Source organism: Thamnophis elegans, chromosome 4, assembly GCF_009769535.1.
Source record: "Thamnophis elegans isolate rThaEle1 chromosome 4, rThaEle1.pri, whole genome shotgun sequence".
Lineage (NCBI taxonomy): Eukaryota > Metazoa > Chordata > Lepidosauria > Squamata > Colubridae > Thamnophis > Thamnophis elegans.
In genome coordinates, this window is record NC_045544.1 from 66,993,304 (window position 1) to 67,260,987 (window position 267,684).

Here is a 267,684-nt window from a genome sequence, read left to right on the forward strand (position 1 = left end):
CCCTTAAATCTTAAATCTATGGGGAAATATTACAGTACTGTATGCTGTGACAGATGTAAAAACATATGACTTGACATATAGAGAATTAGAAAACTTTTGAGCTAGCTAGAGCATTTGCTCCGAATTATGCCACATACCCATCCTGATCTAGCAGGCACATTCTAATCTACTCACCCACCTGGTCTATATCACACACATACTGCACACATCCCCCAATGTGGTATTGATACTATCATACATGGACACTCCATCACAACACTCCTAGCACACTGGGTTCCTATCTCTACTCTTCCTCAAGTAGGTTACCTCTAACTCTGTAGAGAGGAAGCATGCTCTGGTGTGGGTATACATGTTGCTCACTTAAAGATTCTATTTTAATACAGGACCTAATTCTGAGTTCAAGATGATTTCTCAGAGGAATCCCTTCAGTTTCTGTCCAAATCACTTTGAACAAGCCTATTGCCAACACTCCAGCCAGCAGTGGGAGCGCCAAAAAGAGGCAATTTCATCTTTCTCTCGGCAAATCCCTTAAGAAAATATAAGCCCATCCGAATAGACAAGGACAGCTTCACTTTACTGCTTGCGTTCAGAACCAATAACCGTATCGCAGCTACAAGTTGCAAGACAAAATATAAACAACAGATTCTATGGAACCCATTGGGAATGAATCTCTCCCTTAAGCAATGCCTTTAAAGGTGCAGTATCTTTCAAAATCATAGCACATTGTTAAACAATCCAACTCCCATTCACCCACGCATGCCGGAATGTTGCTGAACAAGTCTTTTCCTTTTTACTCATTAATACTTTTTCAGTTGGTCCTTTGTTTTAAAGTTTTGACTCCTGTTCCCTTTGCCTTCTTAAGCTGGCTACTTCCTTTTCCTTCTTTTTTTTCTAGCTCTTCCTTTGGACAGTCTCCTTTCTCTCCCTCTGCCTATTTGAATCAAGTCTGTCTCCACACCAAATGCTTTTTATATCCATTTCCAAATTCTGAGCTTTGTCTCTGTCTTCTTTACTTTTCTGGATAACCTCCCTCTCACTTCCAGAGCCCCAAATTCTGATTTCTTGGCAGGCTTCGTATCTGCTAAGAACATGGAACTTCGGTTCATGTTCTTACTTCAGGAACTTAACTTAACTTAATCAGAACTTAACATCCAAAGAGTCTGTTTCTTCTATTTCAGATTCTTTCCAATTATAATCCTGTAGGGTCAGATCCTAAACATTCAAGTTAACTTCATTGTTTCTCACAGCAAATCCTTACTAGTTTGCATCAGTTGAGTCTCGATTCTACCATAACTTTCTGAGGTAACATATATCGTTACAGCAAGACTAATTCCATTAAAAAAAATTTTTTTTCTTCCTTCTTGATTTTCTCTCCCTGTTTCAAAGGTGAATTGTGCATACTAGACTTTTCCAGTTAACATACATGGTATTTGAGCACGTATGAAGGAAAGAATATACTTACTGGTAGGAAAGCTTTTAAAAAAGGAGAATGTATTGGATGTTAATATTTCATTATACTATTTCATTTAAAAAGGCTTCACAATGCTTTTAGAAAATATTAAAAATTCAGACCTGTAAAAACTCCAGGTAGGTCTGTATATAATAAAACAAATGGTTTAGAAATATTGCTTCTTTTTGCCCTTCATTTTTGAGTATCTCTAGGCTATGAACTTTTGTGTATAATAACTTTTCTTTCATTGTTAATGACTGAAACCAATTAAAGGCTGAGGGAACAAAACACTATTGTTTCCTGCTCTCCTTCCTATCTTAGTTTAACATTAATATGTATCAAATGACCTCTTTTCTAAGTCACTGATCTGGAAACTGGCCTTTCTTTTATTTAAATTAAATATCTAGAAATTCATCCAGAATTTAAAAGACACTTATAGAAGGTATAAAATTCTTTTTTCTTGACAGTTTGCTAGAATGAGCTGGTGTGCTATTCCTCAAATTAAAAAAAAATACATTAAATTATGGTATGTTCAACTGAAGAAGAAATTACACTAATCTAATTTGAGTTTTAAAAATCTCTATTATTAATAAATTGACAACTATTCCCAAAAGACCTTGTGGCACAATTAGTAATTACAATGAGTTATTCTGAAAAATACTCTTATTGTGCTGATTTAAGGGGAATCCAATGACAACTCTCTGGTATTTGTCCATATCTTTCTCCTGGTTTTTGTACTGCTAAGAAATTGCCAAGGAGAAAAAAAACAACAAAAATAAAAATAGCTGCATAATTTATTTAATCAATAGCAATAGCACTTAGACTTATATACCGCTTTACAGTGCTTTACAGCCCTCTCTAGGCAGCTTACAGAGTCACCATATTGCCCCCAACTATCTGAGTCTTCATTTTACCCACCTTGGAAGGATGGAAGACTGAGTCAACCTTGAGCCTGGTGAGATTTGAACTGACAAATTGCAGGCAGCTGGCAGGCAGCAGAAGTAGCCTGCACTACTGCAGTCTATCCACCAGTGACGTGCAGTGAGGTTGATACCTGGTGAGGCTCAGCAGGGCAGCGGTCGGCCTCGGCGGGGGGGGGGGGGAATTTGCATTGCGGGAGCAACCAAGCGCCCGGGTCTGCAGCAAAGGCACTTGGTGGCTCCCGCGATGCAAAGTGCCCCGCTGCCCCCCCCCGCTGTCCCGGCCTGCGTCCGCTGCTTCTCCAAGCTCCGCCACTGGAAGTCCCGGATCGCCTCTGGGGGAAGGCTGAGTGAAAAATGGAGCGAAGCTTCTCTGCGGCCTCCCGGCGCTGCCCAGAGGCTCTTGCAGGAGCACGTGTCAGTGGCCGGCGGCCTGGAGCGGCCCCGGCTGTGAGACAAGGGAGCACTTAAAGTAGCCGCTGCCGCTGCCGCTGCCGCTGCCACTGCTGCCACCACCGCCCCACCGGGCGAAGGAGGGGCGGTGGTGGTGGCGGCAGCGGCAGCGGCTGCTTTAAGTGCTCCCTTGTCTCACAGCCGGGGCCGCTCCAGGCCGCCGGCCGCTGACATGTGCTCCTGCAAGAGCCTCTGCGCAGTGCCGGGAGGCCGCAGAGAAGCTTCGCTCCACTTCTCACCCAGCCTTCCCCCAGAGGCGATCCAGGACTTCCAGCGGCGGAGCCTGGAGAAGCAGGCCGGGGCAGCGGGCGGCAGCATCAGGGATGGTGGGGCACTTTGCATCGCGGGAGCCGCCAAGCGCCCAGGTCTGCAGCAAAGAGGCAGCCTCCTCCTTCTCGCCCACTCCTCTCTCCTCTGAAGCACGCCCCACCCAACGTAAGCGTGCTCAAGAAGACACAATTGGCTGCTTTAAATCAGGAGGCGGGAGAATTAGTGCCTCTTTTCCATCTGAACTTCTTTGCCTTTTAACTCTTTATTAACTTTTAGAAGGCGAAAAATTCCTTATGGAAAAGAGGCCCCGAGTTCTCTCGCCTCCTGCTTTGGTTAACACTAAGCAGACACCAAGCCACTGTGAGCTGGAATCTGGTAGCAACTATCTTGGCTTTAATTATTTAAAAAAATATATTTAAATTTCTTTCTTTTTCCTGAGGAGACTGGTGAGGCTCCGCCTCCCTTGCCTCTAGTGACTGCACGTCCCTGCTATCCACTGCACCATCGAGGTTCATAAACAATAGTATAAAAGGGCCATCTATTTAAAAGCACCCAAGCTTCTGCAGTTTTTCTATAGAGCATCTTTTATCCTCATCATTTTTCCAAATTCTTGGGAACATCAGTTTGAGTACTACTGAAATGAGCCAGGCTGTTATTGGAGTACAATCTAATTCACATCACATGCTAAATATGGAGTGCTTCACGGTCATTCTTCACCCAGTGATTAATCTGTTTTTATAACTGGGTCCTATGTAAAGGACCCATTATTTTAAAAACAACCAGATCCTAGCCATTCTTGGAAGAAGGACTGTCCCCACTTACCTTCCCTCCATCGCTGCCCATATGGCAGCTTGCCAAATGCTTCCGTACCTGATCTACCACTACCTGACAGATTCTACTTTCATGCCAGTGCAGTTGAGTCCTTCTTTCATAAAAGGAAAACCAGGCTGTTTTGCAAAGGAAGGACATGACCTGAGCACGAAAGAAGGCCCTGCCCCTCTAGCTCTCACTCATTGGCCTGTGGGATGTTTCCATAGCACTCCTTGCTGTAGCTGGGATGATAACCCCAGTGGAGAGGTGGCAGGTGAAAATGACAAAGGTGAGTTGGGCTGATGGAGGGCAGCAGGAGGGGAGAGTCAAAAATGTAGGAGGGAACACATTTTGTTCACATGACCACAGAGCTCCTGTGACAACTAGAACTTCAAGAACCAATTATAAGTCCCATCATTCAGCAGCTGTAATTTCAAATGGCGGCTAAACAAATCGGTGTTAAGCAAGGACTACCTGCATTCAGAATAATTGTGTTATGATGGAATGTGCATCAGCAGGAACAGTGGGAAAGTTTTGGCAAGACAAAATTTCCCCTGAGAGGCTCAGATTAAGAGACTGTACAGTCAGGAATTGGAGAGAGGAAGAGGTTCAAAGTAGTCATGCCTAGAATATCTCAGGATATACTGTATCTAGTAGGGTTGAGCGTTATAGTTTTAGTGAGGCAAGATTCTGTCCATTAGATGTACATAAATAAAGGATTAAACTCAATTGGATTTCACTATGTCAGTGATCCCCAACCCCCGGTCCGCGGACCGGTGCCGGGCCGCGGAGTACCTGGCACTGGGCCGCGCAGCGGCTGGGGGCCATGCAACGGCTGACTTCACTCATGCAGTGCCGTCGCCGGAGGGGGGGAGCTGCGCGGAAGCACAGGAGCAAGTGAGGCGAGGAGGAAGAATCCCCCGCTACTACACCACCTCCGCCCCCTCCCCGAGTCAGCCGTCCCCTCAGTGAACGCCTCCGCCTCTTTCTCCTTTCTCGCCTCAGTCGGCTCGCCTGGAAGCGAGGAGAGGAGGGGGCGGACCATGCGTTGGAAGCGGAGCCCTTGGAGGCTGCTCTCTTCTTTTTCCCGCCCGGCCTTGGCTTGTGAGAAGGAACGGCGGGAGAGGTAGAGAGAGAGAGAGAGAACGTCGGGCAGCCGAGGGCGGGGGGGGGTCTTTTGAGGGGAGATGGGGGGTGCGTGATTTTGGCGCCAGATTCAGGCCGCCGCTGCCGCTATTGCAGCGCACGGTGGAAAAACGGCGGTCTTGCCCACCCCTTCCCTGCCTCCCGCCCGCTCCAGTTGTGGGTGGGGGCTCGGTGCCTGAAGTCTCTTGCCTCTCTTCCAAAATTTCGCCAACGGGCATCGGTGGTGAAGCGCGCTCTTTCTCTTCCTCACAAAACACATTTCCTTTCCCCCCACGCGTAGTTATTGGCGATATGGACTCTTGGAGGCTGCGCTCCCGGGTCGTGTTTCCTTTTTGCAGCCCATGAGAATGCCTGGTTCTGAGCCTCAAAAAACGAGAGTTCTCTTAAGGCTGCAAAAAAGGAATATACTTTGGTCCTTGAAGCGCTTTTCCTGTTATTTGGACATTATATATATACGTACGTACGTACGTACGGTATGTATATATGCATGTATGTATATATATATAGTCCATAATATAGTGATGATTTTAAAAAAAATTAGTTGAGCACATGGAATCTTTTTTCTTTTAGTATATTTTGGAGGTGGGGGCCCACTTTGTTATTTAAGATAGTATCTCCTTTTATATATCGTAGTGAAGATACCTAATACTCCCACCCCCTATTTCCCCCACCACAACCTTGTGAGGTGGGGGGGCTTAGATAGAGTGAATGGGCTTAATACTGTATTCTTTTTACATTGCTATCCTCTGGCTTATTTAATTTTGCCCTTGCTCTTTTTATCTTTGACCTTGATTAATTCAGCTGTTTATTCCTTAAAATCTACATACAAAATGGAAGGTGGGATATGATTCAGGTGTTGAATTGGGAAGGTGGATTTAAAAAGTATGTTTGTATTCCCCCATTTTCGCCCCCCCACCCCTGCGCGCGCTCAGCGGGCCACGGTAAAATTATCAAAGGCTGACTGGTCCGCGGCGATAAAAAGGTTGGGGACCACTGCTCTAAATCATCACTTTCTCTTCAAGTCTGAAGGTCTGCAGGGCCCTGCCTCTATTATTTCTGCTGCTGATTAACTTCAAATCCTTTTTAATCAATTAAAACATGAATAATGGTCACATCAATATTTATTTCTGTACTTCATTGTTAGTACATCTGAAAGTATCAATATTCATTATCTATTTATCATGAATTCAGGTAAGTCTCCTGAATAAAATGGGGAGGAGTGTTGTAAGGAATACTTGTTTTGACTATTCGAATCAACATTCTTTGTTCTGTAGATCAGCAGTTCTGAAAGTGTGGTCTGGGGATTCCAAAATACATTCAAGGAGTTCTTTAAATCGAATATTTTAAAATCTCTCAGTATTAATTTCTAATAGAGTAAATATCGGTAGACATAATTCCCTAAGTCAAAGCTCTTTGGGATCTTCAATCTTTTTAAAAAATGTATTGGGGGTTTGGAACCAAAATATTAGAGGACTGCTACTGTAGATGATAGCACCTGTCTGATCCTCCCTGGATTTGCAAAGAAAGGCAGTCAAGATAGATTTTTATTTGAATGGCAGATTACCAGAGAATGCCAGAGATATTGGCTACATTGAGAAATGGGGAAAAAGTATAGATAGTCCTTGTTTAGCAACTGTCTTGTTTAGCAATCATTCACAGCTTTGATGGTTTGCTAAATGAGACGGTTGCTAAACAAGGATGGTGATTAAAAAGTAAGCAATCCTTGCATTTTCAACCTTTGCAGGTGTGTAAAGCAAATGAAAACTGAAGTTAAGATTATAATGGCACTTTTGGTTCCATTTAGCAACCACTTCACTTAAAGACCAAATCACTGGTTTCCACTGTGGTCACCAAACAAGGACTCCTGTAGCAAACAAAAAGCAGTAACAACTCATTTCTATATTCTTGCCAGGGAAATTACTTGAATGCATCTAGGAAGGCTTATTTTGTCTTTCTCTATTCAAAGAGAATTGTTTGGTACATTATTACACTGTCCACCCAAGACAATATTTTTCTTTCCCTTGTTTTTGTAATCAGTTCCATATTTTTCCACTGATCCCCACTTGGACACCACTGCTGTTTTATTTCCAATGTCCAGAATTGCTCTTCAATTCAGATAAAATGCATTTGGTACAACATACCACAATCAGAAACATTGCGTCAAAAAAAAGAGCAAAATAAATCTGATGTTTTAAGTAATGTAACAAAGCTACCTATTGCCATTTCAAGTGCCCTGGGTAAAAAAAAATCATATAAAAGGGCCCTACCAAAGAGATAATCAAAAAGGCTGGACTACATTACACTTTAGCTGGGTACACATATGACTGACATCAAGGGAAGTTCCTGATTATCAAAAGAAAGGAGGGGGAAACACTCCTCCCCCCAACGTGGCAGCACTGGAGGATTTTCCCTCAAGGAGAAACTGGCAGGAGGCTTCACTATCCACACATTGCAATTACAGGTAGTCCTCAACTTATGACCACAATTGAGCCCAACATTAATGTTCCTAAGTGAGACATTTATTAAGTGAATTTTGCTCTATTTTACTCCTTTTTTGCCAAGTTATTAAGTTAATCACTGCAGGTGTTTAGTCAGTAACGGGGTTGTGAAGTGATTCTGACTTCCCCAATGACTTTACCTTGTCAGAAGGCTGCAAAAGGAAGTCACATGACCCCAGGATGCTGCAACCATCATAAATACATGCCAGTTGCCAAGAGTACGAATTTAGATCACCTGACCCTGGGGAATGCTGAAATGGTCATAAGTGTAAAAGATGGTCCGAAGTCATTTTTTTCAGTGCCGTTGTAACTATGAACGGCCACTAAATGAACTGTTGTAAGTCGAGGACTACCAGTATTACACGGCTTTGACTTTGAAGTCAGTCCCAACAGAATTTACTCCCTCCATCCTCCAGATCAGGAGTCTCCGACCTTGGCAACTTTAAGACTTGTGGACTTCAATTCCCAGAATTCCTCAGGTAGCAAAGCTGACTGAGGAATTCTGGGAGTTGAAGTCCACAAGTTTTAAAGTTGCCAAGGTCGGAGACCTCTGCTCCAAAATCTCTGAAAAACTGCTCTCGGGAAACGGAGAAAGATTGCAAAAGAAAAAAGAAGAAAAGGCTACAGCAGCTGCACCAGTTTTTCTTCTCCGCCCCCAAGCGGCTGAAGGAAAAGAAAAGGGGGAAAAAGGGCCAGGGCCACTATCTTCTCCCCCTCCCGCGCAGGGCTCTCTTTCTCTCGGACCGTCTGGCCAACATGGCCACGCACGTTTTTCTCACGGGACCCCCAGGTAACTCCTTTCCCCCCCCCCACGGCAACGCAGGAAATAGAGGGCAAGCACACGGCCCATAGCGGGGAAGAACTAGCGGGGAAGAGCTGGAAGAGAACGAGAGGCCTTTCCGGGGCCGCCAGGTTTTGCTTCGGCACGCGGCCAACTAGGACTCGTGCAAGAGCAAGTCGGGGGTCCCGGAGAAGAGCCGGCAAGACACGCTTGCAGATTTGCTTTCGCAACGCCTTATTTCCGGCTATGGGTGGGTGGAGAGAAGGAGAGGTTTTCTTCCGAGTTAATGTGCATCGGACGATCAGTTTGTCCTTTTGCTCCCGATGCGATTGGGAGCCGCATCAATCCCTACCTCCTTTTGTAGATCAGACTGCGGTGTTGCGCCCAATTTATGCCCCCCCCCTCCCCACGGAAACACGGTGGAGCTTATTTTTGGAGTGAATGAGATATACATGGCGGGCCCACAGCGCCATTTCTTATTAGTTACTTGCAGATCACTTGTCCCTGGAATAGATTCCTGAAAGTCTTCAAGTGGATTTTCAAGAAGAGATTGGACTTCCATTTGTCAGAAATGGTGTAGGGTCTCCTGGGGAGGGGGGGGGGATTGGACTAGATGACCATTAAGGTCCATTCCAACTCTTAATCTGTTAATATTCATCCACAGTGCAACGACTGTTCACTATAGAAGCAGTGGTCTCTCTCTATATATATTGATAAGATTATACAGAATGACAGACTTCGGATGGAGTGGATATTATATTAATAAGAATAGGCTTTTATTGGGTAGTGTTCTGCAGGAAGTGGGAGTTAAGATGAAATCCCTTCTTAATTCCATCTGGAGAAGATCTTGACAGAGATAGCAGCTGCAAAAATCTCTGGAAGATGTTGTATTTCTGTGGCTGGCCTTCAGAAATTGATCCATGGGAATGCCTGGCCAAAATGGCAGTGGATTTCTCTTCAGTATTCTGTAACTCAGTTCACTGCTTGAAGAGAGGCTCAAGTGTGAAAATGAGTCTCCAATTCCCAGTATTAACAACACACCCTTCATTGATGCAAAGGAGGAATGCTCCCCTCCCTTCCAGTAATATAGGATCTACCACTATCTTGTGTGTTTATTTATTCATGTACAAGTCCTTACTGAGTATCTTGTAATGTGGAACAGGTATATTTTGACATAGGAGTTAAAGTGTTGGACTAGGGTTGATTTGAGTATTCAAATCTAGCTTCACTAGGGAAGATGGGCTAGCTGTTCTTCCCCCACCACCCATTTCGCAAGATTATGTACCAATGAAATAGAAGGAGGGTCCCTTTATGTATATCCTTGCTTTGAGGTCCTGGAAAAAAGATAAGATAAAACTCAATCAGGAACGGAATAAAGCAGGACATATCTGAATAAGCAGGGAAATGATATGATTAATACAATTAATTATAAAAGAAGGGGTGAGAATGGCATTTGCTGGCAGCAAACACAACTGCTGTTCTCAATACAGTTGCAGAGGAAAAGTGCTTTTCTCTTGAATTGATGCGTGGGGAGAGCTTACTCCCATTTCACATTCCTACATGGACAAGTAACTGGAGGCTGAGGTTCTTTTTAAGCCTGCTGCCTGGTATTGTCTGGTACACTCTGGCTGATAAAGAATCAAGCCTGGCTTTCTGAATAGAGTAAGGGATTAAGATAAAGGAACTAGAAGGCTCTTAAATTTCCCTTAAAAAGGAGTATTTTGGAGAGCGATTTAGAGGTAATGAAGAACAAGGCCCATGACAATATTTTTGTGGACCAATCAGGCAATAAGTACTAGGGTTTCAGATCTGACCTGCAAGATGTCAACAAAAAGATACAGAAAACAGTTCTTTGCTGCAATCAACTGGTCTTCTGGAGTTTTGCAGAGCAGATCTGGTAGTCCTAATTAGTACCAGCTACGAAAAATTAGTGGAGAGACTTTAGAATTATAGAACATTTTGAGAGGAGAAAGCTAGTTGGACCTTCTACTCTATGACAGCCTTTGTATGATATATCTGATCCCTTTCTCTAATAAATGACTCGCCTCCATGGACTGAAAGCACATAAATTGAAATAACTCAGCAATGTTGTCTCTTTCTAGTTGGTGGCTTTCATTTCCTTTCCCAGTTCCTTGTTTTTTTGCCAGAGAAATTGCAGTGACATCTCCATATGTCCCTGCTGTTTTTCACACACACATTCACAGATAGTAAACCTGGGTGGGGAAGTAAAAACCAAACTAACTCCAGATAAGGGATGTTTGTAGACATCCAATTTTTGTAGTGTTTGTACTTCAGATGGGGAAAAGATTGATTAACTACCGCAATAAGCTGTTTGGACAATAGTTCAAAGATCTTAAGGGCTATAATCAACCCTCTTAGAATTAATCAGTTTTCCTGTTCACATGGCATTTTGCCCCCAACACATTTAATTATGTTATGTGAATGGGGTTCATATTTTGTGGCATTAGGAGAGCAAAAGATTTACAGTATGAATGACCACGATGAATTGGTCAGGTAAAAACAAGGAGTCAAATAGTCCTAAAATAATATTTGCTTTGTTTTATATACATACAATTGAAAGAGAGGCTTAACAAAATGCTTTTTGCTGTAGGAATTGGAAAAACAACATTGATTCGGAAAGCTGCTGAAATTTTGAAATCATCTGGTTTCCCCATTGATGGATTTTACACAGAGGAAGTGAGAGAAAGTGGCCGGAGGACAGGGTTTGATGTTGTCACTCTGAATGGAAAAAGAGGAATTTTATCTAGAGTTGGGTAATGAACTTCTAAAATATATTTTCTGGCACTATTTTTTTTAAAAATCCTCAGTGGAATGGTTATGTAAGGCCATTGTGGTTCACAAATATGAAGAGCAGAAATTTCTGAAACGGCAGATAAGATTGTAAAATTATCATTTGGTGACTATTAGGGTAATACTTAAGTTGGTCTTAATTTATGGGTAAGAAATTAGCCCATAACTGAATACTGTGTAAACTTTTGCGATATGTAGGAGGGACATACTTAGCACCACCCCATAATAATGTGCAGTGATAATTGCTGAAGAAATCAGCAAAATAGTCTCAATTAAAAATTATGTTATATTTTTTAGAACATTTGTAAGGACAGTAGGCAGTCCTCACTCTGAACTATCACCTCAAGGCTATTATGTCTCTGAATACTATTTGCTCCTTCCAACTGCATTTTATGGCTCTGTTTTTATATTTGATTACATAGATTGGGATGTTAGCAGTCATTTCACTTAAAAAAGGTGAGGAAACATTAGAAGGAGAAGGGGCATGGCAACGAGATTGGAAGCTCTAATACTAACATAATTAAAACCATGTGTATAAATATATCCCATATTGTTTTATTGTCTATTTTTCCCCTGAAGAACATTACTGTGTTTTGAAACATACAAGGTTTTTGATTTGCTCATAGTTTTGATTCTCTATACTTGGTCAGATAAATATTTGGCTGTATGTATTTTCTTTATATAGCTCTGGTCATTCAGCAGCAAGGCATGAATATCGAGTTGGCCAATATGTTGTAGATCTAGCTTCATTTGAACAGTTGGCTCTTCCTTTGTTGAGAAACGTAAGTTACATAGTAGAACTGTATGTTTTCTTGAATAATGTACGCATTTTCATGAAAATGCATAGGCTATATTTTATGGGGCTTTAAATTTGCATGTAAAAGTGGTGGGCCTCAAAATAGTGTGATCACGCTTATTCTTGGAGGTTTTCATTTCACACGTTTGCAGATGTTTATTAACTGAACTTTGCAATCATGAATTTAAAGACTTGTAAATGAACATGTTTATTTCTCTCATGGTAATGCAAGTGACATAGCAAGGTGGTCTCGTAAGTAAGATACATTACAGAAAATAAGTGCCAATATGGCCCTTGGCTGGCCTTTAGCAGCTGTTGTTTCCAGTGTAGATTTACACATATTGATGCAAATAGTACTTCAGCTATATAGTTTACTGTCTTGTCATAGATAAATACTTTAAAGGTAACTCAGACTACTTCCAAATTATTTGAATCTCAAATATATAGAAATATCTCTTGATAATAACTAAGTATTTGAATCCAGCTTAGTAGCAACACTTTGATAATTTTGGCTGTTTTTGAAAAGCAAAACAGCAATGGTTTTTGTTCATATTTGAGTGGGTAGAAATGACCTAAATGGAGAAGTTGAAAAAAGTCCCAGAAAGCGGCAGTGACAAACTTCTTCTGTCTTGTTGCAAAGAAAAACACACGGTTATGTTCATGAAGTCACTCAGAACGAGGTAGATTTGTCTTAAAATGTCAGACCTTCAAAGCAGGTCAGTTCAAGAAAGAGACACCATAGGAACTACTGGAACTCTATTGTTTTAGAGAAAAATAACAGACTGGTAACATTTCCTCAGCTTATACCAGAATTAAAGCCAGATTATTTTGTGCCTTTTTCTTATGCTTTTTCCCTTTTCAGGCCTATCTTGTTGTTTACTTTCTCTTTTCTTATCTTTTATCAATTGTGGCAACAGTTCTTGTATTCCTTCATTAATTTTAGCTTTCCATATAGAGGGTGGGGGGGAATTCAGCAAGACATAAAACCAATTGATTTTCCATTAGCTTTTGCCTGAAAGGATCGAGGGGGGCATGATAACTGTCTTCCAGTACTTGAGGGACTGTTATAGAGAAGAGTGGAACAACATATTCTCCAAAGCACAGTGGGGCAGGACAAGAAGCAATGGATGGTAGCTTGTTAAAGAGAGATCCAACCTGGAAATAAGGAGACTTTTTCTGACAGAACAATTAATGGAATAGCTTGCCTATGAAATTGTGAGAGCTCCATCATTGGAAGTTTTCAAAAATAGACTGGACAACCATTAGACTGAGATGTTATAAGGTCTCCTTGAGCAGGGGTTGAACTAGAAGACCATTGAGGTACCTTCCAATCCTAAGATTCTCTGTTTTCATGTTTTGTTTTTAAAAAAAATAGTTACAGAGATCGGAGTGGGGAATCTGTGATCTTCAGATGTTGAAGAACAGACACTCCAAACATTCCTGACCAATGTGCATAATAAGTGGAACTGCAGGGAATGTGGTACTGTAAGGTACAAGTCCGTCATACACCACATTAGACACAGAGCCAATTTTGAATATGGAACTTGGTCATTAAACTGCCCTTTTATTGGACTGATGGTCTTTCAAAATGTATGACTATCGTGTAAAATATTTTTGTAAGAAACAGTTATCTTGAATTTTTTCTCTGAAGGTCAGAGTATATTTTGTCTTGCAGCTCTCACTGAAAATTTCTTTTGTCCTGCTGCCTCTGAGCTGGAGCCCTAAGAACAAGAGGCATCAGATAATGTATCCCTCATATAAATTGTGATTTAAGTCATGTAAAAATACTTTGCATTTTGCCACTAAGTGTTTTTATACCATACATGTTTTTCTCATAGACTGATTTTGACAGCAGTTCAGTGAAAAAGGTATGCATAATTGATGAGATTGGTAAAATGGAGCTCTTCAGCCAGACATTTATTCAAGCTGTCCAACAAATTTTGAATGGATCCGGGACTGTGATACTTGGAACAATCCCAGTGCCTAAAGGAAAGCCTTTGAGACTTGTGGAAGAGATCAGAAATAGAAAAGAGGTGAAAGTCTTCAGTGTAAGTCACAGACAGATACACTGAGAAAGTCTGTTTTTATTGGCATGCAATGGTCTGACATCTTATTTAACATTTGTTTGGAACAATTCCCTTTGAAAAAACAGGTGCTCGCTTCTACTGGAAATAAAGTTGATTCTGTGGTGGATTTCTTTCAGCTCTTATGCCTGGGCTTCAGCTGCACCCGTCCTTAGATACGAAATTTAAAGTGCATCCTGTTCATCTCCCCTCTACATAGAACGTATAAAGAAGTCAAAGTATTCATTTTAAATGGCTGCAAATAGATTCATTCATTGAGCTTATATACCAATCCATTTTCAAAAGTCTAAACACAACTTTCTCTGAGATGTTTCTAAATGTGGTACTGTAAAATGTGACTTCAGAAATTTCACAGATAAACAGCAGTAGTCAAGGGACTTTCCTAATGTGCATTCTGACCAGCTCAGGAGAGGGAAAACAAATGCATTGCAGAGAATATGGAGACGTTTTAGAAAAAAATACTATTTCCGTGAAAATAAGACCTCCCCAATCGGGTTTTTGAGCGCATACACTAAAATAAGCCCTCCCCCCAAAATAAGCCCTCCCCAAAAATATTTAAATGCATACGCAGCCAGTCCCCACCATTTCCTGTGGAGGGAAGGGGGAACATGCCCCACGTGCCTCACATGCACGCGGAATGGCCTTGCGGAGGCTGCTCCCACAAACCCTAGGTACCACGCCCCTTCTCTTAGTGGCAGATGCAAAAAGAGCAGCAGCCCAGTGGCACTAGGACTGGCAAGAGTGTGCCGGAAACAGAAACAGAACTTCTGGCCCTCTCTGGATCAGCTGATCTGCGGGCCGAGGTTAAGACATCTCCAAAATTAAGGCCAAATGCTTATTCCGGGGGTCAAAAGAAACTAAGCATTCCATTATCACTAATATTCTTGCCAGTAGTAGTGATACAGCCTAATATTAATGAGTTTCATTTATGAATATGTCCTTGTATTATATTTGTTATTGCAATATTAATACTAAACCCTGGAAATTCAGCTTCCATATGGTTAGATTCCAAGTATCTGGAAAATGCAAAACACAACTTCAGTGGCCATTCCAGCGACTTTGGCAGAAATCAAGTTCTCTTGCCCCACATTTATCTCAATGGCATCTGAGGTAAAGGTAGTGAATTTAATATTTAGTAACATTGCTTATTCTTGTGAACTTTTAACTACCGGTAAGTTCCGTAGGTAATGAATTATTGACAAAGCTTGCATATGACTCCATGTGTGCCCTGGAGAATCTGCCGCCTGCACCACTGGAGTGCTGGTTATTGAAACCTCTATTGGAGGAAAAGATAAAAGTGTAATGAATAGGCCTGCCTGTGCTTTGAAAATGGTTCAAAAGACAAGCCTTACACTGAACAGGATCATAGTGCCTCCCTGCTGTTCTTTAAAGTAAGGACACCTTTTATTCCCCAGGCTCAAGTCTTCAGTTGAGTATTTAACTTTATTTTCATAGTGATACTTCTATTCAGGATCATGCAGAAGGGTGCTGGGACTTTGCTTTTCAAGGTGCTCACTACAAATCATTTTTTTGAAATAGTCCTAATAAAGAATATACTTTTTTCCCTCTTAAAAAATTTCCCAGGGGATGGGGGTAGGGGAAATGCTATTGGGAGCCAGCACCAGACCTTAGGAGTTGAAGTTTTTAGGTTTTGATAGCATGTTCTATTTTATGACTTGTTATTATATATTATTATATATTATTATATATTTTATACACATATATAATATTATATTTTATAAATATGTATGTATGCATGCATGCATGCATGTATGTATGTATGTATGTATTGTGTCACAACCCCTGGTATGCCCAAATATGGGAGGGAGCATACTGCTTTCCTTTTCTATCTATCGGCTCACTCTGGAAGCCACCCAGGCAGAAAGCCATTTTTTTTAATGTTGCCTTGTTACAATTATGTTGCAATTGTGGCTTAGTGGCTAATATAACTGCCTAATATGTAATACAGCCCAGGTTCGATTCCCAGTAAGGGTACGGCTAGCTGATGAGAGCTAAATAGCTTGAAATAGATCTATACTAGTCTTCCATTTTTATTTATCAGCACAATTGCAATATATATATTTTCACTCTTGGTCAACTTAAGTCAGTCTCATGTTTCTTTGTTTCTAGCACCTAGAACAAAATGTCGCATTCTTTTAAATGAAATCTCATCAAACCAGAAGTACCAGACATAAAATCAATGCAGGAAAATGCATTTAGGTCAATTTATTTTGATACAAGCTTCAAGGACTATAGATTTATAATCCTGTTTCTTCCCCCCCCCCCCCCACCTTATTCCTTCTCGTTTTTAGATACCCCAGAAAAACAACGCCCTCAGTGAGTCCATGGGCTGATTCTGTTTCCCATCCTGATGTTTCCTCCCCCGTTTGTCTAATTTAACTCCTGCTAATTTAGCTCCAGCATTCTTGGAATACTGGCACTTATTACTTTCAGTGTAAATATATGGGCTATAAATTGTTTCACCCTTTGGAAATATTTTGGTGGGGGGACAAGTTCTTTTCAGAGCCCTACATTTATACTAAAAGCATGACATCCTGTGTATAAATCTTGTATACTTTTTACTGGTGATATGCAATCTATTCCCCTGCATGTTTTTATATTTTTTACATCTGCAGTACTAACCACAACCTATTTAATCTGCATGGGTTCTTTATCAGTAGAAAGCAAATAACTTTAGGGAAAAGTCAGAATCCAAAGGACTATTCCCTCCTAATATGGTAATAAAGGAATTCTTATATATTATAGCAGGGGTGTCAAACTGGATTTCTTCGAGGGGCCAGATCAGCATTGTAGTTCTTTGTGGGCCAGCCAGAAAGTTGAGGGGGAAGGAGACAGGACGTCTGCCTCCTACAGGGCATTGGGTGGGGGCAGGCATAGCCCCTGCGTTCCCTGTTTTCTCCCTGGATGGCCTCCTGCAGCACTCTGCTGGCCAAAAACGAGGAATGGGAGGTTTGTGTGTGTGTGTGCGTGTGCGTGTCCTGGTTTTGGCTGCCAGAGACATCACAGGCTGATCCTTTTCTATTTCCAGGCTGGATCTGCGGGCCAGATTTAAGCACCTTGAGTTTGATACCCCTGTATTATAATTAAAAACAATAACAACTAGCTGATAAATGGACAATTCTTAGTTTGTTCTTAGAGATTAGGGACATAAAAAATTAGGGACACATAAAAAGTCTTCATAAATATTTCCACTTTCTAAGACATGCATTTTGGTTACTTTAAATAAATGAAAACTAATATTAATCCATATTTTATGTGAATTCTGTTTTAGATTACGAGGGAGAATCGAGATAACATTTTGCAAGAAGTTGTGACAGCTGTGGAGAACTGCCTAAAATGAGATGTTTGTCTTCACATCCCATCTTCTGCTGCTTATAGTTTGATGTTATTTTCATTAATATCTACAGCTTAATTAACTTGGAATAGGCTGTAGGTGTTCTTGTTTTACGTGTGTTTTCTGAGGTTGATTTCTGAATCAGAATTAATTTGTTCAGGAAAATAAATGCACAATACGCAAGCACAGCTACACATTCACCAACATAATGATTAGCTTCATCCTAATACTGAGAATCCGGTCTTTAAACTGATACCTTATTTTAATTGATGTTAATACTGAACATTTTGGAACAATATGCTGTGGTTCAGTCTATCTTTGATCAGATACTTTTTCACTTTTAGCACTACATTGTAGAAGGAAGGCTTTCCCATGATGTGAAAACTTTTCAGATTCTTAACAGCTATTCTTCCACCCTCTTTCACTCACCCAGGGTCTTATGCAGTATATATGTATATTATGGGGTATATAAGTATATTATGCATGGAACATTTTTCAGGAATACTGTAAGTAAAAAAAGGGTAGGCATGGAAAACTAGAAAAGGGGAGATCTCAAATGCCAATGAATTTTGTTTAATTTACAAAACTCTCGAGTTCTTTTAGAAATTTGTCAAGGCATAGGTAAAGCATTTTGATTACTAGTTATTAGCTTTTACACCGCTTGAAAAATACTTTCCAACCACACACACGCACACGCACACACGATGTTGGTGAAATCAGATTTTCCAAAATCCCTTTATTCCTTCATTTGTTTGTTCATTCATTCAGCTCTTAACTTCTAAACATTTATCAAATATTTTCTAGCTATTTATTACTATGTGGAACATATTTCTCTTGTGAATAATTTTTATTTCTCTACTTCAGCTTGACATTTGAGGCATCAGGTTAAATTGCTGTTGTGCTCAGTAACATGTAACATTTTTTAAATTTTTCATTTGCACCTTTTTCTGTTAATAAAGGAGCTATAAATTACTGTGACACAACATGCATCCCACAAGACCTCTGAATGGTGTTCAAGCAAATCACTTTAGCATATCATGAAAGCTAAATTCCCAGCCAGGTGCACATGTTTTTATACGCTGCAATGTTTTTTTTGGCGCCAGCAAAAAAATGTAAAGATACTCAGCCACTTTTCTTTTGGAATGTGAAATGTAACATATGTTCAATTAAAGCATTCCTTAGTTAAAGGAATGTAGAATCGCACATTGTTTTCAAAGCTATTTATTTAGATAGCAGATGTAGTTAGACCACGATAACAAAAATCCATTAGGTGAACTTTTTCTTCCATGAGGCTACAGCTGAGATCCCTAAACCATTTTGAACTCTGAATATTTGGAAATGTGTGAATTTCTGTTCACACCACTACAGATGTCTGCAGTGGGGGAGCTGCATAGTTACAAAAGGCTAGTAGCTTGGGAAAGAAACTTATACTATACTAAGGTGTTAATCTATTTTATACAACCGAGCCCAACCTTTCATTCCACTGACAGACATCTGGAGAAGCTTTTATAAAGATGCATACAAAAATTAAGTTCCCAGGCTTGGTCTGTCCTCTGTGTCTCCCTCTCTCCCTTTATATATGTGTGTGCACGCACACACATCCATCCATTCATCCTATAAGCAACATGGAGAACATATATGAAATGGTTGCTCCCTTTTCAGTCTCAAACGTATCAGGCAGGAACCTTTCAACTGTCCTCTATAATTTGAAAATATTACTCTGGACCCCATATGGAGAGAAGGAAGAGATAGAGCCATTGCCTGACTTTCTCGCAAACCAAGTAAATCTTGGTGACTGGAGGAAAATGCCTGGTAGCAACTATCTTACTGCATCTATTATGGAGCAACTATATTATCTATTATGGAGGTTTTGCCTATCAAGAGCAGTGGTGGGATTCAAAATTTGTTACTACCGGTTCGATTGGCGTGGCTTGGTGATACTGTAAAATCTCCATTCCCTCCCCACTCCAGGGGAAGGATACTGCCACATTACCTCCCGATCAGCTGAGACTCAGGAGGCAGAGAATAGATGGGGGCGGGGCCAGTCAGAGGTAGTATTTACTGGTTCTCCAAACTACTCAAAATTTCCACTACCGGTTCTTCAGAACTGGTCAGAACCTGCTGAATACCACCTCTGATCAAGAGTAGTTCTCAGTCCTCAAAGGAAGTGTCAGAAAATCTTGAGTTTATTCTCTCTCATCCTCTTCTATAAGGAGGAGAGAGTGTTCATACTCATTGCAAGTGGCCACTTGTCATAAAAGTGTCTTGTAGGGTGGTGGATTGGTTCTGTTGAGCATCCTTTCTTGCTACTGGCTCAGTAAGCTATTTTCTGCAGTGCAGCTGTTTCATGTAGCATTCGGAGACTGTTTAAAGATGATACCATCATCCCAACAAACATGCCTCTCAGATATAAGAAATGGAGAAACAATAATTAAAATGCCCACACTGTCATATGGTGAGGTCTAATAAACAGAATTATCTCTAATAGTTTATTGACCTAAATTTGAGAAGGATCAAAAACTTTGTAATGCAAGATGTACATCTGTGGAGTAGGTATCTTGTATGACCGGTCTCCAACCCCTGTGATTAATCTGCAAGGTTTGAAATTACTACTATATTATACTTATTAATTATAATGAAATATTTCATACTTGGCTTCTTGACTAATTCAAGAAGAAAGAATCAGTGCATAATTCAAGATAAAAAGTGTGTAAAAGAAAGGTTTCTTTGCTCAGATTGTATTGGGTCTATGCTGAAGATAAATTACAGAGCTCTCCAATTCATGGTAAAATAGTTGTTTTCAAATGAATTGAAAATAACAATTCCAAAATAAAAGACGAGGGCTTGCGCAAATCACACAATGGTACTGGTCTGCTACACTTTTCTTGATCTCAGAGAGGAGACTTGCCAAGATTCCCATTCATATTATAAATTATGAGAACAGATTAAGGACGATATTATATCCTCATGCTCAGCATGAAAAGTGAGAGGGGGGGAGCTGAATTCACACCCAATTTCCTAGAGACAATGGACTTAACCAAGAGCAGCAACAGCAACAATTTTGATATAGGTCCTGGCTATACATTTATCTCCATAAAAAGTTTCTGAAGCAAACAAATTCCCCTGTTTCCTTTCTGGATTTTTAACCATTTCTTGTAGGTTCCAAACTTTAATCAGAGGCTATGGGGAATAATTATCCATTTTCCAGTTTGTCTTCCTGAAGTTTTATAACAATCAGATTTTCTGTTTCTTCTTTTCTGTACATGATCTGGCACATGGCTTTCTCCCTTGCAGAGATGTATATTGATGGTGTGGCAAGGGAAGCCACCTTTCCTTGGCCAAACATGTAAGAGTTAGCCTGTGTCAGACCCCCAAACCAAGAAGACATGCAGTGTTTCTTTCAAAGTGAGTTCCTTTTTGTTCCAAATCCTATAGACAGAATCTTTCCAAAGTAAAGTACTCTGCCATCTCTATCTACCATATATTCTGAGAACTATTGGGGAGGGAGGCTGCCCTCACCTTCTTTTCTCTCCCACACAACCTATCTGGTCTGAGCTGTCTCTGGAATGTATCTTCTTTCTCCTTGGAATCCAGTCTACTACATTCCATCAAAGTCTGTCTGGCAAGCCCTGCTTACATTTCTAACAAGTGTCATTACTTTGAATACAGGGAGTCTTTGTTTAAATTAGCTACTCTGTTGCTAATTTATATAGTTGTTAAGTGAGGCATCACATGATCATGACCTCAATCCCACAGTGGTCATTAAGCAAGTCACCCCTGATCGTTAAACAAGATATATGACCATGCCTTGTGATTTTACTGCCAGCGTACTCTGTTGGAGTGTGAAAATGGTGATTATAGCAATAGCAATAACGCTTACGCATATATACCGTTTCAAAGTGCTTTACAGCCCTCTCTAATGTGTTTACGGAATCAGCAAATCCCCGCAACAATCTGGGTCCTCATTTTACCAACCTTGGAAGGATGGAAGGCTGAGTCAGCCTTGAGCCTATCAGGATTGAACTGCTGTTAGCAGAATTAGCCTGCAATACTGCAATCTAACCACTATGCCACCACAGCTCTTTATGGTCATTATATGACCATGGGGCACTGTAATACACTATGGGGTGCATAAATGCCTCCTGGTTGTGAAGCACCTGAATCTCTTAAATGTAACTTTATTACATTTCAAAAAAACTAATAAGACAAAAAAAAAATTAAAGGGAGGACAAGACATTTGAATCTTGATCACATAATATGGGGATACTATGATGACCATAAGTGCAGGGACTGGTCATAAGTATTTTTTCAATGCTGTTGTAAATGTTAAGCGAGGACTACCAGTAATCCAAACATTTAGCAAAGCCCAAAACATTTGGCAAAAAAACTTTTATTATATCTCCTTTTATTGCTTCTGTACTCTTGGTTTTGGACCTATGAATTATTTCATGTCACAGAAATCCCACACTGCAGGTTTTTCAACATTTTACAACCTTTTCATCCGCCCCCTTTTGCATATGATTTGTTGGTGCACATACATAAAAATAACTTGGAATTTTTGACTTGGACCTTGTTAGAGCACAAGCATTGGCACTACTTTTTCCAGTGAATTTCATCTTTTTTCCAGGTTCCTATATAAATCTAGAACAAAAGTGGTGGCTACTTTAAAAATCACTTTAATTTTAACATACCAGCTGCTCAAAGCAGCCAACACTTTTTTCAGATTAATTAGGTGCCATCAAGTCATTTTCCACTCTTAGCAACCTCATAGATAATTTTTTTTCGGGAACATTTTTCAAACTCATAAAGTCTGTTCTAATGAATAGCACAGAAGTACTGCATTATAAATGTGGACCATTTGGAGCCCCTCCAAATCATTTTCAAAGCATTCATAGACCTGTTGGAGACATCCACATATTTAGCATCAGTTGATAATGGTATTTAAATGCATTGCAATTCTACTTTCCAATCTTTGGCTGTGTATTTTAGCAGAATGTGTAGTTCTTATACGTTTCACACAGCTTAAAGCATTCCGCAGAATATGGTGGTTCCTGACATCGAACGTAATGAAAGGGGGGTGTATATTAACAGCACAGCAAATCTCTCCATTTAGATGTTTCTAAATTTGGTTTCTGGAACCTCAAGTTAACACCTTTCTGTTAGCTAGGCTAAAATAGGTTTTTACAGGTTATAAAAGTCTCAGTGAATCAAATGTGAATCAAACTTCTTAAATGACTAAACAAATGGTGTAGAAACTCTCCTTGACACTGCCTGACTGATTGTATTAATATTAATAAACCACAATAATACACGGGCAAACAATAGATACAAACTCACAAAGGTAAACCGCTCCAAACTCAATTGCAGAAAATACAACTTCAGCAATAGAGTGGTCAGCACCTGGAATGCTCTACCTGACTCCGTTGTTACATCCTCAAACCCTCACAGCTTCAACCTTAAACTGTTTACCGTGGACCTCACCCCATTCCTAAGAGATCCGTAAAGGGGGTGTGCATAAGTGCACCAGTGTTCCTACATCCCTGTCCTAACTGTTCCCATTTATTTGTACTCAGTTCCATTGTTCATGTCCATGTTCATACTTGTATCTGTTACCTTGTACATGACAAACTAATAAATCAATAAATAAAATATTCCACTACAATCTGGTGACTCTCAGCAGCTCACCCAATAAAAGAAAAATATCGAAACATTGTGACTATTTTCTCCAAGTTAAAACTGCACTAGAGAATTAAGATGTGAGCTAGAATTCATTTATTCATTTATTTATTCCACCACCACCCTTATACAATCGCAAAGCCTCTTCCAGGCAACCTTGACCAGCCAAAAGGAGCATGGATCTAAAACAGAAGTGGCTGAACTAGCAATTTCAAGACCCCTGTCCACTTCTTCAAGTTAAGCAGGATCAGACTCTCCAGATAACCATGCAAGACTCAGTGACTTCGTGGGTGAATCCCAGGCTTTCTGCTTCCAAGGAAGGATCAGGTCACTGAAACAGAGCCTTTGGGCAACTATCTATGTGTTGTGGCCTGCCAGCAGCCAGTGGAGTTGGCAGCAGAGTCAGATAGTGAAGAGGTTGGGGGAGGATACATATTTCTTAAAAAGAGTTTTACAGAAATTCTATATTGTTTTTTTGAGTCTAGAGAGCAGTAAGATTACCAAAGTATCTGAACATCTCAAGTTTTATACATAGAAAGCTAATGGAATGGAACTGAATATAAATATAGGACAAAAGAGTTGAATCCTAACCCTTTAGTCTAGGACCTGCTCACACCAAAGGGACTTGAGGAATATTCAGCGGATTTTATTTTCTTCAGCTGCAAATAGAAGAGTGAAGTACCTTAGATAATAGTGATTTGCAACATTATTCAGAAACTTTTAGTCTCAGTGGATCCCCCTCCCTCCCTTTCTATGACCAGGGTGTCTTTAATAACTGCTTTTCCAAATGCTGTGGCTACCTTTTTTTTAATGGCAAACATGCAAAGCTGCCTTTCTGCACAACTTTCAAGGGAGGCATCCAACTGGGTAGAAGTGCCCTGCATTTTGTGATCTGTCATTTTATTCCATTTAGCACTTTGGTTCTTTAAATGCTTTCTCAGACAGCTTGTACTGTACTTCACTAAACAGTTGCAAATGGTTCTGTAATTCATCAAAATTGAAGCTAGGCATCCATTCACTGAAATCCCATTTCGTAGGCTGCTTTCATTTATTCATGCTGTTGCCACAATTTACCTTTCCAAGATGCCTCTTACTTCAGATTTCCACATAGCCATTTGGGTAAGACTAAAGAACATGCCAGTATAAAAGCTAAATCACCCTCAAGTCAAGTTTTGTTCCTAGAGCCTACATGGACACATCCATGTTTTCTTACCCACAGTATAGAGTGATTTGCCAAGCATTATTCTAGATTGTTGTTTTACTTATACTGGGATTTCTTGATAATCTCAAAGTGCTGACAAATGTAATTCTGAATAACATTTTAAAGATTAGGCAAGGTTGGCTAGGTACTGCCTGTAATTAGGCAAATACAGTAATATTTTGGACGGGGGGGGGATTATCTGCATCAGAAAACTAAGTCAATACTTATTTGTGAATTGCATGAAGCCACCATTTCTGGAAGCAGTTAAAGATGGAGCTTTTTCCAGGTATGGAATGACCTCTGATGTTTGACTCTTTAAATTTTTCAGATTTTGTATTATTTTAACAGGACGGTGGATGTCATAATGATTTTTATATTCTTATAAAGCTACCAAGAGTCCTATGGGATTACAGCAGACTATAAATGGAATAATTAAGGATGTTTTAACGGTGTTGCACTTTTTTTAAAGCTTATTCTAGTTACTATTTTAATGACAAAGAGGTACTGTGTTTGCATGATGCCAAAGTTACTTCTTCCAAATAATTTTTGAATCATGAACAACCCTCATAAGTAGTGGTATGAAGGAGTTTTATCCATTTCCTCAAGTGACAAATTGATAAATCTGTCTGGAGAGGTCTTGTCAGTCTGGACATTAACACCATGCATATTTCCAAAGGGGCTGCAGTCGATCCCGATTATATCAAAATGAAACATGCATCATGACATTTGATATTTAAGTTAGAATGTTTGTATCATGATATTATGAGGCACATTGCATTCCTTACCCCCACCCCACTGAAATCCATGTTTCCAGGTTCAGCAACTGGAAGAAAGTGCTAATTTGCTGGCTAATGTAAATTGTAGTTAGAACTGTGAGGTGATAAAGACTTTATTAGTTGGTTTGCTGTGAATTTAATCAAGGAAACCAATAATTTCCTCTTTCTCTTGAAGTTACAGCATTGACTTGAGTGGTAACTTTATCATATCCAGTAGGATTCATCTTGCACCATTTATGCTCATGCTTTAGGAAGGTAGCTGTCTATACTCATGTTCAACATCCACAATCACTTTGTATGTCATGGATCTATGGGTTTTGACATGGGAAAATGGGTATTTAGGGCTGCCATATCTAGTTCAACTCAAGATCACAGTTGAGTAAAGTTTGACAAAATGTCCCTGATTCCTGGAATATGATTGGATCTAGAAACCTCCAGGCCATATTGGCTAAATAATTTGATCTCCACTCCTGAAGAAAGGTACTTCCTGCAGCAGCCCAGGCTTCACCAGTTGATCCATCCATTGCAATGACATCTGCCTTGGAACTGCTATACACTATCAACCTTCTCTAAGACAAACTTATATGAGGAGAAGTCAATTTCATAGCTAAATTCCAAAATTAAAAAGCCAGCAAAACACCTGACATCTTTAGCTGGGACTCAATGAGGCTCAAATCTCCTAAGCAAAAAAGTCTTGGGAATCTTCAATGCCACGATTATCCGCTCAGTCAGGGATTCCATTAGGGCACAGAATGGCCAGAATACCAAACTTCATCCAGTGGCTCAGAACAAAGTACATACAAAGAGCAAACAATTAAACATTCCTGGTCAAATTGTACGTCCCAATGAATCCCTAAGTGAAATAGAAGCTGACATGACTTCTACATGGGAGAAAGGTAAACAGATATTTCTGCAATTCTGAATGCATATTTATATGTGCAGTTGACAGATTCAAAATAAGAAAAGATTGAACATGGCAGGTGCAGAAGTTTGAATGCACTTTCAGTCAGCATTCTGCAAATCCTCCTTTGACAGAAATAACAGCTTCCAAATGTTTCATATACCAAGCTCTTTCAGTTCTTGTTTTTGAATTTTTCCCCTTTCTTCCTTACATAATGTTTCGGGCTCAGAAATGTTCTTAACTCTCCTCGCACGCATTGTAGGTTTAAGGCCTTCCTACAGATTTTCAATAATCTTTTAGTCTAGGGCCTGGGAAGTTCATTCCAAAACCCTTTCTACTAGAAAGTCCAGTTGCCTCTTGAAAAAGCATCTTTGGGACAACCATGACCCAAATGACAGAGAATCTCCTATTTTCTATATTTCCTATATTCCATGGTTCATATCAGTGGTGAAATTCAATTTTTTTTACAAGTAGTTCTGTGGGCGTGGCTTGGTGGGCAAAGTGTGGGTTGATGTGAGTGGCTTGGTGGGCATGGCAGGAGAACGATACTTCAAAATTTCCATTCCCACCCCACTCTGGAGCCAGCCAGAGGTGGCATTTGCCGGTTATTCTATCTACTCAAAATTTCCGCTACCAAGAGCCTCTCAGAACCTGCTGGATTTCACCTCTGGTTCATATGGAAGTATATTTGATATTATTTTGCTGAAATATCCAAACTCTTTTCAGCTTTGATTTCTTCATTAACTGTGGGACATCAGCACATCCGGCATGTTGATATTTAGTTGAACCTATTTTTTAGCTGGTGGCAAAACAGTTCAATTTTTTGTTTCATTACTCTGTAGCACTTAGTTCCTAAGCATTGGAAACTTCTAAAAGTTTTCTTGTGGTTGTTTTAGATGATGGTGCAGAAAATGTTTCTTCCTGCAGAACCTCCACATAGATCAGGGATCTCCAAACATACCAATTTTAAAACTTGAAGTCCACAAGTCTTAGAGTTGCCAGGTTTGAAGACTCCTAATGTCGATCGTCATTCACAAGAAAGAGCTGCTCTGGCATCCAATAAACTTTTCAGCAAATCAATTGCAGATTACTGTGGGCTCTGTTTTGCAGATCTCACCAGTTTTCAGCCAATTCCAAAAGAGATTTTTCTTGAGCTTCCATCCCTGCATTGATTGAATATTGCATCTACTTTTCATTTCATTGATTCTCACAACTGAAATTGCTAGCTGGAAGCCCACACATATAGAGCCTTCCCCTACTTTGTAAGAATGAGTTGTTTTCATTTCAAATATTCTTGGACCTACTTAAAGGGGCGTATAGCAGAGGTGAGTTCCTACCAGTTCAGACCAGTTCAGCCAAAGCAGTAGTGGTATGCCGGCCTGGGTTGCTGGAACTGGCAGCAACCCTGGCCTGCCATGCCTCTGAACCGGTTCCCCAGTCGGCGCGGCATGCTTCCCCCCCCCCCATTTTTAAATGTTCTGCGCATGCACAGAATTACTTATAAGCAACTGTGCACACTTAGAGAGTGTGCATCTGATACACACATGCATGAAACTGCACGCACACCAAACCAGCAGTAATGCCGGCAGCAACCCACCCCTGATGTACAGGTGTTGAAAGTAGACAAAGCAATGTCTATAATCTGAGAAGTTAAAGGTGAGAGTCCAAAGCCTCTGGGTGAGGGGGATGGGCAGTTAATAAGTTTCATACATACATATATACATACATGCATATATTCATGCATGCATACATACCAGTGGTGGATACGACTGGTACGCCCCTGTACGGGCATACCAGTGCCTGCTGGGAGGATCAGGTACCGTTCTGGTATGGTGTTCTGGAGGGCCCATCCGCCCACTCTCCTTACCTCTATTTGAGCCGACCGGGTATTTTCGCATACGTATGGGGCGTACGGCACCTGCGCGATGCTCCGCCAAGCAGTTGGAACGTCACGGGTGGAGATTACAAATGCATGCGCTATGCGCGTGCACGTGATGGATGGTCAGCCCCATTGCAGTGTACTGGTTCCAACAGGAGCTGAAACCCATCACTGATACATACATATATACAAACAAACAAACAAAATTTGTTCACCTGGAATTTGTCATCCCTGGTTAATTTAGTCACTCACTTTTTGTGATCTTTTTAAGAAGTTTATAATAAAGATAAAGGAAAATGGGAAAGAGAAAAAAGTTTTGAATTAACTGGAAGAATGTCCAAAGTTTTGAATGTGTCATAAGGAAATGACATCCCAAAATCCCACTTGAGGTGGTGGCACAGTGGTTAGACTGCAGTATTGTAAGCTAACTCTGTCTGCAGCCAGGAGTTCGATCCTGTCAGGGTCAACATTGACTCAGCCTTCCATCCTTCCGAGGTCAGTAAAATGAGGATGCAGATTGTTGGGGGCAATATGCTGACTCTGCAAGCTACTCAGAGACTGCTGTAAAGCACTATGAAGTGGTATATAAGTCTAAGTGCTAAATGCTACTGTATCTTCAGTAATAGTAAAATCTTGGGGAAAAGAGGCTAAAAATTAGATTGAAATTCATAGAAAAACAGCACCATCTCTGTTAGGTAAGCACCACTCCTGAATGGAATGGAAATGGTCTATGAAGAAGCCAAAAAGAAAAGCCAAGCTTGAAATGGTGGGATTAGAAAGTACTAGGAAAAATAAATATTGGAAGAAGCAAGATAGATTCAGAAAGAGAGCCTGTGCAAAAAATGCTGTGTTAAAAAAAAAAAAATAGACTGAAGCTCCTGCCAAGCACCAATGGGGCCTTGGTGTGCTTTTTGAGCTGTTTGTGACTTTAGTAAACAATGCCTTTAAAATCAACATGGGACAGCTGTGGATTTGTGCATGAAAGATTACTTGAATCCATTCCAGGAAAATTAGAAGCAAACAATGCAAGTTTAAACTCACAGAGAATGTGTGACAGGTGTATCATTTTCCGCTTTGCCTCCAACTATTAGAGAATTGCCTGACATAAGAAAATTATCCCTGAAGCATTGTAAAACAGTTGTTCATATGTTTGCTGGAATTATCATATGAAAGGCATAAAATGTTTGGTTTTTTTGCCCGTAAATCGGCACACAACTCCTAACACAGCTGCCCTGTGATTCATCATGGAACATTTCTTTTTGCTAAAGTTCTATACTATACTACTACTATTCCATGTTCTATAGTATAAAACAACAACGCTATGCTCATTCTGTGCAATACTAGCATAGAATTCAGTCGCATATCAGATGAGAATATTGTCCGGCTGTGGAGCACTTTGGATTTAAAGGCAAAAAGTTGTTTCAGATTGTGTGTGCTGTGTTCTGCAACTGTGACTGCACAAGAGAGTAATTTGGAGAACCCTGTGGGAAATTAGTCTTGGTTTTATTGGCAGCAGCCTCCTTCCACACTGCTTAGATTAATCTCAAGCAAGAATAGCTTGCAATTCAATTTGTATCAAAGGTGGCATTCAGGCAGTGGTGGGATTAAAATAATTTAACAATCTCTGCCCTAATGACCAGCTGGGTGGGCGTGGTTTGGTGGTCATGTGACTGGGTGGGCATGGCCAAATCAACGTCACTCATGTCGATGGGCGCTTTGCCTTAGCTGTTACAATGTAATAAGAATTAACCGGAAAGGCAGTTTCTGTAAGCAGGCCAATAAAGATTAGGCTAAAAACACCAGAATGTTTCCTTCCTGCTTTCCTTACAGGATTAGCCCTGTAAAGTGGTAAAAAACAAAATGAGATTTCTTCCAACAATTGGTTCTCTGAACTGCTTAGAAAGTTAACCACCGGTTCTCCTCAATAGGTGCGAACTGACTGAATCCCACCACTGGGTGCACGGCAGTGACGTGCGGTGAGGTTTATGGCTGGTGAGGCACTGACACAGGATTTTCAATTTTTTTTTAGACTTGTGGACTTCAACTCCCAGAATTCCACAGCCAGGCATGCTCAGTTCCGATTTAAAGTGACAGCATTTGATTTCCTCCTATGCGAAAAAGTTTTCCTTCATTATTTTTCTTCTCCCTCCCCTTCCTTCCTCCCTCCCGCCCTCCCTCTCCCCTCTCTCAAACAAACACAGGCATACAGAGAAGCTGGATCCCTCTCTCACTCACTCACTCTCAAACAAACACATACAGAAGTTGGATTGGATATATTTTCCAAAGGCTTGAAAGCAGCTCTTCCGCCATATCCCCCCATTCCCCTGCTGCCTTCCAATCCGAGCCTTTGATTGCAGGTGGAGCCTCGTTGCCTTTTCAAACTTGTAATCAGTGAAGCTGGGCTTATATACTTTTATCCAGCTGTGTGTATGTGTGTATGTGTGTGTGTTTGAAAAGGCAACATGGCTCTGCATGCAATCAAACTTTTTGAATTCCTCCCCCTCCCTCCAACCCACACACATACCTTTTCCAGCTGTTTCAGAGAGGATTTCAACTCTGCTCTTGCCTGTCATCATGAAAAGAAAAAAAAATGTAAAAGAAAAAAGGCAAGAGCTGAGGTCAGGCTGAGCTAGTTGCTGCCAGAGTCATCGTGGATGACTCTGCTTAACTGTTTAAAAAAGCTTCTAAAAAATACCCCCTACAGGAGGCAGGAGAACGATGTGCCTCATCTACATCAGGAATTTTTCAGCTTTTAACCCTTGCTTAGCTCTGCTCATAAAGTCAGATTAGATGAGGCACCTCGTTCTCCTGCCGCCTCCTGTAGAAGGTACTTTTTAAGAGGCTTTTTTAAACAGTTAAGCACTAAGCAGAGTCATCCACAGTGACTCTGGCAGCAACTAGCTCAGCCTGACCTCAGCTCTTGCCTTTTTCCTTTTACATTTTTTTTTCTTTTCATGATGAGAGTGGTGAGGCCCTGCCTCCCCTGCCTGCACGTCCCTGGTGCATGGAGTTCATTCTATTAACTACTATAACTGTGCAGTTCACTTTAAAACCATGGAGAAATTGGGGGGGGGCACACAAAGGGATTTAGGGCACCTAAATAGCCTGTTGGAGTTAGCAATTGTGGGGGGGAAAGCTTCACCCCAGTCTAAGAGGCTACAAAGAGCTGCAGATGGTGACCATGTGTCTGATCCCATTTATATATCTTCTCATGTCTCCCTAACCCCATTTACTATCTTCTCACCCTGCCCCTTAGTTGTTGTACCTGAGCCAACATGCATTCACAGCTGAAGTTGGGTTGGGAGGATCAAGGCTTAGGACCCCCACATGCCTTGAACTTCACTACATTATTTTGAGTCATTGTCAATTCAACCCACCCCCACAATTACTGCTTTGAAGAAAAGATGAGGCAAGATCGTGGTCAGCACCATCTTAAGCTCCTAAAAGAAATACCTATAAGCACTCACAACTTTGGGAAAAATAAGCAATGCCTTAGAAAAGAAAAGGAAAAGGGAAGAAAAAGACCCAAAGCAGCAAGCTTCGCCCATAAATATATCAATATTGTAGTAAAATATGCAAATTTGGTAAAATAACAAAACCAGACACTGGTACTTGTAAAGTTTTTAATTACAAAAAAAAAAGTCGACAAGTCTGTTCATGTAAGAGAGCACAAAAGCAATTTCGAGTTGTTAAGTTTCTCGGTTGCAGAAAAAGGCATGGAGTTTTGTTGTGAGGATGAACAACAGAGAAAGCTGCACTTGTTTGCAAATAAGGAGCACTGTTGGCTTTGTGAAGGCTATTCATGCATCGGCTCTATTTGGTTCATAGCAGTGTGTTGCCTGGCACTTTTATGGACAATTTCCTTATGGCTGCATGCAGTGGACCCACCTCCACAATTAATATGTTGCAGCACAGAATTGTCAGCTGCGTAACACTTCAAACAAAAACAGCTTTCCTCTGACTTTTTTTTTTAAAAAAGATTCCGCATACTAATCTCAAAGAGTAGGCAGCTTTCTTTCCTGTTCCATATTCATTGCTTCAATTACAAACAATCCTTTTTTATGCATTATGTATAAAAAGCCAATTATTTAGCATGCAATCATCTATTTGGTTATGACAAGAGACAGATGTTGATGTGCTTTTTCACTGAACCGCATTCAGATTTTCTTTTGCTTTCAGTCTTGGTACAAAACATGTAATCTGCCCCCCACTCCACAGTCCTCCCTGCAAACCACCCCAATAATACTGCCTAGTGTTCCTTTGCAGACAATAGATGGCCAGATCAATTTTCTTTTAAATCAGATTTGGAATTCCAGTAACCTGTGATGTGGGCAGCAGTAAATATTATTAGTGAGATATTATCTTCCTACATTTTTTTTAATGGAAGGCTTTTTTGTGAAAGGGTCAAAAAAATAGATCCTTTAATTTTTGCTTGTTTTACTTATTCCTCTGGCAAACTAACCCAATTTTTTTTTTTTTTTTGAAAAACAGCTTTATAAGGCATTATCCCTTCCGTGTGTCTCTTCTTTTTTTACTCTTCAGAAAGGCTGTGTTGAGAAGCAGAGTCTTCTAGAGCCATGTCTTCTTGGCTGGCCCTTCTGCATTCCACCATATGGCTTATCAGGAAAGCGTGAGTGGTTCCTCGATCCCTTCGCTGTCTGGATTCAGCAGCATCAGTTGCTTCGTAATCATCAGACAATTGCTTTTGGAAAATAGAGACAGTGTCATTAATGGTCCAACAGCACCGTTCAAAGAAGCATTGCTATAAAGCAGGGGTGTCAAACTCGCATCGTCACAGCAGCGTCATGTGACATAGCAGGACTTTTTCCCCTTCTCTAAACTGGGCCGGGGCGGAGCTAGCATGTGACGCATCCAGCCCGCAGACCGCAAGTTTGACACCTCTGCCATAAAGGTTTGGTATTTGGAAGCCATGTTGTTTAACCTTGTACACGGTCACCAGATATTTTCACCTTGATTCCTCAGGTTTCAGAATAATCTGTAGCATCTAATATAATGGAAGGAATTACAGTAAGACCCCAAAACAACCGGGGTCCTTGCAAAAACAGTTCAGGGATTTACTAAATATTATTCGGTTCCAGATTTGGAGTAATGAACAAAGCCGATCTAAGATTTAGTAGCAGCAGGGATGTTTGTGATGTAGCTATAGCTGATACAACTTTTGTGGAGCATGAGAAGTGGCAATGTTGACAATGCTTACTCAAATAACTTAAACACAAATTTGATCAGTGGCTGTCTAACCCACCTTTCTTCTTAGATTCTTTCATATTATAATTTTAATATAATTATATATGCCGTAGAAACAAGAATTTGTAATAGTTACACATGACTCAGAAGCCATAAATAACCAATCCCTATGGCAGAAGAAAGCACTAATTGATTAATTGCCATCCAGTTGGTTATAGATCTTAACAACTACATAGATAGGATTCCTCCAGGTCCGAATAAGACATACAGTTAATCTTTTTGGCTATATCTTACCCGTATGGCCTCCTTCTTGTTACGGTTTGCTGCTCTAGCGGATGGCCCAATTGCGATGTTAACACTACTAGATGATTGGGTATCTGTTGTGTTTCCTCCTTCAGCTGCAGAGAGCCCAGAAATGACCAGCGCACTTGAAAAACTTCTCTTACCAAACAAGAGGCTGAGAGTGGAGCTAGTGGAGGAGGCCAGGCTAGACCTGATCACAGCCCCAGCTCGCTCCTGCACCGTTAGTTGGCCCAAGATAGGGATGGCAGCAGTTGTGGAAAACACAGAAGTTGCAGAATTGTGGAAGGAGAGTTGGCTGTCAGAAAGTCTTGGGGAAATTTCATGAGCCGAAGTGGAAGTCTGGATGAAGTGGGGATGACTCTCTAAGATTGGACCAGAATGACTTGAGCGAGGGGGTCTTTGATTTAAAGCAGCATGAGTCTGAACAGACTGGCTCCTGAATTTTCTCCTGCCTTTTAAAAAAAAGAAATGAAGAGAGAAAATCATTTGCAGAAACTCTATCCCTAATCAAACCCTTCAAATCACATTCTCACTATTCAATTAATGCCTAGTGCAAAACAGTACTCACATTTTTTTTTTCAAGGAGACTAGTTTAATAAATATGCTTAATCAAAAAATTTGAAAAAAAGTTTAATAGCAACAGCACTTAGACTTATATACCTTTCCTAGTGCTAGTTTCCTTTACAGCTCTCTCTAATCAGATTACAGGGTCAGCATATTGTCCCCAAAAAATCTGGTTCCTCATTTTACCAACCTCGGAAGTATGGAAGACTAAAAGAACCTTGACACAACCTGCAATACTGCATTCTAACCACTACCCCACCGTGGGCAGAATGCAGTATTAGCAGTAGCAATAGCAGTTAGACTTATATGCCGCTTCATAGGGCTTTCAGCCCTCTCTAAGCGGTTTACAGAGTCAGCATATTGTCCTCACAGTCTGGGTCCTCATTTTACCCACCTCGGAAGGATGGAAGGCTGTGTCAACCCTGAGCAGGTGAGATTTGAACCGCTGAACTGCTAACAGTCATCTGAAGTGGCTGCAGTACTGCCCTCTAACCACTGCGCCACCTCGGCTCATTGCAGGATATACAGTAGAACCTCTGGTCACAACCATAATTTGTTTCATAACTTTGGTCACAACCTGATTTGGTCATGACCCAAACCTAATTTTGGAAATTTGGCGCTTAAAAAGAAATGGCGCGGAAGGGGAAATCGGCCGTGAAAAAAAAATTATCATTTTTTTTGTCGGGACTTGATCTGGTCGTGGTGTATATTATTGTTAATCTGGCTAATCATATAACCTACAGTAATTTTTTTTAGCAGATGTTGAATAGCAATTATTCCAGAAAGAATATTTTAGCTTTTTAAGGCTCTGTCCTATTGCAGTAAGTTTAGAGTGGCTTGCATTATCACAGAGTTTAGTACAGTGGCTACTTAGATTATGTCTGAGATTTGAATTGCTATCTCTGCTTAATTATTACTGAGATCTTTTTTAGATGAATTGTTTAGTTTTGAGTTCCAGTAGTGGTCAGTTAGCACTGGGAGAATCAAAAACATACATTGACAGAATTGAATCTACCCATCTTGTCTGGTCATCTAGAGAAGGCCTGCCAAAATGAAGGCCTTCATCTCTTTGTAAGGTTGATGGGGCTGAAGCAACCTTCTTTGCAGTAGCTCCCACCTTGTGCAATACTCTCCACCAGATATTAATGCAGCCCCATATTACCGCAGTTCAGTTGTGGGTTTCAAAAATTTTTAGAACCTCTTCTGTAGATGTGGCCTGTGGGAGTGGCTTGCCGGCCATATGACCAAGTGGGAGTGGCTTGCCGGCCATGTGACCAAGTGGGAGTGGCTTGCCAGCCATGTGACTGGGTGGGCATGGCCAACTTGTAAAATGTGGTGAAATGTACTTCATTTATTCATACTTATTGATGTGAACCAACAGCATTTTGTAAACCCTTGTTTCACTTTGTGGCTCCTGACAGGATTAGTGCTAAAAATTGTGCCATAGCTGAGAGTCTGCAGTTGGTTACTGCAAGCAGCTACAATTCAGATTCTCAGCAACTCTCCACTTAACCATAGAAATCCCTAGATGACTTTGAGCTACTATCTCTTTTTAGCTCACGCTATCTCACAGAATTGTTGGTTTGGGAATAAAAATAAAGAGCAATACAGTGTAACTCACTCTCAAGTGGTATAAATGTATAATAAATACATATATATGTGTGTTTACATGCTGTGATAAGTGTGTGTTTTCTATTAAAAATCTACTTGGCTTATTAACTACACATGAAATAATAATTAAAACTTATATGAGGACTATTTTTATATTGCAAGCAATGCTTAACTGTCTTTTTTTCTGCTTAGAACAATTAAGCATATACTAATTGTTGTTAATCTATCTTCAATTTTAAAAGTGTAAAATTATTAATCCTATGATATTCTTTTGAATATACCCCTTTAAATATTATTTAAAGAAATGGAGTAGGAAAGTTTTGGTTGCACACTCGTAGAAAAGTTCATTTTTTTCAATTTCTTCCATTTCATTCTTTGATGATTACTTTAATGCTAATATTGTTAAGTAAAAATATACTGGCAGCTAGAAAGCACTGTATGATGAGAATTCGGGAATGCTGACATTCACAGTCAAAAGTAATTAAACATCTGTTCTCATTTTAAACATTTAATCTGACCACTGTCCAAAAATATCCTATACATGTCTTTAATTCAGTGGTTAAAGTGTTTTATAGCAGACCACCCATATTTCCACATAAATAACTCAATTTCTGCAAATACTTAGGAAACAAAAGAGTCTTTTATATCCTTTTATAAATACATTTTTAGCTTAAAACCCACTCCCATGCCTAAATTTACTTAGAGAACTTTGACTATTAAGAACTGTAGATGAAAAGATAAAGCCAAATAAAATTAATTATTAAATTACTTTATTTATTTAAAAGATTTGTATGGCCGCCCACACAAACTAACTTCCTTGGCTTATCCATGATTGTTGTATTATTGTCAAGCTTGTTTTTTTTCAATTGCCTTTGGAGTAGCTTGTGAAAACAAACAGGCATACAGAACTGTTAAATAATTGGATCAATTTAGCAGTAATATACACCGTGAGCTTAGTATTACTATGTATGGGTAGATATTTTCAGAATGTGTGTGTGCATTAATTCTAAGGGCAGTGTGCATATTCGCACCCCATGAGGTAACTACAACATTTGTGGCCAGAGCTCCAGGAGAGAATTATAAACTTTTTCAAACCCATTAATTTCAACAGAATCTGAGGTGAAAGAGCATTTTAAGTGCAAGATTCCTTCATGAATCTGTTTCATGTGGCATGAAAAAAATCTCTCCTGCTGCTGGCCTATGCCTGTCCTTGGGCCAGTGACAGAGAGGGATAAGCCTCCAGTAGAAGGCATGTTGATGTCCCATAGGTCATGATGCCATCACAAAAATGAAAAAAAAGTAATGCAATTGGTATAATTTGCAATACAACATCATGCCACATTTGCTCTTATTGCAGATAAGGCAAGGGGTTCATGGGAACATCTTGATGTTGATTAGTCACTGGAATATCTTTTGGACTACGCCAGGAGTCTATTGTCACATTCAATGTTACAGTTTTATTTTTGCAACAATTTGCGTTTAACTTGCATTGGAAGCCATCCATATAGTTTCATTATTGGACAGCTTATAATACCATGGAGAAGACACTTGCAAGTTCCTTGAACTGCAAGGCGATCAAACTGGTCACTCCTAGAGGAGATCAACCCTAACTGCTCTTTAGAAGGCCAGATCCTGAAGATGAAACTCAAATACTTTGGCCACCTAATGAGAAGGAAGGACTCACTGGAGAAGAGCCTAATGCTGGGAACGATTGAGGACAAAAGAAGAAAGGGATGACAGAGAATGAGATGGATGGATGGAGTCACCGAAGCAGTCGACGTGAGCTTAAATGGACTACAGAGGATGGTAGAGGACAGGAAGGCCTGGGGGAACGTTGTCCATGGGTCACAATAGGTAGGACATCACTTTGCAACTAACAACAACATAATACCCTTCTGCCAGGGAATAAATGCAACTGAAGATAAGTACCTGAGAATTGAGCAACCTGAAGGGAAGGGTGCATTTGGGGTGTGCTGTTCCTTGTATGCTGGGAGCTGCTGCTCTGGCTTGAATTATTAGCTGGATTACTGCTGGAAGATCCATTCCTGCTGGCTTCCTCACAGCTTCCACTACTGTGGTTTGGATTACAGTCTTTCCGCATTCTGTTGGAAAAGAAATAGTCAGGAGCACAAGAATACAGGGTCATATTCTGGGGAACATAAGCAAGGTGGTGTTTTGCCTTTGCTTCCAATGTCTTTGTTTTCCACAGTGGGAACACAGTGCTGGACCAGAAGGGCCGTTCTTTGACAAATACAACAGAAAGTTTTACTCTCAGAATTGCTTTACATTTCTCTGTAAAATTATGGAAAAGGCAGATATTCATTGACATATCTCTGTCAGCTTTGGGCTCATATGAAACAGGAAATATTTTGGCCAATAATAGCAATGATCTGTGCAAGTTGCACATTAAATATTCCACTGTATATGACTGAAATATTTTATATAAAAAGCAGCGTTGAAACACAGTGGTAATGGAATGTGTACTTGGGACATAAATCTTGCCAGTTTTTTCCACCTACATTTTTCTTTGTTTCTATTTCTAAGCAGCTCAGTACTTAGTCATTTTTTTTCCCACATTTTATTTTCAGAGCTAGTTTAGATCAAAATTTGTAAGTGGATGAAAATCAGCCAATAAGATGCATGGCTAAGTGGAAAGTTGATCCTGACCTTAGCTTCACATTCTAATCTAGTGTGGTACCTCCAAATATTGCTGAACTACAATTGTCAGTCCCAAACAGCTCCAGTCAGCAACATCAATGGCAAGTATTAGGGTTAAGATAGTTGTTTTTCACCAATATTTGGTGGATCTTAGGTCTCCAGTCTCTGCTCTAATCACTAAACCACACTAGATCCCATGCTATGATCTGCACTACCAATATGTGTGATGTAGAAATCCTACTAGGACAAGCTATTTATTTTTTAAAAAAGTTATGCAGCCATGTTCAGAATATAAGTAGAGTGCAAGCATAGGGAATAAAGATATTGAAGGCCTGCATTTCCCGCCCTGAAATGTATCCTTCTTTTTTTATGTTGTTATTATCTTCACTGAAAATAATCACAGGAAAAGTTGGTAGGTCCATTTTGGTTCTTAATTTGTAGAATATGAGTCATTTAGGATCTCTTTTATTTCTGTTTCTAGAAATTTCTGTTTCTGACCGTTGCAAAATTCTTCAACTGATCCAGATAGTTCAGGGGTGTCAAACTGGTGGTGTCACATTGCCCCCATGTGACGTATCACATCGTTTTTCCCCTTTGCGGAGCTGGGGTGGGTGTGGCCTGCACATGACGCATCCAGCCCCGCGGGCTGCCAGTTTGACACCCCGAGATAGTTTAATTCTGAAAAATCACATGCTGAAAAAAAAAAATCTTAACGTGACAAATTTGCCTGGCTATTTCATATGTCATTATTAAACCTATAAACCATTTCCATAGTAAATCAAGAAATTAACTGCAAGTAGAATAGATTCTACAAATTCTGCAGCTTACGTCATTTGATCAAATGCATTACTTTGTTATTTGTCAAAGGCGAATTTGGTTCAGCGTCAACAGTGTGGTAACAGATGATTCTGCATCACAGCATTTTACCCTCAGTCCATCTAAATTATAAAATACTGCAATGTTGCTGGAAGGAGCAGAATAGCTGGTATTTGGAGAAGGATGGAGCCACAGAGGATGAAAAAAACAACATTCCTTTCGAGGTACATTCTGTTCTACAATAAAGTACTTGCCTCCTTTCTGTGTTTGTCAAGTTTTACAAATCTTTGCCACTAGCTTATTGTAGAGCAAATTCAGTGAAAAGGTTATACAAAAATTCAGAAAATTTGAAAGCACGTGAGTTCCTATAAACTATATATATAGTTTCTACCGAACTCTGTCTATATACTATCACAGTGAATTTCTTTCAATTAGCAACTCCCTAAATATAGTGAAGGCACCATGTTCATTGAATATGTAGGATGTTCAGCTCAATCCGGATGCAATGAGAATACAATAGGAATGGGTGCATCTCTATTGTGCTTAGCTTCTAAAACGAAGAGCTCCTGGAAAACAGCAAAACTAGCTGTGAGGAGCACAAGAGGATGTGCATATAACTCTTACAACTACCTAAGAAAGGAAAAGAGAGGCAAATCAGTGTTTGGTTGCTGATCTAATTTAAATGGATAGTAGCTCCAGGGACGTGGTGGCTCAATGACTAAGACACTGAGCTTGTCGATCAGAAAGGTCGGCAGTTTGGCACTTTGAATCCCTAGTGCCGCATAACAGAGTGAGCTCTTATTACTTGTCCCAGCTTCTGCCAACCTAGCAGTTCAAAAGCATGTAAAAATGCAAGTACAAAAATAGGAACTCCCTTTGGTGTTCCATGCGCCTTCAGCATTTAGTCATGCCGGCCACATGACCAATGAGATGTCTTCAGACAGTGCTGGCTCTTCGGCTTTGAAACAGAGATGAGCATCGCCCCCTAGAGTCAGGAACAACTAGCACATATGTTCGAGGGGAACCTTTATCTTTACCTAAGTAACTTTACCTAAGAGTAATTGATTTGTATAGCTGCCCAGAGTAATTCGCTGAGTTGCATGGCTGTAGAAATCAAGTAAATAAAATAAATGAATGAATAAATAATTACTATTTTAAACAGTGGAAATAGGAGGCAGCATGTCTCACTTAATGTTCTCATTAAAAAATCTATCTTGTATTTTGAGAGCCCTAAGATGTCCTTTAAAATATCTGCTTAGATGCAATGAAAGATTTCTGGTTATGAGCCCACTTTGTGCTTACCTAAGCCATTTGTTTCTGAACCATCTTTTGATGCTGTGGAGACTTATCGGTCCACCCCAGAGATTTTTCAGCTGACTGTGAGTCCCTATATAGGATGTTGTCAAAGGAGAAACATACATGGGGTATCCCAGAGGCTGGTCGCATGAAGAGTTAATCAGGTTCCTCAACACCTGTTTATTATTTTGGATGCTGCCTCGTTCTGGGTTACGATTGCGTAAAAAAATCAGTTCCTGTTGCTGTCCAGCCCAAAGCCCTCTGACGCATTCCTTGTTAACCTAAAAACAAACAAAAGTACAACCATGTGGAAACATTTTGGAGAGAAAATGGATGGGTGTTGCAATCCACCTGCTCTTTGCACTGCAGAGTTGCTTACTTCAAGGCCACAGGGCCATCTGAAAGTGCTGGGCCTGTTGTATGTTCTCCCACACCTCCTTCAGACAATTAGAGGTGGGAGTGGGGGTCATTTTCTGTTATGAGAAACATATTTATATTAAGCAGAGGAGATGATGTAGCACTTAGACTTATATACTGCTTTACAGTGCTTTACAGCCCACTCTAAATGGTTTACAGAGTCAGCATATTGCTCCCAACAATTTGGGTCCTCATTTTACCCACCTTGAAAGGATGGAAGGCTGAGTCAACCTTGAGCCTGGTGAGATTTGAACTGACAAATTGCAGGCAGCCAGCCAGCAGTCAGCAGAAGTAGTTGGCAGTACTGCACTCTAACCACTGCGCCCCCATGAAGGTACAGACTTTTTCTTTCAGTGTTTGAAAAAGGACCAATGTTAAATGGGCCAGGCTGGAGTGTGGAAGAATGTACCCTTCAGTGGGAAAATCACTATGCAAAAATGAATGGCATGGTACAGCTCAGGTGTATGACAACGCTTTAGTTTTGTTGGATATAAAAGTTTATTTTCTCATCATCTCTTGATTCCTGGTCAATCTTGAAAAAAGAAAGAGGAGCCAAAAGAACCCAGGATCTATTGACACTGTAATCTAAAATGAAGGCTAAAATGAGCATAGGTTAACTTATTGTGCATCTGAGAACTATAGACATTTTAACAAGTCATGTTCAACAGTGAACTGAACACTGTTGCTTTATATTCATACATACATGCTCACTCCTAGACTACAGGTTGTTCTCAACCATTCATTTAGTGACTGTTTGACTTACAACTATTGCAACATTCCCATGGTCATGTGATCAAAATTTGTATGTGTTGCAGCTGGCATGTGCTTATGACAGCTGCAGTGTCCTAGAGTTATGTGATCATCTTTTGTGAGAAGCAAAGTCAATGGAAAAGCAAAATTCACTGAACAACTGCACTATTAGCTTAACAACTGCAGTTATTCACATAACAACTGTGGCACGAAAGGTGGTAAAATGGGGCAAAATTACTTAACAACTATCTTGCTTAGCAACTGAAATTCTGGGCTGTTATGTGAGAACTACCTGTATTGCTATATGATTATTACATGAGAAATATACACAGAAAATATGACAACTATAAATCATAGTATGTTTTAGTCATTCTGTGGTTAGGTATTTTTAGGGCAATGGTTCAAACAAGGGTTCCCATGTATGTTCTCTTCTGGGCAGTGGCTCCACTAATTAAGTTAGAATTTACTGATCTAATGCAGATGGAAGGCTCATTTCAATAGCCATTCAAACCAGTTTCTTTGAAATAAAAATAATAAAACTATGATCCTTGTCCTCTCTGTTGATAAAATGCTTTTAAAAATAAGGAAACAAAAACAATGACATGCCTGTTTATCCAAATATTAATTCTGGTCTTGGAAACTGCTATTCCCATCACTTTGCCACCCTGCAGTTAAAGGGCCTTTAGATCCCAGTTCTAATCTATGCTATGCCACTCTGTCAAGAGACTTACCTAGCTAGAATGGAAATAAATTCTAAATACAACAGCTATGAATGTAAACCATCAGACAATGAACATGAGGCAGAGGTAGTGGTACCTTGATTACTTTGAAGCTTAAATAGCTTTTGTGGAGCATTATAACTTTATATTCGTCCGTTCCTTCTTCTACCACATGCCTAAAAGTAAGGAGCTCTTCTTTATTTGAGAGGATGGCACTGCGCCAAGCAGGATCTCCTTCATGACAAATCACAACTTTCTCTTCAAAGGACTGAATTGCATCATAAAGAATAGCAGGGTCCTCATATTCATCTGGACAAGTGAATTGGTCCTGGCATTAAAGGAAAGGCATGGTTACAATCAGAAACATGTCTGAAGAGATGAAAGGTTTTAGGTTTGAAAACTTCACTGGAATCGCAGGCCACACGGCATTTGTGCAGAGCCAAGGTGGCGCAGTGGTTAAATGCAGCACTGCAGGCTACTGCTAGATCAGCAGGTCAGCGGTTCAAATCTCACCGGCTCAGGGTTGACTCAGCCTTCCATCCTTCCGAGGTGGGTAAAATGAGAACCCAGATTGTTGGGGGCAATATGCTGACTCTCTGTAAACCGCTTAGAGAGGCCTGAAAGGCCTATGAAGCGGTATATAAGTCTACTGCTATTGCTATTGCTATTGCTATGTAGCAAAAAAGCCACAATGAAGGCATGGAGCAGTTTTGGCTTGCTCCACTTGAATAATCCCATCATTAGCACATCATTTGTTTTTAATTATTTTTGGTACCACCAGTCTGTGCTGGTTGGTGACACTAGACACCTCAGAAGAGAAAATTATCTGGCTTTAAGAATGCATGTTTATTCATTTACTACCTGAAGTTGGTATGTCTATTCAATGGTTGAATAAATGAGGGACAGGTTTTACTACATGTAAATGATAAAGTGACTAAAATACATCCTAAGACAGTGTTTCTCAACCTTGGCAACGTGAAGATGTCCGGACTTCAACTCCCAGAATTCCCCAGCCAGCATTTGCTGGCTGGGGAATTCTGGGAGTTGAAGTCCAGACATCTTCACGTTGCCAAGGTTGAGAAACACTATCCTAAGACAATGATGGCGAACCTTTTCAGCACCAAGTGCCCAAACCGGAATGCGCGTGCATGTCTGTGTATATGTGCATGCTGGAGTGCTGGAAACTCGAAGACCACCTGGCTGGTGTGCATGTCTGGTTTTTGGCAGTTTTTTGCGTCATTTTTGTATCATTTTCAGGTCAGTTTTTCAGGCCATTTTTCCACCCGAAAAATGGCCTGAAAACAGCCCGAATAATTGCCTGGTGTTTGGGCATATTCCAGTGCTCTGGCGCCCATGAAGAGCAGCTGAAGATGGCATACATGCCCACAAAGAGGACTCTGTGTGCCATAGGTTCGCCATCATGGTCCTAAGATCTACATTTCTAATAATTAATTGTTTGAATTATATAAGTGCATTTCTTAGAAGAAATTCACAGCAACACATTTAATGCTTCATCTGGATTTAACTGGCCAACATGTAAGCATTCTAGTTGCCCTTGTTATGCCCACCACACTATCAGCATAATAAAGTTTGCATAATGTACAAGAAGGTATTTGTTGCAGAAAAGGGGAAAACTCACTTGATGTAATTTCAATGACATTCTAATTGCAGGAGCAACAACTTGATGCAAGAGGTCCATATCGGCAAACACCCATTCATCTCTTGATGTAATTCGAAAATCTCCTTTGAACAAGGCATGGAGGCCATGGAGGAAGGAGTCTAAGCTGTAAACAATCATATTAATTACTCACAGATTCAGTTTCCATTACAGTTGTTGAAAATAAGATCTCTTTCATAGTAGTTGTGATGGAACTCCCTGAGCCTGGGAAAGAAAATGGATGTTTCCAAAATATTGCAGAACAAGAACAGATGGACGTTTTTTGTGGAATCAAATAAGCAATTAGTAGCTTACCCATTAAACCAAGACTCGGAAAAAGGATCAAAGGCAATTGGGAAGCACTGCTTTAATATCCTTACTGATAAATGAACGCCAAGCACACATATCCAATTTGCAAGATTCTATAATGAAAACTTTATTTTTTTTTCTTTGCAATCTTTCTCCCTACTCAGACTCCGTGGGAATGTTGGGGAGGTTTTTTGGCTGGTGACCTGCTGTAAATGCTTTAATGTAGTTGCAACCGTAGACTTAGTGTTTGCATTAGATCATGAGCTTTTGGAAATACTGTGGATGAAATGGCTACACAAAGGAATGAACAAATAAAAAAAAAACAATTATGACTTTCCACCCCCCATTTTGAAGGGCTCCTTCTCAAAGGAAGATAAATGATTTTTTGAAATTTTTCATCCCGAATGATTTCTCAAAACTTGATAAGGAAATAGGAGAAATTTTCCAACATGATTCAAAGATGGGATACTGCACTCATGGTAAATGGAAGAACTTCTTCTCTTGAGATTTAATTAAATCCTTTGGGGACATTTATTTACTTCCCACCTTTATTGTTATTTTTTTTTACAAATAAATCAAGGTGGTGAATATATCCAACATACCTTCTTCCTTCTATTTTCACCACAACAACAACCCTGTTGTTGTGGTAAACTGGACTGAAAGAAAATAAGTATCCCAATGTCACCCATGTGGCTTTCATAACTAAGGCAGGACTTGAACTCATGATCTTTTGCTTTCCAACCTGATGCCTTAACCACTTGACCAAACTGACTAAGGATAGATAACTACAAATCCCTCTTTTGAAGATATAATGCTAGGCTCTCTGATTTGCACTGAAGAAGGTCAACAGAACTTAATGCAGATGCCCTATTAATTGTTGGATACACCGCACAATTTAAAAGACAATGTTTGCCATCTTCTGACATTTACAGTGACAGGTAAATCAAACATTATTTGCATACATTCCATAAGAATATTGCCAGCATGTCTTGCCTTTAAACTCTTTTCCTAAACTGATTAGACATAATTCATGTGTAAATGAATGCAAATTACTAGCTCACATATATAATATAAAATTCACTTCTGATGTAATATCCAATTTAGCATTTCTCCCTAAACATTCATTTTGCCCTGTAATGGTAATGGTTTCCTAATGACTGTCAACAGTATAGATATCTTACTTAGTAGAAATTGATGTGTAATATCAACACTTTGCTACTTAATTCCCAAATAATGTAAATGAGATTGATGTATATAACTATGGTGTTCCATGAAAAACAAACACATTATGAACCACTTCCTCTCAAAACAAAGCAAGTGAGTGATGGTCCAATGTGAACAGCACAATAGGGAAAAAGCAGCAATTTTGCATGTACTTATTAGGCAGTAAGCTTCATTAAAAAGAATCAGTATTTTTTTCAAGAATAGACAGGTTCTGTACAAAATAATAAGGCTATAATCACTATTGATAAAGAGTTATTAGAATAGATATTCAAGAGGACGGGGACACGAGATAAGGAATTTTGATTGTCTGGACATTAGCATGATTAAAGCTTCAGCATCTGAATTGGACGTTTCTAATGATTTAATATTATGATTATTTAAATTAAAAAAACATTTTGTGAATATCTATGCAGCATTTTAAGAAGTATAGTATCCAGCTAACTGTTAGAAAGTGGGGCTCAAAAAGATACCTTTGTTCACAAAATGTGTTCATATGCTATGATGGCTCTAATTCTGGGGTATCAAAATGGTGGCCCGTGGGTCGGATTTGTCAGGCCACACACACACACCCAGCTCCACAAAGGGAAAAACCATCGTGATACATCACATGACAACTACGTGATGAGGCAAGTTTGACATCCATGCTCTAATTGGTATTGGTAGCACATATTTCAGAGATATACAGTATATGGAGAGTATAACCTACAGGAATTATGCATTAATACGCTTATTAATTGCCACCAAAATTACTTTAATACCACAAGGATCTTGGCTATATCCAAATAACTTCAGCTGCATCAATTCATTGAGAGACTTTGGTTTCCAAAAGGTTTTTATATTGATAATAAATGGTAAGGGTAAATTCAGAAATTCAAGAATTCATTCCATTATGTACTCCTGTGCTACAAATACAGAATTATTCAAGATGTACGTATTCATCTGAAAAAGCTGCCCAGTTACTGATTTCAAAATCAGTTTTTTTTTCTTGCACTTCTTCCTTTACGATAAATGGAAAAACAAATCATTTGGATGAGCGAACACTTTTCTGAGCCATTAGGAAGCTATTACTGTCTTAAGCATTGTCACACAACAAAATTACCTGATGGCCATATTGTGTGATGCTGTTCCCAGAGCTCTTCTACCGAGAATGCACAATGCAAAGGAAAGGGTTACTAAAGGAGAATCTTCATCACACTCTACAGGCTGCAAAACATGTAATATTTATATTTAGTGCCATACCAAAAGCTCACTGATATTGCAACAGTCCATTACTATATAGTTATTAGTCCTTCAAGATAGGATAGACCAGGAAACAGTTTCCACAAGTGTGCCTCAAATGCTACTGTACTGAGATAGGCTGTAATAACAGTCCTGAAAATCTGTATTTTCTTTTCCCTCCTTCTTATGCCCCAGTAAATGAAACTAGATTCAGTCTGGTCTCTTTCTCCTGCTTTTATTTCCTGGATTGGCTGTGGCTCTTGAAAGACGTAAACTTCCCTAGAAATTGTACCATTGTAATTTCTGAGAAAAGGATCCTTCAGTTTTACAACTTAACATAATGTTTAATTAGTAGTGGTTAATAGTAGGCAACTTACTTGGCATATTTTATTTATTCTAATTGTTTTTTAAAAGACCATATGGGTTTGACTACCAGCATCTTCTTTGCTTCTTTTTTGTCCAATCTGGCACATTATTTTATTTTCTTGGTCAAAACCATTTTGGAGGATAGTTTTAATAAATGACAAATCAAATACATAACCATAAGGTGTGCAACAGCTGTCCTCCAAATGTTTGGAAATTCAACCTTCATTAGCACTATCAATCACAAGGCACTCCTAGGAGGTTTTTTTTAGTCAGAAACATCTGGAGGACACCAGGTTGCCCACTTTGAACACAAAATAATTTCTCCATGCCATACTTTTTTCCCATTTCCCCCAATTCATTGTCTTTCAACCTTAGTTTTCAAGGAGCTTTTAAAAGTCACCCTCTTACAAGCTTTTTCAATTTGGAGTTCTCCTGATGAGATGACCTACAGAGTCCATAACCCTTATCCAATCTCTCCTTTTGATTGTGCTGGCTGGGGATTATGGGAAATGTCATTTAATAACATTTTTGGAAGCACCCGGTTAGGGAGGAGTGATTAATTTGTTGGGAAATCTTTAACATATTAGGAAATTTATGATAGCGATTTAGGACTAAATATGATAATCTTCCTTTAAAAAAGAAAAGAAAATTATATTGTAAATTTGTTAATAAGAACCCCACCTACAAGGGGTATTTAAACTTGATAAATAAATGCTCACCTCCACTCTTTTCCCAGCGCAGAACTGAATCCAATCTAAGTAAACACTACAAAAACTTGCTCTGGTGATTCCTTGAAGGCAAGGGACATAATCATCATCAATGTTAATGCTGAACATGGCAAGGTCACGCTCAATATAATGCCATTTGGAGAATGGCTGCAGTGTCTTCTGGAATGATTCATCTCTTAGCCAGGACAGGATTTTGGGGGAGCTTGCAGTAAAATATATAATGCTCTGTAGATGAAAACAGAAATGCAGTTTTAGTAACACATTGAACTAGGAGATGTTCAATTATTTCAGACATTAGAGAAATGCCTCCATGGAGGATAAAGTAAGACCTGTATCATATTGTACCACTACTCTATGCTTTCTTCTATTTTTTTTTATACTCCTGGGACTTTGCAGGAATACATGCTTATGGTTCAGAGGAACAGGAGAGATGATTCAACAGTGCATAATAATAATAAAATAGAAAACTGCAAGAAAGACAACGTTAAGTCATTATAAAGGACTAATGATACAAGTGTTGTTATACTTGCTTAAGATTTATGAACATCACCCTTCCAGTTTTTATATTTAAATTTGCATTTAAACCTGGAGAAAGGGCTATGCACTATGCAGTGCAAAAGGCAGAGTTTTAATATTTTTTTTAGCCTTCAGAAAGATATAAGCATGCTATGCCTTTTAAGGAGATTTATGCTGACACAACACAATGGGGGGAGGGGGAACCACCCTTTTTTGAAAAGCAGTTTTGTGAGCTAGCGCTCTCCCTCCCTCCCTCTCTTTCTCTCTCTCTCTCTCTCTCTGAATTGACAAGCAAATGTGAAGGCAGGGTTTAAATAATCTCCAGTAGCCATGCAGTACATTTTCAAATATATGCAGAAAGCTTAGAGGAACTGACCCACTTTCCTAAGAAGAATTCTTTTAAATTTGATAAACAGCCCCTCACTCAAATCTGGTTGTGAACCCAGATGGAAAGTAAAAAAAGAAGAATGTTTAAAAGAGGAAGGCTGAGATATAAGTCTGATGTAAATGTAAAATATATGAGTGTTGCAAAAGCCACAATGAAAGAAATCAAATAAAAAGCATATTTTTTTTCTTTCATTGTGGCTTTTGCATTGTGCAGGTAGTCCTTGTCTTATGACCACAATTGAGCCCAAAATTTCTGTGGCTAAGCAAGACAGTTGTTAAGCAAGTTTTTGTTCCATTTTATAACTTTTATTGCTATAATTGTTAAATGAATCCCTGCAGTTGTTAAATTAGTAACACCATTGTCAAGTGAATCTGGCTTCCCCATTGACTTTGCTTGCCAGAGAGTCATAAAAGAGGACCACATGACCCTGGGGACTCTGCAACCATCATAAATACTTGCCAGTGGCCAAGTGCCTGAATTTTGATCACGTGACTGTGTGAAAAATCTTCAGAAATCACTTTTTCCAGGGCCGTTGTAACTTCACACAGTCACTAAATGAGTGGTTGTAAACCAAGGGCTACCTGTTTTTAAAAATCCCATTAGCCGCTCAGAGTTGTTTTGCAAGTGGGCGGCCATTCCACATAAAATGAAAATAATAGATCAATAACAGACTGCTTTCCTGCAGATGGCTGTACCATATTACCTTTATATAATATCTAATGAGTATCCTTCTCAGGTCAAACACTTGGAGCATGGTGGCTGCACTGTTGTCAATAATATTGTACCCTTCTAGAATGTACTGAGTCCGTGTTATTTCCCAAGTCAGCCATCGAAGGTTGAAAGCTGCGTTGCATGAGAGCAAGTGAGGAAAATGGCCTGGTTTACAACAGCAGCAATTTTCATTGTCCTCATCTCCTTCTGTTATAGCCTCCACTTCCCTTTGCTGGCAATAAGTCCCTTGGAAATGAAACACAGGATAATCACGGTGGCAGTATCTGCAGAGCTCAATGCAAATAAGCTCTTCATAGAAAACTGCAGGTCCTCCTTCAAATAGTTAATACACCGCGATTAAATCAACCAAAGAGAGAGCTATGACAATAAATAAAATGGACTGATTACTCTGTACTGAACAGAAACTGCTAAGGAACAGACTGTTTATTTCACCTTACTAAGTAAATCATGTCAGATTCTATGCCATGGCCTAAATTTAAATAAAGTAACAATAACTTCCAAATACTTTGCCTTAAATGTAGAAAGAGGGATATGCAATTCAGATGTCCATGCCAAGTCTCAGCTTTCTAAGTGGCTTAACCATAAAAGCAGAGTACCCTTTCTGGTTTTACATCCTGGCTATGCCAGTTAAACAGTAAGGCCACAACAATTAGGAAACTTTTGTACAGAAGGTTTTATTTGTTACTTCTGATAAAATCCAGCCTTTTCAAACCCGCTTGAATCTAAACGATCTGAGAAAGTAGGTGGATAGATGAACAATCCTATAATTGAATTTCATTAACCCCAAATCCCAAAAGTCGGTCCTATGATATATCTCTTATAACACATTTATAAAAGCACAGGTATTGGCTTGAATAACAAATCAGATTACTAGTGCTGATTAAACCTCAATCTGCTATCTGAAATCCACACAAACAACAGGAAATATTTGTGTTAATAGTTATACTGTACATCATTCATATAACAATTGAACATCAAAGTTCCTAAAAATTACGAACAACATCACTTCATGACTTAAAATAAATATCACAAGGGAGGGGGGAGAGACAGAGAGAGAGGGAGGGAGGGAGAGGGAGAATGAGAATATGTATAAGCAAGACAGACATAGGCAATATAAACCAATCCAAAAATATATTGAAAGGAAAAAAAAAGTATACATTGACTAATAAGGGCAAAACTATTAAGTCAACATAGATATGTGGATATATGCTCTGCATGCCGAGGTGATAATATATTTTATGATTATTTCCTGTATCCTTTTTTTAAAAAATTGTTCTTGTTTATTGATTAATAATATCACCAGAAGCCTTAGAGCTTCTTCTCCTTGACCACTATATAGATGACTAAATTTCATTTTTGAGTAAATGAAAATCAAAATATGCATAACTTTGAGCTATGCAAATGTAAACACCTACTATTCAGCTAACACATGGTGAAACATATTGATGATAACCAGGGGTAGGTTCCTGTACCGGTTGGTAGCGGTTCGCTTCTCTCGCATGCACGCCACGTGTTGTTTGTGCATGCGCAGTTGACTTTAGATTGTTCTGTGAATGCGCAGAAACATGTCGGCCACGGTAGAAGAGACCAGGGAACTGGTTTGGGGGCATGGCCAGCCAGGGTTGCTGCCAATTCTGCAACCCAGGCCAAATCATCACTATTGGTTCAGGTGAACCAGGTCGAACCGGGAGCAACCCACCTCTGATGATAACATATTAATCATCATAAATATTTAGACTCTGTTATTGCATAAGTGTGCCATTTTATGTGTCTTGTTACAGAGATTAGAAAGCTCTAATAACCCTGAATGTACATTCACATATAACAAAAATAATCCCAGATTATCCAGCATAGATTTCACTAGGAGGGAAAAAAAGCAAAGAAAAGCAAAGTGCAATCTATAGAACCAGGAAACAAGAGCTATTAATGATGAAGGCTGAAGCTTTATACACTGTTCCTTGGGAATTCACTAAATACTATTAGCAATAGCAATAGCAGTTAGATTTATATACTGCTTCATAGGGTTTTCAGCCCTCTCTAAGTGGTTTACAGAGTCAGCAAATTGCCCCCACAATCTGGGTCCTCATTTTATCTACCTCGGAAGGATGGAAGGCTGAGTCAACCCTGAGCCAGTGAGATTTGAACCACCGAGCTGCAGAACTAGCAGTCAGCTGAAGTGGCTGCAGTACTGCACCCTAACCACTGCACCACCTCGGCTCTATTGAGTTTAGTGGTATTCACATCTAAAATAAATATAGAAAAGTCAGAGGTGCAAGTTGATTTCATATTACATAGTATCTAATGGGTCACCAGGTCACTATTATGTTTAATCCCAGTGGAATGAGATATTAATCCCCTGTTTTGCAATACACCAGGTATAATATGAGCATGAAAACTATTTTCGCCCTGGAAAGAATTGCTCCGGCTGTCACTTTTTGGTAGTATTTGTTACACAAACCACAAACTCCTTGGGTCAAAAAATCTGAAATGATTTAGCAGCTACCCAAATTTCATGCTAAATTTCAGATCTCCAAAGAGCATGAAATGACTGAATTTTCTGCTTTTTCTTGACCACTGCTCTTTAAGCTAAGGAAAAGGCTTACCTCGAAATTCTAGCCCTCTGAGCTGGAATGTGACAAGACCATTTCCAATTTCTATCAAGTGAACAAAAGCATTTAAGTAATCAGATGCCAAAATAAAGCAGTCCCCGGAACTGTAGTTTCCCCAGCGTCCAAGAATCAAATCTCCACAAAGGGTCTCCTGCAGAGATCTTGTTAGGTGCTCGTAAAAGATGGAGTTAAGGTTATCATCATTTCCTAAAATCACAGGGACACAAAGAACATAAAAGGGATGAAAAAATGTACCAGCCATGAATCTTTTGAGAAGAATCCTCTTTTCTTATTGCTTGCTTAATAGCCTGTTTCTTTCTGGAGACTACAATGGGAATTTTGAGAGCAGTTATGTCAAAAATTACCACATTTTACCTGGTTCCCTTTTACCACATGTATCAGGAACTACTCGTACTGTCATTGGAAGGTATTTCTTAGATCCTAAAGTAGGCTAGTAGAAGTCTGAAGCAAGGGTGAGTTCCAGCTTCTGTTACTGCTCAGGGACGTGCTATGCGCGCATGCACAGTAGTAAAAAAAATTGTGCCACCAATAGAATTGGTTCGAGGATGTGGCTGCCTGAGTTACTTACCTACTTGGCTAAGCTGGACCGAACTAGTAGGAACCCACCTCTGGTCTGAAGCAGTGACGTGCCGTGAGGTTGATACCTGATGAGGCTCAGCAGGGCAGCGGTCAGCCTCGGCGGGGGGGGGGGAGAATTTGCATCGCGGGAGCAACCAAGCGCCCGGGTCTGCAGCAAAGGCGCTTGGTGGCTCCCGCGATGCAAAGTGCCCCGCTGCCCCCCCCCGCTGTCCCGGCCTGCGTCCGCTGCTTCTCCAAGCTCCGCCGCTGGAAGTCCCGGATCGCCTCTGGGGGAAGGCTGAGTGAAAAACGGAGCGAAGCTTCTCTGCGGCCTCCCGGCGCTGCCCAGAGGCTCTTGCAGGAGCACGTGTCAGGGCCGGCGGCCTGGAGCAGCCCCGGCTGTGAGACAAGGGAGCACTTAAAGTAGCCGCTGCCGCTGCCACCGCCCCGCCGGGCGAAGGAGGGGCGGTGGCGGTGGCGGCAGCGGCTGCTTTAAGTGCTCCCTTGTCTCACAGCTGGGGCCGCTCCAGGCCGCCGGCCGCTGACACGTGCTCCTGCAAGAGCCTCTGGGCAGCGCCGGGAGGCCGCAAAGAAGCTTCGCTCCACTTCTCACCCAGCCTTCCCCCAGAGGCGATCCGGGACTTCCAGCGGCAGAGCCTGGAGAAGCAGGCCGGGGCAGCGGGCGGCAGCATCGGGGATGGTGGGGCACTTTGCATCGCGGGAGCCACCAAGCGCCCAGGTCTGCAGCAAAGAGGCAGCCTCCTCCTTCTCACCCACTCCTCTCTCCTCTGAAGCACGCCCCGCCCAACGGAAGCGTGCTCAAGAAGACACGATTGGCTGCTTCCAAATCAGGAGGCGGGAGAATTAGTGCCTCTTTTCCATCTGAACTTCTTTGCCTTTTAACTCTTTATTAACTTTTAGAAGGCGAAAAATTCCTTATGGAAAAGAGGCCCTGAGTTCTCTCGCCTCCTGCTTTGATTAACACTAAGCAGACACCAAGCCACTGTGACCTGGAATCTGGTAGCAACTATCTTGGCTTTAATTATTTAAAAAAATATATTTAAATTTCTTTCTTTTTCCTGAGGAGACTGGTGAGGCTCCACCTCCCTTGCCTCTAGTGACTGCACGTCCCTGGACTCTGAAGGCAGTGGAGCATTTCTTACAACCAACAGATCTGATCTTATAAACTGCTGGGATCATCTACTCAGTAGTTTTTACACTTTATTCTGTTTGTAGAACTAGCTGAAGACAAGTGTCACTAATAGATATTAAGAGTCTTTTTTGTGATTTACTTCTGCTTGTTCAGTTCTTGAATATTGTGATTCCACCAAGAAATCCAAAGGCTTAACTGAATCAAGAAGTGATGTATTTACTGTATACTGCTGCTGGGTGCACAACAAGGGATTGTGTTTGTAAAGGACTGCCTTACAGGAAAATATACGGGGCACTCAATCTTGCCTGCAAATGTACTTATTTGCTCCTTCTCTCTTCCACAATGTAAATTACGTGGCCTACAACAAAGCGAGTGAAGAAAACTGGAGTCTTGAATTGTACCCATTAGACTTCATTACGCAGAGGTAGCTTCCAGATTCTGGCTCTAATTGCCTCATTTAAGCCTGACAACGAAGAATACTTGACCATGATTTAATTCTGTGAAAAGTTAATAAATACATAGTACAGCTCATGCAACTACACTGTGGCTTAAGCAACCAGGCAACAAATGCTTCTGTTATGAGACAATGGATTAAGCTTTTTAGTTTCTTGCCTTCCAGATAAGCAGTCAAGGGCATCCCTGCATTAATAAGCTAATTAAAACCTGAGAAAAACAATCATGTTTTAGAATTCAAATGGGGACTATGTAACAATTTCATTGGGACAAACGAAAATCACAAAACAATGCCCTATAGTTCTCAGCTTCTTACACTTGAAATTAAAAGGGGGGAGGGGAAGCCAACTGAAATGGAAAGGAAAAGGTAAAAGCAGCTATTGTTAAATGGTAACACAAAATGTAATAATGTAGAGAAAGCTAAGAGCATTTGGTGAAAGTATTTGGTGTTGGAATAATTTCTGGTGAATTTTTATGAAGTTACTGGTCTCATCTATAAATCTCTAGTGGCTGAAAAGACAACAATGGGTTTTATAACTACCTGTTACATAAAGTATTCTGGTGTTTTTCACCTACTTGTTCTCATGCAATCAATTTATTCAGAATATGCCACCATCCAAAGAAATGGGACATACAAATAGTCAACACACCACTTGGTTTTATTATTAATTCAATGGGGCAAGAGAGTTAGAGTAGAAAAATGTTAAAGGCATATAGGTACCCGGTACAAAGGGGATGGGTCAAACTAGCTGCCAGGCAATTTTATTCTTTATCATAAATCCAGGCTTACACCATTTTATACAGGTTGTTTTCTGGCTAAACAAGTTAGGACTGATTGATTTAGAACATCAAAACTCTTTTATTGTTGTTAGTTGTGAAGTTGTGTCTGCACCATCACGACCCCATGGACAACGTTCCTCCAGGCCTTCCTGTCCTCTACCATCCCCCAGAGTCCATTTAAGCTCACACCTAGTGCTTCGGTGACTCCATCCAGCCACCCCATACTCTGTCATCCCCTTCTTTTTTGCCCTCAATCTTTCCCAGCATTAGGCTTTTCTCCAGTGAGTCCTACTCTTTTACACCTCTTCTAAACTCTCTTACATCTCTTCTAAAACAAAATATTTATCTCTGCAAAACTACAATATTTCTAAATCTTTAAAAAACCTGTTTTCATTTCATTATATTGATGTATGTATACTGTATATATAAAACACTATTGTACTATGTATTTATACTTAAATATAAATATGTACAAAGCTATATATTCCATTTTATTTTATTCATACTCATATTGTTTTTATGTCGGTCTTTGATTAATGGAGCTACATTTTCTTTATGCATCAAACTTTGCCATTTACTCAGTATTTATGATTCATATCTTACTTTTCCCCCTGAGGAACAAAAAGTAGCATGAGTACAACTCTAAATGAATTGGATTCAGCTTCCTTTCCAAAAACAGAACACAGATGTCTTGCGTGAAAAGAACTAGGCACTTCTGTTAACACAATGTGTGTGCAATCTTCCATGCAAGTCTTTTATAACATGTCCAGAAGCAAAGAAGAACTAGTGTCTCCAAGACATGTGCTCAGCTGGTACATTTGGAATCTTTTAGCAGCTCATCTGCAACAGTTTGCCAAACAGTTTTCCTGGTATATCTTCCTCCGATCTATCTCTGAATCCAACTCAATATGTTCAGCATGTTGAATAAACATTCCTCACAAACAGACATCAAAATAAATCCTGTTTCCTACCTGCATCCTTTTCAATCTGGAGTACCAATCTTGTGTTGGAATGGTCCACTCTTTTTGTGCTGGAAAGAAGATAGATACTTATAGATTATGTCAGCTGGTGAACAGGGGCATTTCTTCTTTCTACCCTTTATGTATTTTGTATATACTTACATATTTTAATCTGGCTCCTCCAGAAATTAGCTCTTCTTTTTTACAGGTTAAATGTTATCTCAAGTTGCCAGAGGCCTGAAAAAACACCCCAGTTTAATCAAGAGAGTGCCCTTCTGCAGGGGGACTATGGGGAATAAATTCAGCACCACTGGATGGAACAAAGCTTGGGAAGTGAAAGAGTAATTTTCAGCACTATCATAGATAGTCCTCAACTTACACCCACTTAGTGACCATTTATAACAGCTCTGAAAAAAGTAACCTTTAACCATTTTTTCACACTTATGAACGTAGAGGCATCCCTATAGGGACGTTTGGCAACTGGCATGTGTTTATCACAGTTGGAGTGTCCTGTGGTCATGTTTGCAACCTTCTGACAAGCAATCCAGATTCACTTAAGAACCATGTTACTAACTTAACAACTGCAGTGATTAACTTAACAACTGTGGCAAGAAAGGTCATAAAACAGGGCACAGAATAACAACTGTTTTGCTTAGCAACAGAAATGACATGTTCAATTGTGATCGTAAGTCGAGGACTACCTGTATTATCCTCCTCTTACCTACTCACTATTTATCCCTTTGTATATTCATTTTTTAAAATCCTTCTGTTTTCTCTTAATTGCCCTGCTAGCCCATATTGGAATCATTATAGATATAAATCATAGACATACACTAGGACAGAGGTATCAAACTGAAGGCCACATCTGGCCCGTAGGATGCTTAGATCTGGAAACAGCGAAGGACAGGCCCACGGTGGCTCTGCCAGTGAAAATGGGCTCCCAATCTCCATTTTTGGCTGGGACACCCTCCAGCAACCCTCTGCCAGTGAAAACAGAGCTCGGGAGGGCAGTCCTCCAAACAGAGATTGGGAGCCCATTTTCTCTGGCAGAGCACTTAGGCCACCACAGGCACCCCTGACATGAGTGTTGTCAAGATGGCCACGCCCATCCTGGCCATACCCCCCCCCCCGATCAAACATAGCCTTGATGCGGCCCTCAATGGAATCGAGTTTGATACCCCTGCACTAGGACATGTGGGATCATTCATTACAATAGCTTCGCTTTATCTGTATGACTACTCAGAAAAGATCAAGCCACAGAGTTGGAGGAAAGAAAGTTAATCACTAGGCAGAAAATTTGAACCATTGTGTATTTTCCAGAAAAAGCTAAAAAAACCAGTTTCCGTTCAAAAATATTAAAAATGCATAAAATATCCACATGGTTGAGCATTTATAATGTTCTCTTAGGAAGTCACAGAGATTAAATTGTTCCCAATCCTGCTGGTCTTTCAAAAAAATCCTGAAAACATGGTTTTGCCCTCAGGCATGGGAACCAATGAATGAGGCAGAACTGGCCCACTGGTTGTTTTTGAGTGTTACTGTTAAATGTGGTTAACTCTACTATGAATTTTATAACATTTTTGATGGTTTTTATATGCTTTTGTATTGCTTTTAATTGTATTGTTGTTTTGATATGTTTGTAAGCCACATATGAGATGGGCAGCTGTATAAACCGGAATAAACAAACAAATAGATGAATGATAAGAGCAGAATTTAGAATGTCTTGGTTCTATAGTAGGGCAGGGTTTACCTCCCAATAAGTATGCTACCTCCAGTTCAAATCAATTTAATGAAGCTATTCAGAGACTGGAGAATAGGAGTTTTATAATAAAATACATCACTCCCACTTTCTTATGAAGAAAAAGGTAAACCCAAAACACAGTCATAGGATGGTAGCAGAATATACGGTTTACCATATTTGAGCTGTAAACATCTACATGCCCACTAGATGGTAATGTCTAGAGTTTTTGTAGTTCTCTGCTGCCATCTATTGGTTCATATTTTTTCACCCTAGATGGTAGCCGTAGCATTTCACTGCCTAATAGACATTAATGTTTGATTACTTGTTTGTCTCTTTGCATCTAAAGAAAATATTAATATTACCATTTCAAAAAAATAAACTTATTAAAGATAAAATGATTTGCTTATACAGAGAGGGATGATGAATACAATGCTGGTTTAGTGGAACAAGTAGTTTTAGTTAAGATTTTGGAATTCATTTGTTTTCAGCAGATAAACTAAAATCCTCAGATATAGGTTATAAACAATAAGTTGCATCTGTATGTGACAAAACTTAAGTATCACCTTTAAAACACTGCAAGGATATTTTAAAAACAGATTTACCAGGAAGAATATTATGTAACATAGAGGGGAGAAGTGCCCAATACAATTTATAGCAAGAGAGCCAATAACCCCAAAGCTGGATTTTTATTCTTTTAACTTTGAGCTTTGCTCTAGTTAGTTAAAAAAGAATGGCTATTTTAAAATATAAATAGTGGTATTTACTAACCTAAAACATGAATATTTTGGAGTAATTTAACTACAGATTATATCTATTTTACACTTTTAAATCTCTTTGTTGTTATGGCAGCAACATGTTAAATGCTACAAGGATCTTCCCAACTTTAAACTCTAATACTCAACATTCCAAGCTGAACTGAATATTCGCCCATGGGCTTCCAGCTGTCAGGTATGATCTCTTTTAAAAAAATAACTCCTGGGACGACTGAGCAATTTGGCTTTTCTTCAGTGGCTTCTTACTTTGAATTTTGTTCATACTGCTCAGTCAGGGTGATAATTAGCTCAATAATTGAATTTCTTCATGAGTGGAGTTATTCTACACAAACTAAGTGCAGGCCCTCTGGAGTTTGTTCAAAGAAGTCCATAGAAATTCTAACATTTTCTGCAGCATATTCTGAATGATTCCTTTGAATTTTTTTTTTAAAAAAACCCACATTTTTCTTTAAAATGGTTAGAAAAACAAATGGAAAAGTATTTGTACACAATATTATTTCATATTACATTCCTATGGTGATGAGACATTGTTTATTACATCATTAATCCGAATAACATTATAATTTCCCAATTCGCTTTTATGACATCTTGTTTAAAAGTCAGAAAAGTCAGGGACAGATCCATACCCTCAATATTTTTTTCATGTCCAGTTGTGATTATGAAGAAAGGGAAAGTCAGTTTCCCCCTGTGCAAAGTTATTAAATTTCTTATTAGGATGATCGTATAAGGCTGTACTAAATCAGAAGACCAAAATGATCAAGAATACTGTTTCTCAAGCTTAACAACTTTAAAATGTGTGGACTTCAATTCCCACCATGCCTGACTTGGGAATTTGAAAGCTGAAATGCAGCTAAGGTTCAGAAACACTGATCTAGAAGAGTTGAACTTTGTGTGGCTATCTAAGTGGGGGCCCAAATTCATGTATGTGACGGCATATGAGAAAGACCTTGGGTGACTGGGCCAAGAGATGCAACCAAGGAAACAGTCAGGTTAGAGACAATATAGCCTGCAACTGAATAATAGGCAGAGCAAGAGGCTCAAAAGGAACCATCCTTTACTTGAACTATAAAGAAGACAGGGACAGAGTTTTTTTTTTTTCAGACTTGTGAGACTAATGTTGGCCACTCAAGGTAAATCAGATAGGATTTAAACCAGGGAAGCTAATTACTCTTTATTGTAAAGCTACTGTATTTTTCGGAGTATAAGACGCACCCTTTTCCCTCAAAAAAGAGGCTGAAAATCTGGTGCATCTTATACACTGAATACAGCATTTTTGCCTTCCGAAACCCTGCCCCTTCACCAAAATGGTCGTGCATAACTTTTAGGAAACTTCCAGAGTATTCCTGGGTGCTGGGGAGGGCACAAATGAGCGGAAAAAGGCCATTTTTTGCTCAATTTTGCCCCCCCCCAGGTTTCCAGGAGCACTCTAGAAGCCTCCATAAGGCTATGCATGCTCTTTTTTTGACAAAAAATGGGCTGTTTTGGGGAAGTCTGCAGAGTGCAAAAACTTTTTTTTAATTTGTCTCTTCAAAATCTTGGTGCGTCTTATACTCCAGTGCATCTTATTCTCCGAAAAATATGATATATTGAATCTTTTGCCCTGTCCACTGTTCAGTTGTGGGCTATGCTGTCTCTTATCTGACCGTTCCTTTGGTCCAGTCCCTCAAGGTCTTTTCCACATACCATCACAATATGGTATTAAAATTTGGAGCCCTAATGCTTACTCATATATTCAAGACCATGTTTGTAAAAAAATAAAGTTTAATAATATATGGAATTTATTGTGCTCTTTTCTTGTAATTTTATTTCTAAATTATAAGTATTCTTTTCTTTTCAAAATCTCTGCCTCTTACAAGAGGTACTTTGCTTTTACTTATAGTTTAATTTTTGAAACGTTAAGCCTGACATGCTGCTTTACTTGAACAGATAATCTTCTGGTTCTCCCTCTTCTCTGACTTTGTTGTTTGACCCTTACAATTCATTGAAAGTATACTTGTCTAAAAAGGGATCAATTGAAAAAATGAATCTTGGATCTGTTCCCAATTCCTATTCATAATCATGCTGTTACAAACTAAATTTATATGCAAAACATAAATACAGACAAAAATGGAAAACAAGAAAAAGAAACTGGCATAAATTTTAATGGTTGAATTACTGTATTTCTATTTCTGTGGCTCTTCGTATTTTCTTAAAGCTCACAACCACTTATTTACTTTTGTTAATTACAGGCACTAATTTAAAATTAATATACTCCTCCTGCTTTCCATTGCACATTGTATTTTTTGGCTTTTCTATGTTAGATACTTTAGGTCAATCAAAACCAATCTACAGTTATTAATTCTTTAATTAACATTCAGAAAACCCATGCATCACGTAACCAAACCTGATTTTTTGACATTTTTTATGATAGTCACTAAGCGAATGCAATGGTTATTAAGCAAAAAACAGTTGTTATGCAAATCAATTTTGAGTGTTTTTTCCTGGAAACCGGCAAAGAAAGGTCACAAATTGTGGTCACACATCACAAATGACTGTAAAGATGAGCTGGTTGCTAGGTGCCCCAAATGTGATCATGTGACCACGGGGAGAGGTGTGGCCATTGTAACTTCAAAAACAGGTCATCCTTAGCTTTTGAGGGGTTTGTCATAACATTGAACAATCATTAGGCAATCAGTCATATGTTGAGGACTAATTGTGTATGTGTCATTCATATATATATATATATATATATATATATATATATATATATATATATATATATATATATATATACATACATACCGTATTTATCGGCGTATAACACGCAGTTTTAAAACTAAAATTGCAAGCTTAAACCCTGCCTGCGTGTTATACGCCGATACTCCGGGTGGCAGAAGCCCGGGACCCAGTCAAATTCGCTGCGCAAGGTGAAACGGCCGGCAGCAGCCCTGCTCTCCTGCTGCGGCTTCTGTTTCAATAGGGAAGAAAACTTCCTTTCGCTTCCCGGGCTTCTGCCGCCCGGCAGAAGCCCCGGGACCCAGTCAAATTCGGGAAGCGAAAGGAAGTTTTCTTCCCTACTGAAACAGAAGCCGCAGCAGGAGAGCGAGGCCAGCGTCCGTTTCAGTCGCTTCCCTTCTCCGTCTTGATTGCTGGAAGCAGTAACAAACAGCGCGTCCGCTCCGCATCGCCCTGACAACCACCCCAGCCGGCGGCTGCCAGGCCTCGCTGGAGTCAATTGCAAAGCTGCATTCAGCGCTTTGAGGACCTGAGGCATCTTGGGAAATGTAGTTCCCTATCAGAAAGAATGGAGTAGCTGCGAATTTGTAACAACATAATATAACTTGGTGCTTCGCAGGTTACGAAAATCTCGTTTGATTTGCACACTGTTTTTTAAAAGTTAGATAAAGAAATTATGCTGTGAAAGCGACTAGATAGCCCCCCTCCCCTTCCTGTGTGTGAGAAAGGGAAGGAGAGGAAGGAAGGAGGGACGGGGGAGGAAAAGAAGAAGGGAGGGGGGGAGAAGATGGAAGGAGAAAAGATGGATGGAAGGAGAAAGAATGGAAGGAGAAGGAGGAAGATGGAAGAAGAAAGGAAGAAAAAGAAGAAGGGAGGGAGAAGGAAGGAGGTAGGAAGAAAAGGGGAAGAGAGGGAAAGAGCAGAAAGACAAAGAGGATGAAGTTGATAGGCAAGAGGAAGGGGGAAGGAAGGGAAAAAAGAGGGAGAGAGTGAAGATGAGGAAGAGGTTTTTGGTTTTCCAAAAAGCAGTGATTCTGATTAAGTTTTTTTGCTCAAAGAGGTGTTTTTTCATTTCATATTTGCCTTTTAAGAGGAGTTAATGTTATAATTCATGTTCTAATGTTATAAATTTTAATCCAACATTAAGTTCCGAGCTTCCAAGTCATTTATTTTTAATGAAAAAAAATTTTACTCAAATTTTTGTGTTAAAATGGGGGGTGCGTGTTATACGCCGGTGCGTGTTATACGCCGATAAATACGGTATATATATATATATATATATTTGTTTTCTGAGGTTTTCGCGGGTGTTAGTATGTAGGTCTCTAGTTGTTCGGGTTTTCTCCCGCGTAGAATTGGAGATGTCTTGGCGACGTTTCGACGAAGTCTCATTCGTCATCTTCAGGCTGCTTCAGACTACTTCAGGTTTGGTGTTTCCAGCCTGAAGATGACGAATGAGACTTCGTCGAAACGTCGCCAAGACATCTCCAATTCTACGCAGGAGAAAACCCGAACAACTAGAGACCTACATATATATATATATATATATATATATATATATATATATATGTATGTATGTATGTATGTATGTATGTATGTATGTATGTATGTATAAGTCTCATTCGTCATCTATACATATATATATATATACTATATATATACTATATATATACTATACGTCATCTATACATATATATATACACATACATACACACACACACACACACACACACATACATACATACACGACCGAGGACCAGAAGCCAGACTGCAAATGCACAATTAGCCTCCTTAAACCCCTCCTATCCTTACATGAAACACAAACCCCCAAACAATCAGAACACACCTCCACTCAATCAGGACACACCTCTACCCAATCAGGACACAGCCAAGCTCCCACCCAATCAGTTCAAACCCCCACTGGCAGTTAAAAGGAAGAAACAGCCGAGATCTCACATTGCTCCTGGAAGCACCAAGCCTGAAGTAGCCTGAAGATGATGAATGAGACTTCGTCGAAATGTCGCCAAGACATCTCCAATTTTACGCGGGAGAAAACCCAAATAACTAGAGATCTACATACTAACACCCGCGAAAACCTCAGAAAACAAATATCAAACCTCTACGGGGAGGAAACCCACCATCTGACTAGGACCTATGAAAAACGTGAAGTCCAAAGAGCTTCCATTTTATGTGACCTCGCATTCCTACGCAACTGCCGAGATCAAAACCTAATCCCCACACGATTCCAATTGAAATTCCACTCCAACTCTGCAGCCACCAAACGCATCCTGAAAAGAACAGAATTGGCCCTAATCAGAAACGAACTTCACATGAAAAGATTCCTCCTAGACCAAATCAACAAAGATCTCCTCAGTCTTCACCTCCAATTCAGCAACAAGATCCACCCCACACTTTGGGACAAATCGAAACAACTCGCCACTGGAGAGCTGAAACAGAGACCACCCTCAAGACAGAAACACACATCAACAAACTCCGAAGACTAAAAGAATGCCAGAAACCAACCCCTCCCCCCACACAGCCGCACATGAAACAAACAGTGCATAACATCTCAGATAGGATCTTCACCAAAGCCGAAACCAATGTCCTTTCAAAAGGATTCAACTTTGCAGTTGCCCCCAAATACATCCCCACTGAAACCATTATATGCGGAGTTGAAACCAGCCTGACCAAAATCAACCCTGACGACGCTAACAGAATCAGATCCAAAATCACCAACATCCTCTGCACCAGCAAGCCACCCAAAAGCAACTTACCCAAAGAAGAACAGACAGCACTACATAACCTGAAAGAAGACACCAGCATAATAATCCTACCAGCAAACAAGGGCAATGCCACGGTGGTTATGAACACTTCTGGCTACCAAACCAAATTAACCAACCTACTCCAAGACTCCACATACAAACCCCTAAACACGGACCCCACCACCTACCTGGAAAAAACCACTAGATCCAAAATAAAAGCCTCCCCCATCAGTGAAGAGATCCAGCAAAGAATCATTCCCAGAGAGAAATCATCCAGATGCCCCAAGCTCTATGGTCTCCCCAAGATACACAAAGAAGGAACTCCACTTAGACCAATAGTCAGCTCCATAGGCTCACCTTTACAAAATCTAGCCAAATTTCTCGCCAAACAACTACAGCCCTATGCAGATTCCATCACCTCACATGTAAAAAACTCTTTCCACTTCATAGAGATCATAAAGAAACAAAACTTACAGCCCAGCGACCTACTCGTGAGCTTTGATGTTGTATCATTCTTCACCCAAGTGCCAATCAAAGAAGACTTGACAGCTATCCAAAACAAATACACCCCCCCTCCCCAAACACATCCTTGATCTGACCAACCACTGCCTATCTAACACATACTTTATTTATAATGGACAAAAATACAAACAGATAGAAGGAGCACCCATGGGATCACCCCTCTCACCTGTCATTGCCAACCTCTACATGGAAAACTTTGAAACCCAAGCTCTAGAAAAATCTGATCACAAACCCAAACTCTGCCTCAGATATGTAGACGACACTTTCATAATCTGGCCACATGGGAAAGAAAAACTGGAAAACTTCCTTACACACCTCAACAGCCTACACCCCAAAATACAGTTCACCATGGAAACAGAAGTAAACAACCAACTTCCCTTCCTGGACGTCTTAGTCTACAGGAAATCTAATGGCTCCCTAGGACACACCATCTACCAGAAGAAAACACACACTAACCGCTATCTGCACGCACTCTCACACCACCACCCAGCCCAGATCAACTCCGTAGCCAAGACACTCATCTCTAGAACAAAATGCCTAGCTGATGAACAACACCTAAAAACCGAACTACACACTCTCACTAACGTACTGACATCCAATGGATTCCAAAGAAATAAGATCACCAACCTAATCCAAGAAGAAACCCCCACTAAAATCCAGGACAGAGAACAAGAAAACGGAAAAGCCCTCCTCCCATACATAAAAGGCACCACAGACAGAATCAGCAAAATCTTCCGCAAACACAACATCAAGACAGCATTCTGCACAGACCGAAAAATATCCACCATCCTAAGAAACCCCAAAGACAAAATTGAGTTAGAAAATCAAGGAGTATATGAAATCCCATGCCCCACCTGCCCCACCACACACATCGGACAAACCAACAGAAGAATAAGTGCACGCATTGAAGAACACAAAAACGCAATCAGAAAAGAGGAACCAACTTCTTCTCTGGTCCAACACCTTAAAGCCACAGGACATAAAATTGATTTTAATAAGACTAAAACTATCACCAAGGCTGAACATTTCAACAACCAAATAATCAGAGAAGTGATTGAAATAGAAAAACGCCCACACAGCATGAACAGGCGGTACGATACCTCCCACCTGCCAGTCATTTGGAAGCCTGCCCTTATTGATAAACGAGTCCCAAACATGATGAATGACACCAGGCCCACACTCACAAGAGCCACACAGAATATCACCACCAAACATCCACAAAGAAAACAGACAAAAACACAAACTGATGAGGAGGCATGACCGAGGACCAGAAGCCAGACTGCAAATGCACAATTAGCCTCCTTAAACCCCTCCTATCCTTACATGAAACACAAACCCCCAAACAATCAGAACACACCTCCACTCAATCAGGACACACCTCCACCCAATCAGGACACAGCCAAGCTCCCACCCAATCAGTTCAAACCCCCACTGGCAGTTAAAAGGAAGAAACAGCCGAGATCTCACATTGCTCCTGGAAGCACCAAGCCTGAAGTAGCCTGAAGATGACGAATGAGACTTCGTCGAAACGTCGCCAAGACATCTCCAATTCTATGTGGGAGAAAACCTGAATAACTAGAGACCTATATATAGTATATAGTATATATTGTGGAATATGGTACCTCTCTAAGGCTGCCTTTTACAATAAATCACATAACAGGAAAAGAAATCGAGTGAAAATTATGGTGCGGTTTTACAAGCGGCAACAAGAGAAGAACAATAGCAATAAAACAGAGAGCTGATGGCTGAACCTCTTTTATTAAACTAGCTGCCAAAAGGGAACAAATGTTAATTTGTTTTTAAAGTCTTATGACTTTAGGCTACAGCATTTCTCTTTTCAAAAATAAAGAACAAGTCGAAGAATATGTCAAATAAAAAGAAGAGGTTCACAGTCAGGAAAACAAAGGCAGTTTCAGCGTGGCACTGACGTATAGCACAATTTGACTGTGTGCCTGCAGAGGAATGTTGCGGCTTAATGGATACAAATATGCCATGCTGAGAGAAATGTTGCTGTAGCAGTGAGGGATAAGAAAACTGTGACGCTTCGGATCTTACTAAATTACATATCCCATTATTCCTTATTTTATTTATGATGACTAAGGTCAATTAGAATTGCAGTCCCAAAACATTTAGAGGACCATATGCTTTTCACTTGAGTACAATCATCCGGTTGGCCAAATTTTATTCAATCTCCATTTCCATGGGAGCAGCATAAGAAATGTTTTATTAACCCATGGAAGTTTCTAATGTGGCAGCATAGGGTAAAATTTGCCTCACATAATGACTAAATATGCAAGATGTCTAGTGACAAGGGCCTAAAGATGTGGCTTTGCCAGTCGACGGTGATCCAGCGAAATAGAAATGGTTGATTGAGTAATAACAGATCTCATCTCCCCCGCCATTCCGCCCCCACCCTTCCCATGTGTCTTTAGTTTTAATGTTTGATTTTAACTTGTTATGTTTTAGGTTAGATGTAACTGTGGTAAGATGGGTGCCACATACATACATACATACATACATACATACATACATACTTACATACATACATACATACATACACTCCAGTGTTGATGCACTCAAAGCTTTGGGTGGCAAGGAGTTCCACTGATTAAATTCTCTAACTGTCATGAAATTTTTGCTTAGTTCTAGGTTGCTTCTCTCCTTGATTAGTTTCCATCTATTGCTTCTTGTCTTGCCTTCTGGCGCTTTGGAGAATGGTTGACCCCCTGTCAAATCCCACCTGCTGAAAAATTTCAACTAGCAGGGCAGTGGTGGGATTCAAATTTTTTACTACCGGTTCTGTGGGCATAACATGGCTTGGGGGGCGTGGCTTGGGGGGCATGGCAGGAGAAGGTTACTACAAAATCCCCATTCCCTCCCCACTCCTGGGGGAAGGTTACTGCAAAATTCCCATTCCCTCCCCACCCCACTAACCTGTTTTCCAGCTCCATTCTCATGTTCAGGGCAACAAAAGAAGATCGGCTGGGAGGCAGAGGGGGGCGGAGCCAGCCTATTTGCCGGTTCTCCAAACTACTCAAAATTTTTGCTACCGATTCTCCAGGACCTGAATACCACCTCTGTAGCAGGGTGCAGGAAAAGAGTGGTTTCTGCTGTGGCCCTGCCCTCTAAAATATTTTCTCACTGGAGGTGAGGTCAGCTCCCACACTCCTGGCCTCCTTCGGGAAGAGCCTTAAAAGCTGGCTCTGCCAGCTGGTCTGCAGCCCTGATAGGAGCATTCTGTGCCCAGTGTGGGCAACAGGGTAGAGAGAAGATTCACACCCCACCCCTTTTTCAGGACAAAGCTGATTTATCTCTTCCTTGGCTATAGATCTCTAGCCAAGGAAGAAGCTACAGGCTACAGATTTACATATCTGTAAATCCATATGTGATGCAGCGGTGGGATTCACTACCTTCCCTACCTGTTCGTAAATGTGATCACTTCACTTGCATGTGCTGCACCTGCGCATCGCCTTCTGCGCCTGCACATTACATCAGGGTGGGTGGGTGGAGCCTCCCGCAGCTGCTGCTACTGGTTCACCCAAATCTGAGAGAACCGGCTGAATCTGATGTGATGGTGCATTTTAACTAGACTCCTAGTGATATGCAGCCTCAAGGGAAATGCTACTTTTATCATTTGCTCAACTGCAGAAATACGCCTATCAATACCTTTTTTACACAACAGTCCAGCCACAGTCATTTAGCATTATATATTATTTGAAAAACATGGGCAAATAAATCATGAAGCGATGAAGTGACAAACAATTTCATTAATAATTTAAGAAGCCTGCCATCAAAGCAGTTGCAAAAATAGATTTAGTAGCAATATGAGACTAAAAATACATTCAGGGAGGGAAAAAGAATTGGTAGATGAAAGCAGAAGCTGAAAACAGCCTGAGAAAAAAAATGCCTAAGAAGCAGGAAAGCAAGACTCCAGTTATATTATCAATAGACTGTCCTAATGACAAATAGCAAGGATAGCCATTTGGCTACTTTGAAGGACAGCCTGTGATCAGTGTTATTGGTTTATATTTTTGGTCTTTGACTGCAGATCAATAAAAATATATTGATATACGTAAATATAAAGCCCTGAAACATTTAGAAAATGTAATGTTAAAAATACCAGAGGTTGGAGGGGGGAACCAGTGCAGCTATAATTTATAGGGAAGTAAAGTCTGTCTAGCAAGTTCAATAACAATTCTAGATACTTGGATCTAAGGAATTGATTCAAATAACTGTCAGCCCTGCAAGATAAACCAGATGAAGAAACCAATTCCATATACAAGTCAGGATTACTTTCATTGCAACAGCTGCAGTAATAGAATTTTGGGAGACTAAATGTGCTTCCACCCCTCCTCACTTTATCTTTAAATGAACGGGGATGGTGGTCCCGAGATGTTTTCTCAAGTTAATTTCTTAGTGTGGGCTCAAACCCCTCTTATCTGATCCTTGCTTTCGTACTGGTTCCACTTGTTTTTATTCAAGATCACTTCCTATGCCCTCTACATTGACAAATGCACGCATGAATCTCCTTTTCAACGATTGCCTTTTCTTGGAGTCTTGCCTTCTAAAACATCAGTATCCTTCTGATTCTAATAGTTTTATAGAGGGGAGTTCTTTAATAGTACTATGTGAGATTTCATGTATTCATAATGAATAAGATTTCCCTTTTTAATCTGATTGGGATACAGGATTTCTACTGACCATGGCACCAGAGTTCTTCATTCATCTTTTGCTTGCTATGTTTCATCTAAAAATGTGACCTGAAAATAGCATTCCCCAGGAGGGAAGATGGGGAAAAGATCCTAGGCTAGTGATGGCTAACCTTTTCTGGATCAAGTGCCCAACACATGCACGCGCCTGAACCCCCAAAATGCAATGCACAGGCACCCTGATACGTGCCTCTGCACATGCCCTGCCCCCGCGCATGCATGAATGCCCCCATGTGCCCCAGCCACTCCACATGCGTGTGCAGCCCCCCACATGCGCCCTTCCCAAGCACACACGCATGCACGACAGAGACCCAAAGACCAGTTGGCCAGCAGAAGGCGTGTGCACATGCGCAGTGGAGCTGAACTGGAGTGACAGCTCACGTGCGCACAGAGAGGGCGCTGCGTGCCACCTAGGCATGCGTGTCATACGTTCGCCATCACTGTCCTAGGCTGTAGTAACAAATCATGGGATCGTCTAAATTTTGTCTTGGAATGTCCTTGATGAAGAATAAGGGGAATCCACAAGTGGGGAGAAAGATATAAACTAGTATTGGAGTGGGTCTTTCTTACTTTTTGATATAAAGATTATTTGGGAATTGTTTGATACTGTAATAGTATCAGGGAATGAACTTAGAAGATAGGAGGAAGAGCTGTACAGAAACAGAAGAGGTGTGTGAAGCCATCTCAGAAGGTACCCCCCCTAGTTTTATGGAAAGTAAAGATAAAGGAAGGAAGAAATACTATCAAATATGCAAGATTCTGTCACTGTAGCCTTACAATAAATGTAGCATTCATATTCATGGCAAAGGGCTAACACATACCATCTAGATAATGTGATTGATCAACGGGTTCAAACAGTTTATGTCTCAGCAAGCATCTTTACTGCACTGACCTGCCCATATATACTTGACAGAGACCTAAATAACAATAATTCAATGCTCTATTTCTGATTTATGAAAAACTTTTAAAACATTGCCAAACGTTTACAGCATTTCCGGAAAGCTCGAGAGGTTTTTTTTTTAGGAGCCAACTATTCTGTGATCTGAGAGATCCATATCCAGTCTACATTTCAGATCAGAGTGGACAACTAATGGACATCATGAGGCTCCATATGAGACTTCCACTTTTTGTTCTAAGGTAAGGTTAAGCTTAAAATTGGTTTTTAAACTTTGCAGAAAGCTTACGGCATCCATTGCAGGTCTCTTGAAGTTTAGGCCATTTTTTCTTGTGGGGGGAGTATTCAAGGGGCAAAATGAAGCACATTCCTAATCACCACCCCCCAATGGTCTTGTATTATCAATTTTGCTAACTTTGGTGATGTCATCATTTCACCAGTGTGCTCCTCTGACAATCCCTTCAAAATAGTACAGAAGAAGAGAGAGTCCTTGGACTGAAAAAAGAATGTCCATCTCTGTTTAACAACAAACATGGCAGCCTTAAAAAAACTAAGTTTTCCTTCTGAACTGTTTTTCCCACTGACTGCCTCCACAAAAGTGGTTAAAAGCATGCAGCACAGTTATGGTTCCAGGTTGGAAAAACTAATAAGATGAAGGGAAGTAATATCAGACAAAAACAACAACAAATCAAAATTGCTTAATACCTCAAGACTAATTATATCTGAAGCCGCAACTCCTTGTCTGCTTCAGTTTTTCTTTAACGTCAAAACCCTTTTGTTGGGGGTGCCAGTGGTGTCCCAAGCCCTCTGCCAGTGAAAACAGAGCTCTGTTTTTGCTGGCAGAGGGTTGCAGGAAGCCGTTGCAGCCGAAAATGGAGCTCAAAAAGGCTGCATGCAGCCCTCCCAAGCTCCGTTTTTCACTGGTAGATACACCATGGGCCACTTCTTCTCTGTATCCAGAGTGGCTCTATGGGCCAGATCTAAGCACCCCTGGGCTGGATTCGGCCTGTGGGCCTTGAGTTTGACATCCCTGCTCTAGTGTAGTGCAAAGCTACTTGAGATACTTCCAGTTTTGATTGTGAAAATACGTCGACTCTGGGGTTCCAACCATTAAATGTGGTATTCAATAAACACACAAAATTACTATTATTTTAAGAGAGATTAAGGGCCTAAGTGCTTTCTTTTACTATTTAATTTATGCTACACTCAATGGATGTAGATATTTTGACCCTACAAATCAAGAATCAGTTATCAGTCAGTCAATCATTGGGAAATCTGAAATAATAATTCCATCAAAATTGGTATGCACCCGATTAGGGATTTAGACATCATGGATAATATTTACCATGTAATGTTGAGAGTTCACACACAATGGTTGAAAGTTTACTAATAGTAAACTTTAATATTCAGGGCAGGGTTCCAAACATGCTGACTGTGGAGACCTCAGCCATATCTTCTTTCAATAAACTGCATTCTACTTCCCTTTAACCTTACATTTTTGCACTAGTGTAATCTTACATTTACACAGCCTGTCATCATTCCAAAGGCAATGACCACGGTTGTGCTTTTCTACATCAACAATGGTTACATCAATTTTGTTTTTCATTTTCTCTCATGCATGAACTGTGTTGTTTTAGTTACACCAAGATCAGCACCTGAGGAATGAGTTCACCATACAGAATTTAAAAGCTGATTTTAGGCTTGCAAAGTAAGTCAGATTTAAAACTAGAACATGAAACTCTTTTTTACCCTATCCAAACATACAAGTTCTTTCTTTAAAGTTCCTTTGATATTCGCACACATAAGGATAACTCCATTGCCTAAAACTATGTAAGCCAAACTTTTGTTATTGTTCCTACCGCATTGCTCCTCAGGGACAAACAATGCAGAAAAATATTTTCCTGTTTCTATTTCAGTTTTCAGTATTTGAGGAAATCAGAGTGCCTGCAGCTCCTTAAGAGTAAAGATGATACAGAGAGAAAAGGCGCTGGAGATTAGATATATCATGGTCCTAACTAGATTTGATTCTTTCCTTCCTTTATCAGGTTGGTCTCCACCACACGGGTGATAATTCTTTAAATTGGAGCAGACAGCAATTCAAAATGGGTAAATTATTCTTGTAAACTATGATTAACATTGGGACTACATGTGCATATGCACCATTGAAATCATTACAGGAAAGGCATGTATTCCACCAGGAACGACTTTTGAACAAATGCTTTGAAGTGAAGGCTGTCAGCCAATTAAAGAAATCGAAATTAATTGTATGAATTTGGATTGATTAATCAATTCCATCTGCACGCAGAAAGCATTCTCTCTGGCTTTAGAGGATGGAAGCATCTGTCAAAATGTGAGGCAGGGGAAGGAATGTCTCTTCTAAAATGACACTTCGTCACAATGAGTTTTTGCATCAATATTTGTTAAGATTGTTTTTTTTAAAAAAAAAATCTTGTTTAATGGGACCAAAACATGTTATGAATTTATACAGTAAATTATTGAAGTAAACACTGTAGCCAGTTAAAAAATAGTAATATGTGTGCAAAACCACAACTAGTGTTTCAAATGGCCCAACAGACCTGGCTCTTTGCCCAGGCCTTTGGCAAGCATGATTGAAGTTCCCACTTTTTCTTCCTTTTCTTTGTTCCCATCTGGTTTTGTTATCTCTGCCTCTTTTGTTCCTTTTTGTGTTTTGCATTGCTTTCTTGTTTTTAATGTTTTTAACAATTTCTAAACTGTCTAGGGTCACTAGGAGTTGGGCGGCATATAAATTTAATAAATAATAATAATTCATTTATTTCATGAATCTTGCACAACTATTTTATTTATTAAATTTATTTGCTACCCCTCTTGTATCAAAACCACACTGGGCAGCTTTTTAATATATTGTTAGCTATTATTTTTTTAATCATATCATGAACCTAAGGGAAACAAAAAAAATTTTTAAAGCTCATTTGACATTATTATTTTGATCACAGTTCTGCGATTTCATTGAAAGTACACTATGGTTTCCGACAGTGGACAAACAGTGACAAGGAATGTTTGGCAAATGGACATATCTTTGTGGTTATGGATCCTAGCTACAATATATTAGAAAGGCTACTGAAGCATTTAGGTACACTATGTAGGATATGAATTATGAATGTTGTTGCATATGAAATGTACTTAAAATGAATGTGGCTTCTCAAATTATGCTCCTAGGGCATCTTCTCACATTTCTTCCGACTTCAGTGTTTTGCAACTCTGAAATTCTGTTATATATAAAATATAGAAGATTATGGAACTCTGACACTGAGAATGGAGGAAGGCAAAAAGTTTTAATCGACACAGGATGGTAACACTATGAGTAAAGAAGGAAGATGGATAATACATCTGACTGTAGACCAAAGAACAGCATGGGAATGCTTTTGTAGATGGCAAAGTTGATAAAGTGGTTGTAGTCAGAAGTACGTTTTTGCTTCCAGGTTGGTGCAGGAGGCCTTCAAGCCCCCCCCCCCATTTTGGGCTGTTTAAATATACAATTTTTTTTTAAAAAAATGGCTAACATGCCATCAAAAACCATTAGTGAAAGGTATCACGAACAATCACAAAAGGAGTAAAGTAATCCCCATAGTCTAGAGAAAGCTCTAGGATATTTTGAACTACATTTCGTTTAAACCCCACATTTTGAATAAAAAAGAGAATACATTTATAATACTTTTTATCTTACTTGTAATTTCTTTCCCAGAACTTGACTGGTCTGGCGTATGATGTGAGAAAAATGACACTCCCTAGAAATGGACTCAAGGGGGTAGAAAAGATTGCAGTGGCCAGAGTCTGACAGAAAAGCATTGCAGAGTCTGAAAACTTCAAGTTAAGGTAGCATAAATAGTAAATTCACTGGATTTTACAATGTCCTTTAGGTGCCTCCTGATTTACTTAGTTTCCTTCCCAAGATAGATGCAACAAAGTAATGCGTAAGAACTAAAGAAGAACCCTGATTATTTAGAATTTGATGTAATGAAAATATTGAAGCTACAACACAATGAAGTCATAATTCATGGTAATTTGGGACAGAAAGTCATCATTAAGTGTAGGAGGGGGGAAAGGCACAGGAAACAAATGGAAAAGATTAGTGGAAGGCAGCAAAACTCTCGGAGAAGTCCATACCAAATAGTGAAATGAGCAACTAATGTAAATGTTACAGGTTTCTCTGCCTCTAATAAGTTGAATATTTATCCTTGAGGTTAATACTGCTATCTCAGGTTTTTCTTAAAAATAGTGCTTTTAAATGCACACATATTCAAAGATTCAACCCATACAAATGTTCACCTGAAATGAAAGGAAAAAAGGCTTGCAAATTCCCAATAAAGAAAAAATAAATACAATGTAATCTGCCAGAGTACTGTAACCTTTAAAATGCATTTTCCCTATCATTTAGAAAGTATTTCATCTAGTATGTAAATATGAAACCTTAAAAGGGGGAAAAGATTTTTCTCAACTTGGCAGAAAATTGTTTATACAATGTGAAAGTATCAGAGACCTACTATCCTTTTTTAATTACATATACAATTGCACAACTAATAATGAAACACATTTCTCATTTCCTATCTTACCTTACTTTTATCTATTCAATAACATAGATGTCATTTTCCCAAGTATTGTACTTAGCTAATCTTCTTGGAATGATGCACTTAAAAAAAAGAACAAAACAAAACAAAACAATGGTGGTCTGTATAAATTACTCACAGGCCTCAGGCTGAATACAGAACAAAACACCGAAGAGCTTTCTTAAAAGGATATGAGGTATTGCAAAGAGCTGAGCAAACACATGGAAAGAAGAGCCCCAGGCAATTTGCCAAGGAGCAATATAAGTCATTATGAACTGTAATTTCTGTAGTAGATCCCACAGCTGAAAATGAAAGAGAAAAAAATGATGATAGCATCCATAAAGTCTATTTAAAAAAACCAAAACACCACTAAGCACTTGGGTTTCTCTATTTACTACAAGTGTACAAAGATTCTTCCTACACAGTTATACTTGGATGTTAACATTAAATGCAATCATCAAAATGGATTTCTTTTTATAATCTGAAGACAAGTCAGAATAATCCCATGAAATGTGTCTGTTATAAAAAACAGAATGCTTCACATTATCTCATTTTAAAAAAACACAGGACTTTCTATTTTAAGAAGTTATCTTCGGTAACTCATACAATCCCAAATTGGGTGGGGTGAGAGCGTAAGCCGTGATCAATTTTGGCTCAAAAAAATGCATAAGGATGTTCAACTCCATTTTATTAGCACATTCCATGCCTCGTTGTCCTAAAATGAAATTCATTGTTAGGAAAAGAAATAAGGTTGGGCTGCATCACTCCTGCTTTATAATAAACTTTCCCTAAGATCTGATATTGATTGAAGTCCTTGAGTTACAACCGTTCATTTAATGACCGCTTAAACTTACAATGCCACTGGAAAAAGTGATTTACAATCAGTTCTTGCACTTACAACCAACCATGGTGGGATGCAACCAATTTAACAACCGGTTTGGTGAGCGTGCACATGCGCATAGAGTTCAAAAACCGTCCATTTTAAGCTTAAAAACTTACCTTCTATGTCAGCACTGGTGAGTAAAACAGCTGATGCGCAGCAATCTGCTGTGCCGCACGAATCAGCTGAGCTAAAAAACCAGGGAAATATGGGACAGGAAAGGGCAGGGGCAGGTGGGTGGGGCCAACTGCTCACCAGAACTACCACTTCACCTGAACCAGTCCAAACCAGCTGAATCCCACCCCTGCAACCAACGCAGTGTCCCCACAGTACCATGATCAAAATTTGAGTGCTTAGCAACTGACATACAGTATATTTGCAGTATATTTAGTTGTAGCATCCCGGGGTCGTATGATCGCCATTTGCAACTTTCCCAGCCTGCTTCAGCAAGCAAAGTCAATGGGGGACGCCGGATTTACTTAACAATTGTGTGAGTCACTTAACTGCAGTGATTTGATTAACTATTGTGATAAAGAAGGTTGCAAAATTGGGTGCAGCTCACTTAACAACCACCTTCCTTAGCAAAAGATATTCTGATCTCAATTTTATCATGTCAAGGACTACCAGTAGCATAAAAACACTTACACACACACACACACACACACACACACACACATTTACATATACACAAAGAGAACCATGATAGTGGCCTGAGAAAGTAGGGCTATTAATCAAGACAAAATGCACTAAATGCCAAAAAGCATTTCTACAAATGAAAAATAGCATCTATTCTCTTTCCTTCCGTAAATCTAATTTTATTCACAATTCCTTTTCACCAAAGGAGGAAGAGAAAAGGAATTATAGCCTTAGCCAGACCTTTTCAACAAAATTTGCAGCTAGACAAATTATATGAATCTTGAATATTAGTTAACATTATGTGAGCCTGCTCAATTTACAGAACACCTATCTATACAACATTTCTGTGTCACCACAATTTGAGGTTTCTTTTTAATGCAGAATTCATAACTCCAAGCTTCACAGAACTGGTAACTACATAACTATTGGATGTCATTCTGATCCTACGACTGAGTTTGAGTCATTAAAAGAAAGCATAGCCAAATAGAGAAACTATTTGTCAATGTGCAGTGCAGTATAATTTCAATTTACCTCCCTAATGTGCATTACTCATGAACACGCTCAGTGGTCTTTCTGCATCTTTATAGAGAAAATTGGCAGAGCTGGGGGATTAGCAAATAGCTGACACTGAAGATTCCTCTTTGCATTATAGCTTGTTTTTATAATTCTAATTCATAAACATCCCAAGTCACTATGGGTATTGCTTTGTCTTCTGTTACTTCTTTCTTTATTCTTGAAAACTAGAGCAAGAAGTAGTTCTAAAAGTAGAAGTGGATAGCCCACAGAAGACCAGTAGACACATCAGCATCTCTTTGGGGATTTCCAGAGAACCTCTGGGAAGGGCACTACTGGCTTAAATTTTTACATTTTTAAAGATTTTGGGTTTTTAATAAGGGATGAGATGGATGCTTTGAACTTAAACTCTAAAGAATCAGGCCCATTTTTACCCTTTGTGGGGCATGGAGGTCAGTGTTTAAGTCCTCACTTAGCTGCTAAACCTGTTCACAGTCACTCGTGTCTTAGTTGCCTCCCGGCTGGACTACTGCAATGCACTCTATGTGGGGTGACCCCTGAGGAGCATTGAGAAGCTGCAACTAGTCCACTGCAGCACTCAGTATTAGGGAAACCCTTAACTCAAGTAATGTGAGGAAAATATTTCCAGATCCATTCGCCAATAGGTAATGGATGCAAGAAATTGTGGCAAGAAGTTGAGAATTAGGTGATACCATAATTACAGGGGGGAAAATTCTCTTCAGCATGTAACATAATTTCCCTTTGTACCTCACCAAAACTACTCTAGGGAATTTAAGAAATCTCCCAATACAGTCTGGAAGGCAATGAAAAAGACTAGAGAAACTAAATCAAAGACTCTTCTTGAGATATTTCATTATAATCGGTGGTTATGTCTGAAGAAGTCCCAGCAGGTAGCTTGTGCAGCTGAGCAGATTATGTTGGCAGGTTCATCCTGAAACATTTTTTTCATAAAATATTCTGACAGTCTTTCACCTAACTGACAGTCAGAACCAAGCATTCACTTGCCAAAACACACAGACTAAGCCAAGCATGTCTTGCATTTCAGACTAAGCTAGAGAATATCTGTTCAACAAAGATGTTGAAGTAAAAAATAGTATTTTATCTGATTACTGACAAAACAAAGAACAGCATATTTCTGCAACCAGGAGCATTGACTTGCTATTTGGTACAATAAGCCTTGATGACCCAAAACCATTTTTTTAAATGATATATTACCTTTTTCCATCACCAAAACCATATGAAACAGGTGCACAGTATGGTCTGTGGAATGGTATATTAGACAACCACATAAATGGGGAATTAAATTGTTGAAAAAATAACCTATATTCAGACCTTTGGAGTGCAAATATTATACAACTGCAAAAAAGGCAAACTGAGAGGGTTTATAAAAGGGAGGTTATCGTCTACATTATGTAGGGCAATATCTCTGAGTGATTTGGTCTCCTTTATTTTGAAAAATCCATATATGCTAGAGGGAAAATGATTTCAGAATCTGTTGAGTGGTTTTGCAAGGGAAAATAAGTATCAGCAATCAGTAACAGGGCAGGTCAAAGAGAGAAAAGTGGTGTAGCCAATAAAAACCCCAAGCAATTAAATTGATTCACACTGTTTGAGCTCCCTGGATTGCACATAATAATAATGCAAGTTATTTAATAATTCACATAATTAATATGCAAGTAAGAACTAAATAGGTTGCCTCTCCACAGTAGGGACAGAATCAAAAAGAGTGTGTGGGAATCAGCAATATATCTAAATGATCTGATCTTCCCAAAACAAAGAATAGCTTTCTTCAGAACCAGATTTAACATTCTTTCTTCAGCACTCCTCCAGGGCAGGTATAAGAGAACACCCATAGCAGAACGGGTTTGTATATGTGGTAAAGGAGAAGTAGAAGATAATTCATATGTTCTATTACACTGTGAGCTATACAGAGCTTGTAGGTCTGCACATACTCTCCCCTTATTAGAGAGATTGCCAGGGAGGGCAAACAATTTTTATCTAGGCTTTCTCCTTCAGGACACTAACCCGGTTACCACGTATGCAGTGGCAAAGTTCTGTGCTGCTGCAATGTCCATAAGAAAAAAATTGGCCACAGAAGTATAGTTATCATCTTGTACCAATTATCTGGACATATCTCTAACAATCTTTGGACCATTGTATTTACTCCTATACTTAACAGTGTTGCACCCAGGTAAACCAGGGAATGACCCGAACAATCTGAGAACATGTATGTTATTTTCCACTTTTAACATTAATACTTTTTAATTATATAAATTATTTAATTATTTAGTAACATATTGTAAAAACTAATGTGTATTTCTGGTCTTTGACTGTAATAAAGATTTACTTACTTACTGCACTAATTAAGGCAAAAGGAACCAACTGGATTTCTGATTAGCTAGCATGAGACTGTTATTTTGGGCAATTGATTTTCAGTGACATGAAACAGCAACAAATTGTTGGCTGAATAACTGATGATTGAACTTTTATATTGCGGATAATAGACTCTTGTGGGAGTTTTCTATTTCTGGTATCATAAAAGCTTGACTGGCCTTTAGAGCGATGTAGTTTTGTGTCCATATGTTTGTGTATGATTTGCTGCTTTGTCTCAGGCAATAATTATCTTGGATCAACTCTGAAAAGAGATAAAATTACTACAATGATCAGTCTATTATTATACTGCAACTACTATTACTAATAGGGACACGGTGGCTCAGTGGCTAAGATACTGAGCTTGTCAATCAGAAAGGATGGAAGTTCGGCAGTTTGAACACCTAGCGCCATGTAATGGAGTGAGCTCCCGTTACTTGTCCCAGCTTCTGCCAATCTAGCAGTTCGAAAGCACGTAAAAAATGCAAGTAGAAAAATAGGGACCACTTTTGGTGGGAAGGTAATAGCATTTCATGTGCCTTCAGAATTTAGTCATGCCGGCTACATGATCACAGAGACATCTTCGGACAGCACTGGCTCTTTGGCTTTGAAACGGAGATTAGCACTGCCCCCTAGAGTTGGGAATGACTAGCACATTGAGAGGGAACCTTTATCTTATTATTATTATAGCATCAGGAAAATAATCGGCTAATCAACTATCTAAAATGATTTTATGGTGAGGTTTTTGAAGAGCAACAAAGAAACTTGATATGTACCTCCAACCACTGCCTTGATGTGATGCAGTATTTGTTTTTGACATGATGATATGGATTGAAAACACTTTAGCATTGCTGTTGAAGAAAATCTCACATCTTCAGTGAAAACTAATGTCTTGACAGTCACTTTTATAAGATTAAGTCCAGTTTCAAAAGTATAGCAGGGAAAAATAAACTTCCTGTAATTTAAGAAGAATTGTGACTGAGTTGGGAAATTGTAATAGTTCATAATCTGATGCTTTTTGGTCTAGTGCAGTGGTCCCCAACCTTTTTATCGCCGCGGACCAGTCAGCCTTTGATAATTTTACCATGGCCCGCTGAGCGCGCGCAGGGGTGGGAGGGGCGTTGTTCGGGATGACACATTGATTGTTTATATATCACGTGCGTACCAGCGCTGGGCTCTCTTCCCTGGAGCCTTTGCGCACGGCCCAGGAGCTTTTGCGCACGGCCCAGGAGCCTTTGCGCGGCAGCGATCATGGCCCCCGGCCGCTGCGCGGCCCGGTGCCAGGTACTCCACGGCCCGGCACCGGTCCGCGGACCGGGGGTTGGGGATCACTGGTCTAGTGGTTAGGGCACAAGTCTTGAAACCAGGAGACTGTGAGTTCTAGTTCCACCTTAAGAAAGAAAGCCAGTTGGTGACTCTCTCTTTCTCTCCTTCTCTATCCCTCTATCTACCTACCTACTCTTTTTTTAATTTGCCTCTTCAAAACCTTGGTGCATCTTATATTCTGGTGCGTCTTATACTCTGAAAAATACGGTAAATATATAGAGAATATATAGATCTATAAATACAGAAATGCAGATTCTTTAATAAAAAATGGATTCTTCCAAATGGCCTTTTTGAAAGGCTAGCTCATGACATTGTGGGAACCTTGGAAACTGATCCCCTTGATGAACTGGAATCCTATAAAATGTGTCAATTTGCATAGTCAGTCAACAACTTTCTGATTTGCATTCTTTGTTCCAGCATCCTTCTGCATGAAAAAAAATAGTTTGATTGATGCTACCTTGATTTTACTCATGCATTCACTCAGCTATTCCTGGTCAACCTCTTGGCAGTTTTGCAGAAGTTGTTTTTCAACAATACTTTCTTTTTCCTTAAATTAATAAAATTCATATATTCCAAATCACTAAGACCAGCAAACAATTGCCATTTTCACAACAATCTCTTTTCTGCCATAAAAGTATCACAATCATCCCTTCTTGCTTATGTACAGGAGGACAAATGATACTACCAAGAATAGCTACAACTATTAATATCATGGATTTTAAAACTTTAGGAAAACTGAAGGGTGTTTGAAGGGTGGCTTCATGTAATGGTATTATCCATTCTAAGGGTTCAGAGAGGTGACCCACCGTGGAAAGAGGATGGAAAGGGAAAAACACTCCAAATGAACAACTACCTACAAAAATGGTGTCACATGAGAGATTATTCGATTACTGGGCCTTTCAAGATACTCACTCCCCAGAATTCCTCTATGAGGGAGACGGGTGGTTTCTAAATATATTGAAGAAATAATGTCTGCCTGAAATATAGTGATTTTGATCAAGAGGACTTCAATATCTGAATTTGTAGTCATCTATCTCGAAGTAAGAGCAGCAGATACAGATTTTACAATGTAAAGTTATAGTGAATTAGCAAACTGCCATTTACTCAGACAAGGAATAGCAAGCCATATTCCTCAGACATTCATTCCAGCTTGTACCCCACAAAGGTTTCATCCAATATCCATATCCCAGATGTCTGAAGAGATAGGCAGGAAAGTTAACAAGAGCAAAATCCAAGGCTGAAATGTGGGGAAAGGAAAGGGGTGGGGGAAGCTTGCCTTTGATTTGTATAATAGCTTCTTCTCTCTCCATCCTGACTGGGATGCATGCATGCATAAACAAAGGAACAAAGAAAATCTTGTCTTTAGACAAACAAAAATAGAGATACTGTAGCTTGCAGATATGAAAGGAAGCATATCACTTGGGAAGGCATCAAGGACAAAGAGCATGAGCCATTGAAAAATGTAAGCAAGATGGAGATTGGAAATAGTCACATGAGTTTGTATGCTAGTTTCTAGACCAAGTGGAAGAAAGCCATAATAGGAGGAAAACTATTTGTTTCTGGCACTGGAGGTGAGGAAGCAGGCTGAATTAAGCCAAGGAAATGTTCAATGGCCTATTATATAAATGAATGAAAAAACAGAAAAAAACATTGGCTCATAAAATCCATGGCTTTCTATCTGTGAACTAATGCTCGGTGAATGGGAATAAAGTGAATTTGAATTCTATTTCAAGGAAAAGGCAAGTGTGATTAGATATTATTTATACTGATCAGATGATTCTCATGACTGGGACAGAAAAACTGAAGGAAAGAACTTGTTCAAAAGATACAGGGCAGAGAGGGAACTGGGGTATGATAAATGTATATTTATATTTGCTAAAAATAATGACTTGGATGAAAAGGTGGATAAACACTTATCCAAGTTGCAGTTGATACAGAAGAAAGTGAGTCAGCTAATATTCTAGTCAGTAAAAACAAAATATGAGAAAAAGTTAATATTGAAAAAGGCAAAGTTCTTCACTTAGGTAGAAGAAATCACAAGCAGAGTGATATGGTGGCAGATGGTTTGGTAAAATCATGTATGGAAAGAATCAAGGATCGTTCAGTAGTATGACATGGTTGCCAAAAAAAAGGCCATTTAAACCGCATCATAAGAAGAATATTTTTTTAAACCACAGGTCTGACTCTACTTTTTGTATTGTGTTCAGCATTTGGATAAGGTGATTAGAGGATGGCAAACTAAGTTTTGTGAGGAGAGATTTAAAGGAACAAAGTAGAGCTCTGCAGTGATTCAATTCTGAAGAACTGCTTAATTACACATGGATCAGTGATGGGTTCTTACCGGTTCAAATTGGTTTGGCTAAACCGGTAGTGGTTTGGCGGTCTGGGTCGCTGGAACGGGCAATGACTCAGGCCTGCCACACCCTCGAACCAGTTCTCCGGGCAGCGCCATAGGTGCTACCATCTTGTTTTTCAGTTCTGCGCATGCACAGAATAATTTTAATTGTACTACGCATGCACACATAGCACGCACACGAGCGAACCAGCAGTAGTGCCTGCCAGAACCCACCCCTGATAAGGATGACCAAATGCAGCATTTGACTATGATTCATTAAAGCAGAAGCTGCATGAGCCAGCTGTTTTGGGCTGAATTAAGGTTGCCGTACATTTCAAGCCATGTCTTCTACTTTGAATTTAAAGCATTTATCTTCTGTCAATACAGTGCATTAAATAGCTCTTCCTTCTCCTCTATTCTTGCCACGCAGAATCAATTATCTATGTATGCACATTGCACAGCGTTATTTTCATCTACGTGTGCACAAGGGACAACTGAAGAGTGCCCTTGAAGTAGCTGTCCCAAAGGTGCTTTTTCATGAGGCACTTCCTTACTTTTTCTTTTGAAAACGTTTCACTTCTCATCCAAGAAGCTTCTTCAGCGCTGACAGGATAGTGGGGAATGGAAGGATTTATATTCCTTGCAGACAGCTTTGAAGTAACTGTGCATGATACATACATGTTTTGGGGAGGGTGTTTCACTCATCTTTCTGTGCTCCAGCAAATGCCCTTTGTAATATGCCTAACAAAGCCTAATGAGCTGAAAACCAAGGAAGTGAAGGTGAAACCGGTCACAAGGAATGAAAAATTAATAATTTATGTTAAAGCTGATTATATATTTGAATAATTTCCCAGAGGAGCCTTTTGATTTTTTTTAAAAAAGCCCAGAAGTATCTAAAAGTTAAATAAATATTCAAGTAGGCAGCTCCTTCATGTGTGACTCAGCAAGCTGGGTTCCAATTTATTAATAATTCCCCTTTTCAAAGCTGCTCGACTGTTGTGAGTTTTGACAGCATTGTGTCAACACAGAAGTCAACAAGACATTTCAAAGACATTTCACATTAAAATAATTTCTTTCTTAAGTTCTGGTAGGATACAGTAGGATACTTCTGTTTGATTTTTATCAGCAGGGTTTAGTTTAGTTTAATTTCTATTTAAATATAAATATGAGATCAAAACTTAGATAATACTACCATAAACAGCATTGCAACAATTCAGCATTTTGTTTGTTTGGAAAGAAAAAAAAAGATTAAGTCAACCCAAGACGTACTAGACCCGTGCCCCTCCTGGCTGGTCGCGAACAGCAGGGAGGTGACACGCGGCTGGATCCAGGCGATAGTCGCTACCTCTCTTCGGGAGGGATTCTTTCCGCCCCTCCTAAAGGCGGCGGTGGTGAGACCCCTCCTGAAGAAGCCATCCTTAGATCCAGCCATCTTAAATAACTATCGTCCAGTTTCCAACCTCCCCTTTGTTGGGAAGGTTGTTGAGAAAGTGGTGGCCTTTCAACTCCGGCGGTCCTTGGATGAAACCGATTATCTGGATTCCTTTCAGTCAGGATTCAGGCCTGGCTACAGCATGGAAACTGCTTTGGTCGCACTGATCGATGATCTCTGGAGAGCCAGGGATAGGGGCCACGCCTCTATCCTAGTGCTCTTTGACCTCTCAGTGGCCTTAGATACCATCGACCATGGTATCCTTCTGCGGCGGTTACGGGAGGTGTGAGTGGGAGGCACCGTCCTTCGGTGGTTCTCCTCCTACCTCTCGGACAGGTCGCAGTCGGTGTTGGTCAGAGGGCAGAGATCGACCCCTAGGCCCCTCAACTATGGGGTGCCGCAGGGTTCGGTCCTGTCCCCCCTCCTATTTAATATCTACATGAAGCCGCTGGGTGAGATCATACGACGGCACGGGATAAAATACCACCAATATGCAGACGATACTCAGCTGTATCTGTCCGCCCCGTGCCAACTCAGTGAAGCGGTTGAAGTGATGTACCAGTGCCTGGAGGCTGTCAGGGTCTGGATGGGTGTGAACAAGCTTGCATTCAATCCCGACAAGACCGAGTGGCTTGTGTTTCTCCCTCCCAAAGATTGGCCTTGTATTCCATCTCTCAGGCTGGGGGGTGAAATTATACGGCCCTCAGACAGGGTTCGCAATTTGGGAGTCCTCCTGGACCCACAGCTGACTCTAGAACACCATCTGTCGGCTGTGACCAGGGGGACATTTGCCCAGGTTCACCTGGTACACCAATTGCATCCCTACCTGAACCGGGAGGCCCTCAGAACAGTCACTCACGCCCTTGTGACCTCAAGACTGGACTACTGTAATGCGCTCTACATGGGGCAGCCCTTGAAGAGCGTCCGGAGACTTCAGCTTATCCAGAATGCAGCCGTGCGAGCGATTGTGGGTGCGCCTCGGTACACCCACGTTACACCTATCCTCCGCAAGCTGCACTGGTTGCCTGTTGGGCTCTGGACGTGCTTCAAGGTGCTAGTTGTTACTTTTAAAACCCTACATGGTATTGGACCTGGGTACTTGAGAGACCGCCTCCTGCCAATTACCTCCCTATGACCAATTAGATCCCACAGATTGGGCCTCCTCCGAATACCATCCGCTAGCCAATGTCGACTGTCGACCACTCAGGGGAGGGCCTTCTCTGTGGCTGCCCCGGCCCTTTGGAACGATCTCCCCATGGAGATCCGGACCCTCACCATCCTTTAGGCTTTCCGCAAAGCTATTAAAACCTGGCTATTTCGGCAGGCCTGGGGCTGATGAGTTCCCAGCCCCACTCGAATTTGTTGCGACTGTTGTTTATCTTTTAACTTGTCTTTTGTCTCGTTTTTTCTCGTTTGTTGTTTATATTCCCCCCCTCATTTTGGTTTGTTAGCCGCCCTGAGTCCCTCAGGAATAGGGTGGCATACAAGTGAAACAAACAAACAAACAAACAAACAAACAAACAAAACATTTACGTTTGAAAGGACAATGACATTTTGAAAGTCATCACTTACCTTATTAAATACAATTGACATAATGAAGAAATTGAATAAGAAGTTGTCGGAGAAACCTTTGTAATCAAACTTGAAGAAGATGAACGTGAAGCTTAATGTAACAAACTGGTGAATGGGATTGCAAAATGAACACCGCAGTAGCTTCATTCCCGCAATTGTAATTAGAAAGATATCACAGCTGCGAAGTAAAAGAAAATTAAAATAAATTAAAATAGATGCATTATAGACATTAGGCCTGCTTCCATTTGGTTTGTGTTAAATTTATAGAATTAAAAGGAGAATAGTATAGATCTATTTAGTTTTTGTCAGCTAGCCATACCCTTCTGAGATTTGAACCTGGGCTACTTGCATATTCGGTAGATGTATTAACTTCTAAGCCACAGGTTCTCCTTGCTTTGTTGGCTGTACCAATGACAGAGGTTAATATATCCACTTAGTATGCAAGCAGCTCAGGTTCAAATCCCAGAAGGGTATGGCTAGCTGATTAGAGCTAAATAGCTGAAATAGATCGATATTAGTCTCCCTTTATTTCTTTGTCGGTAAATATAAATATAAATAGTTTGTCCCAAAAGCGACTGCCTGCAAAGGCTCCTGGATTGAGGCTGAAAGGCGAAAATGGAAGCTCGGTCCCATATTTGGGTAGACCAGATTGCTCTGATAAAAAACACTTAATTCCATTTGATTTATTTATCCTTTAAAACTGTGTTTGCCTATCCCAGTCACTAAAATATGACTTTTGGAAGCTTTTCTAATTGAGAACACTTGTCTTGATTTAGGGAATTTGTGCTGTTGCTCTTAAGTGTGATACAGGTAGCCCTTATTTAGTGACCACACTTGGGAACAGCAATCTCAGTCATTAAGTAAAGCAGCCACATAAGCCACAGCTGTGCTTATGATCTTACTTCAGCTTTCTTTTGCTTTTCAGACCCGTAATTGGTTGCAAAGTTACTTTTTTAATCACTGAAGTGTGTGAATGTTTGCTACACAAGGCAGCTGCTAAATGAGGGCGATCTATAAATCTGGTGCTGTTAATATTACAATATTAGAAAATAAAGAAAGAAAATCTATGTTCCTCCCAGAATGCTTATTTCTGTCTGTTAGTATAAAATGCACATAGTCTTGTTTTTAAACTGAAGGCAAGCTTTAACTGTTTATTTTAAATTATATAACAACTGTCTAATATTTAGTGCACAATAACATTAGGAGTAAGGCTTATGTTACTCTTTTGTAATAAAGTGGTAACAGAACATGATGGGTAAGCAGAACTTTAAAGATAGCCATGTGATATCAAGGTGTAAAGAAGCAAAATCTAAAAAAGAAGGGAAAGGCTTAAAGATGAAAGGATGGCACTTATCTTAATTCACAAGCACATTTGGAGATTCCTCTTGCTAAATTTATATGACATAAGCACACTACTTCAGAGAAAAATATGATGGGATTCCTGCTCACACAACTTGGTAAGAACTGTGTCAGTATTTCCCAGATAAATTAAAACAACAAACAGAATTAAAACAAGATAATATATTTTGCATGAATAATATGTCCATGCTCTTACAAGACTTTGATCCTAGATGTGTTTTTGCCAAAAACAGATATGCTTCTGGTGTGAGTCACGGCTGACTGAAGACATCTTACAAATGACCAGAGGCAACAACTGCTGAGAAGAAGAAAACAGCAGCTAGTAGACCAGTCCTTCAGAAATTCTCTACAGGACAGAATGGGAGATCACCCAGGAGTGGTCTGAATGCCAGCTACTCACAAGGAGACCATAAAACAGTGGTGTTCTGTATATTTGAGCACCAAGTGCCAAGGGAGATGTCACCTTTGGTTTCAGCAGTTGGTTGAGTTAAAAATTGTCACAACAAACTTGCACAGCTTGTAAATTTCCAAGTCTATTGTAGTTTCATAGCCCCATATGTTAATCCTTAGGTTCCTCTCTCATAGTTTTCTAACTAAGTTGGACTGTGAAGAGTTAGATAAGTCCAATAAGTCACAATTTCTAGAACTTGTTTAGTATCTATTGTATTTTTCTGAGTATATGATGCACCTTTGTCCCTCAAAAAAAAAAAAGGGTGAAAATCTGGGTGCATCTTATACACTGAATACAGATGTTTTGGCCTCCTGAAACCCCTCCCCCTTCACAACAATCGCCATGCATAGCCTTTAGGAGACTTCCAGAGTGCTTCTGGGGGCTAGGGAGGGTAAAAATGAGCAAAAAATGGATGGGCTTTGGTCATTTTTACCCCCTCAGCCCCCAGGAGCACTCTATAAGCCTCCTAAAGGCTATGTAATGCCCCTTTTTTTCACAAAAATGGGCCCATTTTTCGCAAAAAAACCCAGGCTATTTTTGAGAGGTCTGCAGAGTGCTTTTTTTGGCCATGCCCCACCTAAGCATCTCTAAAATCCTGACAAGCCCCCCCCCCCGTGACATATAAATCTTACTTTACTCAAAAAGTGAACTCTACTCACACGAAGGAAGCCTAAAAGGCCATTAACTTGGTTTAAACAAGGTTCAAATTGTCCCCATTAAAAATCAAATTGCCCCCCCATGGGGCGCGGTCCCCATGTTGGGACCCACTGATCTAAGCATTACATCTAATGCATCTACAGTAAGCATATCTGTAATTTCTTTCTGGTGAATCAATGAACTTCAAGTCAGTCCATCATTTAGGCAGGATTGTAAAGGTAGAAAATTCTTTGAGAGAGTGAGTGGTTTGCTAGATCCAATTATATGGAGAGGTTTCATCCTGCTTTCAATCTTTCCTTAAAAAAAAAAGGTTGAGAAGTTGGTTGCACTGCAGATGACCCTGGAGGAAGCAGGTTATCTAGACTCCCTTCAGTTATATTACAGGCCTGGGATGGGACTGAGACAAGACTGATCTCATTTGTGGATGACTTCTGGCAGGACAGAAGTGGTGTGCCCATTCTTATTCTTGAACTCTCGATGGCTTTTGATACCATTGTTCATTATATCCTACTGGACCAACTCAGGGGGCTCGGAGTAGAGCACAATGTTACACTGGTTCTTCCCCTTCTTCCAACACCAGTTTCAATCAGTGTTGATGGGATATGAGGAGAGCTACAATTCTACAGATAATGCATTTTGAAATATAATATGCAACTTACTGTGAGGTTATCCTCTTGTTTTTGCTGATTAGAAAAGCATCATTGGTGAGGGAGTTCAGTATTATTGCAGGATACAAGATGTACTTTTCAAAACACTGAAGCCACACATACAGTCTCTCAAACCACATTAAGTGAGCAGCAGCTGAATTAAAAAAAATAATAGGAAATCATGACTAATACCAATAATGAATAGCAGCTAACTTTCATATACGCTATTAGGGATTAATAGCTTTAAACACATTATTCATTCATTTGAAATCATGTTAGTATTCAATATTTTCTAATAATGAGGATATTGTTCTTCCTGAAAAATATGAAACATGAACTAAAATCCCTCTTAAACATTTCAGACTGGTTCTGATCATCTGAATACTGAGATGTCCATTAAAGACTGCCCACAAATATGAGTAACCCTGAACAAGTAGCATATAGGTGTTCTATAAAGTGAGAGTTTAAACAGCTAAAAGGTAAAGGCAAAAGTTTCCCTCACACATATGTGCTAGTGGTTCCCAACTCTAGGGGGCGGTGCTCATCTCTGTTTCAAAACCGAAGAGCCAGCACTCTGTGGTCATGTGGCCGGTATGACTAAATGCTGAAGGAGCACGGAACGCTGTTACCTTCCCACCAAAGATGGTTCCTATTTTTCTACTTGCATTTTTACATGTTTTCCAACTGCTAGGTTGGCAGAAGCTGGGACAAGTAACGGGAGCTCACTCCATTACGCAGCACTAGGAAGAATTTGAACCACTGAACTGTCGACCTTTCTGATCGACAAGCTCAGCGTCTTAACCACTGAGCCACCGCGTCCCTCAAACAGCTAAAAGGACACCATAAAAAAGAGATCACTTGCTATTGGAAGACACAAAATACTGTAGACTTGTAAATGGATAGTATCCAAACAATACACTGCAGCATGGAATTTGCAAGCACAAAGGAAACACAATATTTTAAGAGCTACAGTTTATTAAATGAAAGCCATCAGTTCAGAAATGACTTTTGTTCAGAACTGTGATATACTGTATGAATGTTTTTTCTCTCTTGTCTCCTATTTTTATTTATTGCTTATATATGAATTCCTCACCCTATCTAGAAATGTTTAGCAGGACTGAAGTACTGAACTGATTTTGAGTACTCAGAAAATTAAGCAAGACCGAATCTCTTCAGTAATTGGATTGGAGAATCCTAAACTTTAGTCTGGACTAGAAAGTGGGGAAAAGACTCCAGAAGGTGGTAATGGCAAATCACTTTTGCACTGTTGGTAAGAAAACCACATTAATATATTCATGAAGTCAAAAGAATTGAAACTGACTTGGAGACATTAGTTTTAATTTGAAATATCTTGTAATGTATATATTTGTAATACATTAAAAACAGAATATTTGATTTATTATCATTTTGTATTTTTCGTATTTTATTTTATTTTCGTATTTTATTAAGATTTATAGGCCACCCTTTTCCCTGAGGGGACTCAGGGCGGCTTACAATCATTGGGGAGGGGGTACAATACAAAATAAACAATATATAAACAAAATAAAGTAGTAAAAACACAACATGCATTCTACATTCAACACTCGGGTGGGGCAAATTAAGGACTTATCCCCAGGCCTGTTGGGAGAGCCAGGTCTTGAGGGCTGCGCGGAAGGCCTGGACGGTGGTGAGGGTGCGTATCTCGACGGGGAGATCGTTCCACAGGGTCGGAGCTGCAACAGAAAAGGCTCTCCTCCGTGTAGTCGCCAGTCGACATTGACTGGCGGATGGAATTCGGAGGAGGCCCAGTCTGTGCGATCTTATCGGTCGGAGGGAGGTAATCGGCAGAAGGCGGTCTCTCAAGTACTCAGATCCACTACCATGAAGGGCTTTAAAGGTGGTCAACAGCACCCTGAAGCGCACCCGGAGATCAACAGGTAGCCAGTGCAGCTCGCGGAGGATGGGTGTTATGTGGGCGAACCGCGGTGCGCCCACTATCACTCGCGCGGCCGCATTCTGAACTAACTGCAGTCGCCGGATGTACTTCAGGGGCAGCCCCATGTAGAGCACATTGCAGTATTCCAGCCTAGAGATCACAAGGGCTCGAGTGACTGTTGTGAGAGCCTCCCGATTCAGGTAGGGTCGTAACTGGCGGACCAGGCGGACCTGGGCAAATGCCCCCCTGGTCACAGCCGACAGATGATGATCGAGAGTCAGCTGTGGATCCAGGAGGACTCCTAAGTTACGAACCCTATCTGAGGGGTATAAAATTTGACCCCCCAGCCTGATAGATGGAACATTAGCCAAATTGTTGGGAGGGAAACACAACAGCCACTCGGTCTTGTCCGGGTTGAGTACCAGTTTGTTAGCGCTCATCCAGTTCTTAACGGCCTCCAGGCCCTGGTTCATCACGTCCACCGCTTCATTGAGTTGGCATGGGGCGGACAGATACAATTGCGTATCGTCCGCATATTGATGGTATTTTATCCCGTGCCTCCGAATGATCTCGCCCAGCGGTTTCATGTATATGTTAAATAGTAGGAGGGATAAGACCGAGCCCTGCGGCACCCCATATTTTAGGGGCCTCAGGGACGATCTCTGCCCCCCTACCAACACCGACTGCGACCTGTCCGAGAGGTAGGAGGAGAACCACTGCAAAACAGTGCCTCCCACCCCCACCTCCCGCAGTCGTCGCAGAAGGATACCATGGTCGATGGTATCGAAAGCCGCCGAGAGGTCAAGGAGAACCAGGATGGACGCATGGCCTCCATCTCTGGCCCTCCAGAGATCATCGGTCAATGCGACCAAAGCGGTTTCTGTGCTGTAACCGGGTCTGAAGCCGGACTGGAAGGGGTCAAGGTAGCTAGCTTCATCCAAGGCCCGTTGAAGCTGGAAGGCCACCACCTTCTCAACAACCTTCCCAACAAAGGGAAGGTTGGAGACAGGACGGTAGTTGTTTAAAATGGCTGGATCCAAGGATGGTTTCTTCAGGAGGGGTCTCACCACCGCCGTTTTTAGTGCGGCGGGGAAGTGCCCCTCCCAAAGGGAGGCGGTTACGACCACCTGGATCCAGCCACGTGTCACCTCACTGCTGTTGGCAACCAGCCAGGAGGGACACGGGTCCAGAATACAGGTGGAGGCACTCACAGCTCGAATGGCCTTGTCCACATCCCCAGAGGCAACATCCTGAAACTCAACCCAGAGATGGTTTGCCAAGTGATCCTCTTGTGTCCCGGCTGGATCTGCTGCGGTGGAGTCCAAGTCCGACCGAAACCGAGCAACTTTGTCCGCTAAGAATTGGGCATAATCCTCAGCTCTACCCTGCAAGGGTTCCCCCGTATCCCTCCTATTTAGGAGGGAACGGGTTATCCTAAACAGGGCGGCTGGGCGGGACTCAGCGGACGCAACCAAGGTGGCAATATGAGATCTTTTTGCTGCCCTAAGTGCCCTGATGTAATCCTTGGTGCAGGTTGTTAATAGTGCTCGGTTCGACTCGGACTTATCAGACCTCCACAAGTGCTCTAGGCGTCTCCTCCGGCGCTTCTTCTCCCGGAGCTCCTCGGTGAACCAAGGAGGTCTCTGGGATCCGCTGACCCGGAGGGGCCATAGTGGCGCAATCCGGTCAAGAGACTCCGATGCCGCCGAGTACCAGGAAGCAGCCAGAGTCTCCGCCGAACTGTGGGCAAGAGTATCAGGAATAACCCCAAGCTCCGTCTGGAACCTCAAGGGGTCCATCAGTCGCCTGGGGCGGAACCACCTGGTCGGTTCCTCCTCCCTACAGTGGGGGTTTGGCCTCCGGAAGTCAAGCCTCAGTAGGCAGTGGTCTGACCACGACAGGGGTATGGTCTCATTTCCCCTCAGACCAAGATCACACATCCACTGCTCCGAGAGAAATACGAGGTCGAGCATGTGACCCGCTGAGTGGGTTGGGCCCCGAATTACCTGGGTCAAGCCCATGGCTGTCATGGAAGCCATGAACTCCTGCGCCCCATCAGAGTGTTCACCGAGCGATGGCAAATTGAAGTCCCCCAGAACCATAAGCCTGGGGAACTCAATTGCCAGCTCGGCTACTGACTCGAGGAGCGAGGGGAGGGCTGCTGCAACGCAGTTGGGAGGCAGGTACGTTAGCAGCAGACCCACTTGACCCTTGAGGTCCAACTTCACCAGCAGAGTCTCACACCCGACAAGCTCCGGAGCAGGGACCCTACGAGGTACTAGAGACTCCCGGATAACAATAGCCACACCGCCACCCCTTCCCTGGGCTCTCGGCTGATGAAGCACCTGAAATCCTTCTGGGCACATCTCTACAAGGGGGACTCCTCCTTCTGTGCCCAGCCAGGTTTCAGTAATACATGCCAGGTCTGCCCCCTCGTCAGAAATTAAGTCCCGGACGAGAGGAGCCTTGTGAACAACAGACCTGGCATTTAGCAACAGCAGCCTGAGACCAGGGATCATTGTTGTTTGTTTGTTGTTATTGTTATTATTAATCCTTATGTGAATTTCCTAGGTATGCTCTATATCCATGATATTGTTTGGAAGTTAATTTTTGATCTCTTATAAAGATTCTTATTAGGATATTGTATTTTTCCCCCTACACAAAATCAGTTGTCAGCTTGATTTTGAGAAAGACTGAGATAATGGAAACATCCTGTTTTCTGACATCTTTATCCCCTAACATGTCAAAAACATACAAAGAGAGTCATTAAAATGTAGACCCATAAAAACTTGTCAGGAATATTCTAAATTGAAGTGAGTTTAAAGCCCCTGAAGACAGACAGCTAATGAAAAGTCAGGTAGCTTCTAGCTGATAGATTTACAGAACTAGAACAACTGTAATTTTAGAGATATTTAGTCCCCCCTCCTATTTAATATCTACATGAAGCGTGAGATCATTCGTCGGCACAGGATTAAATACCATCAATATGTGGATGATACACAGTTGTATCTCTCTGCCCCGTGCCAGCTCAGCGTAGCGGTGGAAGTGATGTGCCAGTGCCTGGAAGCTGTTAGGGTCTGGATGGGAGTGAACAAACTCGCACTCAATCCTGACAAGACCGAGTGGCTGTGGATGTTGCCCCTAAGGACAGCCCAGATAGTCTGTCCCTAAACCTGGGTGGTGAAAATTTACACCCCTCAGAGAGGGTCCACAACTTGGGGGTCCTCCTGGATCCGCAGCTGACGTTAGAACATCATCTGTCGGCTGTGACCAGGGGGGGCCTTTGCCCAGGTTTGCCTGGTGCACCAGTTGCAGTCCTATTTGGATCGGGAGGCACTTCAAACGGTCACTCATGCCCTCGTCACCTCAAGACTTGACTACTGTAATGTGCTCTACATGGGGCTGCCCCTGAAAAGTGTTCGGAGACTACAATTAATCCAGAATGCAGCTGCGTGAGCGATACTGGGTGTACCAAGATACACCCACATTACACCTATCCTCCGCGAGCTGCACTGGCTCCCTATCGGTCTCCAAGCGCGAGTCAAGGTGCTGGTTACCTTTAAAGCCCTACATGGCCTAGGACCCGGATATCTGCGAGACCGTCTTCTGCCGCATACCTCCCAACGGCCGATAAGATCACACAGGGTGGGCCTTCTCCAGGTGCCGTCAGCCAGGCAATGTCGGCTGGCAGCTCCCCGGGGGAGGGCCTTCTCTGTAGCCGCTCCGACCCTATGGAATGAACTACACCCAGAGATCCGGACCCTACCCACTCTCATGGCCTTCCGAAAGGCTATTAAAACCTGGCTATTCCAGCTAGGTCCAACCCCGATTAGACTGGGTGCATGATGTGCTTTCTTTTAATCTGTTTTCCTTTGTTTGTTTTTAACACTTCACTTCTCAAAATTTATTTTCTGTAAGCCACACGGAGTCCTTCGGGATTGGGCGGCCTATAAATTTATTAAATCAATCAATCAAATCAAATCAATTTACAGCCCTCCCTACTTCTCAATTCAGCAGCTGTTGCAATTCCAATCTCATGCTTATCATTTGGGAAGAATAATAAATAAAATAAAATATTAATAATAAAGAGTGCTATTTCCTTTTAAGGGTTAAGTGGTCATCAAAAATTATAATCTTATTACAAAGTTTAAACCTGTATTTTGTTAAAGCAAAAAAGAGGGCTTGCCAAAACTGAGTTACAGTTTCATAAAATTATATCAATCCATAATATTATACAAGGACTAATTTAGACAATTATCAAGCATTTAAGTATTATTAGTATTATTTCCTATTTTGACTTCCAGTTGATTACAAAGTTAATTTCTCCAAATATTATATATCAATGTATTGTATTTATAATGATAAATATCCTTAACCCAGTTACATGGGACATTGTGTTACATTGATACTAAGGTTGCCTCCACCGGCTATCTTCAAAGTATGTTAGATCTCAACCTAATAAATTTCTCAGTCGGCATAGTATTTACTGGCTCAAGGTTATGGGAATGAAAATCCAACATATCTGGGAAACACCAAGTTAAGGAAGGCTAATTGATTAGCTTTATTGAATAAAAGTTTATAAATATAGTATTCATCCTGAACACTAAGCTACAAAGAAAATAACAACAACAACAACAACCACACAGTGATACCCATTGTCATTGGGGCACTTGGAACCATGTGCAAGAATTTTACAAGATATCTCGACAAATTGCAGCTTCCTGCAATAACACCAGCAAAACTGCAAAAAAACTGTGCTACTCGGAACATCTTATATTTTAAGAAGGTACTTGGCTGATACCTAGGACGTTGGCAGCAAACAGTATCAACCATTAGCAACAATCTCTAGTATTTGTAATGCATTTTTGAATGTTCAGTTGGCTGAGTTTCATGTTTAATGACTAAAGTATACAACAATAACAACAGTGATTCCCATTGTCATTACGACACTTGGTATCATGTCCAAGAATTTTATTTAAAAAATCAATAAATTGCAGCTTCCTGCAATAACACCAGTGGAACTGTAAAAAACTCTGCTACTCAGAGCATCATACATCTTAACAAGGTGCTTGGTTGATGCCTAGGACCCTGGCAGCAACCCATATTAACCATTAGCATCAGTCAATGGTATTTGTGATGCATTTTTGAATGTTCAGTTAACTGAATTTCATGTTTAATGAATAGCATTACCACTAAGCATAACTAGCATGTTTAAGTAGCAAAAATCCCAAAGGGTCTAGAATATGAGAACAGCAAGAAAGGATTAGTTTTCTCCATTTTTTTGCTATAATCTCATATTTCCCAGATTTTTGCAGTGCAACTAGGTAGTCCTATTCTCTCACAGTCTGATGTTTCTTGGGAAGGCTCCCCTTACCCCAAGTCCTTCTAAATGAGTTGGGATTTTAATTTCTAGAATGCCTAGTCAATTAGGCTGAATCCATGTTGGCTGGAAATTCTAAGATCTACAACCCCAGGTTCAGATGGAATTGGCTGGGAAGAAATGTTGTATAACGAGTACTTTTATTTTTGCTGCATTATAACCCCTGCATCCATTTATTTACTTTGACACAGTGATTTCTATTTCTATCTGTAACCTCCTCTTTACTTCATGATTCACAATAATGTGCAAAAATACCATATTAACTTTAATGTAAAGCATAATAAACAGTGTCATTTATACATTTGTATTATGGTGACTCTACATACCTCTTACTTCTCTCTGCCGATATTCCTTATTTTTAAGGATAGGGTGAGATATCCACATCCATGGATGATGTTTGCGAAGTTGAGGAAGTACATAGTGTGTTATGAATCCCACAGTCCACGCAAAAATGAAAAGCACCAGGCCGAGTAATTCCTGGATTAAAAGGAAGCAAAATGAACCCTATATCACGTCATATACTTAAACCATTTTTAATTTAAAATCGGATCTTGATAAAAAAAACAGTCAGTTAAAAATGCCATTTCCCCAAAAAATATGTAATTGAAAAAGTAAGTGAGAAGGAAAGGAAGGGCTTTATTTTTGTTCAATAAAATGTTTTATTTTCTAATACTGTAGTTCAAGGAGAAAAGAACACAAGAAAGAAATATTCTAGTTTTGCAAGACGTTTGTTTGTTCACAAGCCAAAAGACATAATTTTGCTGAGGGATAAAATGCAGGAAATGTTTCGTGTGGAATGCTAGTGGGAATGCAAAAGGAGAAGCTCAAATTGTGCAAAACACAAAGATGAGGAAAATGTATATCCTTTAATTTATTAAAACTGTAATAAATGTAGAAAAGTAGGACAAATACATATTGGTGAACACGCCAAAGTTATCTGATATCATAAATGAATTTGTAGGTGAGGTTCCATATCTTGTATATAATAGGTGGAGCTGCCTGTCATGTTGACTCACTCTCTCTCTCTCTCTCTCTCCCTCTCTCTCGTCCTTGACAGAAGCAAGAATAATCCTAAATATATATTGGGGATTCAGATTTGGGAAGGCTAAATTAATCTTTTAAAAATATTTTTTTAATGTCTTTATTTTTACTGTAGAATCGTAATGTTTAAAGACACTTTAAACAATACAAAATGCAAAGGAGAAGAGAAGAAGGGAAAGAAAAAAATCTACCTTATATTATCCACTTGTCAATAGTCATTGGTTCACCAATGAATTGACTACTATAATATAAACAATACATTATTGTGATCTGCTGTAATAACACATATTGCTGCATCTTTTGATTAGTAAAAAATATTACCTTTTCAAAAAAAGAAAAGGTAGGTCATACATTTCCAAAACCATTTCTTGACATCTGGCTTATTTTATTTCAAAAAGTTCATCCCTGCAGTGATTGAAAAAATGTTCACTTCAATTTTTAAGTATCTCCAGTTCACTTTTATACCCAAATTCTTAAACTATGGTTTATGGAAACAAGGCAGCTTTATAATCTTCAGACTGAAGTTTGCTTCTTTCATGAGACTATCATAAATGCCAGCTATGCTACTAGGGACAGAACACCAGATATGGTCCCAGGTCCCTCTGGGTTTATCACTGAACAAAGACCAGCTGCATTTGGTATGTGTACTTTGTCAGATGAGCTGGCAGTCAGGCCCAGATCACTGTAAAGTATAGTATACTTCCTTAGCCTGTCAGTGACCAGTCAGATACAGATAGTCTTTGACTTATGATTGTAACTGAGCCTGGCAACTGCAGTCATAAAAATTGTAAAGCAAGTCATCATGTAACTGACCCAATTTTATGAACTTCTTTTTGTGGAGGTCATTAAGTGGACGTGACAGTCATTAAGCAAACCCATATGTTCATTAGGTAAAGGTAAAGGTTCCCCTTGCACATATGTGCTAGTCGTTCCCGACTCTAGGGGGCAGTGCTCATCTCCATTTCAAAGCCAAAGAGCCAGTGCTGTCCAAAGATGTCTCCATGGTCATGTGGCTGGCATGACTAAATGCCGAAGGCGCATGGAACACTGTTACCTTCCCACCAAGGTGGCAGACAGTGGGTGGCATTAAAGGTGTAATGACAGGGAAAATAAGTCAGAAAATGATTGGCAGTGAAGGTGGTTCCTATTTTTCTACTTTTTGTGGTTCTACTTTTTGTGGTTCCTATTTTTCTACTTTTTTACATGCTTTCGAACTGCTAGGTTGGCAGAAGCTGGGACAATTAATGGGAGCTCACTCCATTGCGCGGCATTAGGGATTCGAACTGCCAAACTGCCGACCTTTCTGATCGACAAGCTCAGAGTCTTAGCCACTGAGCCACTGAGCCACCCTTGTTCATTATGGGACTTTTTTTTTGCTGGAAACAAAGTAAATGCCCATTTCCAGCAAAACAATAATTAATTGTGATCACGTGACTATAGGGTGCTACAGGCATAAATGTGGGCCAATTTCTGAATGCCCAAAATGCAGTCACAGAGGACTCACCCCCCCACAAGGGAGGGGGGAATGTGGGAACTTTGAAAGTGAGTCTCAAGTAGCTTTGGGGGATCCATCGTAACTTTCATTTGTAAGTCTAGGGCTACCTGCACTGCCTTGAAGCATATGAACAATGAGAGCTATAAATTAATACGAAGGACACTGAGTGCCTTCACTGGTTGGGTATTTGCAAAACATGAAGTAACAGGTTGCTAACCTAGGCAAATACCTTATATTTTAACATAGGATGTGAGGGGCTGTTGCCCTACCTCAGCCCCCATGTTCTTTTCGGCTGACAATGAGAAAGAAAAGGAAAGGGATGATTAATGGTAAGGAGAAAACAGGTGGTAGTTAGAAGGAATGAAACGGAAAGAGTGAGGTGGCAGACAGTGGGTAGCATTAAAGGTGTAATGACAGGGAAAATAAGTCAGAAAATGATTGGCAGTGAAGGAATGTAGATATAACAGGTGATATATAAAACAATTTCAATTCAAATAACAGCAGATTTCTACTTGAAACAGGCTCACATCCAAAACTAAGCTATTTTAGACCATTCAAGATGCGTCTTGAGCCCCAAAATAGGTCTGTTTAGAGTCTGACACGTTCCATTTTGAGCCTCAAACATTTCCAGGATGAGTGAGATGGGTTGTGATGCACATGAAACCAAATGCTGCAAACTTGAAACCAGCATTTTGAATTCAAAACGTTCCAAATATGAAAACTCCAGAGGTGACCTACTTTTTTTTTTCTTGGATCCTGTTTCACTCAGTCCTCACTCTTAGCCTTCTTCTTTAAAAGTTGTTTTTCCCCCCTGCCAAACTTACTTTCCATTTCAATGGAGGAAAGTAGGGCAGCTCTGAATGTCTCATAGTTGACCATTTTCCTCAACATCCAGAATGTTCATACATATTCCCAAACATAACATTACCCCAGCCATGTTGTGCCAAAAGATTTGTTACTGCTGCCACAAAATCTCTTAGTGTCATTATGCTATAATTGCTATATATTTGTAACTAGACTCTTAATGTGTGAAACAATATGAAACCTCATTACCCACTGCCTCTTACAAGCAAATATTTCTTCTCCTCTTCTGACTTTTAAAGCAATACGAAACAGTATCTAATTGCTCTGAATAATAGACATATTGTCTTAAAAAATAACAACACAGAAGGAAAGAAATGGTAATACTAACCCCTAATGACAAGAAAACGGTACTGGCACTGACTGCAAAGGATAACACAGCAGCCACAGAGCACACAATGAGATCTGATCTCAGGGTTTCTCTCTGCGAATATAATTTTTAAAATATAAAAATACAAGTAAGGACTCATTTGATTTACAAAATCAAACTACTTCTTCCTCTGCAGTTAACAGTTGCATAATAATTACAGGAGTCTTGGCATTAAAGAATCTTCTCCCCTTGTACTTCTTTAATGTTCAGGCAATGTGTTAGCAAAGCTTCTTGAATCCAGATAAATGGTTTATCTAGCACACACCGTCCACAACAACAATTTAAACAAAGGTAGCTATACAGGAACACTCTTTAGTGAACTCAGACTCGGAAGAATTGATTTCCATTTCAGACACAACCAAGATGTTGCCAATGGCCAGATAATTGCTATGACCTAGGGTTGTTGCAAGGCAGAAATGAAGGATGGCAAGATAGACGTGCGTTAATTCTTTGCAGGTGGGAAGAAAGCAGAGATGGGTTGCTCCCAGTTCAGCCCGGTTTGGCCAAACTGGTAGTGGTGATTTGGCCTGGATCGCAGAACCAGCAGTCCCCAAACTAGTTCCCTGGTCTCTTCTGCCATTGCCAGAATGTTTCTGCATAAGCGCAGAACAATTTTCAGTCAAATGAGCATGGGGAGGGGGGGCGCGACAGCAAAGTTAGCAGTGCGCAAGCAAAGCATGCACAGAGTGAACCTGTACCAACTGGTATAGGAACCCACCCCTGAAAGGAAGGAAGGAAGGAAGGAAACAGGTGCTGTTCATAATTTCTTATATTCTGAACTTTTTATATAAGCATGGATTGGGCTCCATGGTGTGGACACCTATTTTCCTTAGTGACTAAGGAGCAGACAGTTCTCAACAAAACAGTTTGAACAATAGCAACGTGATTATGCATTTGGCCACTGATCCTAAGCTTTCTACATAGCAAATGTCTCAAAAGCTGCTTTCTTGACTGGGAGGGGGGTGAAAGTGAGTTGTTGTCCCTCTTCAATACAAATAAAACTATCTGTCTGACACCTGTTTTCCAAAATTCCCTAATGAATCACCGATATCTCTGGAAGAACAACTCAGTGCAAGCAACGTAGAGGGAAAGAATTAATTTATCTTTGCTAGAACTGTATAACACTTTCAATTCAAAGCAAAAATGATGCTTCAAAGCTGTAGGCCAAGAAGCATAGTACTAATCAACAATTCCTAGAACTATCTCTAATCCTTTCTCTCTCAGGTAAATGCTGAAAACTTTTCCCTTTAAACATGCCTAAGCTTACACTGGGGTGACTTCATAGGCATTTTTTGTATTGCAGTTGAATTTATTATTATTAATTCAGGCTGTTAAGCAATATGACAGGCACTTCAGTGGAATGATTAAGTGGCTGGACCCGGTACAGCAAAATCTGAATTGTAGTCCTGCCTTGGCCATGAAAGTCATCTGGCTGATTCTGAGGCTATCAGTCCTTTTCAAGCCAAGGGAGAAGGCAATGGCCAACCATTTCTGAAAATGCTGCCTAGAAAGTTGCAAGGGTTTACTCATGCAGTTGCTAGATGTCAATTCTGAGTCAAAGGTAAAAAAAAAGTATGGTATACAGCTTTTGAGAGAAAACAAGTAAATAGGAAGCATCTTAAAACAGCAAAAAATTCCAGTTACTTTTTATATAAGTTGGATTGAGGGTTGGGGGTGGGGGGAGAGGTAAAGCTGAGAAAAAGGAAGAAATGCAACATGCCCCTGAAATTGTCCTTCTTCTGCCAAAGAATCCATCTGGACCAGTTTACAGCTCTACTATAAAGGGATTTAAGCACTTTAATATAACATCATACAATATCTCTGACATTTCAAATGACACCATGACAAAGGTTTTGATAAAACATTTTTTCTCCAAAAACAAGGAAGCCTACCACGGATTCTCTCATTTTCTCAGGAAGTGGATCAACTCGTGGCTCTTCAAAATGCTGCTTTACAAGGTGCGGAAAATATTTACAATGAATAAGAGACCTAATTTACAGAACAAATGAAAATCAGTTAGAACACCAATCTCCTGAAAAGAGAACAATCCTAGATAGTAGACAGTGATTTTTTTTCTCCTAGCTTATTTAAGTAACAATTTACCAGCTCAGGAATGGGTACCAGCCACTTAATAGATCTCTTGGATCTGGAAATGAAGGAACAGGATCTGATCCCACCCTTGTAACTCCAAATGGCTGTAGGTTCATAGGTCTCCACCCCATATTTGGAAAGCCTTCATCATTAATTTTTGGATGGGGTATTGTTCTTCCGGACCTACTTCTTTGGTGCATGAAGAACATTCAGAAACTATAGTTGATCCAGAACGTAACAGTATGAACAGTTTTAGATGCACAATGGGATATTCATATAACATCACTGCTTCATAAGCAATGCAGACCACAGTAAGCAATGGCTTTCAGTAGGGTTCTGGCTGAAATTCAAGGTTCTAGATAGCATCAATAAAGCTGTACATACCATGGAGCCAAGATTCTTGAGAGAATACCAATCTCTTGTAGTTTCTGCCTATCTCATTATATTCATAGGATAGGCCTGCTTTAGATCCATTCTGTGAAAGAGTATCATCTTTGAAGGTGTGCTTTTCTATAGAACCTGATTTCTCCCTGAAGTTTGACAGGGCCCTGACCCTTACTGGCCTTTCCTGTTTCTTTTATAAGTATGCATCTACATATAAGGCAGTGGTGCTCATCTCTGTTTCAAAGCCAGAGAGCCAGCACTGTCCGAAGACATCTCCATGATCATGTGGCCAGCATGACTAAATGCCGAAGGCTCATAGAACACTGTTACCAAAGGTGGTTCCTATTTTTCTACTTGCATTTTTACATGTTTTTGAACTGCTAGGTTGGCAGAAGCTGAGACAAGTAACAGGAGCTCACTCCGTTATGCGGTGCTAGGCGAATCGAACCGCCAAACTGCTGACTTTTCTGATCAACAAGCTCGGCATCTTAGCCATTGAGCCACCACACACATATATAAATATTAGGAGGAGGAATACATAAATATTAGGATTAGGAGGAGGAAAGTGTATCGGATATGTTCTCCACATTCAGTTATTTGTAAAAATAAACAAAGGCAGGATACAAATAAATTTAAGAATATATTCTCTTTTATATGTATGTTTCCTGTCCTGTGTATCTTTCTTTTATAGGTATGTTCTCTTTTTATGTTTATTATCTGCTCCAAGTCATTTGATTAAGATGGGTAACCAAATAAATTTGTATAACAAATCAAACTACCTTATTACATAGTTTTATAGTTCAAGCCACACGAAGGCATCGGTGATAACTTACACTAAGACAGATGGATCACTGCTCTGCCTGCTCAAATGATAAGAAAGTGCCACTAAAAGCCCACAAAAGGCAGAGAACAGTGCGGGAATATGTTGAGCATCCCATGGTTCCTATAGATAAAGAGGAGACAGAGATGGAAGGAATAAGGATGTCTTTACATTGTTTGCAAGTTTACAAGTTACTACAGCAATAAGTTAAATATTGTTAACATGCTGGAATTCACCATAATTAAATGGCTGCATAATATATTAAATAAACTATATTACATTTCATCAGGCTAATGAAGTGGTGATATTTCAAACATGGTATCTAATTATGCAAGCCACAATGCTCTTAAAGTTGGCAATTAAGTAAAAGAAGCAAGGAAAATCATGAGAGGCCATTTTTCTCCTTACATACATTTTTAAATTACATACACTATGTTTAAATAAATAAATAAATTGAAACAGCATTAATTTTTAAATTACATAAATATAATTTTAAATGAAAAAGCACTTTTCCTTGCTCTTAAAAAAACATAGTTATGAATACATCTGAAAGTGCAAAATAAAAATTCATAGGTTGAATTTAAGTCTGAATTTGCAAGGAACATATTCTTGTTCTAGAACAAAATAACTGTATAGAAAGTGATGGGAAAAATACAAAAAAAACCCAATTTCTTCTTTCAGCACCTATTATTTCAGAAAGTTGAGCATTAATTAATATCTCATTAGTCAACTAATGAGCAATATAAAAGTAGGTTCTCTCCAAACTTCTTATCTCTGATTTAAAAACACAACTTATTCCTGGGCAGCATTTCAGCTTGTTTACTTGGCCACCTTTAAAACTATTCGATTTTACATTTCATGGAGAGAGAGGTAGACGCTATTTTGAATTGGAAATGTTATCATTCTATCTTCCTAAGTTATACTTTTTGACATTTTCATTTTTCGATGACACCTGCATTAGATTTTAGCAAGAACAGACAATGTACTGCCTCAGGATGTTCTCACCTTCTAAAAAAACATTTTTATTTTGAAGCACTCTGACTACTCAACAAAATTCAACAGTTTAATTGTTAAAATCCAGCAGAGTAATTTAATGTCACTTCAGAGGAGAAAATACATAGAACTTTAGTGTATAAGTATTAAAAGCAGGATTTTTATGGTTGAAGAAAAATTAAAGTTCCACAGCCCCCAAAAAACAACAAATACTGGTAAAATGTTAGCTTTCCTATTTTGTAGAAGGTAACCATACTTCACAGGCATTCCACTCCCTGCCCCTGAAGATCCCATAGCAGCTAAGTTTGCCCATCACATTAATTCATAAACCATGATTTACAAACCAAAAGAGTTGAGTTCACATACTAACCCACAATATTGGTCTACATTAGTGTTTCTCAACCTTAGCAACTTTAAGACCAGTGGACTTCAACTTCCAGAATTCCATAGCAAGCTTGCTGGCTGAAGAACTCTGGGAATTGAAATCCATAGATATTAAAGTGGCCATGGTTCAAAAACACTGATCTCGAATGTGAATACATTTCTGGAAAGAAAACACATTTGTGTTCTTTCTTGTGTCCGAAAGGGATACAGACAGCTTCAGATGTCAGGGTTCCAAGCAACACTCACAACGAACTAAGACTCCAAGACTTAAGTTTCCTCAAAGTTCCATTTATTAGAGATGTCCATATTGGCACATCTGGGAAAACCCAAGTCTGAAAGTTTCCAAGTTTTCCCCATCCAAAAGAAAGTTCAAGTCCCTACCCAGCACCCACATGTCCATCACATGATCCTATGAAGCACCATCCAAAATTGGAGATGCCTCCCAGTCACCTAATCGCAGCTGCAGGGCAAGATGACCTTGACTTTCTGAGAAACAATGTTATTTTGTCTATATATCACCCATATTCCATATAATCCCCCCTCCCATTTTCCCACAGTAGAAAATGTGGCAGACCTAAATGTAAAAGATGGCTTCCAAGTCTGGCAATTAATCAGTTAATAGCAAATAAATCCTGAATTACAACCATCTATCCATTCAACATTTAAAGTCATGCTTTAAAAAAATCAGGCAGACGTCTTATATAAAGAAGTATGTAAATGCCAACATTAGAGTACACTGGGGTCAGGATATGAAACACATAGCACCATTTTGGAACAAATAATTATTCTGCTTACAGATACCTTCAAAAATGAAAAAGCAATAAAAATTCAAATTACATGTAATTTTCCTGCGTAAATGGAAGGTCTACAGTTGATATATGTAATTTGCAGCAAATATCTTGTAAATCTTTTACCGCATTTCTAACTTCAGGGTAGCAGCATTATAAGCATATTTCAAAGCTCCAGGAAGCCCAGGCTGTGGGCAAGATTGCTTATCTGCAAAACCACCTGCCTGCTGTAATTTAGCTTATTAGCCTGCAGAAAGATGTGCAAATGACAGGACATGTTTAAAAGGATTGCCCTTAATACTATTTACCAGAGACTTTGAACGTTCAATTAACCCACAGAGAACACCAACGATATAAATGAGTTTCCATTAAATTCACATTCTCCCATCAGTAATCCCATAAAAAAAATCCCAGCTTTTCCCTCATTCCATTTTCCTTTCCCCTCATTTAAGAAGAAACCAAAGCCTAGCTTATAGACAGCAGAAGGGGCAACCTGTAGGGCTCTCACACTGATGATGTTTAGGATGATGATAATATTTATTTCAGCCCCCCCCCCTCCCATTAGATTGAGCAGAGAAGGCATGCTGTGGAAACCATCAGCTAGGTGGATCCCAGAATATGTGTCTTCTCCGCTGTGGTGCCCACCTTATGGAACATTCTCCCCCTGCCCCCCATCCAATTATATTATCTCAGTCACTTTTGACATTCTGAAAGGCCGTCAAGACCTGGCTATGTCATCAGGACTGGGGTGCCCAGGGAACCAGAGATATAATCAGATGGCTCCATTGTTGAGGCGGCCATTTTTATCCTCTCTTCGCTTGGGCCTTGTATATATATTTTAAAATACTATCTACTACTTGAGGTAGAGTTTTACATTTTTATATATGCCATTTTAATATTTGTGGTTTTTATCCAAGGTTGCGCATCACCCAGAGTAAATTTTGGTGACATGGGCAGCTACACAAACTTGGTTGCCAAATAAAATAAGGAATATTTGAAAACTTGGCTTTTCCTCCCAAGCTTTGGATTATACCTCTTATAAAATTTTATCAGTCTGAAGGATTGCTTTATTTGGGTTTACATACTTCTTTTCTTGTTTTTATCATTACAGTATTAATATGTACTCCACCTAAAGTCTTACGTAGTTGGATATACCATCCATCCATCCATTCATCATCATATGGCAAACAAAAATATATAGTTCTTTTTTGCAGCTAAAATTATATTCATAACAAACCCTGCTATGCACATCCTCCCCACTCTCCAGGACAGACCTCCCCTTATGAGGATGGAAAAATAATGCAAATTAAATTTATATTCATACATATACAGATATGGGGAAAAAGAAGAAAACATATCATAATCACAAGCAATTGTAGCCTACTTTGCTATTAGAATCACTCCTCCTTACCTTAACTGCATTGAAGCAGAATGTGTACAGGACAATTACAGCAATAAAGCTTCGAGAAATACTGTAGAGTGAAGAGTACATTCCAGCAACAGCTGAAACACAGAAACCAACATTTACATCTTTGCATCTGGATATAACTACTATAAGATAAATCAAAATGGTAAAAGTCCCCTGCCCATTATCAGAAAGGCCTTTTTGCCCGGATGTGTTAAAATAAATTAGGTCATTCAATCAGACAAATTACTGGACCCAGAAAGACAAGAACACTATCCTCAAAACACAAGTTAAGCAAAACCACAAATGCTACACTTGTGTTGAGACGCAGTAAAATAATACATAGTACCAGAGGAACTGGTTAACTTCAAGAATCCCTAGCTTGACAGCTGCCACGTGCTACAGAAAAATCAGCAAGCAGTAAGCGTATCCACCTACTCAATGTAATTGACTGCTGAATGCAAGAATCTTGGGAAAATAAAATACCATACTAAAGCAGAACATTTGGCCTAAATTGCAGATGTTCTTGATTTGAAATTACATTTTGAACTTGCCTCATGTATTTTGGAAAGTTTAAATTCCCACCAAATGCCATGAAGGTGGCCTCAAATATTTTGCAAAGGCCTCTCACTATTCGTGGGGGTCAGCATCACAACATCTGCAGTTATTACAGGCCGTCATTGCAATGATCACCACCTAATAGTGGGGGAAAATCCAGTTTCCTATTCACCACTGATACAATGTGTAGGAAAATCTAGCAACAAATGGCATCATGGTAGGCTTTTGCAGGAGATTGGAAAGGGATGGAGTATTGAAATACGCATCACAATGTAAGCGCCATCCTTGAATGCTTGAATATGACATTGCAATGCAAATACAAAGGGATGGCATTTGCAGATGTGATACCATTGTGCTACTGGAAGTTAGCCCCCATATCTCAGTTGCCCAATTGCCGTACTTCTTTATGTTCCAAGGAGCTTAAGGCCATCAATGACCACTAACCTACCTTATATTTTCTATCATTAGAAAGCAGTCTAGCTGCCAGCCCCATTGTTGCTGGGCAATGCAGTTTTCCTTATTTTAAATTCTAGTTCTGTGTATATGTTTTGAAAAGTTAATGTACATTTTGGAAGAACAATAGAGCCTCACGTATACGTGAGGTACACTGCAGGGTCAATGAGGCTGCCAAAACACAACCCTTGGGTCATGCAACATCCTAAGACAGGAAAAAGTCCTGGGCTGAGATAACCATAATCATGCTCCAAAACTCACTGATGCTAGAATTTAAAAAAAAGGGGGAGGGGTTACTGTATACATTTAATAAGGATGAACTACTAGAGACATTGCAAATGATCAATTTCTAAAAGAAGCATGGCTCCAATAGTATTGCTACAGAACTGTTTACTGCACTCCAAATCATTTTTCCCAAGTAGCAGGCTATCACCTAAAGTGAACCAATGTGAAAGATAAGGCCATTGACATGCTTTGAATAAGAGAAAATTTAGCAGAGGCAGATTCAGTCTGAAGTGAAAAGGAATCGCAACTATAAAAACTCTCATCTAAATTCAACCTAGTTCTGGGTATTACATATACCCATGATATAACTGTATAACCATATATAGTACTTACCAGAACCACCAAATACCAGTATATCTATCTGTTCAAGGATATATATACAGAATGTGTTGATTTGTGGGAAAAGACCAAGAAGAGAAATCACAGGAAAGCAGTATAAAAATCCTGAAATTAGACATGGAAAAAGAAGGGGTAGAGATAGGGAGGGAGAGAAAGGGGGGAAAAAAGAGATTACAGAAACTTTTTATCAGTGGTTGTTATTACACTCCTCTCCTTCCTACTCTATGTAGGGAGAGAAAATTAACATAAATAAGTGATACCCTTTCTGCTTCATTTTTCAATGGCTATTGTTCTGACCTAGACTTTCCCAAACCATGACGCAGACTCGTCCTGACAAAAAAACCTTTTTATTAAGTAACTGTGAATTGCTTACATTCACATCCAGCAGTCTTTCAAGGGTGAATATACAGTCACAGACCTTGGAGAGCTGCCAGACTCTGAGAGTCATGAACCAATTAAGCAAACTAATTGTCTCCTGCAAACTCCATTCCCCTTCACTCCTCTTTTATTCCCTATGGAAGGAGCCATTTATCATCTACCTGTGGCTTTACTCCAAAGTCGGCCTTTGCTCCTTAACTGTTCCCTTCGTCTGGCAACTCTGCACATGCGCACACTGGGAACAGGCTCCAGCTGTTCATCTGCCTCACTGATGTATGACTCTGAAGGCAGCTGATAACTGTCAGAGAGCACCATCTCTGCCTCCGATGTAGAGCCCTCATCAGCCCTTCTTCAGACTCATGTTCCTCCCCAACCTCCTCACTCTCTGAATCTGCTGCCAGCTCTGCTGGCTGCTGGCGAGGCCACAACAGCGGTATCACCACATTCCACTCAGAATGAGATTCTGAAGAGAAAGGACAGGGAGATTGGGCTCAGATAAAAGAAAAGTAAGATCTTCAATATTGGACAGAAATTCATATTTATTGACTTAAGATCTCATGAAATATTTTTCGTCGGAATGAATATCCATCTACCCTAGTTTTGTTCATCAACAGCAGAAAGACAGCTTGTACACAGAAAATATAATCATGTTCCTTGCTGCTTCTTGTATTTTTTTAAAAAAAATAACAATCCTTCATAATGGAGGGAGCATCTTCTTTTTCCTCCCCCTTTCCTTGGACAGCTTTTTCTTCCCGTCCCTCAGCTTCAAATGAAGACTGATCCTCCATCAGTCCTTTCCAGGTAGGGACTGTGGCTGAAACTCTCGTTCACGCATGGCAATACACCAATCACTATTCTTACCCCAGAAATTCAATCTGATCTTACTATTTGATGTATTAGCTATTTTGGGATCCTTGTCATGCTACAAGCAATAAATCAGTGTCTTTCAGAAGAAGCTGAAGCAGTTGATAAAAATGGAGAATTAAGAAATTAAAAGGACAGGAATCTAACCTTGAAGCAGGTAAGAAATTTTAACTACTTGAGACAGAACAGCAAATGAAGAATTGGTGACTCGCCAAAAAATAATCATCATCATAAACTATTAAAGGTCAGGAAAGCCACAAAAAATTCTGCTTCTGCTTGAACTCATTTCTCTAGAGCATAAAGGAGCTTTAATAGCAGCTATTACACAATGCTTTTGTTTCAAATAACTTAATTGACTGTGGCAGTTTATTGCCCAGCTTCTAGACAGAGAACCTCACAATCTCTTAATCTTGATGCCCTTGATTTGATTGAGATAAAATATTACAAGCAGATAGAATTGCAACAGACTTGGCATATGGGGTAAAGAGATTTGTGCTGTGTTCAGATCTACCTTCCAAAGTGATACAGAAACATAAAAAGTTTTGCCAAATACACCTCCTAGCCTGGCAACAAGATTACTTTTTATATCCTGTAATTTGTGGGTTTACCCTTGGATACTGGTGTCAGAAAATTTTGTGATGCAGAAATGACTGTTAATTATCTTAAATAACAGTTTTCAGATAGCTACTCCAGAAAAATCATAATCATCCACTAAGAAATCATTACTTTGATGGGCTGGTAAGCCTATTATTACATTTTTTCTTATTTTCTCTCCCCCGCTTCTATATTTGCAGGTTGAAAGACATGAATGGGTACTTAACAAAATAAGAATATTTGGAGAACTCTTCGTATTTTTGCAACTCACCTATTACATGGTCCCTGATCACCTGAAATGATTCAGGTGAGATCTTCAGGTCATAAACCGTATAGATGAAGGGATTTCTGGTTTTAGATCCTGCATCTAGTAATAGAATAAGGCCACACAATATGCTAAAATATATAGGCCGGCTGTATATTATCACCTGGTTGTGGCCCTGGAAAAGCAAGTTAATAGAAAAAATATTTAATATCAACATAAAATTTTCAATTCATGGTTAACGCTGCACAAACTCAAGAAGTTTGAGTGCTTACATACACATCACATATCCCACAAATAAATGTTAGAAATGGATCTCATTTTAAAATCCAAACAAGCCTCTACATCAAGATTTTGATAACCATCTATACAATGCAGGTTACAGTAGAACACTGAACCTACACTCTGATCAGAATTCACCATTAAGTTTTAATCTTGTTGGATTTGTAAGGTTGTTTAATCACCAAGTAATTCAAGACACTGTACAGAAGTAGAAAAATCAAATAGCAAGCAACCATCCAAGAAATATAAACATTAAAATAATCATCATTTATTCGTGGGTTCATAAAACCCCTTGGCCCAAGGTCTGCTAGATAACCAAATCTTAACTGCTAAGAATCACATATGTAGTGATAGAAAATAAAATTATCTCAATGCATCTGCACTTCCCCAAACTCTGGAGATTCTTGTGACATTATTATTAGCAGCTCTTTTTAAATAGCCTAGCAATGTCAGAAAATGTTGGCTGCTTGAGGGAAGTGTTGGAAATGGCCTAATTACCGGAAAGTTAAAAGGCCAATAAGGAAAAACTACTATGGTGTGAATTTTCTCCCGGGAGTCTCTGATGTCTGACACTATGAAATCTATTTGTATTATGAAATAGCTGCTCTGTTTTCCAAAATTCAGGAGATCTGCCTGTATTTAAAATTGTATGGCTCTCACATGATAAAGACAAACAAAACAAATTAAATACAGTTCTTCTATTATCTGAAAGCCTTTCTAACTAGACTTTAATGCTTAAGGCCATAAAAATGAGTAAAATCATTTCCTTTCAATTGTGTTTCCTTGCATTAGTGTCAGGTTACCCTTGTCAAAATCCCCTGACCAGGATTCAATTGTGAATTATAGGTCTGTTAACTCTGCATGGCTTAATTAGCTCCCCAATTCAGCTCAACAGAAGATTCACCAATATGTTTTGGCTAGATTAGAATGTTTTACTATTGACAAGAATGAAATCATACACCACAGTTCATTGCCTGCTACCAGTGAGAAGATTTAAATACCTTTTATACCCCACTAGGGGTTTAAAATTTAGGCTTATTTTTCCTGTCCTATTTTAATGGATTTTTGGCATGATGCTCAGCAGCTGTGAACCTCTGAGAATGTTAGATGTTTACATAACAGCTTTAACCTTCACACTGCTAGTTCTGATGAAATTATGTGAAATATGAAATTCAGTAAAACATCTGTCATGCCTACTTTAATAAAGATGTAAAAGAAAATAGATTACATATGTACTGTAGATGTAAATTGACCTACCACTAACCATTCCGATCAGTGATGGGTTGTCAATTTTGTTTACTACCGGTTTGGGCATGCTTGCGTGCTCGCTCATGTGCAACACTTCTGTGCATGGGCAGAAGCGTCCGCATGGGTGGGCGGAGCTTCCCACCACCACTATTACTGGTTTGCTCAATGCAGGCCGAACCGGCAACAATCCACCTCTGATTCTGATGCTTTTAACCTTTTCCCACAAATCCAAGGCAAGACTGATGTTAACTATCTACAAAGTATTAAATGCCTTTGCCAAACTTTAGTCTAGAAGAAGTAGAGTGAAGTAGAAATTAAATTTTAGAGAGCAATCTTTCAAATAGGGCATAATAGTCCAATCTATTCAGATTTCAAAACCCATTTTCTCCTATAAAATATTTGGGGAAGGAGGATCTTGGTAACCAAGATCTCTCCTTAGCTAGTTCAAACCTGGCTGAAATTTGGCATGGCATGGCATGCCTATCACAAGAACTTAATTTTACCCAAGGACTGGAATTATTTTAAATCATTTATTGCCTTCTAACAATTAAGAGTACTGCCCATATACTAAAGCCTTTGAGACTTAAACTCAGTGTCTTTTTCATAGTTTAACAGAAATTCTGCTTTATAATTCTTGTGTTCTGTGAGCTAGATGGTAATTGGGTTTTGACATTTTCAATATTCCTGCCCTGGGAAATTATAGCTCTCAATATATCTTCAACTGAAATCTATTTCTGCTTATAGTCTGCCACTGTTCATTATGGAACTGATCCAATTTTAAAAGTATTGTGCTTTTGTTGAAGCAAACTAGCCTAAGAACATACTGTGAGCTGAAATGCAAGATGTAAATAATAAATCACAGAGCAATATAATCAGTAACAGAAGAACAATGCAAATATATTTGCATAAAAAATAAAACAGCAGCATTCATACCATGGCATAAATTATATCATAACTATTGGGACTATGCAACCTGAATACTACTGAAGTCTAAACTTGTATCTTCCTGCGGATTCAAATTTTGCAGTATTGCTAATTAATGCAATACTGCATTAAGTTTTAGGTAAAGGATGAGAAAAGACATGATTTAATAGACAGGCATATGCAGATTGAGTCCTCCAGCACTCTGCAGTCTGATTCAATATAAAACAAATGTATACTTTAATAATCACAAAGTATTATATTTTAAAACTGAGGATTCAGATAGATGTATTCTAGTATCGCTGTATTTCAGGAGAAATGAGATTGTGGCACTATAAGAAACATGACCAATGAAAAGATCATTGTATCATTAATGTCTAAAAGATGAGATGGGGAAAAGTAATGAAAATGTAGGTAAGATTTAAACCTACAGTCCTGAAACAATTTCTGTATTAAATATAAAATTGATTGGTTTGGTAATTGTTTTATGATTACATACATGTATATAGAAAAGAATAGAATTCTTTATTGGCCATGTGTGATTGGACACACAAAGAATTTGTCTCCAGTGCATAAGCTCTCAATGTACATACAAGCAACAAATGATACATCATGATCATAATTATAAAATACAATCATCATAAATCATAAGATACAACACTCAGTGATAGTCATAAAATACTAAATAAAAGCAATCAACATAAATCATAAGATTCAAACAATAAAGTGTTAGTCATAAGATGCTAAATAGATAAAAAGAAAGATGAGAAGGATAATAGTAATATAGCCCTACTGAATGGTTTGATAGCCTAGGCTAGGGCAAAAGACATTGTTGTGAGAGTTAGTTGTTTAGCAGAATGATGACATGGGGGGGGGACTGTCGTTGTGTCTAGTTGTTTTGGTGTGCAATGACATATAAAGTTTATATATACATTGGTACACATTTTAGATTATGTTGCATATAATTTATATAATTTTATAAACCATATATATATATATGTATACATTAGAAAAATCAACTAACTTGCAGAATAAATATTTAAATTAAAGGCCACTAATATCACACAATTATTTTTACCTCAGTACATTAACACTGCAGCAAAGACTTTTTACATTTCTAGAAGCCTGCGTAACGGGCAGCAAAAGAGTGTGTGGTAATGTGTGATGTACTGTATGTGGTAATAATCTGAGAAAGTAACTGAAGCCATTATGCCAAAGACCGGCTGCCTCGTTGTTTCACTCACAACAACAGCCTGTGCAAGGAGAGCATTCATTAAAATGCTATGCACGGCTCTGCTGCTTACTTCGTGGCAGCAAGGTATTTGAGCAGAGTAATTTTTAATAATAAAGTGTTAGGTTTCAAGATGGAAAAGTGAATAAAATCCTGGAAAGATGGATTGATTTCACCTTTCAACAATTCACTACACCAACTGACCAAGAGGGAGCACAAAAATAAAAGGATATATCTGGTAACTGTTAAACTTACATGTATAGGTGAGGCAGGGTCAGGCTGAACACTCTGAAGACAAAACAAGATTCATTATGTTAGCTATTAGATTTGTTATCACAGAATCTCAAATAGAAATAATGGATTTCTCATCTATCCATCTTACTATCTTTCTGTCTCTCTATGTACAGCTTCCTGTGCTAATACATCTCTAAGTAGTTGACAGTAAAACCCAAAAAATAAAATACATAATAAAAAATACATTTAGACAATATAAATAGACTAGACTAGACTAGAATTGAATTGAATGCTTTATTGGCCAAGTATGATTGGACATACAAGGAATTTTTCTTTGGTGCATAAGCTCTGTGTATATAAAAGATATGATAAATCATGATCACAGTCATCATAAATACATTCATCATGAATCATAGGATGCAACACTTAGTGAAAGTCATAAGATACTAAATAAGCAATCAACATAAATCATACTAGGAAACTAAATAAAACAATATAAATAGTAAAGATATAAGCAACAAGGTTATAGTCAAAAGTAGAAAAAGAAATAGGTAATAGGAAGGATAAGAAGAAGAATAGTAATACAGTCTTAGTCAGTGACGTGTGGTGAGGTTTATGGCTGGTGAGGCACTGACACAGTGGTGGGTTTCAAATTTTTTTAGACTTGTGGACTTCAACTCCCAGAATTCCACAGCCAGGCATGCTCAGTTCCGATTTAAAGCGACAGCATTTGTTTTTCTCCTTTGCAAAATAAGTTTCCTTCTTTCGTTTTCTTTTTCTTCTCCCTTCCCCTCCTTCCTCCCTCTCTCCCTCCCCCCCTTAAACACACACACACACATACACACAAACACACAGAAGTTGGATTGGACTATCTCTCCTACCCCCTTCCCTCTCTCACTCAAACTCTCTTTCAAACAAGCACACACACACACACACACACACACACACACACACACACACAGAGTTGGATTGGAAGGAGTCAGGGAGATCATAGGAAGAGGTAGGAAGCCAGTCAAAGAGCCATACTGGAGCACACACACTTTCCCCCAGCCCCGGAAGGATCCAGCCCAGCTTCACTGATTACAGGTTTGAAAAGACAATGTGGCTCTGCCTGCAATCAAACTACACTTGGGGAGGGAGAGCACTTCCCTCCAGCCTTTGCCCAAAGCCCCACACCAGGAGGATGGAGTTTGAATTCCTCCCCCTCCCTACAACCCAAACGTACCTTTTCCAGCTGTTTCAGAGAGGATTTCAACTCTGCTCTTGCCTGTCATCATGAAAAAAAAAAAGTAAAAGGAAAAAGGCGAGAGCTGAGGTCAGGCTGAGCTAGTTGCTGCCAGAGTCACCATGGATGACTCTGCTTAACTGTTTAAAAAAGCCTCTAAAAAGTGCCCTCTACAGGAGGAGGCAGGAGAACGACGTGCCTCCTCCTGTAGAGGGCGCTTTTTAGAGGCTTTTTTAAACAGTTAAGCACTAAGCAGAGTCATCCACGGTGACTCTGGCAGCAACTAGCTCAGCCTGACCTCAGCTCTTGCCTTTTTCCTTTTACATTTTTTTTCTTTTCATGATGACAGTGGTGAGGCTCTGCCTCTCCTGCCTCCCTTGACTGCACGTCACTGGTCTTAGTAAATAGTTTGACAGTGTTGTGAGAATTAGTTATTTAGCAGAGTGATGGCATTGGGGGGGGGGAAACTGTTCTTGTGTCTAGAACAGTTCTGGTGTGCACCCCTATAACATTGTTTTGAGTGTAGATGTTGAAACAATTTATGCCTAGAATGTGAGGGGTATTACCTTTAGAAGAGAGTATTGACAGCTTGCCATGATAAGACAGAACAGGAGCACCCAAATGTCTTTACAAAAACCTTGGTTCATGATTACAAAGCCAAGAAAAGAAACAAGGATTACTAGAAGAACTGCCAAAACATTCTCCTTGACATTTTCTGTCCTGTAAAAATAACACATTGATATATTTTCAAAAGTAGAATATAATAATAAATGTACCATTTCTATATAGAATTATAAATTGAAGCAGGATCAATTTGTCATAAGTGTACTTCATTCTTTCAAGATGTCCCTATGATGGTCTCTTGGGGTCAATTTTAGCTGGTGTGCATTCTCTCTACAGTCTTACTGGTAAGAAAAATATCTTTACACAAGAAAAATAAATAGCTTATTTTCTTTGCAGAGATTAAAAAATGTATCTCTGAAACAGATTACTTAATAAATGGGCTCACTGACAATTTTTCTGTTACAAAACCAGTAAGTAAACTTAAATGTTTAAAAAGTGCAATTTAGCAAAAATGAGACAAAGCAATACAAAGGCGTCAACAGTGAAAACCAAAATTATATCTAACATCCATCCATCCACCTTGTCTGTCTGTCTGTCTGTCTGTCTGTCTGTCTGTCTGTCTGTCTGTCTGTCTGTCTATCTATCTATCTATCTATCTATCTATCTATCTATCTATCTATCTATCTATCTATCTATCAAGCAATCTATCTCTTGACAATTGGTGGCATAAAAATGTTTGTAAATCAATACAATAAATAAATAAAACCTGGATTAAAAAGAGATTAATAACCAGCAAAGCAAGAAATGGGGTTTGTTGGTAATTGCTCTTCAGGGGTCAAAAGCCCTAATGTATATGTAGCCATCGAAAATACCCTTACACTCATGTCTCTCCTAATGTTAAAGAGCTATCAGGAATTCGTTCAGGAGTGGGTTTCTACCGGCATTACCGCTGGTTCTGTGTGCATATAATTTTGCATGTGCACGCTCGTTTCACTTGTGCTCAGTTGCCTATAAATAGGTCTGTGCATGCACAGAACATTTAAAAGGTCAAAAAAAGATGTTGTGGTGACCAAGGAACCAGTTCGGGGGCGTGGCCGACATGCCGTTCGGTTCCACCGAACCAGTGTGAACTGGTAGGAACATTTCTGAATTTGTTCCTAAGATTACAGATAGAATGCAAATGAGCAGGCCACTAAAATGCATCATTCAATATCCAACCAGAGGTGGGTTGCTGCTTGTTCGGCCAGAATCAGGCGAACCGGTAGTAGTGGCAGCGGGAGGCATGCGCAGAAGTGTTGCGTGCGTGGGGAAGCACACCCAAACCGGTAGTAAAAAAAATTGGCAACCCACCTCTGTATCCAACATGTAATTTAACAGATCCACTTTTCTATTTCCATGGCTGCTTAGAAAATATAGAAATATATGGACCATGTTTTAAGATTCACAAACCTGCATCTTCATATCAATGTGAATTCTTTCAGGCAAGAAGACTCTTTAAAGGTTGGATTATAGATCACATAAAGGGTAACTAGAGCTCTGACTACGTCAAGCTTTCAACAATATAAGGCAGAAGCAGATATTTTTGTTTAATCTGATCAGGCAACTTCTTTCCTTAAGCCAGTGTTTCTCAGCCTGGCAGATGGGTGGACTTCAACTCCCAGAATTTCTCAACCAACTCTACATTTGTATTATGCTGGCTAGGGAATTCTGGGAGTAGAAGTCCATCCATCTTTAAGTTGCTGAGGTTGAAAAACATGGCAGACATTTTCTTCTCTTTTCCTATTCTTTCAGCTTGATTTTGAAGAGAAAAGCATCTATTGGAGGAGACTCCAAGATTGCTGGAGTTTACCAGGGGTATGTTCTGGCAGGCACTACTGCCGGTTTGCTCGTGGGTGCACAAGTGTACGTGCACACTTGTGTGTTTCACGCATGCGCAGTGTAATAAAAATTGTTCTGCGCATGGGCAGAAGCAAAAACCAAGGTGGCAGCACCTATGGCGCCACCCAGAGAACCGATTCGGGGGCCTGGCAGGTTCCAGCGACCCATGCCGCCAAACCACTACCAGTTTGGCTGAACTGGTGCGAACTGGTAGGAACCCACCACTGTTTAGGACCCTCACTTAGATCTTCCATTTGCCTTAAGATTCAAACACATCCTTGGTTTTACTTACAAGTAGGGAAGGTCCAAATATAAGAAAAGGCTATTGCCACACTTTATGTATCATTTGAAGGAGGACAGCTATTAGTTTTCACTTTGATATTAAGCACATGTATTAAACACACACATTTACAAATCTGAAATTTGTACTGATTAAAGCCCATTAAGAGATTTAAAAATAAAAATAACATAAGAAACATGCTAACATTTTATGAATTAACAGTACAAGCTCAACCTTCAGTGAATACTACGTCTCAGTATGAAACTTACCTGTCCAGCAATGCCAGCAAGGTGAGTCGATCGTACCAGATTTTTATCCATTTGCCAGGAAATACAATAAATTTGTAAAACTGTGTATTAATTTTTCTTTGAGCTGATGAGCATGAAGAATCCTCAAGGTCTTCGCTAAAATGCTGTCAACATGAAATTTAAAAAAAAGAATTGTATATTATTTTCATAGCATTGCTTTGTAGAAAAACAGGGTTTTGATACCATTTGATAGTTATTTCTTTTTCAGTGGATAAAATCAAACAATGATCATAGTCAATATTTTTTTACAGGTTAACCTTTTTTTTAAAAAAAACTTGATTATATTAAGTCTTGCCTAATTTCTTGCCCATGGCAAATGCTGGGATGTTCGTACTGCCCTTATGAGATTATCAATTGAAATACACCAAAACAAAACAATCTAAGCCCCCCCCCCCCCAGGTTGCTCTTTGTGTGACATTTAAGTGTTGCCTATAATTTGAACACAAATGGCATTAGATAAGAAAATACTGGGGAAAGCATTTTTATTATTTTATTTAGAACCAGTTTGGTGTGGTGGTTAAGAGGTATTAGTCTGGAAACCTGGAGGTCCTGAGTTCTAGTCCCACCTTAAGCAGAAAATCAGCTGAGTGATTTATAATAGACATTGTTATTCAGCCCCAGGGCAGTGGCAAAAGCAAACCACTTCTAAAAATATGTTGCCAAGAAAACTGCAGGGTCTTGTTCAGGCAATCACAGGTAGCTCAAATACAGGTAAAGACCTCCGGTGGGCGGGGTGGGAGCACTGTACTGGAACAGTACCCAGTTCTCCAGGCAGGCACCAGTATGCCTGTACCTGCAACCCACCACTGATACATACATACATACATACATACATACATACATACATACATACATACATACATACTGAGATAAAATTTCTCACAACAATGTTATTGCTCTTAACTCATGCTCCTTTAAAAAAAATCATCAAATCAAATTTAGAAATCTCTTTTATCAGCATCAAATTAGGTATAATAGCTGATGCTTAGTGGAAAATTAGCTATTCTTCCATTTGTGTGCTATAACACCAACCTCATTTGAAAGATGCAAGTTTATATAGCTAGACTGGAAGATATTCATAATGTTTTTTTTTAAATGTATAGGTACTGAAATGTTACATGGTACCCGGTGGGTTTCAGAAAGAGCTCCCCGTGCCAGCATCAGTAAGAACTGTTGTTGCCGTGCCCTTCGTCCATGATCTCCAATAGATGCTTCTTGGATCTCTGAGGTAGTTGTACTAGAGGAGCTGAAATGGATTTCACTGTACAAATAAAGATAAAAAGAATAAAATTAATTCAAAATTATATGATTAATAACAATTTGGAGTGTCTGCAGGGATTGGGTGATAAAGAAAAGTCAGGATGATAGGATGCAACCATGAAGTCAAAGCTGCCATATTGATTCCCACTCACCCACGCAGACACCCCTAAATCTATGGAAAAAAACAAGAGACTTCAGAGACTGACTATATTAGCTGGAGGCTCCCCACAGATTCAGGGAAAATCTAATTCCAATTTGTTAACTCCAGAAGGGCAATAGGAGTGAGCTGAAATTCCTTTTACAAATGTGCCTACAAGTAACTGAAGATATTAGAATTATGCAAATAGCTCTCTTGTTCCGACCAGGTCACTGCTTATAACACTTGTGATATTTGATAACAGCTTAAACAATAATTCCATAATTTAATTGATACTTGAAGGCTGTATAGATGCCTAGCCAAGCAATCATGGAAGACAAAGGCAAAGCATTTTGTTGAGGTAGGAATTTTTTTTTAATTGCTTCTATCTTCTGCCTTTGGGATTATTGAGATGCTTCAAGGTAAAATAGAAGCATACCCATAAATCAAACCGGCCTTTGGGTTCAGTCCCAACACAGAGCAATCTTGAATTGCTTCAAACTATATTTTCAAAATTAAAATAGGCTGGCAGAATATCACCATAGTTTTTGGTTGCTATAGGTTCAACCATTCAAAGAAATAATAATTAAACCAAAAAGTCCTGCCTTCGTATTACACATGAATGAAACATAAAGTTTGATTTCTAGTGAGTTTCTGTGCATAGCCGAATTGCTAACTGCAAGAATATAGAAATAAAATGAAATAATAGTATAATCCAATTAATCCAATAAATGCAATAAAATTAATACAGTTAAAATCATTGAGAGTTCCTAACCAATATACAGAATTATTGTTGATTCACAAGTACTCTTCAAATGTTTATTTGAAAATTAGGCTACCTGACATAGAAATCAACTCAAAATCAGCTCTGGCAAGATTATGTGAATTGTCAGTTTAGCTAATATACTGGACTCAAATAGTGGAAGAAACAGCACAGCTTCATTAACAGAAAAGGTAAAGTTTTAATGATGGTAATTTTGGATAAACATTTTAAAGATTAAAGTACCATTGAAAAGAATGGGATTTATGAGTAAGCATATATTGAATTGTATTCTATGACATTCCATTTACACTATGTATGAAATTAAAAATTATGGAATTTTGTAATTGAAAATGATTGTCTGGCTAATTAGTCTGTTAAACAGCTGTATCTTACATTTACTATTTACTATTGCAAATTTCAGAATAGCTTAAGATTCTAAATCAATTGAGATCTATAGCTTACAACTATCTCTCAAAACACAACTTTTAATACTATTTAATGTTCTATTTAGACTACTTGCAATCTAGTGTCTAACATGAAAAACAAACCAATAAAATAGAAACTAGGAAGATGAGATAAATACTTTCTATTTTTTCTTGTTCTTTTCCTTATGACCTTCAAATGACACATCTGCCTATAGTTGACTATTCTGTTAAAGATATTGACTGCCACCATGTGGCAAAGTTTTTTGCATTTACTTTCCTTTTTATTTGACTTATATGGCATGATCTGATCTTACATAATCCTCTCCTTCCAGTTCACAGAGTACTTAGATAAAGGTCACACTAGCCAATAATTCAAGGAACTACAATCCCAACCATACCTGACAGATGCCAGATAGGGTAAGGCTGACCTATAACAAGAGTTTCTCAACCTTGGCACCTTGAAGATGTGTGGGTTTCAATTCTTACAATTCCCCAGACAGGATTTCCAGAATTTACCACCCATCTACTGGCTAGGGAATTCTGGGAGTCCATACATCTTCAATTTGGCAAGATTGAGAAACACTGATCTAGAATATTAAGTGAGAACCAGTGTGGTATAGTGGTTAAGATGTAGGATTAGCACTCTGGAGACCCATGTTCAGGTCTACTCTGAACATTCACTGCAGACTTTTGGCTAACTGTTCTCGCAGGTTAACCTATCATGGAGGGACATAGTTGTAAGGGAAAATTAGACAAAGGAGCATCAATATATGCACTTTGAAGAAAATATGAGATATAAGTCCAATACATGAATTCTATTTTTTTTGGCTAACCTACTGATGATAAAATGTTAATATACTTAAGTATCTTGATGCATAATTGAGTAATTATGGGGGGAAATGTCTATAAAGAATGCTTTTTAAGAGATGCTGACTGAAATAACATATTTGATTCACAAACTCAAAGAAATCCTAATTTACATCCCATCAAGGGAAGAAAGCTCATATTCATGAAGGAGCCCTTTCCTGCCTTCTCCTACAATCTCTGCCACTTCTGAGTTGGGGTTTCAGATTTGGCCCAAATCATGCCTCCTGGTTGGTAAAGGTCTCTACATGGGCTGAAATTAATGCCATGATAAATGCACCCTTGAATGAGGAGGTACTGTTATTCTCACTAAAAAAGACAGTAGGGCATATTGTCAATTTTGATATGCATAACCAAATCATGAGGACACTAGTCCTCTTCCACTGTTAGGTGGGATTATACTTATGATACGACCCATGGTGGCACAGTGGTTACAATCTAGTACTGTAGGATAACTCACTGCTCATTCCAGGACTTTGATTCTGAGCAGTTCAGGGTTAACTCAGCCTTCCATCCTTTCAAAGTCAGTAAAAGGAGGAGCCAGATTGTTGGGGGCAATATGCTGACTCTGTAAACAGTTTAGAGAGAGCTGTATAGCATGTGAAGTGGTATATAAGTCTAAGTAATATTGCTATTGTTATAGACCAAGGATGTCAAACTCAAAGCCCAGGGGCCAAATCTCTGAGAGATGCTTAGATCTGGCCCACAGAGCTACCCTGGAAACAGCCTGTGGTGCCTCTGCCAGTGAAAACAGATCTCTGCTTTCACTGGCAGAGAGTTGCAGGAGGCCAACACAGCCAAAAATGGAGCTCAGGAGCCCGTTTTCCCTGGCAAGAGCACTCAGGCCACCAAAAGTGCCACCAACATGAATAACATCAAGCTGGCCATTCCCACCCCAGCCACACCCATCCCAGCCCCCCACCCCAAGTCAAATACAACCTTGATGCGGCCCTCAATGAAATCGACACCCCTGCTATAGACTATCTCTATTGCAATAGAAACTTACATCACAGGAAAAATTTGCAAACACAGAACAAATATTCTACTGGCACAAAATTAATATCTTTGTTAAATTGTTTATCAATTTATCAAATAAAACTTATTCCTTTACTCTTATCCTAGATATTCAGCAGTTTGATTTCATAATAGAGTAGATGGGTAGAGTAGACCTGTTTTGCAAATAAAAAAATCTTAAGTTCAAATACTGGTAACTATAATTAGAAGTTGGAGAAATACTATGATTTATTGCAGAAAATACAGAGCCTGAAGCAGAAAAATATCTAAATTAGTATACAACAGAATCTATGTCATTCGCATATGGACATTTTATGAAAATGATATTCCCAATCTTTAATTTTGGAAAACTAAGTAACCACTCCAGAAATGAAATAGAGTCATCCCCCAATCCAGCACATGAAGAGTTTACTTACTGAGCATTGGAGATGCAATCATAGATGGGTGAATTTTCAATATTTCCTTCTGCTTGACTCCTTAAGTACAAGGACTTCATTTCTCCTTCAAATAAAAGGAGACATAATCTGTTGAGCAATGATCTGCCATGTACTTAGTTTTATAACTGGGAAATCATAAAATTAGAAGGCCAGCTTTCTAGAAATAGAAATCCTATCTTAAGGTATCCTTGTCAATGACTTGCATTCTCTGAGCTCCATCTGATAAGACAGATTTCAGCACAATTGTAGCTGCTTCAACACAATCATTTTAAAATGTTCCTTGCCACAGCCTCTGGCAACAATCCTCTAGTAACATTGCACCTGTCCTATTTCCAGGGGTGGGATTGAGCTGGTTCGGACCAGTTCAGGCAAACCGGTAGCTCCGACAATCAGCTGAGAGCAAACTGGTTCACTCCAACGATTAGGTGGGCCTGCCTGCCTTGCATTTTACTAACCTATATCCTCTCGGCTGATTAGCATGGCAGAGCTGATTGCCACGCCTCAGCTGTGTTACTCCCCAAGAAGTAACATGGAAGGTACGTTTTGGTAAAACTGCACACACGATCACCAAACCGGTTAAATTGGCAAGATCCCACCACTGCCTAGTTCCATTTTATGTACAGGTATATACACCTATATACTGCATGGTTTTGGAAAGCTTCAGTGGACAAATCACAACAATGGCATCTGAAAGAGTGTTAGCAAGTTTGTTGATATGTAGATTTGGGTATTAAAATTTAGTTCCAGAGCTCAACTATGAAAGAAAGGGGTGGGGAGAACTAGAAGGAAAGAAGTTCATAGACTGAACTGGAATTGGGAAAATGTTAAAGGGAAGAGAGCAAATTAAGTCCATGTTTCATTAAAAGAGTATAGACCAGTGCTGCAGCTAAGGGTCAAGATTAGAATGTGGATGGTCTTGAGTACTGGTGGCACTGACATTCCTCCCAAAGGAAAGGGGATAAACTACTGAAGCTATTGCCCACAGCACATTCAAATATTATAAAGGAGAGTTTGTGGAAGAGAAAGAGAAAGGATGGCAGAGAACAAGGATGGCTGTTGCAGCATCTGGAAGCCAAAGTGCAAAGAGAGGAAAAGAGAAGGGAAAAAAACTAAAGCTTGGAAGAAGTTAGGAGAGAAGAGGAGAAGAGAGGAGAGGACAAAATCTTGGACATTATGAAGCAAAATAAGATGGAAGAGTCAAGAGGCTATGAAAGGGGAAAGTAGGAGGAAGGTGTGTTGGATGTTTGCCCTCTTGAGTAATTTGTAAAGATAATAAATGAGGGAAATAAATAAATGCACACATACATACTTGGACTGCTTATCTGACATATTTGAAGTGCTGATGATAACCTTCCAAACTTTAAATGTAAAAAGAAAAGCTCTCCCAACCCCTCATATGAGGTTACCATTTCCATCTATGAAGGAATAGATGTGCATTGCATCCACGGACATCTCTTCTTGCACCGATGTTTCAGGCCCACTTATGACTTGCAAAAGGGAACTGTCTGGCTGTGAAGTTACCCGATAAATGATCTGTCGTTGTCTGGTGCTCTGATAACTTGTCAAAATATCAATAAGAAAAATGGGGAGGGAGGAAAAGAGTTTCAAAAGCAGCAAGTGAAATCTTTCTCTTCCCCACCCAAGCAATTTCTCATGAAACCAAGAAAATAGATCAAATGAAATTTGACGTGAGTTCTTTTATAATGGATATGGCCAACACATTTTACAGCGTACTTGAAAAAAAGAACTTAGTTCTTACTGGGCAGTGAACTTTATTGATTCTGGGATCACTGGATTAACATTAGTACAATCCTGAGTTTCCATCTCAGTTTTCTCCTGTTTACAGGAACCATGATTTTCTTTTTCTGCACAATTCTTTCCTGTTGTCAATGCACCCTCTTTTTTCTCTCTTAGAAAGCCATCTGAAAGACACAGAGAAAACTTTCCATGTACCACCTGGGAAATTTTTTGCTTGTATTCCCCCCCCATCCCCACCCCCCGAATAAAAAGGTCTTCACACCACTACTAGAGCAAAGATCAGACCTTTGAAAATCAATTTATGATCTCATTAATTCATGCCCCACATTAGAGATCAAAGTTAATAAATTTATTGGGCTAAGCACTTACATATGATGATTGATGTCCACTAGGGATGCTGAAAAGTAGCAATATCACAAGTATTAAATGAATCATCTGCTGTCTTTTCCTTTATGCTTGTATGGATTGATGGCAAAGTGATTCATAACCTGAGTCTGTAGGAAATGTGACATTAAATCTTTCCTTTTCCTCCTTTTCTGTCTCTTTGATTTTACTGTCAGCTTCACTTCAAACAGGTTTTCCTTCTCCTGCCTTAAATTCTATACTCTCTGTCTTCTTCAGATAGAGTATGTATGCACTATACTGCCTTCTCCTATCTCTGGGACAATAGACTTCTCTTTTTAAAAAAATATCCTATTCATTTATTACCTGTTCTCCAGTTTAACCTAATTTCTTTAACCTGTAACATTGATTGTTTTGATAATACAATATTTCAAGTATTCTGTTGCTACCTTTCAACCTCTAGGTCTCTATGATTCTTATCCACTTACTGTAAATATTGGTGAAAATTACTTTTCCCAGAAGTTGATAGAACCACATACGTAGAGGCCTGCTGCCAATCTAGTCCAACTTTTTATGTTATTCAGCAGCAGCCAATTAGATATATCTAGGAAATTCAAAAGCACAAACAATAGAATGGAAGCTCTCCTCCCATTGTTCTCCACAATCTGATATGTAAGAGATATGCTATATATTTAAGGAGATACTAAAATGAATAGAATGGAAAGACAGATCATTCACAAGTTTATGTAATAATCCTTTAAGATCACCTAAATTTGTATCCAACACCAAATTAAACATCTTAACATCCTTTATCTTCAATTTATTCATTTTGATAGATTATCCTAGATTTTAATTTTGTCAGTTTATTTAGGAAATAGCTGAAAATTGTTTTATAATCTATAGTTTATTTTGCAATCTTTGACCAACAAGTCCTTCTGTTCAAAGCTGTAGAGCCATATCCTTTTCTTGCATTAGGTAAATTAGGGTCTGAAAACATAAATATGATACAGAACTGGAAAAGCTGATTTGGAAAGGATTTTGGTATAGAAGAGGACTTCTAGTGAATGAACACTATAAAATGGTATATAAATCTAAATTCTACTGCTACTCTTAAAGCCTAGTAAAGAAATGTATAGTTTTTTTCCTAACCCAGTAAAAGATCAAGATTAAGATCAGCAAGGAGACAATGTGTCTTCTTAAAAACTAATCCAATATACATTTAATGAAGCCAAAAAACCTTATTCATCTTATATCAATTATTATTGACACTTATTTATGAACATCTAATATTTAATATTCTAGAGCATATATGTATATTTATTGGTAGTTATTGCTTTTAGCATGAGTGGAAACTGCCTTTATTGCACATAAATTCCTCACATTTCTTGTATGCACTGGAAACTAATAATTTGAATTATGCACTGTACCTCCAGCTAGTCCTTTATCTTTGGTAGGCTCTGCTTTTAAATCTGGTGCTGTTGGCTTTGAAGTGTTGATGGATTCCAGCAGTGAAACAAATTCTAAGAAATTTGATTCATTTGGTATCTGCCCTTCTTTAGCTTCCAGGTCAGACTTTGAGGTGGGCAAAAGTTTTTCTTTTCCACTAACTGTCTCCGACGAGTTCTTACTTAAAAACACATCTGTCCCACTATCCACACTAAGAACACGAGCATGTCTCTTTTCATAAGTTGTTTTATATAAGGGCACCTCCAAGTTCCACTGGCCTTCTTCTGGGTCTTCTAGAATTTCAGAAGCATTTTCAGGACACATCATCCCTTCACGACTGTTTGATGGATTGTCACTGTTTTCCTTTCCAATATTGTCTTGTTCACCAGATTCATAGCCAGAACACTGATTAGATGACGCATTTACATTTAAATTATCTGGGGTTCTCAAACTTTCACTTACTTCTTGGAAAGCATGGCCTCCATTGTCTTCCGATAGATCAAAAGTAATGACAGGGATTATCATTTGATTGTTACTTTGTTTACTGTCTTGAACTGTCTCTGCCACAGCAGATTCTGGATCTGAACCAGATTTCTCAGCGCTTGACCGTTTCATGTGATGCAAGCTCTCTAAATCAGTAGCTGAGTTATGGGTGCTACTCATGGTGATAACTATTTTAATGGGTTCATGTAATGTGAATGGATCCCCAGAATGAGAACTGTCCACAATTGCAACAGCTATCTCACTTTCTGAGTCATCAAACTGTGCTTTTGAGTCATCTATATAGGGAGAGCTTTCTGCAAATCTCTTAGTCTCCACAGTATTGCACTGAGGAAAACCAGTTCTTGTGCTGTCTTGAGCTGACCCATCCAATACATTCTCTTTCCTTAAACACGTAGGGTCATTTAAATCCTCTAAAAAGAGGACAGGACTGTCCATGTTCCAAGACTCAAAAGAAATGCCTGTTTTTAAAATATCACACTGGGATAAGGAAAGATTTGGCAATTTTTTAACAACCACATCTTTATCCAGCGGAGCATCCTCTTCTCCAGTATAGTTAGAAGGTTGTGCCTTCTCTTCTTTTTCATTTGATCCACCATTGATAACAATCTCCACTGCATTTGGCTTGTCCACTATTACTGGTGTGGTGGAATTTGACATACATGTCACAGAAGCAGGTAAAATATCAGCTTTGATGCAGGGTGAGGTCAACAATACTGATGGGACAGGTTGTTCTTCTGAAACCAGTACTCCTAGTATAAAAACAAATACAGAGAGATACTACAAATCAAAGATATATGAAGTTTTCTCAGAAAAGACATTCCAAAAAAATTATTTAAAATTAGCAGTTAATGTGCCTTTAAATCCCATTGCTTGGAATGGAAAGTGAATACGTCCCAATTTAAATTGTCAGCACCTTTTTTTTTTGAGAGTTAGAATCTACAAAAAATAATATAGGTCAATAGAAAGTCATGAAAATATATTCAGTATGTAACATTATTTTTTAAAGGTAAAAACCACTTATTTATTTGTTTGTTTATTTAATTTCTATAGCTACTCAACTTAGTCAATGACTCTAAGTGTCGTCAAAATTCAAAAACTATTGCTGTTAAAAATGCTGAAAACACGAATGTATGGCAGCTATATGGGTTCCAGGATAATGATGCAAAACAGAATTTTGATCGGTCTCTGGGACCAGAGAATTATTCTTCCGAGCTTTTGGACTCATGCTGAAGCCCTTCTTCATGGAATTTCTCTAATGAAATGTGTGCTTTAGGCTGCTTTGTGAGTTGTGTTTATGGGTTGTCTTCCTATTGACTATTGTGTTGATGGCAGGTGATTGGCTGTCATTTCCTTGAGTTGTCAAGCCCTCGGCTCCTAGGTATTTGATAAGCTGGTAGTAATTCAGCACTCCTGTTAACTGACAAGGGGCCTGTTTTCTGGACTTCAATTATTTCCCTGGATATATTTGCACCTGCATGGCCAATGATCTTAGTTGTAAAATGAAATGTATGTCCTTCTTCATTGCAATGTGAGGTAACTAATGAGTTTGGGTCCCCTGGCCTGACCACTCACTTGTGTTCTTGCAATCTGGTGCAGAGGTGGTATTCAGCAGGTTCTGACAAGTTATGGAGTAGAAATTTTGAGTAGTTCAGAGAACCAGTAAATACCACGTCTGACTGGGCCCATCCTCATCTATTCTCTGCCTCCCAAGTCCCAGCTGATCGGGAGGAAATGGGGATTTTACAGTATCCTTCCCCTGCCAGGCCCACCAAGCCATGCCCACCAAATCATGCCATGCCCACCAAGCCACGGCCACAGAACTGGTGGTAAAAAAAATTGAATCCCACCACTGATCTGGTGGTTAAACAAATGGGGAGGAAGCTAACCACCAGATTGCAACAACACATGCAAACAGTCAGACCAGAAGACCCAAACTCATTCATAGTCTCACAGAAGACCCAAACTCATTCATAGCCTCACATTGCCATAGTTGTCCACCTCTACTATAGAATATTGTTTGAAGCATACCTTTCAGATCTTCAATGGTTTCTTGAGCTGGCAGGTTCTGAAATGAAATACATCAATTAAAATGAGGTGAACTGTAAATGTAACATTGCATGTGTTTCAAAGCAACAAATAATGCAATTATGTCCCATGTTCCATTAAATCAATGGAACCCCAAGATTAATGAATAAAATCATTGGATTTAAATATACAGCAAGAAAGCTTGCCAGACAAACGTGTTTACAAGAAAGCATGAGGTATAGGCATTGGGTTATCTGTTTTGTTCAGACTGTATTTCATAATAAAGAAAGAAGTTACCAATAGAAGAGAATATTTTCGGCTCCGGGTTGATGATATTATCTAGATGGGTAATGAAATGTCTGCAAGAGAACAAGCAGGCTCAGGCAGCACCAGGGACCCCCACAGAAGGAAATTAAATAATTCTGACTAAAACTGGAAATTATAAGTTGGAGAAGCATATCATTACTGCTGATTGATACAGAGCTTCTACTATGATGGAGAACTAATCCAGTGAAATACCGTATTTTTCAGAGTATAAGATGCTCCGAAGTATAAGACACACCTAGCTTTTAGGGAGGAAAACAAGAGGGAAAAATTTCCCACTGACTCCCAGCAATTTGTCTCCTTGCAGCAAACAGCAAACAGTACAGAAGATATACACTGTTTGTGGTGTTACATTTCAGACTGTACTTGTACAGATGCTGTTAAAATTCATGTGGCTTATTCTCTGCTATTTAAAAGAAGATATAATAGCACTGGGCCTCAAGTATTTATTTTAAAAAGCTTCTTGTTAAGTTGTCTAGAACAATAATACAGCAGTCTTTAAAAAATAAGTCTAATAATTTGAATATTCTATAGGCATTTATAGTTATTGACCTACCTCCTTGCAGCAAACAGCCTGTTTCAGTTTAGCCTGATTAGAAAAAGAAGAAAATCTGCCTATGCCTCCCACAATATGCCTGTTGCAGCAAACAGCAAGTTTCACTTTAGGGGTGGGGGATGTGCATCTTATACTCTGAAAAATAAGGTCGTTAAAGTGTTAAATATGGACCCAGATATCCCAAGATGTTTCTAATGAATTATGAAGTTTGCTGGTTGACCTTGGGCTAATCACTCTTTGTTAGACTAGGCTCTAAATATAAATAGCACTTTTCAATTTTTTTGTTACAAGACAGCATTTTTTGTGAAGAAGCGGGGGACTTATTAGACCAAGTACCAGATTCAGTATCAGGCCTGCAGTGGTTCCTTTAAGAATCTTTTGCCTGCCACACTCTCATTAAGTGTGGTGGCGGAATAGCAAGGGGTAGAATGTGTTGTTTTCAAAATAAAAAATTCCTTTCTAGAAACTCAAAGTCATCTTTTGTCTCCACACCTTTGCACCTGACCGGAAGCAGCTGGGCATGGGTGCTATCATGGAAGAAGATTGGACAATGTGATGGACTGTGGGTGTGGGGACAAGATCATGAACTTTTAACTGGGTGGGATTCTGATGTAACTTCCAGAATTGGGATTCCATAGCATGATGCCAACATGCCTGTCTTATTAAATTGGAACTTTAAGGATAGTTTTGCCTTTGATTCTGATTTAATTCTGCATGATATTTGGAACGCTGACGTTCAGCTTAACAGTCCCCTGCATTCTTTCACTCAATTGAATACTCAGTTCTCAGTGCTGATGACATTTTCCCACAAGATCCAAGATTTTTTTTTAGCTTTCAATTCCCCTGTGACTTTCCATAATTATTTAGAATTTGGGGCCATCATGCTTTCAAGTTTACTTCTAGAGTAATTGCCAAAATGAAAAACACCTATCGTTTCATGAATGCCATGAGAAGAAAATTCCACTCCCTTCTCTACTCTTAATGGAATGAAGCAAAATGTATCATAACAGCTTCCCTGATCCTGCTTCTCTCCAGGGGTAACATGCAAAACCTTGGAGCACAATGTATATATTGTTGTATTGAGAGAAAAAAAGAAATGGTGGGAGGAGGGTGATATTTTTAAAATAAAACCCATATTGCATTTGTTGTTGTAATAAGACACCAATGGCATATATAGAGTGAAAAATACAGGAATATTATTATAGACAAATGTTTACCAACCAGGCTTCCTGAAGGGTAATGAGAGAGCATAGCCTGCCCTTTGATGCTATTGTGGATGGTTGGTGTTGAACCATTATGCTTAGTCTCTTCAACTGCACCATTGTCTCCTATGTTATTGCTGTTTAAAATAATGCATATGCAAAAAAGTTAGTAATCATTATTAGATAAGGAATAATTCATTCTCAAGGATGCTGTGCTTATTACAAGCTGATTCAGAAATGTCATTAACTTTCTTGATGGATAATCTGAAACAGATGCCTCATTGGCTCTAGGTAAGCATCAACTAATCTAGGAAGACCCAGCCATAATGGCATGGTGACCAAAAGCTTTGTAATGGAGAAGGTTCACTTTCCAGAATTTCTTGCTTCAAATCAGAGTTGAACTGTGGGGTCCTCTGATGATGTTACCTAGTTGGGTAATAAAATGTCTGCAAGAAAAGAAGCAGGCTCAAAGAGCACCAAGGACCCACAAAAATAAGTTAAATAACTCTGACTAAATACTGGAAGTTATAAAGTGGGGGATGATGATTGATACAGACGTTCTACTATGATGGAGAGCTAATGCATTGAAATAGTTAAAATGTTCCCATTGCAGACAACCCTGACCAAGATAGCATAGAGAAATAAACTTACCTGAGATTTTTATGCTGAATTGCATTGTCTCTTTTATACTTTTTATTTTGTTTCCCTTCCTTACAAGGGAGCTTTTGTTGAATCATCTCTCCTTTGTCAAACATCAGGTGGAGGCGATAAGAGATCACCTTTATTATCATGAATAATAAGGTCACAGAACCACAGTAGATAACAGCTGTGATGGCAGTGGGGGGACATGCCTAGACAAAAGTATAATGAAGTCAAGCTCATCATCAAAAATGATATTTAAATAACATGATGATTAATACTGTTGTGCTTTTTTTAAAAAAATAACTATAATTATACAGCTGATATTTGCCTTGTTCCTTTGCTAATTGTTTGAAATGTGTCATCTATAGAAGCCTGTAGATACCCTAGCATTATTCCTTTTCAGGTTTTAGAGATGAGAACTGGGGTTGAAATACAATCATTTGCTAATAGAATTTATGTCTGGCGAATGGCTTAGAGATTATAACTCAATATGCTAGTGATTGTCATATTATCATTTTTCTTTAATGTTAAGAAGCTATTATGCTTTGTTTTTATTTTATACTTAATTTTTTGGTTTAACTCTCCAAACATAATGTGCATGTATGCATGTGTGAGTGAGTGAAAGAAACTTTACTTGAGCATGTTAATGTTGCAAACCAGACCTTAGGTACTATACCCATAACTGACAGAATTACCTATTAACTCTTTATATACCCAGTTTAATTTTGTTAATACACTTAGTGTTTGAGACTTGTGTCATCAAAGCACAATCAATTCAAAGTTCTGTAACAAGGGACAGAAATATTTTTGTTACAATTAATAATAAAGAATGGAATGGAATAGAATAGAATAGAATAGAATAGAATAGAATAGAATAGAATAGAATAGAATAGAATAGAATAGAATAGAATAGAATTCTTTATTGGCCAAGTGTGATTGGACACACAAGGAATTTGTGTTTGGTGCATATGCTCTCAGTGTACATAAAAAGATAAGATACTTTCGTCAAGAATCATAAGGTACAACACTTAATGATAGTCATAAGGTACAAATAAGCAATCAATATCAATATAAATGGTAAGGATATAAGCAACAAAGTTACATAAAGCCATCACAGTTGATAAAACTTTTGAGATTCCTTTTCCGGTCACTGCTTTTTGTCTGTTAAATCCTTCCCCTCACACCTTTCCTCTACACCCAGCAATCTATAAAGTCCTCTACCTCTATCCTGGTAGATAAGAGGGCAACATGTGCCTCTTCTCCACATCAGAGGCCTACCAAAGGACCCTTCATCCCCCTCTTTTTTGTGTGCCCAGACCTTTCGCCGGCCGATCAGACTCACCAAGTGCAGCGCCATAGGCAGCAGCAACAAGAACAGCCAGAGGTAGAGATGGCAGCTGTTGGTGAATTTGCTTTGCTCCGGATCGTGGTACCAGCCTCCGGTCAACGCTGCCCAGACTCCCTGCCGGAGCAGCTGCACCGCCTGGGACACCATCGCTAAGCCCTGCACGGAAAAGGCCGCCGGCTCAATCTCCTTGCCGTGGCTCGGAGCGGCGGGAGCGACGGCTCCCCCAGCAAAGACGCTTCTCGGCGTCGGGCATCATCCGAACCTCCATGCCGGATGCTACAAGGATTTTCCCATCATGCTGCGGTGGAGCCCAATCCACCAACCGGGTCTCCTGCCACCCAAGGATGCAAAGCAAAGGCGGCGTCCTTCTCTCGACTCCGCCCCCTCCTATCTAAAAATATGCTGCGGGGGAACAAGACGTCGGGACACGCTCTGATTGAAGCGTTTTCCGGGATGGAAACGTATTTCCCCTTCTGTGCGTGTCTCCCGTTTCTCGGTTAATAATTTACAGCTCTTCACTGTACATATTTATATTAGCATATGCTTGGCGTGTGTGTTGAGCCGCAAATCCCATCATTCCCCGGCAGATGGTTACTGGGGGGGGGGGGGGGGGCGCCAGCTTGGAGAACATCTCTATCCTAGTCCTTTCTCCTTCCCCGATCTTTTCAACTAGCGTCCGCGGAAGTATCGCCGCTCAATCTTTTCCCCAAAGATAGCATTTCTCCCACTCCGTCTCCTATCGTGAGATAATTAGTAATGCCTAGAAAGCAAGCCTGCCTCTGTCTCAATGCAGTAGGCTAAAGTGGTTTGAAATAGAACACTAAACTAGGATCAGACTTCAGGAGAAACTACCAGGAAATTCCAGAACCCGAGGCTGGACTGGGAAGTCTTAAAGCATGCCGAAAGGCGACGGTGGCTAACCACTTCCGTACTGTGGCCAAATTACACGGAAGGTGCCATTGAATTGTCAGAACTCCAGCTCGTCCGGAAAGCTATTTCTGTATGAAGAGCGAGGATTACTGCATTACTCCGTGAGAAAAAAAAAAGGGGGGGACGAAATAAAAGGTAGAATTGTGCAATAGCGTCATCACTGGTTGAAATTTGCCGTAAGACGTCGAGTTTTCCCGACATCTTCAAGTATTGCATTAGAAGACTTCAAGGGTTGGACTAGAAGACCTCTAAGGTCCCTTCCAACTCAGTTGTTCTGTTACGGGTACGGTAATGTGGGAAGAAACAACACTACCACAAATCAATCTCCCCAAATTATAACGTCGGAGTTGCGCGCTGAGTGGCTCAGCACTAGGTGTTGCAGGTGTCGAATTGCAATTCATACCCCGGAACAAAACAAATAATTCTTGTCCCGTTTCTGAAAATGCGGAGACCTGTTTTAGCTCCTCTTGCGTTGGGGAAAACACACAGGTTTCTGAATTTATGTGGAGATTCTCAGTCATCCAGGTCATGGTTGTCCAAAAGATGCTTTTTTTCAAGGGGCAACGGGACTTTCTGGTTTTTCTTTGATGACGTTTCGCTTCTCGTCCAAGAAGCTTCTTCAGCCCCACCATCCAGTCAGAGCTGAAGAAGCTTCTTGGGTGACAAGCGAAACGTCTTCAAAGAAAAACCAGAAAGTCCAGTTGCCCCTTGAAAAAGCACCTTTGGGACACAGGCTTCTGGCTGGGTAATTAAAAAATTAAAAACCAGCGAAGTCAGCTTAAGTTTTTTACTGAGGCATCTATATTAACTATCTAAAGATTGCACTAAACCCTGCACAAAAAGTATGAATAGTGAATGCCATGCGAAGTAGACTCCTTAACATTCACGTGGATATGGGAAAGGTTCTATGGGTGTAAAAGTAAAGAACTACAAAGCCAAGACATGCTTGTTTTACTTCCTTCCATCCACCACTAGGAAGTGCTATTGACAAGGTTTCAGCCAATTTAACAGCAAGGAGAAAATGCTCTAGTTAATATGTCTCAACGCACTACTATTCGTTTCCAGTGCTTTTAATGTGTAAGTTTTCTCCTTCCTGCTGTGTTTAATATTTGAAAAGTGTGTTATAGTTTTATCAGTAGTGTCTTTGGTGATTTGGAATAAAGAACGTCTTGAATTATACCATTATATAACGATTCTTGTCTGCTATTGCATATGTCCTTTTAATTGTATTTCTCTCACGGCTCCTTTAAGTATCAAATTCTTGTTATGATACAATTTATTAAACACAGCATTATGACTAAACCAAAGGCAATATATTCAAAAATGTATATTGCTCTGCTTCCTTCTCTCTCCCTTTTCCCCCCAACAAGGTCAGCTTGTTGGAATAACAAACCCCTCTCATACCCCAGAGCTACTATGTTGCATTCCAAAGAATGTGCTCATAATTGAATGTCCACTATGAATGATACCCAAGCCTGCTTTAGAGTGGCCTCGTTTCTTTATTGGCTGTAAAGCAATTTTATTGGGTATCCTTTGGATATAGAGTGCATACACGCTCACATTTTTTGTGATCTACGTACTATGTAGCAATAGCAATAGCAGTTAGACTTATATACCGCTTCATGGGGCTTTCAGCCCTCTCTAAGCGGTTTACAGAGTCAGCATATTGCCCCCACAGTCTGGGTCCTCATTTTACCCACCTCGGAAGGATGGAAGGCTGAGTCAACCCTGAGCCGGTGAGATTTCAACCGCCGAACTGCAGCTAACAGTCAGCTGAAGTGGCTGCAGTACTGCACTCTAACCACTGCACCACCTCGGCTCCCTATGTCACAGAAGATTAGAATAGAATAGAATAGAATAGAATAGAATTCTTTATTGGCCAAGTGTGATTGCACACACAAGGAATTTGTCCTTGGTGTATATGTTCTCAGTGTACAAAAGGCGAATAAAATACATTCATTAAGAATAAAAAGATACAACACCTAGTGATAGTCATAGCTAATAAACTGTCAAATCGTACTAGGAATCAAATAAAACAATATAATTGAAAGATACAAACAACATGGTAATAGTCATAAGTGGGAAGAGATAGATACTAGGAAAGAAGAGAAAATAATAGTAATACAGTCTTAGTAAATTATTTGACAGTGTTGTGGGAATTAGTTGTTAAGCAGAGTGATGGCATTTGGGGGGGGGGAGAATAGAACTAGCATGGAAATAATAATGTTTGTTCTTTGGATCTTCTCCAGTTGTGGCTTTTTTTAGGTGAACTTTCACCATAATGGCTCATCTTGGAAATAATTATTTTACTTAAACCTGTTGCGTGTGTCTATTTCTTCTCTCTTCTTTCTATACAACTCACTCCTACCGGTGCATGCCAACCTTCCTCATTTATCAACTAAAAGACTCAAACCCAGGAAGTCTCCACTGGCACTTGTACAACATCTGCCCAAGAACTTTAAGCTTAATTCCCAGTGGAAGCCAAATGGTTGGGTCTTAAGACATATAAATGACCCACAAGAAAAGTGTCGGGCTTTGAACTACCACATCAGCAATGGACAATCTGGAATAGGATTAGATGACCTAGATCTATTTTAAGATTTATATTTTATTGTGTTTTATTAATCTAGATTAAAATCTACATGAAATATATATTGCTAGTTCATGTATGGCATGTCAAATGCTAAATATGACAGGCTTTAAATTTTTTAAAGATTTGAACCCCATCTACGTACAAGACTCTTTGCTTCTACAAAATAGACATCTGCATATATATGTTCACCATCATCTCTTCCCATCCAAGCTTCAGGTCTCCAGTACTACTGATGTCCAATCTATGGATTCCTGAAAGTGTTACATACTGTTAGTAGAAACTGTAACACTTTTTTCATGTATTAATTCCTTTTTGAAAAGCTTCAGTCCTCAGTCAAAAAAAGGAAGGAAGGGTCTTGATCAATGAAAGATTAATTATAAAACAATTCTTGCCATTGGGCTTATAATTTAAAAGATTGTCTATTGCAACATGCAGTATTACTTCATTCTGAATACAGTGGAATATTAGAGGGGGAAGCCAAGTTTCAACTGAATAATATAATTCAATAATTTTGCATAATAATCTCCCACAAATTCATTTAAAATATTTGTAAGGTGAGCTCATCTTTTGATCATACTTCTCTCTTTTTTTGGCCATTTAGATAAAGCTCATGTGCTTTGCAATTTGTCAAGATTTGTTTTAGAAATTACTGCTAGTTTCCTCTTTTATAAATCACTGAAAAAGCAAAGGGAGTCAGAGTGCTTCTCTGATGGGGTGCTTGGACAAGCCCACTTTCAAATCTGCAGTACAGTCATTATAAAGCTAAGATGCCACGTGACCACTTTTCATCGCCAAAGCAACTAACCTTGGAGAAATCTGTAAGATTACATCTGTAAGACAATGTAATATGCATGCAAGACAACTCCTATTATAAAGATTAGAGTCTGCATGTACATATGTTACTTTAAGCATGTTTTATAAACCACATTAGCTGAAAATGCTTCCAAATCTGTTTATATTTTATCAATTGTTAAAAAAGTAGTCTCTACTAACTCAAAGATACTTTTTCAAAAACAAACCTTCCTTTGTTTTTCCCTGAAGACATTTCCCTCCTCATCCAAGAAGCTTCTTCAGATGAAAAGCGAAACTTCTTCAAGGAAAAACAAAGAAAATCCAGTTGCCTTTTGAAAAAGCAGCTTTGGGACAACCATGACCTGGATGACTGAGAATCTTCATAGACAATCCCTGCTAACAAGCTTAAAATTACAAAGGAATGAAAAGAATGGGGAGGAGAACAGATTAAAAAAAGCACGTGGCAATCCTGGAAGTCATTGTTCTTATGACCCATATGAATAGCAATGGATGAGGGTGAGTCAATGGGAGACTTGGCACTGCATTCCTATAGCACCCGCTACAATGCAATGGACAAAAGAGGAGGAGTCAAAAATGCTAGCTGAGCAATAGGCTAAAAACTAATGCAAGATGGTTTGCTTTTGAGTTGATGGCTACTAAATCAGTAGTGAAGAATTTAAAGCAGACCTGTAATTATAACATTTCTGTACTGTATAAGTGTTTGGTCTATCTGAGGATGGATGGGGGAATAGCTACAATAGGCTATAAAATACTCTAGTTGTTATGATTCAACCTTCTGACATCTTTGCCTGGATGACAGAGATTGGCAAATTGCAACACATTTGGGGGAGGAAACCCCCGAGGTTGGTATAATTTGTACATTCCAATGATTCCCTGCCTAAGTGGCTTGCTCTGATTGATGAAGCTGCTTGGATGAGCAATGAAGCATCTCAAGCTAACAAAAATTAATCCAGCTGCCACGATTCAACTTTCCAACTACTATACAGGTGAAGGTTCCCCTCACACATATGTGCTTGCTGTTCCCAGCTCTAGGGGGCGGTGCTCATCTCCGTTTCAAAGCCGAAGAGCCAACGCTGTCTGAAGATGTCTCTGTGGTTATGACTAAATGCCAAAGGCACATGGAACGCTGTTGCTTTCCCACCAAAGATGGTTCCTATTTTTCTACTTACATTTTTACATACTTTCCAACTGCTAGGTTGGCAGAAGCTGGGACAAGTAACAGGAGCTCACTCCGTTATGCATTGCTAGGGATTCGAACTACCAAACTATCTACCTATCTACCTGGTCGAGAAACTCAGCGTCTTAGCCACTGAGCCACCGTGTCTGGCTACTATAGGCAAGTATAAATATCCAGACATGAGGGATAATTCTAATTTGAGCAGAGTGCTAAATGATATTTAAACATAATTGTGGGCTTATTTATCCCTCCCTAAACACTGATTCACAATACTATCTGGTATCCTTATTAATATTGGGTGAGACAAAGTTCCTTAGTACGACCCAGCTGAAACAAATTTCAAAATAATAATAGCTCTCAATGAACCATTGTAGCTGGCACTATTTACAATTTTCTTTGCCAATGTGTTTCCCTGCATGAAATTTGGCCTTCAAAGAATACAAACTGCCCAACAAGAGAAGTTACTAACATTTAAATGGTTACATAGACAGGAAGGAAAGAGATTATATAGTTTCTTCCAAATCACAACCCTAGCAAATGAGCTCAATAACCAGAATTTTCTCTACAACATTTCAAAATCCTAATCCAACTGCATTTTCCTAAGTACCCAGTCATTTCCTAATTACCTGGGAATAAGCACCTTCCCATACACTCAATGGGACTTCTTTCGAATAAATATCTGTTGTGAATAGTTCTGTTGTAGAACTGGCACATCTGAGATTGCAATATCACTCTGGACTGATAGTGGAATCTTTAGACTAGCACTGATATAACATTTTAAATTCAGGAGATTGACATAAGAGTTACAAAGTCAGCTGTGCATTGTCCATATAGCCTGTTGGGTACTTCCCTAATACCCAACATAAATAATATAAAATGGCTACTCCAACTAATGATTGTTAGTACTGTTACTATATGCATTTACTTGGTTGTGGTCATGTGCCCATTTTAAGCCCACATTGAGCCCAGAAGGGGAAAATACTGGAATGTACATGATTTCAGAAAATAAGCATTCCTTGTTTGTTGCATAATTAGTGTAAAGGAACTTTTACTATAGCTCAAAATATGCACTGTTTATTCCATTCAGTGGTACAAATCCATTGTGAAATGCAAGACTTTTTTTATGTACAGTATTATGACCAGGTTTAGTCCAAGGAGTGGGAGACCGTTGGATTTAAAGAAAAGGTTGCTAAAAGACTATTTCAAGAATTTCAGCCAGTATGGTCAGTGGTGAAAATGCTGGGTACTGCAGTTCAAAAATATCCACAACGGTTGATCCCAAACTTTGAATATCTTCAAAATGCATGTCTATGGGGAAACTGATGCCTGTTAGCACCCTGTAGGATATTCCAGATGCGGACCTTACCACTTTCCCATCTGCTACTTTTTCAGATGTTTGTGGGAAGAGCAGCCGCAAATGTTACAAGAATTACAGACTGAATAATCGTCGCTCCAAGAATGCCTAGCAGTTGATAATAACAAACCAAACCCTGGCATTGGCTCATGGCTTAAAACGAGCCAATCTTAGAATACGATTCCCAAGGCTTTCCCAAGCAAAAAGCCCCCGCCGCCCGTCCCATTCATTGCAGCCCGGCCTTCCCCTCGGAGAAGAGCGCGCGCGGCTAAGAGCGCGCAACAAGTTGCAACAGCGTTGCCACCGCCCCTTCCGCCTTGCCGCGTCTCTGCCTCTGCCGACGACCCTTCCTTTCCCGAGGGCGCCCTGGAGTTCGGTGCTTGGCACTGGCGCCATCCGTGACAGGGGGAAAACCCCCCGCGACCACAGCCAGACACGCACCTGTACGACTTCACTCTTTGACCCGCACCCGGAGCCTGGCCTCGACCGTCACGTGCCCCCGGCCGTCCAATCCGGACCGGCCAGTAGTTTGTTCGGGAGCTGCTCTCGGCGGCAGAAGAGTTTGCTGAGAAGACCCGGGAGAAGCGCTCGATCGGCCGTGGCGGCGGCGGCAGCCTTGCTTTTAGCCTCTGAGGCTGCCTCGGATCGCCCGCGGTCTCCGTTTTCTCCACCTTCTCGGTTCCGCGAGCGCTTTACCTGCGGCTTCTCCCATCGCCTGTCTCCTCTTCTCGTTCCGTGCGTGGCTCTCTTCTCTCTCACCTGGGCCCCCTCGGACTGCACCCCTTTGCAATCGCCGCTTCTCTGTGATTACCTCTTGCTTCTCCTCCCCCGCTCTCCCTCCCCTCCCTCCCCTCCCTCTTCCCTCATTTCATTTTTCCTATTTTATCTTCGCTTCGCTTGTTTTTCTTCTTTCGGGCCGTGTGGCCGTTTTCTCCTGGCTCCGTATAAATCACTCCATACAAACTTTCTTTGCCTCGATCCCATTTATCCCGAACGCTTTTCACTTCCTGCTTTGCCACCGGTCCTTTCTCTGAACTCTGATATACATCTGGATTGTGCTTTCTTTCTCTTGACTTCTTCACTCCTTCCCTCATTGTCACCTTATGTTATCTTTCTCTCATCACTTTCATAGCTCAGCTTCTTGCCTTTGAACCTGCACTCCAAATGTCTGATCCAAATACTGTGGTTTCTACTCCTCACTCATCTCATGCTCCAATCCCCCTTCCTTGTCTAACCAGGAGTCTCTTTTCTTTTTGCTTCGTTTCACTCCTTTCCTAGCACTTTTATGCCTGCCTAAAATAGGGAAGAGTTGGCTTCAATTGCAACAAGGCTAATTAAGAGCTGAAGAAGCTTCTTGGATGAGAAGCAAAACGTCTTCAAAGAAAAACCAGAAAGTCCAGTTGCCTCTTGAAAAAGCACCTTTGGGACAACTTCATCAATTGTTCTCAAATGCTGAGGTGGAAGCTGATGTGGTTAGTACCTGTATCTTGACCATGGCTTTGCTGAGCTCTGAGGGAACAGCTGAAGGGAGCTTGGGGACCAGTGACAACTCTTGCCCACTGTGGACCGTGTTGTATGACTATGAAGCCACTGGAGAAGATGAGCTGAGTTTGCGTCGAGGGGAAATGGTGGAAGTTTTGTCTAAAGATGCAGCAGTGTCTGGAGATGATGGGTGGTGGGCAGGTAAAATCCATCATCGTCTTGGCATCTTCCCAGCAAACTATGTGACTTACCAGCCAGGCTGCTACCAACATCCCCAGTTAGGCTTGTTGGAGAAGACTGAGCATCAAACTCAAAACCTGGCCATGAGTGATGGCCACCCTGTAGATCACAAAGGCTGTATGGGTTCTCTAGCAGAGATTGACTTCCAGCATCTGGAACTGCAAGAGATTATTGGAGTTGGAGGCTTCGGTAAAGTTTATAGAGCAATATGGAAAGGCCAAGAAGTTGCAGTGAAAGCAGCTCGGCAGGATCCAGATGAGGACGTCATGGCCACTGCAGAGAGTGTGAGGCAGGAAGCCAAGTTTTTTTCCATGTTGAAACATCCGAATATCATTGAACTTCATGGTGTAAGTTTGCAGGAGCCCAACCTCTGTCTAGTTATGGAATTTGCCAGGGGAGGACCCCTCAATAGAGCTTTGTCAGGTTCTTTCCCCACCACTAGTGGGGGCCACTGGGGCCGTCGCATTCCTCCTCATATATTAGTCAACTGGGCAGTACAGATTGCTCGAGGGATGCTTTACTTACATGAAGAAGCCATCGTCCCCATCCTTCACAGAGACCTCAAATCAAGTAACAGTAAGTATTTCGAACAGTTTTTTTTTAAAAAGGACAATTTATGCATACTTTCCCATGTTTCTATATTATAGTAATGACAAGTTTTATTTACAAACTTTGCAATGCAAAAGTGCTGTTTAAGATGCTTATCATTTTATGCTTTAAGAATTGATTTTTCAGTTATCAGATATGTACAAGTGCATTCCACCAAACTGAATCAAGTATTTTCTCCTCTTGGCTAACAATAGTTATACTTAAGCATTTCCATACTTGGTGAGGTTTGGTTACTTGGAAGTATGGAAGTCTTCTCATGACTCATACAACGGGAAGACCTGGAGAAGTCTCTTCTATGAAATCTTGGCTATTAAAACTGAAATCTTAAGGAGCCAGTCGCAAGAGCATATAATTTTGAGTAGTCATAAATAGAATCAGATTGTAATGCTATTATGTAATTTTAAATGTGTTGCTTGAGTTGTAATTATTAGCTGGATAAAATAATGATGCTGCCTAACTCAGCGAATTGGTATTTTTATTTCATCTTTTTAGAAGAAAGCAACAATAGTTTACTATGCAGTATTTTCATTCTTTTCACTGGTATTAACTTCACCGGCATTTAATCCAATTTTTAAGCATAGAAAATTTAAAATAAAATTGATAGGGTGATAGTTAGAATTACTGATTTGATGCAATATGTTAGCAATACCTAGCGTGTTCTTTATGAAGAAGATCTCATTTCTTGAGATCAGAAAATAATACATAAAAAGAAGTTTATTTTAGTATATTCTCCAACAGATACTGTTTGGAATCATTTTTGTTTCAGTCATGAAACAGTTTGAAAGTCTACCTCCAAGGCAATGAAGGAAAGTGGCCTAAAGTACTTCTTAGTTGGTATAGATGCTATAGAACCATAATGGCAAACCTATGGCATATGTGCCACAGGTGGCATGCGGAACCCTCTTTGTAGGCACATGAGCCCCAGCTCAGCTCCACCACGCATACGTGTGCGCCTTCCACTGGCCAGCTTATTTTTGTGTCTCTGCCGTGCAGGGGGCATGTGGGAGACATGCACATGTGTGTGGGGGGGTCATGGGCGCATGCATGGGGAGCATGCAGCACTCCCACACACCCCATTTTTGGCCCCAGGAAGTTTAAGGGAGGCCTGCCGGGTCCAAAACAGGGCACAAGGGGTTCACGCATGCATGTGGGGGGTGGGGGGTGGGTAAAGCACAGGCACAGGGGTGTGAAGTGCTCAGGTGGGTGTTGCATGCACATTCCATTATGGGTGTGGGCGTTTTTGGCAAACGATGACAAAAAGGTTAGCCATCACTGCTATAGAAAGTTTTTTTTAACATTGATTGTCCTTCAGTTTCTGTAATGAAACTCCTTGAAGTTTAAATGAATTATTTTCATTTTAAAGCCACTTCCTTTTCCAACTCAAATTTCTTTAGAACATATAATAATGTTTATGTCCGTGATCCCAAAATATCCCTAAAATTATATGCTGCCATTTGTGGTTTGTGTATTATATACATTTCTAGGTTTTAATAAACACTATTGTATGTGTACCAGTTCCATAGGTGAAGTTCAACTCATGAGATTCTTTTTTTCACAAGAGACAGAAGAAACCTTTGTGATGGGAAGCTGTAGCACCTTCCTCATAGCTGGTTTCTTACATAAATGAATGCAAAGTGCAGGAATGAAGGCAATAATAGGATATAGGAAAGAAACAAAGCAAATATGCACTTCCTTTGCAATAAGTAATTGAAACTATGTTGTCTGTGATGTTTTATTCCTAATGTGTAATTTGGATTAAAAATAAAAGATATTCAGTCAAGATCAATGTCTAGTGAATATGTCCTTGTACTTATTCTTGTAGGCATGTTGAAAGTCATGTGCCATTCGCTCTTTTGTTTTTCCAATTACCTTCCCTCACCAGGAACCATAGAATTCCTGGGTGACTCTAAGCCTGAACCTATTTGGTTTCCATCATTAGACAAGGTCATCTAGGTTCTACTACCTGCCCAGCCATAAAAGAGACAAGGATCTTGCAAATGTCAGCATTGAAACAGTCATAGCTATGAGTGCATGCCATAGTCTTGATCTAGGCACTGCCCATCTTACTAAATGATTCTGGGCAGTTTACACTTCATTAGTTCAGCTCATGCCTGTTAAATCTTCTCTGCAAGGGGCAGATTTTGACAGATACGAAGCAGACAGAAAAGCAAAATGTACTGATTAACAAAACATATATTGCTGATCAGCCAATATGAAAAAATGGGATTCAAGGATTTTCTGCTTATACTGTACTGAGTTGAATTAAAATTTAGATTCAGTCTTAAATGAAACTTAGTTGGTTGACCTGATATAATATAATAAATCAAAATTGGACAAACTGCATTTTATCTTAGAGCAGATCATTGGATCCAATTCATAGCAATCAATAGAGAAATCTATTGTAGCTATTATTAGATGTATAATCCCAATTTTAGAAAAGAAGGAAGACATGGCAGCCTAGTCCTGTAGTATATGCATCTTAACTTTAAAGCAGTTAAAATGTACATTGTAGGGCAGGGGTGTCAAACTCGTGGCCCACAGGCCAGATGCGTCATGCACTGGCCTTACCCACGCCCGGTTTATCAAAGGGGAAAAATCTCACGATACGTCACATGACAACACCATGACGATGCGAATTTGACACCCCTGTTGTAGGGTGTTTGTTGATTAGTAAGAATTAGTATTTACTTCTGTTTGCATATTGATATAGACCTGCATGGTGGTTCATAGTCATTTGTTTATACACATTAGCAATATGCAGTTATTTAGAACCAAAGTGGAGAATATGCTTTAGAAGGGATGTGAATGCATTCACTGCAACACAGGGCACCTTCTTAAAGAGGCTGCCCCTTTCCTAGGTCCATAGAGCAGCCCCACAATTCCAGAAAAATGACATTTCCATCAGGGATGCTATATTATTGCAGCACCCCCTAACTCCCTAGTGTGCATTTTCCTATGAATGCAGAGCTACTGTGTTTGCTCGGGGAAAAACACAGATTTTGAAGAAGACATCAACTGATATACCAAGCTCAGAATCAAATATTTGCATGGAACTAACAATGGTCAAATATTTGGTTCGATTAGGCACATCCATTACAAAATAGATGACCCTCCCAGAAATATAAAGTTAGGAAATCCCTTCAAAGTAGGCTTTAGAAGAGAACCAGTATGGCACACTGGTTAAGGTTTTGGGGTTGGGCTGAAGGTCACTCTTAGCAGTGGAAGCTCACCTATGACTTGGGTCTCTCCAATCAGTAGTTCTCTCCTAGCCCATAGTTTGGTGGAGAAAAAAATAGGAACAAGCGAGAGGTGGCAATTGGCAAAATATGTGCAACGGTGTCATCCTGTGTATGACATGACTTGCACACCTTTGTCATGCAGCATTTGCATGATGATGTCACTTCTTTCCTAAGGAATTTTACAGAATAGGAGAAAACAGAGTGTACACCACCTCAAACTCCTGGAAAAAAGGCAGGATATAAATCTAACAAATACATACCAGTAGTATATGTATCTTCAACGTGACTACCCTCCCCCTGCCATAGCCCATGAGTGACATATATCTAAATGTAATGCAATTATAGGAATCCTAAAAGAGACCCGCAGGAGAGCTGGAGTATATTCAGTGAAACATACTATAACCCTCACAATCTGCTAAAAGTTTGGTCAAAGCCTATACCGTTTGTCCGAAATTTCGCTCTGAAAGGTTTTATAATGAAATCAATCAATCTTGCAGCCTATGTGATACTTAAATTGGTGTGTGGAGAATGCAGATGCTTCTCCATTGAACCAGTGCAGTGAAAGGTTGTTGTCAGAGCTTTATGGTTGTCCAGATCAGAAAACTGATCATACAAGAAGACCAAAACTACCGTATTTTTTGGAGTATAAGATGAACCAAGATTTTGAAGAGGCAAATTAAAAAAAAAAAGTTTTTGCGCTCTGCAGACCTCCCAAAGACGGGCCCCTTTTTTGTCAAAAAAGGGCATGCATAGCCTTTAGGTGGGTTGTAGAGTGCTTCTGAGGGTTGGGGGGCAAAAACGAGCATAAAAGGCCCATTTTTCACCCATTTTTGCTCTCCCCGCCCCTTGGAGCACTCTGGAATTCCCCTAAAGGCTATGCATGGCCATTTTGCAAAGGGGACGGGGTTTTGGGAGGCCAAAAATGCTGTATTCAGTGTATAAGATGCACCCAGATTTTCACCCTCTTGTTTGAGGCGAAAAGGTGCATCTTATACTCTGAAAAATACGCTAGGTTTTACTGATTTAGACTACATTAACAGAATCAAATATTCACCATAACATTGAGCCCACTTCCACAACCATTCTCCATAGTTCTAGGAGTTCCTTATGGGTCTCCCTTCTAAATTCTAAATGACTACTTAAGTAACTGGAAAAAAGGATTGTGGGCTGTATCCTCAGTTGCTCATAAATAGGGCACAAATAGGATCTCAAAGCATTCCCCCCACCTGCTATGTCCCCACGATGCTTCCCTTTGTTCTGACATTATTCAAAGTTAGGTGTATAAAGACTGTTAAGTTTCATAGTGCAGTAAGCAAGCATGGGAGGTGATAGCAGTTCAAATCCTACCCCACAGCCCTGGAACTTATTGTGTGGCTTTAGTTTGGCAGTTCTTTTTTAGTCCAATCTACATCACAGGACTGTTGTTGGGGGGGGGGTTATTTGAATGTTATGTAAATCAATGTTTCTCAAACTCAGCAACCTGAATATGTGTGGTTTGCTGGAGAATTCTGGAAGTTGAAATCAACACATCTTAAAGTTGCTAAGACTGAGAAACAGTGTTGTACAGGATCTTCAGCTCCTGAAGAAAAGGTGGGATGTAAATAGAATGAATAAATAGATGCTGCTTTAGTAATTAGCTTTTGTTTTTTAATCATCTTTTGAAAGAACATGTATGTGTTTCTATTAAGAGACGATGTGGTTTGTATTGGGTTGAGTCATGATGTGTTGCAAGAGATTATTCTGCTTATAGTCATAAATTACAGAATTCTATTATTTGATAGGGAATTAATGTGTGTAAAACCCTTGTAACCAGCAAAAAGTCTGCAACAGCCTAAAACAAAATATTCAATATTGGTTTTTATTTTTCAAATCAAGTACCTATGTTGAGACTTGGTGAACATTTTATATTGTGGATTAATTAGAAATGAATGACACAAATAAAACATTTTTTCTACTCTGTGGAGAAAAATTGGCAGGTTCATAGAACATCACATTATTCTTGTTTTTCTTGTGCATAGATATTTGCTGATGTACAAGAGAGAAGATGTGTGAGAAGATGTGTGACAAAGAATCCTTTTGGAATTTTATTACTGCCAGATTCCTTTGGCCTACTATTGACAGAGATTTTAAAATATTAACAGCAGGAAAAACCAAGGGGAGAGAGTTCAAATAATTAAAATGAATTAGCAGAGAAACAAAGCAAAGAATATTATGATGGAGTATTGTTTTTATTCCAATTTCCTATCACAGAGGCAGTGGCTCAGTGACTAAGACGCTGAGCTTCTCAATCAGAAAGGTCAGCAGTTTGGCGGTTCAATTCCCTAGTGCCGCGTAACGGAGTGAGCTCCCGTTACTTGTCCCAGCTTCTGCCAGCCTAGCAGTTCGAAAGCATGTAAAAGTGCAAATAGAAAAATAGGCACCACTTTGGTGGGAAGGTAACAGTGTTCCATGTGCCTTCGCCATTTAGTCATGCCAGCCACATGACCATGGAGATGTCTTCAGACAGCGCTGCCTCTTTGGCTTTGAAACCAAAGATGAGCACTGTCCTCTAGAGTCAGGAATGACTAGCACATATGTACGAGGGGATGTGATTACCATATTTTTGGAGTATAAGATGCACCCTTTTCCCTCAAATAAGAAGGTGAAAATCTGGGTATGTCATACACAGAATACAGCATTTTTGGCCTCCCGAAACTCCGTCCCTTCACCAAAATGGCTGTGCATAGCCTTTAGGAGGCTTCCAGAATGCTCCTAGGGGTTGGGGAGGGCAGAAATGAGTGAAATATGGGCTGTGTTTGCTCATTTTTGCCCCCTCAGCCCCCAGAAGCACTCTACAAAGACTCCTAAAGGCTATGTATTCCCTTTTTGACCAAAAAACCAGGCCATTTTTTTCTCCTTTTGCCCCCCTCAGCCCCCAGGAGCACTCTACAAGCCTCCTAAAGGCTATTTATGCCCTTTTTTGGACAAAAAACGAGCCCATTTTTACGAAAAACGGGCCGTTCTTGCGAGGTCTGTAGAGTGCAAAAACTTTTTTTTTTTAATTTGCCTCTTCAAAATCTTGGTGCTTCTTATACTTTGGTGTATCTTATACTCCGAAAAATACGCTATTAGTTCTCTCTCTTGCTTTGCAGAAAATTCAGTCCATAGCTGTTCTAGACTCTCTTAAGATCTGTCAGATAAGTGGGGGGTGGGGTGGGGAGGAATTTATGCAATTGGATAGAGATCAGAGTATGCAAGAACCAAACTCAAAATTCATAGAATATATTAGGCAACATTAGTGAAGCTAGTCTTTTATCTTGTTCATACCTGTTTCTCAGTTAGATTTTTTTTTAAATTCTCTGTTGAATGCCAACATATAGAAGAATTCTTTGTTGCCAAAATGAACCCCAATTTTTTTCCTGTGGTACCACTGGGGGAACGTTTAATGCTGCCCAGTTAACACAAATACTATTCATATATATTATGAATTTATAATGTTATATACTGTTCTACTGCACTTTTTATAAAGAAGAAAGACTATTTCGGTCTCTGCCAGAACTAGATAAAAATTATCGCAATTATCATCTGCTTATTATGTCATAGTGGGCTTTAATTTAAAAATTAGGGAGAAAGTTGTCAAGTGTTATTATCAGTGCTAGGCCATTGGTGGTTAAGTCTGAATTTACTTGTATTAGTATACTTTGTATAGTTGGTCGATTAATAAGAGTTAATGATGAATAAAGCATCCTTCTCAGTCTGATGCCTTCAGAGGGGACCAGATTAGGGGAAAGCTTGATAAAACTGCTAGTTGAGGTTTATGTTCTCAGTTTCCTATGAACTGAGATACTTTTCAAGAGAAATGAGCTATATTGATATTTTGCTGATTTCTCCTTTCAAACCATTGTCAAGAAGCATCAAATATAATGATTTAAATTATTGCCGGAAAGATTTGTTTAAATTGTTCTTTTCATAAAAAGAATACACATGTTTTTTAAGTAATCTTAGTACACAGTAATCGTATCTCAGAGATACAGGTTTCATTTTTAGACAATACATGCCAATGTTATAATTCTCATTTCTTTTTTCACATCAGAGTTCATTAAACAATTGTTTAATGGCAAGTCATTTTATTTAGTAACAAAACAAATATGTAGTTGTTAAATCATTAGGAGGTGAACCAGCCCCAATTCAATTAATCATGGATGTCAGAAAACATTTCTGTCATGATGTGCTAGGACAATCATCACCACAATCACCAAATAGGATTTTAAACTGTGTGAATATAACTTGTCTGTTCTGGTTAGCCTTTGCTTAACAAGCAACCCAAACTAAACCAATAACAGGAAGGACCATGTCTTCTCAATTGTCAAGTATAAGCCAGCCTGATTGATACAAAGCCATAGAGGGTGGACTAGACATATTATAAAAAGTTATTAAGAAATAAAAATTAAATTGGCAATTTCAGTGAAGTCAACCTTTGGAATTTTAAATGTTGGGCGGTTCATACAGAAGAACATGGTGTCCTTCCATTTTGAATGGACATGAAATACAAGTTCCCCTGCTTTTCCAAGTAATTGTTATTAAACTGGAATGCATGTCACTTGTTGTCAGCTTTAAAACAGCACATGAGCAAAAAAAAATAGTTTCAATTTAAAATGAATTACTATAAAGAAAGAAAATAAGACTCTGAATATTGCAGAAGTACTGCTGTAACAATAAAGATGCTTATCCTCTGGACCTTAGGTAGATATGGGTATCCCATGACCTACAACCATTCATTTAATGACTATCTGAAACTATAAAGGCACTGAAAAAATGATTGATTGATTTTCACACTTATGACCCTTGCAGCATTCCAATGTCCACATGGTCAAAACCAAATGGCAACTGGTGCCTTACACTGTCCCTGGGTCATGTGATCATCATTTGTAACCTTCCCAGCAAGCAAAGTCAATGCAAGAAGCCACATTTGCTTAAAAAAACCTGCATGATTCACTTAACGACTGCAGCTATTTGCTTAACAATTGTGGCAAAAATGGTCATAAAATGGGACAAAATCAATCTAACAACTGTCTTGCTTAGCAATGGAAAACTTGATTGTAAGTCTAGGACTACTTGTATTTCCGTATAAAAAAATCTGGAGAGGCTACAAGTACAGGCACGCCATCTTCAGTATCTCCAAAGAAAGCAATTTTCACGATGCTGCTTTATTCAAGCAACCAGGCGTTGTATTTCTTTAGTGCTGTTTGCTATTTAACACAGGCTTGTCGTACAGTAAGGGGAACTTTATCAAACTATTCTTGGGTAAGATCTCTTTTCACAGTTTGCAGTAATGACAGGTTTATCTATTATTCTCCAATTTCTCTAGGCTGCATAGGTAAAACCTAGACTGTTTTGTTTGAGTTTTTAACTGGCATCTTGCAAATTTGAGTTTTCACTGAGTCACTGATAAAAAAACATAAAAGAAAGTAAATAACAATGATATCTCAGTACTCATCATTAATTGTTTCCAATTAATGGGTGGAATTAAGCCTGTTTGGACCGGTTCGGGCGAACCAGTAGCTCCAATGATCAGCTGGGGAGCAAACCGGTTCACTTGAACGATGAAGTGGGCCTACCCTGTGCTTTACTTACCTATATCCTCTCAGCTGATTTGCATGACAGAGAGGATTGTCGGGCCTCAACTGGGTTACTCCCCAAAAGTAACGGGGAAGGTAAGTTTTGTTAAAACTGCATATGCGCAGAGCGCGCTTCAGGCTTGCAGCAAGGCATGCGCTCACTGAACTGTTCCAGGAGATGCGATGAGTACCAAATACATTTTCCCATAAGGAATTATGTAAATTAATTAATTTAATGCATTCATTTAAATAATGCTTCTTTTTAGAATTATGTTTTCTGTCTTTATAAGCCACTCAGAGTTTGATGGGAAATCAAACACATATTCTCATAACAGAGCACCAAAGTGTAATAGGTAAGGGGCTCTTTCCTTAGCTAATTTGGGAGCTTCCATTCAATCAGTGGCAGACCTGCCAATATTGGCAGAACAGCTTTGCTTTGTTCATTTAATGCAATAGACCACATGGACTAATAAGCAAACCAATTTGGTGTAATTGTTAAGATAACAGGCTAAAAACTGGGAGATTGTGAGTTCTAGTCCTGCTTTAGGTTCAAGGTCAGCAGTGTGACTTTGGCCAGTCATTGTCTCTCAACCCTAAAATGTAGACAAGGGCAAACCACTTCTAAAATGTAGGGTTTAGTCCAGACAATTTGTCAATAGTTAACATTGACTTAATTTGCAGAAAATAATAATAGCAAAGCTTCCAAGAGTCACTTTTCAGAGTGAAATGGGCAGCATATAAATTTAATGAATGAATAAATGAATAAATAAATAAATAAATAAGATGATCAGTCATTCTATTACATTGATAAGTAGTCAATTCATAAGCAATGACTTAAGTACAAGACTGAATCATAACATGTTGTTTTTGTTTTGCTGTATTCTTTGCTTGATAAATCAAAGTTTTTCATGCATTGGTAAATTCCAGTGCAGTTCCTGGTATATAATTCAACACTACGCCAATATCTTTAAAAACCATTCCCCCCAAACAATATTAACAGATTCAAGGATATTAATCTAAAAGTGGTGGGACAAACATGTATTATATGTGTCTTTCTGAATAAAAAAGTGGACAGCTATCTCATTCTCAATATTTTCTAAGCTGTCCAATAAAGGAACATAAGTTTATTGTTGGATTTATTTTAAAATAATAAATTGCCCTTGAAGACCATGTGGAAGATACCGCTGGTGCAGAGTGCAGTGGCACAAGTAATTTTTTTTTGGGGGGGGGGGGGGAGAATGGCCCCTGTAACAACACCACTCCACAAACTGCATTTGGTGCTGGTTTGCTTTCAGGTGCAATTCAATGTGTTGGTGATCACCCTTAAAGCCCTTTATGGCATGGGGCTAGGTTACTTGAGAGACCATCTTATTCCACTGGGATTGGCCCATCCCCCAGTTCTGACAGAGGAGGCATGCTGCAGATCCTGTCTGCCCAATTATTCTGGCTGGCAGGGTCTAGGAGGAGGGTTTTCTCTGCTATTACTCCTGCTCTCTAGAATACCTTGCCTCCCAATGTGAGGTTGGTCCCAACCTTCCTATCCTTTCATAAGGGCCTAAAGACCTAACTCTGCCAGTTGGCTTGGGCCCCCAATGAGAGAATAGCACAGTGGAGGTGGTTGATTGAGTAACAACAGATCTCACCTCTCCCGCTCTGCCCCTGTCCTCCCCATGTGTGCTTAGATTTTAATGTTCTGTTTTAATTATGTTGTAATTTTATATGCAAAGACATATTTTTATTACTGTAAGCCTCCCAATAAGATGGTAAGATGGGGAACTATGGTGAGATGGGGGGCCAATAAATTTTAGAAAGGAAGGAAAGAAGGAATGAAAGAAAAAAGAAAAAGAAAGAAAGTTCTGTAGCTGATTTCTTTCTGCAATAAGGTTTTTACATTCCAAACCTATATATCTTGCAAAATAAATGTTAATATGAATAATGCTTCTTTTTAGAATTATGTTTTAGAATTATGTCTTTATAAGCCACTCAGAGTTTGATGGGAAATCAAACACATATTCTGATAACAGAGCACCAAAATGTAATAGGTAAGGGGCTCTTTCCTTAGCTAATTTGGGAGCTTCCATTCAATCAGTGGCAGACCTGCCAATATTGGCAGAACAGCTTTGCTTTGTTCTTTTCACTGCTAATGAAATGTTTGTTTTTGCAGGTGTGCTTTTAACTCAAGCCTGATAAGCCAGCCTTCTCTTCCTCCAAAACATTGCAGCAGCCATGGCTTGGGTTCTGTAACTTGTTATTCAAGAAATGAAACAACTTGGAAACATTCTGTAAAAGGCTATTGTTAATAACCTAACTTTTCAGGGAGTCAACTTGTAACACAGTCATAAAGCTTTGGTTTAATCAAAGGCACAACATAGGAGGGGCACCCTTAAAGTATGTCAGCTGATCTTGACCAGCGGGATATGTGTTAGTTGTAACTTATACTTTCCTAAGAAGCATGCTAAATTACTAAGTTTGGATGCTTTTCCTGCAAAGAGGGTAGCTCCTATGCTCTCTATTCTGAGCAAGGGATTACTTAAAATACAGAGACACGTAGATGCTTTTCTTTCTGTGCTGTAATAGTGAAAAAAAATTGATTTACCAAAATCCATTGTTTTATGTAATGAATTCAACCTAATGAAGGCATTTTTAAATTTTAACAACTTGTTTTGAGTATTTCTAGCTCACATCTACCTGACCTTCCAAAATCAACCTTAATAAAGATTAGGTAGATTTCTAAAAATATGACTAGGCATGTTCTAGAAGAGTTATTAGACTGTGATGTGAGTGGTGGTTAAACACACCCTATCTTTAATTGGCATGTGCTTTTAAAATAGGATTAGCTTTATTTCACAGTTGTAGATTTTAAATAGTGGTAAACATGGCTTCAGTGAGGAATAGCCTTAAGTGTAAGCCATAGCCAGAGTAAATATTTGGGTAGAAATTATTCACAATTTTTGTTAAGTCTAGATCTGAAGCTAAGTAGGAATATAATAGAGATTTGAAGGAAGGACAACATAACCAGATGTGTTTTCTACATTGTCCCTTCTGAAGATTTACACTACTCATGTATTTTAAAAATATTTCTAATATTTACAATATTTTAAATGACATACCGTATTCAAGTACTATCCACCTTACTTCTCTTTTGTGAACTGTTTATCTTTTATGCTTTCTCCTCAGTTATGTAGTTACCTTTATGATATGGAAGCAATGGAGTCCAATGTTCTCCATCAGCAGAAGTAGGAAAATCCTACTTAGAACCAGGAAAAGTTAAACAGTTAAATTAAGTGGTAGTTTGTACCATATTTTTCGGAGAATAAGACGCACCAGAGTATAAAACGCACCAAGGTTTTGAAGATGCAAATTAAAAAAAAAGTTCTTGCACTCTGCAAACCTCCCAAAAATGGCCCATTTTTTGCAAAAATGGACCCGTTCACCCCCCTCCCAAAGGGCATGAATAGCCCTTAGGAGGCTTGTAGAGTACTCCTGCGGGGAGGGAAAAATGAGCAAAAAACGGCCCATTTTTTGTGAAAAAAAATTGCATGCATAGCCTTTAAGAGGCTTATAGAGTACTCCTGGCGCCTGGGGGGGGGGGCAAAATTGAACAAAAAACAGCCTGTTTTTCACTCATTTCTGCCTTCCCCAGCCCCCAGGAGCTCTCTGAAAGCGTTTTACAGGCTATGCATGGCCATTTTGGTGAAGGGGGCAGGATTTCAGGAGACAAAATATGCCAGATTTTCCAGCCTCTTTTTTGAGGGGAAAAAGGTGCATCTTATACTCTGAAAAATACAGTATATTGAAACTGTAAAAGTTTAAATGTAATGTAGGTAGTTTAAAAGAGAGAAACAATATTATGTATTGCTAATAATGTGATTCTTATACCACATACTTTGGTATTTGTGTATAGGTAATAATAGACATCTAGTTGAAGTAAGATAAGTGAAATTAATAGTTTGGCTTTTTTTGATGATAAACAGTAATCTTAAAACCATTCTATTGTTGCCAGTAGTCTTCCAAGCCCAAATGCTGCTTATTATGACTAAATCTATTTACAGTAATGGAATATGTCATAAATAAATTTGCCCATCAGTACTGTCATTTGAGGGGTGGGCTTGTTGGGACCCCGACCCCAAAGATACATGGATTTTGATGGTTTTATTGCAGGCCCAATCATGTCTAATGATTTGACATTTGAATTTTGTTGATTATACATCTTTGTCTTTATTCATGCATATCCCCACAATCTATTGGAATTGGGATTATAATTACAGTTAATAGAGTAAGCGTGCGAGAAAGTTGGAAGAAAGTTCTGCTAATAAAACTATATCTTCGTTTTCTGGTTTAGTGTGTGTGTATTTATACAAAGGAGAAGAACAGAAATGTCTGCACTTATCAATTGATAAGGAGCAGAATTAGCAGTGTTCTGACTAATAATCAAAAGTTGTGTGCAAATGAGAGCCAGTATGGTGGAGTGATTATGAAATAGATTGGCTCTGGAAAGGCCTGGGTTCTACTTCTTAAATACAGTTCTGTGTCTGGGCCAGTCACTCTCTCAATCCATCATATTTCACTGGACTGTTGTGGTATAAATACCGTAGTAGTAGAAAGTGCTATTTATGCCAACTTGCATATTTGAAGGAAAGGTTGGATATAACTATAAATGAATACATTTATACATCAATAAATGGAATAGGCCAAATAATTGACTGAGTTTAAATACAAAATCTTTCTGAATTCTGATAGACAAAATATTGTTCATGGGGAAAGTTGAAGTACTCATTTAGGGGACTGGAGACTAAAACATATGAAGAAGGGTTGCAGGAACTGGGTATGTCTAGTTTAATGAAAAGAAGGACTAGGGGAGACATGATAGCAGTGTTCCAATATCTCAGGGGTTGCCACAAAGAAGAGGGAGTCAAACTATTTTCCAAGGCACCTGAGGGTAGAAAAAGAAGCAATGGGTGGAAACTAATCAAGGAGAGAAGCAACTTAGAACCGAGGATAAATTTCCTGACAGAACAATTAATCAGTGGAACAGCTTGCCTCCAGAAGTTGTGAATGCCCCAACACTGGAAGTCTTTAAGAAGATGTTGGATAGCCATCTGTCTGAAACAGTATAGGGTTTCCTACCTAGGCAGGGGGTTGGACTAGAAGACCTCCAAGGTTCCTTCCAACTCTGCTATTGTATTGAAGTCTTAGTTAATTGAGCATTTCAAATTATTTATTTTGCTTGACAATGCCCATATGAAAGCATTACATTTCATAGCTGTAATGTGATAATTTACTACTACTACTATTATAATAAAATAAATAAATAAATAAATATTGTAATAGTAAATATTATTATAAGAATAAAAAAATAATATAAATTGGGAAAAAGTAAGAAAGTAGAATCAAAAATAGGTGAATATAGAAGAGATAAGAGGAACGGGGGAAGAAAAACTTTATATTTAGTTTTGCCAATTGGGGTCATAAATATATCCATTATGACTACTTCAATTATGTAACACTTTATTGTAAAATGGGGAAAAGCTAATTAGGTTATCAGACTTACCCATGTCACATGCAGCATTTCCTGGTAGCAATAATGATGTGATACTGGTGACTTTTAGCACATTTTGGTCAGTATGCCAGAAGCACAACGAAACTCAATTTTAACCCAAGCATCCTTGTGCTATTCTATGCAAACTGAGATGCCTGAACCAAAGACTACCCTGCAAGCCAAAATACAGTTTCCTGTGCCCCACCTAGGAAGTACATGCACCTGCAATAAGTAGGTACTCATTTTTAAAGTATTGAAAATTTCCCTGTTCCCAAATTACTTGGACCAAATTATTTAATTTTCTGTTAGAAATTAGTTTAAGACTCATCTTAAAGGAAAGTGCGCTGCAGCCTTCTTGAGCTTCGTCTTTCTGGTTTTGAAAAACAGAATTCCCAACTTTGTGGAGTCTGGCATGAGTTAGTTTTTATAGATGACTTTCTTCTATCTTGACCACTGTTCCGAATCGGATCTAAATATTAGTATACTTAGAAAAAAATCTGCTTAAATGAAATTAGGAAAAATATGCTTTTTCATTTGTTCACTTTTTATCTTATCAAATCAGGTTTTCATCGAATAATATTTATCATCAAGTGGGTATGTTGGTTTATCTGGTGCTCTTACTATGAACCAATTCTCATAGATGGCTAGGAGCTGATGTCTACAAATTAAATTTAGTAGAAAGTAAAAGAAAAAGCAAATCAGGTCAGACCTTGGAATACAGCATAACGTGACAATCCTTCTCACTCAAGACCGTAATGAAGCATGCTACTAATTTGCAGCAGAATGATCTGCAAAATCCTAATAATCCAACATACTGATAGTAGTGTAAAATTGTCTTGCTTGTAGGGATGAACTGAGGGGAAGCATGAATCATGGTGATATGTTTTAAGACCAAAAGAGGAGGAGAAACAACTAATAAAAAGCATTACTGTATTGTCATTTAATATAAGTTTGGGTTTATGTACACCATTGAGCCTTTCACTATTAGACATCTAAAGATTCTATGTTTCTCTGTGTTATGTGTACATATCTAGTGAAAAAACTAGCTGCCAAGGCCACAGAGGAGTGCAGCATAATGTATTTCCATTAGCACATTTCATGTGTATCCCCTATAATAAGACATTCAAGAAATTTCCCACTGTATTTACATGGCTAGGAATAAAGGTAGAGAATGCAATGTAAGATCCTTTCCTAAGTGCATGGTGAACTTGACTTCTGCAAATTTTTAATAGCAGCTCTGCTCTGAGTCACTTGACCACGATAGAAGGAGAACTGGGCTTAAGTATGGAAGAATCAGACGTATTGTAAGCTGCTGGCCAACTGCTTCTACCATTGTAGGATATTTTTTTCTTGCTGGATATAACTCATTTCAGACACAAACTTTCTTTTGCCAACTCCTGACAGTGTGCCAAATTGGCCCCATTCTGTTCTTTGATGGATAAACAAAAGGAACTGTTGTTCAGATTCAGTTTTAGCTTATTTTGTTCCATCCAGACAGTCTTCAGGTATTGGGGCAGGAGAATAACATCATTTCCTGTCTGACCCATGGTGATGTATAGTGTGATGCATAGTTGGGTATCATCACCATACTGCGATCGTGGGTGTACCTCGGTTCACCCACGTAACACCTATCCTCCGCGAGCTGCACTGGCTGCCTATTGGTCTCCAGATATGCTTCAAGGCGCTAGTCGTTACTTATAAAGCCCTTCATGGTATTGGACCTGGGTACTTGAGAGACCGCCTGCTGCCAATTACCTCCACTAGACCGATTAGATCCCACAGATTAGGCCTCCTCCGAATCCCATCCGCCGGCCAGTGTCGACTGGCGACTACCCGGAGGAGAGCCTTCTCTGTGGCTGCTCCGACCCTCTGGAACGAACTCCCCGTGGAGATTCGAACTCTCACCACCCTCCAGGCCTTCTGCAAAGCCCTCAAAACCTGGTTGTTCCGACAGGCCTGGGGCTAAAGAACTGTTGCCCCCGTCTCGAATGGTATGACTGTTGTGAGTTTTAAATTATATATTGTTATGTTGTTGTTTTTAAATCTTTTGTCTGTATCCCCCTCCCTGGTTCGAGTTGTGAGCCGCCCTGAGTCCCCTTCGGGGGGAAAGGGCGGCATATAAATTTAATAAACTGAAACTGAACTGAAACTGTTGCTAAGACATCAGCCTTGTAGCATTGGGAATACAGATGTTTGGCCCTTATTATATAGTGGATTGAAGATCTGGTGTTCCTTGTGAATGAAGAACATTTTGCATATGGATATAAGATTATGCCTAGATGAATGATGAAAAATGGGCCAATAAGGAATAAAGAAAGCGATGTCATCTCTGAACCAGTGGATAACCTGGAGCAGCAGCTTCATGTTGACATTAAAAAGCAGCAGAAAAAAATACCCGGTCCTGGAATTTTTCCTGGTTCCCACCTCCCTCAAAGGAGAAGTTGTCTTGCCGTCCTCTCTTTCCTCTATATCAATTGGAAATGCCAGCTAAGGAAAGAGTGCGGTAATTGTAATACAATACCTCTCTTAGCTGGTTCAAAGGGGATACCATAGTTGATGGTGCTGAAAGCCACTGAGAGCCCAGGAAGCATTTGCCACTTTTATTCATAAAACAGCAAACCTGAACTTTGACTGAAACAGGTTCAGATAGCCTCCTATCTCTAAACTTCTCCATGGCTGTCCAATGACCACAATCTCCATAACCTTTATCCTGAAAAGAAAAGTTAAAGACTGGGTTATAGTTATTAAGGACTGCTGGGTTCAGATAGGGCCTCTAAAAGTGGAGATTTACCACAGCCCATATAAAACTGCTGGCAACACCACTTCCTGAAGCAAGGCATTGATAATTTCTGGAGCCATTTTATCCCCTTTCATATTTCAAAGTGGACAGGAAGGAAATGGCTCAAGTTCTAAGTGTTAAAAGCCTCTTTTCTTTTTAAGAGGCCAAATTGAATTCTATTTAATTAATATTTAGAAAGAGCAATTATTTTTTGCAGCACATAGAGACTTTTAGATTTGTTGCAGAGTTGTAACAGGGTTGGGTGGACTACAAATATAAAATTAAACACATAGAGTCTAATCCAAAAGTACAGAAAATGTGATTTTTTTAAAAAAGTGCCAGAGGACATGCTGTTAATTTTGATGTAATAGATTAACATGTCTGCTCTTTGTGCCAAGAGCAGTGGAATTTAGTTGGCTTCACAATTCTGAATGGACAACAATAGAATAAAGGGAAAAAGGAACTGAAATTCTTGATAATTGAGAAGGAAGCATTCTAACCTTATCAGGGATATAGTATTATCTTGTGTCCTCCTCTGTCTCCCTATAAGCTACCTCCCCAAGGCCAGTTTCAATTCAGATAATCAGGTTAAAGATATCTACTCCCACAGTGAGCATATCAATTTTTATTTTGTACTTTGCATTCTGCATTTTTAGAACTGGGGTTGGCAATTACCAACCATTGTATTATTGGATAACAGGTCATAGGATCAATATACATACACCCCATACAGCCCTCGTGACCTCTAGGCTGGAATACTGCAATGTGCTCTACATGGGGCTGCCCTTGAAGAGCATCCGGCGTCTTCAGCTGGTACAGAACGCAGCCGCACGAGCGATTGTGGGTGCACCGCGGTTCACCCACATAACACCTATCCTCCGCGAGCTGCGCTGGCTACCTGTCGATCTCCGGATGCGCTTCAAGGTGCTGTTAATCACCCATAAAGCCCTACATGGTAGTGGATCTGGATACTTGAGAGACCGCCTTCTGCCAATCACCTCCCTGCGACCAATAAGATCACACAGATTGGGCCTCCTCCGTATTCCATTGGCCAGCCAGTGTCGGCTGGCAACTACAAGGAGGAGGGCCTTCTCAGTAGTCGCCCCGACCCTTTGGAACGAACTCCCCGTGGAGATTCGTACCCTCACCACCGTCCAGGCCTTCCGCACAGCCTTGAAGAACTGGCTAGCCCGTCAGGCCTGGGGATGAAGATAGTTGCCCCTCCCGAATGATGAATGCATGTTGGTTACTGTTTTTATTATATGTGTCTTTGTTATTGTCTGCATTTCCCCTTCCCTGATTTTATGTGAGCCGCCCTGAGTCCCCTCAGGGAAAAGGGCGGCCTACAAATGTCAATAAAATCAAAATCAAATCAAAATCAAATCAAACCTTCAGTCATCTGTGGTCTTCTCCTCTTTGAATAAACCAATTATTATGGCAAGAAGTAAAACTGATAAAATTTAAAACTGGTAATATTTAGAAAGGTGCAATGTAACTTGTCATATGCTCAGGTGTGAAATAGATTTTAAACTCACTGAGTTCAATGGAGCTTACACAGGTTCAGCCTAAATATATATTTTATGCTGATTTTACACATTTAAATATATAAAAGTTTAATAAGCTTGATGTAAAGTTGAATTATGACCAAACAAACAACAGCACTTTTTGAAATGATGCCTCCCTCCTCCTTTCACCCTGCTTAATCAAATCTGTCCCATATTTTGGGATTCCTTAGAACAGATGTTAAGATGCCTGGAGATTGCAGAGGAAATGGAAGCTTGCTTTTTTCTTGATACCATCCATGAACTGACCGATTGAATTCAACCCTAATTTTAGTTCTGAAAAAGAACTTCTGTATCTTGAAATTGGAATGAATATGTTGCAAACAAACTGGGTTCACTTAGTCACCCTAAGTGCACATGCATGGCATCAGTCACTTGTGGAATTGGTTGTCCCTTTGTTTTTATTTCATGATTTATGGCTAAAGTAACTTTCAGATTCTGTGTATGTTTGTGTGTTTCTGTGTATATATACTGAATTTCAGCTATGTATGGCTGAGTGCACAGAGTAGGTCCAAGTTGTAAAGGTCACTTGTTTTGATATGAAGCTAATGGGAAGCAAATATCTGTAGAAGTGCAAGAGGGATGGCCTCATACAGGTTGCTAAGCAACAGACCACAAGAATTTGTTCACTCACAAGGCCATGTCGCCTGTTCAGTTTGTTTATGTCAAGCGCTCCACCACCCAGTATGACAAACAAAGGTAAGGTGGTGGGGGGAAACGTAGCATGTCTCTTGTAATTCTCCATTCTGCTTCTGGTAGATAATGGTTCTACACCCTTGCTCTTTTTGTCTCTCCTCCCTTAAGGGAAAAAAAAAAGCAGAAGACTGGCTGGCTGCCAATTATCACCTTTCCAAATCAGATTGTGTTTGGTTTCGGTTAGACTGCCTGACTGACATGGAATTTGTGGAATTCCACTTTGCATGTGTGGAATTTAGAACAAAACCTCTTTCATTAAAGTACAAAGGCCATCATGTTCAAATCATTAGTTTTACGACATGCTCGTGGGACTAATCATTGCCAACTTGGGCACTGAGTTTCGTTAAACTTTCTTTGATATTTGATCTGTGTTTCAGAACAGGTGGATAACATGCATCACTTTTTCAGAAATAGTAAAATATTAAACTTGCCCCACAGTTAGAAAGATGAGAGGGCATTAGACTTTTGCTTGAATCCATTTCCCGGCCATAGCTACTATTAACTAGTTACTGGTTAATAGTGTGTTGCAGTATAGATTACCCAGAAGAAAACACCTTAATCTCAATTTACTATCAGTAAACCAGACTTTGACCTGTATCTATCAAGTGTTCTTGAACATAGTTGCTGCCATTAGCAAAGATATAACCTAAATGCAAAATGCATATGAATTAGTACGGAATTATATGGTAACTTTTGACTTTTGTTTCCCTTTGCATGAAGGCATCAGGCCTGCAGCCAGTTCCTTTTAGGATCTTTGGCCTGCCACACTCTCTGCTTTTTCATTAGTGGGGAATTGGGAGGGGGAATAGTAAGGAGTAGAATGTGTGTTGTCAAAATAAAAAAAAAATCCTTCCTAGAAGCCCAAGGTCATCCTTTGTCTCTGCACCTCTGAGCCTGACTGGAACTGGATGGGTGGAACTGCCAGTGGGGCAGTGAAAGATTGGACCATGTGATGGACTTGTCAGGGTGGGGACAAGTTCATGAACTTTCAACTGGGTGGAAAACCCAGGAAACTTTCAGATTCGGGTTTTCGACAGATGTGCCAACATGGCTCTCTTAATAAATTGGAACTTTGAGGATTACTTTGCCTTGAACTCTGATTTAATTTTGGATGATATTTGGAACGCTGACAGTAGGGTCCCTCATTTTATAAACCTGGTCTCCCCTGTTTTGTGAATATGTCTCAGTGATCTCTATCTCAAATCACCAGGAGAAAAATAATATAAGGCAACTCATATATTCTTTCTCTAACCGTGTTTACATGGCTCTATAATTCAGGCTTATATAATTAGAGATAGCATAGTAGCTGAAGGAAGGATCTGAAAATATGTCAGTGTAGTGATAAATATATACATTTTTAAAAGTATATATATTGAGTTTTCAATTCAGCAGAGATATATTTTGCTTACATGGTCTTTGTTAGTGCAATTGACAATGAAAACATTTATGTCTTTTACAGTACTATTGCTTGAGAAGATAGAAAATGATGATATTCACAACAAAACTCTGAAAATCACAGATTTTGGCTTGGCAAGAGAGTGGCACAGAACAACCAAAATGAGTACTGCAGGCACCTACGCTTGGATGGCTCCTGAGGTCATTAAATCATCCATGTTTTCTAAAGGAAGTGACCTTTGGAGGTAAAGTGTATAAATGACTTCTGTATAACTAAACAAAATTTAAGTCAACCTTATGTTCAATGGTTTTCTCCTAGTATGCATGCAAAATAACCTTAATAGGTTCTATTTTTTATTGGCAAGGACTTTTTTAAAAAATAGGAGATGCTTAATTTTTAGATTTAAACAGTAATTGTATAGTGTTTTTAAACCATAAAGGATTTCAAAGCAGTTCACAATAATAAACAGGTTCTGAAACTCTTTGAAGCCTACACAATTCTAGATGTGGAATTTTAGGCATTACTCTGTGGCTTTCGTGATAGGAAAAGGGACTTTTCTGAATACAATAATTCAAAAAACTCTTCCATGTGTTTAGTTACAGTTTCTTTTACTCTATAAATGTTGCGTGTGGAGAATGGTACACATAGTTCTTAGCCATAGGACTGTTGGAGACAGTACAGGTAGTCCTCGACTTACAATACTTCATTTAGTGACTGATCAGAGTTACAACGGCACTGAAAAAAATCTTATGACCCTTTTTTACACTTATGACCGCTGCAGCATCCCCATGCTCACATAATCAAAATTGATGCACTTGGCAACTAGTTCATATTTATGACCATTGCAATGTCCTGGGGTTATGTGATCCTCTTTTGTGACCTTCTGACAAGCAAAGTCAGTGTGGAATCCAGATTCACTTAACAACTGCAGTGATTCACTTAACAAATGTGGCAAGAAAAGTCGTTAAATGGGGCAAACCCATTTACCAAATGTTTCACTTAGCAACATAAATTTTGGGCTCAATTGTGGTCATAACGCGAAGGATACCTTTAAGGTTTAATATGGATCTGTTTTCTACACAACATGCTTAAATAACCCAAAGGCCCTTGCCTCCTTCCAATCTTTTTGCTGGAAGATGAGAAGGCATGTCTGGAAGGACAGTTCTTCTTCAGGCCAACAATATTCCAAAAGTGATCCAAAACACTATTTAATTAAGTGGATGTATGCTGTAATAAATCTGATACTCGTGTATTAATAAAGGTGTGTTGAAATAACTCTTCAAAAACATAATAACTAGTGACAAGACAATATGAATTCCGACATTAAAAAGTAACATTTTATGCCAAGAGACAATGTTACCAAATTTAATTATGGAGAGTAAGCCACTTTGTCAAATTCTCTGGTTTGAGCAGTTGTTCTGCCTTGGCTTCTTGGTTTGGATATATTACTTCCAATTTTCAAGTTTTATAAGCTGGATCAGAGATGGTGTCAAACCCATGTTTTTTTTTTAAAAAAGCGAAATAAACATAGGGTTTATATATTCTTGTTTATTTATTTAGCGTATGGCAAATAACATGGAGTTGAAATAATTCAAATGTTAATATCCATTCCACCCAGCCATACAAGGACAGGGTGGTCTATGTTGAAAAAAACAGACATTGGGCTGGTGTAAGCTCTTGATGGACATTCAGACATAATGTGATGGATATTTTGTTGAGGACCATCACAGTCACACTGAGGGGTAGAGACGAGTTCCCCACTTAAACAATGAGTCCTGAAAGACACCATGTTGGGTACGGATCCTGTTCAGAGTTGACCAAGGAAGGTCAAAACCTGGCACCTTTTGTGTAGGGTCATCTACGCAACTTCCTGTATCTGGGCATTCAGTAGCCCATTTGGCTTTCCAAAGTTGTTAAACAGCTGTTGAGCGAGGGCTTCCTGAATTGAAGCCTGCCAATTGCTATATTCTTGCAATGCAATTGCCAAGAGGCCTTCTAAGCCTTTAACTTCTACTGCATATTACCATACTTGTTATCCAAACCAGGTGGTTAATGGAAATAAGCTATGTCAAAAAAAGATTAAACTATTGTTTGTTTAATTGTGGTTTGTTAAATACACTGTCTTATTTGACATACTCCTAGTTCACTTTCACACCTGTTCGTATCCCACACCTATGTGAATTGGTGGGTAGAGCATAAAAATCAGCAAGGAGTCCACCAGGAATGCACAAACCCTGTGGCTCCAAGCAGTAGTTTCCTCTCTGACCTCTAGCTGCTCATCCAGCTAATCCAAAAGCAAGCCAATCCTCTTCTGTGGCCTTGCAAAGTATACATTCCACTTCACAAAACTAAATTTGTTCCCACTAACGTTTAAAGCTTTTAAAATTCATAACACGCTGATTAATCTGAAATAAAAGCAAAACCTTCTGAACTCCCCTCAGCTATGCTAGTAGCCAGGACCTAAACCTAACGTTTGCATGTACACGCTTGTAATTCTAAGCCATGATTTAGAATAACATCTAAAAGCAGTCATGAGAGACAGCAAGTCTACCCAGAACACAGAGATTATTTTGCAGACAGAGTCTATACAGCTTCAAGCTCCTCTACAAAGCCTCATGGGTCAGGTTTTCTTTCCTTAAAAGAGAAGAAAGTGAAAGCTGATAATTAAAAACTCTGAATTCCCTTTGTGCTTCTTTGCTCCTCTTGCTTCTGCTGTACACCCTTGATTATTATTTTCCCTGTAGCAAGAAAATGCAGAAGCTTTTTTGTTATTTTTATCTTCACAATTCTTTGATCTTTAAAAGAGAAAAAACATTGCACACACGTTTATTCTTAACTTGTTGCCTACTAAAGTTAGATCTTTTTTTAAAGCATTCCACCATAGGAAATTTCTTAAAGTTTTTATTCATCCATTTGCTTAGGAACAATTTCATTTAATTCTTTTTGAAGGTGAATCAAAATGTTCTTACCACTAAGGCCCTAGTTGCATATGGAAGGGAGGGGTTGCTGTTGGTTCAGTTTCAGCATAGTTACAATGCAGGAAGATAAACTTTCCCCCTCCCCCTAAAAAAATTAACTGCAGGCCCCAGTTACCTTCTGTAATCATCATGCCATTTGGGAATGAATTTCTTTTGAGGCATTGCTAATACTTTGACATTACTTTTGATTCTTGAATATTTGCTTTCCCTGCTTTTTTAATCTTGCATTTTCTTAAGTAATTATGCAAAGTAAATATACAAAGATAGAACTTGATTTCTGCTTTAGTAAGGCCCTTGAGGGAGAATCTGATTGTGCTGTTCTGATCTGCCTGATATGCCCTTCCCCCACACTGAATTGATAGTATACTGGCACTTAAATGGAGATGAAGCCTGTGTACATCTCCCATAATCCCTGAAGCTTTTGGCTAAATCAACAAAAGAAACACTAAGACTGATTTCTTGTTTAAGGAAGGGGAGTAATGATGACATGCTGAGGCCTTCCATTTACATACAGATAAAGCAAAGCAGAAACGGGTGCCATTGGCTGCATGTTACATTCATTGCTAGTCTTTCTATATAATGCTTCAAATCACTCCTAATGCTAATGACGTTTACTAGGCTCTGTCATGTCACCTCTGAAGACATTTCATTTTCAATCCTTATGGGTTGATTGGCTCAAATACACTATTGCGAAAAAAATCAAACAACTTCCCTCAAGGTCAAAAACATTTTGGAAACCAGCTTGACAAAATGTCCCATCTAACACCATAAGATCAGTGGTGAAATTCAATTTTTTTTACTACCGGTTTTGGGGTATGGCTTGGTGGGCATGGCGAAGGATACTGCAAACTCTCCATTCCCACCCCACTCTGGGTTCAGCCAGAGGTGGTATTTGCCAGTTCTCCGAAGTACTCAAAATTTCTGCTCCTGGTTCTCCAGAACCTGTCAGAAACTGCTGAATTTCGCCCCTGCATAAGATCATCAAGCCTCGTGTAAAAGAAGTTGATAATTTGTTCCCTTTTGCAACTGAAAAATAACTAAATTTCAATCCACTTCAAGTAAAGTTTTACAGAACAACATTAAAATACAAATGTGGGTGGATATTATTCTGGCGGAAAATCTTGGGGGAATGAATAATTTAATTGCATAATAAAACTTTTCTGAATTCAAATATCCTGGAGGTTTAATATGTTTCATTTTGCTGCAAGTGCGTATAGTATCTAATCTACTTTTGGGAGGATGCGGACCATTGCAATGCCATTGTGATTGTGCATCCTTTCTCAGTTTGATGCTTGTAAGATATATAGAAATTTAACTTTCTTTAAACAGCAGCATAGAAGTTGGGGGTTATAGGAAGTCTGGATGCAATTTTCTCCCCCTACTAGAATACTTTCTAGGCAGACTGCTGTCCTTCCCTACCTTAGCATTACACAAACACAATTAACTGTTTGAAAATTTATTTATAGCTATGGCGTATTGCTGTGGGAACTGCTTACGGGAGAGGTTCCTTACCGTGGCATTGATGGTCTTGCTGTGGCTTACGGCGTTGCTGTCAATAAGCTTACTTTGCCCATTCCATCCACCTGTCCTGAACCATTTGCTAAACTAATGAAAGGTACTTGTGCTGCTTATTAAGACAGCTGATGTAAGATTGCTTGCATGTTCTCTATAATATATGTGACTCTTAATCTCAGTGTTTCATTCAATTCTAGGCTAACTTCTACTCAGAGTCAGAAAACATTTTCCCATTCCACTACTTTAATGTACTTGGCACGGGTGTATTAAATATGTGGTTCATTATTATTTTTTTGAAAGTTGCATTCACCTTTGGAAGTACTAACCTGCTTGTTGAGTCAATCAGTTACATTCTACCTTTCTTCCCAAAGAAGCTCATTGAAGTCTCACAGCAACTTGAAATATAGCTAGTTAAAAGAGTGTGAACTATCTAAATGCTATTTTGTGTTCCACCCAAATTCCTTGAGTGAGGATTTGAATGGGTTCCTGGGACAATAGCCAGTATATTATGTTTGGTCTCATAGGAAATCAAAAGACCTTGTCATTGGAGTGATAAAACTAAACAGAACATCAATCAGATGCTTTATCAGAATGCCACTCCTTTCATCATTCCAAAATTTAAAAATAACTAAAAAGTTATACCCTAGAACAAGTCATTGTGAGGAAAAAAATGAGATTTTTTTTTTAAAAAAACAAGAGAACATGAGTACACAGGCTCAGTAGCTCTCATCATTCCCATTGCACATAGCACATGAGATAATCTAATTACTATTACTAATTTACTTTATATCCTGCCTTTCTGCCCAGAGACATGTATTGGATGTTCCTATGATCTGTTTGTCTTTTTCCAACCCCAAAAATAAGCGCTTGGCCTTATTTTCAGGGAAGTCTTAATATTTTTGAGGTGCAGGAGGCAGCGAGCATGGTCACCTCATGGCTGCTGCTGTGTTGCAATATTTTCAGGGAGGGCTTATTTTCAGGGGAGGGCTTATTTTAGCACATGCGTTCAAAAGCCTGAATGGGCTGATTATCTGGGGAGGTCTTATTTTCAGGGAAACAGAGTATCCCTTTTTGAAAGTGAAAGGATCACAGGCATTTTGAAAATCGTGCTTATAACCCCCCATGCATACATACATTCAATTCATATGCTCCGGTTGTAATATTCCACTCCTAGGTTTATATGTGACTACCTTTTGGAAACTGTACTAGGAGGACATCAAGAAAGTTCTCTGTTGATTTTTGTCAAATGTTCCTAGAACTTCTTCATGAGAGAGAAAAGTATCTGCTGCTGTTGTTGTTATAGCATTTCTACAAGGTGGAGTTAGAGTCAGTTGGTCTTATACTTCTGACAAATGTAATTGATGAATTTCAGACTGCTGGGCACAGGACCCCCATATCCGACCATCATTTACTATGATTCTTGAGCAGCTGACTGCCATTGAGGGGGCTGTACAGACTGAGATGCCTCAAGAATCTTTCCATTCTATGCAAGATGACTGGAAACTGGAAATCCAGCAGATATTTGATGAACTGAGAACCAAGGAAAAAGTGAGTGAATTTTAAAGTACATTGAGCTTATGGGACTATACTTGTTTAAATAAGTTTTGGATAATCATTGCGGCAGGAAGGGGAAGAAAATAGCTCAGCAATTAAGAAGCTGAGTTTGTCATCTGGAAAATCAACAGCTCAGGTTTGAGCCCAGGAGCAATGTGCGATGGGGCGAATTCCTGTTACAGGCCCCAGCTCCTGCCAATGTAATAGTTTGAAAGCATGCAAATGCGTGTAGATAAATAGGTACCACTTCAACAGGAAGGTTACTGCATTCCATATTTTCATGCTGGCCACATAACAATGGAAACATGTCTCATACAATGCAGGTTCCCTCTGCAGGTAATGGGAGATGGGCACCATCCCCTTGAGTCAGTCATGACTGGACAGGGAAAACCTTTTACACTTTTTTTGAAATAATTGGAACTCTTTAGCTTTTGTTCATTCTCATTTACTATCAAAATATTTAGTTCTTAAGACTGGCTTCCATTTTTGTAGTTATTAGAATCATTTTTTTAAAGTTCCTTTTCAGGACAAATAGTTTGAGTTTTTTAAATGTTTTGGAGTTCCAGTATGTTTTACTATGTTAATATTTTATCTTTTTATCTTTTAACTCTGAGCATCTTACTTTAATTATGATGCTAGTAGCTAGAGCCTGTTCTAAAATGGAGCAGTTCTAAAAATTACTGATTGTTACTTTTTTCGCATTGGGAATTGATTGAGGTAAGCAATTTTTGGAGCTAGTGGATGTGTTTGAAGTGGTCTCCCAACATAGCTGCCATTAGACTGTTATATGCATACAAGATAGAGTTTTGGTAGCCATTTGGAGAGCACCTTTTTTTTCCAGAAGACTGTTAATGAGTTGGCTGTCAATTCCCTAAAGCCTCCTGTGATGGTTCTTACCTCACTGTTTAGATTTGTCCTTTTTCTAAGTAAATATCACATTTTTCGCTCCATAAGACACACCGGACCATAAGACGTTGTTTGGCTCATTTCCGAATAGTGAATTGAGAATGCCTAGAATTTTAAGAATTAAACATTGGTGTTTGAGGCAAATGGGGGATCCAGATTTATTGTTATAATTGATACAATGCTGGAATTTGATGGATAAAACTTACTTGGTGTTGTGGTTTGCTAAGTCCCAGGAAACAACCAAAGTTATTTATATGTTTGCTTCAGTGACGTGCAGTGAGGTTTATGGCTGGTGAGGCACTCAGGGGTTTCAAATTTTTTTAGACTTGTGGACTTCAACTCCCAGAATTCCACAGCCAGGCATGCTTAGTTCCGATTGAAAGCGACAGCATTTGTTTTTCTTCTTTGCAAAAATGTTTCCTTCATTCTTTTTCTTCTCCCTCCCACTCCTTCCTCCCTCTCTCCCTCCCTCCCCCCTCTCTCAAACAGACACACACACACACACACACACACACACACACAGAAGTTGGATTGGACTATCTCTCATACCCCCTTCCCTCTCTCACTCACTCTCTCTCAAACAAACACAAACACAGAAGTTAGATTGGAGCCTATCCGAGCCTTTGATTGCAGGCCGAGCCACGTTGCCTTTTCAAACTTGTAATCAGTGAAGCTGGGCTTATATAGTTTTATCCAGGTGTGTGTGTGTGTGTGTGTTTGAAAAGGCAACGTGGTTCTGCCTGCAATCAAACTACACTTGGGGAGGGATCTACACTTGAGGATGAAGTTTGAATTCCTACCCCTCCCTCTGACCCACACGTACCTTTTCCAGCTGTTTCAGAGAGGATTTCAACTCTGCTCTTGCCTGCCATCATGAAAAGAAAAAAAATGTAAAAGGAAAAAGGCAAGAGCTGAGGTCAGGCTGAGCTAGTTGCTGCCAGAATCACCGTGGATGACTCTGCTTTACTGTTTAAAAAAGCCTCTAAAAGAAATGCCCTCTACAGGAGGAGACAGGAGAATGACGTGCCTTATCTACGTCAGGAATTTTTCGGCTTTTAACCCTTGCTTAACTCTGCTCGAGTGATCATAAAACGCCAGACTAGATGACGCACGTCGTTCTCCTGCCTCCTCCTGTAGAGGGCACTTTTTTAGAGGCTTTTTTAAACAGTTAAGCAGAGTCATCCACGGTGACTCTGGCAGCAACTAGCTCAGCCTGACTTCAGCTCTTTCCTTTTTCCTTTTACATTTTTTTTCTTTTTATGATGACAGTGTTAAGGCTCTGCCTCCCCTGCCTCCCCTGACTGCACGTCCCTGGTTTGCTTCTATCGCTTGGATTCTAGGAAGCTTACAATAATAAAAAGAAGAAAATGAAAGGAGTGTAAATAGAACTAACATAACAGAGTAATAAAATAAACAATGAAAAAGAAACACAACAAGAATATATCAATGTGATAACCAAACAGATGGATGGGTGGAGAGCAGAGAACAAGAGGGAGAGGAGGAATCTGCCATCAATCCAACAGCCACCTCCAGTGTGGAACTCCTCATTTGGTCCCCAGGCTAACCAGCAGGCTCTTACCAAAGGATAGCAAGGTGGGGCAGATCTCACCTTGGAGGGGATGATGTTCTAAAGCAGTGGTAGTCAATCTGGTCCCTACCGCCCACTAGTGGGCGCTCCAGCTTTCATGGTGGATGGTAGGGGTTTGCTGTAACTCTGCTTTATAGCAGCAATAGCAATAGCAATAGCAGTAGACTTATATACCGCTTCATAGGCCTTTCAGGCCTCTCTAAGCGGTTTACAGAGAGTCAGCATATTGCCCCCAACAATCTGGGTCCTCATTTTACCCACCTCGGAAGGATGGAAGGCTGAGTCAACCCTGAGCCGGTGAGATTTGAACCGCTGACCTGCTGATCTAGCAGTAGCCTGCAGTGCTGCATTTAACCACTGCGCCACCTTGGCTCTTATAAATTTTATAAAGTTACTACCCTACTTTATAAATCACCATTATTGTGGAACACGTGGGCGGTTAGAAAATTTTACTACTAAAAGAGATACAAAAGTGGGCAGTAAGTATAAAAAGGTTTACTACCTTTTTCTAAAGGGTGACTGTTATAGTAGAAAAAGCTCTTATTCTGGATCCTCATAGTTGGAGTTCATTGACAGATAGGATATAAAATAGATTCTCTCTGCTGGCACAATTAGGATGGGCTTGTCCTAGTGGGATGATATTATTTAATCAGATAGCTTGATCTATGCCATTAAAGGTTTTTAAGGTCATAACTAACACCAACATAGTTATCCTAAGGCAAATCATTTGAAGCAGGAAGGATGAAGCCTATATAAAGGAATGATTAATAGTCTAGAAATTGGTTTTGTGTTCTGTATAGTAAACAATAAAAAATATCCTGCTTGTTATCCCTCTGATTTTATAACATATACATAAAATGAGCCAGGTTACATATTCTTCATTTACACGTCTTAATGGAAACATTTCCATGCTTGTCAGTCTAACTGAATCTTGTTATTTACATTTAAATTTCACAGACAGGAGTGGTACCCTTGGGGAATGCAAAGTCTGTTACATTTTAATTAACTGGTACCTTACTGAAAATTGTTATTTATTTCTTAAATGCTCCAACAGCAGAATTATGCTAAAATAATAACATACTGTAGATACAGACTTTTGTAATCTCTTACAGAAATTAGCAAGAAACCCAAGTGATTGGGGGGGGGGGGACGCAGACAATACTGATTGATAACAATAATGTGGCCAAAGAAAGCAAAGATAGCACCAAGAGTAATAGGTGCCTTGAGTGCAATCCCAAAACATCTGGAACATCACTTGAACACAATCCTGCCATTAACCATGGTCACATGATCCCCATTGACTTTCTCCCTGCTAGTTTCCATGGCTTCCCCATTGACTTGTGGGAAAGTATCAGTCTTTATCCATCTTCACTATCCTATATATGTCATCATGCCCTCTATGGAAATTCCAGCAAGCTTTCTTTGTTTTCATACATTTATAAGCATCAACTGTTTCCTTCGTGATAATGGTACAGTCAAATACGCAGTTTGTTCTTGCAAACACTTCAGATGTTTTCCTCCGACCTTCAGTTCTAAAAAGCTTAGCTAGCTTCTTTCCAAACAGAATATTGGCTGCTCCCAATTAGTCATGTTACGTACTGTGGAGATTCCATTTATTTAGTTAATAAATATATAGGACCGCCTATCTCATTTACATGAATCTGGGCAGCAAGCTAGCAATTAGAACAAAATGAAAACAGACTAAAACCACAACCAATGATTAACAGCATAAATAGCACAAAACAGCATAAAACACCAGCCAAGAATAATTTAATACGTCACACTCAATATAACTTAAAATCAGGCTTGTCTGCATTATTTTTTAGAATTTAGAATTTAGAATTTTATTAGAATTTGTAGGCCGCCCTTTTCCCTGAGGGGACTCAGGGCGGCTCACACAAAAACTGGGAAGGGGGGGAATACAGACAGTAGGACAACATGTAATAAAATAGCAAACAACATACATTCATCATTCGGGAGGGGCAACTATCCTATCCCCAGGCCTGACGGGCGAGCCAGTTCTTCAAGGCTATGCGGAAGGCCTGGACGGTGGAGAGGGTGCGAATCTCCACGGGGAGCTCGTTCCAAAGGGTCGGGGCTACTGCTGAAAAGGCCCTCCTCCTTGTAGTTGCCAGCCGACACTGGCTGGCCGATGGAATGCGGAGGAGGCCTAATCTATGGGATCTTATCGGTCGCAGGGATGTAATTGGCAGAAGGCGGTCTCTCAAGTATCCAGATCCACTGCCATGTAGGGCTTTATGGGTGATTAATAGCACCTTGAAGCGCATCCGGAGATCAACAGGTAGCCAGCGCAGCTCGCGGAGGATAGGTGTAATGCGGGTGAATCGGGGTGCACCCGCAATCACTCGCGCGGCTGCATTCTGCACTAGCTGAAGTCGCCGGATGCTCTTCAAGGGCAGCCCCATGTAGAGCACATTGCAGTATTCCAGCCTAGAGGTCACAAGGGCCCGAGTGACTGTTGTGAGAGCCTCCCGATTCAGGTAGGGTCGCAACTGGCGCACCAGGCGAACCTGGGCGAACGCCCCCCTGGTCACAGCCGTTAAGTGGTGGTCAAATGACAGCTGTGGATCCAGGAGGACTCCCAAGTTGCGAACCCTCTCTGAGGGGTATAAAATTTGACCCCCCAGCCTGAGTGGTGGAACAGTAGCCAAATCTTTGGGAGGGAAACACAACAGCCACTCGGTCTTTTCTGGGTTGAGCACAAGCTTGTTAACCCTCATCCAGTCCATGACGGCCTCAAGGCCCCGGCACATCACGTCCACCGCTTCATTGAGTTGGCACGGGGCGGACAGATACAATTGAGTATCGTCCGCATATTGATGGTATCTAATCCCGTGCCTGCGGATGATCTCTCCCAGCGGTTTCATGTAGATGTTGAATAGTAGGGGGGATAAGACCGAGCCCTGAGGCACCCCATAATTTAGGGGCCTAGGGGACGATCTCTGCCCCCCCACTAACACCGACTGCGACCTGTCCGAGAGGTAGGAGGAGAACCACCGTAGCACGGTGCCTCCCACTCCCACCTCCCGCAGTCGTCGCAGAAGGATACCGTGGTCGATGGTATCGAAAGCCGCTGAGAGGTCAAGGAGGACCAGGATGGAGGAACGTCCTTCATCTCTGGCTCTCCAGAGATCATCCATCAATGCGACCAAAGCGGTTTCTGTGCTGTAACCGGGCCTGAAGCCTGACTGGAAGGGGTCTAGGTAGTTTGCTTCCTCCAAGGACCGTTGGAGCTGGAAGGCCACCACCTTCTCAACAACCTTCCCCAGAAATGGAAGGTTGGAGACTGGACGATAGCTATTAAGAACAGCTGGATCCAAGGATGGTTTCTTCAGGAGGGGTCTCACCACCGCCGCTTTCAGTGTGGCGGGGAAGTTCCCCTCCCGAAGGGAGGCGGTTACAACCGCCTGGATCCAGCCTCGTGTCACCTCACTGCAGTTAGTAACCAGCCATGAGGGACACGGATCCAGGACGCAGGTGGAGGTACTTACAGCTCTCATGGCCTTGTCCACATCCCCGGGGGTAACGTCCTGAAACTCAACCCAGAGCTGTTCTACTTGGTCCCCTTGCGCCTCGGCTGGAACTGCAGGGGTGGAGTCCAAGTCCGACCGAAACCGAGCAATTTTGTCCGCTAAGAATTGGGCATATTCTTCAGCTCTGCCCTGCAAGGGTTCCCCCGCCTCCCTTTTGTTCAGTAGGGAGCGGGTTATCCTAAACAGGGCGGCTGGACGGGACTCAGCGGATGCTACCAGGGTGGCTATATGCGATCTTTTTGCTGCCCTAAGTGCCCTGGTGTATTCCCTGGTGCAGGCGGTTACCATTGCCCGGTTCGGTTCGGACTTATCGGACCTCCAACGGTGCTCTAGGCATCTCCTCCGGCGCTTCATCTCCCGGAGTTCCTCGGTAAACCAAGGGGGTCTCCGGGATCCGCCGCCTCGGAGGAGCCGCAGTGGCGCAATCCGGTCGAGGGCCTCCGACGCTGCCGAGTGCCATGCAGCAGCCAGAGTCTCCACCGGACTGTGGGCGAAAGTGTCAGGAATAACCCCAAGCTCTGTCTGGAACCTTGACGGCTCCATAAGACGCCTGGGGCGGAACCACCTGGTCGGTTCCTCCTCCCTACAGTGGGGGTTTGGCCTCCGGAAGTCGAGCCTCAGTAGGTAATGGTCTGACCACGACAGGGGTATGATGTCACTCCCCCTCAGACCAAGATCACAAATCCACTGCTCCGAGAGAAATACGAGGTCAAGCATGTGTCCCGCTGAATGGGTTGGGCCCCGAATTACTTGGGTCAAGCCCATGGCTGTCATGGAAGCCATGAACTCCTGCGCCCCATCAGAGTTTTCGCCGAGCGACGGCAAATTAAAGTCCCCCAGGACCATCAACCTAGGGAACTCAATTGCCAGCTCGGCTACCGACTCGAGGAGCGAGGGGAGGGCTGCTGCAACGCTGTTGGGAGGCAGGTACGTTAGCAGCAGACCCACTTGACCCTTGAGGTCCAACTTTAACAGCAAAGACTCACACCCGACAATCTCCGGAGCAGGGACCCTACGAGGAACTAACGACTCTCGGATAACAGCGGCCACACCCCCACCCCTTCCCTGGGCTCTCGGCTGATGCAGCACCTGAAATCCTTCTGGGCACAGCTCTACAAGGGGGACTCCTCCCTCTGGGCCCAGCCAGGTTTCAGTAATACATGCCAGGTCTGCCCTCTCGTCTAAAATTAAGTCCCGGACGAGAGGAGCTTTATGTACAACAGACCTGGCATTTAGCGACAACAGCCTGAGACCAGGGTCCTGACTACTTGCACCATCTGGTCTTGGAGTGGGACTCCTAGGGCCGGAAGGAGGGATCTCTGTAATGTAGCGAACCCTCCTTCCCCGGTAATGGCCTGCCCTAAAGTCCCCGCCGTATCTGCCCCTCCCTGTTACGACCGCAATACCCCGACCCTCTCCCGTGTCTCTGGTCCCCTCAACCACCCCCGTGGCCTCCGCAACTCCCGGCAGGTCCTCCGAATCACGCATACTCATACACTCCCCCAAGCAGTCCCCACGTAAAAAGTTAAAAACACAAAATTACAACAATATGATCATAAAAGTGGGACATTCATTCATCTCAAGCGTACCTCATGCATAACCCATACAAAGAAAGAAGAAAAAGATGAAAGAAAAGAAAGAGATTATAAATTATAAATTGCGCAAAAAATTAATTAATTTAAAGTGCGAATAGTTCTGGGAAGGTCCAAAAAAGTCCAAGATGGTTGAGGCAAGGAGAGGGCCTTCTATGTACTGTAAGTACCCCCGCTCGGCCGGTAATGGCGCTATCTGTGTTAGCAGGTCCAAGGCGGCATCAGGCAACAATGGCCGTGGCAGATGGAAGTCCAAATAGAAGAGCAGATGAAGATATACTCCAAAAAGTCCAAAAGCCGCATTCCAAAAGGATTCTAATCTCGCCCAGCAAAAGGCCCTGCGATGGCGATGGCCTAGTGGAGGGGGGAATGCACCAACAGGGGAGGCCAAGCCGAGGGGAGAGGAAGGGGGGTGCAATAGCAACAGATGGAGACAGCCTCCCATTCTCTCCCAGTGCTGTTCCAGGCTAACCGCCTTCTCCCTGGGGCGATGAATAGTCCAATGCAAGTCCACAGCAACCAAACACAGACGGGATAAAGAAAGTAGCATAAAGGGGGGGGGGGAGATTCTCTCAGCCAGCAAGTGGAGGAGAGTTAAGGTTCTCTCAAGTCAGACAGGTCACGACGAACCTCCAACAATAGTTACCCAACGTCTCTAGCCGAGTTGGGCCGCAACGCCTTCCAAGCGGCACCCGGACGGTATCTTTAAACGCTGCTCTAAATCAGCTGGGCCGCGGCGTCTTCCGGGCGTCCCCGAACGGCATCAGCGTCTTTCGCGAAAGGCAGCCTCGGAGAGCAGAATCTCTCCAGTCCGCTGCCTGCACCAGACTCTCCGTAAAATCGCTCGTGCCCTGGTCTCTCTTCAGGCTCCGAACGGCACCCGGGCGATGTCTTTAAGCGCCTCACTAATCAGCTGGGCCGCGGCTTCTTCCGGGCACCTCCGAGCGGCGTCGGCGTTTTTCGTGGAGGGCAGCCTTGGAGAGCAAAAACTCTCCAGTCCGCTGCCAGCACCAGACCCTCCGAGAAATCGCTCGTGCCCTGGTCTCTCTCAAGCTCGATTTTCTCAGGGCAATTTCTCCTTCTTTGGCTATTTTTCCCGTGTAGACGCCGGAGCGAAAAGCCCGGCAGCCATGTTCCTTCGCACATGCGCGACCCTGCTCAAAGTTCTGGGATTGGTAGCAAAGCCAAGTTTTTAATGCCTTGTGAAAAGCCAGTAGGGTCGGGCAAATCTGATCTGGGGGTGGGTGGGAATGATGTTTTAAAGGGTGGGTGGCAGAAAAGCCTCCCTCTCCCAGGTCCTTTCGATATATAGTGCACTCTAATGGACAGGACCCAGAACAAGCGTCTCCTGCCAGATCCAGTGGGATGCATAAACATCACCTGGGGCGAGATCAGAGGCGTTTTCAGCTAGTTCTTACCAGTATGGGCGAACTGCTAGTAGTGGATGCTGAAGACTCCACCCACCCGCCCTGACATAATGTGTGACCTTCTGCACATGCATAGAGTAGAGCAGGCATGCACACGCATTCACATTTGCGAACCAGTAGTGAAGGTAAGTGAATCCCACCACTGGGCGAGATGGCCCTACTTGTTCGTCCTGAGGCAGCAGAAAGTGTTCTAACCACTACTTCCATTACAATTATTAGGAGCTGAGATCAAGAGAAGAAGAATTAACAAGAGCTGCTCTTCATCAGAAATCTCAAGAAGAGTTGCTGAAACGGCGAGAACAGCAGCTCGCAGAACGGGAGATTGACGTATTGGAACGTGAATTAAATATATTGATATTCCAGTTAAATCAAGAGAAGCCTAATGTTAAGAAGAGAAAAGGGAAATTTAAAAAAAGTCGATTAAAACTTAAAGATGGGAACAGAATTAGTCTGCCTTCAGGTTTGTTCCTTTTTCCTGCTCCTTGTCTTGAGCAGCTTTATTTAAGGCAAATAATGCATTTCCAGTGTTGGATTCAGTTGTTAACAATTGGAAAATGCCATATTAAAACCAGTAACATCATCTCAAGTAGATGTTCAGAGGGGTGTTTTCTTGGTTCAAGTGAGGAGATGCTTCTTGAAGCAGTGTGGGCCGTTCACTTCTAGAAGCAGAACCAACTGATGGTCATTCTTTAATTACAGTTCCTGTTCAGCATAGCCTCTCTACGGAAGACTCACAATTTGCCTTTTTCTTATACTACTATCACCTATATGCAGAAACCATGGGTTTGGCAAATGACATGTGACTTTTCTGGCTTTGGCAAGGGACAGGAAAAGCAAGAAGAAGCTTCAGTGTTAGGTAAAGTGCCAGGTTGAAGCAGTTAATGTTGTGTCTTTGCTTAGACCAAAATAATCACATCATCTCCATGGCCTAATGTCAAAGTGAATCTAAGTTGCCTTGTAATACACCTGATGTCATAATCTCAAATCCCCAAACAGGGAATACTATTAGGTGTGTACAAGAAATTAATAAATTCCAAAGGAATTTAGAAGTGTTGCTCATTCCATGTAGAGTTCTGATCTATTTTTAGTTATAAAAACTTCATGAAGAAATAAAGCTTATATAGCACTAGATTGAGAATAATTGCTTCAAAGTATGGCCCCATAACATGCATTTTTATAAATTTAAATGCTTCAGATCCCTTTAAGATCACCTATTAGTTGGAAAAATTAGTTCTGTTGCCTCTTTCTTATGCTTAATTGCAATTTAGAAAACATTATGAAAGTACATAAACTCAAATTTCAATGTGGCTGATGAAATTATAATTGCTTCTTTTTGATGGCATTGATATTACTTATTTATAATACTTTATAACAAGGTGCTATTATATTTTTAATTAGAAAAAGGAAAGAGATGGATTAAATCACTTCCTGCTTTATACCTATGATGTTTTATATTATATTTGGTGTCTAATTAGGAAAAGGAAAGTTTTAATTACACTCTCCTTTATTCATGTGGTGTTTCTTAGCTTCTATGGTTTTTATTAAGCTTTTGAAAAAGATGATCAGAACTATTTGAAATCAATATAAAGTAAAGAAAGAAAAAAGAAAAGAAAGAAATCAAAGCAAAAGGTGCAAGAAAAATAAAGTTGAGGAAAAATTGAACAGACAAAAAAAGTTCTCTATATCATTTATAAGTACATACATCCATGTGGTATTTCTGTGTCGTAAGTCTTTCTGTCAGCAATATCATTTCAGTAACCTATGCTATTTTATCTGTTGTGGCTTATCTTTTATCAGAATTGTTGCTATACAATTAATTATCTGTTATTTACCTTTTATACCATTGTGTACAAAAGTTTGAGAGCTGCTGCTGCTGCTATGAGCTGTTTATTAGTGCTGTTCCTATTAGATGTTTGCTATTCTGCTTATAAGAATCTAAATGTTTCTCTGGCAGAGCAGAGCTAGCTACTGAAGAAAGTCAGTTCTCTGCGGTATATACTTTGAAAAATCACATTCCATTCTTCAGTCAGATCAGAAATTTCTTGGATAATTAACCTGCCTCTAAAGGTAGTTTTGCAGAAACAATGCAATCCCAAACCACTGCCTTTGAGACAGTCTTGACTATTGCTGACTGCATGGACAAGTTTCTGCAGTTTTCTTGGCAAGATTTCAGAACTGGCTTGCTCTCGTCTCTTTCCTAGGGCTGAGCGCGACTGGCCCAAGGTCACCCAGAAGGCTTTGTGCCTAAGGCAGGACTAGAACTGGTTTAACCATTGTACCAAATTGGCTCTCCTTAAAGAGTTTATAAGTTAATGTGGTCTTTAGGCTCTTATTAGTAAAGGATTTTTCCTAGGAATGTGCTAAAATTCAACATTGTATGTGCATCTCTTAAATATAATGCAGCCAGATAGTCTGTTATTGAAATTCTATTTTGAAACATTTCAACTTAACCTGTCCTTTTTATTTATAACAGATTTTCAGCATAAAATCACGGTGCAAGCTTCCCCAAATATAGATAAGCGCAGAAGTTTACAAAGTAATAGTTCTAGTCCACCAAGTAGTCCTCCAATAATTCCTCGCCTTCGAGCTATACAATGTAAGTCTTAAAAAATGAGTACTTCTGTCCTGTTGATCTTGATATATTTTGCAACATTTTTAAAAAATCACTCTAAAAATATTTCATATTGTTAAGTGTAATCTTAAACTTGTTTGACTAGAGAAAAACTGGATTGACCACATTGTGATCTATTTCTCCAAAAAAAAACCAAATGCATTGGGTAATATCGCAGAAGGATTAAAAGAAAAAAGAAAAATTGTGTTTATTGGTTAATTTCAATGATTTTACAAATGTGTACTAATAGGATAAATGCTGGTGCTGATGCAACCTTTAATCTGAAGCTGAGCTAAACCATCACAGTGATAGTTGAATTTCAAACTAAATTAATTCTGTTTTTCTTTCATCTTTCATCTGATCTTCACTCCTGCCCCTAAATATGGTGTCCTCCCTTCACACCCACAAACCAAGAGAAAACAATTGAACTGGATGCTTAATCAAATATAGCACTTTGTATAAATGGGGGAAAGTGTGTAGACTTTCATGCTCTGTTAATCATTCTTAAGGTTTACTTTTACGTAAGTGTTATACAGTCAGTTCATGTAAATTCTTATGCCTCGTGGAAAATATAGTCTCAGTGTCTCTGATTAATATAGAAGTTTGATTGAATACATTGTATCTTGTGTCAGGAAAACATGACAAATAATAGCAGCATACAAGAAGGCTGAGTAACATGATAAATTACTGTGTTTCCCCGAAAATAAGACGGTCTTATTTTCTTTTGACCTCCGAAATAAGCGCTTGGCCTTATTTTTGGGGAGAACTTATTATTTTGGAGGTGCAAGAGGCGGCGAGCGTGGTCGCCTCATGGCTGCTGCTACTGCGTTGCAATATTTTTGGGGAGGGCTTATTTTCAGGGAAACAGGATATTAACATGAGGAAAATGAGGAAAAATTAGAATTCAGCTCTTTTTCTTTTTCTTTTCTTAAATACGGCCTTTCCCCATTGCTGAATTAAGGTATTTCCACTTGAGTTGGCACAAAATTATTCAGAGTACTCTCCATGCCCATCCCATCCTGACTCTACCATCTGTTATGACAGTCTGCCAAATAGTACTATCTTGATTTTCCCTGTTCACCACTTGATAGGCAAAGTGATTAGGTAATTTATGTGCCCTCCTGTTTCTGCATGCCAGCAACAAGTGGAAAAAACATCCATTAAATATAGCATGACCTGACCTGTCTTCTGCAGGTTTCTTTTCATGCCCATTCTTTTACACCCTATTTTGTTGTAACCCAAGTGTAATAAAATGTTTTAAAATGGGGGTTGTGACAGAAGGCAAACTACAACTATACTTAGGATTTATTTCTTTGTTCCTGCCTGTCCTTTCTTTATGTAGGATATTGATGCTAACTTCCAGCTTCTTCTACGTTTTGTTCAGGAGACAATAGGGAAGAGGATTCATTCACCATTCTGCTGCTTTATTAATACATTATTGCACTAAACCAGTAATGGCTGTGTAGCTAAACCACATAACATCACTGCCATCTGAGCATTACTGGGCCAGACTCTTTAGGGGATCCACGGGAAATGGCAACAGACATGATGTAACCAGGGAGGCAAAGTGTAATGGCTACATCAACCTGAAATGTTCAAGAAATACCTACTAGTGCTAATCATCTGATAGTATTTTTCAGTTTAATGGATGGCAAAGCACAACAGAGTTTGCACACTTCACAGCTATGGTTGGATATTGTTAGCTTAAGGGGGAAACATTTATTTATTTAATTTGTCAAACATATATGAGATAACAGGTATAAGTATAAACATGGACATGAGCACATGAAATGAATACAAATAAATGGGGACAGCAGGACAGGGAGGGTAGGCATGCTGATACACTTATGCACGTCCCTTTATAGACCTCTTAAGAATCGGGTGAAAAGGAAAAAAAAGGAGTGGGATGTGGTCCACATTATTTTACATCCGTTCAGCTGGGTGTAAAATAAATCTCACTCAAAGGATGGGCATTTTAAAAAAAGGCAGTCTTCAAGGACAGGGTAGAAAAGAAAAGATTTTCCATTCATGTTTTTGCTAGAGTTGGATGCAAATGAGAAAAGGACTGAAAGGATCAAGCTCTGGTCTCAGGGACCCACCCAGATTGGATCCTGCAACATTATCTTGAGACATGTATTCATTTGTGCAAGGAGTGAAAATATAAATATATCTTTCTGCGGGTGAGGTTGTGGATATATGTAATTTCATCCTTCACCAGAGACTTTGGACCCAAACAGAAGAGAGATTCCAGGAAGGAATTTATGAGTGTTACACAAGATTCTTCGGCCAAGAGGACATTGTCAAAGGCAGGGATTTCTGCAGTTACTCATTTCATCTACCAGCTCTGCTGATACCAGTATATTTGCACATTTGTAACTGGGCACACAATTATAGCTGTTAATTGTTGAGGTGGAAAATTTAAAATTGCTTACTTATACAGTTTTGTGCTTTGCATTTCTGTAGTATAAACAAGTGTCTTGTTGGATCAAGACATGGTCCATCAGTCAAGCATTTTGTTTCCAAAATTGGCAATCCAGAAGTTTCCTCAATTTCACAGTCAGGGGTAAATAAAGTCATGTGTTTCCCTCAGCAGAATTGATTTCTGTTGATAGAATTGGAGAGAATGATTGCTGCTCCCATGCAACTTTTCATGTTTGCTCAAACTTTCCTCCAAAAGATTGTTCAACCCCCAGAACAGATATTGAGGCAAAGCAGGCTAAAGAGAGCAAGAAGAGGAAGAAATACTGTTGTGTGAATGGACTTTTGCTCATGTAACATTCAACTCCTCCAAAGGATATATAACTGTCAAAAGTCGTCTCTGTTGACATTCTTAGTATCTTGAACTTTGAACTGTATTGATTCCAAATATGGACTTTCTGTGTTATTTTATTTACAAAGAGTTAATTGATTGCATTTGACAATTCACAAAAGAGAAATGCACACTTTCCAGTTTCTATTAGTAAAAGGATGCCAGATGTGCACTGGCAAAGGGAGATCATTACGCATAAGCATAACTGAATTGCGTCTGGAGAATTTGAAATGCTGCTTACATGTTAATGTTTTATTTCTAAAAAATTCTGCATTTGCCTTCAGAAGGGCTGGGGGGAAAAATATGTGGACAGTGTGTAGAACTTGTCCTTTCCAGCAAAGGAAAAGAAGGGAGTGTTACATTCAGCTTAAATCTCAATGTTTTCCCATTGCATTCAATCATTAATGCTGGTTAATTATTCAGTATGTTCTGTTTGAGGATAATAAATTATCACTCCTGTTTCCCAGCACTGAAAGAGGGTATTGTCTGTCAGTTTTTCAACCTGGATGTCTTGCAAACAAAAGATTATTTTCTTCACTTTGAACACCATTTTCTTAATCCTTTGTTCCCATTATCTTCTATTCCTCCAGAGTTAATAGTTAAAGCTGAAGGAGAGCTCTTCCCAACATTAAAAACTATGTACTCATTTGGGTAAAGCTGAAGCCATTTTCTTACTCATGCAGCATATTTTCTCCCCCGCTTTGAGTTGTACTGCAATCACACAATTTAAATAGTTGATACAAAATTACAAGTATCTTTTTTTTTACATTTACCAAGACTCTTTTTGTATAGATAGAAATTTCAAGAGGGGTCACATTCATCTAAAAAAAACAATTTTAAAAAATTGAAAATTAATTAATCTTTTATAATAGTTCCATACTTTTTATTAAAGGTTATGCAAAACAGATTTAAAAACTGAATTCAAAAATACATTTTAAAAAAGAAAAATATATTTAGGAATTGCAGAATGTCCCCTAAAAGAAGAAAAAAGAAATTCTAATAAGAAACTTATTTCATCCCCAGCAAGTACTATATTAACTGCATCTTCATTCCTTACCTCACACCATTTTCTATAAATTCATATTAACATCTCTAAACAGGAGACATAAAGTTCTCCTTATTAATCAGCAAAGATCCAGAAATAAATTAACAAAAATAGCTTATAAACATATGTATTCTCCTTTTCCATTTAGTCTAAGTCTCCCTCTTCCCTCTTCCTCTTCTGTCTCTTAATTAAACATTGAAAAAAAAGAATTAAAAACTATTAAACATTACCAGAAATAATAACCTCTTAGCCATCTATTACAAACTAGTCCATTATATTGTTAAACATTTCCAAAAGAAAAACAATCTAAATAACCATTAAGCATTGCTAGAAATAGTAACTCATTATTTAATCATAATTAAATAAACCGGTTTTATTTTATTTTTTCTCCTGGACTTCTTAAGTCCCATAAATAAAATTCTAATTCCTGTTTTCTTCTATACGCTTTTGTCTCTTCTCTCAAAATTCTTATCTTTATCCATGTCCACTTGCAATTTCTACGAAGTAGCTCCAGCAAATTTCTTATATTTCAATTTAAAAGAGTAATTGTCATTATCAATAAATAGGACTCTGTTTACCAAGATTATTTATTTTATTTACTTATGTTATTTATTTTATTTATTAGAAAATTAGATTGGACTCTCAGTTTCTTTCTTTCCGAGACCATGAAATGGGCAAAATAAAGTACTGTCTTTAATTCTGTCACTAAGCAAATAAGAGTTCAGGTTTCATCCTCATCCCAATCAGATTCATTTCAAAACAGAAACTACTTATCAGAATTGCTTGAAAGTCTTAGAAATGCACATGCCCTTAGGTAAATGCAAGCCATCTTCTGCATTTAGATTATTCCTGGAACTCCTAGAATTTGCAAATTTGAAAAGATCTTAGGATATACTATCATATGGTTTTCCCCCTTCTTCATTTGCTTCCTGAGGAAGGAGTCTTTGTGTCTTACTCACTGTGGCCCAACATTGATAATCTCAGATGAATAGCAAGTACTATTAGATGCCTCCAAGCAGTGAAGATTGGACTTTTTCTAAAAATATCCCACTATTTGAAAAGTCATGCCCAGCAATTGGGGAACCATAAGAACAGGGACATGAATCACAGAGGTTTTCTTAGAAAAAGTGGAATTTTATATTCACAAAGTATTTTCATTGTTTTTTGGGAGGGTGGGGGGAGGCAATGAACAATAGTCCGTCCAGCCCATTCTAGAGTTAATGCTTTCAGGAGTGTGCAGGAACTATACATTCATTTTGTGTACTCTCTGTACTTAATAGATACTAAGGTACAATCCAGAATATTTTGAAAAATGCAGCAATATATAAATTTGTCATTCTCACAATCATGTATGGGCTGTCATTATCTTCTCGCTGTCTTCAGAATTGTTTCCATTTCTGTAAATATAATAGGAGTTGTGTAGCAATGCCAAATTCAATATTTTTTTTTAAATATAGATGGTTAAACTGGCTCAAATCAAATAAATGCCTAAGGCACACGCCCCAGACTGGATAAGTGCTACAAAATCATCAGTGGAGATTTCACACTATTAAATAGCAATTAAATTATTGAGGGAAGTAGAACTCAATAATAATTAAAGTGTTGAGGGAAGTATTACAATCGTAGGATTGAGTTAATTAAAGATGGTTCCCCAAGAACTTATATATTCATTTATTTGTACTAGCTGTATCTAGCCCCTTTACTCCAGGAGCTGCAAGGCAGCATACAGTCTACTCCATCTTTCACTTTTCTTACTATAACCTTTTGGAATAGGATGGGGTTAGACAGAGTGATTGGTCATATTCATCCAGTGAATTTTTAGGTCTTAGGAAAGACTAGATCAGTGATAGTGAACCTTTTCGTCACCGAGTGCTAAAAAGAGAGCACTTCGTGTGTGTGCATGATTGCATGCCTGGGCCGCAACCAGAAAGAGGAGCTGCCCAGAAGTTATGTGCGCGCCAGAAATGAATTTCTGGTGCAACGCCGACCAGCAAGTCTTCTGTTTACTGCCGAGCATCAGTGGTGGGATACGACGGTGCCTGCTGGGAGCACCAGGTACAGTTCCGGTACAGTGCTCTGGAGGGCCCACCTGCCTGCCCGCCCTCCTTACCTGTATTTGAGCCAATCGGGGCTTATGCACACGGAGCACCTGCACGATGCTCCCCCGAGCAGCTGGAGCATCGCAGGTGGTAAGTGGTGGACGCCGGGCTCCATTGCATCATACCGGTTGCAACGGGATTTGGAACCCATCACTGCCACACATGCGCACATGCCAATCAGCTGCTCACATCATAAAATGGAAGACCAGCTCTTCCAGCTTCCAGCACTGCCACACGCACAAAGGCCAGCTGATAATCGTGTGCACATGTGCACCAGAAACCCAGAAGAGGAATGGGTGACGTCACATATGCCAGGAGACATGGCTCCACCTGCCATGTCGCTCTGCATGTCACTAACTCTCCTCAGTCCTAGAACTGTCTAATAATACTGTATACAGGTAGTCCTCGGTTAACAATCATTTGTTTAGAGACTATTCAACAGCACTGAAAAAAGGGACATAACTGTTTTTCTTATTTAAGATCATCACAGCATTCTGATGGTCACTTGATCAAAGTTCAGACGCTTGGCATCTGGCCTGTATTTACGATAGTTGCACTGCCCCAGGGTCATGTGATCACCATTTGTAACCTTCCCATCTGGCTTCCAACAAACTTAAATCAATGGGGGAAGCCAGATTCGCTTAAGGAACACATGATTCACTTAACAACTGCAGTGATTCACTGTGGCAAAAAAAGATAGTAAAATGGGGCAAAACTCACTTAACAGCTGTCTTGCTTAGCAATGGAACTTTGGGGCTTAATGGTGGTTACAAGTCAAGGACTACCTGTAATCATTCATGCGCTGTTCTCTGCCAGGCTTTGTTGAGCTATTCCTAGCATGCAATCATTGGGCTCTGATTCAGCTATTTAAGAAAAAAAATTGAAACTGGTGTTGATTTATTATCAAGCCAAAGTACACCAGGTGGATTCATGTATATTCTCTATTGTTTCTTCAGTGATTTCCAAAACTGACTCAAGTACAGCTAACGGACAAAGAAACAGTATATATGTGTACCAGCAAGATGTAGATATCACAAGTGAATATGAACTTCCCTGTGGAGTTCAGACAAAAGGCAAGCTGGTATTCACTAATACAAGGTGTTGGTTGGTTGGATTTCTTAGCTAAATTTGTATAAAGTGATCAGCTGAATACTTACTTGGATATCCATTCCAGCGATTTCAGATTAACAGAAATATTATATTTGCATATTAAATCTAGACTTTTCTCATTAAAGACATTATTTCAGTTATATCTAATGAAAGTATTCAGAAATAATAGCTTATCTGAATTCATCTAAAAACAAAGAAAAATTAAAAGCATGAAAAAAAAATCACTATCTGTTGATTGACTTTCTTTTCTTACCTTCTTACCTTGGTAGATTCATTCTTTGCCTGCTTCATTTGATCATCTTCTTACCTGCTCTTTGGAAGAGAAAATTGTCTCTACAGTGGTTCTGTAATCTTAGGGTAAGGTAGATGCCGAATTCTTGTTGAGATCTTTTCTCTTTTTCCAGTAACCTCAGATGAGAGTAATCGAACGTGGGGAAGAAGCACAGCTTATCACCAGGAAGAATTTGAAGAGGTGAAAAGAAGCTTTAAAAAGAAAGGTTGTACTTGGGGACCAAACTCAGTTCAAACAAAAGAGCGTGCAGACTGCAAAGAGAGGTATGGTTGATGGGCACCGTGAGAATAGACAATACAGTGTGAATATGAAGAATTACTAGATATTTTGCTTCTTAGGAAGTTTAACAGTATGTAGATTGGATGGGAGACAATGAAAAATCACACAACTGTGAAGACACTGAAATAAATACTGTAGAGCTGCATGAATGGACAAGTCAAAAAGTACAATTGTGTATGCTGGACTGAATATTCATGAATTCTTTGTGTCAAAATATGCAGATTCAATAAGGCAACGTATTGAGTTGAAAATTTGAGGACTGAGATTTAAACCTAATCTCTTTCTCAGCTTTGTATCCCAAATATTTAAGATCATCCCCTACAAAATGGAGCAAAACAGATGTAGCAGAGATTTAGGGAAGGAGTATATCAAAGTCTATCTCTTTAGTTTGGAAGAGAGAATCTTGGCTAGAGAAAGTATGACAACTTAGATTTCAACGTTCCGAGTCTATTATGAGCTTGCACAAGCCTCTGCTTGTTCACAGACTATCCAGTTCCCATTGCTAGGGGAAATCTCTCTTTACGTGCAGTTCCAGGGCATGGGCAGCAGAGTTGAAATATTGTTAGTAGGAGGGAGGAATGTGCAGAGTTCCTCATTCATAGAAGTGTTCTGGGAGCATGTTATTTTGCACACCATATTCAATAACAAAGCAAACTAGTGGGCACCTCTGTGCTTCCTTCCATGGGAGTAAAAAAGCAATGATTGTGTTATTGTAATTTATGTCGTCAAAATTGGAGGTAGGAATAGAAACCTGGGTGTTTTTTAAAAACACCCCTACTTCTTACTAAATGCAAACATGAATTATACTAGCACAAAATTACAGGATGAAAAGAGTCAATTATCTAAGGCTGTCCCACGGCAGTTTGCTTTTTCTGGGTAAAGTTATTGTTAGAAGAAATTGAGAACTATCAATTACATTAAAGTCCTGCAGCTTAACTATGATTCTGAAAAAGAAATAAGCTTATCCTTATTATATTTTCTTACAAGTTAGGAAAAAAATACATTCAAACTCCAGATAATACAACTGATAGAACAACTTTGCATCTGGGGAAAAAAAACTTTTCCTAAATTAACACATATTGAAAAATTGTGATGTTTGTTTAAATATGGCAGGCTTACAATCAGCCTGTGGCTTAGATAATTAGTCCTATAAAGTAGGTAGCAAAGGCTCAATATATTCTGTTGTGCAGGAAAAAACACATTTGCATTCTTCATTTTATTTAGCATGCCATTAGAATCATATTTGTATAAAAAGAGTAATGCTTCTTATAATTAAGAGTTCCTCTGATTTCAGAATAAGACCTCTCTCAGACGGTGGTAGTCCTTGGTCAGCACTTCTGATGAAGAATCATAAAGGTGTCCCATTAGCTTCTTTGTTCATGGACCAAGGTAGGTGTTGAAAAATAGTTATTTTCAGGGCCCAGAAGAGAAGAGCGCTTAAATGCTTAAGGGGCCATAAGCTGTAAATCATAACTTCTAAATAGCATTGGCATGATTTTTTTTAGTGAGCTACCAACATCCCTGCCCACTACTAAAATTTGGCAGCAAATATATGTAAATCTTTTGTTTAAATATTTTGTTTATTTATATATAACATTAATGTATTAAAGATATACAGTATGTCCTGTTTAAAATTTGATCCTACTCATTTCTCCATTTGATCCTGCCTACTTTTTATGGACTTGATGTCTGCTTGGATACAGAGTTCATTGTGGCACATAATACTGAAATGCAGTTTTCAGTCTGGGGAAGCCCTATGTTAGACTTGACTGTTTTGAAACAGGACATCAAGGTTTCTCATATACTGAAAACATTTAGCAGGGCAGGAGATGTATCAACTTGAATTCCCCAGTACTAACTGCATTGCCATTCTGAGCAATTCCACATTTTACAAGGGAAGACAATCTAAGGTCCTCTTATGCTGATGCATGAGGGTTATATCCAGCGGTGTAATCCTCTGAAGTCTGCTACCGGTTTGGTGAGCCTGCTACTGAGCGTGTGCTTTGTGCGCATGCACATCCGAGGAACACATGCACAACACTAAAAAAGGAACATTTTGAAGCCTTCCAAGTCCGAAAAGGTAAGTAGAACAGTGAGGGGGGAGAATCTGCTGTGGCACATGATTTAGATTAGCTAGAAAGCAGGAAATCCGATGATTCTAGCTAATATAAACCGCTGTCACAGCTGATCGTCACCCAGCTGATTTTCAGAAATACCGGTTTGCCTGAACATGTAGCATTTTTTACTACCGGTTCAGGTGAACTGGTCCAAACCGGTAGCATTTAAACCTGGTTACATCCAATGGTATCCTTCTGTTAGTGTAACTGACATTGGTGGATCAAATTCCTACCCACTTCCATGGTGCCCCAATGCTGTGCTGGAGGATTGGGAGATTTCTTTAGATCAGATTTAGAAGGCATCAGAGAAATATTAGGAAGTTCTAGTTGTATCAAGACAATTCTGTTAGCTCAAGGTAGAATTTAGATCTATTCCATATTTATTAAATATGCCTTCTCTCCCCTAAAATATATTTGGTGCTTATAAGAGTGATTGTAGACAATATTTTATCTTGTCATATGCTCTCAGCAGTAAATTCAGATCCAGGTAGTCCTATCCTGAATCTGAGGTCCTTCTAATGGAACAGTTGAAAATAAACCTATACATACTAATTATTTTGGACACAAAAATCAAGTGAGATAATTGTTTAAATGTTTTATTCAATTGACATTCATAAAAATGGAGGTGGATTGTGGATAAAGGAGAAACAGTGTTGTTTCACAGCAAAGAAAAAAATTCTGAAAAATCTACCGTGTGGTTTTTAAGTTATTATCTTGCTTGCTTTTCACTAGTCAGGAATTTTGTATTACTGTGTGATATAATAAACTGTTCTTTTTATTTAAGAAGTATATCCTGATTGTACCATTGCCATGCTATCTATAATTTCATATTGGTCATTTAAAATACTTTTAACTTCTGAATATAATATATAAACACATCAATACATTTTGCATTTGTACAGAACAGAAACTTTCCCCTGAAGGCCTTGATCCTAAGCGACCAAAGCAGTTAAAATTGCCAAATCAGGCTTATATTGATCTACCCCTTTGGAAGGATGACCAAGAACTGCAGTCTGCAGAACAGGACAGCTTTGAAGGAAATTCTGCAAATTCTGCAAATAGCACTCCACAAATGACCCCAACAAATAGTATCAGCAGAACGTTACAGAAAAAGAAAACGGACACTGTATTGTACGGTTGTGCTGTCCTTCTAGCCTCTATAGCTATAGGCTTAGATATTAGGGAGCCAAACAGATTGCAAAGTGGGGATGAAATGTTGCCTAAGGAGGAAAAGAAGAAACGTGACAGCCTGTTTCAGCGAGCGTCGAAGTTTCGGAGAAGTGCAAGCCCTGTGAGATTGCAGCCTAAGAGAGAGGAGGCGTGTGTCCCTTCATCAGCTCCAGGTGCAAGTACGGTGAACCTCCTGTCCATATCTTCCATTTCTACTAAATGCCTCCTTCAGCCTGACCTTGAGGATGCAACTATGAGCACAGCGCCTGGCAGTGAAGACGTTCCCATTGAACCTTTTTTGCCTGGAAGTCAGACAGGCAAACAAGAACAACTAGACAAAGTTGATCGGACTGTCTGTCCTGATTTGCCATCCCCCAGTCTTCCTTTGAAGCAAGAACCTCAATGTGCAGCCGGTGCCATTTCTTCAAAAGTCAAAGTGTGGGGTCATAGGCGGACCAGGTCAGATGGAAATGCGTGTCATTCCATAAGTGAGTAAAGTGATATTTTTGGTGGGTGAGAGAGAGGGTTCAGTCTGATGAATAACAAAAACAATATTGTAGCTCATAAGCGTCAGGCAGAAAAGAAACAGTGGGAATTATTAGGATTGAAAAATAGCTGACGTAATCATGTTTCAACTTCAATATTTCACGGTAGAAACTTAAGAGCCGTGGTGGCACAGTGGTTAGGATGCAGTATTGCAGGTTAATTCTGCTGACTGCCGGCTGCCAGCACTTCGGCAGTTTGATTCTCATCAGCTCAGGGTTGACTTCCATCCTTCCAAGGTTGGTAAAATGAGGACTCAGATTTTTGGGGGCAACATGCTGATTCTGTAAACCACTTTAAAGGGCTTTAAAGCACTGTGAAGCAGTATATAAGTTTAAGTGCTATTGGTGTTGCTATTAATATAGCAGTTGATTAGAAAGACTCCAGTCTCTAAATTCCAATGCGTATTTTCTCTCAGAGAAGACAAGCTAGGGGGAAAAACACAGTGTGAGGCAGAGGGGCCGAGCTCTTAGAATGGTTCAGTATCTTCTTGTGGAATTAATGTATATGTTATTTTCTATGTAGCAGCACTGTAACTCTGCTTTATATTTCTCTTCGATGTCTTTCTCTTCCACTCAGCTAATGGAATTTCTAATGAAACTCTTGGGAATCTCCACGCATCTGCTACGCCACAAACAAACTTTCAAAATGACCTTTCACCAGGGAAGCAAGAAATTGTCAATATTATTCCAAGACCTCGACCTTCTTCTTTAAGAAGCAGATTGGATCCCTGGCTGGCTATTTCTCAAAATATAAATCCAAACCCTTTTGAAACGGGTAATTTAGAGGCCAACAGAGATTCAAAGGCTGAGTCACTGACTGATACCAAGGAGAGAACTAAATTCCACATGACGTCTTTATTGGATATGGACGTGGAAGGTCAGAATAGTGACTGTACGGTACCTTTGTGTAGGATGAAGAGTAAAGCAGGTCGGCCATCAATATATGAACTGGAGAGAGAATTCTTGTCTTAAGTGCCTTGGAATTTTTAGCCTGTTTTAAGAATAAACTTTTATGCTGCTCTTTTCTAAATGTTGTGATCAGTAGAGTTTGATATCATGCTAGATGGATGAAATATTACAGGCAATGATCACTGTAATCCCGTAGGTAGTTTTATTGATTCTACCATCGCTATCCTGAATGAATACACATATGTGGATGTCAATAAAGTTTTTCATAATTTTGATTTTTCATTCTTTTTTGCCAAATGTCCAGCTACCTTATTTAATTAATTTTCTCACCAACCATTTGAACTGCAATACATTAAAATCCCATTGCACTGAAAAGATGTTTTTCTACAGAGAGAATTCCATTCTGAACTGTGGTTTTCTTGAGACACCCTTGTAAAATTGTATTACCTTTAATACTACAAGAGTTGCCAATCACATTTGGCCAATATTCGTTGGAAACGGCACAGTTCAACTTTAGGATGGTTTGTCAAAATCAAAATGAATGTTATGCTAATTTTGACAAAGTAGTAACTTTTATAACTGAAATATATTTTGGCTAGGCAACTTTCCAAGACAGTAGTTTCATTAAAAATACTTAAGATTTTTCATGTAAATTTCTATTATCTATGACTGAAGAATTATTCAGTTTGCTTGTGTCAGTTTGTCTGGTTTGCATATTTCTATAGTGAATAGCATATAAACTGAATCTATGAAGTATTTCTGACAATAGTTATGGGGTAAATGGAAAAGATGGAGATGAAAAATTTTATGTCAATTTCACTAAGCTGAGTTCTCCAGACATGTCAAATTTCAACTCTCACAATTTCCAGGCAGTGTGACCAAACTCACTTGGAGGACACCAAGCTGAGATGACTGATTTAATATAACAAAAAGCTTAAAAAGTTTAAAGGATTTTAGTTATTAAAAAGGCTTCTATGGAAAGCCTGTTTTCTATAGCTGACTTTTCCTATTTAGGAAGGCTTTAAAAAGTCTGATCAAACTGGCTTTTTGCCCTGTGTCAAAATAGAACTATTAATTATAATAATTTTTTAATTTATTTATTGATAGAAGTGATTACATGGGCATTTTGACTTAAATTTTACTTTGATCAATTGCTACTGTATGCATTTTAAATGAGTTCTGGAATGCATTTTAAGATAGGAAGCATTATTCAAATATATCTTTTGAATGACATATTGCTCTTTTATGCCATTCTGATGGATCTGACTACGTTGCAGAAATTATTTAGCATGAAATTTTAACATCTAATGTAAAATGAGCATCTAACATAGAATAAAAACTCAGTTAAAAAAAACCACCAGTAACAACAATCATAAATGCACATACGGGGCAGCTGCACACCACAAGAGTCACAAATAACATCCTGTGTAGTAGGCATCAATCACTTTCTTCCTGTTTGAGACCTTTTCTCCTTTGTGAAGTTTTTTTTCCCCCAAAAGCATCTGAGCATTGCACAAGGTGGGGAGGGAGAGAGAGAGAAGATCAGGAAATGAGATGAGAGAGGTGAAGCAGCTGCTTCAGGTGGCAGATTGAGGGGGATGATTCCAGAGTTTAGAAAATCATGCCTGCTGCTGGCATATATGAATTGTTTGCTCTAGATGCCCAGAGCTGGTATAGTGCTGTCCTGAAGGAAAGCCACAAGAAGCATAATAGGTGACAATAAAGTTATTATAAGTCTAAGAGCAGAGATGATAAGGGAATATGAGTAGGAGGTGAAGTAAGTGGGAGGTGAGACTGAATTCCACTTTCTTTTTCTGATGCGTCTACAAACCCATTTGAAGACAAGAGACAGCCAACAGCTCAGAGATAGGGAGATGCTAGTCAGTTCAAGTCTTTAGATGCTGGTATCTTCCCTTACACAGTCCACCTCACCTCACCTTTATGTTCTTTTCAGCTAAGTCAGGGCTGTCAAACTCCTGGCCCGCGGACTGGATGCATCACGCGCTGGCCATGCCCACCCCTGGTTTAGCGAAGAGCAAAAACGTCCTGATATGTCACATGATGCTGCCATGACGACGTGAGTTTGACACCCCTAAGCTAAGTATTGCAACAAGGACCACTATTATGGCACAGAGCAATAGTCAAGAATGCAATGAGAAAATGCATCTGTCAGGCCTGCAGCCAGGTTCCTTTTGGATCTTTGGCCTGCCACACTTCTATCTACTATGCTGTTTCATAGTGGGGAAATGGAAGGGGGATAGTAAGGAGTAGGATGTGATGTAATCAAAACAAAACTCCTTTTAGATTGCCAAGGTCATCCTTTGTCTTGGTACCTCTGCACCTGACCGGAACTGGATGGGTGGAACTGCCAGCATGGCAGTGGATGTGATGGACTTGTGGGTGTGGGGGGCAAGATCTTGAACTTTCAACTGGGTGGGGAAAACCAGGAAGCCTTCAGATTTGGGTTTTTCCAGATGTGCCAACATGGCTCTCTTAATAAATTGGAACTTTGAGCAATACTTTGCCTTGGACTCTGATTTAATTTTGGATGCTATTTGGAACCCTGATAGCACCTTTGGGGAGAGCATGAAGGACTTTTCTTGGAGTATATAGACACTGTCTTTTACAATGAGCCTTTTAGTTGCAGGGAGACTGAAATGATACCTGATCTTCCAGTTAGCCGGAGTGATAACTATTGCATCATCCATATAATGATCTGAAATGGATGTAACCATTCAAAGAAAAGTGGTAGAAGAGCAAGAAACAACTGTTGTTGAGTTTAGTTCCTTCAACTTAGATGAACCTGGATTATGGAATTATTTGAGTAATAGCTTAAAGGATTTCCTTATTCTAGAGCTACAGCAAGCAAACAAAAAAATCCCACTTCATATTCACGTTGTTAAGCTAGTAACATGGTTGTTAAGTGAATCTGGCTTCCTCATTGACTTTGCTTGTCAGAAGGTCACAAAAGGTGATGACATGACCCAGGACCCAGCAGCCATTATAAATACATGCCAGTTGCCAAGTGTCCGAATTTCGAGCATGTGACCATGGGCAATGCTGCAATAGTCATAAATAATGGTCATGTCACTTTTTCAGTGCCATTGTAACTTCCAAAGGTCACTAAATCAACTGTTGTAAGTCGAGGACTACCAGTAGTAATTACTTCCAACCCATTACTGGCATAAATTTCCCAATGGTGATAAAGTGGCCTATGGCCTATATCAGTGATGGGTAACCTTTTTGCCATCGCCCGCCAAAAGCGAGGGGAGTGCAGGGGGGTCATGCGTGGGTGTGCCCACACCTATAATTCTATGCATGCAACCCTCCCAGTGCATGCACAGGTGACCCCCCCATGCATGTGCGTGCAACCCCTGCCCTCCCCCTGCTTTTTGCCCGTGATAGACCTCTTTTTCTCCCTCCCCAGGCTCCAGAGGCTTTCTAGGAGCCTGGGGAGGGCAAAAACACCCCCCAGAGGCCCTCTGGAGGCTTCAGGAGGCTTCTGAAAAACAGCCGAAAATGAAGCCCAAAATCTGGAGCTGACAGGGCAACACCTCGCATGCCCTAACCAATGACTCTGTGTGCCACCTGTGGCATGTGTGCCATAGGTTTCCCATCATGGGCTTATATATTCAGCACACTGATTTTGTTGCAAACTCTTCTAGTCTCATATTCTGGCTACATTGGGTTGTATAGGAACAAATTATCATTATCATTTCCTGCTAAGCATTAACTTTGAAAACCTCACACATTGAGCCGTTCTTTCAAATATCACCCTTTTAAATACTACAATTTTATCCTAAAAATCAAATTGTTTTGATAGGATACAAGTGTTTCAGAAGTCTGGATAACTCTGGCAGGCAGCTGATTAGTTGATTCTTAAAATGGTCACAGAGTTCTTGAGAATGATGGGTGCTGTTTTTTTTTCCTGGGGAAAACATTGGTTTTAATTCTCCATATGCTAAAGTTATCTGTTTCGTTTCCTTGTGGATCTACCATTGGATTCAGCGGTTGCATTCAGACACCCATCATGTGAAAAAGGGGCAGTTAAGATTGAGTAAGTGCTGCCACTTACTGGGTTGTTCTTGATGGGGCATAGTTTTCCCTAAAATTGAGAATACTTCTTGATATTCCAGAGACTGAGGTGCCTATGGTGAGTAGGTCTTCTGTTTTCCCGCTTCCATTCAGCAGTCATGTTATTTCTTAGAAAAGTTAGACTAGAGAGCTGAATGAAGCCTACCCTTAAAACACTCTGGATGCAAAAATAAGTTGGGTCAAATCAGGTGATTGGCTTAGCCAAAGATGGTGTCTTGTTGCTCTTACCCAAAGAAATTCAGCACATATGCTCTGGGATAGGAGTGGGAAAATTGATTGATTGATTGACTAATGCTACCCTTAATATTCAGCACCTATGCTCTGGGACAGGAGTGGATTTATTTTATTATATTATTGTTTTATTTTTATTTTATATTTTATATTATATTTTATATTATTATATGTTATTATTTTTTGACTAAAGCTACCCTTAACATTTCTGTGAAACTGTGAGTCATGAATGCATGTGCTTCTTTTAACTAAGAGATCCTTGGTGCTTTCTGAGCTAGCTTGTTTTCTTGCAGATGTTTCATTACCCAAACTAGGTAACGTTTATCAGTGTTAGTAAGGAGTGCTATTTGCTGTCATTTTATATTCTAGAACTGATGATGTTACCTAGTTGGGTAATGAAATGTCTGCAAGAAAACAAGCAAACTCAGAGAGAAACAAGGGCCCCTCATTTCTACCCTGAACTATAAATATTATTTATTGGCTTTTTTTAACTGTAATTTTGCCTATATTTGCCCTGCTTGTCCTGCAGTTTTCAACTATTTTTCCACTATGAAATAACAAATGTATACCTTGGTTTTTCAGCAATCCCAGCCAAAGGAGCTATAAAGGGAACAAAAAGGGATGAAGGGATAGGTTACACATTCCCAAATTCGGCTCTTGGAGCAAGACCAGTAATGGAAACAATCCTATGGATGTTTAGAGTAATAAACCTCAATCTTACACAATTCATTACCAGCCTTAGCCTAAAATGGAATCTTTGTTTTATTTGATTTGGCCATTGGTGGTATTCACACCTTCCCTACAGGTTCGCAAATTCTTCGCATGCGCAGTACTCACACATTATGTCGGGGTGGGTGGGCGGAGCCTCCCACAGCCACCGCTACCGATGCACCCAAACCATAGAGAACCAGCTGAATACCACCTCTGATTTGGCCTCTTTCCTGATGCTTACAGGAAATGGACTTGATTGTGATTTTTCATTATTAATTTCTTAAGAAGTTTTTTTTAATGTGTCTTTTGTTGATTTATGATACTTGGTATTTGAGGGTTATCTCCATGTATTAAATCAAACTAAGGTCTTCTAAATAAGTTGGGATCAAAAGTCCAAGAATTATGATGTTGAAGACGTGGCCTTATAGATGGAGAACAAGATATTCACACATCAGTCTTATTTAATAGCTTGGAAGAAAAGTAAGCAAAGAAAGATAAAAACATAGGCATTATTTGAGTTTCAGGTTTGTTGTAATGCATATGAGAAGTAAAAAAAACGACCTTACCAAACAAAATATTCTTTGTCTGGCGGGTAACGCAGTGCCAACAATTATACTTTTTCCTCCCATGTTAAGCCTGTACAAAAATAGCATGATATAAATTTTCCATATATGATTGGGGGAAAATGTCCATTGCCTATTTTGCATATATCTAGTCATTTCTTGGAAGGAAAGCTAGAGTTATCCATTGCCAGAAGAAAAAAAAACAAAACCGGTCAAGCCAGTTTAAAATTGAGTAGTTGGCAGTCAAGCAAAGAGAGGCAGCTTGCCTGAGGAACAGACAGCTTTGGCAGAAATCCATCTCAACTTAGAAATTAGCAGCTAGAAACTTAGCTTGTCATATTAGAGGGGGTCCTTGACTTACGACCACAAATGAGCTCCCAAATTTCATTGCTAAGCAAGACAGTTGTTAAGAGAATTTTCCCCCATCTTAAGGCTTTTCTTCCCACAGTTGTTAAGCAGATGACTGCAGTTATTAAGTGAATTGTGCAGCTCTGAAGCGAATCTGGGTTACCCATTGTCAGAAATTAGCTAGGAAAGTCGCAAATGGCAATCACACGATACCTAGATCTTGCAATTGCGGTAAATACAGTACATGCTGTATTGCCCAGCACCTGAATTTTGATCCCATGACCACATGGAGACTGTGATGGTCATAAATGAGAGGACTAGTCATAAGTTGCTTTTGACAGTGCTATTATAATTTTGAATTATACAAAGGACCATCTGTACATCCTACAGTTCAGCTCAGCCCTCAGAAGTTTCATAATCGTGTTGCGCAAAGCTCAAAGGAGTGTTGAGTCTGACGAGGCTTCAGATGAATCGGAGTGACGGAATTAAAGCACGTTTATGAAACAAAGTGAGGAGCCACTTAAGAGCAGATAACTGAATCAGGGTTAAGTGTTTCAAAGAGCTATACAAATTCTATAGGTTTTGGGTAGAGTTGCTGCTTTTGGGGATTTTGCAGATAAAAAACAATGTTTCAATGCACACCACAGTTAACTATGGTCACTTCCCCATATTTGATATATTGTTCACCTTAAACACAAGGACAGTATGAAGTGCAAGGGATATATGTTTCGAATACTTGACACCAGATATATTTCTGATATTAATCCAGGTTTGCTATCTCTCTCTCTTTTTGTTCTGACCTAGGCTTCCCCAGCAGCATGAGTCCTCGTCCCTATAAACCCCTTTTATTTAATTTACAGTGAATTCCTCTCCAGCATAGGCTTTCCTCTCCCACAGTCTTTCAAAATAGTTCACAATTTCTGACCTTTATCAGGCTTGGAGAGTGGCCAGGCCGATATCTTTCAGGTTGCAATACTTGGCAAAAATGCAGGAATGAACTAATTGTCTCCTGCAAACCCCTCTCCTTTCGCTCCTCTTTTATTCCCTATGGGAGGGGCCATTCACTGTCCACCTGCTGCCTTACTACCAAGCCAACCCTTGTTCCTTAGCTGTTCCCTTCGTCTGGCAACTTTGTGCATGCACACACTGGGAACAGGCTCCAGCTGTTCGTCTGCCTCACTGATGTCTGACTCCGAAGGCAGATGATAACTGTCAGATGGCCCTGGCTCCATCTCTGCCTTCAACACAAAGCACTCAACAGAGCTTTTCCCAAACTCCAGGACTGGCTCATGTTCGTCCCCAACCTCCTCACTGTCCAAATCTTTTGCCAGCTCTGCTGGCAGGACACAACACTTTTTCAATTAACAATTGTTGCATTTCTTTGGATCTCAAACCCAGGGAAATTCTAAGATGTCACTATTCTTAATGTCCCTAGGCTTTGAGCAAGCAAAGCAAGTAGTAATCAATAGAATGAGGGACATGGAGTTCCAAGAAGAACTAAATGGGTTGCCTTTCCACAGTAGGGACAGAATCAAACAGGGTGTGTGGGAATCGGCAAGATATCTAAATGACCTGATCTCTCCAAAACAAAGAATAGCTTTCTTCAGAGCCAGATTTAACATTCTTCCTTTAGCACTCCTCCAGGGCAGGTATAAGAGAACACCTATAGCCGAACGCGTTTGTATATGTTGTAAAGGAGAAGTGGAAGATAATTCACATGTACTATTACACTGTGAGCTATACAGAGCTTGTAGGTCTGCATATATTCTCCCCTTATTAGAGAGATTGCCAGGGAGGGCAGACAATTTTTATCTAGGCTTTCTCCTCCAGGACACTAACCCGGTTACCACGTATGCAGTGGCAAAGTTCTGTGCTGCTGCAATGTCCATAAGAAAAAAATTGGCTACAATATAGTACCATCTTGTACCAATTATCTGGACATACCTTTAACAATCGTTGGACCATAATGTTATTATCCACTTTTAATGTAAATACTTTTAATTATATTTTAATGTTAGTATTTTTTAATATAGTGTAAAGACAAATGTATATTGCTGGTCTTTGACAGTAATAAAGATCTTACTTACTAAGATGTCATTTCCTATTTGCAAACATCAAATGAGGCCTCCATTTGATATCAATTCTAAAACTACATCATTCCTTGGTTTTCTGGACAATATTTGAGCAATGCTTTGTAGAGACAGAATTCATTGACAGGTTAGGATTCATTCTTTGCTAGGTTGCGCAGAGTTTTCTGATGGACAGCTCAATTTAGTGATACTTTTGTCAACTCTCATCATCAAAGGATGTTCGTACACTGAAGCAGAGTCCTTCATCAAAGTGATGACTAATATTCCGTGACTCTAAAAGACCTGAAAGGTTTTCTGCTGATCTTGGAATTCTTAGAGAGAATATATAATGAAATATATTTCAGTTTCCTATATGGAGGAGTTGAATAGCATAATGGGTTTTCTGTCATGAGCAGCTATCCACTGAGGAGCATGACTAACATTACTTTGGGCTTCATTCACTTTATCAGGTTCTTGAATGTGACCAGTTACAAGATTTAACTTTGTTCTCACATGTCACACTTCCAGATTGGTTCTATCAGCAGTATTAGGAGTTGATCTCAGTAATCACCATTCAGTCATACAGTCACAAAGCTAACCAGTCAGGAATATATCCATGGTTCAAACCAAGTATTCACTAATGGGACTGATCTTGCATGATTACGGCAAACTGAAGTCTCATAGTGAGTGAATGGGTACCAGGTTAATTGCCTGATGCTATTTTTTTTAAAAAGGGAGGGGAGAAATTAGTAAGGGTACAAAACCCAGATAATAGGCAAAACGTACTTAAGCTCAAAAAGCAGAGTAGGACTGAACTGGATTAGGCCTAGACACATCTGTGAAGTCACTAAGACTTAGGTGCAACTAGAAGAGGCTGCCTTGGACCTCACTGTGGCAATGTGCTTATGCTGACTTTTAATATGCTCTTCCAGTTAAGGCAATGGGCAATATACTTCTGACACTTACAGAAGTTGCTGACCAGATGCTGCCAACCTACATCCTCCTCCTAAACTTTGAGAATGAATAATACAACCACAACTGTGGGTTTTAAAATCAATGTTAAAATCATAATGTTTAAGATAAACGAATGTATGGATGAGAGGATTTCGTGGTTGCTCTTTTTCTGCATCATTAGTTTCTAAGTGAAAATTAGTTTCTGGCCTCTTTGGCAGATTTACATAGTCTGACAAGTGCAGTGATTGGGAAGGAAGTTATGAAGCTTTGGGGATTATTGAGTCCATTCAACAGTTTTCACTAGATGGCGCAGTAGCCTTGTCATTTCAGGACAAATCAGCCTGAGAATTTTTTTAAAAAGAACATAAAACACATTTGTCTGTTCTTCTCCAAGCTGCATTTCATGGTATCTTTATTCTGTTTACATTATAGACATGTTTGATTAAGAAAATGGTTGATGAATTGCGCAATCAGGAGCTAAACATAAGTCTTCAGTTTCTTAGGGTTAGGGTTATATTGGTTATATATATATGTATGTATGTATGTATGTATGTATGTATGTATGTATGTATTACGTACGTACGTACGTACACACACACACACACACACACACACACACACACACACACACAAAGGCATTGCGGGAACTTAAAATATATTATCCATGTAACTTTTGTTAGCTTTTGTAACATTGTCAGAGTGTAAAAACTACCATTGAAGAGATTTTTGCCTTTATACATCATTGATCAATTTGGCCCATGCATGTATGATAGACCCATCCACCTGCCTCCCACCTATAATTAGCTGTCATTTTTATATAGGCAAATATATACATATACATATTTATACTTACTCTGGCTGATTAAAATGAATACCTATCTTGCCTTTTTTTTCTTTGTGTGAAGTAGCTCTTAACCAAAAGTGATGTGTAAGTATGTAAGTATGATGTGCAAATGCAGAGAAACCATCATTTCTAGGTAGCACTAATCAGAAATTGAAGCCTACTAATAATAATACTTTAAGTTCTGCTTAGCATAATAGTCTTTTCTGTCATGCTTACCCAGAGAAGAGCCACTGACAATTACCTGCACTGGAAGAGATTCAGGCGGTAGCGTGCATGGTCATTCTAACTAGTCTGAATAGTTTAATGTAATTGTCATGCAAATTGTCTCACAAAGTATCACTTTGAGATTTCAATCATTCCATATTGTAAACCTCTTCAGTGGATGGGAGAAATGGAAATTAACCTACTAAGTTGGTAAAAGTAAGGATGTCCTTCAGTAAAGCTTGACCTCTGATAGAACTTGACTTGTCAATGTATCCATATTGTTTTCCAGTTTGGAAGTAGCTTGCTGCCTCATTCTTCTTCCCAGTCTAGCCGACAGCCCTGGAATTTCCTGTGTTCTTCCAATCAAGGACCAATCAGGGTCAGCCTTGTTGAATTGCCAAGTATAGACTACATTATCCAAATGCTGCCATCTGTAGCCTGGATCAAATTCAGACTTCTGGGGCATCATCTGTCTTTCAGTATGTATCCCCCTTGGCAGCCTTCCTTCAAAATCAGTGTCCTCCCTCCCAATACATTGATTTCAAGTCCTGAATAAGAACAGATACGAGCAAGTGTTGAGTGAAGCCAATGAGAGTTGCCAGTGAATTTCATTGGGCTGTGTGGTGGATCCAGAGGGGAATCCTAGCTGCTGTTGTTTTGCAGAATGTAGCCTTTCCTAACCAAATATCCTACTTTCATATTCCTAAAAACATAGAGGGGATGTGTGTGTTTTTTTTGTGTGAGAGAGAGAGGGGTGGGAGAGAGAAAATCAATTGCAATAGGCAGTCACGATTCATATCTGCAAAACATCTATTGCACAGCCTTGTAGATACAACCTATGAATTTAGCACATTTGCAGACCAATCTAGAGGTGATATGGCTGTAATGTAATAATAGGCCATTGGAACATGGCATGGTGCCTTATTAAGATGAAGAGGCAATATGGCCTCATGGAGATGCATTGGGCATTGAGATGCATTACTTCTTGTTCTCCCTTCAGTTGCTTTGGAGAATAGGTTGACTCTTCTCTTTCACCGTGACAACCCCTCAAATATTGGAAGATTGCTATCACGTTACATCTAGTCCCTAATATAAATCCTTCCATTCTCCACCATTCAGTCAGAACTGAGGAAGCTTCTTCAATGGGAAGTGAAATGTCTTCAAGAAAAAACAAAAAAAGTCTAGATGCCTTTTGAAAAAAAGCACTTTTGGGTCACCCTAGTCCTTCTTTTTGTTAAATTAGACATACCCAATTCCTGCAACCGTTCTTCATATGTTTCAGCCTCCAGTCCCCTAATCATCTTTGTTGCTCTTCTTTACCTCTCTCTAGAATCTTACTATCTTTTTTGTAATCATAAGTAACCAAAACTGGACACAAAGAATTTTTACAGAAATGCAAAAGATCAAGGAAGGAAGTTGCTTGCTCAGCTAAGGTCTGAAACCATGCACATTCTTTTTTGTTGAGAACTGATGTGAGACAGGGGTGGGATTCAGCCAGTTCGGATAAACCAATGTTAATTTTAATCTGGTTTGCCGAACCGGTAGTTAAAAGGATTGGCTGTCCTGCCTACCCCATTCCTCCCCTCCCAGGAGTCTCCTCGCAGCTGTTCATCATGCCAGGTAAGTGCAGGGCCCATGCGGAGGCTCTGGGAGAGCAAAAAACGGGCCTTCCGGAAGTACCAGAAGTTTGGAAATGGGCCCGTTTCCAGTCTCCTGGGGGCCTCTGAAGGGCAGGGGAGGCTGTTTTTGCCCTCCTGGAGGTTCAAGAAAAGCCTGTGGAGCCTGCAGAGGGCAAAAAACAGGCCTATCGGAAGTACCGGAAGTCCAGAAATGGGTGCGTTTCCAGAGCCTGGGGGAGAATGTTTTCACCCTCCCGGAGGCTCAAAAAAAGCCTCCGGAGCCTGGGGAGGGTGAAACACCTCCTGCTACCGTGGTGCAGGAAGCCGACTGGGCCACACCCCCATAGCCACTCCCATCCAGCAACCAGGCAGATAACCGGTTGCTAAAAATTTTCAATCCCACCCTTTATGTGAGAGAATAGAAACTAGGAACATCGGTACACTAAAATGCAGAACCAGAATTAGATAATGCTCAAGAGACCAATTACAGAGAACTTATACTGGATATTTCTGAATTTGAGGATATTAACAACTGCATAGGCTCAGCAGAATTTGATACCACCATGGTGCCATAGAAAAGGAGGGGGGGGGGGGTTTGACAGAAATAAAGTACCAGGGAAAAGGATGTGACTGTTAAAGCTCTGTGGCTTCAAACTGACAAAAATATCTAAAAGCTTAGCTTGAGGTACAGTTGTAAATATCAGTAATACATTTGGTAATCTGTAAACTTTAACATACGAATCCACCCCAAACAGGTGAAATTAGATATTTTTTTCTTTACCTAAATTTACCTTGTATAACTCTTCTAAATGATGTTGGACAAATGCAATCATCATTTCTGAGGGAAAAGGGAATTAAAAGTCCTTTTTGTAATGGTAATGATTTGAATAATCCCCTCCTCACAACTATTTTCAGCCGTAAGGGGCAAAAACTAGGAAGATTTGAGGTGGCGCAGTGGTTAAATGCAGCACTGCAGGCTACTTCATCTGACTGCAGTTCTGCAGTTCGGCTGTTCAAATCTCACCGGCTCAGGATTGACTCAGCCTTCCATCCTTCCGAGGTGGGTAAAATGAGGACCCGGATTGTTGTTGGGGGCAATATGCTGACTCTGTAAACCGCCTAGAGAGGGCTGAAAGCCCTATGAAGCGGTATATAAGTCTAACTGCTATTGCTATTGCTATTGAGCAGAAACCTGCTAACATTGCATCAAGCTTGGTCTTTAAGACCATTTATTTATTATTTATTTATTTTCAATTATTAATGTGGCCATTTCAATTTACTATAACCTGCTCTGTGCTGAAGAATCCTGGGAATTAGTTAAGATTTTATAACCCATGTTTTTTTTATTTACACAATATAATCCCATTGGAAAAGTTGAAAACCTTTCCTTTCCTTTTTTCCCTTTCTTTTCCCCCCTTTTCTTTCTTTTTGCTGTGCGCATGAGGAGTTAGTCACAAGGCTCATAAAAAGCAGAGCATGTGTAAATCATTTCTTTTGGCCACCAGAGGGCACTGCTGGACCATCTTATTTTTCATTGGGCTTGTTTCTGATCTGTGGAATTTGTGAGAAATTATTAAAGGTAAAGGTAAAGGTTTGCCCTGTCTAGTTGTGTCCTGTTCTAGGGGCCATTGCTCATCTCTGTTTCTTAGCCAAGGGAGCCAGTGATGTCTGAAGACCCATGGTCATTCGGTCAGCAGGACTGTACACTGAGGCTCATAGAATGCTTTCACCTTCCCACCAAAGTGGTACCTATTAATCTACTTACTTGGAGAAATTATTATTACTGATTACCAATCTAAATTTCAGATATCTCACTTGAATATTTAAAAGTATTTCAATCCCCCAAATTACTCTGGAAGTTAGGAGGCAATTTTTATTGGCCGAATCACTAGATATTTGGATTTAGACTTTGGCTCTCTTTTACAGCCTTCTATGTTGTTGCAATGTATGGCTGTGAAGGTTGGACCATAAGAAAGGCTGAGTGCCAAAGAATTGAGGCCTTTGAACTATGGTGCTGGAGAAGACTCCTGCGAGTCCCTTGGGCTGCAAGGCGATCAAACTGGTCAGTCCTAGAGGAGATCAACCCTAACTGCTCTTTAGAAGGCCAGATCCTGAAGATGAAACTCAAATACTTTGGCCACCAAATGAGAAGGAAGGACTCACTGGAGAAGAACTCAATGCTGGGAAAGATTTGGGGCAAAAGAAGAAGGGGACAACAAAGAATGAGGTGACTTAATGGAGTCACCGAAGCAGTCGGTGTGAGCTTAAATGGACTACAGAGGATGGTAGAGGAGAGGAAGGCCTGGAAGTACGTTGTCCATGGGGTTGCAATGGGTCAGACATGACTTTGCAACTAACAACAACAAATGTTGTCATGCCTATAACACTTTTGATTGCAAAACATTGGTCTTATCTCATTCCCAACTCTCAAGTGAAACAGTCTTAGCTGGTTGCCATCAAGTCAGGTTTCTAGTTCCTGTATGACAAAATGCTCTACTTTCAACTTGACCCCAGCAATAATTCAGAGACTTGCCTGGATGTTGAATGATAGCCCTGATTCCACCCATCTACCTTATCTGTTGTCTTTCCCTCCACCTTGACTGTTATTTTTTCCCCAATCCATCATTTACTCACATTACATGTCCCAAAATAGAAGCAGCTGCTTACTAATCATCACCTGAAGGAAACAGTCAATCTTTATTTCTTCCAGGACCAATTGATTGGTTGGTCTTGCAGACTGTGATACTCTCAATTACCAGATCCATCATTTGAAGACAAAATCTACTTTCTCTCACTTTTCCTCAGTGTCTAGCTTTCATTCGGGAGGGGGGGAGGGGAAACCACTGCATTAACTATTTTGATTGTTGTTGCCATGGAAATATCCTTCAGGATCTTATCTAAGTTTGGCATTGCATTAATCCTCCCTTGCATTAATCTGTTTATTTCTCCATCACATCTCGGTCAGGGGTGGGATTCTACCAGTTCGGACTAGTTCGGGTGAACTGGTAGCTCCGACAATCAGCTGGGCCTGCCTATTTGCCCTTGCATATTACTGACCTATATCCTGACAGCTGAGTCCCGTGGCAGAGCAGATTGCTACCCCTCAGTTGTTTCCCTCCCCATCAGTAATGTGGAAGGTAAGTTTTCTCAAAACTGTGCATGCGCGCGCAGCGCCCAATTACCAAACCGGTTGTTAAACCGGTAGGATCCCACCACTGACCTCAGTGTATCTTTACTCTTTGACCTCCAAAACCAACACTATCTACCAACTTTACTTCTTCACAGTCAGTGTGAATTCACAAAGCATCCTTATTGACAAAAAATTTGTGTTCTTAATATTTAATACTATGTTTAACACTCATTGAAGCCTTCTTCACTTTTAACTAACAAAATAATGTTGTCTGAATATGTATGTGAGTATTTCAGCTCCAGTCTCCTTCCCTGTTCGGCTTCTCCAAATTCAGGTTTTTATACTAGCACCTTGTTCATTGTACAGATAGTTCTCGACTTGCAACAGTTCATTTAGTGACTGTTCAAAGTTACAATGGCACTGAAAAAAGGGACTTATGACCATTTTTCACATTTACAACCTTTGTAGCATTGCCATGATCATGTGGTCAAAATTCAGATGCTTGGCAACTGGTTCATACTTATGACCGTTGCTGTGTCCCAAGGTCATGGGATCCCCTTTTGCAACTTTTTGACAAGTAAAATCAATGGGGAAGCCAGATTCACTTAAGAACCATGCTACGGATTTAACAACTGCGGTGATTCACTTAACAAATGGGGCAAGAAAAGTCGTAAAATGGGCAAAACTCACATCACATTTTTCACTTAGCAACATAAATTTCGGCTCAATTGTGGTCATAAATTGTACATTGCCAGAAACTGGAATCATATCACATGATACCCCACCCCGAAATGGAGATGCCATGAAGACCTGTTATAAGTCATTTTTTCAGCATTGTCATAATTTTGAACAGTCACTAAAGACATCATTATAAGTTAAGGACTACCTATAATGCAATGGTTTTGGACAGAGAGAGAGAGGGAGAGAGGGAGGGAGGGAGGGAGGGAGGGAGGGAGGGAGGGAGGGAGGGAGGGAGAGAGAGAGAGAGATCTTTTCCAATCCTTAGGCCAGCCTTGTTCTATACAATATTTGTTCATGTAGCAGTATCAGCACTTTAAATGCTCTATCTAATGGTTCGATAAATATTTCATATGCACTTCTCTTTTCTATTTGATAGCTGATTCATTGCATCTCATGGGTGTTTAGTAAAATATTTCCTTGACAACACTTTCTATTTGCAAATATTTCTGCATTCTACAATGCCGTTTGTAAAGGCCTTCCATCTTTCCTTAACTTCATTGGCTTCTAATTTCTTCTATGGTTATCCTTTAGTAGTCCTACCTCAGCTCCAAATTTTCCCAGCATCTTTTTGATTTCCTTATGAAAAATTTCCCTTTCTTGTTATTTTTCTTTTCTTGATATTCTTGAATAAAATACGTAGGTTTCCTTTCTTGATGCTGAAAGTCTTCATACGTCTTCTTCGTGGTCTGAGGATTTCACTCACTCACTTTCCTTGATTATGTCATGTTAGCTTGTTCCAAAAATATTGGATCTTTTCTCCATTACCTATGAAGTCCTTTAACCTGCTATATTAGGAATGTCTTTTCCCAAATAATTCTTAATAATTTAGGTCATTTAGAGACAAGCACCTTAAAATGTTACCTCCTTAAGTTGACATAATGATGGCTGAGAAGACGGTGCTTTTCCATCATAGCTCCAATACTTTGGAACTTACACTGTCATGAAATGAACCTGATCTCTATTACAGTGAAAACAATTTTATTCACATGGGCTTTAATGGTGAGTGGGCTGATGCTATTCCTTTTATATATCTTTAGTAAATAAAATAATAAATATATTTCTTGTTCCAATGATAGATTTTAAACTGCATTTATATGACCTCCTTCTTAAATGTCATTGTTTCACAACATTGTCCCTTTGCAACTATTTTCCTGATTTCCTTTCATATCTAAAAGTTCCCCCCAGGAGCATCTGCAGAGACGGTCATTGGTTTCATAATGGTGGGCAGGAGTGGATGATCAACGTTCCACCCCTTTTTAATGTGGGTTCACGCATTGCACCCACACAAGGCTTTAATCACCTGGGTAGGCCCAACATTTTGCAGCCAGTAACGACCACTACAAATTCCCCACTCTTCCCTCCTTAGTTTTCGTAATGAACTTTTCCAAGACATCCAACTAGATACAGTATAAAAAAATCAGAGCTTCACTATAAATAAAATGCCATGTATTTATGCAACTTCAAAAGGGTATCAGGATAGATGTAGCACCCTCAATTTTCCTCACGGCAAGATCCCGAATATAATAAGGGCATCCAAACTTGTCTTTTTTTGCTTGATTGCCAGTTTTCCAGTATTATTTCTTTTCAGTCATTTTCATTTTAAAGTGTCCAGCTCCATAGGATGTAGCTAGCTGCAGAATCTGGGCAGGCTCTGATCTCTTGCGCTCTAGGGCAGTGATGGCGAATCTTTTAGAGACCTAGAGCCCAAACTGCAACCCAAAAACCACTTTTTTATCGCAAAGTGCCAACACGGCAATTTAACCTGAATTCTGAGGTTTTACTACCTAAAATAATGATAAACAAGGCAGAGTTCAGCTAATTGTTCTAAGAAAAATGTGATAAGTGCACTTTTATGCCCCTTCATTTTTTCTGCTTTTGAAATATTATGTTTAGCAACAATAAAAAAGAAAAACTTTTGTAATATCATTTCTCTCTTTCCTTCCCTCTCTTTCCCTCCCCCTCTCTCTTTCCCTCCCTCCCCCTTCTTTCTCTCTCTCTCTTCCCCTCCCTCTCCCTCCCTCCCTCTCCCTCCTTCTCTCTCTCTTTCTCTCCCACCTGTGGGAGAAATGCTATTGTCAGCCTCTGCTTCGCTATTTGCTTTCGGCTGCCATTGAAACGGGGAGGGGGCCTTGGTATTTGGGAGGGGAAGATTTAGTACAGGAGAGATTGTAAAAAGGGAGTTTTGTTCTCATTGTCTACTGCAGATGCTGGAGACTGGGGCTTGGTGTTGGTCAAGGCCAACCGTCCTGCATACCAACCTGATGATGCTCCTTGAAGATGAAACTCACATGACACCTGAGGGATTTGCAGATTGGACTATGGGATGAGGGTTACCAGGGGGAGGGGGTTGGGTCACATATTGATATGTATGATTTTGTGCGCTTTTGCCTCAGATCTTGCTTTGCTTAGCTGCTATCTTTTCATAACCAGTAAAAGTACTCTTAATTCTGCAAAATGGAGTCAAGCGGTTTCTTTCTTGGTTGCTGAGGGAGGCCGGCTTGACAGCGATGGAGCTGGGCTGGGCAACAGCAGATGTGCCCACAGAGAGGTTTCTGAGTGCCACCTCTGGCACGCGTGCCACAGGTTCGCCACCACTGCTCTAGGGCATCTTCCTAAATGTGTTTGGTTGATGTTACTAATTTGGGGGTAGGAGGAGAGAAGGGAGGAGAGAAGGGTAGAAAGGAGGAGGGAAGGGTAGAAAGTGTAGGGAGGAGGGAGGAGGGAGGAGAGAAGGGTAGAAAGTGAAATGGAGGGGAGGGAGAGCGAGAGGGAAAAGGGGAGAGAAAGGAGAGGGAGGGGAGAGGAACAGACTAACCAGCCCTGAAAAGATAGGCAGAGGCCTGAGATCAGCTGCACCCTATTCATTCTCCCCCATAATAATTCATGTGCTGAGAGAAAATTGCTCAAGAGCAGGAGCCCTCTCCCCTCCAATTCCAGGCATCTTGACTAGAACAAGAAGCACGCTTGGGAATCTAGCAATTGCTGTGAACTGATGTAATACAGGCAGGCGAGAGAATGGCAAGGACAGCCAATTTTGTCTAATAACTCAAGGATAGATTGATAGAACTTTAATTCAATAGTGGAGAATTGTCCTTCGGGAAAAAGAATCCCTGTTTCCCTTACTTTGTGAAATTTACTGAGCTTATTGAATGTTCTTAATACATTACAAACAAAGCCACCTTGAATTCAGGAGGGACACGCTTCCAGGTAAGGTTTTAGTTCTATTCACTTGCTGTTAGAGCTGAGTCACAGACTCATACTATCCAGATCTATCCAACCAAAATGTGTATAATACACATTGCCCTTTTGTCTAATCTTCAAAGAGCCAAGAAGCATTAAAGGAGAACATCTGGTTGTGATTTCTGAGGTGGAAAAAAAATCCTTCCAAACTCCATCTCTTATGGTATTTTTCTCACTTTTTCAAGAAATACCTTTTGCATGGTGAGAAATGAGCACAAATTGTTAACGCATCTACGTGTGTGTGAGAGTTCCATCAGTTCATTTTTCCCTCTCTGAGCATTGGTTACCACTGCTAAAAGCACTACCAGGGTTTGAAGGAAATACCACCTCAGCTGCCTATAGACAAGGGGAGTCAGAAACCCATCTGTCCTCAGGCACTGTTCTTGGTGCCTACCATACTTTCTGGCTCACATGACTCTTTACAAAAGATTATTTTCATTATGAAAAGAAAAGTTTGAAACACTCCCGGGAGGTTAGACTGGGACTGCGATAAAATGTTTTCTGTTTTTTATTTTATTTTATTTAGTTTGTCAAACATGTACAAGATAACAGGTATAAGTATAAACATGGACATGAACAAGGGAAATGAGTACAAATAGATGGGGACAGTAGGACAGGGACAGAAGGCACGCTGGTGTGCTTATGCACGCCCCTTTTACGGATCTCTTAGGAATGGTGTGAGGTCCACGGTAGACAATTTAAGGTTGAAGCTGTGAGGGTTTGAGGATGTAACAATGGAGTCAGGTAGAGCATTCCAGGCGTTGACCACTCTGTTCTGAAGTTGTATTTTCTGCAATCTAGTTTGGAGCGGTTTACCTTGAGTTTGTATCTATTGCCTGCAATAGATACTATTGTCTGTATTTATAATTTTACAACTGTAAATACCAGTAACTCTCTCAAACCTTTTGCTAGTGAGGGTAGAAGAATTGCACTCATGGTTCAGAACAATCATAGCATGCCAATTCTAGGGCAATGCGGTATCAATTCTGCCACATTACCAGCCTTCCATTTGCCTATCAAACCCCAATACCCTTTTTTGGGTAAAACTAGTTTCTCCAAATTTCCCTCTCCTTCTGCAGTTCTAAAACATTTTCAATCTTCTGTTGTCAATATATATCTAGTCTGGAGCTTGCAGAAAGCACCTTTACCCAACTAGGATCTTCAACTAGTTGGAACAAACCAATACTTGGAGTTCAGAGAATACCTGTCAATCAGAGTTGACACATTCTATTTTAAACTAACCAATTGCTAAGTGTATGCACTCAGATTTCCAAACCCCCTGTGAAAATGTATAGTCTTTCTCCCCAAGAGGAAAGGAAAGAATTGTCTAGTGTTTACATACAAGTAGATTTGGAATGGTTTAAATGTTCTTGCATACATCTGTCTGGTGATTTGAAAAATAGCAATAGCACCTAGAATTATTGTAAATCACAGTGCTTTGCAGCTCTCTCTAAATGGTTTACAGAGTCAGCATATTTCCCCCAACAATCTGGGTCCTCATTTTATTGACCTTGGGAGGATGGAAGACTGAGCCAACCTTGAGCCGTTCAGAATTGAACTCCTGGAGTAAACAGTGAGTTAGCCTGCAGTACTGCATTCTAACCACTGCGCCACCACCAATGTTTCTTCCAACAGACTGCTAAGGAAAGACTTCCTTTATATATTTATATGAGGAAATTTGTGCATGTGAGTTAACTTTTGAAGTTTAAGGAGTGTGCTGAAAAGCTGGGTGCCATATGCCAAGGGAATCAGAAGCTCCAGGCAGGTCAAGTGGGCATAAAGATTTATTGCAAGCTTAAGCTCTCTACAAGAATCTGAACTACTAAAGATCCAAGCAAATGACAGTAGATAAGAGTCAATGGAATTCAAGGTGAGCTGGATTTAGATCTCTTATGGGCATGCAGGGACTCATGATTGACAACATGTTTGATCTCTCCCTTAGGCTCAGCCTGATCATCTCCTATCCTGGGTAATCACAACGACTGACAGTTAATTGTTGTCTTGAGAACTGTGCAATGTTTCCATTTTGGAAAAGAGAGAAAAATTACAGAAGCAAAACTAATCTAGATGTAAACAACTAAATCTGCTTGAATTCCCCTGTTGGAAGGTCCTTATCTCCCAGTCTGCCTCTCAATATCACTCCAGCTGACAGCAGATGTCTCATTAAAATAAATTTGAATTTCAAAAACGACAAAGACCTGTTATCCACACCTGGTTTCCAGGAGTTTTCTCTTCCCTAAGAGAAAGTTAAAAGGCCTCCCAAAGTTATTAACTAAGATTGCGTGCTTTAATGGGTAAAATGAGACTTTAGATCTTTTAGTTGAATAACCAGTGAATTTATTAATATGCAAATATGCTTTAATTGTAAGATTTTCTGACAACACTTTGAGGCAGGGGGATTAAGCTATCTTGAGTGAAGAAATAATTAACAGAATCTCAATAATGATTCTTCAAATTAAAAACTGCTCCAAAATTCTATAAACACTTAAGCCAAATGCTTTGGCATGGTTACAAAAATTGAAAAATTATACACAATTACAGATAGTTCTTGATTAATGACAGCTCATGCAGCAACTATTTGAAGTTATGGTGGTTCTGAAAGAGTGATGCTAAGTTAAAATCATCTCTCAAAGTTCTGGCTGTCTCCCGTGGTCACATGCCAGCAACCGTTTGCACTTAAAACATAGGCGGTTGATGTGTCCTATAATTATGTGATCATCATTTGTCACCTTCCTGTAGGGAAAGTCACAAGTCATTCAGGTAAATCTCTCATGCCCAGCTGTAGCCACATCTAGCCTCATGGCACTTGTGTAGCACCACACACTGCCAGTTCCTCAACACCCTCACACATCCTCTGCACTTTGCACCAGCCACCCTAGCCACATGGCAACAGTTTTCTGCATACTCTCATCACTAGAAAGCTATTTGGATACACCTTGATGCTAGAAGGTGCCATGTTGCTACCTCTGCATTAGACCACAGTGTAAAAAGATCTCGTTGGCTTACTCAGTGAATGGATATGTCAGGCCTGGAAGCCATCTTTTGCATTGGGCCTTCAGGCCTGCCACAATTATTGCTGTGGGAAACTGGGAGGGGGGATTGTATGACATAAATATAGTCAAAGTAACATTCCTTTCTCAGAGAGTCAAGGTCACCCTTCCCTGCACCTGGAGTGGTGTGACTGGGAGGCATCTCCAGTTGGGATGGTGTTTGATTGGACCATGTGATGGACATGTGGGTGCTGGGCAGGGAGTTGAACTTTTGTTTGGGTGTGGGAAAACCTGGAAACTTTCCGATTCGTGTTTTCCCAGATGTGCCAATATGACACCTCTAATAAAATGGAACTTTGAGGAAACTCAAGCCTCGGAGTTTTCTTTCGTTGGGGGTGTTACTTGGAACCCTGACAGGATATCTTCACAAATTGCATTTACAGGTAGTGCTCAACTTATGATCCGTAACTGAGCCCAACATTTCAGTTGCTGAGATAGTTGTTAAGTGAATTTGGCCTCACTATTCCACCTTTGTTGACACATTTGTCAATTGAATCTCTGCAGTTGTTAAATTAGTAACATGGTTATTAAGTGAACCTGGCTTCCCCATTGCTTGTCGGAGAAAGTTACAAGAAGTGATTGTGTGACCCAGGGACACTGCAAACATCATTAATATCAGTCAAGCATTTGAATTTGGATCACTTGGCCATGAGGATCAGGGGTGAGTTCCGGCTGTTGCTACTTACGGTTCACTCAGGGACATGCGTTACGTGCACGTGTGAAGTACTATAAAAATGTTTCTGTGCATGTACAGAAGCAAAAAAACAAGATGGTGGTGCCTATGGCACTGCCAATAGAAGCGGTTTGGGGGCGTGGCAGGCCGAGTTACTACCTACTCGAGCAAACCAATCCGAACCGGTAGGAACCAGCCTCTGATAAGGATGTGGAAATGGTTGTAAGTGTGAAAGGGAAGCATACATCACTTTTTTCAGTGCTGTTGTAACTTTGAATGGTCACTAAATGAATTGTTGTAAGTCAAGGACTACAGAGTTTCTGAGTTTTCATATGCAGACATGCATTAGTGAGAGCTTTGTCCCTGAAGATACTCCTATTCCATAGACAGGTGTTCACATTCATGAAATTGAGTGGAAGCAGTCAGCATTATTCATCCATACATCTCTCTCAACTGTGATTTTCCAGTTGTGCTACAGTTCCCAGCAGGTTCTGCCTTTAATTATGCTGGCTGAGGCTACAGGAAATGATAATTTGCCAGAATTTGAAAGCCTGTAGGTTACCCTCTATATTAAAGAAATGTATGAGTGATAGTTTTTTTTAAAAATCTGTTACTTCCTTTTCGCCAAACCACAGATAGAATGTTGGCATAAATCTACTTATTAAATGTAATTAGATCTGCAAGGCAGATATTATAATATAGGTGATTATTTCAGGATTTTTTTTAAAAAAAAATGACTTTGAAGCAAATGTAACATTGCTTATTTGCTGAAGTTAGGTTTGGTTTATTTCATGCCAAGATCTGTAGCTAGTCACAATGTGGGGCAGATTTTTATTCATTTATTTATTATTAAATTTCTATGCCACTTGTCTTCCCTACAAGGTGATTCAAGACAGCAAGCCCAACTCTCTCTGAACCTGCATGCAACTCTGAAATATGTATAAAAGGACAAGACTTGTCATATTGTGGTTTTTTTTTGTACACCCAATGGAGATTTCATTTGCACCACTTCTCTCTATGGTAACTTTTGGAACACTAGAACCTTCAAATGTATTGGAAAGATAATGGCCATGTGTTGTGGCCCAGCAGGATCCGGTTGAGCTGCTGATGGACTCGGATAGCGAGGAACCATATGAGTCTGCCAGGGAAGATGTGGAGGACCCTGGGCAGGGTTCAGACTCAGAGCAGGGACCAGAGAGGTTAGTTGGCCACCAGGAGGTGCTTGAGGCATGGACCAGTGGGGTGGATTCAAGGCAGTTTCTTCCTGATGCAAGACGGAGAAATGGAAGCAGCAGCTGCGGAGGCAGACTCAGAGTCGATAATTAAGCCCAGGTGGTTGTGGCTTGGCCCCTCCCAAGAGTGTATATAAGTGAAGAAGTTGGGAGGGGTCATTTGCAGGACACAACCGTTTGAAACAGTATTGGAATACTCTGTCTTGTATCTGTGCCTGTTGGATTTGGGGTTGCTGCCAATTATTCTTGCATGTGAGTCGAGGCCTTCAACCAAAGGAGTCGATAAATCTGTGATTAAAGAGTGGCAAACAGCCAAGCCTGTGTCTGGGTGATTTGCAGGTCAGAGGGGGGGGGGGGGTCAGAATAGCCATGTAGCCTGGCCAATGCTAGATTATAGTCCCCAAAGGAAGGGTGTTGTAGGAAGTAGTACTCACTACAACCTAGTTGCTAACTAGGAAAGACTAACTAGATCCCTCCTCTGCTTGCTAAGTAGAGCTTAGCTACCATTCAGTTGTAAGCAATTTGTAAAATTATTTTACAAGGCTGAATATATTATTGATCACCAAGTATTTTTTTCCTGGGAAACTGAAAAGCTTCAAAATAAATTTGACTCTGTTTAAAACTATTGAGTCAACTGGCTATGAATTGTGGAGCATGGTGAATAAAATCTGTTAGGTTTGTGTTTCATTTGCGGCAAAACTTCCCTTTAGCATGAGCGATGCAGTCATGCATGTAATCAGTCCCTTGGCTTTGCAGTTTTATTGCTAGTATGAAGAGCAACAGCATGTTTTGGGAGGGGGATTCCAATATTATTGGGGACCAGGTAGTTGGTTCTCCTCTTTAAATTTTCCATCCATTCCTAGCAATCTGCTCTATTTTTAGCTATTCTTATGATAAAAACAGAGCAATTTTGTATACTACAACTAGTAGTACCACTTTCAAGGCGGAAACGCATTAGAAAGCACTTCTAGGTTGAAAGGATTAGCTGATGACATCACTATTGCCTGGGAGATGCCCAGTTAGAGGTTCCGCTCATGTCCCCATAAAGTTGCCCATTGAAGTGGTACCTATCTATCTACTTGCAATTACATGCTTTTCAACTGCTAGGTTGATAGTAGCTAGAGCAAGTTACAGAAGTTCACCCTGTCATGAAGAAGCACTTGGGTCTGTGTTGTGGGCTTACCATTCACCAACTCAATGTCCCGACCACTTGAGCTCCTGTGCTCTAAGCCAGGGGTCACCAACCTTTTGGATCTCAGAGATCACTAAACTCATAATTTAAAATTCCCTGGATGACTAATATGTTTTTTTAAAGATAAATAATATTTAGCACAACATAAAAAATGCAAATAATTTTTCTGAGGACCACAAAATTTTCTTGCAGACCGCTGGTTGGTGACTGCCACTCTAAGCAATTTTATATCTATATGCTCTATTTTGAGAGTGTGTCCCATGTGATGCACAGCAGGATCTTCCCATGGGATTCTGGAATGCAAGACAAGAAGCCTCTAAGGAAGAAGAAAATGTAAACGACTTGCCAATTAGTCAGGAAGAATTTGCCAATAATGGAAGGGCTTGCTGGGTAACATCTTCTGACTGATTATTAAGTAATGACTGCAGAGGAAAATATGGTATCCGACTCCCTGCTGCTTTCCTAATTGATATTACAATTTATCTTTCCAAGTCATGTTTATGGTCGTAAGGAGTTTAAGGAAGCTATTTCCAATATGTCCCAACTACCTTTAAATGCAATTCTCCTGGTTTTCACAGTTTCTTCTATCCATTTTAAGACGTAATCTGAAATTAAGCAGTAGTGCAATTTGCTCCAGGTTCAAATAGCCTCGGAATGTATTTATGTGACGTTATTTCCAGTTGGTTTGATTTGCTGTTCCACCCCTAAATAAGAAAGGAAGCAAGATTCAAAGGAAGCTACTAAGCAATTTCTAAAATGATAACTTTTGATTGGGAATGCATCTAGAAGATGCAAGCATGGAAAAGAATATGTGAAGGAATTTACTTTTTGATTTCTAGTTCACACATTGGATTTTTAACACGCGTGAAAGGGATACAACTCATTTTTTGCAGAGAAACACAACAGGCCCTTATTGAACATTTGGCACATAATTCTTGGATGCTGGCAGATCCCCTGAGTACTGATATTTTCAGCTTCTCTTTGCAAACGTTTGTGCATCTCAGAGACCTTCCTTGCCATAGCATGTTGTAGATATTTGTAATCTTTGGAGCTTCTGTTGAAATGCAATGTGTTGGTAAAGTTCAGTGCTTTTGTTTGTCATTTTAGCAAATGTTAAGCTGATAGCTTTTATACTCAGAGCTACTGAGGAACAGTAATCCATTGCTATCTCTTTTGACACCACCATGAAAATAATATTCCCAACAAGTGTTCGTTATTACCGGAGAAACCAGCCTGCTCGGCGCCATTTTAGAAGCCTCTGAGTAAATAATTTTTCGGAGGAGAAAAAGAAAAGAAGCTAAAATGTTGATAAGCAATTATTGTCCACAGTAAACGGATCCAGCTCGTGATAAGAATAAATCAAACAAAACTTTGAGCAGAGTGGGAGAGACCTACTTTGTCCTGCACAAGGCAGTTTGAAGTTCCCAGCACTTTTTGCTAATCCTCACAAGAATTCAAAACAAAAGAGATTGCTTATCATTTGTTTTGGTTTCACAATAGAAGAATTTTACTCCTTCATTAACCTTGCTTATTTGGAAGTTAAATGGTGATGAATCTGCTGAATGGTCTTGTTACAATGTTTACTCACTGAAAGTTTTGCCAAGCCTTAAACTTCAAAATAAAAGCCTCTTTACTTAAAGCTGCATATTCAGGCAAAAGAGTTTTATTAACTGCAGGCAGATAAATTTTGAAATGGCCTCAAAACCAAATATTAACTTGAAGTCGTCACCCTCTACTTCCAGGGGCACATCCTCAGTGCCTGGCACAAAGCTGCAGCCTCCGCTTCCTACACCCCCTGCTGGGGATGTGTTAACGAAAGAATTTTTCCTGAGTAATCTAAGCGAGGCTCTTAATGCACAGACAATTAAAATGGAAGATAAGTTTAGAGATAATAGAGAGGTGGTAAAGCAGGAGAGAAAAGAGGAAATAAAAGAAATGAAAGAAGAAATTAAAAGTGAAATAAAAGGACTTAAACAAGAGCTGTATGAGAAATTTGATGCTAAGGTTGATAAAATTAGAGATGACATGCTGAGTCTTGTAACTGTATTAACAGAACATATTTCTGGAGTGGAAGATACTCTAGAGGTTCTTAATGATGCCAATGCTAACTTGACATTGAAAACAGAGGTGGTGGAACAAAAAGTGGAAAATGCTGAAAAAAAAATTATTATGATACAGTACCGACAAATGGAGTTCGCATTAAGAGTAAGGGGGCTGCGTGAGGAGAAACAGGAGAACCTGAAACAGATCCTATCGGAAGCTTTTGACTGCCTGATGGGAAGACCAGGGACCAATCAAGACTGGCAAATTGACAAAGCTTACCGCGTTAACTCCTGGCTGGCAAAGCAGAAGCAGCTTCCTCGAGACATCGTTATATATTTTACTACAAGAGAGTTTAGAAATATGGTACTGCAAGCATCTTATAACACTAAGCTTCAAATTGGCGGTCAAGACCTGGTTGTTTTGAAAGAGATACCACCTCAAATGTTAAGAGCCAGGAGAGACTACGCTTTTTTGGTCGAAGAACTCAGAAATCGTCAGATACAGTATAGATGGGATGCACCATTTGGCATCATATTTACATTTGATAAGCAAAGGTACCGCCTCAACTCTGTATGGAAAGCCCGAGATTTTTATTATAATATATTGAAGGCCGGACACCCTGCACCATCTGGACCTAGAGAAAGACCACAAGAAGGACAGGATAGACAGCAAACTACACAACCACCAGACAAGATGGAGCATCTTTCTTCTCTAGAAGTGCAAGGTGCTATGGAACCAAGACCTAGCCGCATGACTACTAGACGTATGGAGAAACAAGCTAAAAAGCAACAGCATCAACAATCATCGGCCATCGATCAAGGATCTACAACAACAAATCTGGAAGCAATGGGAGGAGCTAGACCTAAGGTTAAACAGGCTGTGCAGGAAGCTCTAAAAATGCTTCAACCAACCAAAGATGACAACTAAGATTTTAACATGGAATGTCAACGGACTGAACTCTCCACAGAAGAGGAAGAAAATATTTCATTATCTCAAACAGTTTAAGAACGATGTAATTTGTTTGCAAGAAACTCATATCAAGTCAACTGATCAAAAATATTTGATCAACTCAAAACTTGGTCAACATTTTGCAGCTTCTGCTATGGAAAAGAAGAATGGTATAGTTGTATACTTAAGAAAAGATATGAAAGCTGAATTAATAGAAGCAGATCCCTTCGGAAGATATATTGCTTTAGACTTAATCTTAGAAGGGAAAAAGACATTACTTTTGGGAATTTATGCTCCCAATCAACAGCAAGATAGATTCTATAGAAATCTTCATGCTAAATTAGTACAGTGGGACTATAGTTCCTGTATACTATTGGGTGACTGGAATGGAGTGATAGACACTAAGAGAGATAAGAAGATTTCCCGCCTAAATACCAAGATGCGAGCAAAGTTACCCAAATCTTTCTTTGACATTATGGATGATTTTGAATTGAGAGATATTTGGCGAGAAAGAAATGCAGAGGAATGTGACTTCATTTTCTTCTCGGACAGGCATCAATCCCTCTCAAGGATTGATTTTATTCTAACCACTAATGATTTGCTTTCTAGGGTCAAGAAAACAAAGATTGCAGCTAGGGTCCTTTCGGACCATAACCCAGTTTGGATGGAGTTGGGAAGGGTAGTGCAGGCAAGAAGGTCTTGGAGATTGAACGAAAACTTATTTAGATATGAAAAGTATATTAATGATTGTAAAAAATTACTATCTGAATATTTTGTTTTGAATATGAATAAGGGTACATCTATGGAATTTGTATGGGACGCAAGCAAAGCGTATATGAGAGGAGTTTTGATGAATATAAATAAAACACATAGAAATAAGCAAGGGTTAAAACGAACAGAACTGGAAGAGGAAATTAAGAGAAAAGAGCTGGAGTTAACAATGAACCCAGACGATACAAAGGTTAAGGAAGCTATTAACATATTAAAATCTCAATTTGACATGTTGATCTCTGACCAGGTGGCTACTAATCTATTATATGCAAAACACAATACTTTTTGTAATGCAAACAAACCTGGCAGATGGTTAGCTTATCAGATTAGGAAAAAAAGGAAAACTCGAAATATATCTAAACTGATTTACAGAGGGAAGGAGGTATTTCAACAGGAAGAGATTCAAAAGGCTTTCTGGGAATTTTTTACAGAACTGTATAAAGGGGATAAAATTAATGGTTTAGACATAGACAAATATTTAGACAAAGAGAAAATACCTTCAGTTAGAGAAGAACACAGGCAAAAATTGAATCAACCAATAACCTCGGGGGAAATCCTGCAGGTAATTAAGCAATTAAAGTCAGGGAAAGCACCAGGTACAGATGGCTTGACAGCAGTTTACTATAAAAACTTACAGTTAGAAATGGTAGAACCTCTTAGAGAATTATTTAATATGATTCAAACGGAAGGTAAAGTCCCTCCATCTTGGAAGACAGCGTTTATATCTTTGATACCCAAAGAAGATCAAGATACTACTCAACCCAAAAATTATAGACCTATTTCATTACTGAATGTAGATTATAAAATTTTTACTAAAATATTAGCAAATAGGTTAATGTTGGTCACTCAACAATTGATACATACGGACCAAACAGGTTTTATACAAGGGAGGCAGATGAAAAGTAATGTTAGATTAATTATTAATGCATTAGAATATTTGGGAAAGAACAATCAGATCCCTGCTGCGTTTATATTTTTGGATGCTGAGAAGGCCTTTGATCGAGTTAACTGGCAATTTCTGTTGAAGATACTGCAAAAAATGCAGATAGGAGATAATTTTTTACAGTCAATTAAAGCAATATACCAACAGCAAACAGCACAAATCATAGTCAATGGAAGTCTAACAGACTCTTTTCAAATTGGAAAAGGTACAAGACAGGGCTGTCCTTTGTCCCCATTATTGTTTATTATAACTTTGGAAGTATTGTTGAATAAAATACGGGGCTTGGATGGTTTAAAAGGGATCAAGATTAGGCAGCAAGAATATAGAGTCCGCGCTTTTGCGGATGATTTGGTCATAATATTGGAACAACCGCAGGAATCTAGTATGGTTTTAATGAATATGATTAATCAATATGGTCAAGTGTCGGGCTTTAAAATAAACTTAGGAAAAACCAAAATATTAGCTATAAATATGAATATTAAACAAAAGGAAGAATTAGGAGTGATGCTAGGATGTGAGGTAGTTAAAAAAGTCAAATATCTTGGGGTTAATATTTAAACCTTGAACGGGAAATTATACAAGCATAATTATGAACCACTTTGGCATAGCATACAGACAGAGATGAAAAAATGGGAGAAATTGCACTTATCTTTGCTGGGTAGGATAGCGGCAGTGAAAATGAACATTTTACCAAAATTTTTATTTCTCTTCCAAATGTTACCTATACTTAAAAAAGATGCGAACCTTTTAGAATGGCAGAAGGGTATCAACAAATTTGTGTGGGCAGGAAAGAAGCCGAGGGTAAAGATGAAAATAATGCAAGATGTACGTGAGAGAGGAGGATTGAAACTACCTAATTTAAAACTATATTATGATGCAGTGGTATTATCTGTAATTAGTGATTGGATTCACTTAACCAATGATAGAATATTGAACATTGAGGGACACGATCTGGTATTTGGTTGGCATGCTTACCTGTTATTCAACAAAAAATTGGATAAGAACTTTAAAAGTCATATTTTAAGAAATGCTTTATTGCGGGTCTGGAAGAAATACCAATATAAATTAAATGACAAGATACCCATGTGGGCAATTCCTAGACACGCAATTGAAAATATGAATACAGCACAAAAACAGGACAGAATTACCTACAGACAGCTTCTTACCTCGGAAAGGGGGATATTACAATTAAAATCTTTAGAGGTATTAAAAGAGGAGAAGGTAGTTCAAACATGGTTCCAGTATGGGCAATTACAGGCTAGGTGGAAAATAGATCAAAAAATTGGTTTTATTCAAGTTGAGGATAATCTGCTTAAACAAATAAGAGATCAAAGCTTAATGCATATAAAGAGGATATATAATGTATTAATACAGATGGATTCGGAAACAGAATTAGTTAAAGATTGTATGATAAAATGGGCTCAAAATATTGAGGAACCAATAATGTTGGATACATGGGAAAGAATCTGGGTAAGAAATGTGAAATTTACACAAGCTCAAAATCTGAGAGAAAATTTTTACAAGATGTTCTATAGATGGCATTTAGATCCTAAAAAGTTGGCTTCTATGTATCCGAATGTACAGCCTAAATGTTGGAGGTGTGGTTCTCTCGATGCTACATATTATCATATATGGTGGACCTGCCAAAAGGTTAAGGCATTTTGGATAAAAATATGGTGGGTCATGCAAAATGTTTTTAAAAGAAGGATAAAGTTTAGTCCTCAGTTATTTTTACTAGGTATATGTACTGACTTTACAGTGGTAGAGACCAATTTGATTCTGCACCTGATAACTGCAGCAAGACTGTTGGTGGCGCAATATTGGAAGAAGGAAGACTTGCCTACAATTCAAGAATGGACATTGAAAGTAACAAACTTAGCTGAAATGGCTAAAATATCGGCATATCTCAAAGATCATTCAAATGAGAGATATAAACGAGACTGGAAAAAATGGATTGACTATATACAAAATAAATACGGGACTAAGAAATTCCAGTTAGCCTATGCTTAAGATCAGAAATGATTTAAACTGTTAAAAGTCAGTTCAGTAAGAAGAAGCTAAGGTCAATCTAGAATGTCATTAATTTCTTTATTTCTTTTTTCTCAATAGATTTTAGACTGTGTTAGTTAAAAATCCATACTGTGTACGGGTTCTGGGAAGTCGGGGGGGGGAAGGAGGAGGGGGGGGTGGGGGGGTGGAGGGAGGGAGGGGTACACACATCAAAAAAAAATTGTACTTCAATGTCTTAATGATTGACAAATGATGACATATTTGTGTTTTTTTTAAAGAAAAATAAAAAAGTTCTGTTAAAAATAATAATAATAATAATATTCCCAACAATGTCTCATCCCACGTTCTGAATCAGTCTGCAAATAAAGAATTAAGCGAGGAAGCTGTGAACATACCAGTTCTGTTTGCAATATATTTTTCTGTGCAAATAATGGTTTTCTGTAGTTGCTGTTGCACAGAGGGAATGTTGTTCTATAATAGAAGTGGAACGAGAGTGGTTATATCTCAAAAATGAAACACAAGAGTAAGCAAAGTGATCTTTCCCATTGAAAAAGTGGTTCAAATGTTGGGGTTTTTGTTTTTTTGGAGGTTTGGGTTTTTAAAAAAACAACTAATTACTGAAGTTGTAGGATTGTATCATTTTAAAATAGAGTTATTGGAATAGAATAGAATAGAATAGAATAGAATAGAATAGAATAGAATAGAATTCTTTATTGGCCAAGTGTGATTGAACACACAAGGAATTTGTCTTTGGTGCATAAGCTCTTAGTGTACATAAAAAGACAAGATACTTTTGTCAAGAATCATAAGGTACAGCACTAATGATAGTCATAGGGTACAAATAAGCAATCAGGAAACAATCAATATCAATATAAATCATAAGGATACAAGCAACAAGTTACAGTCATGCAGGAAGGAGATAGGTGATAAGAACTATTACTTATTTCTTGCCTAACCCTAATCCAATATGAAATCATTAATTTTGTTCATTAGGGAAGTTGTTCAAATTCATTGATTGCTTTAGAAAATGGTGGCTTGGCAAAGTTTGACATCCCATTTTATTTAGTTAAAATAAGTTGAAATTTTAAAAGTCATTAATGATCCCATAAAGCCTCAGACTAATAGGCACTGACCCACCAATGAAATTGTAATTTTTGTAAAAACAAAAACCCAACAGCTTGGGATAAAAGTGTCAATATTTTTACAAAAGTAACTTGTACTCAACTGGGAGATATTTTTTTAAAAAAACCTTAACATTCCCCTTACTCTGTCCAATTATGTTTTTTTAAAAAATTAAATGAAAAGTTGCATGTTGCAAAATTTGCATTCCTGCTACTAGCAGCAGCTTTGTTTTTAAAACAATTTTTGGACTCTAATAAGACGTCAGACATGCTTGGAAAGTATAGAGTAATGATAGCCTAGTGTGTTGTGTAGAAGTGTGCCCACTTCCTCTCCTCATAAGGCCTAAGAAAGAAGTGTTTCTTAACAATGACAACTTAAAAATGTACAGACTTCAGCTGCCAGAATTCCACACATCTTAAAATCATCAAGGTGAGATACACTGGTTTACCCAATAGGTAGTCAAATCCAATACATTATCAAAGGGCGGGAAGAAAATGACAGGCACGGCAACCAACCTATTAGCCTCCTAGTAAGTTGGTGTTTTGTGAGAATGCACAATTTGCTTTCCAAATTCCAGAGATCTTTGTTAGCCTTGGGACATCCTATCCATACCATAAGCGTACTCATTTTCTTATCCTTTAATATTCTCAGCCCATTTTCCGATGATCAATGAGAGTTTCAGGACCATTATTTGGAATTTCAGTTTGGCACTTGATTCCAGAAAATCGTCAGGTTTCTTTTCAATAAACATTTTATAGGAACTTTTATTCCAGAAATCCTCCTGCTGTTTGTTCCTCTAAATCAGGGGTGTTAAACTCAAGGCTCAGGGGCCAGATCCAACCTGCTGGGTACTTAGATCTGGCCCAGGGGGCTACCCTGGAAATAGCAAAGGACTGGCCTGTGGTGCTTCTGCCAGTTAAAATGGGCGCCTGGGGTCCGTTTTCGGCTGCCATGGCCTCCTGCAATGCTCTGCCAATGAAAACGGAGATCAGAAGCCTGCTTTTGCTGGCAGAGCACTTGGACCACTGCAGGTGCCCCCAACACGAGTGGTGTTGAGCTGGCCATGCCCACCCTGGCCATGCCCACCCCGGTCCCCAGAAGTCAAACAACCCTTATGTGGCCCTCCATGAAATTGAGTTTGAAACCCCTGCTCTAGATCACAGGTGTCAAACTCACTGTGTCCCATTGCTTTCACGTGATGTATCACAATGTTTTTTTCCCTTTTGCGGAGCTGGGGTGGGCTCTGGCCGATGGGATGCCAGTTTGACACCCCTGCTCTAGATCTACCTTCTCCTATAATTCATGTGGAACTAAAGAAAATGTTTTTGTGGGGTCCTTGGTACTCTCTGTGCTTGGTTGTTTTCTTGCAGACTTCTGGGGAAAAACAACCAGACTAAGAGAGCACTAAGGAGCCCACAGTTTAACCCTGGGCTACAAATATTCTTTTCTACACATTGAGAATGTTTTTGCAATCACACTGCAGCTTCAGAATGTTATTAGTGTCTCTGTGAATATATTCAGAGTAATTTCAATGCTTGTGAGCCTCTACTGGTATCCTGGTGACTTCATTTAATAACATTAATGGGATATAAATGTCATAAAAGTCAAATAAAAACTTAATTTGAATATAGTGCTTATTTCCCCCCCCCCCCAATGTTCTCAGGCTTAATGACCTAAAGTTTATTTCTTGTTTTTGCTTTGGCTGCAAGTTAAGTGTTGGAAAAAGCCCAGTTTTTTCCAAACACATGGTTCTCCACTTGGAATGCAGCCCGTACTACATCATTTAATATGCCTTATTTTCATGGATTCTAAAGCTTTCATCTGGAAAGATCAGAGCTGTATTACAGCAAGAAATTCTGTATTGTAGTCATTCAAATTGTAATTACATCTCAGAATTTCTTACGTTGCTTGATAATTCATCTACTTCCCTGGCTGCAGAGCATAGGGAAGCTTTGAATTCCTGCCTCTGAACAAGGTCACTGTGAATTTAAAAGGACATTGATTCGATCATCCTGACACATGAGTACCTGAAGTTGTGGTTTGCTAACACTGTTGCCTAGGTAGGTAGAAATGGAGGTAGGATTTCAGTATCTAGATTTGCAGCATTGATGATCAAACTGCATTTACCAAAAAGAGGTCGATTAAAAGGAACTCCATATTCATGAGCAATTCCAGCAATGGCAGCCCAGTAAAATATCATCTCTTAAAACTAACAGATCAGTTCCCACAAATTTACTCTAAATAGGAGACCTATGGGGATTAGAATGAAATGAAACTTCCTTCCTGTGGAAGTTGGAATGAAAACACGAAAACACTCATTAAACGCTTGTTAGGTTATTACAGCTATTGTTCCTGTGAATCAGGGACAGTTACACTGGTTTGTTATTATTTTACCAGCATCTGGAGAATCTTGCAGAACAGACATTAAGTTAGTCTGAAAGCAAGAGCTGATTTGTCTGATGCTGTTGAAAAGCTCAACCATAATGTTTGAATATAGGTATGTTTTTAACAGCATCAGGGCTGTCAAACTCGGGGCCTGTGGATTGAATGTGTCACACACTGGCCATGCCCATACCCAGGTTAGCGAACAGAAAAAAAATGGCAATACATCATATGACGATGCTGTTCTGACCCAGACTTCCCAAGAGCATGAAGCACATTCCTTGTCCTGATAAAACCTCTTTTATTTAGGTTAAAGTGAATTCCTCTCTAGCAAAGTCCCGGCAATAGTCTTTCATGAGATTTCACAACTACAGACCTTTATCAGGCATGGAGAGTTGCTAGGCCAATATCTCCCAAACGCCACACTGTAGCAGCAATTACTTGGCAAGAAGTCAGGAACAGATCTTCACCCAAATGAATTGAGCTAATTGTCTCCTGCAAATTCCCTGCCCTTTCGCTCCCCTTTATTTCCTATGGGAGGGGCCATTCACCGTCCACCTGTACCTTTAAAACCGAGTCAGCCCTTGTTCCTTAGCTGTTCCCTTCTCCAAGCAGCTCTGCACATGCACACATCAGCAACAGGCTCCAGCTGTTTGTCTGCCTCACTGATGTCTGACTCTAAAGGCAGCTGATAACTGTCAGATGGCCTTGACCCCATCTCTGCTTCCAATGTAGAGCACTCATCAGAGCCTTCCCCAGACTCCAGGACTGGCCCATGATTCTCCCCAACCTCCTCAATGTCTGAGTCTGCCACCAGCCCCGCAGGCTGCAGGCGGGCCACAACAGATGCCATGATGATGTGAATTTGACACTTCTGCCTTAACTGATAGATATTTTTGTTCTGGGAGGCTGCATGGGAGGTTTCAGGAGTGGAAAACATCCTGATGATACTGTTGGTTACTATTTTAAATTCATGATAGGTCACTTGTTGCTGTAGAAACAAAAATGTTCCTTATATTAGAATGAAAACCCTAGGAACTTCAGATAAATGTAATAATGAATAACAATTAATTGTTCAACAATTTCAGATGAATTAATATCGTTAGGTGAGCACAACAGATTCTTTTCCCTCTTCAGGAAGTAGTCTCCTTAGATAGTAGTCACAAATGTAACTTTTACCAAATACTTTAGCTTAAAAATGGGTTTTAAAGCAGGTTCAGCTATTTCTATAGATTGTTTGTATCTTGCCTGTACTAACTTATCTCAGCCCAATTTCCAGCCTCTCTCAGATCTGTTCGTCTACTTCAAATCCTCTGCATTTCTCTCTTCCTTCTGAGATGACATCTGTTGAATATTGCCATTCTTCTCCCTCTCCTCTTTGTTCAACATAGCAAGCTGCTGGATGAGATAATTCAACAGTCCAGGATGAAGTATCACCAATATGCTGATGACCCTCTATTGTGTATTTCTACCCACACACCAAGCTAATAATATTGTCAAGGTCGTTTCACAGTTTCTGAAGCCTCTGGGAGCCTGGAGGGGTAACAATAGGCTAAAACTAAATCCAACCGGGACATGTGATTATGGATTTTGGACCCCTCTGTACTGGGAGATGAAAATTTTCCATTATAGATTCTGTAGGCAGTTGCATTCTCTCATTCAGAACCTTTGGGGCATTTTCCTTGGGCTCAAAGCTCTTGCTCAAAGAATAGATAAGAGGTTGCCTAGAGAGGCCTTTGCACAACTCAATCTAGTGTGCCATTTACACTTGTACCTAGATTGGAAGTTTCTGATTACGGTTACTCACTCCTTAGTCATTTCCTGTTTGAATTGCTGTAATGCTCTCTAGCTGAGTCTGCCCTTGAAGAATGCCAGAGGCAATTGGTCCAGAATGAAGCACCACATGTAATTATGGGTGCACCAGGCTAGGCCCCTTTAACACCACAACTTCACAAACTGGACTGGCTTCCAGTAAGCCTCTGAGGTTGAACTCATGGTGTCAGTTCTTACCGACAAAGTTCTACACGATAAAGGACTAAGTGATTTGCGGAGTTATTTATTTATTTCCCCTTGTCCCATATGGTCTTAAGGATGGGCATTTTCTAGACTTTTCTCTTGTGGTGGTTGCTCTTTGAAATATCTCTCCCACCCCCAAGATTTGGGTACCTCTTAAGCTTTAGGAAAGTTTTTAATTGTGTTTAGGGCATCGGTGCATCCAGATCAACAACAAATGGCTGTATTATTGAATATGCCTTCCAGCGAAACAGATGGAAAAGGCATTGATTAGGCATTTTCACAGCAAGGAGATAGCTGATCATTTAAGTCAGATGAGGCTCCTGAGTTCAACTCATTTTGCTTTTCCAATTCCTCGTATTAATCTGATATAAACAAAGCCTTCTGGCTCTATTACTGTGTTTCCCTAAAAATAAGATTTCCCTGGAAAATAAGCCTAATTGGGCTTTTGAGCACATGTGCTAAAATAAGCCCTTTCCCAAAAATAAGCCCTCTCTGAAAATATTGCAACACAGCAGCAGCCATGAGGTGACCATGCTCGCTGCCTCCTGTGCCTCAAAAATAATAAGACCTTCCCAAAAACAAGGCCAAGTGCTTATTTCGGGGGTCAAAAGAAAATAATACCCTGTCTTATTTTTGGGAAAACATGATATAATTCATGGAGATAGGCATCAAAAACCGGGATCAATTCTGTATGAAGCGTGCCAGTTTTGTTGCATTGATCTCAACCAAAACCCAGTCTTAGTTAGAGAGAGACGGCCTAAAACCAGGAAGATCTTGAAACCTTCTTGCCAACGTCTGCATCCTAGCTCATAAAGTTCATGTCAATTTGATTGCTTTTTGCTTAGCATGTGACATAGATTTAGATATTTTTTAAACAACCAGGCCAGGTTTAACCAGATTGTTTCTTACATGCATTTAGGAAAGCAAAATTTTACCTACATAATTGGTTTAGTAGCTTGCATGCTGCATCAGCTCAAAACCAATGAGCAGAGCAGATGGTGCACGAAAGATCTGTCCCTTGCCCCTCTCTTCACCAAGTGTGTGTTTTAAAGACTGACATTTAAAATAATGCAATCTAAGATATCTTAAAATATTTCAACAGCTGGAAGAGGAGCACTTACAAGAAAAATTGCACTATGCATTTTTATCTGTTGGCAAATGACTTCACTCTTGTGTAATTGTTGGGAAGGAAAATGTTTCTTAAATTGAGAGGAAATGGCATTTTGTGGATCAAGAAACAGGATTGGCATGGACATTTTCTGCATCCCAATACTCCTTCCCCCAAGGTCATCTATCCTATAGTTACAATTTCCCCAAATTCAGGCATGAAATCCTATTTTGTTTGCTAACGGTTTGGTAGTGGGAGTGGGCACTTCTGGGCATTCGCAGGAACTTCCATGCATGCGTGATGATATCAGCTTGGCCGCCACTATCGGTTTGGCCGACCCGGTGATGACATCAGCACTGCCGCCACTGCCGGTTCAACCAAACCGGTGCGAACCGGCAGAATACCACCTCTGCCCAAATCTCCAAAACTATCTGAAGATCACCAGCTTGAAGGAAGCTAAATGAGCAGAAATTATGTAGAATTTTCATGGCAAGTTTTTTGCAGAGTAGATCACCAGATCCAGAAATTAAATATTGGAATAAAATGAAGCTGAGAAATAAAATGTCAGATTGCACTGGGTCACCCAGCAATGATGCACATGAGCCAAATTTAGAAAAGCAAGGACATCAGTCTGGCAACCAAAGGTAGGTTATCCTCTCTATTATGTTTCCCGTAGCAAGTGGTGGGCTGCATCTGATTCAGGCAAACTGGATACTAAGATTCTGCTTAGTTCAGCGAACTAACAAATCCCACCATTGGCTTCCTCCCCTCCCCCAGTGAATCACAAAGCAAAGCCCACATTTTGTAATTAACCCCCTTACCCCCTGCAGCACTTTTGACTGGCAGAGTGCTGCAGGAGACTGAGTGCTGTCAAACCCCTGGCTACGCCCATCCAGCCATGCCCATCCAGCTAGCTATTAGGGCAGAGAACCGGTTGTTAAAAAATTTGCAGCCGACCACTGCCCAGATCTACCTATGATTGTGAAAATGGGACCTGAAAAAAAAGCAAGACAGGATGGAAATCAACTAGTTTGAGCTGTGGTGCTGAAGAAGGCACTGCATATTCCTTGGACAGCAAAGGTGACTAACAAGCAAGTACTAGAGTGCATAACACCACACCTGTCACTGGAAGGCAAAATCACAAAGCTGTGTCTCACTTACTTTGGCCATGTCATACAGGGGAATTCATTGGAGAAAGCAATTAGGTTTGGAAGAGTTAGCAGTAAAAGTAAACCAGGCCATTAAAGAACCTGGCGACTGGACACCATCAACACTGACACCTGCAGGAGCAAAGAACAACTCAAAGAAATAGGGGACTGGAAGTTGTGGAGACCTGCCCATAGAATCAGCAAATGTCAGACATGACTGAATGGATAGCATCATCATTTCACATGGACTCCTCATTTTTCCCACCCCATAAGTCCTATAACTGTGATGGGAAACCTATGGCACACGAGCCATCGCCACAGCTCAGCTACACTGCACATGCATGCGTGCCTCCTGCTGCCAGCTGATTTTTTGAATCTCTGCCATGTATGCGCGGGGGCGGGGGCATGCGGGAGATGTTTATACATGCACAGGGGTCCCCTGAGGCCGCCCTGATGCCCCCTTTTATGGTTCCAGAAGGCTTCAGGGAGGCCTGAATGGGGGTCATGTGCACATGGATGGACACAGGGAGGTGTCATGTGTGCATTGCATCATGGGTGGGCACACATACTGTCACATGCATGCGCATTTTTTGGCACATGACAAAAAGTTTAGCCATCCCTGTCCTATAAGGTAGGTTGAGTTGAGAGAGCTACCATCATCCAGGAGTTTTGGCAGCTGAAGGCAGATCAGAATCTGGGCCTTCCCACTGCCAATCCAGGACCATTCTCACAAAGCCAACAATTTGCCTGGTTATTTCGCCTGAGCTCAGCACTGGTGGGAGTGGCTGACAAACGCCACTATTGTCATTGGTTGAACCTAATTGCAGAATGCAACTTATTCTTATACAGTACCAGAGCTTGATCATCCTTCAAAGTTTTCTGCGAGAAAGTCTGTTCAGTTCAATGCCACTAGATTGGGGAAGGAATGTAAGTATCTTCTTAAGGGCAGCCTTGCATTTTTCCTAGATGCTGATGAGAAATATCCCAACTGTTGCTGGACACAAATTTAGCATTTGAACTAGGGATAATTTAAAAAAAATAAAAGTATAATTTTAAAGAAGAGGTTGATCGTTTAAACAATGGCAGTTTCATGAACTTTCAAACCTTTTTCCTACTGTGATTTTTTCCACTCAGAATCTATACACAGCAATTTGGTTTTCCACCTTGAGGGTAAAATACATGAGAATTGTAGCTAACTACCATGCAATTGTAAAATACCACCATGACATTTCTTAATCTGTCTACAAGCCATCTCTGAAGGCCAATATTCTGTAAATATGTAACCTATTTTTAAACACATGCTTTGAAAGCTACATTGAACCATTTCAGCCCATTTAATGCCAAGCCTTTTATTTGTTCTTCTTGTTACACTGATTAACTAGGAAATTTACAACTTGTCACAAATAATTCTGCATAATCCCTTCGGCGGGAACTTTTATGGATTTGTACATAAAGGCCTGTTAGGCCTGAATACAAATGAAAAAGGAATGTAAGGTTTGTTGCTGGTGACTGAATCCCCAAGGCGATTGAATCTGCTGTCTAAGGGCCACATTATTATATTCATATCTAAAATGAGAGGGGAATTGAAAGCAGGACGATCTGTATTTGTTTTATAGTTTTGTATCCTGACCCAATTCAGTGACACTAGTTTCTGAATTTTTCAGGACACAAAACCTGTTACCTTTTATTTAAAAAAAAAATTCTCAGAACCTCTGATCAAGAAGACATTAATCCAAAGACATAAAAGTGGTGGGATTCAGCTGAATTTTCCCCCTTTGCCCTTAATCTCTCACTTGATGGAACCTTATCAAGTTCCCACAAATCTCCAGATTCTGTAGAACACAGTTTGAAGTAACTTGCCACAGAATAAAGAAACAAGATAATCTCCTCTCCTCCCCCAAAGCCACTATAAATGTTCAGTTCTAATGAAAAGGGTGGTAGAATATTGTTGGTTTTATGGTTGCCAAGAGGCAGAGGCTGCAGGAACAAAGAGTACAGGATCATAGCAGAAAAGGCCAGCTACATGGTCCATATTCTCGTGTCCAGAGGTGGGTTGCTCCCGGTTCAGCCCGGATCAGACAAACCAGTAGTAGCAGCAGTGGGAGGCCCCACCCACCCGGCCAGATGCTTCTGTGCATGCACAGAATGCCATCAATAATGGTATTCTTTTGGACCAGCTTTGGAAGTTGGGAATAGGAGGCACTGTTTTATGACAGTTATCCTCCTTTCTCTGTGGTGAGTTTCAATTGGTATTGGAAGGTGGGAGGAGAACTTACTCATAGACTCCCAGGGCTCAATACTCTCCTGCAGGACTCAATACTCTCTCTCCCCCTCTGTTTAACATCTACATGAAACCAATTTGATAAACAAACCTTATATATGTAAGAGTAAGTTTTAGTGAACCCATTAGGGATTACTTCTGAATAAGTCTGTGTTGATTTGCAATTCTAGCCTTTGTTGGTTTACTTGTAAGTATAATATACCTATAGTGCCTGGCTTTTAATACACCAGGCAGTTTACAAATAAATGATGCCATTTATGATCATGTCAGGACACTTGCAAATTTGGTGTCTGGATTTAAGAGCATAACTGCAATTCACTTTCTTTTCAAAGCTTGAAAACTAGAGGTAGAACTTCTGGTCACAATAATAATTTGTTCTATAACTATGGTCGCAAACCGATTTGGTTGTGACCCAAACCTAATTTTGGAAATTTGGTGCTTACAAAAAAAAATGGCACAGAAGGGGAAATTGGCCACACAGAGGGAGAGGAGAAATGTGAATTTTTTAGCCAGAACCCAATTTTGTTGTAGTCAGGAGCATTCGTGACCAGAGGTTCTATTGTATAGAGAAATTTAAAAAGAGAGCTATTGCTATTAATTATCTTGTCAAATTTTACTATGCATTTTTCCCATTTAAACCCTTTACCCTGTGTTTTAGCCATTGACTGTAGAAATAGCATCTGTATAAGTTAACACATCAACATTTTTTAAAGAGAACATCAAACTAATACTTTATATAAGTATTTTAATTGATAGGAGTTAGAAAAAGTTCACATTGATGGCCTAATTCTGTGTCATATTCTTTCCAGATTGTTTTTGCAAAGAAGCCCAGTTTAATTTTTTATTTTTTAAGGCTATTGGGATGGGATTTTTTAAAAAACCAACTCAAATATTTACCACTACCCTGCAATTTTTCCTATTATAATATTAGGTAAAAGTAAAGGTTCCCCTTGCACATATGTGCTAATTGTTCCCGACTCTAGGGGGCAGTGCTTACCTCCGTTTCAAAGCCGAAGAGCCAGTGCTGTACAAAGACGTCTCCATGGTCATGTGGCCAGCATGACTAAATGCCGAAGGCGCATGGAGTGCTGTTACCTTCCCGCCAAAGGTGGTTCCTATTTTTCTACTTGCATTTTTACACACTTTAAAACTGCTAGGTTGGCAGAAGATGGGACAAGTAACGGGAGCTCACTCCATTATGTGGTGCTAGGTATTCGAACTGCCAAACTGCCGATTGACAAGCTCAGCATCTTAACCACTGAGCCACCGTGTCCCTTTTATTATAATATTAGCAACCTTTTTTCACTGCAGTTATTTATTAGGGGAAACTGAAGAATGTAAAGTGTTATAATGAATTCAGAAAAAGGATGGGTCAGTGCTTTAGAGGAAAAGGTCGATTTTTCACTTACATATTCAGTGTAATTAATTAAAAGCCATTCCAGAGCAACGTTCCCAAGTGATCTTTGCAAACCACATTTCCCCTTGTGTATCTTAAATAATTAGAATGACTTCCTTTGATTAGCATATCAACAACAACAAAATGAGCATATTGTTTACAGATAGAATGCTATATTTTCCCCCTTCAGTGAAATGATATGATTAATGTTTGTATTAGAATAGATCAATAACAATAAAAAGATCAGAAGTTCTGCTTAATTACAGGACCTGTAACATGATTATATTGCGTCAATTCTAATATTAAAGAAAGAAAGAAATGTAATAAAAATAGCATCCAAATAAGAATACAGCGAAAAGAGATGGAAAATAGCCCATTTAGAAAATGTATGTAGATAAGATTGCCTCCAAATTCCCAGATAGTGAAATTCATTTGAAAGAAAAGTTCTTGGATTTTTAGCTCAGTTTAGATGTTGTAAGTATTTAGCTGTTGAACTAGGGCTGTTTTAGTGCTCATGTGTCATCCAGTATTTAAACCTGTCAGATCAGGAAGTATTGGTATAAAGGACTCTTCTAAACAGATGTCTGTATCACTCCAGAATTGGCTTTATCCCATTCTACCATCACAATTGAGCAACAGAGCCAAATCATTTTGACTCAGCCATCAAAAGGAGAAAACCGTGCAGGTGCAGTGTGGCCACTTAGACAGATTCCCCTTTGTAGGAACAATGGTCTCATCCCATCTCTGACCTTCTCAAACTTCTACCAGATTGTTGTAGGTTAAGCACTGCAAGACCAGAACATTCCTTCACTGCCTTTCTGAAAATGAGGACAGATAAGAGTTCATAAGCAGTTCACAGGCTTGCAAGAACTTCAATGAGGAAAAATGTGATGACCCCACAAATCATTTAAGAAAGATTGATGAGGATGAAATGTTGGTGAGGACATATACATAAAAGTGCCCATAATGTCATCGTTGGTTCTGCACAATAGCATCCATGAACTGGGGCTGTAGTGTGTCAGATGCAGATTATGGTGCCAACAAAGATATATTTTAAGATGCTTTCAAATTTCAAAGTTAATAATAGATATATAATCAGGAGAGGCAGAAAATATATGTCTTTCCTTCCTTATTTCTGCTTTGCAAATATGTCACTGGGAGAGTTTGGTGAATGTCGGAAATGTCATCTTCAGATCACTAAATCTGGGAAAGTAAGATTGCTCTGACAACTCTTAAATGAGTAGAGAGTAAAAAGCATTGAATTTGACATACAGAGAAAAATCAATATATGTTAGATGGTACTTGCAAATCAATAGATGTTGGATGGAATTGTTTGGAGCAATATAAATAGCATATGTTGATCTATTCTTCTTTCATACACACTTATTTCAGAATCAGTCTTGATATATGAGCTCCTTTTCTAAATGTTCTGTTATAGAAGATTAATTCACCAAATTTCTTGCTCTGGTTATGTCATTGTCAGTCATTATCTCATGGACTAATAAACTGCTGTTTTGTAGAGTTGGTAAAAAGCAGAGCTTTTGAAACAAACCTGTCCTGTTCTGCCCCGGGCATTGAGCTTCTGCTCGGGCAGCCAGTTAACTCCACGCTTAGGAATATCTTTCAGATCACGTTTATTATCAGGCATCCTTAATAGCAAAACTTACAGTTCAGTGTTAAGATTCTTCTAACTTTCCATGATCTGTCCCATCACGTAGTGTAAAAAGACATTAATTCCTCTAACCCATGCCGCTGGTGCAAAGCTGCTTCTGGTAGTGCCGATGGCGATTCAGTCAATGTTCCCTCTAATTTTTTTTCAGTGTGAGCGGAAAAGTATAGTGTTTGAGCGGCACATTTTCATGCCTGAGCACCTGAATTTTTTTCACAGATGTCACCTAAGACAACAACGAAATCAGTGTTATTTGAAACTCAAAGTTATGTTTATTCAAGGTGCCCGCTTAATTAAAAGTGTTATATAATATCAGTATCACTTAACAACGGTCCTGCTTAGCAACCAAAATGTTGGCTCAGAAATTCTGGCATTGAAGCACGCAAGTCTTAAAGCTGTCAAGTTACAAGACCCTTGCACCCCTAACCCTTTAAGAAAAAAAAACCCAGGGGTCTTCAAACCTGACAGCTTTAAGCCTTGCTGACTCCCAGAATTCCTCCTCCAGTCATGTTGCAGCAACGTCATCTGCGTGGATCTGCTCCATCTTCGGTTTTTTTCACAGGAGGCAGGGCTGCTGCTGAAGATGCCAACGAGCCCCCACCGCCACTAGAATATGCATTTGTTTAGCATGACATAGAATAGTCTTTCAACCAGAAGTATGGAATAAAAGAGAGACTGATAAATATTTAAAAAAATAAAACCAAAAAGCAGCTATTTATTTGAGTTCTAGATAAACATCTAGTTCAGATTTAATAGTGTTTCAGAGATGTGGCTGTCAGCTATTTGTGTATGTATGTTATTATTATGGAAGGTTAGATGAGATTTCACCAACATTATTCACCCCTGATTAATGCATTCATTCTAATAATCGAGTCTGACTCTGAATTACAAATCTATGTCTGAAGAATCTGGGTTAAGTTTTGGATTGGAAATTTGGGGAACATGAAACTTTATGCATAATTTTTGTAATTTTTTCATTGGGTCTTAATAATGATTTTATTCATTTGGGATTTTTTTCATAGGCTTAACACAGCTCTAATTTTGTCATTAGGAGCAATGTAACATTGGCCACTAATGTATTGTATACAGGTTGCCTTAGAAGGCAATACCTTTTGTATAGTAGGAACTTAAGATAGGCAGACTTCATACAGATAAACAATTGAGAAATATTGTTCTTTTTAAAAAGCAGTGTTAATTGCTGCACCTTTCTCATATTAAGTATATTAGCTCAAGTTCATGTTAGGAAAAACTTTCAGTCTTAAAGGTTTGGTGAGGAGAAATCCAAAAATTCTTTTAAAGAATTCAAATTAAATTTGAGGCTACCTCTGCTTTCGCTCTCCCTCCCTCAGTTGTGCAGCAGCGGCAGCGGCAGCTCTCAGCCTATGGTGGCAGCGTCACGCAGGCTGTGGAAGGAGGAGGAGGAGGAGGAGAAGGGAACCAAAGAGAGGCTTTTACCGGGTCTGCGCCCCACAGCCAGGACCGTCCTTGCGCCTCAAGCCATGTTTCTTCCTGCAAAGCCCTTCGGGCAACCCGAGAGTTCCGCTTGACGCCAGAAGGGCTTTGCAGGAAGAAACGTGGCTTGAGGCGCAAGGACGGTCCTGGCTGTGGGGCGCAGACTCGGCAAAAGCCTCTCTTTGGTTCCCTCCTCCTCCCCCTCCTTCCACAGCCTGCGTGACGCTGCCGCCCAGGCTGAGAGCTGCCGCTGAAACAAGTTTGGGGAGGTCCTTTGCAGGCGGCCAGTTCTAGCCGCCTGCAAAGGACTTCCCCATGTTTGCTTTGAAAGAAACCTCTGCGCGGCAGTTAGAAACCTCTGCGCGGGGGTTTCTTGCCATGTGCGCGGCCGCGCAGCCGCGCACCTTAGAGGGAACAGTGGATTCAGTGAGTGCCCAGTAATAAATCAATTTCCCGGGCAGAGTACCCCACTGTCCAATCAGGGAGCACAGATGTGGTCACATGTTATAGGACTACATTTCCCATAAGGTAGTAACATTTCCCATGAGGTAGTTTCTTAAAGGAGACAGCTCTTAATTCCTATATTGGCTATATACTGTTGGGACAGCACATGTCCCATTCCTATTGTCTAATTTTCTTAGATGCTATGAATCCTAGCATAATGGAAACTGTAGTCCTAAACCCAGTAATGGAAACTGTAGTCCTAAACCCAGCAAATTACACAAACACTAGAGGGGTAATAGCTGAATATACTCTTGATACTGTATAGTTAATAGCAATAGCACTTATATAGCGCCCTATAGTGCTTTACAGCCCTCTCTAAGTGGTTTACAGAATCATCATATTGCCTACAACAATCTGGGTTTCTCATTTTATCAACCTCAGAACGATGGAAGTTTGAGTCAATCATGAGCCAATGAGAACCAAACTATTGGCAGTTGGCAGAATTAGCCTGCAATACTACATTCTAACTACTGTACTACCATGGGTCATTTATCACAAACTCTAAATTAGACTTAACGACTAGTTAAAGGCACTTTTAACCAATACAGAATGGTTATTTTCTGGTTATTTTTCAATCCCATTTTAAACATTCTTGCAGAATATAAATGTAATTCATGTATTTTCTGTGAATTAGATAAGAGTTTAATTTCCTTTCAACAAGTATGATTATATTTTTAAAATTTGTAAATCAGAATCACTGGTATGAAATAGAAGGCCATATAAAATATTTAAATAAATAAATTCAATTTTTTTTAACATGCAAGCCTTAAGAAAGTGGAATTGAAACTCTAATTTGTAATTTTATATAATTAAATATCACCATTATTTCTAAACAGCAGGTCAGGATTCTTCCTGAAATAACTATAGCCATTTTTTCCCCACAATAATTTCTACTGCTTGAAAAATTTCTTGAAATACATTTATTGAAAATTCTCAGGGATGTGTTTTCCTTTGAAAGCATGAAATGAAATGCATTAATAATTTTTCACATTTATTGAGGTTTTGTATATTTCCCTATTTATCAAATACTATACATCCAGCCTTGCTTATTGTCATTCTTAGAAATCTGGTTGTGTCATAAATTTTTGCTGCTCAGTTTATAGATTCTCTAATTTACTGTATTTTTTAAAAAATTCCAAATGCTTCTACTTTTTGATGCAGAGTTGCTCTGTATTCTCAAACACCTGTTAAACTTTATTTAAAAGAACTCCATAATCCTGTCTAATTTAGCATTTATTATATCCATGTATTATAATCAAAGGTGGCTAAGTGACTAAGATGCTGAGCTCGTCAATCAGAAAGGTCAGCAGTTCAGCAGTATGAATCCCTAGCGCTGCATAATGGAGTGAGCTCCCATTACTTGTCCCAGTTTCTGCCAACCAAGCAGTTTGAAAGCATTTAAAAATGCAAGTGGGAAGGTAACAGCGTTCCGTCCCCCTTCTGCATTTAGTAATGCTGGTCACATGACCATGGAGACGTCTTTGGACAGCGCTGGCTCTTCGGCTTTGAAATGGAGATGAACACCGCTCCCTAGTGTCTAGGGAATGACTAGCACGTATGTGCAGGGGAACCTTTACTTTTACCTTATTACACTCAATGATCTTTCTTCTTATACATTGAGTCCTCAAGCAACTGCTTGTTAATTGGTTCAGAGATACAACAGCACTAAATGGCAGAGACCTATGTTTGGTCCTCATAATTCCAGTTGTCAGCACATCCCCACATTGATGTGACTACCATTTACAATCACTGCAGGCTTCCAATAAGCCAAGTCAGTTTGGAAACCGGCAAGAAGTCACAAATGGCAATAGTGTGACTGTGGGAGGCTACAACTGCATGGAAGTACCTAACAACAGCAACTGGAATCACTGAAGCTGTCGTTGTAAGTCAGTACAGCCACATGCCACTGTGTTTTACAACAACATTATATTAACCATCAATAAGCAAGTACTATACTTTATTCTAAGGTTTCTTATATGTGGTCCTAGGACATCTGGGGATCCCCCAAGAGCTTTTCAGAGACCCACCAAATCAAAATTATTTGCCATTGAAATGACCTATGAAGCAAAAATGAAGCAGGAGAGTGACTTTCCAATTTCTGCCATTTAATTTTTCACCGTTAACACAATCTTCAAAATACCTCTATACATAGACACCATCAAGTGATCTACATAGAAATCAGGTTGATTATATTATTGATACAAGGAGGTGAGGTGAAGAAGCTCAGTTATAACAACAAAGACATGACCAGAGGCAGATTATGGAATAGATTATCACAAATTTACAGATATAAGCTCTAAATTTAAGATAAGCCTACATGCTAGTCAGCCCCAGAATGACAGAATAAAGTGAAACAGACTTGAACCTGTGTGTTTCCTCCTTGTTTATTCAACCTATGTATGAAATATTTATTAAGGGAAAGAAGATAGGCAAGGTTATAAAATTAGAGGAAGAAAATCAATAACCTTGCTATGCCTGATAGCTGAAAATGCAAATGATCTGCAAGCTTCATTAAGGAGTGTCAAGGAGCACAGTGAAAAAAAATGGGACTAAGACTGAATACAAAGAAGACCAAAATAATGACAACAGGTAATCCAATCAGTTTTAAAACTGACATGAAGATATGGAAATTGTTGATAGCCTCTGCTTTTAGAAGCAACTATGTGAAGGAATAAGCAGTCAAATAATATGCCACTTTGGTATCATAAACAAGTAGGCCTTCAAAAGGATATTCAAATACCAGGATGTGACTGTTTCTACAAAGATCAGAATCACACAGATGGTGGTTTTCCCTTGACTTTCAGGAAACAAGATAAAAAGAAGATTGACATTTTTGATCCTTGATGTTGAAGAAGACTCCTGAGAATAGAGCCAGCTGATAAAACAGAACAAAAAATGGTTCATCAAATAAATTACTCCAGAGTTCACACTTAATATAGTAATAGCCAAGCTCAAATTACCATATTTAGGACATATTATGCAAAGAACTAACACTCTGGAAATGTCTATAATGCGTAATGAGTATGGTGGAAATGAAGAAAGAGAGCCAGTTTGAATTAATGGTTAAGGCACCAGGCTAGAAACCAGGAAACATGGAGTTCTATCTTGACCTTAGATATTAAAGCTGGCTGGGCAACTTTAAGACCATCACTTTCTCTCAGCCCAAGTTACCTCATAGGATTGTTGTTTCAGGGGAAATCAGAAAGGATTGGAATATTGGGTATGTTCACTGTCTTGAGTTTAAAAAATAGTAAAAGTAGGATAATAACATGATAGATATGATAGATAGATAGATAGATAGATAGATAGATAGATAGATAAATAGATAGATAGATAGAAGATAGATAATGAGGTCACCTAGCAACTGACTACATGCCGATTGGACCATGTGACTTGAGACTCTGGGGGAAGTGACGAAGTTTTAGTTTTAATTGGGTGTAAACCAGCTGTAACATACAGCCAGTTTTCCACCAAATCTGTGCCAATTTCATATGTCCCAATAAATTGTTCTTTGAGGAATATATCTTCCTCGGAGTTCTTATTGAAGGGGATGTATTACTTGGAACCTCAACAGCACTTTTTAATGCAGTATGCAGGTATAAGGAATCTTTAAAATAACAATTGTGCATCTTCATGATACAGCTTAATCTTTCTTCGGCTGAGGTTTGTCTTCTGAGCTTGCTGCTTTGTAGGTGCTAGATAGATAATAGATGAACATAAATTGTCCTAGTATCATTCTTTTATGTTTGTCAACATGTTGTTGCTAGTTGCGAAGTCATGTCCAACCCATCGTGACTCCATGGACAATGTTCCTCCAGGCTTTCCTGTCTTCTACCTTGCTCTGGAGTCTATTTAAGCTCACAGCTACTACTTCGGTGACTCCATCCAGCTACCTCATTCTCCGTCGTCCCCTTCTTCTTTTGCCCTCAATCGTTCCCAGTATTAGGCTCTTCTCCAGTGACTTTGCATTGTATTGTCTGTATTGACAAACTGTATTGTCAACATACATGTTTACTATATAATCCAAAAGTCTTATGTTATCCAAACCTTGATTTTCCTCATAAAATCAGATTATGTAGGATAAATCCCTGCAGGTAATACCTAGTATAAACATTGTAGCTCTTGGAGTCTTAGCATCAACATTTAACATATTCATCAGGTATAGTTTGTACAATAGGTAAACAGTCTCCAAAATAAGTGAATAGAATCAAGCTAGTGAAGATTTATTTTTATAATATATCTGAAATAATTCTAAATATATATAAATAAATATTGTTATTCCATCAGGCTCATAAAAAAGACATGCTGGACTTATTTCTGTGCAGCATCTATTAAAAGCACTGGGAACTTAATTTCACACTTGATTGTTACTATAATGTCTTCCTCATGTAGTAAATTAATCCCGTTATTAGGAAAAAATAGCCAAACCTGAAACAAGAAAAACAGGGGAAAATTTAGTGTTACCTTTTGCTAAACCTTTAACATTCCCCACCTCAGAGGCGGGGCTTGGCGTTGCTACGACATGACATGCAATCTTGGGGCTCCAGGATTGCTGTCGATATCTCTGTTGCTGGATGGTCCTTTTTGGATCTAAACCATTCTGAAGGAATGGTGATAGAGAAGGGCACGTCCTACTGATCTCAGGAGCATCGCAAAACCTCTGATTGATTCAGGAAAAGCTCTTTTTTTGGGCTACAAGAGAAGCAGCCATGGCTGAAGAAGGTTGGGACAGACCCCTGAAATGGAAGCACAACAGGAAAGACAGTTTGTCGAAATGGTGAGAAAAATCTTTATTATTAGAGAAGAGAAAACACAAAAGATTTAGAGTTAAAATAAAATTGAAGACAAAAGAAAGAAAGTGGCGAATTAATCTTGGTTTAAAACTATTGTGTTATCTTTTCCACTTTAATTTTGTTTGTTTTCTATGGATGGACTTTTTACAAATGCCTCTTACTTTTAAACTGGACTGGTCTTTTTTCCCCTTCTTCCTCTATATTTTTCCATTTTTTGTATTTGTGGATTAAAAGTCTCTTTCCTCGCAAGGCTCGGCCAGATCGTAATCTTTAAACATTTTTTTCCTTCTCTTCTGGAGTTCAGAGCTTAGAGAGAGAGAGAGCAAAAACAGAGGGAAAAGATGTAACACTGCCATCTAGAGGCTAGAGGCTTGGCAACATCTGATATTACAAAGCTATTGGCTTTGTTTACTGAAAGGGTCAGTGGAAAATGTTTTGTTTATACAGGTGTTCCTTTGAAGGAAAGAGAAAGCTTTGACCTGAAAAACTTCACTGAATTAGTTTGAAACCTAGCAAAACCCTTGGATGTTTTAGTAGCAGTGTTTATAACCTGGAAAATGGCGCAATATGAAGAAGAAAAAGAAAACAAAGAATTATGCTAGAAATTCAAAACGTTTTAATAATCACAGAGAGAATTGAAAAAAGACTTGAAATTATAGATCAAAATACAGAAAGTACGGAGGGAAGAGTTGAGAATACTTATAAAACAATGATAAAATTTGAGGACAGAGTTCAAAAAAACACAGAGATATATGAAAGTGATAAGAAAATTGGTGACACTGACAGCAAATCGAGAGTGGAGGGAAATGATAAGTGAGAAATACGGAAAGGAGAGATCGATGAACTGGAACTCTATCTCAGATGTCAAAACTTAGATGAAGAAAGCGGAGAAAATTTGGCAGAAACAATGAGAGTAATTTTGGCAGAAGCACTTGTGATAACAAAAGTCAAACTGATGAAAGGAACAGATGGAGGGCTTCGAATCCTTATAAGATATGCAATGAACAACAAGTTGTCAAGAGAAGTCCACATAAGACTTATCAAGAAAACACTTAGAATACAGATTCTACAAATGGCAAGAGATATTGGACTGCACTATTTTGGGAAGGATACAGGATGATGAAATGAAATGTCATAATAAAATTTAGTTAAATGTAGTTAAACTTTGAGTACTATGTATAAGATAAAGTAATAATAGCGATAATCAAATAAATGATCAATAATGATAATAAAGCATTTATATATACTAGATTGATAATATGAAATTTTATATAAACTGTAAGTGAGGATAATGGAGATGATGTTGAAAAGCCTTTTTATAAAAGATAAATAATTCTATATAGAATAGAATATAAAGATGTAATATCATTGGATGATTTCAGGATGATGTAATGAAAAGCCATAATATAAATTTACTTCAAATTTAATATGCCTCATATAAAAAGGATGTAATAATAGTTATGCTTTATGGATGTTTAACAATTATAATAATTTGCATACATGTATATGAGATACTAATAATGGAAAAAGCATGGAGTTGAAAATTATTAGAGAATGTTATCAATGCTAAAATAATAGAATGACTTAGAATAGGATATAAAAAAATCTTTATTGTTGGATATATTGAAGATGATATAATGAATCATTATAATATAAATGGATACATATTTATAATACCTTGTTTAAAATGGAGAATCAATAGTGATAATCAAATAAATAGTGATAAACAAATAAAGTATAATAATAATAATGTATACAAGGATGCAGAAAGACTTTGTAACCAATCAACATACTGTATGCAGTTGAAGAGTTTTTTATGTTATATATTTTGTGTGTTTGTGTTTGTTAGAAAATAAAAATGTTATTAAAAAAAAATTTCCCACCTCTGAAATGATCTCTTTAAAATGTTTCCAGAACTTCAAAACATGAAGAAATTACCAGAGAGAAAATGTGGAAGGCCTAATTTTGAACTGGATCTTCAACCTGCCGCAACTGCTAAGGATCTTAGTGATAGAGCTTTGTGCTTCCAATAATTACTTCCAATGGAAAAAATGTCTATAGCCTTCCAGTTTAGTTGAAACTTCCAAATAGTTTTCAAGGTAAGATACCGGTAGTAAACTGGAAATGTTTGGAAATGTTTATTCCATTTGTATGCCGCCCTATTCCCGAGGGACTCAGGGCGGCTAACAAACAAAGGTGAAGGGGAATATAAACAACAAAACAAAAAGACAAGCAAGTTAAAAACAAAGCAACAGTCGCAACAATTCAAGTGGGGCTGGGAACTCATCAGCCCCAGGCCTGCCGGAACAGCCAGGTCTTAGTGGCTTTGCAGAAAGCCTGAAGGGTGGTGAGGGTCCGGATCTCCATGGGGAGATCGTTCCAGAGGGCCGGAGCAGCCACAGAGAAGGCCCTCCCCCAAGGGGTCAACAGTCGACATTGGCTAGCAGATGGTATTCGGAGGAGGCCTAATCTGTGGGATCTAATTGGTCATAGGGAGGTAATTGGCAGGAGGCGGTCCCTCAAGTACCCAGATCCAATACCATGTAGGGCTTTAAAAGTAACGACTAGCATCTTGAAGCACGTCCGGAGCCCAACAGGCAGCCAGTGCAGCTCGCGGAGGATAGGTGTAACGTGGGTGTACCGAGGTGCACCCACAATCGCTCGCGCAGCTGCATTCTGGACAAGCTGAAGTCTCCGAATGCTCTTCAAGGGCAGCCCCATGTAGAGCGTGTTACAGTAGTCCAGTCTTGAGGTCACAAAGGCGTGAGTGACTGTTCTAAGGGCCTCCCGGTTCAGGTAGGGACGCAATTGGTGCACCAGGCAAACCTGGGCAAATGTCCCCCTGGTCACGGCCGACAGATGATGTTCTAAAGTCAGCTGCGGGTCCAGGAGGACTCCCAAATTGCGAACCCTGTCTGAGGGGCGTATAATTTCACCCCCCAGCTATAGGTCAGTGTAAGAAAGTCTCCCCAAGTTAATGTGGTCTGGATGATTTGGGATTGCAGTTCCCAGAATTCCCTAGCATGCCCAGAACTCCCTAGCGTGCCCCGAAAAGGCTGACTGAGAATTCTGGAAGAACTTCTTTCCAGAGAGTCTCTTCTTACTGATCTAAAGGTGCTTTTTAGAGTAGAGTAGAGGAGTAGAGTAGAGGACTTTCTAGAGAAAGTACTCTCCTTACTGATCTAAAGGTGCTTTTTAAAATAGAATAGAATAGAATAGAATAGAATAGAACAGAACAGAACAGAATAAAATTCTTTATTGGTCAAGTGTGATTGGACACAAAGGGAATTTGTCTTGGTGCATATGCACTCAGTGTATATAAAAGAAAAGTTACATTTGTCAAGAATCATAAGGTGCATGATAGTCATAGGGTACAAATAAGCAACCAAATCATATTACAAAGCAAATCAATATAAATCGTAAGGATACAAGCAACAAAGTTACAGTCATACTGACTTAAGTGGGAGGAGATGGGTGATAGGACTGATGAGAAAATTAATAGTAGTGCAGACTTAGTAAATAGTTTGACAGTGTTGAGGGAATTATTTTTATTATTTTTCAAGAGGTAACTGGACTTTCTGGCTTTTTTTGAAGACGTTTCACTTCTCATCCAAGAAATTTCTTCAGAGAAATCAAACGTCTTCAAAGAAAAACCAAAAAGTCCAGTTGCCTCTTGAAAAAGCATCTTTGGAGCAACCATGATCTGGATAACTGAGAATTTCCATAGACTCCTTACTGAGTACAGAATCTGGTTGCTAAAAAACTTGGAGTGTTGGTTGTGGAGCATGGGACTGTCCACAGTATGAGAATGAAGCTTCAAGAGACCATGTGGATATCTAGAAGAAAGAACTGGAGAGAAAGCCACAGATTAGAAAAACTAAACTGGTTTCTGTTAGATTTTAAGACTGGAGTAATAGGCTCCAACAAGGTCCTCCATTCCAGTGGAAAAATACTGGAAGCTGATTGGCTGAGCCATCTGACAGCTCCCTATAAAAGGACAGGCCAGCACTGGATCTGTACATAGTTGCTGAATAAAGAAATGTTGTTGTCACTGAAGCCTTGTCTCTTCCCTATCCAACAGTTTCCACAAATAGAAAATAAAGAATTGGGATTTTTTTTCACCTACAAAAGATTTTTTTAAAATACTGGACTGTAACAGGTAGCTTTGTAATTAATTTATTCATGCAAGCCAGAAACAAACATCTGCTAAGCAATTCTTCCAAAAAGAGAGAGTGAATATAGAAACAAAGCAAAAAAAAACCCCAAATCTTATTATTTATATGAGATTTATTTGCTTTTTATTGGTTTGTTTTTCTTAGAACACTGTATCTGCATTTTATTTCAATTCAGTAAGCATAATTTACTGCTGACCTTGAGGAAAGTGCTGTTGTTCCAAAAATATTTTTTCCTCTTTCCTTACTTCCCTTGTTATAAGGCAATCACTTTGTATCTCTCCAATCTTTGACAGTCACAATCAGAGAGAACCTCTCATAGAAGGATAACGATTTCCACAATCAGAATACATCAATATGCATCCGTTGAGCCTTTGCAAAATGTATCGCGGATGTAAATATGAAGACTACACTTGGCTCAGGTTGATATTAGCCTTATTTATGTCCTTAATTACTTGCTGAGAAGCATAAAATGGAATAGATCCAAAGAGATGTTTCTGGGAGCCGAGGTGGCGCAGTGGTTAGGGCGCAGTACTGCAGGCCACTTCAGCTGTTATCTGCAGTTCAGCGGTTCAAATCTCACTGGCTCAAGGTTGACTCAGCCTTCCATCCTTCCGATGTGGGTGAAATGAGGACCCAGACTGTGGGGGCAATTTGCTGACTCAATTTGCTAAAAATCTATAAACCGCTTAGAGAAGGCTGAAAGCTCTATGAAGCGGTATATAAGTCTAATAATAAATAAATAAATAAATAAATAAATAAATAAATAAATAAATAAATAAATAAATAAATAAAACATGTTTATACCAGGGGTGGGTTCCGGCAGGCACTACTATCAGTTTATACTTGATGTGCGCTATGCGCACATGCTCAGTACAATTAAAAACAAGATGGTGGCGCCTATGCCACTGCCCAGGGAACCAGTTTAGGGGCGTGGGAGACCTGGGTCACTGCCAGTTCCAGTGACCCAGGTGTCAGGCCTGCAGTTATATTCCTTTTAGGATCTTTGGCCTGCCACACTCTCTCTTATTTCATTATGCTGTTTCATTAGTGTAGTAGTTGGGAGGGGGGGAATAGAAAGGAATGATGGAATGTGTTGTTGTCATTCTTTTCTAGTAGCCAAAGTCATATTTTGTCTCCGCACCTCTGCACCTGACGGGAAGCAGCTGGGTGGAGCTGGGTGGAGATGCCAGCGTGGAAGAAGAAGATTGGACCATGTGATGGATTTATGGGTGTGGGGACAAGATCATGAGCTTTCAACTAGGTGGGAATCCAATGTAACTTCCAGAATTGGGATTCCACAGTACGATGCCAACATGTCTGTCTTATTAAATTGGAACTTCAAGGATAGCTCTGCCTTGGACTCTGATTTAATTCTGCATGATATTTGGAATGCTGACACCAGGCCGCCAAACCATTACCAGTTCAACCGAACCAGTACGAACTGGTAGGAACCCACCACTGGTTTACACCTGTTCTTTTGAGGTGCATCTGATCTGCTTCTAAAACTAATGAGGCAGATTTAAGCATGGCTAAAGGCTTTAACTATATCAGAACTTTTCAATTAGTAACCGAACTGAAATCAGAATAAAGGGCTAGGCAGAAGAGGTTCTGTCCAATTGCGCCTTTTCCATATTGTCCTGATTAATTGATCAATTTATTGATGTGCTAACTAGTCAGTGTTGACCATTAGCTACTATACAAATATATTTTTCTCCAGGAAATACTGTCCTATGTCTCCCAAATTTTGTTCTGGAGATTTGGATGATCTTGTTTAACTCAAGGAATGTGTAGGGAAGAATAGTGCTGGAACTGCAAAAAAAAAAACCTGTGGATTTTGTTCCATATTTGTGTTCATGCCCGTTTGGAAATGTCTATCATATTGTTTGTTGGTCACAGAGGAGCTCAGAGCCATTGGGCCGGTTAGCAGCTTCAAGGTTTTTCTCTTGCCTAAAACTCTGAATTTTAACTATCTTTGCCTCACACTTTTAATGTGTTTATATTTTACTTGTATACTACCCAGAGTCCCTCTGGAAGCAAGAGGGGCAGCTTCTAAATATGATAAATAAAACATAAATAAATCTTGCTCCCTTCCATTTTTTTCAATTTTAAACCAAATGTAATGTTATTATTAATTATTTTAATGTTTTATATTGTTTTTTTTTACTGATTGTAAGCCTCTAGGCAAGCTGGACAGCTTATAAATCAGATAAAAAAATGAGATATACCAGTAACTTCAATTTGTTCTGAATTGTAAAGTTTTGATATATTACAAGTCCAATGGACATATTTAAAAAAATAAGGAATTCAGAAAAGCAAGAATGGTGATAGAGCAAGTTATCTTTCACCTCTTAAGTTACAGCCTTGAGTATTGACTTGCATTTTCTGTATTGCATATTTCATCTTCACATGAAAATCGGAAGACAATCAAGTGAAGGTATGAATAAACAGCCTTTTTTCTGCTTGTTCGACATTTGCACAAAGCACTTTGTTTAGAAAGCTGTATCAAGATTCATAACTCAGAGGCACAATGGCAGTGGTGCTACATAGAAAAAAAACCACTTTTAATTTCAATTATCTAAAAATAACCCTTTATTTGGAAAGCATCTCCTGTGTATTGCCTCAGCTTAAAGTTTAATAGCCATTTGGACATCCATTCCTACCATGTCCAAACCTTGTGGCCTTCAGACAGAAAATTTTGTCTTATAAAGAAGTAGTAAGTCAGTGCCAACAGCTACTACACTACATTCACAAGCTTGAAAGAGAAATAGGCCCTTGCAGACAAGCTGTGCTTCAAACATGTAATTCAGAGATATTTATGCTGTAGTGCCATAGGCAGAGAAAATCACCGTAGTGTTTAGAAAGGAATAATCATTGGCACATTGAATATAAATAGTTCTATTCACAGGTGCATTAGATTCAATTAAAACTGGGCTCTTATGTCATTGCATGAAAATGATATTGTATCGGGCCATTTCTGTTTGGAAACACTTATATGTATGGAACCTACTTTACAAATACATGCACTGGAGGCCTGCAGAGAAGAATGTTTGTATCTCTTTGAAGTTTGGCCTAAATATTTGGTGTAAACTGAGGCTACTTGCATATGTCAGTAATTGCTTTTCCCATAGCTGTGGCTTCAGCCCAGATTATTTCCAGGACCATCTATGTCCGTACAGGCTATTCCACAATATTAGATATTTGGGGTTCCCTTTTGCTGATTTTGCCATGGTTATGGGATCTTGATTTAATGACAAGTTGTGGAGTAGGTGAGACTGATCCCTTTACTGTTATAATTTAATATGGGGGATGTTGGACTCAGAAATCCATCATAGCAAGTGTCCAAAATGTCTGTCTGCCTCTGCAGAATTTATTTGGCTTTTATACAGTTTTAACAAGCAGCAAATGGGATACATAGCAACAACATTATCATTGGCTTATTCCCTCTTATTTCCTTTGTCAATCTCTAAGACCATCCCAGCCAAGGTAGAATCTCACATTACTCAATAGTTCCTGGTACTGCCGGGTTCTACTAATTAGGTGAGCTCATAGATAGTTGAGGTAATCAGTTACTAAGGCACATGGCAGTTTGCTGCTCATGGCCTCTCTGTAACCTTTGTATAACTTCTACAGGGGTTGACATAACCCTACCCCATGCAATACTTTTTCCATTTTTAAGGAGGAGACTTTTAGCATTGTAGCTTACCAATATTTAACTCTTATTTAATAATTCCTTAGTAAGACTATACTTGGAATACTGTATCCAATTTTTATTGTGACAGTGTAAAAAAGATGTTGAAACTCTAAGAAGAGTACAGAGAAGAGCAACCAATATGATTAGGAGACTGGAGGGTAAAATATATGAAGAACAGTTGCAGGAACTAGGTATGTGTAGTTTAATGAAAAGAAGGACTAGGGGTGACATGATAACAGTGTTCCAATATTTGAGGGACACAAAGACGAGGGGGGCAAATTATTTTCCAAAGCACTAGAAGGCAGGACAAAAAGCAATGGATGGAAACTAATCAAGAAGAAAAGCAACCTAGAACTAAGGAGATATTTCCTGACAGTTAGAACAATTAATTAGTGGAACAACTTGTTTCCAGAAGTTGTGAATGCTCCTACACTGGAATTTTTTAAGAAGAGATTGGACAACTCTTTGTCTGAAATGGTATAGGGTTGCCTGCCTAAACAGAGGGTTGGACTAGAAGACCTCCAAGGTCCCTTCCAACTCTATAATACAATACAGGGACCTTGGAGGTCTTCTAGTCCAACCCCCTGCCTAGGCAGGAAACCCTATACCATTCCAGACAAATGTCTATCCAACATCTTCTTAAAGACTTCCAGGGTTGGGACATTCACAACTTCTGGAGGCAAGCTGTTCCACTGATTAATTGTTCTGTCAGGAAATTTCTCCTCAGTTCTAAGTTGCTCCTCTCCTTGATTAGTTTCCACCCATTGTTTCTTGTTCTACCCTCAGGTGCCTTGGAGAATAGCTTGACTCCCTCTTCTTTGTGGCAACCCCTGAGATATTGGAACACTGCTATCATGTCTCCCCTAGTCCTTCTTTTCATTAAACTAGACATACCCAGTTCCTGCAACCGTTCTTCATATGTTTTAGTCTCCAGTCCCCTAATCATCTTTGTTGCTCTTCTCTGCACTCTTTCTAGAGTCTCCACATCTTTTCTACATTGTGGCGACCAAAACTGAATGCAGTTATGCAGTTATAATTCTGTTATGCTGTATTGTGTATTCTGCAACTTGGGATCTATTGGAATCTCAAAATGTGCTTTTGGAGTTCAGCTGAAGAACCACTTCATTATTTGTGCTCTTATCTTAAAAAAGTAATTTAAATTAGCTAATCTTAACTATAACATGTTAATATATTTTATTTCTTTATCTATACAGTTTGCATTTATAATTGTGAATTACCAATAATAATGAGAGATGGCAGTATATAATGAAATAAATATAAATATCTATGTATTTCACCAATATTTTCTTCTTTCTTTTTCTATGCTGTGCTTGATAGCCCTTTTGATGTATTTCTATGTGGCTTTCAAAGAAGATTCAAATATCAGTATAATAAGTAAGAAATCATCTTCCTATCTATATATTATATTAAAGGAGAGATATTTCTTTGAAGAGTCTTCCTCCTCCCCTCTTTTATTTTAAATTCTGTTAATCTGTTTTATACATAAAAGTAAAAAATATAAGATTTACACAATCCAAAGGAAAGAATATACTTCAAATGTAGAGAGACTACTTAGTCTTTTTTATTAGAAAAAATGTTTCTGGTTTTCAGATTTCTGAAATGTGCTATAACTGCAGCTTCAAATTAGTTGTTCATAAATAAAACAAGGAACTAGCCAATTCTGAATATAACTTACCCCATGAATTTATGTATTTTCAATGGCAAAAACAGATTCTTTGAAGGAGGAGGAAAAGACAATAGAAAGGAAGATATTTTTTTCTAGAATGCTCCTGTCCTAATAAAGTGAAGATTTTGGTATACTACACCATGCAATATGAAGTTTGAAATTGATTTGAGATTGATGTTGCCCACTCAGGCGTGTTCAATAAGAAGTAACACTGCTTATTTGGTGGATGTTGTCTTTTATGAGAATAATTTTTTTCTAGTCACAGCATCTATTTAGGTCTCTTTGATAATCATCTATGGCAGTGTTTTTCAACCACTGTGCCGTGGCACACTAGTGTGCCGTGACATAGTGTAAGGTGTGCCGTGGGAAAAACACCCGCCGGCTGTTTTCAGCGGAGCTCTTCAAAACAAGACTTGTTGAATTCCGCAGGTTTTGAGGCCATTCACTTCCCAAAAAACCCACTGCTTCCCCCAATAAGCCCGCCGTTTCGGGAGCGCTGCAGATTGGTCTGCTTGACAATCCCAGCCGGGGATTCCGGGATCGCGTTCGCGGCACCACGCAAATGCCCGCTGACTTGCACCTGGCTCCTCCGGGCTTATTTCCCGGCAGAGAAATCAGGACAAGGAGATTGAACGCAAAGCAAGAGGAACGAAGCCAGCACCCCCGCTTTCCTAGCAATGTCTCCTCCTCCTCCCCGTTCCCATCACCCTCCCGCAGGCAGATTTTGGCCCAGACAAGCCGACGGGGCTCTTCTCGTCCCGGGAAGGGAGGAAGGGAGGAAGGGGCAAGGTTCAAGGCAAACTCGGGAAGGGGGAAATCACGAAGCTGGAACGGGAGACCTTCCGCGATGAACACGAGCCCAAAGGGGCAACTCTGCGCACGAGCCTCGCCCTGAACCCTGAAAGGCAGAAGACCGCAGGACTCCCATGCGCTCCCCCACATCCAGCAAAAGCAGCGCAGACGCTGCTCTCTTCCCTGCGCTGCCTCGGAAAGGGAGCCCAAGCCCCGCCGCCCCAAGCGCAGTTTCTCCCGCGATCACCCACCTCTGCCGCCTCTTCCCTGCGGCGCCTCGGGGAGCAGCTTTGCTCCCCCCCCCGTCAAATTCACTGGACTCGCTCCTGTAGGATGGCTCCGAAGCTAAAGCACAGGCTATACTCATGCAAAACAGTTCCAAGATTTTGAATGCCCTCAATTGGTCCTCTCCCAATACTGTTCCTATACTTCAATGATGCTGTTGTTAGCTTTCAGTTTTGGAATAATGAGTGAGGAACTAGGTAATACTTACGTCATACCCTTGGATGGATTCTAGCATTCTAGGAAGTATAATCTCAAGAGAGTGGATTTTAAATTGATAAATTGATTTATACTTCACAAAAGACAATTGCAAATTGAGATAATTGTAAATTGAGAAGATATAGTCAATATAGGCACAGAGTTAAATATTTTTAACATTTTCTAATGGTGGTGTGCCTCGTGATTTTTTTCATGAAAAAAGTGTGCCTTTGCACAAAAAAGGTTGAAAAACACTGATCTATGGAACCAAAGAAAGAGAGGGAACATACAGCATGCACAAATGTACATAAATATGCATTGATTTTTTGTATACACCTTTTCATGCAGTTCTGTGACCGTTGTAAAGTTGCTACTGTACATGGCCATGACCAAGAGACGGGTTTATAATCATAGAAATATCTATGGCCACCGCACTGGGGGTCCTAGATTTCCATTAACCTTCCAACTCATGGGGGAACCCAGGCAATTTATATTTTATAGGGATGCCTGTGCTTAATCCTGACAATCTTAAATTTCAGTTCAGTTGCTTACACTTTTTTGACATTACAAAACTCATGCAGTTTGGTGACCTATATTGCTCTGACCATCATTCATTTCTCACTAATGGTACTTAGTAAATGCTCCCCAAACTGAAATTATGGTGGGTGTCGTGTTAATATTTATTAGAGCTGGCCTCCATGCCAATTTTTCCATGCTGAAGTGTATTTAATCTTCTCCGTATATTTTATGTTATTTCACTACATGCTGATAATAAAGTATAAAAGGTTATTAGTTTTTTTATAAATACAAAATTAAAGGGCTTCTGGGGGAAGGCAGCCTGAAAAAGTGGAGTCAGCAATTGTGGCAAAGATCAAGGAACTGGCCTTATATTTATCAATTTAAAACCGTATGCCACAATAAATGCCTTACACTTGGATCCAGAGTTTTTATTTATTAATTAAACATGTATCTGCACATGATAGAGGTGTTAGAGTTACCATACTAAATCAATTGAAATTGAAATATTGAGCTTTCAATGACTCATGCTAATTTTCTTAAAGGTTTCAGAACTGAAGGGCAATTCCAGAATTTAGGAAAATTGCTAAGGTATTCATTGGTTTTTCTACCTAGATTCATTTCTAATTTAGAAATTCTTTTATTTTTCTTATCTATTTCTCTCTATATCAGGAGAATGGTTTAGTGGAAGATGGGGAGATTATGGAACTTGTTAGCTTATTTGCAGTAGTTTCTTACTTCTTATGAAAAGATTACTTCTGGTAACCTACATTTGACACAGTACAGGTGTAATGGGACATGGCTCAGTGGCTAAGATGCTGAGCTTGTCGTTCAGAAAGGTTGGCAGTTCGGCGGTTCAAATCCCTAGTGCTGCATAACAGAGTGAGTTCCTGTTACTGTCCCAGCTTCTGCCCACCTAACAGTTCAAAAGCATGTAAAAATGCAAGTAGAAAAATAGGGACCACCTTAGTGGAAGGTAACAGCATTCCGTATGCCTTCGGCATCTAGTCATGCCAGTCACATGACCACGGAGACGTCTCCAGACAACGCTGGCTCTTTGGCTTTGAAATGGAGATGACCACTGCCCCCTAGAGTCAGGAATTACTAGCAGAAATGTGCGAGGGGAACCTTTACCTAGGTGTAATGGGAAGTAGGAATAATCTTGTGGAACAGGAGGCCTCTCAACCTTCCTAATGCCGAGACACTTTAATACAGTTCCTCATGTTGCGGTGACCCCCAATCATAACATTATTTTATATTTTCCATATTTTTTCAAAAATATGTGTTTTCCAATGGTCTTAGGCAACCCCTGTGAAAGGGTCGTTCGACCCCCAAAGAGGTCCCGACCCACAGGTTGAGAAGCACTTTCATAGAGAGAGATGGGGCAACATATTCAGATTTGCAAATTCTGTTATTGTTATCTTACAATAAAGTAGGACACCATAACTTTGGTGTCCATAACTTTGGTGTCCTAGCCTACTCCTTACCTTGAAGCGCTGACAATTAAGGCTAGTAACCTGTGCTTTTCCTGGCAACAAGTAGCTATATATTTCTAAGCCTTTCCCTCTGGCAGTTGGAAGATTTCTTTGGGTAGCACTCCAGACTCGTTCATCTACCCTTCCCAAATCTCTCTCTTCAGACTCCCTCCCTCTGGAATTTAAATTAGAAGGTGATTTCTTATGCTACAATTCTAAGAGCCAGTCATTATCACAAGAGGTATTTCTCTGCAATAATTTGGGAAACACTGTTTATGATCCAGGAAGCAAAACTCCTACAGGAAACAAAAATTTCTCCCGTTTAAAAAAAAACCCAACCTTTTTTCCTCCAGATGTGTACAAAAATGTGTGCTGTTGTGACTTTTTGTTCATGTTGCCTTAGTCTTAGAATATTTTGATCTTATTTTGATTCAATTTTTTTCTTGCATACCATTTATAGAGCAAAGCCTATACATTAATTAAGAGGGGGAAATTATTTGGAAAAATAATTTTGGAAAATAATTTTGGAAAATTATTTGGAAAATTATTTGGAAAATTATTTGGAAAATTATTTGGAAAATTATTTGGAAAATTATTTGGAAAATTATTTGGAAAATTATTTGGAAAAAAGTGCCTCAGATCTTGCACAAGCATGAGCACAGAACATATCTTTTATTCGTTAAAGAAGCCCATATTGGCTCCCACGGAAGCTTTAATATCTGCATTGAGGCACTGCACAAAATAAACACAGGATGAAGCTTGTATTTCAATGTCATTTTGATGAAATCATCAAATTCTGTTGATGCCTCTGGATGCAATTTCATTAAGAGTCATCTTGAGTCAACTCCTTATGATATGGTTGGGGACTTGAATCCATCAGGAGACCTTGAGAACATAAGCAGAGTGTTTGAAAGGATACTGAATGAGTAATGTTCCTAATAGAAGTTGTCTTGGATGCAGAGTATGTGTTTGACTATTGAATGCTAGAAGATGTTTGTTGTGTTTGAAGAAAAGGCTTATTTAAAAAGACATGAATAGAGAAAGAAAAACCTCCATTCTATCCAAATTTTATTTTGAAATGACAGGAGAAGGTGAAGAAAAAGGAGAAGAAAAAGGAGGAGAAGAAGAAGAAGAAGAAGAAGAAGAAGAAGAAGAAGAAGAAGAAGAAGAAGAAGAAGAAGAAGAAGGAGTTCCCTTCGCATGTTAAATGCACAAAGGCTTATTTAACAAGCAACAGAACAGGTAAGAAGCAAATGCAGAATATAATATAGGTGATACTATGGGTGAATGTTGGTTTAGCCAAGTGGGGCTGACAATACTGAAAAGCTAAGCAGAGTCTAATCTGATTAATAATCTGGATGAAGGGCGACCAAGATCCCAGACCTGTATGTTAGACTGGATTGCAACAATCACCATTCCAGAAAAGCCAATGGCAAACCATTTCTTTGTTATCACCAAGAAGATCTCATGGGGGTTCCATATAATCGAGAGGCCAGCTTTGTTCACTGACTTCACTTTCTACGTTTTGTTTCTTAAGATGAAAAATTCTGCCACTGAATACAGAATCTTGTTACCTGATTTCCATAGCACACTATCAGGATCCATGATTAAGCCATAATCTGCCCATTCCTGGTCTAGGAAAAGAATGCCTAGGATCAGTTTCCCTTCTCTATTGCTACTTGCAATCATGGGCTGCTGCCACCATTTTGGATCAGTTCAAGTGAAACAGTAGTTGAGACCTGAGGGCGCAATCCCATCCCATATCACTGTGTTTTTGATGCCGCACGCATGCGTGAAAGGTGCATGTGAGTGAATTGCCAAGTGTTTTGATGCATGTGCAATGCTGGGCGAACTGGTGGTGCTGGGCAAACTGGTTGTTACAGTATGTGATGCCCACCTCTGGCTACTTGTCCTAGAAGTTCCAATTATATTTTACTACTGATTTGCTCTTATTTCATGCTATGCTATGATTGTTCCTATTATTTTTGTCATTAGTCTATTATAAAATACCTTGTAAAGTGGTCTATTTAAGTGCATTTTAATCTGGAATCTGGAGAGCCTTTACTTATTTCAAAAACTAAGCCTATCAATCTTACCTTTTCAGTTGTTTTCACAGTGGTAGATTCACAGTATATTGCTTTTTCCTCTTTTCCAAGGCCAAAAGAGAGGGAGAGGGAGAGACTGAAATAGAAAACAATTGCTTTCATTATTGAGCTTGGCAATAAAGTGCTGCTGAATTGTAATCTCTGGCTAGAATTTTTTTTATGATAAAAGCATCTATTTAAAAAATCTTTAACTTTATTTCTGCTTTCGCTTACTGTATTTCTATTTTTAGGTTATAGAATGCCAATAATAATGTAGCTTAAGCTTCTGCTTCTATTAATATTTAATTGGCTCATTCTGTATTAGAAGTTTCTATCAGCTGTATATCAAATCAGTTTTTCTTGAATATCACCAATGTCTTCCTAAGATTGCATGCATTACCAGCTGAAGGTATACATTCATATTTAAAAAAACCACATCCTGCTATTCCAGAATGGAGCGTAAATATCGAAGTCATTGGGGAATTTAATGCTATGATAGAACTAAAATGTGTAACCAGGTTATCTAAATTCCTGGCTCCAATTTTCAAGCCACCATCTTCCAGTATCATTTCCATTAAAGTATTTGAATTTTTAATGTGCCCATAAATCTTTATGGAGGCGATAGAGAGATACAGGCAATTGTTTGTTTGAATTGTGTCCAGCTAAGCAGAAAAAAAGCCCTGGCAAACTCAAACAGTAGGTAACATCCTGTCGTGCATGGAGAGTGGTCCAGTGTTTCTCAAATGTGGTAACTTTAAAATGTATGACTTCAACTCTCAGAATTCCCCTGCCATACTTAAAATTGCCAAGTTTGGGAAACTTAGGACTGGGCTAAGTGCTAACGTAGCACATTGGAAACTTTCAAATTGGTTACACTAACCTGGCACTAAGGAGAATTTTTTTGACAGTGAGAACAATTCACCAGTGGAATGGCTTTGCTTCCAGAAGTTGTGGGTGCTTCTTTAAAAAGAAACTGGAGAGCCATTTGTCCGGAAAGGCATAAAATCTCCTGCTTGAGGAAAAGATTGGATTAGAAGAACTCCAAGGTCCCTTCCAGCTCTGTTATTCTCTAGAGCCGAGGTGGCGCAGTGGTTAAATGCAGCACTGCAGGTTACTTCAGCTGACTGCAGTTCTGCAGTTCGGCTGTTCAAATCTCACCGGCTCAGGGTTGACTCAGCCTTCCATCCTTCCGAGGTAGGTAAAATGAGGACCCGGATTGTTGTTGGGGGCAATATGCTGACTCTGTAAACCGCTTAGAGAGGGCTGAAAGCCCTATGAAGCGGTATATAAGTCTAACTGCTAACTGCTATTGCTATTCTGTATCCTATGGCTGCTGTTTTCCTAATTTTGCAATTATAAAATAGATGCATTTTCTTTTCTGACTGGCCTGCAAAGGATTGACAAAGATTATATATATTCTGGACAAAATGAAGCTGCTAATGATTTGGAGGACTGTACAGGGGTGTCCCCAGGATATTATCTTAAAAGTTATCAGTGATCAGTGCAGTGGGTCCCTCACTGATCCTGACTGAATTGATCTTCAGGCTAGAACAGCTGATGGTTGAGTGGCAGAAGTAATAAAGAGGACAAAGAGCTCTTGTGGTCACTTGTTTTTTATCCTCTTCTCTCTCTTGCCCTCTGAATATCTAATTCCTGATGCCAGAAGGCAGTCAGTACATGAGCTGCAGCAGTGGTGAAGTTCATTTTTGTTACTACTGGTTTTGTGGGTGTTGCTTGGTGGGCATGGTGTTGCTTGGTGGGTGTGGCTTGGTTGGCATGGCAGGGGAAGGATACTGCAAAATCTCCATGCTGGTTCTCTTCTCAAAATTTCTGCTACTGGTTCTCCGAACTACTCAAAATTTACGCTACTGGTTCTCCAGAACCTGCCAGAACCTGCTGGATTCCACCCCTGAGCTGCAGTGAGAAGGAAAAGCAGTCCGTGGAGGGCGAATTTCCATTATGGTATGCAAAACACCAAGAAGTAGAATCTATAGGAAACAGATCAAAAATTCACTTCTTTTCTCATTTTAATGTCATCCACTGCAGTCACATCAGTACTGCAGTTCAAGATGGTCAAGAGGGAATTGGGTTGCAAGCCCCCACCTTTAAAGTATCAATGCAACATTGATGCATGTACAGAAAGGTGAGAGCTACATTGTGACATTCTGTCTGTATTATTAGAGGTTGAGTCAAGGATATACTGGACAACCATTTGACTAGAATGGTATAAGGCTCCTGTCTTGAGCAGGATGTTGGACTAGAAGACCTCTGAGGTCCCTTCCAGCCCTATGATTTTGCAGATCAACTGAGTTTTAGAATGGCACTACTAGAAGATTATTGCAAGCCTGGAAACAAAGAGTTAAATTAGTAAGTGCAAAGGGTTTCCTAGCAACAAGGATAGAAAAGCATCATGTTTCTTTAGTGAACTTTAGACAGTTGCTCCTTCCTTAGAAAGTTGCTCTGTATATATTATATGCTTGTTTTTCTTTTTACAAAATTAAAAAGAACTCTGCTTGTTTCAATAAAGACCTTTTTAGGGCATTACTTTATTCTGCTCACTTGTTTCTGCTAAAATAGAGGACGTTTTCTAGAATACCCTCCTCCAATCCTTAGATCCAATATAGCAACTGTCTAGCTTTCTAATATTGTAATGTCCTCAACTGTAACAATGCACAGGATAGACAGACTTTAGTTTTCAGACAGGGAGGGTCTGTGTCATATAGGACTTTGTGAGTAATAACCAGCAACTTGAATTCTACTTAGAAGTCAGTTGGTAACCAATACAGCTCACGAAGCAGAGGTATTAAATGGGCATAGTGAGGCTCACACACCATTGCTTGTGCCACCACATTCTGGGCCAGCTATAGATTCTAAGTGCTGTTTAAGGCCAGTCCCAGATACAGCACATTGCAATCTTCCAACCACAAGATAAACAAACCATAAGTGAAAGGGACCTCTAATCCAGATAATCATGGTGTGTAGTAGTTAGAATGCAGTATTTCAGGCTAACTCACTGCTCACTGCCAGGAGTTCGATTCTGATTGGATCAGCCTTGACTCAACCTTCCATTCTTCCGAAATCAGTAAGATGAGGACCCCGATTGTTGGGGGCAATATGCTGACTCTGTAAAAGTGCTTAGAGAGGGCTATAAAGCACTATGAAGAGAAACACTATTGTTATTGCTATTGCTACAGATACAAGGGCATACATGATGTACCTGTCCAAATATTTTTCTGGCTACAGTGGCCACTTCTTCCTGCAGCAGGAACTGAAAATGCAGGAAGACCTCTAGATGATGCAATATTCACAAACAGCACAGTGCCTTCATTTTCAGAGTCAAAGATGAAAAGTTCCTGGCATTGTAAAGACCAAAAACTTACAGCCATTTGTTCTTACTAGGATTGAGTGCGACCTGTTCCTCTGCATCCACATTTTTACCAAATCCAGGTATTAAGAAAAGATTTGAGAGTATTGCGTGGTCAGCTAGGAATCAAACTTTACCCACTGATAATAACTTGAATTCAAGCTAATAGAAGACTTTCCTTTAGTGATCTCATGCAGATATTAAATAGGAGTGGAGAGCCACCCCACAGATTGGTGACCTCAGGTTTGACCTCTCTCCTCCAAGCAACATCAAATGGGACCACCTGCTGCAGCACTATACCACTATACCACTATATATCATTGCAGGACTATACTCCACCCCCCCCCCCCTACTCCTAGTCCCACAGCCATTCCAGAACAATACCATGAGCAGTGATATTGGAAGCAGTTGAAAGATGATGGAATAGCAGAATATCCATACTTTCCCCACCCTGGTCCCATCAAAGGACATTAATAAGTGCAACCAATGTCATCTCCTGATCTGAAAAGGGTCCTTAATCCTCTGAAAAGTTCAAGAAATCCATTTTGTCCAAGTTTCTTCCAACACTCCCAAAGTTTGAAAGAAAATAAACCAAGCATAGTTTTGCTTCCTCTGGGGATGTTCTGAGGGCCATTAAAGGATGCTGTGAAGGTCATATGGGGTCCATAGATTGCCATTCCTGCTGTACAAGATAAAAGATGATGTGGTGAACAATATCAGTCTTAATGATATTATTTGCTCTGATATTGATAACAGACTTGTGAGTTGAAGCCCAACTCACCCTTTCATCTTTTCTATTTGGAGATCTATCATGGATTTTCAAGCCCTGTACTGAATTCATTCCACAACTCACGTCTGAAAGCCATATCTGTATGCCAGAAGAATCTGAATATGTGATTAAGACTTATTCTCGATTAAACAAGAATAAGGCAAAAGGCTTTTTTTATAGTTATTCAAGGAAGGGTGAGGAATAAACCATTCCTAGGTTGCCACAGCAACACATTTTGAAAGCTTGACTCATATGGTTACATGATAGTTATCTGATGGAGAAGAAAAAAACATGAAACTCGAAGTCTTACGACATACCGTATATACTCGAGTATAGGCTGACCCGAATATAAGCCGAGGCACCTAATTTTACCACAAAAAACTGGAAAAGTTATTGACTCGAGTATAAGCCTAGGGTGGGAAATGCAGCAGCTACCGGTAAATTTCAAAAATAAAAATAGATACCAATAATGTTTTTGAATATTTATTTCAAAGAAAAACAGTAAACTAGCGGTGTATTCAATGAAATACTTCACTCACCTCATGATGCTGATGTCCCGCTGTGATGATGATGTCCCGTGCAGCCGCGGGAGCGATGTCCCGCCTCCTATGACACACGGCACAGTGATTCCTATCATTGGATCACTGTACCAGAGGAGGTGGGACATCGCTATGTGGCTGCTTGCCATAACAAGGAGGAGGTGGGACATCGTTGCAGAGCGGCAGGAGGGGGAGGAAGGGGAATCGTAAGACAGCCCTGCATTACATTAGAATGTGAGGAGGGGGGATGGTGCGGTGCGCGCTGCGCGGCAAACTGACATAGAGGGAGGGGAAACTCACAGGGGCACTGGGCCATTCACGAGTGTCACCCAGCGGCATGGCCCAGCCCCTTTTTCTCCTCCATTTCGGGCAAATTTTTCACTGACTCGAGTATAAGCCGAGGCGGCTTTTTTCAGCCCAAAAAGTGGGCTGAAAAACTAGGCTTATACTCGAGTATATACAGTATGTTATATGAAAATCATGATTAAGGCCACTGTCTGTGTTCCTGATCTTAAAGATTCATTGAGTGAGTAGAACTGAAGTACATACAGTCAAATGCATAGGTTTTTCTCCATCTAATCAGCAATCTGTATTAAAATGAAAAAGTACATAATTAGAATGAAAGATAGGAAGATGGATTGACATTTTTTTTTCAAAGATACAGAGCATCTAGCAACTCCGGTGATTAAATATTCAGGGCTTAGAATTCTTCAGCTGTTAGAACTTAAATGTTTCTGAAGCATTTCTTGGCTTCAGTGAGAGTTAAATCTTGTTTGAATGTTATTTGATGGCTTTATAGTTCAATTAAATGTTTGTCGGATTTTCACATTGCACGAAGGTTTATTTTTTAAATTCTTTAAGTTCCTTTGTGATTGGCTTTGCACTGGATGTTCTCTGATGATTTTACTATGCATCTATCATAGAATGAGCAGATAAAACAATGCAAAATCCTTGCCAGGAATGTTGAAAAAACATTCTATTAATTGTCATGTCTTCAATTGCATGAAAATCTTTTCGCCTGGGTTAGCCCAATTGTCCCATTTTTTATAATGTAATTTTTATTTCTGGAATTTGGAAGAGTGAAGAATATAAAATGTATTGTGCTATCGCATCTGAAGTCATAAGCCGTTTAATTTTCACCTTGATGAGATACACCCAGAGAGAATTGCATTCTCGGTACTAATAAGAAATGAGCTAGCAACAGTTAAATTCCTCTCAACTCTGATGCCTTTTCATCTAAATAAATGTTCCAGCTGCTCACTGATTCTCAGTACAAGCTGGTTCAGAGAAGAGATAGTTCATACTAAAGAAACAGACAGGTAACATCATACTATGACCTTATCTCTCATAGAAAATCTGGTTAGCAGAAAAGGTTATGGATAAGATGGACTCAGGAGTGAAAATGGTTTTATTTACAACAAAGCACTAGCTAGGAGCTCTGAATAACAGCAATTAAAGCCTTATTCACTGTACCACGGGAAGAAATAACAGGTAGTTTGAACAATACTGAACTTGTATAATGAAGCAAAACTGGAAAATGTTCATACCAACCCTAAGGCCTTCCTTGTATTTAATGAAAAGACACTCTGTAATGGCCAGTTCCCCACTTACTGAATTAAACTGCTCTCTCTCTCTGCCCTTTCTTTGGTGCCTCTGTCTACATCTCCAAACCCTTTCCTGCATTTAATCCATTGTGATTTCTTGCCATACTGTGTTGTCCCGATATACAGATAGACACTGATGGATGTTCTCCTCTAGCTTTGCAGACATCCGGTTTTACCTGCTCACCAACACCAGTTGAGACACTGCAGTGCAAATGTGGTAAAGTTTGTTCTTGTTATACCACACTGCCGTTTTGTCTCTCCATTTGATTCATGTGGGCTAGTTTGCTAACCACTCTTCTCACTCCTTATCGGAACATCTTGCAAGATAAAAATATATGGAAAATGAAGAAACCGTTAGAAAAAGTTGTTCCAGTCATAATTGCGTGTCGATATTTTAAATTAACTAAGGAACCGCAACTGGATTCTAATTCAGTTTAATCAGTCACAGATACTGCTCTCATGGGTAACTGTTAAGGCCCTAAAAAGCTGGGCTCATTAGTTTTTTGAGGGGATGGGAATTGAAACCAAAACAGGAAATGATAAATTTTCAAAACAGAACTTCAGTGGGGATGCTTCATCTACGCTGCCACCATTTTGATGCTGTGAAATACAGTGTGGCACAAATATACAGGTAGTCCCCAACGTACAGCTATAGCTGAGCCCAGACTTATGGTTGTAAATTGTTGTGGTCATTATGTAATTGCACCCAATTTTACAACCCTTTTTTGCAGCAGTTGTTAAGTGAGCACCACAGTCATAAAGCAAGTCTGTTTTAGACAATGGCACTTTTTGCAGGCAAATGTGAAAGGCCAGCAAAGACCACCAAATCCCAGTCATGTGACCACAGTCATATGACCACATGCTGCAAATGGCTGTAAATGTGAGCCAGTTGCTAAGCTTCCAAAATGCAATCATGTGATCTGGGGGGGGGGAGAGTTTGTGGCCCATTGCTACTTCAAAGTTGGGTTGAAAGTATCTTTTGGGAGTCTGTCATAACTTCAAATGGTCACTTAATGATCATTTATTAAGTGATGACTACCTGCATTCCTTTCTTCTCTCTCTCTCTCTCTCTCACGAAAAAAAAATGGTGGAACTTTGCTTTCCTTGCTAAATTAATTTCAAAAATTGGGAGTGAGAAGGAATGGAGGTAAAAGGAATTCAGGAAAAGCTAGGACTAATTGAACGGCAAATGTTGAGAAAGAAATGGTAGCATTGGAAATTAGTGATAAAAGGAGAAGAGGCACATCCCTGTCTTCCAACAAAACACATATCTGGTTATACTCACAAAAGGTCACTTTGCCTCACCTCCAAAACAATGGATGGCAAA

The 267,684-nt window shown here is 39.7% G+C and overlaps 3 protein-coding genes across 3 annotated transcripts; 2 read left to right on the top strand and 1 right to left on the bottom strand.

Annotated features, from left to right (window-relative positions):
- The first annotated feature begins 8,116 nt into the window (after positions 1 to 8,116).
- On the top strand, positions 8,117 to 18,905 carry NTPCR (nucleoside-triphosphatase, cancer-related). Its single transcript, XM_032216891.1, has 5 exons — positions 8,117 to 8,337; positions 10,940 to 11,102; positions 11,825 to 11,921; positions 13,774 to 13,983; positions 17,312 to 18,905. The coding sequence occupies exons 1-5, from the start codon at positions 8,304 to 8,306 to the stop codon at positions 17,378 to 17,380; spliced, it is 573 nt and encodes a 190-aa protein (XP_032072782.1). The 5' UTR covers positions 8,117 to 8,303; the 3' UTR covers positions 17,381 to 18,905.
- A 12,561-nt stretch (positions 18,906 to 31,466) lies between these two features.
- On the bottom strand, positions 31,467 to 133,955 carry PCNX2 (pecanex 2). Its single transcript, XM_032214975.1, has 34 exons — positions 133,588 to 133,955; positions 132,255 to 132,454; positions 131,623 to 131,740; positions 129,525 to 129,561; positions 126,974 to 128,245; positions 125,206 to 125,368; positions 124,853 to 125,004; positions 123,426 to 123,510; positions 119,673 to 119,808; positions 118,509 to 118,651; positions 116,084 to 116,237; positions 114,314 to 114,346; positions 110,386 to 110,554; positions 108,273 to 108,383; positions 106,650 to 106,741; positions 103,087 to 103,196; positions 101,671 to 101,767; positions 99,740 to 99,832; positions 96,338 to 96,488; positions 88,729 to 88,870; positions 85,603 to 85,780; positions 74,709 to 74,819; positions 73,638 to 73,765; positions 55,830 to 55,888; positions 51,888 to 52,100; positions 49,256 to 49,509; positions 47,640 to 47,873; positions 46,436 to 46,539; positions 43,786 to 43,930; positions 42,244 to 42,474; positions 40,267 to 40,541; positions 37,420 to 37,592; positions 33,307 to 33,767; positions 31,467 to 32,509 (listed from the first exon to the last, which is right to left on the bottom strand). Exons 1-34 carry the CDS (start codon positions 133,738 to 133,740, stop codon positions 32,339 to 32,341), a joined length of 6,348 nt encoding a protein of 2,115 aa, XP_032070866.1. The 5' UTR covers positions 133,741 to 133,955; the 3' UTR covers positions 31,467 to 32,338.
- Positions 133,956 to 140,700: 6,745 nt separating this feature from the next.
- Positions 140,701 to 193,972, top strand: MAP3K21 (mitogen-activated protein kinase kinase kinase 21). The gene is made up of 10 exons (XM_032216379.1): positions 140,701 to 142,758; positions 163,663 to 163,843; positions 168,044 to 168,192; positions 169,465 to 169,640; positions 178,933 to 179,173; positions 181,187 to 181,309; positions 188,792 to 188,942; positions 190,253 to 190,347; positions 191,978 to 192,733; positions 193,368 to 193,972. The coding sequence occupies exons 1-10, from the start codon at positions 141,819 to 141,821 to the stop codon at positions 193,760 to 193,762; spliced, it is 3,207 nt and encodes a 1,068-aa protein (XP_032072270.1). The 5' UTR covers positions 140,701 to 141,818; the 3' UTR covers positions 193,763 to 193,972.
- The last annotated feature ends 73,712 nt before the right edge of the window (positions 193,973 to 267,684 follow it).

Excerpts from the sequence above, each read along its gene's own strand:
- NTPCR (XM_032216891.1), top strand. The coding sequence starts at position 8,304 with ATGGCCACGCACGTTTTTCTCACGGGACCCCCAG. Across the intron at positions 8,338-10,939 it reads TTTTCTCACGGGACCCCCAG|GAATTGGAAAAACAACATTG; the intron begins GTAACTCCTTTC and ends TTTTTGCTGTAG. Across the intron at positions 11,103-11,824 it reads GGAATTTTATCTAGAGTTGG|CTCTGGTCATTCAGCAGCAA; the intron begins GTAATGAACTTC and ends TTCTTTATATAG.
- PCNX2 (XM_032214975.1), bottom strand. The coding sequence starts at position 133,740 with ATGGTGTCCCAGGCGGTGCAGCTGCTCCGGCAGGGAGTCTGGGCAGCG. Across the intron at positions 103,197-106,649 it reads TCTGCTTCAATGCAGTTAAG|GAACCATGGGATGCTCAACA; the intron begins GTAAGGAGGAGT and ends CTTTATCTATAG. Across the intron at positions 74,820-85,602 it reads TGTCAATTGTATTTAATAAG|CTGTGGGATCTACTACAGAA; the intron begins GTAAGTGATGAC and ends TTTCATTTTCAG.
- MAP3K21 (XM_032216379.1), top strand. The coding sequence starts at position 141,819 with ATGAGAAGCAAAACGTCTTCAAAGAAAAACCAGAAAGTCCAGTTGCCT. Across the intron at positions 142,759-163,662 it reads AGACCTCAAATCAAGTAACA|TACTATTGCTTGAGAAGATA; the intron begins GTAAGTATTTCG and ends TGTCTTTTACAG. Across the intron at positions 192,734-193,367 it reads AAATGCGTGTCATTCCATAA|CTAATGGAATTTCTAATGAA; the intron begins GTGAGTAAAGTG and ends TCTTCCACTCAG.